This window comes from Haliotis cracherodii, unplaced genomic scaffold, assembly GCF_022045235.1.
Source record: "Haliotis cracherodii isolate W230 unplaced genomic scaffold, xgHalCrac1.p SCAF_8, whole genome shotgun sequence".
Taxonomy (NCBI): Eukaryota; Metazoa; Mollusca; class Gastropoda; order Lepetellida; family Haliotidae; genus Haliotis; species Haliotis cracherodii.
In genome coordinates, this window is record NW_027266341.1 from 55,643,904 (window position 1) to 55,932,261 (window position 288,358).

The window sequence follows — 288,358 nt, forward strand, 5'->3', positions numbered from 1 at the left end:
TATGACGTAATATTCGTATCTTGCATTCTACAAAAATACCTAAATAATACAAGGGGTCTGAATTCTACCCCTGTACGTCCACATCAGCGTTTTCAAAATGGGACGGTCAATAGGATTTCTCTGACTGTGAGAGTGTGGGTGGCTAGGACTTTTTCAGAAAATAAATATATTGTCTCCGAAATTGATTGAAAACTAATTATGCTTCCATCTGTTGGACAAAAAGAACATGTCAGCCACCAAAAATACGTTGTTGCAAGGTGGGATTTTGAACAAATGTTTTATTAAGGCTCATAATTTTAGCTGATTTTGCATTTGTAGCTGAAAAATATCTAGTCTCCATACAAAATCCAAGGTCGCCCACTCCCCCTTCCAACAGAACATGAAATGGTCGGCCCCTTAGGCCTAGTATAGTAATAACCAATATGCTTGTCAGTTATCTTTCCCTCCTATTAGCTATTTTCTGTGGTCGTCGTTTTTCCAGATTAGAAATCAAACCAAATAAGAACTGTCGCTGCACACGTTGGTATTTACCAGTACCATTTAACTTTTATTTTATCCCTGTAGGCTAGGGAATAATTCCCCAATCCCACTTGGATTATCAGAGATGGGCATTCTTACTAGCCTGCTAGCCCGTGTCAGTCTGTCGAATGTAAAATGTATTGTGAAGGCTGGTATAATAGACAGTCGTTATATGGTATCGCTATTCGACCTAGCAAACGTTTAAGGTTAATGTCTACAAGAGATGATCCATATCAAAGTGAACAACATTCACCCTGTTTCGAGTAATGGAGGCACGAAAAACACCCAGTTTCACCTGCACAATGTTTTGAAACTGATGTAGGCAACGTTTCAGTTGTAAGTCACAACTTAATCCCGGTGTTCAGACGAAATAAAACCGGCAGTTTCACCCTCGGCAATGCCATTAGGCTTGACCACGCCGGAAGCTGGCGATGAGCCTCGTTCTGACTCCTGGAACTCCGTAACGTAGTTACCGTTGCCGTTATCGACGTCCCTTCTGTTTTCAACAGAAAAACGATCGCTTTTGCTCCGCTGACCTCTACGTTTTGCTAACTGCTGTATCATTCCAAGTGTTTCTTCTTCCAAGATGAATACAAGGCTTCACATTCAAGGTATTTAAGATCACAATTATTCCACTTAACTGTATTAAGATGTTAAATTAGACGTGAAATTGGTCGTTGTTAGGCAGCTGTATCGGGACTGAAGATGGCGGCCGCCATTTGCAATTGTCTTAACTGAACATTTTAGATTGTAAACTTGACATGTGGTGCTCAGATGATACCTGTTCGTACATTATAGTGTCGGGCGATGTAGTACAGATGTAAGATAACCTGTATTACGTGAAAAGCAGCTGTTTGGCCCATTTTATTGGTTAAATGTCGTCTTGCAGCACAGCCTGTAACCCTACATACACTTGGAGTTCGAGGTGTCAAAGGGCCGAGGTCGAGTGACATACTGTAGCTGTCAGAAGTCGTAAATTGTGATTTTTTGAACGTAGCCGTCGGCGTACATTTAACTGAGCCTAGCTTTCGTTTTTCTTTTTCAGCTCGGGAGGACATAATTCGCTATTATGGCACTCCTGCGGCTGTGAGTTTGTGGCCGTCTCAGGATGAGGAGTCCGACTGTGTATGTATAATTTTACATGCCCTCCCTGTAAATTCCTCCGTCTAGTTTAGCCGATTTGTTGCACATTAAGTCTGCCCAGTCCCTATAATAAAGTGTAATTCGTTTTCTTTGCCAAAGTATCCCGTTTTTCTGTCTGACCTGACTTCCTTTGTCCCTCCCTCCACCCCATCGATGTGTAGCGTTCCCTGGCTGTGTCCCCTTCCCGTTGTCCCGACCCCCTGAGCGTCTTCACTCCGTTCTGGGCCCGCCCTGTTTACGGTGAGACGCTCCCCGCCCCCGTCACCATCAACCACGCTGATTACTATCCTGCCCCAAGTAACGATGATGACAGTGACTACTGGGTGTACGAGGACGAGGACGACCACAGCTTTGTGGATGACAGAGAGATTCATCCCTTTAGAAAGGCGCTGACGAGAGCGGCTGCCTTCTTTAGGAAGATCTTCTCTTAGACTCCTTTATCCTTTTAATGTCTGAATGTGTGCAAGTGAGTGAATGAATGAGCAGGTTTGTATGTATGTGTGCGTTTGTGTGAGAGTAAATATAAGATTGAATGAGCATGTGTGTGTGTGTGTGTGTGTGTGTGAGAGAGAGAGAAAGAGAGAGACAGAGAGAGGCTGAATGAATATGTATGTTTGTGTGTGTGTGTATTGTGCGTGTAAGAGTAAATGAAAGATTGAATTATCATGTCTGTCTGTATGCATGTATGTGTGTATGTGTGTGTGAGTGTTTGTGTGTGAGTGTGAGAGAGTGAATGAGCATGTATGTATGATGTGTGAGAGGGAGAGTGTATATTGTGTATATATGTTAGAGATGAGAGCTGGAGTGAATGAACGAGCCTACATGTATGTGTGTATGAGAGAGAGAGAGAGAGAGAGAGAGAGAGAGAGAGAGAGAGAGAGAGAGATTACCATTCCAGTGTATTTTTGGCGTATTTTTAGGCTCACAGTTTTGGCCCAACTTTCAGTTTCCTTTTGGCAAACCTCTTGGCTTATTAGCATGGCACAAGACCATACTTTCTATACAATTTTGGCCCGTTTTTGGATCTCCCTTGAGGCATATTACTTTCGACTTTCGGTCATCTGAATAAATGTTTCTGTAATGTATACACAAGTTGTTTGTTTTCTCTACAGTGTTTCTTCCTTACAGCTAATAATATGTGGGTGACAGCAGCATCGCAATATTGGCATATGCCCAAATCCTAGGGTTTCCGAACATGAGACATAAATTCATATGGATATTGTTAAAAAGTGAATGTTGCCCCTATATTGCTGTGCTGCTGTGTCCCAGTTTCATGATCTGCACTTAGCAGAAGATTTCTAAGTAGGTGGGGTTACCTTAAGCTTAGACACTTCTAAATGTTTATGTGGCGACAATTGTGACACGATATATTCTCTGAGGACAGCTCTCTGACACTTTGTTATCTGGAATAATTTTTTTATTCCAATATAATATCTCATCATTTCTAATGTAACAATAATTGTGGCTTCCTTTTAAAGGAGTGCGAATCGAGAATTGCCTTCTGTAAAACACAAGTGTCGCCACATGGGATATATTACGAGCACTTCACCCAACTAATAGCAGTAGTCGGACAAGGGATTGAGAGTGATCTCCCTTCGCCCCAGTCAATATTGGGTTCCACTCGTCTCATCATTATGGCTTTACAGGAGTCGACCTCACTGCTGGTCCTTTGGCCCGTGGTCTTCAGATATTGCAGAGGGCATGCTTTTATACATAGGCCGAGGCCAGGCGCAAGTAGAAAGCCTATACTGACACCTACTCGTATGCAAGAGTAGATTGATGTATATATATGACGTAATATTCGTATCTTGCATTCTACAAATATACCTAAATAGTACAAGGGGTCTGAATTCTACCCCTGTACGTCCACATCAGCGTTTTCAAAATGGGACGGTCAATAGGATTTCTCTGACTGTGAGTGTGTGGGTGGCTAGGATTTTTTCAGAAAATAAATATATTGTCTCCGAAATTGATTGAAAACTAATTTTGCTTTTAGTAATATTCCAGCAATATGGAGGGGGGCTCCAGAAAGTGGCTTCACATATTGTACCCATGTGGGGAATTGAACCCTGGTCTTTGGCCTGAAGGCGAACACTTTAACCACTAGGCTACCCCCACTGCGCCAAAGGGAGGAAGAACAATTGTTTTTATTATGTGGAGAACTTTGGCATACATGTTTCTTCTTATGATTACATATAGTATCACTGCTGCAGAAAACATTTGAATATCAATGATGACAGTAACTTTTACTCAGTAGCTGTCTTTGTGTTTTTAGCTATTGAATACATGGTGAGTGACCTGTGACATGGCACTAATGTCTGTGTACATCCTTGTATGCTAACCATGTGTTGTATCCTGATCATGTGTCTTCACATCCTGACTTTGGGATTGCTCACCCTTTCGTCACCAGATCAGTTCCCGACACGAAATCACATGCTGCCATGATACAGCAGTGAGAGTGCTAGTAGTGGGATCACACACAAATGTATGATGATTTTTCACTACTCGATAGAAGTATAGGTCACAGCTGCACACCAAGAAACAAATATTGATTCTCACCTAAAAAGGGTGGCTAAATAAATGTTACACCAAACACTAATAAGTAGTGGAAACTTAAATACTTGACACTGCCAACTGTAAATCATCAGTGTGCCAGTGATCGGCCATCCTGTCTAGGGAAAAAGATGGCTTACCCCAACAGATAAGCACCAGCAAGTATCGTGATTCATATTGGATCGTAAGCAACGTATCGTGATACGTATTCGGCCATCCTGTCTATGAAAAAGATGGCTTACACACCACAGATAAGCACAAACAAGTATCGGGTGAGGTGAAATGGGGTTTAACGTCCAAGATTATTGCACTTATATAGCGACGTGCATGTACGTGTGTGTGTTTGTGTGGCTGCTTGTACTAGTCTGGACTGATGCCAATTTATAGTGCTAGCTCACTGAGATACCATGCCACAGTTTAACATAAATACCCCACTCAGACACAGTATACTGACTCCGGGTCGACCAGTCCTTGTTTTAGCCCCTTAATGCCGAGCGCCAGACAGGGTAACAACAAGTACCATCTTTTAACCTTCCGCTCTGGGGGGACGCTCTACCACTAGACCACGGAGGCGGTCAGCAAGTATCGTGGTACATACTGGATCGTGAGCAAAGGTATCCTGATCGGATCACAGATGGTGTATTGCTCCAGCCCTCAAATTGCCGACTTCCACATTAAAAGAATAGAAGACAAGATTGCAAAGAAGTATATGGTTTACTATGTACATAGTTTACACACAGTGGGCAGAAGGGAGTCTAATGTACTCTCCTGGTTCTCTATTGGCTCTGTACAAATCAACTCTAATCTCTCATCACTAACATCTTAGAAGCAGCAAGTTAGTCATGAACAACACTTGACTGTGGAGGACAAATGTATATTAGAAAACACAACCTATCTCACCTTGTCCTATCAGCCCTCAACTAACAACCATTGGTAGCTGGGTGCTTCCATTGTTTAATCACGGAGTAACTCCAACACAAGGTGGGCGGGATACATATACTCAAACACCTAAAAAACACAACAGTATCATTTGCCTAACAAATTATATTTATACATCAGAAGCTTCCGAGGTGTTTTGAACTTTTTCTGTAGTACTGGTACATGTTATTTCACAAGAAAAGATTCTTGATCTTCAAATTTATTCAATTTATTTTACTGATGGTCACTCAAAACCATTGTCAAGACTGAAAGTAGTTCCGACCTGAAATGTTACTTCATGTGATTAAAATGATGATTTCAGATTTTCAGATAAAAATACCATTTCATCCCTAAATACCTTATAAATGTTTAGTTGGTGTTGAGTTACAGGGTTACAGTATATCTTTTTGTAATAACCATCTTGGAGTCCTAATTCTGTATACATGCATTCCAAACAAAACTCATTCAATGCCTACACAAATCTCTACGAGGATACCTTGGTAATGGTGTATTTAACTGGCAGTGAGAAGTGCTGATGTAATGTACATACCATACATGTGTTCATAATTACAGCCTCAAACTGAGGCTGTGCTCAACTGGCATTAATGAGTTATCTCCCTTAGGGAGCCATGATATAAAGCCATGATCAAATTCCAGAGTTGTGTGTGCTAAAACTAAAACTGAATTCAGATAAAATCAAACAGGAAATAAAGCCTTGATGTTGACATAAATATTTTAGATACATGGCAAGCTCATGACCCAAATTTAAAGGTCCCCCCAAATTTGAGTGAGTTGGGTTTAATGCTGCTTTGAATTGTTCTTCAGTCATATCATGGTATGACAGATTGATATGGGAAGAAAGCCTGAGGTGATCCAGATCTTAGACGTTTATCACTTTACTGAAACCCTAGCTGACAGCTACAATCATGGGGTCCTCCAGTCAAGACATGACAGTAGGGTGATGTCCCATTTCCATCCATATTTTCCCATTCAGATCAGTTTTAACCAGGAAACCCTGCATCCCATGGCAACCCTGAAGGCAAATAAATACTTTTCTCATGACTTGGGATTTAACTGAACCGTAAACATTTTCTAGCCTGAATTGTGCTAATATATGTGGATGCCCTTGGGTTAATTTAACATGAGACAAAGTGATTTTGGCCAGCAGGATGGTGCTGAGGTGTATTCCTCTTTATGACCCGTGTACTTAGGATGCCTCATGTATTCCAAAGTCCTCGTAGATATTACAGGGTGGGGTGAATAAACATGGGGTTTAATGTTGCACTCAATCTCATTAAAATCAGACCTTAGTTCTCGCTACCGCTAAACACAGGTCTGAGGACATCCCATTACGGGTCACTTCAGACCAACCAATGGAATGACCAATCAGAAACCAGCTTTCTCGTGCTTTACGGCACAAATTTCAAATTGGCGACTATGCTTCGAAACATATTTTGACAAATTCTCGATTACAAATTTGAAACCTGAACAAAAAAACATTCTGGAATGACTAATAGATGGTCTAGAATGTAAGGATTCAGTCGTTAAACCCGTAACTATCGTTCGAAATACCCCATGTTAAAGTTTTCGAGATTGCATGATTAGAAATCACATTCCGACAGTCACTTTCATAATCTGGTAAGCGACGCACTGATTGGTCGGATGAAAGGTCGTTCTGACGTGACCCCTAATGGGATGTCTTCAGATCTTTGTTTAGCGGTAGCGAGAACCAGGATCTAATTTTAATGAGATTGACGTTGCACTCAAAGCGACATGCATGTGTGTGGCTGCTTGTACTAGACCACAGGTGCAGGGGTGATACAGTATCAGTGACTCCAGTACACAGACACAGCGCCATCTGTAAATACCCATGACTCCCTTCACAAATCCAAATAATCCCTGCATTGTAATAAATAACACAAGTGAATGAGGGATGCCAGACAATGAATGATATCAGCCATTAACCTTGTCAACATGACAGGTTTCTCAGTAAAACACTAAAAAATGAAAAAAGAGTATTTTGTAATCATAAACCCTACACAATTGCATAACAAACATTTTCAACATGAAACAAAGTATAACACATGGTTTATATTCACTGGCTCACTGTTGTCAATGGAGAACTGAATACCTGTCTCTGATTACCACTCATCAGCTGCTAAGGATATGAGTGAGTGAGTGAGTGAGTGAGTGAGTGAGTATGGTTTTACGCCGCTTGTTGCAATATTCCAGCAATATCACGGCGGGGGACACCAGAAATGGGCTTCACACATTGTACCCATGTCGGGAATCGAACCCGGGTCTTCAGCATCTAAGGATATGGGAGGGTAAGTGTGTGTGTGTGTGTGTGTGTGTGTGTGTGTGTGTGTGTGTGTGTGTGTGTGTGTGTGTGTGTGAGTGAGTGAGTGAGTGAGTGAGTGAGTGAGTGAGTTGGGTTTAACGCCACTTTTAACAGTATTCCAGTTATATCACGGCGTGTCAGCTTAATGTGGGAGGAAAGCCCGAAGTGATGCAAGTCTCAGACGTATTGGAGGATGACTATGGCGTCTGCCCATGAAGAAGTTGGATCTCTGTTGAGTGTGAGTGTGAGCGTTTGTTTCTTGTTTAATGCCGCCCACTGCCATATTTCAGCATCCATGGGACACGACAACAACCATGGTACATGCAATCAACCAGGTCACCGAGCTTGACCATCAGATCCATTTTGTTGCTTCTTATGACAAGCAAAGGTTGCTGGCACCTATATTCCTCTAGGTTTTTACTTTACTGGTATTCAGTCACATCTAAATTATTGTTATAAGGTGGGAGAAAAGCTAAAGGCTATTCTTGTCTTGTTGAAACCCCTCAGTGAATATGAATGAGTGAGTGGATGTTGACGATATAAGGTGAATATATATTTTGTTTTACACATTTGCCAACCAACTATTTAAAAAAGAATTGTAATAGTATACATACTTATGAATAAATATATATTTGTAAACTGCCCTATGTTGCCGACTGTATGTGTAAATATATGTATATTGATATACATGTATACTACTGATGAGGTAAAAGTGATTCTAATCACACTGGCCTCACACGTCAGCACAGGTAGAATCAGCAGTGATTTTCCTATTGAATGCTACTGCATTTACATAACCTGACTCTTGAATGCTGCAGCAGAAACATAACCTGACTCTTGAATGCTGCAGCAGTAACAACCTTATTGTTGAATGCTAAAGCAGTAAAATAACCTTATTGTTGAATGCTGCAGCAGAAACATAACCTGACTCTTAAATGCTGCAGCAGTAACATAACCTTCTTGTTGAATGCTGCAGCAGTAACATAACCTTATTGTTGAAAGCTGCAGCAGTAACATAACCTTACTCTTGAATGCTGCAGGAGTAACATAACCTGACTCTTGAATGCTGCAGCAGTAAAATAACCTGACTCTTGAATGCTGCAGCAGTAACATAACCTTATTATTGAATGCTGGGGGACTAACATAACCTAACACTTGAATGCTGCGGGACTAACATAACCTTACTCTTGAATGCTGCGGGACTAACATAACCTAGCACTTGAATGCTGCGGGACTAACATAACCTAACACTTGAATGCTGCGGGACTAACATAACCTTACTCTTGAATGCTGCAGCAGTAACATAACCTTATTGTTGAATGCTACAGCAGTAACATAACCTTATTGTTGAATGCTGCAGCAGTAATATTTCCACCATTCAATCTTTCTCAGCAGCTAAAATATCCTTGAACAAAACAATGAACTTCTGTATGATGAGAAATTCAGTTTCTGGCAGTGTTTCACAAGCCACCAGTGCATACACTAGACCTACTCATGCACTACAAGCACCAGCAGCACTGTCAGGCAGCCAGTCTCTTATTATGCCTCATTTTGTCGGCTGCTTTATTTCCCCACAAAATATATAAAAACTGCAAATCTATAAACTACTCTTATATCCATTTGATGTATAAATGTATGTATAATGTATAACCATATAAAATATTGAATGTCTACAAGTGTGGGCAATATTTCAGAAGTATTGAAAACTATTACTGTGTAGAATGCAGTTGTGTCTGTGCCTGGGAAACAGACTACCATATGCCTTCTATTCAGAGACCAAATCCATATTAACTTCAACTTACTGTCACGCCCAGCCCATATTAGATACAATACTTCTCTGTGTGAAGATCCGAGGACGCCTCCATGGGAGGTTGCACCAGGTGAACTTTTACAAACATCCAAACAACATTGAGGCTCCTAAATCCTTGGTACAAGTGAGCGGAGCATTCAGACCAACTTTTCTAAAATTTCTGTTTCTTGAAAACTATTATAGACAGCGAGTTCCAAATGCAAAAAAAAATAAAAAAATCCTATCATATTACATTATTTTCTTGTAGATATTTTGTACATCCTGTCTTACCTGAGTACTATGGCATATACACCCAAACAACAAACTATCAAGGGTATATTTGTCTTCTATGGCAGATTTTGTTTGCCAAGGTTGAAATTTCTAAATTTAGGTGGTAAAAAAAAAAAGCCGAATAGTTTTAGAAAGCTGACATCTGATTGGTTCAAAAACCAACAAGTACTTATAGAAGAGTGGCGGTCGGTAATGGAGGTGTTCGCAGACCTTGACCCAGAGAGGTATTGTGGGTAAAATATCTGATTTTAATGTGATTGAAAAAAAGTTCTATGTGTGTTGTAAACAAAAAACTCACAGATGCCAACTTACCAAATGCACCACAAAACAGTCTGTAAATGTTGACTTAAAAATGGCTACAGCTGAGACACCATAAAAGGCATATCCTGAGCAAAACGAAGATAGGGACTAAAACATCAACACAATAGCACATTACAAAGGAAGTAAAGGCAAGCTCATTCAAATAAGATCTTAGTTCTCACTACCGCTGAACAAAGATCTGAGGACATCCCATTCCTCACGTAAAAATCTGACCAATCAGAGTATCTTTCATTCGACCAATCAGAGTGTCAGGAAAGTGACAGTCGGAATGTGTTTTCTAATCATACAACCTCTACAAATTTAACACTGGGTATTCTGAACGACAGTGATGGGCTTTATGACTGAATCCATACAATCCAGGTCATCTATTAGCCATTCCAGAATATTCTTTTGTTCAGTTTTTAATTTTCAATCGAGAATTTATCAAGATATGCTTTGAAGCATAGTTGCCAGATGGAAACTAGTGCCTTCTAATTGGCAAATGTCGACTCTTGTCAGTCATTCCATTGGTTGGTCAGACGTGACCTCCTGATGTCCTCAGATCTTTGTTTAGCGGTAGCGAGAACTAAGATCTGATTTTAATGAGATTGAGTGAGTGAGTGAGTTAGGTTTAGCCCCGCTTTTAACAGTATTCCAGTTATATCACGGTGTGCTAGCTTAATGTGGGAGGAAAGCCCGAAGTGATGCAGGTCTTAGACTTTCCACTTCGGTGAAACCCATGAGCACGGGTATATTGCTGACAAACCTAAAAACATAATCGGGGTGAACCGGGATTCGAACCCACAATCATAGGTTTCTGGCGTGCCCAAGTGAGTCAACTCTGCACAGTGAATTGTGGCGCCTTCGACGAATTGGCCACCCATGCCCCCTTAATGAGTTTGAAGTAAAGGTAACTAAACATGAAATCATTGAGAAGAAACTTTCAAATTTAAGTCTCAAGCATGAGGTACAGTAGGCAAAACACATTGCTTTAGTGATAAAATTCAATTTTTCAGCATCAGCTACTAGAACTAGCCATTAGCTTGTTATAGAATAGAAACTGTTTTAGTCTACAGCTATGGAGTCAAGCCCATCACTGACTATGGCTTAATCTACCACTGTTAGATATAAGACCTGATCATTTGTCCAAAAATAAGTGTGTATCATAAACATGACCAGCAGATCCTTTCACAGCTAAGGAAAATAACTCTGTACAGTGAGCTGTTGCACCTTGGTTGACTGGGCATCTAACATGACAGGACAATGAACTGTTGAGGAAATCAATCTCACCTAAGGGAAGAATACAATAAAAAAGAACTTGAATATTTTGTGACCTTGAAATGAAATTCCTGATATATGTTCACTGTAAGAGCATAGAAATGTTCAACTGATTGTATTTTAGTGTGTTTTCTATGTTCATTTTTTTTCATCACTTACACTAGTCAACAGTCCCAACTGGAAGAGAAAAAAAAGTTTTCTAAATGTTCATTTTCAGGACGCCAACCCTAAATTGAGGCATCAAGGAATATCTGGGAAAAATGGTGTCTAAAAAAACAACACCATGTATGGTTTTAACCAAAACAAATAATGTTTTGCATCACATTTTATCTCCCAAACTCATTTTAATCCACGAACCTTCCCATCAAACAAATGTGATTATTAACTGATTATCAATAGTTGTTTACTATATGCATGATTTTCAAGGTCAATATGTACCGGTAGTTTAAATTACAGACAATGTCCTTTGGAAAAGTTGTAATATGTATCACTAAATCGTATTTGCAGAAATTGGCCTAAAATATCGTAACGATTCCGCCAATGTCACGTCTACATTTGATTCAACATGTGAAATATCCGTCCAATCCGGCAACTAAGTACTTAATGGCCCTGTCACACTACAACGTATAGCAATAACATATGTCGACGTTTGAGAATTTTTGCCAAAACGCCGGCAACGCTAAAACACGCTTTGGATCAGTTAGGTGTAAGTTGTATACGTTAAATGCATGCTGGTATACGTTATAGTACGCTGAGGCTTAAAATCAATTTAGTGCATGCACATAATTTTCGGTGTATGGGAACGTATTAAGGTATGAGTGAAACGTTAGGCATACGTTAGAGGTACGCTCTTCATATGTTTACATACGCCAGATAGGCGTTACCAATGTGGCCCGTTTCAGGCACCTTTCCCCTACGGTAAGCGAGCTAGTCATACGTTACTCATACGCTGGCCATGTGCTTTTATACGCTTTCATAAGTTATGTATAAGTCAGTGATACGCTACTAATGCGTTAGACATGCGTTACATATACGGTAAACTCTCGTTATGTATGCACTATGGACACGCCAAAATCATGATTTTTCGATGACAGCTCGACGTATGACAGCGTACTAACTGTTTTTTACACGCTAGGTTCAAGTTACTCTACAACATTGTAGTGTGACAGGGAAATAACTGTCTTCTAGGAATAGTGACAGACTGGCCTATGAGGTAATGAACTGAAAAAAAAAAAGATATCTAAATACAAAATTTCACTAAAGCATTCAGTCTGGACTGACACAACTGGACTCCACTGTCAGTGTTGTGTAGAACAATGTCTTCAGCACTATATGAAATACATCCTGATAAATTAACACTGTATGCCGCCATGCAGCAGCCCACATCATGACTGGAACTGCCGGGATTGGGGTTGGTAGTATTGTTGGGTTGGTCGGCGCTTGTCAGGCCGGGCTTGTCCCCCTTGGAAGCCAGCGCCATTACCGCTGCGTCGAAACTCCATGGAGTTGATTGGCCCTGCGAACCCAGCCTGGCCGGGGAAGGGGGGCGGGCCTTGCATGACCATTGCCCCTGCATTGTGAGGGGGGTTGTTGTAGTAGGATTGCTGACTCGGGGGGCCCTTGTGGTAATTACGCGAGTTGTTCGGGGGTTGCTGTTGAAAAGAAACAGAGAAAATAGTGTGTGTGTGTATCTGTCAAATTGACTTAGGCCGTGAAACATAAAAGAATTCACATTCAAAATATATTTCAAAACGGAGAGCAAGGGTGGCCCAGTCGGCTAAGGTGCTCGATTTGTTGTGCAGAGTTGTGTCCCTTGTTCACGCCAGAAACCTATGAATGTGGGTTCGAATTCCGGTTCGCCCCAATTATGTTTCATCCGCTTTTATTTACAGGCCTGGACTTGATTATTTACAGGCCGCCGTATTATCGTTGGAATACTGCTGAGTGCAGCGATAAATATCAAACAAGTGAGAGAGTTAGTTGTGTTTAACACCGCTTTTAACAGTATTCCAGTTATATCGCAGCGTTATATTTGAACCATATACTGTTAGTGCAGCTCCTGAAGGGTCAACTTACCCAAGTTTGCTGTGAGAGGGCTTCAATATCAGACAGCAGCACTTCCTCCATATTGCCATATTCCAGGAATGTCACAACACATGTTGCTCCATTGCTGGCAAAATCCTCAATGCGTGCCATGTAGAACTGCAACAGACAACCAGGACCTGTAGCCACTCAATCACAGCATTCCAGGATGGGTGTGGGAGGACTGTGCGAGGTACATAACATTAAGGGCTCCAATTGTCTGAACCATTGAATACTTAGTGACATGTTATAACTCATTCATCTTCCCGAGGCAAGGGAGTTAACTGACTGTAAAAGCCCTGTTTCCTACTTTGCCGAACTAGGCTGGAATTTCTGGGTTTGATCGTAGCGCCTCCATTGGCTATTATGACTTTATGTCCCTCCTACAGACCAATCAGATTCCACCTCTCACATCACTTACATTTGCTTCAAACAAAATGGCGCCGCCCCGTCAAGACGATCAGATCAATAATCAATATCTATATTGTCATAAAAGGGTCTTACTTCGCGAAGTGCATCAAATCACGTTAGCACCTTGATTAGAAACATGAAAGGATTTTTAAAATACCTGTTGACGGAGTTGGCGGTACACATGCCTTACAAATCCTGCAATCGGATGAAATCTGCACGGCAGTTTACTAGAGGATTTCAGTTTCGTTATCGTGATTATGATTGTTCAACGCATTGACGAGTTAGTCCAGGGAAAATGTAACTCCACTATTCCAGGCTGGTTTGGCGAGGATTGAAATTGGAATTTTATAGACAGTTAACTCCCTTGCCTCGGGAAGTTGTCATTCATTTTGATTATTCAATACATATTTATTCTCTAACAGGCTCTTAATGGTGCTGTTGGAATTTGGAACCCTGGGACAGAAGCAAACATACACAATGATGGTAACATTGTTTTTGTTTGTTTGTTTTTTGACGCCGCACTCAGCAATATTCCAGCCACATGACAGCTGTCTGTAAATAATCGAATCTGGACCAGACAATTCAGTGATTGATATTATGAGCATCAAACTGTGCAATAGGGTTACGACATGCATCAACCAAGTCAGCAAGCCTGACCACCCGATCCCGTTAGTCGCCCCTCGCGACAAGCATGGGTTGCTGAAGACCGGATCCACCCCGGATCTAAACATTGTCCCACGCCTGCACTCACCCGACTGTCCTCCCAGTACTTGGCCATGACCTGATCTCCCTTCCTCCACGAATGACCTTCACCTTGTGGGGGACCCTCATGACGATGTTGTTGGGATTGCTGTTGCTGTGAAACATGAATGATGTGACTAGGCTATCATCACAAACTAAAGCAAGTGTTATTACGGGCAATGGTGGTTGACAGCATGAGCAACAATCAATTGGGAAGGGGCATGAGGTCACATGATCCTCAGGTCACACATTGTAACTCTCTAATCCTACAGTGGCAATGGAGGAACCTGTTCTGTCCAAGAATTGCTTCGGAATTGCAGCTTTATTGTATAACTTGCCCTAATGTTGACTGAATAAGTGAAGGTTTTTTTTACACTAGCCAGACATGTTCCAGGTTTGTAACAGCAGCAGAGCCCTCTAATTTTGTTTGTTTGTTAGGGAGCCAAGCGGTTCCTAACATGATTATCTTAGGAGCTTAAGTTTTTAGGAACCGACCGATGTTTTAAACAGACATTGTCAGTTTGCACAAATATATAGAATGGACGCACCGAAAAAAAGATGGCATCCCAAGGCAGTCAAAATAGTATTCAAAGGACTAAATTGTCACAAGAAATATAAGGGTCCTGGATTATCAAATCTTACAGTACACCATGGTACACTACACGATCTCAATACTTCACAGGACCCTCATATTACCAGTGGGGACCCTTGAAATAAATTTAAGGTAAAACCCTGTAACAGAGAACAATGACACACTCATCTTGAGGTTGATTCTGCCCCCAGCATGCCTTCAGGGAGACAAGAAAAAATGATTGTCCATTCTTTCCTGGAGTGCCCAACTGAATTCTTAGATATAAAATCATAGAAGCATCCCTGACATGCAGTGGCAGCCTTCATTCAGTGAATGTCACGCTTGCTGTTCGTGCAGCACTCAGCAATATTCCAGCTACATGATGGTGGACTGTAAATAATAAGTCTGGACCAGACAATCCAGTGATCGATATAATGATCAATGCCTCACATCATCGAGTCTGATCACCTTGGCCCCCGATCCACAAAGCGATCTTAGTGCTAAGTCGATTGTAACACCCATTCTTTAACACTGACTTACAAGAGTCGTCACGCTAAGATCGCTTTGTGGAACAGGGCCCTGATGCATACAGATGGTGGTTGCAATTACAGATTACTCGATGTCTTCTAACCCAGAACCCCCACAGAGACCCACTGACTGCTTGCCTGATAACCTGCCCTTTTCATAGCATTTTCGTTTACCTCATATGGCTTCCTTGATCCATCTTGCTGTGACCTTGAACTTCTCTGACCTTGAGCTTGGCGACTGCCTCTTTGGTTGTCAAAACGGTTATCACGTCTGTCTTCTTGGGGGCCATCGTTTTTAGAATTGTGTTGTGAGTTTTGCCGACTATTATATCTATTTTCCTTGTATTCCTGCGGATCATTGTAATTGTATGATCCGGACTTTGGACGGGACTGGTTAAAATCTTTTTGACCACGTTCGTAAGCATTATAGCCTGACTGGTTGGACCGGGTTTGATTGTCTGTTCTCCGATGGGAATCCTCTCCCCGCTGTGTCCTATCAGAATCAAAATTTGGGAACTGCTGACTAGAAGGTTTCTGTTGGTGGTAGCTTGGGCCATCTTGGCCGTGCCTCCCAGCTAACCTTGGTGGAAGATTCTGTTTGCGATTCTGAAAGTTTTGCCCTGAGAAGTCTTGCTGTTGAGATTGTTGATGGTGATGGTTTGGTGTGGACTTGTAGCCCCCTGACCTGCTGGAGTTATTTTCATAGTGAGGCCTGCCATTGGGCCCTGAGTTGCTGCGAGTTGAGCTGCTGTCTGTAGATGACTTGTTGTTGAAGGTGGGACGACTAGAGGCACTGGACGACTTCGACTCTGGAACATAAACTGACTGTTAGCAGGCTGTTTTAGGGGTTTAAGCTGGTGTGTATATTGGTGGGGAGGTGAGGTGAGGTGAAATGGGGTTTAACATCACGTCAGATATTATTGCACTCATATAGACGTGCATGCACGTGTGTGTGTGGCAGCTTGTACTAGTCCAGACTGATGCTGATTTATAGTGCTAGCCCACTGAGATACCATGCCACAGTTTAACATGAATACCCCACTCAGACACAGTATACTGACTCCGTATCAACCAGTCCTTGTTTTAGCCCCTTAACGCCGTGGGCCAGACAGGGTAACAACAAGTACCATATTTTAACTTCTGCTCTCCAGGCGGATGCTCTACCGCTGGACCACGGAGGTGGTCTTGAAGCGACAAGAGATGACTAGAGTGAGTTGTGCTTAATGCCGCTTTTAACAGTATTCCAGTTATATCATGGCGTGTCAGTTTAATGTGGGAGGAAAGCCCGAAGTGATGCATGTCTTAAACGTTTACCACTTCTGTGAAACTAACGAGCACGGGTATGGTGCTGACAAACCTAGGGCGAATTGGGATTCGAACCCATAATCATAGGTTTCTGGTGTGCCCAAGGGACGCAACTCAGCACAGCGAATTGTGGTGCCTTAGACAACTGAGCCACCCGTGCCCCTGGAGATGACTAGAAATGATTGACCAGGTAGATACCACACATTGGTTCTGTAAGTGACGAAGAAGTGAAAGGTAATCAAATTAATCATAGATCACACTACCTTCCTTGACTGGAATCTTTGTTTCGAGGAAATCAAAGAGTGTGGCAGGACCACTCGGTCTGGATGATGCCCCACCCTCTTCATCCTCATCCCGGTCTCTCCCTCGACGGCCACGCCCACCTAAACAATCAATGTTAGTTAAGTTCACACAGATGGCAAAAATGTTGCTGTCAAACTATCCTGAACTTATTAAGGGAAGCAATGTAATTACAAATTAGGTAATATTCTGAAATGTTAGGGTGACTATTGGGGCTATTTTCACAACTGAGGGTGATTGTATTGCAATAGTAGCCCTCACTATTGCAACAGTATTGCGATTGTAGTCAACTATTGCCATAGTAGGAAACTAATGTCAAGACTTGATAATTATCTAAATCAATGAAACACAAAATGAAAAAAGCACTGCCGACAATGTCAAACTCGACCATTTTCCATTTTCGCTACTCAAATTAAAAGGAAGTAACTCTTATTTGAAGATGTCGTAGTCCTTGCTAATCGACTCATTTGGCAGTAAAAATGTTTTCTGATTCATAATTCATGTTTTATTGCAACTAATGGTGGCCACTGAAACTGTCAACTGTTATGCATACTATGAACAATACTATTGAGTTATTAAATTGTTATTAATATTGTACAATCATAAGAATTCCATATATTGTTACACACATAACATTAAAGATTTGCAAGAACTGTTAAAAATACAATCTCTTTGAGTAATTCCTAAATTATAAACTCTTCAATAATGTATATTTTACAAGCTGTGAACAAATCCACCACACCTTGTCTTGATTCCATTGGTTGTCGTCTTTCAAACTTATCTCCTCGATCCCCTCCACGACCAGGACCCCTGCCCCCCCTTGAGATGAGGGAGCTGATGGCATCGTTGACGTTGCCATTGGTTTGTCGTAGTGCTGTGCTTGCTTGGTCTGGCGTGAAGCCCATCTCCACAATACGAGCAACGTCTTTGTCACTCACATGCTGCCAACAGAGATGTGGTGCTTTACCTCACTTGGTCTATTTGCATCAACTATCAGTCTGAGACAAGCAGTAACTAATACACACCGTTCATCATCTTAGCATTTAAGAAACTATAAATCCAAACTGCCAATGGTATTTTGAACCTGTTGCAATACCCCGGCAAATGTCTTTTGTCATCCCCTCCTGTAGAGCCTCACTCTTTTCATCCCCCCACCCATTGTCTTCCCCTCCTGTAGAGCCTCACCTGTTTCATCCCCCCACCGAATGTCTGTCTTCCCCTCCTGTAGAGCCTCACCTGTTTCATCCCCCCACAGATTGTCTTCCCCTCCTGTAGAGCCTTACCTATTTCATCCCCCCACAGATTGTCTTCCCCTCCTGTAGAGCCTCACCTGTTTCATCCCCCTACATATTGTCTTCCCCTCCCGTAGAGCCTTACCTGTTTCATCCCCCCACAGATTGTCTTCCCCTCCTGTAGAGCCTTACCTGTTTCATCTCCCCACAGATTGTCTTCCCCTCCTGTAGAGCCTCACCTGTTTCATCCTCCTACAGATTGTCTTCCCCTCCTGTAGAGCCTTACCTGTTTCATCTCCCCACAGATTGTCTTCCCCTCCTGTAGAGCCTCACCTGTTTCATCCTCCTACAGATTGTCTTCCCCTCCCGTAGAGCCTCACTTGTTTCATCCCCCCCCCCCACCGAATGTCTTTTGTCGTCCTCTCCTGTAGAGCCTCTACCGTTTCATCCCCCCCACTGAATGTCTTTGTCTTCCCCTCCTGTAGAGCCTCACCTGTTTCATCCCCCTCCGAATGTCTTTTGTCGTCCTCTCCTGTAGAGCCTCACCTGTTTCATCCCACCACCGAATGTCTTTGTCTTCCCCTCCCGTAGAGCCTCTACCATTTCATCCCCCCACTGAATGTCTTTGTCTTCCCCTCCTGTAGAGCCTCACCTGTTTCATCCCACCACCAAATGTCTTTGTCTTCCCCTCCTGTAGAGCCTCGGCTATAGTTGCTTGTCTCTGTTGCTCAAACTCGCTCTCTTCTGTCTTCTTATCCTTCTTGGAAGACTCCAAGGACTTAAAGTTCTCCTTCTTCTCTGGTGCTGGATACAAACAACTCAAACTTACAACCATCACACAGGAACAAGATGCTGACTAGGGAGTGAGGGAGGCTCAAGGTGACAGCAGTCATGATAAGGTCTTCGCATTGTGAAAATCAAAGCTCATCATATGCGTGTGTTATGCACACACTGGTAGTCCAATACATATTCCAGTAGTTTACTCATCAAGGAATACATTTATGTAGGGAGGCCCTTTCCCAGGTTGACAACTATTTATTTAATTACAGTAAATCATGAAATTAATGCGTCTCCAAAAGAATGTGAATGCTGGCCCCTAGCCATAAATGCCACTGCCTGCCGCCACTAAATTTTCAAAACCATTGCCTGAGAACCAATTCTTTTATTTTTTAAGCCTTCAGTGTGTTCATATGGTCATCAGATTTCATGTATTTGTCCCTGTTTTCTGCACTGGCTTAAAATAATAATACTCATCATAGTAATTATTTCATAATGATTCCAAGAGTGCCCACTAGGGACCTGGAACTAAATGTGTTTGTTGTCTCACCTCTATGACCGGGATTGTAGTCATTTGATGGCATCTTCTTTCCAAATGGAACAAACAAAGGTGGCCCGCCTTCAGTCTGCACTCCCGATCTAGACTGTTTGGCTAGTTTCTGCCATTGAAAAAAAAATAATATATATATATATCTTTAAATGTAATTCCAAAACCTAACATTGAAAGTTCTTCATGAAAATGATTAAACATTGCGATAATCAAAACGTTAGAAAACAATTATCTGAACCCGGGTTCGAACCCACAGTCATAGGTTTCTGGCAGAATGGATAAACAAGAATGGCATGTACAACTGAGGTTGTAATGTGGCAGTTAACCTTTAGTGCCTCAAAGGTACCTCAGGTTGTATACTCCCCAGGGAGCTGATAATGATAAACGAGTGCACATTGATAAATTAACCCTGGTAATAATGTTAGCGCTTTGAGCATGCACCGTAGTCTAGTGCAATGTAAGTACACGTTATTGTTATTATTATTATAACAAAATACCATAGCTTCAAGAAATATTTATCTTGTTAATTGTTCAATGCTGCACTCAGCATGTTCAAGCCATATCCAATCCAATGGATGATATTATGAGCAACAATCCATGCTGCTGATGTTCAATGACAATCAACCAAGCCACCGAGTCTGACACCCTAATACATTTAGTAGCCACGATGACTAGAACTGGGTGGTTTCCAGCAGTGGTTTCTGGGTACCTGGCCTAACCCGGAATCCCCACGCAGGTCTAGAAATAAGCACCACTCACTCGCTTCAGTTCCCATGTCTCCACCAACTTCTCTACTTTCCCTCCAAGACACCGGAAGTTCTTGTTAGTCAGTAACAGGAAGTTGTTCTCGACATCGACAGCGCCCTCTAGCATCACCTTGGTGCCAGGAGGCGTTCCAAGGCTGCAACAGAAGTGTTGGACGTCAACCATGTACTCACATACCAAAACTTACTTTCTCTGTTGAGAGGCTTCTCACCGGCATCAGTAGTTAAAACCTATTTCAGTTACATCACAATTATACAAAAATAATGAGTGAGTGAATTGGGGATAACATCACTTTGAACAGCATTTCAGTAATATCACAGCGTGTCAGCTTAATGTGGCAGAAAGCCTTCAGTGATGCAGGTCATGGACGTGTCCCACTTCGGTAAAACCCAGCATGGGTATGGTGCTGACAAACCTAGAAACATAATCGGGGAGAATCGGGATTATAATCCACGATTATACGTTTCTGGTGTGCTCAAGGGACATAACTCTGCACAGCAAATTGTGGCCCTTTGGACGACTTGGACATCCGTGCTCCCTTCAAAACTATAGTATTTAGTAAGATGACACTCTGACCCCTCTTGGTTAATGTACCCCCGACATCAATGCACACTCAGTGAAACTGTGTCCCATACGTAGGATTCCTTACTTGATGTTTTTGAGGTTCTCAATTTCAATGGCTGTGCAGTTAATGTGACCATCAGTCAGTGACAGACGGAGAAGACGAGGAGCAGTTTGAGACTCCTCATTTTCTTTGGGGGCTGAGATGTTCCGTAGCTTCATCAACTGTAGCACCGCCGGCCCCTGAATCTGTATACAAAACAATATTGAATAAACAACACAACGTCACACAACATTTTGTTCTTTAATTATCTTTAATTTTATAGTTCATGTTGTAACATGAACAACATGTTCTGCTTGTAACACCCTTATACCAAAATGATATTTCACTAAAGATTATTCACAATTCTAATACCTCTCAATTAGAGGCCCCTGCGACCCATGAAGATCCAGGTTAGAATTGGTCTTCAGCAACCCATGATTGCCGTAAGAGGCGACTAGCGGGATCAGGTGGTAAGGCTTGCTGACTTGGTTGATACATGTCATCGTAACCCAATTGCGTGGATCGATTCTCATAATATCAATCACTGGATTGTCTGGTTCAGACTTGAATATTTACAGACCGCCGTCATATAGCTGGAATATTGCTGAGTGCGGTGTCAAACAACAAAGAAAGGAAAGTGTCTACTGGCAGAGTCCAACTACCTACCCTGCACACTAACGCATGGCGACATTATCAGCCACTCCCTAGAGACTGAATACACAATCTCATTAAAATCAGATCTTAGTTTTCGCAACAGCTAAACACAGATCTGAGGACATTACACGTCAGAACGAGCTCTCGCAAACTTTGACCGATCAATGAAATGACTGACAAGAAATCGACATTAGTCAACCAGAAGGCAGCTTTCTCGAGCTTTACGACACTAGTTTCAAATTGGCAACTACACTTCGAAACATATTTATTCTCCGTTTAAAATTTTAAAACTGATAAAAAAAATATTCTGCAATGGCCTAACAGTCATTCGGAATACCCTCTGTTAAACATTTCGAGGTTGCATGATCAAAAACACATTCACTTTCATGATCTGGTAAGCAACGCTCTGATTGGTTGGATGAAAGGTCGTTCTGACGTGACCCGTAATGGGATGTCCTCAGATCTTTGTTTAGCGATAGCGAGAACTAAGATCTGATTTTAATGAGATTGCTGAATACACAACCAGGTAGAAATCATAGGGACTTATCTTGACCTGCTCAGAGGCAGACATTTGGTCCCAAGTCTGCAGTGAATGGCAACAAAAATTTCCACATTGGTTCAAAAAGATGTTTATGAGTTAATAGACAAAACTAATGTTATGTCTTTGCAGCAGTGGCCTATATTTCACTGATACCAGGACCAATAAACAGAAAACAATTAATGCTTAGACTCACATTATTACATTGAAGGAGTGAGTGAGTTGGGCTTAACGTCGATTTTTGCAGTATTCCAGTTATATCACGGCGTGTCAGCTTAATGTGGGAGGACAGCCCAAAGTGATGCAGGTCTCAGACGTTTACCACTTCGGTGAAACCCATGAGCACAGGCATGGTGCTGACAAACCTAGAAACATAATCGGGGCGAACCAGGATTCGAACCCACAATCACAGGTTTCTGGCGTGCCCAAGGGAGGCAACTCTGCACAGCGAATCGCGGCGCCTTAGACGACTGGGCCACCCGTGCCCCCCCCTCATGAATGAACCAATATATACACATAATGCACCAAAATAATTTCAAACAATATGATGAAAAGTTGATGGAAGACGTACATAGTCCAGTCTGCCCTTGTGTAGCTCCTCCGGCAGCCATTTATCTCCCACGTCCCGCAAGTCAGTCTGCAAACAAGTAATATCAATTCATGTTCTCATTGATGTTTCCTGTGTGTTATATGTGTCTCTGTATGAATTTTTAAGTTTATCTATCTGATGTGCTTCATGGAACACATTATAAGTGTATTTATTTGTTATTGATGTTTAAGCAACTACATTCCGGTAAGAGTTGATGTAATAGTGAGTGAGTGAGTATGGTTTTACGCCGCTTTTAGCAATATCACGGCGGGGGTCACCAGAAATAGGCTTCACACATTGTACCCATGTCGGGAATTGAACCCGGGTCTTCGGCGTGACGAGCGAACGCTTTAACCACTAAGCTACCCGACCGCCCAGTTGATGTAATAAATTTCATCTATGTTTCAATGTGGACACTGACAGCTAAACACAAACAAATACACATTTTGATAATTGATAGAAAACTAAATGAACTGATATCAACTCCCCTTCCCCCCCCCCTCCCAAAAAAAATGTGGTCAAGGCTAATGTGGTGTTGGTTTGCTCACAACAAAAATAAATACAATTTTTTTTTCAGAAAACCAACATTTTTAGTCTAACAGGTTTTTTTTAAATTTGGAAAATAATGAAAGGCTAGTCTGTAAAACAATTAAGAATTGACTTTCACTTTTATGCGAGTTCATTGGAGTATGAACCTTCATAGAGTGAGGGCCAAACTGTATGAACGTTGGTGCTTGTGATATTCGTGAACGATCGTGCAGAGAAACTCTCTGACGTTTCTCAATGTTAACTTAAACAAGTTCAAAATTAAAGGGTCTAAATGATCAGAAAGAATGCTTCTGTGTGTATTTGTGCTTGAGAATTCCCAGGGGTTTCCCCAGGAATGTGGAAGTAGTCCGTCAGTGTTTACGTCATTTCAACAACACTGTCTAGTGAAAAACTTATGAACATCCAATTGTGTTGTTCATACACTAATGAACGTCAATTTCATGGTCAGGTGACGGACCTCTCGTCCAATTGAAAACCCGTACATCGTGTTAACTTCAAATTAAAAATTTATAAGAACTTGAAAAGGCCTTTAATAGATTTTCCTTTCAATGATAGGAAGGAAAACATGCATGACCTCATACATCGTATAAAGCATATAAAGGATTTATAGGATATACACAACCTACATCAATGGCTGTTTTGATGAGCTGATCCACTCCTCTTTTCCCATTTTGTTCTAGCTCTGCGATGCCTTCTGCTGTCAGATGCCTGTGAAAATATAACAAGCAATCTAATTTAAACTATCTAATTATTGCCACTGGTACTTTTGACATAAATGACATATAGGAAGACCTTCCAAGTTTTAGTAATAGTCCTACATATACCTATCAATTTCTAAATTGGGTCATGACTGTAGAATTAATAGCACCAGTTTTAATACTAGTTATGATAATTGATAACAGATTTGTTTCAACTTACAGGGGTAGAAACTAACATATTTAGTCCACTAGTCCTTATAATTATAACATAAAGCAAAACACTTAAAAATGGAAATTTCTACTTGTCCTTATGATTTTTTAACTACCGGTATTGGACTACAGGACTAGTGCCAATTTCTAACGCTGACTTATCAATCATTGGTGATGATTGCATTTGTTACATTTTTTTCAATTTACATGTCCAAGAACCCTCTCATCCCTAACATGTTAAAAATGCCTGTTTGCTTCCACACTGAAGAGTGTGTTAATATATGAATACATCAAAAAAAAGAATTGAACTTTTCAAATAAATAGTTGATATTGTTTTTGAATAACATTTTCTCCATAAATGATTGCCCAATTACAACTGATCCTTGCACTGGTACAGGCAAACTGATCTATCGTCAGTTATTATCTAACCATAAACTCAAATTAATTCTGATAACTTTACTGCAAAAGAATTGCTCTTTTAAGTTGTTTTCTCTATATAATATGACATGTGTTTCAATGAGCATCAGAACAATTTACCTATTGTGTGAGTGTGTTAGTTAAAGCTGCATCAGAAAGTTTGGAACCATTCTTGCAGCAAGTCAGAAAAAGTTTTTAGGGCAGTTTTTTTCACATGAATGGTTAGACCTACAAGTGAAATATTTGGAATTCAGAACTTTTTTCTGCTGATGTTGCACAAGATCTATCATCTTTAATCTAAAAAAACCACATCTGACAAATGAGTGGCGAATTTTAATGGCATTATGTCATGAATATAGCTATGGTCAATTATTTTGCGCGAAACGTTGGAAATCAGTGTGTTGAGATTCAGTTGAAACGCTAAAGTGTTTTCTTGCTGATAAGAATATTTTGAGAACGTCAATTAAATTTAGGTTTTCTGTAGCTAGGCCTTATTGTGCAGTCACAAGCAAACATTTCAAGTCATCTGGCTAAAGCAAAGCATCACTGAGGTGTGTGGGCAAGCAAAATCTGAGGGCAAGCACTGTCCTAAAAAAAGTCAACAATATTACTTTCAATAACTGAGTAATTGCAGTCACATGTCCTCAAAGGAACTGTTCTACAGTTCTGTCATGCACCTTCTAAAGTAAAAGTTGCTAAGTCAGAAATTCTACACATTCCTATTCTGAGCAAGTATAACTACACAGCGACGCAAAATAAGTGTGACTTTTCATACATACAGACAAATAAAGGGAAAGAATGCACATGCTCATGTGTCACACACACGTGTACTTTTCTTCCTATAATTTTTATAATGCACACCTACCATCCCCTACGAGCCAATTCATCACCCGCCATATTTCTTCCACGAAGTAAAGCTTAATTTCATTGGTGAAAATTAAATGCAATGATCCGCAGCAAACGATTGTAAAAAATAAATTGGGAAGTTAGAAAGCTGATAGTTTTCATGGAGATGCTCCATAAAATTCCCATCCCTTATTCAAATTAGCAACATTTAAGCAAGAAAAGATGAATATGTTTTCCCGCAGCAATAGCATTTGTCCCACCCAGTTGTAAAACATATTTTGATTGGATGATTATTTTTGTTGATAACGTTTCATTGGACACGAATGACCTTTGACCCGAGACTTGTAAATTTCTGAAAATGGCGGAAAGGGATGACTAACTGGGAAGTGAACTGTTCTTGAAACACCCGTTGTTCTTTGGTGAAAGGAGACATTTACTAAGCTGACAGCAATCGACATTATTGCAATTGCAGAGTCGATCCTACACTTATGTGTAGTGTTTGAGTGGATTTTAGCAATTGCTATGAGCGGTTATGTGCACTGATTAAACTGAAAGCCAAACACGCTGCTTATGATGAAGTAGTGTAGGCACACCTACATTTGGCGCAGCTGCGTCTGTTAAACTTGATTACTGAATAAATTGGAGCTATAACACGTTGAAGATGGACAGGAAGGAAAAGGATAAGAGAAACAGTTTTGTAAGTAGACCACATCAATATTTAAGCTTCAAGACATCTGTTTATTGTTGACATTGGTTAATTTGAACTGTCATTGTGACAATGACAACGATGACTTTCCAAGTTGCTAGTCATTGTTTTTGTTCTATTTAACGCTTTTGTCTGCAGACTTGAGATGTGCAGTTTGACCTACGTGAAGTTAAATACTTTAGTTTGGGCCAATTAATTTGTGTAAATAATGTCAGACAAGGAATAAATGTCGGATATGTATGGTGTTTATTGTTTGCATTGACAAATTGTGAAGTAACATTGTCGAAGATACGATCGTTCCCTTCCAATATTTTTTATGAAGCCCTGTGACATGTTCAGCACATGAACAAGTTTTAGTGTAATTTCTAAAAAATCGAAGTTTAGGATACCTTGTTATGTTTTTGAGTGGGTGTTGTTGTCGGCTGGTGGTATAAACATTCACTCGTTCAGCTGATTATCCACGTTTAACATGTGTAATTCCCACATGGATGTGTAACTCCCATTCTCTGTGTGCACCTTTGCCCACCATGGGGAATGAGTGAGTGAGTGAATAATTATTTTGTCAGTCAGCAATCCTACAGTTGTGTGCATCATGACATGGAGGCCTGTAATAAGTGTAAATAATAAAATCATTGCCAGAAAAAAACTGGTTGATAGCATGATGAACAATCAATGCCATCTTGTAGAATGATGTATAGATGCAAACTCCATATGTGAGGTATAATAGTCAGCTCTTACAACAAGCAATTAATTCAAGTGTTTGTGGGGACAAATAACAACAAATTATTATGCCCCATGTGATGATATTATGTAACATGTCACTATTGTCACTATTGTTTTCATTGAAATATTGATATTTAGCTTATATTTACTTCTATACCTTGTGTACTGGGCCCTGATTTAGAGTAATGCTGACCTCAGTCTGTCATTAGAAAAACCTTGTCAATTTTGGATCGTGTATGGCTACAGATTGGAAAGGGACACCAAATATATACAGAATGAACCCACCATGCCCACAGGGATCCCCAAAATTTGTATGCTTATTTAGGAATGAATGTTACTAATTTTATTTGGTATAACTTAAGAAGATTTATTTCTGTATGTAATCATTCAGAAAATGTTTCACACAGTCAAGGCTTCATGATCCTCGCATGCTTTATCACTTTTAGAATCGTCTCAGTACTGTGTTCCAATTTTTGACAATTCCCTGGGACCCCAATTTGTTAACCTGGGACACCTACAATTAAGTGTTTTGAGCCCCTGGAACCACAAAGTAAATAAACCAGATTAATGACATATGTATATATCCCTGCTTGTCATACAGTAATAGTATTGGCTATATATATTTTCTCAGAAAGGATGCAAAGATTTTAAGATATGGTTGTGAAAACTATTGTACAAGGGGCATTTCTTTTTGTAATTGGTCACCAATAACCTTTGATTTAGAAATTAAGTAGTTCAAGCATAAGTTCATAGCATCAATGGCCCTGGTTTGAGCCCCATGTAGGTGTGTACACTGTGCGAGGCCCATTTCTGGTGCCCCCTACTGGGACTATTTGTAAAGCAATGTAACGCCATACTTACTTACTCGCTCACTCATATAATGTAAGACCAGACTAACTTGTCATGTGGCAGATATTGTATTGATGATTACCAGGAAATCCTGACTTTCCTGTTTTTGTGTCAACCTACTTACGCTGCAGGCTTTCAGATTGGTCAAGTTTCTAGGACATTGAATGATTGTTGTCTGAAATGTTCTGACATGTTTTTTAAACTTAGGTAAAGATAAAGAATAATAGATGACTAGCTGTTTGTTCCTGATGCTAGCCTAGATCTAAGGTCACTTGACTCAGCCCCTGAACATGTTAAATAAATGATAAATGGCATAATCTGACCAGTCTGATGTTGATGTCACTGATAAACCAAAAATTGATTAAATGTTTCCTTCCAAGAGAAAAATGGATCCTAATCATTATAAGGTATCTTTCTGAAATTGATGGCCAAGTTATGTGAATTGTTTTGAAGAAAAGCTTCTGTTTTACTTAACAATCCTCAAACTAATGTATGAAGAACATTTTCACTAAATTCGGTAACCATGGTTACAGATGATTGCAATGATTATAAAGAAGAAATACTGTTGTACATTATCAACAATATAAACATATCTGTATCCGTCTTTAGCCTGACCTTGGCAGTTTCAGTTTGGTGGGATCAACATAAGCATGATAAGGACACAGACACAGTGTTGATGAATGTTGTATTGCTTGGTGAAACGTTCATTTAAGACAATCTTCTTGAGGTGTTGCCTGTATATATGATTTTATTTACGGAAAGGTTATTGTAGATCATCTTTACAGGTGCATATCACTTGTGTAAACAAACAGATGATTATATTCATGGTTGCAGTGTTAAACAAACACAGGGGCTCACACCCACATCTGTGTTGAGTATTGTGTAGTTGGTTGATCAGAAAAAAAGATATTTGATCAAGGATTAGGGGGAATGCAAGGTTAAAGTTATGTGTTGGAAAATTGTTCAAGGATTAAAAGAGATTCCAGAAGAAATAAAGGGTAGAGTTCATATTTGTCATAATAGGGTAAAGTGTCTGGTTGCCTAGAAATAAACTCTGTTGGAGGAGAGCTTCTAGAACAAAAAGGATTTTTGTGGTTAATTCGTCTGCTTATTGATAAGTTGTTTCTATTATTAATCTGAGATGTTAATTTCTGTGTGAATGAGACTTGTTGAGTTCACTTTATGATGTGGAATAAAACTTGCTTCAGAAAATTGATTTATTTGAAAATGGAATGTGAATAATCAGTTTTAGAAGTTTCTTTGGGTGTTCAGTTTTAAAATCTTAAGGCCACAATAAATTCTTTGTTAGATTTTCGTCCACTTTTATTAAGAAAATGTGAAGTATAAAAAACACTCTGTTCAAGGTATCTGTGTACATTAACTGTTTTGGGATGTGATTCACATGAAGTATGAATGCTTGGAAGGTCGTCATTCATACAAAAAAGTACCAGTAAGGCAACACATTTACCAAGTTTCAACGTCTGATTGATGTTCTGACAAGTTATCGTCAATAAATATTTTCCAAATCTTTTCATGCTTTTAATCAACATGCTCACAAGATTTTATGAAGTGAGACCTGTTTTATTACAATATAGGTCTTGATTATCAATCAGATTATTTGTTGTTTGTTTGTTTGTTTGTTTGTTGTTTAACACCACACTCAGCAATATTCCAGCAATATGACAGCGGTCTGTGTAAATAATCGAGTCTGGACCAGACAATCCGATGATTCATATCATGAGCATCGATCCATGCAATTGGGATCGATGACATACATCAACCAAGTCAGCGAGCCTGACCACCCGATCCTGTTTGTCGCCTCTTACAACAAATGCATGGATTGATGCTCATGATATCAATCACTGGAGAGAGAGAGAGAGAGAGAGAGAGAGAGAGAGAGAGAGAGAGAGAGAGAGAGAGAGTAATTCTAGTAGACTGGTCACGACTGTTTATGAAGATGATTAAGCAGGCATCAATGTATGGTTTTATCATTTTGTGAAGAAAATCAGTTCTATTTTCAAACATTTCACAGGATGACTCAGATCTGAAGTGTCAGGTGAACGCATTTCACATTCATAAATCATGATAAATTATTACCAAAGTTCAAAGAGGAAGAGATATCTATGAGGCTTATCTGTTGATGATATTGATATGCTAATATTATTGCTTAGATTGCGCCTATGCTGCATGAACCCTACCTTGCATGCATTGAAGGAAGTTTATGTGTTGATCGCGAAATATTGTGTTATGGCGACTGCAAGGTGTGCAGTCAAGCAGAACTACCTGCTGTCGCCATTACAGGTTATCTATAAATAATACCCGGTACTTCCTGAACCAGTCGCCCTTTACCTTGTTTTTGTGATTGTGTTTCATGATTGTTATCAAACCCATGAGTTTACCATGTTACTAATGTCATATAGTTCCTGAACCGACCCATGAGGATTCCAGGGTAGAATTGGTCCCCAGCAATCTATGCCGTCTGCGTGAGGCGATCAAATGGATTGGTGTCAGACTAAGCATGCTAAGTGACCTGGTTGATTGTGTGTCAACGTACCCTAACGGTTTGGATTGTTGATCATTGTATCAATCACTGTCTGGTCAAGACTTGATTATTTATAGGCTTTCGCCATGTAGCTGAGTGTGAAACACAAAATTTCCTGAACTTTTAGGTTGGGGGTATATAGTTATACCAAGTTCTGTCCATCCATCCGAAAACTTTGTTCGCAAGATTTCTCTTAAACTATTCAGTGGATTCATCTCAAACTTAGTACATATAATCTGTGTCATATGGAGGGGTGCAGTCTAAAGAAAAAAAATGTTTTTATTAATTTTCCATATTTTTATAAATTTTTCAAATCCTTACCCTATCCTAGCTATTTAATTTGAAACTACTGACACAATAGGCGGGTCAGGGGTATTAGTGAGCCACGCTCACTTTTGCCCTTGTTCATGTTGTTGTGAGTGTGTTGCTTGATTTGTTATCAAACCCATCACCGTATATATGGCATGGCATTCCTGATTTTTTGTCTTAGTATCCTAATAATATATTCAGTATATGGATAATTGTGTAAACAGGATATCCTATTTAACACATTTAGATTGTCACTTGTCATTATTTTAAATTCAGTTTAGCACAGATAAATCTACATGTAACCTAGCTTTACATTGAAAACACAGTGTGTTTATCTCCGAGACAAATTTATGTGCATTTCTGTCAATAATGAATGAGATGATTTATGTAAATTTGTAATGGATATGTTTGTATATATGTTTTATGGAGATGGAATTGTGAATACTACTGAATAGTTTCTCATCTGTAAAATATTGGAGAGTATCACAGTGCAGGTTATTCAGGGGTTGACATGAACCTGAAGTGTTTAGTGCGAGTGGAATGGTTAATTAAGTAATGGCACAGTTAAGATAGGTTCTTGGTTAGAAATAACTTTTGTTCAACAGTAATACCTTGTGACAATATTTATTTAATGAAACCATAAATAAAGTGCCAAACAAGTGGAAAAATGATGAAAATGAGGACATGCATGCATGGAGTGATTCACTATTTGAGTTTGGGAATTCAGAAATGAAATAGGGTATTATGTCAATGAAAACATTCAGAATTACAAGTGCTTATCATCTCACTTGGGGGGGTCGGGTAGCCTAGTGGTTAAAGCGTTCGCTCGTCCTGCCGAAGACCCGGGTTCGATTCCCGACATGGGTACAATGTGTGGAGCCCATTTCTGGTGTCCCCCGCCGTGATATTGCTGGAATATTGCTAAAAGCAGCCTGAAAGTGAAACCATACTCTCACTCACACACTCACTCACTCACTCACTCACTCACTCACTCACTCACTCACTTTGGTGAAATGACATTTATTGAGTTCGATGATAGATCAAATGTATTTGTCAAGTTGTTCCACTTTAATTGCAAAGGGAACACCTAAACTTATTTATGAGTGCACTATTGACCACTGGTTGTAACCTGGTTCTGTCGTCATGTCCCAACAACACTGATCACACTGTCGACCACTGGTTGTAATCTGGTTGTATGTCATCGTGCCCCAACAACACTGATCACACTATCGACCACTGGTTGTAACCTGGTTCTGTCGTCATGACCCAACAACACTGATCACACTGTCGACCACTGGTTGTAACCTGGTTGTATGTCATCGTGCCCCAACAACACTGATCACACTGTCGACCACTGGTTGTAACCTGGTTCTGTCGTCATGACCCAACAACACTGATCACACTGTCGACCACTGGTTGTAACCTGGTTGTATGTCATCGTGCCCCAACAACACTGATCACACTATCGACCACTGGTTGTCTTCAACTGTGACTGTTTACAAGTTGTGATGTAGGTGTACAATTGCTGTTTTGTGTCTACTCTTGTGAAACAACATTCACATATTTCCTTGTCATCTCTCACACAATACCGTATCACATTTCCAGATTTCTTTTGTCCTGCCTGCTGGTACTTTCGACAGCCGGGTATCTTGTGTTGTGGTTTATGAGTTTATGTACAAGGAAGTGTACACATGCAGTCTTTGATTTGAATCGACTTTTGTCACTTGACATTATTTATAGTACAGAGACAGAAAGAGTGCCATCATCGCAATGGGGACGGTCAGGTAGCCTAGTGGTTAGAGCGTTTGCTCGTCATGCCGAAGACCCAGGTTTGATTCCCGACATGGGTACAATGGGTGAAACTCATTTCTGGTGTCCCCCGCCGTGATATTACTGGAATATTGCTAAAAGAGGTGTAAAACCATACACACTCACTCATCATCGCAATGTATGGAGTCCCCTTTGGATATATGTGTTGCAAAAAGAAAATTGCTTTTCATGTAAGTAAGTAATATTTGAAATTTTATTCATTAAAATGTTCATATGTTCATTATGTACATTTGTCTTTGTTCAGTTTACTTGTGAAAGTTCCTTGGGCACACCCGAAACCTATGATTGTGGGTTTGAATACCGGTTCGCCCTGATTATGTTTCTAGGATTGTCAGCACCATACCTGTTTTACCAGAGTGGTAAGCATTTGAGACCTGCATCACTTCGGGCTTTCCTCCCACAATAAAATGACATGCTGTGATATAACTAGAATACTGTTCTAGTGACGTTAAAACCCATCTCTCTCACTCACTTGTTTAGGAATATGGGGCATGGGTGGCCCAGTTGTTTAAGGTGCTGTGATTGGCTGTGCAGTGTTGCGTCCCTTGGGCACTCAAGAAACCTATGCTTGTGAGTTCGAATCCCGGTTTGCCCCGATTATGTTTCTAGGTTTGTCAGCACCATACCCGTGCTCGTGGGTTTCACTGAAGTGGTAAACGTCTGAGACCTGCATCACTTCGGGCTTTCCTCCCACATTAAGCTGACACGCCGTGATATAACTGGAATACTGTTAAAAGCAGCTTAAACCCAACTCACTCACTAACTGTATCGAAATACATGCATAAATGGCTTGATATGACATAAACAAAAGGTATTTATATCAATGAAATGGCACTGGGAACTTATTTTAACTGTTGCACTACGATTTTAATTGCGCCATTGTGTTGGAATTTTGGACTCTTTAGATTTTAGGTTCATTTGGACTGTGGTCTGATGCTGTCAATTGATGGCTTGAATCTCACATTCACCCGAAATAAGCTTTGTTTGTTTGTTTGTTCTTTAATGCTGCTCTCAGCAATATGCCAGCTCTTTGATGGCGTTCTGTAAATAATCAAGTCCAGACAATCCAGTGATTGGAATCATGAGCATCGATCCATGCAACTGTGATACGATGACATGCATCAACCAATTCAGCGAGCCTGACCACTCGATCTCGTAAGTCGCCTCTTACGACAAGCATAATTGCCTTTTACGGAAAGCAGAGTTTGCCGAAGACCTGTTCTAACCCGGGTCTTCACGGGTCCGAAATGAGCTCTTTCATTTGAAGGCAACATGTCTGTACACATGGGTGTAAAAGGACACAACTTGCTTCAATTACACTTGAAAATATATGACCCTCGTTATAGGACTTAACAGCTGTTGTAAGCTGTGTCAAACCTACATGCTTACACACTTATTAATATGGCCATTGGGCAGCTCAGCCTTTGTGTTGCTTGTTGAAATGGAATGCAATTAGGCCTACAACAACACATGTTGTCGTGATTCAATATGAACTTTGATCAGCATTAGTAATTGGCATTAGTCCTATAGTCCTTGCCAAGCTGCTCAATAGTTAGGGCACCCTAAGGACGTGTAGAAATTTGCCATTTTGAAGGGTTTTGCTATATGTTATCATTATAAGGACTAGTGGGTTAAAACTGTTAGTTTCTGTCGCTGTTGATAGTAAGCATGGTACGGTTAGGAAAGAATTCACACAGCCAAGTTATAGCATCATCAATGGGAATGATTACAGACCATAGGGGACACGGGGGCCCAGTTGTCTGAGGTGCTGCTATTTGCTGTGCAGAGTTGCGTCCCCTAGGCATGCCAGATACATTTGATTATGGGTTCGAATCTTGGTCTGCCCTGATTAGGTTTCTAGGTTTGTCACCACCGTACTCATGCTTGTTGGTTTCTCCAAAGTGGTAAACGTCTCAGACCTGCATCACTTGAGACTTTCCTCTGATATCAAGCTGAAATGGCATGATATAACTGGAATACTATACAAAACTGTGTTAAACCCCACTCACTCACTCACTCACTCACTCACTCACTCACTCACTGTGCACCATGGGGTAATTCACTCACTCACTCACTCACTCACTCACTCACTCACTCACTCACTCACTCACTCACTGTGCACCATGGGGTAATTTTAGTTACAGTGCCCTGAAAGTTACTCCTGGACATAATCCTTATTTTTGAAAAACTGTATCGTTTTGTATCATACCTCCAGAGAAATGTTCTCTAATGTCGTAATGATTAATTTCCACACCAAATATTTGATAACGTGCGCCATAATTCAGAAGGGTTCTGGGACAATGTGTGTTTGTTGTTTAACACCTCACTCTGCAATATTCCAGTTATGTGATGGCAGCATTGGGATAATGAGGTGTCTGTTAATGTAATTTGACCTGGGCCTTCCCTGAGTCACTTTGTAACAAGATAGGACATCATGGCTCATTTGTTTTAATATCAAAAACGCTATTGTGTATCATTTTTTGATCATGTGGACAGTGGTCATGATTGAAGAATGAAATTCAGACACCCTTAACTGCCCTTGATGTACTGCAGGTACAATGAAGATTATTGAACATTTTTCTTCTGTGTCCATTCTCTACATTTGTGCTTGCTGGATGCACATTTGTGCATTGTGTAAATCCCTGCAACTACTGTATTTCCTCTAATAGACGCCAGGAATCTAATAGAAGCCGGGTCAATTGTTTAGTGCAAAAAATAGTACCCGGGCTTAATAGACGCCGGGTCGATCAATTGAAATATTTCCATTTCGTGACGATTTGGGACATTCGTGGTCATAGTGAAATGGGGGTAAAAATAGAAGCCGGGCCTCCACTAAACACCAGGTTAAAGGCTTGTCGGAAATAAATAGAAGCCCGGGCGTTTAATAGAGGAAATATGGTAGTCTCATTTTGAACAAGCGGTTTATCATGTTTATGTAATGTAACTGCATTTTAGGAGACAACAATAGGGTTTCGATTTAACTGCTGGCCCGTTGGCCCGTGGTCAGTAAATATTACAAAGGGCTTGCTGTAACGTAAAGTAGATGGTCCGTCTGGCTAGACAAATTTCACCCCTTCTCCATGTATGTTTGATTTTTTTAATCAAATCATTCATTAGAATGATAACCGGCTGCCATTTTGTAATGTAGTGAACCAGAACTTCTTTATTTGCTCATAAATGACCATGAAATGAGGCAAATGGAAGCCACAATTTAATCTCAGAGTACAGGAAAAATATTTTAAGGTGAGGAGATCGAAACTTTTCAGAGCAATTTAGTTGTAAGACAGCTAGTTTGGAGAAGGAGCAAGCTCTGCTGGCTACATACAAATTTGTTGTTAAATCTACCCTTGCAACAACTGGTTTGATTGCATTTTCCCTAGTCTGGAACTTACAGACTAGTGGGTGGGTGTAACCTTTTCATGATACAAGTCTTGTGTCGTGGCACTAAGTGTGTTATCCAAACTGTTTTTTCTCATTTATATACCTAGACTGAAGTACTAGATTATGTAAATATCACACCAATCCATAATTCATAGTATTGTCTACATAAGCACCTTCTGTCCTACACAGAGCTTGTTATTGATTACTCCACCTGTGCTGCAATGGTAGGCATGTTATCTGCTGTTACACAAAATAACATTAACAGGACCTGTGTGGATGTACATACACATAAATCTTAGGCTTACCTTGGCTGTGTGATAAGGCCCAACGGACAAGTTGTATGAAAACAGGTCCCTTGTAGACATGAGGCTGTCCAGATTTGTCCAATGCTTATGTTTTGTGGAGAGCCAGTTTGAATAGAACATCTGTTGTGGGAAGTGCTGCATGAGTACCCCGCCATGTGTAGTCATTGCATCAAAGTTGTATTGGTTTATTGGTCTCAATTGATCAGGAGGGTCTGGACAGGGGGTGATTTTGAAGAAAAAGTTGCGTTTCAGTTTTTAATGGCTTCAGATTCATGGTAGGATTCAGATCTTTGTAGATCTTCTGATGTGTGGCTGTTTTCCTGTGCATGGATTGGTTGTTCTTGGGCTCTGACGTATTATTTACCTTGACATGTCTATATCATGTATATATGAGTTATTGTAATCAAGGGGTGGTAGGTAGCTTTGTGGTTTAGGTGTTTGCTCGTCACGCTGGTGGCAAGGGTTCAATTCCCACATGGGCAGCAATAGAAACTAACAGTTTTAGTCCACTAGTCCTTATAATCATAACATTTAGCCAAACCCTAGGGCAAATTTCTACCAGTCCTTATGATACCTTGATATAGGGCAGTTTGGCAAGGGCTAATGCCAATTTCTAACACTGATAGGTACAATGTGTGAAGCCAATTGCTGGTGCACCCAATGTTATGATGCTGGTATCTTGCTTAAAGTGGCCTAAAACCATACTTACTGACGACTGAAATAGAAAAAATAGCATGATTCACTAAAATGAAAGAAGATAGATTTGTTCAGATTAACCATATAGTCATGTTAACCCAACACTAAAGATATGACCATAAGAATGTATAAACCACAGTTTTGACAGATTCAGTTGAAGAAGGCTCCTGTTGTGGCTGATGAAAATGATGTCTTGGTGTGTATATTATCCTATGATGTCCAGTAGATATGGTCATACGTTGTCACAAGGGCAGAACATGACCTCTGGTCAGGGTTAGATATTGGCACTAGTCCTGTAGTCCTTGCCAAACTGCCCAATGGTAAAGGTATCATAACACTAGTAGAAAATTGCCATTTTTAAGGGTTTTGCTATATGTTATCATTATAAGGACTAGTTGACTAAAACTGTTAGTTTCTAACGCTGCAGTTGTGATGAAGTCCATGAGCTATCTCTGCTATCTCTTGGTCACATTGTTGGTCTAATTCTGTAGTTGACTCTGTTCACTGATGTCACAATAATGCGTTGCCACATTGCTTCTGTTGTTAGAAGCTTCGGTCTGGAATGTGACCATCTTGGCCAATGTTCAGCGGGAAATTCTACTGGAGGGACTGTTTGTTGAATCAGTAATGGCGTTGTGATTGGAGGCTTTGAAAGAAGTATCTACTGCCTCTTGAAGCCTCTTCTGACCTCATCTGACCTCTTCTAACCTCTTCTGACCTACCCTGCTCTGATATCCCAACACTGGGACCTTCCCTGCCTTGATATCACAACACTGAAATCTAAAATGTGCAATGGATATGTCTGAAAAAATGTGAATTAAGATCTGTTGAAGTGGAATACAGATTTGAAAGACTGAGATTGCACTGAATAGAGAGGTCAGAGGTCTGACAAGCCAAGACAAGACATCTGAGGGCTGCTATTCAAGACATGCAGGTTTCAAGACTGTTCCGGAACAGGATTTGTAAGAATAAACATCAGTCCACAGTAAATTACATGGCTATTAATCTTCTTTAAGTAGGAGTGTAGCAGTAATATTGATGGTTCACAAATCAGAAATGGCAATTTGCAATTCGGTTTATACTATATATCGTTCTCCTGAATACCAAACTATGGAAACATTTGAAATAACAATGGTGTATAAAGAAATAATCATGGTTGTATTTTTGAATTTTCTTTTGGCAAATATGTGTCATGTTTCAGCGTTAGAAATTGGCACTAGTTCTATAGTCCTTGCCACACTGCCCAATAGTAAAGGTATCATAAGGACTAGAAGAAATTTGCCTTTTTTAGGAGTTTTGCTATATGTTTCCATTATAAGGACTAGTGGACTGAAACTGTTAGTTTCTACCGCTGTGTTTCTTGGGATTAAAGGACCGACCGACCATTTCATATTCTAGGGGCTGGGATTTTGTATTGAGACCAGATATTTTTGTCAGCTAAAGCTGCAAAACCAAATATATTTTTTACTTAATACTATGAGCCAAAATATTTTTTTCTACTAAAAAAACACATTGCAACAACATGCAACAATGTCATTTTTACGGCAGACAATTTCTTTTTTTTCCAGCAATATGAAGCATAATTATATTTTTCATTTAAATCCCAGGCCTGCCAAAGAATATCAAATGGTCGGCCCCAAATACACTTCCAGCCCAAATACACTTCCAGCCCCAAATACAATTCCAAGCCCCAAATACAATTCCAGCCCCAAATACAATGCCAGCCCCAAATACAATTCCAGCCCCAAATACCAAAAGAATACTGTCGGTCATGTTACTATAGTAACCCAAGTTATGACTATTATTAATGGTGTTGACGGAACACACTGAGCGATATGAATACATGACACTTTTTTATGGATGGCAACTTCTTTTATTCTTTGTGCGGTGTTTCAGGGCTGCTTCTTGTTCCCTCGTCAGGTGAATACTTCGCCTGATATGCTTAGCCCGATACCCAAACACTAAAAGACCTTCAGTAACATATGACTTGACCTAAATATGACACGATTGTATTTTGCACTTGACACAACATCTTTATTGAAAGTATCTCACAAAACAAACTATTGACATGAATACACATTGGAGTATCCTGTATTTGTTACACAAAGCCCACTCCCAAGCAGATTGTGAAGCCAGATCGTGAAGCCAGATGTGTGAAGCCAGATGTGTGAAGCCAGATTGTGAAGCCAGATCGTGAAGCCAGATAGTGAAGGCAAATCGTGAAGCCAGTTGGAGAGCAGGGATGTTGACATTGATGCATCTCACTCTGGTTTCTGCAAAAAGCAGTCATTTGTCATGGAGATCTTATTCACAGTGTGGTTGATATTGAAGTGACACATTTCTTCTCCGTACTGCAACTGCAGTCTTTGATATATGACCTCATTTTGTGCTGAGGCAGCACATGGAATGAACACTATATGACTCCCTTTAATCTATTAAAAATAAATCTATCTAACCTATTCACTTTTAGTTGTTATGAATTGTTAAATCTAATTTATAAAACCAATTAACCAAATGGATCATATTGCTATCCAGATGCAGTTTCAGCATTTCACTATATGTCATTTCTTGATATAACTCATGTTATAACATAGGTATGTTAAGGCGTACTTATTCATGTGTATCAAATATATATCAACTTTCTAAACTGCTAGATCAGGGTTATTATTGTGTGGAAACTCAATCTTCAGCACATTTAAGCTATATTAGATTTATGAGAAATGATGCAGAAGTATAGCACTACATTATAGATAGGGCATGATTTGCCAGAGATTTACCTAGGCCGATCTGTTTAGGAGTCTTTGGGACTCGGGGTTTTACAGGATGCACAAATGTAGAAAATGGACGCAGAAAAAAACAACAACTGCACCCCGAAGGATGCACAATAATAACACATCAAGGCAGTGATGGGTGTCTGTTATTTCATCCATCAATAATAACCACTGTCCAAGGTAAAACCCTGAGAATAGGTTCAGGAACAATGGTAATGTCGGGGAATCCCCGGATGAGCACGGCCCACTTGACGTCTTCCGGCTGGCGTCATGTGGCACACTTGACTTCCAAGAATCTTAACGTCATGACATGGCAATGTTCTGGACTTTGAGGATGTACTTGAAACAAAACTTCATGATTGAGTGGAGATAGTCAGAAGTAGACATTCTGAACTTGGATTTTATATCTGTCAGAATAGAAATGTCTGTTCAATTTAATGAGCAACCTTCAACTGCATTTAAGAGTGTTAGAAATTGGCATTAGTCCTGTAGTCCTTGCCAAAGTGCCCAATAGTTAAGGTATCGTAAGGACCAGTAGAAATTTGGCCATTTTAAGGGTTTTGCTATATGTTATCATTATAAGAACTAGTGGACTAAAAATGTTAGTTTCTGCCGCTGAATTATTACTAAAAATTAATGATTCATACACCATGAAGATCCGGGGTAGAATAGGTCTTCAGCAACCCATGCTTGTCGTAAAAGGCGACTAACGAGATTGGGTGGCCAGGCTTGCTGACTTGTTGATGCATGGCATCATATCCCAATTGCGTGGATCAATGCTCATGATGTCAATCACTGGATTGTCTGGTCAAGACTCGATTATTTACAGACCACCGTCATATAGCTGGAATATTGCTGAATGCTGAATTAAACAACAAACAAACAAGGTCAAGGTCATGGCTTAAACATGCTCAAAAGAAACTGTATTGTTTCAAACGTAGTTGGTAGGCATTGTTATCATGGTAATGTTGGTTTTATTGCCCATCCAGCTTAGCTTGTACTGATATGAGAGCTTTTATTTTCATGTATTGGATAGAGAGGTTTAAAGAGGATTTTCTGAGCAGACACAAGCAGATTAAGGAATTGGAGTTAGAACCACAATCAGTGTTACAAAAAGTCCACTCTAACCTCATAAATACCTTGTGATCACATGATTATATGAAACATGCAGTGGGTTTGTTCGAGGACTTTTATTTATTTATTTATTTATTTATTTATTTATTTATTTATTTATTTATTTATTTATTTATTAACGCCACACTCAGCAATATTCCAGCTATATGACGGCGGTCGACCAGACAATCCAGTGATTGACATCATGAGCATCGATCAACACAATTGGGATACGATGACATGCATCAACCAAATCGGTGAACCTGACCACTTGATTCCGTAAGTCGCCTTTTACAGCAAGCATGGGTTGCTGAAGACCTATTCTACCCTGGTTCTTCATGGGTCTCGAGGACTTGAAGGAGCAATCTGCATCATTTTCCATCTGAAACATTAAATTTCTGTACCTATCAAGGGCAGGTAACTCTGATTCTAAACACCTTTCAGTGGCATCATATGTCAATGAGGCCTTCATTTACGCTCCCTGTATAATATAAAAAAAGTTGTCATTGCTCAAGATATCAGCTCCCAACAGTTGGAAACAAACCTGTGTTTTGTCTTAAAAACCATGTCTTTTAAACCATGCTGTATAAGTGCACCTTCCACCTGCCTGTCACTGATATGAAGTCAAGGTTGATGTGTGTCTCAAATCTATTATGGACCATTAAGATTTCATTGGGTCATCACAGGCCTTTGATGAGATTTGTCTGCTTTGGAGCGACCAGGAAGCCATTTGTCTACCTCCGGGTTGTAATTACATACCAGTTGACTACTGTTCTTACTGAAGTTTTTGCATGAGCATTATGTGAATAATGGCAGCCTGTGACTTTTACTCACTAGACCATGTCTAGAAGATATTTTGTTGGTCTAGTAAGCTTTTGCTAAGAGAAGTCCATACAGTAACACTAATAGCTACTGAAAATTATGTCAAGTGACAGGTTTGGGGCTAGTTAGCTCAAAAGTTTTTAATGGAAAACATTAACTGTTTCTTTTATGTTCATTTGGATAAATAAATAAATAAATAAATAAATAAATAAATAAATAAATAAATAAATAAATAAATAAATAAATAAATAAATAAATAAATAAATAAATAAATAAATAAATAAATAAATAAATAAATAAATATAATGCCTGATTTCCAAAAGAAAAATCACATGCTGTATCAAACATGAATCAATGAATTCAACAATATGATAATTTGTGGCAGTTTTGATGAAACAGAATCAAATATGCTTCATGTGAAACCCTTGAGTACTCAGTGAGTTATATAAGCCAGCAGTCAATACATGTATCTGAGACCGTATGACATGTATCTGCATGAATGATGTATGGTTGCCTAATATCAAGGTATCATGACACGTATATATATATCATCAGCTTTCTGCAGCAAGTGGCAGGTTCCTTTCACATAATCAGGACCTACTTTATGAGGTTACGCCTGTGTCCTGACTCATTTATAGCTGGTTCTGCATCAGTGTTGCTGTTAGAGACTACTGTATATTGCTTAAAGGACATACAAACACTTTGGTAATGATAACATGGGCTTGATGACTGATAGTCAGGGTTTTGCCTTGACCTCCAAAACTAGGGGTCCAGGGGACCCCCAAATACTAAGATCAAGGGTCCTCACAGGAATGATGAGGGTCCTGTAAAGTAAGGAAATCTGTTGTGTAATGTAATCAGCGGTAGAAACTAACAGTTTCAGTCCACTAGTCCTTATAATGATAACATATAGCAAGACCCTTAAAAATGGCATATTTCTACTAGTCCTTATGATACTTTAACTACTGGGCAGTTTGGCAAATACTACAGGACTAGTGCCAATTTCTAATGCTGTGTAATGTATAATTACTTTAATAACATGAATTTTAAATTTCATGTCAAGAATTCGATATGATGAATAGTATTGGGGGTCCCTTGGGATGCAGTATATATTTTTTATGCATCCATTCGGTACATTCGTGCATACTGGATGAACATTTCTGCGTCGCTTAAAACCCTCGTTTGTGTTTGAAATAAGGACTATATTATAAGTGGAAATGGAAACATTCATAATATTCTGACAGCTAGGACTACCCGGTTAGTTTGTTTCAGACATGAAGGAAACTTTCGTGTTGTAAGTTAAAAAAGAGGGGTCAGGCATAAAAGATTTTTGTTTTCAGGTTGTAATCAAAAGTATGGTGTCTCGGTGGACTAGCAGTATAAAGTCAGCATTAGTCTGGATTAGTACAAGCAGCCACACACACACACAGCCACACACACACAGCCACACACACACAGCCACACACACACACACACACACACACACACACACACACACACACACACACACACACACACACACACACACACACACACACACACACACACACACACCACAACGCAACGCAACATTAAACCCCATTTCACCTAACCTCACACAGCTAAAGTATTTGCAGAGTGCGGCATTAAACAACAAAAAAACAACCTGACATTTGGAATAGGTGTATCTCGACAACTTTATTCCTAGTACTAATTTGGAAGGCAGTGTCGAAACATCACCGATTTAACATGTTTAAGAACCATTTGGAACTGTTGGTGAACTTTTAACAACAAAGAACCTGTTAGTAAATTGTTACATCTGGTGTTTTTTCAAGACTCTCTTTAGCTGTATTGATGTTAGTTTGATCGGCAGCTGCTTTTCACACAAGGAGTATGTACAAGCTGCAAACTTTACAAACAGGGAATTTGTAGAGAGGTGAGATGGTGTCCCTTCAGAGAGAGCCTCAGATGGATGCTGAGAGCGTAGGTAACACCTGTCATCGCCGCAGTCATACCTGCTGCTGTGAACAATCATTGCACCTCATTCGGGGCAAGCAGACGCGCAGTCACAAAGGATATTACAGGCTAAAGCCATGGTTCCATGATGAACTTCAGGCACTGGATGTCCGGGAAGGGCTACCAACAGGTAATAGAGGTTTCGGATTCAGATCAGAATTAATTTGTTATGTACATGATGTAATGTCTTGGACTTGAAGAGGACAGTTGTCCCATTTTGGTGTCCATTCACATCTTTGGTCTCGACTTTGGAATTATGCCGTGTGTGAGGTATTGTCTTTGTAATATTGTTAATTACAGTGATCATTTATTGCTAGATTGATATTAATCATGTTAATCATTAATCATTGATTAATCATTGAGATTGGTGATGAGGAGGTTTTTGCATGATTTGATTCAAACTTGCTCTGTGTGCCAGTTGGACTGTCTAAGTCTTGGTCTGCCATATCCAGTCACTAACTCGTGGTAAAGGAAACAGCATGAATTTGGTTGAGTTTTGTTGTGGTACTATATGAGTCACTTCGAGGAGAGAAATTACCTCTAGTCTGAGCATTTCAGGCTTGAGGGATGTCTCTTAGTCCAGTGATTTTGATGCAAAAAGCTGCACCCAGGTCAATGACTTGGACCCAAGAAATGAATTAAGTCAATAAGTCAAATAAACAAAACATAAATTGCTGATACCATGTTCTTGAATATCAACAGGTAGATGAACCTTACAACAGATTAAGGCAATACCTTTCATGATTGGATGAATAGATACGATCTGGCCAATCAACGTCGTGATAAGAAATGCACTTGACTAAGTCACTATAGCTCCTGACAGCGTTTCCCTATGATGCAGACAGTATTTTGCAAACACATGCTACTCAGGATTTCAATTATGATTTTTGATGGCTGTGCATTGTTTTATTAAATCGACTTAAGTTATGAAGCGTATGATGCCTTGCTTTGCATTTCTATCGGTCAAAAGTCTGACTACTTAACCAAATCATCTGTCAAATTGACATTTTATTGGTCTATGACTGGTGACCGATTGCCATCTGAACTCAGAGTAAGGGAGTAGAAATATTATGAATACACAGAGAAACCTATCTATGCTCAAGGTGAATAACTTGTGAGTAATTACTAAATAGATCATAATATTATCTGGAGCCTTGCTGACTTACAGTTTCACTGGTCATAGTCGTATAGCGGGAAGGTTGCGAACAAAACAAGATCAAGTGGATGATCCAAGGAGGGCAAGTTCATTGCCTAACATCATGAACAGGAGCATAACACTGACCATCCTTTCTCAGCTTCCAGCGTGGTTGTATTCTGGGTCTGAATTAAGCATAAAAGTCAAGGGCACAGTGTCATTCTTATTTTATTATTCAAGATGCAAATGCACTCTAGCTTTATTTAGAACACTCATAGGGCTGCAAAGTTGATTAACTTTTGCCTTAACCCTCTCATTCAATCAATCATTCAGTCAATCAATCACTGCCTGGTTGGTATAATGTCAGTGTGATGTATAGTTGTGTTATGTTGAGGAGTGAGTGAGTGAGTGAGTTGGGTTTAACGCCGCTTTTAACAGTATTCCAGTTATATCACGGCGTGTCAGCTTAATGTGGGAGGAAAGCCCAAAGTGATGCAGGTCTTAGACGTTTACCACTTCGGTGAAACCCACGAGCACGGGTATGGTGCTGACAAACCTAGAAACATAATTGGGGCGAACCGGATTCGAACCCACAATCATAGGTTTCTGGCGTGCCCAAGGGACCAAACTCTTCACAGCGAATCGCGGCGCCTCAGACGACTGGGCCACCCGTGCCCCCTTATGTTGAGGAAATCAAGGTACTGTAGTTGAAAGACCTACCATGTGTATTTTACAAAAAAAGAAGGCATTGTGATCGAGAGACCTCCCAAAACTTTAGGCGACAAGCAGTCTGTGCAAAACACAGTTGACTCTACTAGCCCAAACCTAGTTCTTGGCATTATTTTTACTACATTTTAGTGTCGTCATATAGTATTTTATTACCTGGTCTTGCTTGACCGAACAGAATTTTACTAGACTTGGGCTTCGGACAAGTGGCTAAAATTGGAGACTTTAACTCGACCAATTCCAAACTACTATAGGGAACAGGGCTTACTTTGACAGAAGTAAATACGAAACAAGCTAAGAGCAAAGGTTCAGACTGGTAAGCTCAGTAGTTTTTGACAAAAACTGCTTTAATCTGAAATTGCTTCTTGTTAACTAAACTGACCAACCCTAACAACTTTATGCCATGTACGAGGAATAAAAAGAAATAGTAATATTTTTTTGTATGTAATACATAATATACATTGTGTCTTATGGCATCACACAGTCTCATACTTTCCCTGAAATGTACCCGGTACACAGCATATGTCTTGTAATGCAGAACTGTAATGTCCTTCTGAAATGAATAAACAAAAATTGGTTCCCCCCAAAAAACAACCAAACAACAAACAAACAAAACCCAAAAAACAATACCCACAAAACTTTATGCCAAATAAAAAATGCAAATTGAGCTATGCAATGTTGGTAAAACATTTGTAACTCATTAAATCAGAAAAGTGTGGCTTAGGAGAAGGTAGATTCTGAAATAGATGTACTGTCAGCATTGTGTAAATTAAGCCCCAACGCATCATATGTCTTCATTCTTGCATGGTCTATAGACTTAAGTTGTCTTGTCATACAGGGTAGAAAGAAGCCCTGCGAATCTCGTCCTTTTCAGAGACCCTAAAACAGAAACAATATCTAGGTTGTCAAAAAGTATTGTGGACTGCCTGGGACTTATGGCATATATGATGTGCCAGCGTGTATACGGGCCCTGTCTCATGTACACAGTTTTTGTGGCTGAGATACTGCGGGCTGTAAATGTTGTGTGTACTTTTTGTGTATATTTGATATGTAGGCTCAGATGTTTAACTGCACCCCAAGCTCTTTAAAGTCGTCAACAGTCACAGTCCTGGTGTGGTCTCTATTGTAAAGATACGTTCCTGTCTGGACCACCACCTCTGGGGTGAACTCCTTGTCTGCGGGTACTTCGCTTGATGATTGTGGTGTGATTGTGCTGCGGAGCGTGCTGATGACGAGGAGGATGATTGATTGAACTATTGATGCATTAGAATGGTCCATGGCATGATGGCAATACATGTACATCAGTGGTGAATTAAGATGTTGACATTGATGCTGGGTTGGATTATCGGTAGTACTGATAGGGCCGAAAATCAAAGAAATCGTGAAATATTTATTGTTTAAAATGTATACCTTATGTTATGAAGAGGCTCATTGGAGTCCTTTCAGAAAGTATAGATACATTTATACGAGACAATGATAAAAAGTATTCCTTCACTTTTGTACTGACCTGTGAAGATTCCGGGGTAGAATAGGTCTTCAGCAACCCATACTTGTCGTAAAAGGTGACTATGCTTGTCGTAAAAGGCGATTGACGGGATCGGGTGGTCAGACTCGCTGACCTTGGTTGATGCATGTCATTGATCCCAATTGCGTTGATCGATGCTCATGATATTAATCACTGGATTGTCTGGTCCAGACTTGATTTTTACAGACCGCCGTCTTATAGCTGCAATATTGCTGAGTGCGGCGTTGAACAACAAACCAAACCAATCACTTTCGTATTATTTTCAAAGTCTTATTATGTACATTTTATTTTATTTTACCAACATCCTTATAGAGGCGTTACATAATGTTTATCTCATATAAGAAATAAACGACTCATGGTCGTTGTTTATTGTACAGTAACTCACTGCAGGGACAATAAACCACTCATGGTTTATGCTCCCTGCAGTGTTTTATTGTATGATAAACAACCCCACTCGTCGTTTATTTCTTAAATATCATAAGTATCTCATGTTATTTGGTATGGAAATGAATTGAAAATATGCAGTATTGAAAACATTGTTAGTTTGATTGTTTCAAGTCTATCATGCTTTGGTTGGGTATCTAGTCCTACCTGTTGATCATGCAATACAGCTCTCAATATAGCATATGTGACGACCTCATGTATCTGGGCCTATAGATACATGTATCAGGGCCTCGAGATACTAGTGGTATCAGGGCCTCGAGATACTAGTGGCATCAGGTCAAAGAGTTTCATGCAGTGTCTGAAATAACTGACTGCCTGCCTGCCCATGGCTGGCAACGCTTCCGTTGGGCTGCAGGAAATTTTCCTCCAACTGCCCGACTGACTGGCAAATAATTTATAGCCTACTTCACGTAACATGTTCAATTTTGTTATAACTCCTTGTAGTTTCTCAAGTAATTTTCAGCATTATTTAAACTGAATCAATATATGATTTGTCTCTTATTTTTTGCGATTTTAAAATATTTTTAATGTCTTAATGCAGGCAGGTAACTTTGAAGATGGGCAGGCAACATGGGTCACCTGCTCGACTGTTTTGATGGGTTTTTAAATTATCTCAATCACTGGTTTCATGTGTCATGAGGTTAACCTGCTATTACTTTTTGGCAAGAAATGTTCATCCCAGTTTTGTTTTAAAAAAAATGTGAGGTGGGAGTCTTTTTATTTTCAATATTCAAGTTAAAAAACCCAACCTGTCATCTTCGTACATTAACTGTCCATGGATGGGAATCACATGAAACAGGAGTGTTTGTTAGGTCTATGTATAGGGTGTATTCTTTCATCATGGAAAGAAAAATGGCAACACGAACATAGATTTTCTTCATTTTGATTTGGTTGGTTCGTTGTTTAACACAGCACTCAGCAATATTCCAGCTATATGACGGCGGTCTGTAAACACTCTAGTCTGGACCAGACAATCCAGCGATTAATATCATGAGCATCGTTCCACGCAATTGGGATTGATGCCATGCAACAACCAAGTCAGCAAGCCTGACCACCCTATCCCATTAGTCTCCTCTTATACGACAAGCATAGTCGCCTTTTATGGCAAGCATGGGTTGCTGAAGACCTATTCTACCCCGAATCTTCACGGGTATCTTCATTTTTAAAGTGACGCAGCAAGGTGTGTGGTCGTGAGGCAGACGGGAATATAAATCTAATGAATAATTTATTATAGCCCTTTAATTGTCAGGATTTAGTTCAGATTATGCTTTTGTCATCTCGGAAAGGGACATTTATGATACTAGAGGTTAAATCTGCTGCAGTGAAGGTTGTGAGATGAAAGGTTGGTGGTTTCAGTTTCAGTGGCTGTTCAGCTACACTGGCCGTGTGTACCTTTTCCGAAAATCGACAAGGCTATTTAAATAATGGAATTTATAATCTGACCTGCGAGAAGTTCAATGTGTGTTCAGTGAATTCTTCTGTCTCCTGTGAGTGGTTGGATGGAGTTATGGGAGTTGTGTGAAATGCCTGTGGCATTAATATGAAACATGAATATAACAAGCGTTCTAATCATGCCTGTTACAGGTGTTATTGGTGTTCCTCTGTGTTCATGTTCATAGTTGCATTGTAGGTCTCAGAACACTTTGAGTGGATAAAGTTTGTGGGGCTTGACAATTACCACATTTGCATTGGATGGCGACAACTCCTCGTTCTACAGTTTGAACAAACTGGAATAATTAGTGAATATATAGCGTGTATTATTTCATTATGTAAATGTCAATAGAGAAACCAGGCAGAGATGCAACTGGTGATGGTTCTGCTGACGTAAAGAGTTTGCCAGGTGGTAAAGGCATCCTAAGGGCAAGTAGATGTTCAGACTTTACAGGTTCAGAGGATGACCTAGCCTTGCTCCAAGGCTGTACTGAAACAAAAGTCCATGGATGTGTCGTAATTCTATCCTCCTAATAGGCAAGTCTAGATATGTGGACAGTATTCTAAAGACTCCAGTCTCTTATAGGGACATTTTTTTTTAATTATTTACATTATCAAGAAATTATGATTTAAACTAATAAGTATTGCCTTAGAGACTTGTGAAAGTCTAGGGATGAACCTGCTCAGGGGTTGAATTATTCACTGATGCACTGATGCACAATGACACTTGTCTCATGTAACGATACAGAGTTGAACTGTTCACAAGGGCTTAAAAAATCCTTCAATTCAACCACTTCTTGAAATTCACTCTAATTTAACTGCATCTTGAAAAACCTTGTATTCAACAGCTTTTTGAAAAACCCTTGAAATTGATTTTTGCCTTGTAAACCACTTGCCATGAACATTCAAGATTGGCTCACTTGTTGTGAGGTTTTTTGGTCATTCATTGATGTTTCAATTTGTCAGCATTACACACAGTGAAGTCTTTGGTGGATGATAATGTTTATGCACAAATCAAAAACTGTGCTCATTGATTGCTCTGATTAATACAATATCAAGCCATGTCAACACTTTCCCAGTGTTAAAAGGTTACTAAGTCACTGTAAAAAAATCAAGAGTTGAGATCTACTTTGGGTACAAGAAGTGGTTCACAAGGAAATGTCACAAGTCCTTCCTGGAGTTTAATACTAGTCTAAGACTAGCAGACTTATATTGATTTGGAACTCTGGTAGTGTTAATATTGTTGGTTGGTTGGTTGGTTTATAGGTTGGTGGGTGGGTGGTTGTTTAACACGGCACTCAGCAATATTCCAGCTATATGACGGCGGTCTGTAAATAATCGAGTCTGGACCTGACAATCCAGGGATTGATATCATGAGCATCAATCCACACAATTGGGATCAATGACATGCATCAACCAAGTCAGTGAACCTGACCACCTGATCCCGTTAGTCGCCTCTTGCAACAAGCATAGTCGCCTTTTACAGCAAGCATGGGTTGCTGAAGACCTATCCTCCCCGGATTTATTGTTGCACATTCAGGATAGACACAGCCTCTAGTCTCTTAGTCCGAGACTAGTGGAAATCTAGACAGACTAGTTGCTTTCTCTCAAAATAGTTATTTTATATAAGTGCTACTGATAGTGTCTCAAAAGAGCTGCGGTCTAGTTGGATATAACTCGGGTGCCATTGTACAAAACAACCTTAGCTCTACGACTGTCGTAAGTCTGTGTTAAGGTATGGGAGTTGCGATCACCTTAGTGCTAAGATTGCTTTGTACAACAACACCGAAGACTTAGCCTGGTTTCCCACCCCTGATATTTTGAGTGTTTAAAGTATATAAACTTCTGCCTTGAAGTTGATAAGTAATTAACAATGCTTAAAAAGTTCTTCAAATGCTTTGGCACCTTGAAATAGTATGTATTCTGTGATTGGTATGTGTTTGAACTGTTCTGATATTAAAGCGATAAGATGTGACCCTTGAGCCTTGATGTTTTGGTAATAATAAGTGCATTTATAATACCCCAGATTTAATTCACCAAATCAGTGATTTTGACACAAAAATCTGTATTTAGGTCAATGGCAAAAGTCAACAAGTCAAATCAAATGATGGAAGAACCATAACAACAAATCAATGCAATACTGTTCGTGATCCAATGATCTGGCCATGAACGTGGCAACAAAAAAAGCGTTTGACAAAGTCGCTATAGCTCGAGACAGTGTTTCCCTATGCTCAGAATTTCAACTAGATTTTTAATTTCTGTGCCTTGTTTTATTGAATCAATACTGTAAGTAGGACTAATCCTTACTGTTTATTTTTCAATTATGAAATTATGAAGTGTGAGACCTTGCTTAGCATTTCTATCGGTCAAAAGTCCAACTATTTAAACAAACCATCTGTCAAATTGAAATTTTATCAGTCAATGACCTGTGACCGTCTGAAACCCTGCAAATGGATGGTCATAGTGCAACACTATTATTACCCCACTCTGTGGATCAGTGTGCGCTCGCTTCTCTATGGAAATTTGTAATCAAGAATGAAAATAACAGTAGTGGCCATGGTAACAGTTAACAAATTAATTGTTTGTATTTGTACTGGACTAGAAATCCTGCAGACAGCATTCCTTCAGATTCATTGTTACCATGGTTACTGTTCAATCATCCTTAATTATTCAATGTTTTGTGTGTCCATTTTGTAATGGTCAGTACCTAAGACCCATTAGCTGCCATAGCTTCATGTTGGAAGTGATATCTCAAGATTTATTTCTCCTATCACTAACTTGTCACAGCCTTTCTCTCGCTCATGAGCTTTAAAGCAACGACCAATCAGAATGCCTCTTCTGAATGCGGGTTCAACATGGTTATACATTCAAAATAACGGCCTCGTCCGAGTGAGCCCTTGATGTATTTAAACAAGCCACACGACTTATGAATGTTTTTTTTTAGCTGAAAATGATGTTTTCCTGAGTTTAAGACATGGGAGGGAAGTCCTTATGCAACAAGACGTTCTGGTTGTAAATTGAGACGTGGTTGGTATAACTGTTGTGTGATTAAATCTTGAAAGAACAGAAGAGTTTGATCATGTGGATGGATGTCTGTTATTAACCCTTTGTCATTCAAACCAGCCTCAACTATAGCTAAAGTAAGGAAGGGGTCCAGGGTATACAGGGATAGAGCTCAGCTTCAAAGAGCCTGGGTAAGGATAAAATGATCTTGTCATGTTAAAACAATGGGGAAATATGGAAATTGGTACTTTAAGCCCTAGTACCTACCTGGTTATAATGCCAAACCGTTAATGCCAACCCGATAATGCCAACCCGATAATTTAGAATGTGCAATTTAAAGGTGGCAAGTCTCCAAGGGCAAGTGGGGGGCACGGGTGGCCCAGTCATCTAAGGCGCCGCGATTTGCTGTGCAGAGTTGTGTCTCTTGGGCACGCCAGAAACCTATGATTGTGGGTTCGAGTCCTGGTTCGGCCCGATTATGTTTCTAGGTTTGTCAGCACCATACCTGTGCTTGTTGGTTTCACAGAAGTGGTAAATGTCTGAGACCTGCATCACCAGGGCTTTCCTCCCACATTAAGCTGACACGCTGTGATATAACTCGAATACTGTTAAAAGCGGCGTAAGACTCAACTCGCTCACTTACTCCAAGGGCAAGTGACTGTTCGAAATGTGCCTCTGTTCACCCATGTAGGATGAGATGGCAAATGTGGTTGTTAACCTTCTAGCACCTAACCATGCTAACAGGCAGCTTGGGTTGTATACTCCCCAGGGAGCTGAGAATGATTCTTGAGTGCACACAGATCCAGTGACCGGGGTAATAATAGTGCTTTGAGCATGCCCCTGAGTGGTATGGAAATATGTGCAATATAAATTGCCTTTTATTATTATTGTTATTGTTATTGTTATGACCAGGTTGCACAGTTTTACATGGTCCATGGTTGTGATGGTGAGTGCAGAGTTGGTGCACGCAGGGAGCTCAGTCAAGCTCTCCAACATGCATGAATGACTTATAATGTGTAGCTACACACAAGGACAAATGGCTTCAGGGAACATGAGCTTAGTGGTATTACCATATTCGACATAATAAGCGCCCCGCTTTGATAAGAGCCCACGGCAATATTTGCTAATATATTGGCCAGTGAACAATCCCAATTAGCACCCCTTCCGATTGATCAATGTACACAAGACTTATTTATTCGCGTATAATATGCACTCGTGCGCTATATGCACCCTTAATTATGGGCAATTAAATTCTGGAAAAATATATCTGTCGTATATATATAAACATTTCAGGCTGACAGCATAAACCACAAAATTTATCTCTCAATTCTGTTTTTTTTTCACCAAAATGATATTCTAATAAGAGACCCCTGTTTCTAATTTTGAGAGTGCTCTGGGCGCTTATTACATCGAATACGGTATGTTATCCTGTGGTTACATTTAGTAAAGGCAGATTATGGCAACTGGGTTTGAAATAGCCACCTATTGTTGTTGTGTTGCCCAGTGTTACACAACCATTGTTAATTCATTGGTAATCACCGGTCCTGTCGTGATCATGTTTTTACCTACATTTGTAAGAAATGTAAAAACTTCAGGAAGTGGTAATCTTGCTATGCAAGAACTGTGTTCACTGTGTTTTTGTTGGTAGCAATGAGGACATCATTAATACAAGACGTACGTCCTTCTAACCACTGTGAAATGACGATGTCGAGAACTGTAGGGAGATGCTTCCGACTCGGATTCTCCACAAGCCGGCCATGTTTGATCAGGCTGTTTGAAGTCAAGTCGGGATGTTTGGTTAATGTTTAAAACAAAATGTTTGTGATAACACTGGATTGTAGACTCTTGCTGTGTTTTTATATTGCGTCAAAATTTCTGACTCTGGTTTTGAAGGGATATACGTTGTCGGCGTCATGCAACATTGTGTGATGAAACCCGGGCCATATGTGTTGTGATTCGAAATGGGATTTACAAATTTACACCTTGCGAAGTAAGAGGTCCTCATCTGCGAAGCTTCAAGGCTTTTATTTGTTTTCTTGATGTCGAGGATTCCAAGTGTGAAATTAAAATGGTCCGCTGCGGTAAGTGTAACACAAGGGAAGGTCTCAAATGAAAGTGTGAAGGCCATTTCTACCATGTCTACTGTCCCCAGCCGTGATATTGCTGGAATATTGCTAAAAGCGGTTTAAAACCATACTCACTCAAGTCAATGAAAATATTTTGGTATGTTTGTTTCTGAGGACATTTTCTATTTCATTCAGAGTTTCTAGAATGATGCTCTATGCCTCTTTGGATGTTTCAAGTTGGTGTTTGGCTAACGTGACAGTTCGAATGCCCTCTTGTTTTTGCAGTGATTTAGAGGATTCATGGATTCATTTTGATATTTATCATTGGTTACTTTTATTTTGTTGTGAATTGAGAGTGGAATGAATTTTAAATGTGTTCATTATTATGGTGTGATAGTGGTTTGTGTGGTCCAGACTTGATTATTTACAGACTGGCATATAACTGGAGGGGCGGTCGGGTAGCCTAGTGGTTAAAGCGTTGGCTTGTCACATCGAAGACCCTAGTTCGATTCCTGACATGGGTACAATGTGTGAAGCCCATATCTGGTGTCCCCCGCCGTGATATTGCTGGAATATTGCTAAAAGCGGCGTAAAACCATACTCACTCACTCACTTTGTGGTATCATCATTTATCACTTGACAAGATTGGAGTTTACTATTCAAGTCATGGATGGGTGTGAAGGCAGGAATGTGTGCAGAGGTTGGGCTAGGATGTGTATGTAGGCCGTCCTGTGTCTACAGTATCTATATGTATCTATAGATATCCAACTATCTGTACAGACAATCTACCTGCCACACCTGTGGGATGGAATGTGACACAGATCTATCTCATCATCACCTGTGAAAAAATCAAACTCACTCACTGTAGTGTGCTGTGATTCATTGATTTGTTCATTACTTGTTGGTTGGTTCATCCATCCATCCATCAACCCATCCATTGGTAATCATTCCATCCATCCATCCATTCTTTCATCCATCCATCCATTCTTTCGTCTGTCCATCCATCCATCTATTCTTTCATCCATCCATCCATTCTTTCATCCATCCATCCATTCTTTCATCCATCCATTCTTTCATCCATCCATACATCCATTCTTTCATCCATCCATCCATTCTTTCATCCATCCATTCTTTCATCCATCCATACATCCATTCTTCCATCCATCCATCCATTCTTCCATCATCCATCCATTTTATCCATCCATCCATTCTTTTATCCATCCATCCATTCTTTCATCCATCCATCCATTCTTACATCCATTCTTTCATCCATCCATCCATTCTTACATCCATTCTTTCATCCATCCATCCATTCTTCCACCCATCCATCCATTCTTCCATTCTTTCATCCATCCATTCTTCCATCCATCCATCCATTATTTCATCCATCCATCCTTCAGGGGTGCTCAGATGGCCCATGTGGATCAGATGGATACTGTGATTGTGGGTTTGAATCCAAGAGAATCCCTTTTTACGATCCTTGCTTTTTCAGCACACTACATGTTCCAGTGGGTTTGAGTGTGATAAATATCTCGGTCCTGCATCACTTTGGCTTGCCTCCAATGTTAACCTGTTAACTCAAAATACTGTGACCTTTGTTGGATAAAAGCATTACTTCCAATTTTGTTCTATCTTGATCATCATCGTCATCATCATCACTTTCCTCATCTTCATCTCCGTGAAAGGTTTATGATGGCCGAGCTTCAGGTTACGGAATGCTCCTGAGTGTGGGTGGAGAACGCTTCTCAATGGGGAGTGTTTGCCAAAGGTCTGGTGTACAGGATCGTGACTGCAGTAATGACCTCCAGCTGGACGTAGAGGGCACTGCAGCAGTATCAGGAATGTCCATTGTTCATCCTTACGCCACCAGTGGTCGTATATATACATGAACTTGCCCCAGCGACATCACATCATAATGCTCTTTAAGTGTAATATTTGTCGCCGGAATTGCAAACATGGATAAGTGACAGTTTAGTCAGCCACAAGCTGTCTTGTTTTTAAAGATGAAGTCGTCAGGAATACTTGATCCTCTTTGACATTTACTTACGAAGTTGTGTGTATCTTAAAGGACAAGTGTCAATGCATTGTACAGTACACGTGGTATCCATAATACCATTATCAGCTTTCAATATTGGTATCACTTGATTTATCAGGATTTGATTCCATCATGATATAGTAACCGTATTCGACGAAATAAGCGCCCAGGGCGCTCTCAAAATTACAAGTAGTGGGCTCTTATTAGAATATTATTTTGGTGGAAAAAACAGAGTTGAAAGATAAATTTCATGGTTTATGGTGACAGCCTGAAAAGTTTATGTACGACAGATATATTTTTCCAGAATTTAATTGCCCATAATTACGGGTGCATATAACACGATTGCCTATTATACACGAATATAAACATCTTGTGTACATTAATCAATCGGAAGGAGTGCTAATTGGGATTGTTCACTAGCTAATTATGTTAGCAATTATCGCCATGGGCGCTTATTAGAGCGGGGCGATTATTATGTCGAATACGGTATATGCCAACATCCACCAATCTCTTGATTTCATGACTGCGTGTAAGTCATTGTGAGATGTTTTGATTGAATAAACATTATATGTTTTAATGTAATACTACATGAAGGGACCTTTTTGGGATTTCAGGATATTCTCTTAATTTGTTTTCAATTTTCTCATTAAATAGTTTTCAGTGGGAGAAAGTATCTTTAACATGATAAATAGCTTGAAATAGTTATTGATCTCGATCATATCATATGTTTGAGACTTGATATTTGTTGTCATGGTTACTATGATCATGATGATTGCTTCAGTTGCACAAGTTATGTCTGCAACATTACCAGATTACAAGAACTACATCTGCCATTTGTCTGTCATCTATGTTTGTTTGTTTAACATTGCACTCGGCAATATTCCAGCTAGATGACGGTGGTCTGTAAATAAATGCGTCTCTATCATCTGTGAATAAAAGAGTAGCAGGAGTGAAAACTGTCTTAAGATTTTGTTTTTTAGTCTATATTTGTAATAGTTAAACCTAGGGGTATGCAATATAACTGGTATACCTATATATGACAATATGGTCGTTAGCAATACACATATCCCAATACAACCCTTGTGTATTAAATTTCTTCAAATACAGTCACAGAAGAATAAATATATGATTATAAAAAAATATGTCTACAAGTACTAGCTTGAGGCATTTGGATAGACAGAGTTCCTAACTAAACCATGTAAACCATACACGCTTCACAGTGTTTACGTTTAAATATTCCGTGTTGGTGACGTAATAGGTAGTTTAAATATTCCATGTTGGTGACGTAATAGGTAGTCTCGTTGATCCATACTCACATCTAGCAATCTGAAGTCTGGATTATTGAATGAAGAAGTACCATTTCAACAGTAGAAATATATATTATTTGGGCCCCAGTACGTATTGTTGTGTGGTTTTGTTTTAGTGTTATTATATTGTTAATATACAGTAAACTATGTTTATAACGAACACGCTTATCACGAACTGACTGATTTACATGATGACCAGATTGTTTGTAATCATGTGGACGTTGTTCATAACGTCAATCACTGGTTTGTGTGGTCCAGATGCAGTTTATAACAGACAGCTTGCATATAGCTGGAATATTTCTCAGTGGGGCATTAAACATGCTGGATCAAACAAATTAGGTCCTTGAGCTAGTGTCTAACATTGTGAACTGATGTCTGATTGTGAGGGAGTTAGTGAGTGAGTATTGAGTTTCACTGTCTATTCATCACTGTTTCATCTATATAATTGATTCATGTAATATAAAGATGAAGGAGGAAATGGATGGTGACATATACTCAGTGTGAATAATTGCTTGCCTGCTGCCTGTGGCAGGTAACTTTTCGGTGGGGCTGCATGAAATTTTTCTCCACCTGCCTGACTGTCTGGCAGATAATTTTAAGACTTCTTACGTATTCAGTTTTATCATAACTTCTTGTATATTCCAAGTAATTGTTAGCATTATTTCAACTGAATCAAGATGCGATTTGTCTCCTATTTATTGTGATTTTTCAATTTTTTCATGTCTGCAAGGGGGGCAGGTCACTTTGAAGATGGGCAGGCAGCACTTATGCTTTTAGAAACAGGTCTAAGATTGTTCTATTATAATTAGAGACACGAGCAGATTGAACTCTTACTTCACTAACATAAGAAGGTTCCAACAAACAGAGACATCTGATTGGTTTGGGTTTTGGGAAAACCGGGTAATTCCCATTCTATTTTTAGTAACTTAAGGCAATACCGTACATTATCAAACCTGACTTGGAGTCAAGATGCGTTTCTGTGGAATGACATGTTGCAGCTTCTCGGCCAATGAATATGGCGGAAATCTTTCCATTATATAATAAATTGTTTGGTGTGTGGGACAAGAGAAAGCAGTACGTATTTCACTTTTCTGTCAAGGAGATAATTTGGCTGAATATGATTATCTTAATTCTCGTCTGTTATTTTTCAGCGAGTGACATTGATGGTGTCTGACATTTATTTTTGTTGTTCCTTCACAGCTGGACAAGGTTGGTGGAACGTTCCGTCTCGGAAAGGACCGGAACAAACAGAAGAGTGTGTCCAGCTATCCCAAACAGTACATTGAGGATCAGAATGGCAGTCAAGCTGAGCCGTCGTGGGAGACCACTGTCAAGGGTTATACCACTGACGAGGTCAACGCTAGGTTCGAAGTCATTTTGGTGAGTTGTCTCCCTGTTTTGAATTTCAAAAATGACGAGCAACCAAACCATTTATTTTACCATTACCACAAGGGTAGCGTACTTTTAAATATGTAACATTTCATCTTGTAATCATAATACTTCGAGCTAAGACATATATTAATTGTATCGTAACTTGATGTATTATGATGCATTGATGAATCGCCTCACCCCTCTTGTATTGAAATGCTGTAGTCTCTGTATTAAGCACCCTGTTGCCAGAAGCACCCCTGACAAACTTCCAGATCAGTTTGTAAGTAATATGAGTGACCTTTCTTAGACCGAATATTTAGTAATGTATACTGTAAATCTTGAAATTAATGCGAGCGTGAATTAAATGCGAAAAATGCGTGTGGTCGTTGCTCGCATTTTTAAACATCGAATTTATATCAACAATAAGACATTTTGGATAGCAAAATACCAACTTAGACATAAACTGATGTATTCCACACCTCTGTTTATTGAGCAGCACTTGTATATAAAGTATATAAACAATGTCATTCAAACACTAATTACGTCCTGTGAATTGTCACTGCTGGGGTCAATACAAGAGTTCTACTCACTTATGTCATCACTGATCACACCTGCAAGTCCAGACAGACGCCACCCTTTGTTCTTTGCGACATGCGTCAAAGGCCGACACGAGCCAGTGTGCATGTATTGTTTTTGGGGAAGTACTTTACTCAGCGCTAATAAGCGGTGCTATTTGGTGTGTGATTGGATTAATGTAAGGTTGGATTAATCTGAGGATTCTAAACCTGATAGAGGACATTTTGTTTAGATATAAATCCACTGATGCTTGAGAGGAGGGGGTGTCGTATTCATATTGAGTCACATTTTTGGCTAGGGTCCAGTGGTCTCATTCATTTGGAGACGCATTAATTTCACGATTTACAGTATTAGTCAAATTTTCTAAGGTATATTGCAGATTTCTTTTTCAAACAAACAGCTCGTAAAACTGCTTTAGTCTCACTGTTGAACTAACTTTGTTCGCTACTGTTCAATCTCTGACAACAAATTTTACTTGTGTATGGCTTCAATTAGTGCTGCCTATTTTCTATTAGCCCAGCATGCCGTTGTACAAACTGATCTTAGCGCTAAGATAATCGTAACTCCCATACCTCAACATAGACATGCAACAGTCGTAGCGCTAAGGTTGTTTTGTACTACAGCACCCAGGGCAGTTATTACAGAGAATGTGGTACATATATTGTGAAACAAATTACTTTGCAACCATAGTGTCACAGGGACATGGGCAACCCACTTGTTCAAGGCGCTGCAATTTGCTGTACGGAGTTGCGTCCCTTTGACACACCAGAACCCTATGAATGATTATGAGGTTGAAACCTGGTTTGTCAGCACCTTGATAAGCCTGCTTGTGGGTTTCACCGAAGTGGTAAACATTTTTATTCCTGCATCACTTTGGCATTCCTCCTTCCATCAAACTGACACACCGTGATATGACTGGAATACTGTTCAAAATGGCCGAACTCACTAACTCATTATGTCACATCAGCCATACGTATCACAAGTAATCCAATCAAATAATCACCAGTTGCATTGAAATACTTTCATACATTGGTTTACACAGTATTAGTGTAAAATGGACTGAAAACACATTCTTTGACCAAGGTTTTTCTAAAATTGAGTTTTTGAAAGAAGTATTAAAAATGTTGATCTCAGGATTTGACACAATTTCAGTTGAGTTCCAAGAACTGCCACAGACTATTGATAGAACGGTTACACATTCGTATCTTTTATGCCAAAGGTATTCGCTTTCTACCATTTACATCGTTCTATGTATATCACGACCATTGCCTTTGTGAATAAGCAATATTCTTTTGGTCCACCAAGGGGAAATCACAAGTAGCTGAGCCAGAAGGTATTTATTGTCGTCAACTACCGATAATGCCCCAGTGGACAAAAAGATTAGCAGAGCAGAAAATTGTGCTGTGGATATCAGGTCATTGACACTTTGACCTTTCTTGCAGCAGTGTTTGGGGTCGGTTCACGTAGCCACTTGTCAGTGGGGTTACAACTGTGTGGAATACATGTCACTTACCTTCGAAGATCGGGGTTTGAATTGATCTTCAGCAGCCAATGCTTGTCATAATAGGCCATCAGGTGGTCAGGCTCGCTGACTTGGTTGATGCATGTCATTGGATCCCATTTGCGTGGATCGATCGTCAAGATATCAATCACTGAATTGTCTGGTCCAGACTTGATTATTTACAGACTGGCATATAGCTGCAGGGGTGGTCGGGTAGCCTAGTGGTTAATGTGTTCACTTGTCATGTCAAAGACCCGGGTTCGATTCCCGACATGGGAACAATGTGTGGAGCCCATTTCTAGTGTTCCCCGCCATGATATTGCTGGAATATTGCTAAAAGTGGCGTAAAAACATACTTACTCACTCATATACCTGAAATATTGCTGATTGCTGCATTAAGCAAATAAACAAGAGCTACACACAGGGATATGTCACCATAATGCATGTGACCTTTTGCAATCAACAGGATTGGTAACTTGTATTTGATGAGGATGCAACTTAGGCCGAACGGCTCATTATGCACTGAATAGAGGTGATTAGCAGTCTGTTTGGTTTGTAATTTGTAGCGCATGGATTTCACCCCCGTGATTGTTCTGTGTGCATGTGTTCAGTGGTTTGAGGCTGGGTGGGTGTACGAGTACATGTGTCAGTTGTGAGTGGACATGTTTTCATGAGCTTAGGGAGCTTGATAGACTAACATTTAGTCTATGAAATCTTATATTACACAATGTCCTTCTTGACTAAAAATAATATATAAAAAAATTCCCTATGCTGTGGAATAGAGCTAGCTAGAGCTGGCTAGACTTGCTTTGTATGCATTTCTAGATTATTTTTTTTCATAAAAATAAATATATTCCACAGTCATAGTGCAGGACTAGGGGCTTGAGACCATGAGACAGGGTTGAGGGGGGTACGCTAACGCTAAGCTTGTAAAATCCTCTACACCGTTATTGACACACGTAACAAGTGTTTCATTTTGAGTTCCCAAGTCACAAATACATATGCTCCCGGATCACCCGGTGTGGGTATGACCCAAGATAACTTTCCTAGATAATAATTCCGTCACCTGGAGAGGCACCAGGCCAGAACTTTAAGGCTGAGTTGGGTGTGAGATGTGACACCTGATCTTCTCTGTCCCAACAATGTACTATCTGCTCCTAGTGTCACACTTACATAAACCTTCATCTCCCTGTGGTTGACATTGTGCAGGCTTTAGTGTTCAAACACAGGCTCTCTATGGTCCATTGTTCACCTGTATGAATATCACACATGCCAGCCATTACCATCAAGGAAGAATCATTATGATCATTGGAACCAACTTTTCACCATTGCAATTAGGTGAAATATATTACGAATTTCAGCGGTAGAAACTAACAGTTTTAGTCCACTAGTTTGTTTCTTTGTTGTTTAACGCCGCACTCAGCAATATTCCAGCTATAAGACGGCGGTCTGTAAAATAATCGAGTCTGGACCAGACATCATGAGCATCAATCCAGGCAATTGGGATCGATGACATGTATCAACCAAGTCAGTAAGCCTGACCACCCGATCCTGTTAGTCGCCTTTTACGACAAGCATAGTCGCCTTTTACGGCAAGTATGGGTTGCTGAAGACCTATTATACCCTGGAATCTTCACAGGTCCACTAGTCCTTATAACGATAACATATAGCAAAACCCTTCAAAATGACAAATTTCCGCTAGTTTCTGATACCTTAACTATTGGGCAGTTTGGGAAGGACCACAGGACCAGTACCAATTTCTAAAGCTGAATTTTGTAAATCAATAATCAATATTAACAATCACTTGTTTTAATCTGACATGGAAAGTTTAAAGATTTTGAGGAGCATGTTGAGTTGATAAAATATATTGCAAAAGTTGATTTATTTTATCAAAATAATACAGTCATGTGAATAATGCTTATGGTGATAATGATTTTTTTGGCGAAAATTATAATTTTGCAAATTGTCCTAATTGCCTGAATTTGAGGTTTATATATCTGTAGATGTTTTGTTTAATATTGATCAGGGTAATAATAAGCTGAAACATTTCTCAGCCCGAGCAGTAGTCACATGACACACCATGTATCCCCTAAAAAGTCTGAATTTCTTCTGCCCCTGGGGTTATTTCAACAAGGACTGACTTGGGTTAGTAGCCAAGTGAGAAATTCTTCCCATGTTAATGCACATCATTCGCAAAGGTTTTAATGAAATGTGTTTGACTACCTTATATGTTAACCTGATGAAGCAAATAGGAAAAGTAACACCAAATCAATGGTCAGCTGTAATAGAATTCGGAATATCATTTCTATGTTCTGTGTATTCTGATGTCTTTATACCTCTGATTTATGGCCTTGTTCGTAGAGTCGCTAGTGTTGACGTCATAGCGGAATCACCTGCTGTTTGTGGTAGCTGTAGTTCCATGCAACAGGTATTGTACTTTAATAACGCTGTGACCGAGGTTGGACATAAACAGATATTATGTGATTGTGTCATGCGTCAGCGGAGTGTATATCTTCAATATTTCATTACTAAAAGTAAGGTTATTTCAGAAGAAATGTTACATTATTCTTGCAAATCTTCTACCTCTATTACATCTTTGCCATAAATCCTGTATTTTGGCTTCACGCTTTGTCACGCTAACTAAATTTTCAGATTTTCAACAGACGTCCTCTTCACTGTCAATTAACTTTTGTCTTTAAGCCAGGGGAACTTATTTCTTTTTTTTAATTTAAGATTAATATGCGAGATTAAGAGGTAAATGTGTGAAATAACAAACCCAAAATACAACAAAATTATGACCTTAAGCTGAAATTTTCTGCACAAATATAACCCAAAGATATATTAATAAAATATATTTTCAATCAAAAACATAATTTTTATTTATATTAAGAAAAATAAGTGGATTTGGGATGGCAGCATCAAAGATCTTATGCAAAAGAAGTGGGACACCCAAGTAGGGATAGCTTGACTGTAAAATGAGAAACTAAACTGGTCTGGCAATTGTGCACATTATGACATATGTCTGTCTAAACATGCTAGACTTGCTGCTTTGTTTATTAATTATTTGGATCACTGGAAACGTGGCCTGGTTTTTGGATCAGAGATAGCATGGATACATTATGCAGTAATAATGGTAATACTGAAAAAACAAATAAAATGTTGCTAATGAAGGAAAGAATTTTCTGTGAACAATAGCTCATAAGGAGCCTTGTAGCATGTTTCAGAAGAAATTAGGAAGCTTAATCAAGTTTGGTAATTGCTAATAGGGAAATAACATGCTATTGTTAAGTCATTATCGGCAACACTGTTGGTGGGATCTCAGATTGTGAGTATAGGTTATGCATGGTGTAGATGATTAAGTGAGTGGGATTCAGAAGTAACCTTAGCCTCAGGGTTTCCCCAGATGCAATGTATCTGCATCCTGTATGTACGAGTCAATTACATACCTTTCTTCACCAATGTGCTTTCTGTTAAAAATATGTAAAACCAAGAAGTAAAAACAGACTGTCATTTAATGTTTTGAGCTTGTTTAGAGCTTGTATGGGGTGCTTATAAAAAGTATAAAGCTTTGTGTAGAAGGTGGTTGGGGCGCTTAATATGGTGAATACGGTATCGAAGTTCTGACAGTTCATTTCTGATTTTCTTCGCTGAATAACTTTGTTTTGCTGCAAACATGGAAATGACTTCTTATTATTAGCCCAGGGCTTCATGTTGCCAGCCTGTCGACATCACATTGGTCACAGGCGTAAACTTGGGACACATCAAAAGTAGTCCTGATATTCCCCAAGACTCACAAGAACATAGATCCCTCAGTAAATCCTTGAAAGAGGTCTGATGCTTCTCTGAGGTATTGGTATCCTGTTCTGTGGTTAAAAACTAACTGCCAAAAGAAACGCAAACCATAGAAACATCTGGAGAAGTATGTACATTGAGAATAGATGTTCCAATGTGTACGAAGTAATGACCAAACTAACAATCAGTCAAGTATTACCACAGTGTGACTATTCTTATCACGATATGCTGCACGTGTTTTCCAAACTGTACACACTGAGTCATAGATCTATGACGTCACATGTGATGCGTTCATGAGCATCAGTTCACACAACATACCAGTATGTTTGTTTGTACATCGAACTAATCTGATATCTCTGGAATTTCTTCATATATATAGCATGTATATAACATGTATGGTATTTACGTTTCTTTTGACTTTGAGTTATTTACATGAAGTATATGGAGAAGGATTCTCTAAATTTTGGAGTGTTCAGTTCACATTCATGATCCATAAATAATTAGTAGAGAGACGATACACCGATGCATTGGTGGATCGCGAGTTTTTACTTCTCGATACAAGTATTGATCACAATAGCACACTAAGTACAAAAAATCGATTCTTACCTTTAATGTATTCTTTAATATATGTTACACCAAACACTAATTACTTGTGAAAATGAGTTGTGAAAACATAAATATTTTCATCCATTGTGCCATACTTGACACTGCTAACTGTAAATCGTCGGTGTGCCAGGTATTTGGTCATGCTGTCTGTGAAAAAGATGGCTACGCACATCAGATTAGAGCACATGCAAGTATCATTATACAGTTGGTGTATTGTCCCAGCCCTATAAATAATATAATCAACAATTGTTCACCAGGATCAAATTTTAGATTATATTCAGTTCCAGATTCATCTTCCGCTCTAGTGGTAAACAGGGTCTGATGTTTGTACTTTAAATCATAATCAAGATTTTCCTTAATGTCTCCTTTATTTAACATTATTTAGATCCGTTTGACATGTTATGAAACTGATTGTTTGTTGTCTGGCTGTAGGACTGATGTCTTCCTCCCAACTCTAATCTAGTGTCGCATTTCTTCATAACCTTGACCCTTGACAAGCTGAAGACATCCTGATTCTACATCCCTCCGGTCTCTACATTGTTGTCATGTGACGACTTCTCAGGCTCTCTTTCTCTGTCAAGGGGCGGTCGGGTAGCCTAGTTGTTAAGGCGTTTGCTCTTCATGCCGATGACCCGGGTTCGATTCCTGACATGGGTACAATGTGTGAAGCCCATTTCTGGTGTCCCTTGCAGGATATTGCTGGAATATTGCTAAAAGCAGCGTAAAACCATACTCGCTCACTTTCTCTGTAAAGCACATCCACGGCATGTGTCTCCATCTGTTTGTCTCCCACTTTGGCTTTATCACTATCAATGAGATGTCTATACTCTATGACTCAGGATCTCCTTCGTAGTCTTCCATTGAAGGTCCCTCTGCTTCTCTCTGTATATTGCTTGGGGTCTCCTTTTAATAATTGAGGGTTTTTCATCATGGAGGGTGTCCTGTAGCTGTCATCCACTGAAGATCTCTCTACTTCCTTGTGTCTTCCACTATAGACGAGGGCCAGTCTACTTTCTGTCTTTGAAGGTTTCCTTATTTCAGTGATCCTGAACGTCTTCTCTAAGTTTTGTGTGTTTTTTTTCCCCCGTGGCCAAACATGTTATTTCATGTTGATCTCTAAATGTCTCTGCCCATTTCCATCTATCTATGTCTGTCTATGTCTATCTATGTCTGTCTATGTCTGTCTATGTCTATCTATGCCTATCTATGTCTGTCTATGTCTATCTATGTCTGTCTATGTCTATCTATGTCTGTCTATGTCTATCTATGTCTATCTATGTCTGTCTATGTCTATCTATGTCTATCTATGCCTGTAAGTCTCTGTCCCATTCACTCCACTTCATATGCTGTGACATAGATTCATAGATTGCCAAGAGTTCTCCTTTTACTCCTGCCCCTATGTAAATTTTGTTTGCAAATGTTCACAGTATAGGCTGGATATATCCTAAAAATTGTGTTGTTATAAAAATAGAAATGTTGATCTTGAAGCAGTGACCGAAAAAATATTTGGTCTCTTAAAAATCCTCCTCCCCCATCCTGATTATTAAATGGCAGGTTCCATAAGCATGATTAGGTGATTGGGGATGACAGACTGTTTCATTATCAGCATTAGAAACTGGCACTAGTCCTTGCCAAACTGCCCCATCATAAGGAAATCAGTAGAAATGTGCCGTTTTGCTATCATGTTATCATAATAAGGACTAGTAGATTGAAACTGTTAGTTTCCACCGCTGAATATTGGGAGGATCTTGGAATGTTATCTGTTAAAGTAACATTCTCATATAGCCTTTGCTTGCATAGTAGATGTAGTATATTGATTTATACATCCAGGGCTGTACTCCATTTTGGTGTATTCGTCCTTGACACAGTCACACAGAACAGTGAATCTCACCTACTTCTGTTGGTGGTGCATTACGTGACAGCTGTGTGTGTATGTACTAAGTACAGAGCTGGCTTAATCAGTCTTAGCTGCTTAGGACACAATTAATTACATCACGCTTGTCAATAGTTGATTGTCTGGTACACCATCAGGGAGATGTGATGGTGTGTGCTGCACTCGGGCTCCAGCAGATGCAGCAGGAATCTCTGTCCTCTGAGTGCAGTTGAACAGCGTTACCGGATGCAAATTATCTCTTCCAATATGCGTAAAAAATCCTTATGATGTAATGGTCACGTAATGTCCACTGTGTGTCCCATTGGACGAAGAGTGTGGATGTTGACCGATTGGAACTAATTAGTTGAAGCATGTGTTTTACTGTAAATCGTGAAATTAATGCGTCTCCAAAAGAATGCAACCGCTGGCCCCTAGCCAAAAATGTGACTCAATATGAATGCGACACTCCCCTCCTCTCAAGCATCAGTGGATTTATATCTAAACAAAATGTCCTCAGCAGGTTTACAGGAGAATCCTCACCTTAATCCAACCTTACATTAATCCAATCACACACCAAATAGCACCGCTTATTAGTGCTGAGTAGAGTCTTGACCCCAGCAGTGACAATTCACAGGATGTAATTAGTGTTTGAATGACATTGTTTATATACTTGTTCCAAGTGCTGCTCAATATAAACAGTGATGTGGAATACATAGTTGTTTGTTTTCAGCGTATGTCTAAGTTGGTATTTCTGCTATCCAAAATGTCTTATTGTTGATATAAATGCGATGTTTAATAATGCGAGCAAAGACCACTCGCATTTTTTGCATTTAATTCACGCTCGCGTTAAATAAAAAATTTACAGTATCTGATATTGCTGTTCTGAAAAAATACATTCTGTGTTCGGACAGGTAATTTGCTCAATGACTAAGTTTCTATTCAAACAAGGATATCTCCATCTACAATCAGCATTAGGACACAAGCATACTGTGTGTTTAACTTACTGTAGTAGTGGTCAGACAGGGACCCCCTTTTTAACGACTCAGACCCCATAAATGTATTATAGAGTCCCCAGGACTCCCAGATATGACCAAGGTAGATTGGCTATGACTGATCGCCTTGACAGACCTTAGTGAGCCTGCAGTGGAGGACATTCACTGATTTGTCTATTTGTGTTTGTGTACATTCCTGGCGTGGTTATTGTGCTTTTGTATTACCGTATTTACCATAATGAAACTAAAGCTTTCCCCATAATATTTACTAGGTAGCTATATATAGACATTCTGGTCTGCTATATTTTGTAATACAATCTGTACATTTTCAGTCGTTTTAGGGGGCGCTTATATAGATTACTGACAGATTGGTTTTAATTTGGGTGCTTAATCGAACAGGGTGCTTAGTATGGCGAATATGGTATCAATGATGATTTATTCAATCATGTCTTATTGTTTATGGGCTGGTGTGATGTAGCTGGAATATTGCTGACTGGCATTAATCAACATACATTCACTCAGTAAACAACCCTGATAGTCACTGAATGCATTGTTCTCTAATGTGAAAAATAACCTGTATATGTTCAGCAGTGAAATGTCCCAAATTTTGTTAATTTTGCTGTTGATTGACATTTATTTTGCAATCAAACGTGTGAAATACAAGAAAAGACTTTTCTTACTGATGCTTTAATTTCATGCTGAATTGGACCAAGAGATCAGTAAAATGGTATTTCTGACTTACAATATTGATATTGAATTTGTGTCACGATTTCTTTCACTCTGATATTTGTGTAATTCTCGTATCTCATCAGGAGTATTTAATAATTTGGGGTCAAAATTTGGCTGAAATACTTCCATGTGAATTTTAACTCACTCAACTCACTGCCTTGTAATTTAGGGTATGTTTGTTTGTAGTTATTAAACGCCAGACTCCAACTATATAATGGCAGTCCATAAATAATCGAGTCTGGACAAGAAAATCCAGTGATTGGAAACATGAGCATCGATCCACGTAATTTGGGATACGATGGCTGCATCAACCAAGTTAGTGAGCCTGACCACCCGATCCCGTTAGTTGCCTCTTATGACAAGCATAGTCGTCTCTTACGGCAAGTATGGGTTGCTCAGAAGACCAATTCTAGCCTGGATCTTCACAGGTCCCAGGGCAGTATGTATCGAGGTTATCATGGTACTGTTTCCTTGAACTGTTGCTCTCTCAATTTTTTAATGACATGAATCATGACAGTAACTGACAGTTCTGGTTATATTTTTTTAAAAAGGAGCTTGGCATACTCTTTTGTATTAACATTACCAGAATAATCTTTTGCTACAGTACACCCCCTGAAATTGGCTCAAGTAGTTCTGTAGCTGCAGATTTTAATAGTACTGATGTTACTGGCAGATGCATCGGTACTTGACCCCTGAAGAAAAATATGACTGCCATTTCTGAGTAATTATAGACCTCTGGACCTAGATTTCTGAAGGCAGACTCATTATTTTGACAGAATTTGTGTCACTTGACCCTCAGATATTCAAACCAGTCGACAGCTATTACACCAGATACCTAAACAAGTTGACAGTGCATCTGTGTCCAGTGTTATCAATGTATTCACTCCCATCAGGGTGTGACATCATATGATTATGAAGCTCAGGACAATAATAATAGAGACCTGTGGCCACAGAAGACAATTATAATTCCCTGCTTGAACCTGCTGTTTGCTAAACCGTAGTAGTTGTGTTATTATATGATGAGCAAGCAAAACTTTACACTGTTTTAGTTGAATTGAATAGAAACAAAAAGATGTGCAATAGTTAAATTTCCATGTACAACAAAACATTTATTGTAGACGTTTTTATCCCCTGCCATGAAGTAGAAGGAGGGTATATGAATGCGTGCTGTCTGTCCTTCCTTCCATCATGTTTTGTTTCCGGAACAGAACTCAAAAACCATGAGAGATATCTTAACCCATCTTGGAACATAGATAGATCTTGTGGTGAACTGGTGCCTTTTGATAGTTTGGGATTTTCGAAAAAGTATTTTTTCGAGTTTCCATGGCGAGGACTATGACTTAGACTGAAGACAGTGGTTGTGCTAGTTTCCTACAATATTTTCTTGCCTTACTCACACCCGGGACATGTCATATTGGGAGGGATATGAGTATTTCATGCTTGTTGATTAAGGTGTAAATATTTGTTTCTTGTGATGAGCTATGACAGATTAGATGTCAACATGGTGAAGTATGAATACAGGAAGGTAAGGGTGTAATTGTAAGAAATAACCCTCCAAAGTTGTTGTTTTTCGTTTAACGTTGCACTCAGCAATATTACACCTATATGACGGCGATTTGTGAATAATCGAGTCTGGATCAGACAAGCCAGTGATTGATATTCCGAGCATCGATCCACGCATTTGGGATACGATGACATGCATCAACCAAGTCAGCAAGCCTGACCATCCGATCCCTTTAGTCGCCTCTTACGACAAGCATAGTCGCCTTTTATGGCAAGCGTGGGTTGCTGAAGACCTACTCTTCAAAGTGGTTGCTGAGGTATATCTATACATCTGTAATCATTTAATGGTCTGGATGAAGAAAATAATATTAAAATCCATCTCTATCTACATATTCTAAAAAACAGGGCTGCGTTGTCAAAATACAGATGTTTTATTGATGGCCTCATTGATGAAGCCCAACTTTCCATCAGTCCTAGACCCACACAACATTGACATGTCAGACAACTGTTGCTGTTCACACAGCCGCCATTCCAGTTGCTAATTACATGGGGAATGGAGACAGGATGAAGCTCCTGGTCAGCTTCTTGTGTGTAACTGCCCCAGGACTACTGTCAACAGCTACACTTTGTTTACAAACTTCATCAAGTGGGGACTTCAACCCAGTCCATTTCTCTCACTAGAGGGAGCCACCATGCAGGGTTTTTCCCTGGGTCTTGTGACTCACCGGAATAATGTTTGGGGTTCCAAGAAGTTAAGATGGGGGTCCCATTTTACCAACATGTAGCATGCGACTTTAGTTCAAAGAATTTTACGGATGTCATATCATTGCGCATGCTCAGGAGCCTTTAGCCTATTATATATAGGAATATTTTATTCTTGTCCCACTATGTTTACGACAAAAGTGTCTAAATTCTGTTAGTTCAAGAGCAACAGCGAATGAAATACCGGAATTTAGGCATGACTGTTGTAAGCATAGTATGAGATGAACACAAATATAATGATCTATTTATAACTGAAGAAGATGTCTACATACAGAGACAAGTTTTAGTGTTTACCTATAAGGACAGCAAGTCACAAAACAGCGAAACCACAATTTGTCGTATGACGTGAACAGTCTTCAGCTATGGAGTCATTTCTAGTGTGACGTCATTCCGACCTCGGGTCACAATAAGATTTGAATGCCGTCCGGATGGCGGAAACAATACACTGTTGTCTCATGAGGTGATATGACCCTAGGGCATTTATGATTTTTATGAACCCCGATATGTTTGCCCTTGTAGGTAAAAACAATGTGTATTTTAGTGTCAATTGTTGAAAGTCAACGATTGATTTACCAGAATAGAAATGTCACTTATGTGCAACATGCAAACTACATATTTGTGATTAAAACGATTCACAGCCATATTTTTTTTTATCCCAATGTAAATTATTTCCGTCCATTCTCAGTTTGCATCTGGCTACCTACCCTGACCGTATATTGTAACATAGACCATGTAGACTAACTTCTAGTTTCTGATGGAACATATCTTACAGAAAAAAACCAGTTGTTAAAATATCTTAATAAAAGTATAATAAAAAGGAGCCAAGAGACTCTGTTCATATTTTGATACTGCAGTAATCTAGACTTGCCAAACATTATAGACTTGAATGGGCTGTATTGGATATGTTTGTTTCAGGGTCGGTACGACAGACTAAGTGTGACATTTCTGTAGTATAAATCAGGTTGTGTTTATGAACATGGGTTTATTCTTGTAAAGAGTTTAGACTTGTGTAATTATTGATGCTATCAGTATCAGAGAATAAATGGGGTTATAGTGGTCTCCTTGTGTACTTGATTGTGGTTTGTGGTGTCAACCATCTGTGTCAGGTGTCAGTGCTGTTTCTGACACGGAGTGAAAGTGGCTCTTGTTCTGAAATCACATAATGTATGTGTATAGTTAAGTGTTGCTCCTGTCGTAAAAGGCGACTATGCTTGTTGAAACAACCGACCATCCATGGTGATAAAGTATCAGTCAACTGGAGATATTCTTAATGGGGCTTGTAGACTTGCCCTGTACAAGTATATACCAGTAGTATTGACCGGTGATGCATATTCTGAGAGGAGTACGCCAGTGTTACACAGGCTGTGTGAAACAATTGAGTGGTAATACATTGTCATAAGGAGGCCATGTACTTCCTCCTCTAAGTGAACATTTCCTCCCTCGCCCTCGTAACCACACGGCAATATGATTGTGTGCACCCTCCAGTTCTCCAGTTCCGTCACAATAGATAGCCCCAGATGTATGTAGCGGACACAACAGTTCTAACCTGCCTGTACCTCCTCGTGTGTTAAATGAGCTGACCTGATTTCTACAGGGAGGAAAGCGATACCATTCATTATGTTGATATATGATCCACAACATGCGAGGAACACACAATAAAGTAGCCAAGGTTGTTTATAGCAGATTTTACATGATTTGTTTGCTGACATTTAGGAATGCTTATCGGTATGATCTCTGGTACACCTAAACATGCTGATGAGGAGATATCATTGACTGTATTGTGTTTGTATCAAGCTGATAAGGGGAGAATTTTATATCAAAGAGTATTAAGAGAATTTAGTTACGGTATTCAATTTGAATTTTATACGGCTGTAGTTCAGGGTTCACGGTACTGATAGATCCATCAGTAGTTACCAAATGATTTTGAATTGTGGGAGCATTTGATATTGTGAATAACATTTATTTCAAGGCAGTCAGTAAGTTTTGGTGTCATCTGGTACCAAAAATCCTGTTTAATTATTAATTCCATGCATTTCAGTCAAGTTTATCCAAATTCTAGCGGAGTATTGATCTTTCCTTGCCACAATTTTGCTGACATGATTGCTTTTGAGCCACTCTTATTAAAATCCATCTTTTACTCTGATATGATAGTCTATGCATGAAGATTCAAGTATACCTCCAACGTTGTCATGTCAGGTGAACTTTCAGATCAGCCAATCGGCATCAAGGCTTCTAATTTCTTGGTGCATGTGAGCAGAGCATTGGGACTGAACATATCTGATTTCTGTATCTCAAAATGAATAGGGGGCACGGGTGGCCCAGTCGTCTAAGGCGCCGCAATTTGCTGTGCAGAGTTGCGTCCCTTGGGCACGCCAGAAACCTATGATTGTGGGTTCGAATCCTGGTTCGCCCCGATTATGTTTCTAGGTTTGTCAGCACCATACCCATGCTTGTGGGTTTTACCGAAGTGGTAAACGTCTGAGACCTGCATCGCTTCGGGCTTTCCTCCCACATTAAGCTGACACGCCGTGATATAACTGGAATACTGTTAAAAGCGGCGTTAAACCCAACTCACTCACTCACTGAAAATGAATATGATCTGTTCCCATTGCACAGAGATAAAGCTGTGCTTTTATGTTGCTGTGGATATTTTATACATCCTCTTTTTTTTAGCACCATAGCATCTACGTCATTAAGCGAAAACTATCAAGGGTATATTGTGCTCTGGGTGGGTTTTCATTTGCTAAAATAAAAATGGCTCTACCAAGGTGAATAAAGAAATGAAGCAGAATTGTTTCAGAAAGCTGGCATCTGATTGGTTTAAGAACCCACATGTCCTTCATTTAGATCTGGGTCAAAGTTCGCCAAGGGTTCACCTGATGTGACCTATGGAGGTGTACTCACATATGATTTGTGTGGCCTTGACTCATCCGCTTCTATAACGTTTCTGCCAACAGAAAAGGAGGAAGCAAGAAAGTAGTGACCTTGTTACTTTGAAAAAAAGCATCAGATGCCAAAAAAGAAAAGTAATGAGACATTATTTGGATGAAATTAATGCAATGTAACCTCAAGGTCATTCTGGGACACAGTCTCAGAAAATGTTGTTTATAAAAGTTTTATTTCTATTCTAGGTTAGCCGCTGTGACATGGTAGAATTATTACTGACTCAGGCATTGAACAACATACTAACACATGTTGTGAATAGCTGGAAGATTTTCAATGTTTCTTGTAAAAGAGGGGCGGTCAGGTAGCCTAGTGGTTAGAGCGTTCGCTCGTCATGCAAAGCCTCGGGTTTGATTCCAAACAGGTGTGTAATGTGTGAAGCCCATTTCTAGTGTCCCTTGCTGTGATGTTGCTGGAATATTGCTAAAAGCAGCGTAAATCCATACTCACTCACACACTCACTCTTATGAAAGAAAGTACCTTTATAAAAAAAACTTGTGTTTGAGATATGTACATGATGTATCAGAACTGGGGTAATGTCAGCAAGGTTATTTCTGAGTGTGTTATGTGAAATGTCACACTGTAATACTGAGAACTAATCATCCTGAAAATGACTCAAATCTAATGTTGAAACAGTTGGTTGACAGGTTTGATTGATATCCCACATTTTATGGCCTATTTTTAGCTGGGCTTTCTTCTGTAATTAATCTTTGTTAATGGATGAAATGAATTGTGAGCCATTCTGAAGCAATACGGCAGCAAGCTATTGTTCACTGATGTTGAAAATTGCAATCTTATTCTTGTGTACTTATTACTGAGGACATGGGAGGACGTAACACTGAGGACATGGGAGGTCGTAACATTGAGCATATGGGAGGACGTAACACTGAGGACATGGGAGGACGTAACATTGAGCATATGGGAGGACATAACATTGAGCATATGGGAGGACATAACATTGAGCAAATGGGAGGACGTAACACTGAGGACATGGGAGGATGTAACATTGAGCATATCAGAGGACGTAACATTGAGCATATCAGAGGACGTAACATTGAGCATATGGGAGGACGTAACACTGAGCATATGGGAGGATGTAACACCGAGGACATAAGGACGTAAGGACGTAACACTGAAGACATCGGAGGAGGAGAACATGGAAGGACTGCTGGTGACAGATGGTATCCTATACCGATAAATCTTTCATGACCACATGTTGCAGCAACATCTGTGATGGATTCAAAGAAGTAGAATCTGCCACACCCACCATGAATGGAGAGAGAGAATATGTCAGTCGATCAGATGTTTTGTGTCATTGTTCGGGCAAAATCTGGGCCTCAAGAACTCATTGATTTCAAAAACAGGACAAAGACAAAATGTAACCTCTGAAGATTTTAGAAGTTTAAGCATTATTTTGTGAAATTGTTAATTCATATCTGATATATCAGATATGATGATGCATTTGCAACAATATTGATGAATGTTGGTTCACTTAAAAAATCAGGATTGATTTTCACTTGGAGGCAAATGACTAATGGATGACATTTTGAACCGCCATGCTGTTGTTACAGAACATTTTATAGAATGGAAGTTACTTACAATATATTATTCTATTGTCCGAATAAAGTCGCTCTTAAGGGGTAAATATAGCACAAAATCTGCAATCGGAGATAAGTGAAACTGTTGATATGGTGGCAGTGGCTTTCATCCACATTGTTGTAATATTACATCATACATTTGTACTCATCAAGATCCGGGGTAGAATCGGTCTTCAGCAACCCATGCTTGCAGTAAGACTGTCCTTGTTGTAAGAGACGACTGTGCTTGTTGTAAGAGGCGACTAACAGGATCGGGTAGTCAGGCTTGCTGATTTGGTTGATGCATGTCATCGTATCCCAATTGCGTGGATCAATGTTCATGATGTCAATCACTGGATTGTCTGGTTCAGACTTGATTATTTACAGACCGGAATATTGCTGAGTGCTGCGTTAAACAACAAACAAACAAGCAAAACATCATACATTTGTACACATTGATCTGTCAACGAGGTGGATTTATTTCATGGTGTCTATGTTGACCTTGAGAAATCAATCTCTACTGATAAGATATAGATTAAAACAATCAATTTGAAAATTGCTGAATATTTTATAGTATTTCAGGTAGAAAAGTCAACAAGACAGTGTAACTAATTTTTAAGAAGCAATATTGCTTGAGGAAATAGGATAAACTTAGCCCACAAGTAGTGGTTTCTTGACATCGCATGCTCCTGGTTCTGCAGTTAAAGATAAGAGTACTGTCTGTGTGTGTGTGGGGGCGTTCAGTGTTGGAAATTAGGCTTCAACGTGCCGAGCACCTGCTCACAAAAACACTCCCAGTGACACAAGACATTACACGATACACTGTACATAAACAAAACACTGTAGACTGAATCTGTATATTAAAGGGAACGTTGTACACAGACACTGGTCCTGTGCACTACACACAGTTTGGTCGGACTGTATTTTTTATTATATATTGAAAATAATAGTGATGCGAGAGGAACAATTTGAATGTTTTTCCCACAAAGATTATCACCACTTAGCATACATTGTCCTCAGACCTTAGATACAATGTCAGTTGTCAAGCATTTTATTTAAGGATAACGCAGCTAGTATGATATGGGATATTTGAAAAAAGTGTTTTTATTGGCAATGAAAATAACTGACATTTAGGATTAAAAGGGGAGTGTGTGCAGATGCCTGAACATTAAATATACAAAAGTTCATCATATCCAGTCTCATAATGTTAACATGATGGTACTAATGTGTTAATCACTGCTTCTTTGAGGGATAGGGGTGGTCGGATAGTCTAGTGGTTAAAGTGTTGGCTTGTCACGCCAAAGACCGGGCTTGATTCCTGACTTGGGTACAATGTGTGAAGCCCATTGTAACACTCACCCTGTGACGAATCATTCCTTGTTGTTTTTTGTGAGAGAGTGAGTCGGTTGGTTTTAACGCCACTTTGAACATAATTCAAATTAATATCGTGGCGTGTCAGCTTAATCTGAGAAGAAAGCCCGACCGGTCTTAGGGTTTACAACTTTGGTGCTGACAAACATATAAATATTATCGTGGGGAGCCTGTCCAATGGACGAACAGACGACTGGTTGTTTTGTGTTTGTGGGCTAACTCGACATGACAGATCTTGTATCTTCCAGCTTGCTGTTGGAAGTTAGCCCTTACCCCTCGATATCCTACGCACCGGGGTGGTCGGGTAGCCTAGTGGTTAAAGCGTTCGCTTTTCACGCCGAAGACCCGGGTTCGATTCACGACATGGGTACAATGTGTGAAGCCCATGATATTGCTGGAATATTGCTAAAAGCGGCGGAAAACCATACTCACTCACTCACTTTGTGGTATCATTTATCACTGGACAAGATTGGAGTTTACTATTCAAGTCATGGATAGGTGTGAAGGCAGGAATGTGTGCAGAGGTTGGGCTAGGATGTGTATGTAGGCTGTCCTGTGTCCACAGTATCTATATGTATCTATAGATATCCAACTATCTGTACAGACAATCTACCTGCCACACCTGTGGGATGGAATGTGACACAGATCTATCTCATCATCATCACCTGGCCTCCAGGTGAAGCTCACCCAGTGTCAACATGGATCCTGACCTCGTCTCAGGTCACCAGCATTACAGAGGCTCAACCTCAATGAGGGTTGACCAGATCAATGAGGTCACACAGTAGCCAAAGGTCCTTGAAGGGCACGAGTTTGAGTACATGTGACTAAGCTCTTACACATTTAGAAAAATAATATATAATCATTTAGAATCATAACAAACAAATGACAATATTGGAATGATGGCTGATTGTCTGTGTTTGACAGTCCATGTTAATTGACGTCATGATAGACCCATCTTCACCATAATAATCCATTGAGACCCCCTGACTCAATTCTTTGTTCTTGGCATGGTTAGAAGTAATTGGTAGGCACCAGTATCAAATTCAGAGGCCACTGTGATATTACTGACTTGTTTGTTTTGTTTGTTGTTTAAAACCGCATTCAGCAATATTCAAGCTATACGAAGGCGGTCTGTAAATAATCAAGTCTGAACCAGGCAATCCAGTGATTGACATCATGAACATTGATCTGCACAATTGGGATCGGTGACATGCATGAACCAAGTCAGTGAGCCTGACCACCCAATCCCGTTACTCGCTTCTTAAGACAAGCAGGGGTTGCTGAAGACCAATTCCTACCCTGATTTTCACGGGTTAGATAGGTTCCTTGTTCACCTATTCATGTGTAAGAGGTGGCACAAGTGGATGGGATGGACAGGTTAAGTGATATGGAGACATCGTACCAGGGATCTACCCTGGACTATGTGTTTGTGTGTTCTGGGTACACTCTGAAATGAATTACCGTATTCGACGTAATAAGCGCCCCGCTCTGTTAAGTGCCCACAGCGATATATGCTTATATTGGCTAGTGAACAATCCCAATTAGCACCCTTCGTGTGTTATATGCACCCTTAATTACGGGAAATTAAATTCTTGAAAAATATATCTGGCGTGTCTAATACGCACAGACTTTTCTTTTGTATCATTTCGGGCTGTCAGCCTAAACCACAAATTTACGATCTTTCAACTCTTTCACCAAAATAATATTCTAATAAGAGCCTCCTCTTTCTAATTTTGAGAGCGCCCTAGGCGCTTATTACGTCAAATACGGTATGTGGGTCCTAGACATTAATGTGGGTCCAGACAAGATGGCTGTATGAGACTACATGTGGTTAGAGAATCACCTCTGCCACATCAATGATGACCAACTAACCAGGGAACGTTTCTGTTGTGCTTTTTACAGTATTTAGGTCACGTAGGTCATGTAGGTCACAGCTTCAGGACACAGGGGGGGGGTCTCACATCAGAGGTCTGTAATACCTGCGTCCATAGAAGTAGGATTAGGAGGTCAAAGGTACACGGTTAATAGTTTACTTGACCCAACATGTTTACATGTGTCTCAAAAATAGATCAATATTGCTGATTTAGCAGTATTTTGTCCCTTTTGATCATGTCCTGGAGGCTCTCTGACCCACTAAGTCAATTTCTGTTGATAACATACACTTGTCAAACACTTGATTTGAAGGCTGTTATGCTTTTATTAGAAAAAAGCTAATATACTGAAACTACTCACAACTCACAATTTTTTCATATTACTGCCTTACACGACAGATTAACTATAGTAGTTTAAAAGAATTCAGTGTTCTTAAACTTCTTTGAGTAGTATATCATGTATATAGTGTTAAAATCTGAGAAACATTATTTTGTGGTCATTTGGTTGCCATTGTTGGAAATTGTAGGGTTCCTTCAGGTTTCTGGCTATTGTATCAGCAGTTGTGTTGTGAATAGCACCTCTTTATTATCTTGCATAATTTCGAACACTGGTGATAATTTATATGAACCTTTTAGAATAAGGATAATCGTGAAGCATATCAAATGTCTGATAATAGACAAGACTTGGAGGCTTGGCTTGGATGTCAGATTTCCTATTTATTTTGTGTTGCTGAGTTTAGTAAAATATTCTTGAAAAATGTTCTCATTTCATAATATATTATATTTATGAACAGAACTGATGATGAATGCTCTAATTGTATCATTGTTCCAGTACCATTGATGATGGAATGTCAATAAACCTAATGATGAAACTAGACACTTGAATTATTTGCATCACTAGAAAATGTCTCCACTCTGTGTTAGCGTGTTTCATGTAAGTGTAGGGCTTTGTTGGTTTTCCGGGACCATGCCAGTCATTCCTTTCAAGCAGATTTACAGCCAGTGGACACACCTGATATTGCCATGATTTTAATTACTGTAGTAGCTTCACCTTAACCACTTCTAAACATGGCCTAATGCCTTTTCAGCAGTTTTGAAAATGTTTTCCTTGTTTTTCGTTCATTCTGCTGTGCAGATGTAGTATAGATTGAGAGGAGTAGCTTAGATTTCCCATTGGAAATCAAGAATTGAATTTCAAGGCCCTGAGGAATTTAGTGGCTGTGTATAGATTATAATCTGTAACAAGACAGTGCTGAGTGCTGCGTTCAACAACAAACAAATAAACCTACAAAACTGTTGCAGGGGTTAAGCGTTCGCTTGTCATGCCTAAAACCCGGGTTCGATTCCCCATAATGTGTGAAGCCAATTTCTGGTGTTCCCCGCTGGAATATTGCTGGAATATTGCTGGAATATTGCTAAAAGCGACATAAAACCATAGTCAGTCGGTTCTCTGCAGTGTATCGCCTTGTTCTCACATGGGCTGACCGATATGCTTAAAGTTAAGGAATAGTGTGAATGTTTGGGGCAATTAATGAAAAATATTATTGTGTCAATTGTTAGACAGGATGTGGCCTATCTGGTAGACAGCTACAAGAACTTATGGACATTGCATGAGGCAGATCCATAGGTGGAAATACTATTGTGTCTGTGTTTCTTATATCATGTTGTGTTTATGGGTGGTTGGATGCCCAATTGTATTTGTTTTCTTGAAATGCAAATGACTTGCTTGTATTTCCCTGCATTTTGTTTATCCTGCATGTATGCCAGTCCACATTATTCAAACATCACAGAGACCTCTAAATAACTGACATACGACTAGTGAATCTGTACATCGGTGCACTGGTGCATCGTGAGTTTTCATGCGCAAAAATGATAAACGATACATTTTTACTGGTTTTATGACGCTTTTAGCAATGCTCCAGCAATATCACAGCGGGGGACACCAGAAATGGGCTTCACACATTGTACCCATGTTGGGAACCGAACCCAGGTCTTCGGCGTGACGAGCGAACGCTTTAACCACAAGGCTACCCGACCGCCCCTAATTTCTTCTGAACATCAATGCAATGCTTGGGGCCTTGGGTAGCCAAAATGGGCCAGGTTGAAACTTGTTTTCCCTGGATGACCTTCTTCCGACATCTGACAAATCAATCCATGATCTAACAAATACTTAAGTAATCGCAAACCAAATTGTTTGTAGTTTCACACTGCACTAAGCAATGTTATTGACATTTACCATCAAGGCTAATTTCTTCACTTGCATGAATATGAAAGGGATTGTAGAAATCGTGGTTATTCTACTATGAATAAATGTGAGGGAAAAAAAGTTTTCATTTGCAAAACAACACAAATAGATCTATAAGTTTCTGGTTTCACTGCCGTCACGTCCTCTCCATACACCCTGATGTACACTGGAGAGAAATTATTGTGTCAATTTTCAATATCCTATTCCAGCTATGTAATGACAGTCTGTACATGAATGAGTCACGTCCAGACAATCCAGTGATTGACTTCATGAGCATCGATCTAGGTAATTGTGAGACAATGATATGCATCAACCAAGTCATTGAGTCTGACAACACGATCCAGTCAGTCGCCTTTTACATAACAAGCATGGCTTGCTGGGGACCTATATCCTTACCCAGAATCCACACACGTTTGAAATATTTCAAAACCCAAGACAGTCGGGCAGGTGTCCCATAAATGTTGCCTGCCCCTCTTCAAAGTTACCTGCCCCCATTCATTATTGATATTGAAAAATTGTGCAAAATAAGAGAAAAGTTGCATCTTGAATTATCTGAAATAATGCAAAACAGTTACTTGAGAATCTACTACTTAAAATTTAACTGAATACCGTATTCAATGTAATAAGCGCCCAGGGGCTCTCAAAATTAGAAATAGGGGGCTCTTATTAGAATATTATTTTAGTGAAAAAAAAACAGAGTTAAAAGGTAAATTTCTTGGTTTATGCTGACAGCCTGAAATGTTTATGTACGACAGATATATTTTTCCAGAATTTAATTGCCAGTAATTAAGTGTGCATATAACAGATGAGTGCGTATTTTTCGCGAATATATAAGTCTTGTGTACACTGATCAATCGGAAGGGGTGCTAATTAGGGTTGTTCACTAGCCAATATATTAGCGAATATCGATGTGGGCGCTTATTAGAGCGGGGCGCTTATTACGTCGAATACAGTAGTTAGTATCTGCCACCCAGGCAGTGGAGAAAAAATTCATGCAGCCCGACGGAAAAGTTACCAGCCACGACAAGCGGTTATTTCGGACACTGATCAACACGTGGGTAATGCTAGGACAAAACATAAATTGTAAACAGGTCATGTTAAATAGGACAAAAAATGACACACTGCTTTGTTTTAAAGAAAGTAGCCTTGATTACTATTGCCAAGGACGCCCATCTTGTGTCTCCAGTGTGAATCAGGTTGAGGTTGTGATGGGATTGAAACAGGATGCTAATCCGGTAGTGTTGTATTGCAGATGAAGAAACTAGTTATAATGGTAACCGTGGTAAATGTCAATTGGTGATGGGTGCCGATTTCACTGTCACATGTTTCTGTCACTATTTTACGATAGTATTGTGTTTATGTTGTACACGTAAACATCCCTTTGAAGATCCGGGTTAGAAGAAGTCTTCAGCAACCCATGCTTGTCGTAAGAGGTGACTAATGGGATCGAGTGGTCAGGCTCGCTGACTTGGTTGATGCATGTCATCGTATCCATATTACATGGATTGATGCTCATAATGTCAATCACTGGATTGTCTGGTCCAAATTCGATTTAACAGACTGACGTCATATAGCTGGAATATTGCTGAGAGGGGTTGAACAACAAACCAACAACAATAACATCATAAACAGATTGTGTTCAGTTATGGCTGCTGTGTTAGTAACTTGTATACATACAAATTTACCAATTTTGAAAAAATATGTTTCAGTTTAAGAGCAGCTTTGTATATCTGTTAAAAAAATGGCACCATATTCGTTAAAAGGGTTGGCCTTGAAATGATTATTTGAGAAGAAATATTTGATTATTTGTGTCTTGGCTAAAGTAATTATCATGCTAATGGCAAGATGGAGCAAATAGTTTCATGTGCTTCATATTTGAGAAGTTCAAACTTAATTGCACTGAATTGACCCTTTTTCTGTAAAGTCTGAAATGGAAGTTACATTGGGATATTTAGAGAACCATTTTTCTAAAGATTGTTTTTGGGTATAGGAAAATATGGTTAATACAGGCCGGCTTATATCAGTACGGCACGTCAGTTACAGACTTACTGTGTTTTCAGATTTTACTGGGTGATACAATATGGTATCTTATATTTCAATGTGAAATATCACAATCCTCCAATATTTTGCAGTATTTGTAGAAGATATTATTTTCCGATCTTCAATGTTTGACATGGCCACTAATGTGAAACTGGTTCTAAGTTATAAGGGTTAGATTTTTTCAAAGAAAATGTAAAGTCATACCTATGTGTGCTCCAGTTTCATGTAAAACATTTACCATGTATCATTGTTAGACTATAAATAAATCTGATATAGTCTGGCATTAAAACAAAGACTATTGTGGCTTTGGCATTTTCATACCACAACAGAATGTGATCATGTTATATTAATGTAGGTTATGTTTTTGAAACAAGATCTGATTAAAAAAAAGCACACAATAAATCAGAATACTCATGATATAACAAAACAAATATGAAGGTTATGTATGCTACTAAACAAAAAGGTAAAGCGCACTTTATTCTTTCTTAATACTGTAGTTAGTCTTTCATGGCATGACTGGGGCGGTCAGGGTAGCCTAGTGGTTAAAGCGTTCGCTCGTCACGCTGAAGACCCGGGTTCGATTCCCGACATGGGTACAATGTGTGAAGCCCATTTCTGGTGTCCCCCGCCGTGATATTGCTGGAATATTGCTAAAAGCGGCGTAAAACCACACTCACTCACTCACTCACTCACTCACTCACTCACTCACTCACTCACTCACTCACTCACTCACTCACTCACTCACTCATGGCATGACAGATTAACTATAGTACATAAAAAAAATCAGGTGTTCTTTAACTTCTTTTGAGTATTCGACTTAATAAGTGCCCAGCTCCAATAACCCCCCACGGCGATATTTGCTAATATTTTGGTAAGTGAACAATCCCAATTAGCACCCCTACCGATTGTTCAATATACACAAGACTTATTTATTCGTGTATGATACGTTTGGTATATGCACCCTTAATTATGGGCAATTAAATTCTGGAAAAATATATCTGTCATATATAAACATTTCTATAAACAAACTATCTTTCACCAAAATAGTATTCTAATAAGAGCCCCCTATTTCTAATTTTGAGAGCACCCTGGGCGCTTTTTATGTCGATTACGGTATACCTCTTTTGATCAGGCCTTCGATAAAAAATATCATGGAGACATGGTGACCAGCATTGTTTGCTGTCCGCAAGAGGAAATTTGATCGATTAATAAGTATTACTGAGAGCTAGGCTAAGAAATGTCCCAAACCCGCACTTTTGTTGAAAGAGACATAAATATATCAAATAGTCAGGTGACTTGGTTGATTGTGTGTTTTCATTCATAATATCAATCACTGGTTTGTCTGGTCGAGATATATTATTTACAGGCTGACATGAGCATGATAAATGCCATCATAGTGTGATGCTATGCTAGCATCTAAGTCACGGAGCCTGACCGTCCCACCCATTGTAGCCCCTCTCTTGACCAGCATAGGTAAAGAAAACATTCAAACTTTGTGGATATCTATTCAGGTTTATTGCACGCCGAAGACCCGGGTTCGATTCCCGACATGGGTACAATGTGTGAAGCCCATTTATGGTGTCCCCTGTCATGATATTGCTGAAATATTGCTAAAAGCGGCTTAAAACCATACTCACTCACTCACTCACTCACTCACTCACTCACTCACTCACTCACTCACTCACTCACTCTGGTTTATTGCATCTAGCAACATTTCGATGAAGATCCTTCCACCGTTATGAAGTTTGATATCGATGTACGAATCTACATCGGTATTTTACCAAATGCAATAAACCAGAAGTTGTTATCCATGAAGTTGTATGTTTTCTTATTTGCTTGGGGCATCGGGGGGCCTAGTTGTCTAAGGCGCTGCGATTCTCTGTGCAGAGTGGTGTCCAGACATGCCAGAAACCTATGATGGTGGGTTCGAATCCCGGTTCGCCCCAATTATGTTTCTAGGTTTGTAAGCACCATACCTGTGCTTGTGGGTTTCACCGAAGTGGTAAATGTCTGAGACCTGCATCACTTCGGGCTTTCCTCCCACATTAAGCTGACACGTCATGATATAACTGGAATACTGTTAAAAGCAGCGTTATGCCCAACTTATTTGCTCACCAACTCCTAGAATGCCTTCCAAGCACCTGTGTTGGTTGTTTGGGAATATTCTAACTTGGGTCCCTACTGGAATCATGGACCTTAACCTTCACCTTTGACAATTTATGCTCATGCTAACAGATTTTGGTCGTATAAATCTGTCAGTAAATGATTGGCCAAGCAGGCAGGTTATTTTTATATGAAAGCCAGTTCTCTTCAAATTTACTGTGCTGAGACTGCCTTACAATGGATTGCCTTTTCTTACATCTCTCCAATATCTATCGAGGGAAACACCGATGCCAAGGAATCAGTATCCTGCAATTTACTTAGAAACATGTCAGTTCTACCAATTCAATTATTAATGTATCATTTCAATGCATACTGGGTTTTGAGTATGTGGCCCATATTTGAAGTTTACTTGTTCAACATCATGATATCTGCTAAAATTTGTTGCGGTCCCGAGAAGGGTCCCCCTGACCCCCTGAATATAAAACTATTGTGTGGTGTTACCTCCATAGAATTGAGGTTTTTACATTTTCAGCATGCTATTAGTACAGATTTTGGTCTTTTCTTCAGGATAATATATTTTTTTAGCCATTATGTAATACTTGCAGTAATGCAATGTGATGGTAAGCATTTATCATGTGATAGTGTATTTCTGTAGCATTGCAGTGATGATGCAGGTATTTTGTTGACCTTGACCTTTGCACATCTTGACCTTGACCCTTTTTTTTGGTTCCAGGATGACATGAACCTGACTGAGGAGAAAAAGGCTCCATTGCGTGCCCGCGATGATAACTTGAAGAGATCCATGCTAGTGATGCATTACAAGGGCAAGGCAAAGGTAACCAACCACCAGTCATTGTAACAGTCTGGCAACAGAGACAAATGTTCTCTTATTACAACAAATCACTTGCTAAGTATTAGCTCAACTTGGTCCAGTTCCACAAAGTGATCATAGTGCTAAGGTGATCATAACTTCCATACTTTAACATAGACTTACGACAATCGTAGCGCTAAGTTTGCTTTGTGGAACGGGCCCCTGGTAACAAGTATTCTTTTTTGGCATACCTGGTAGAACAGTTTTAGTTTTTGGTTCCCTATCTGTGTCTGTTACACCAGTTGATTACTTCAGGATTACCCGAGGCTTGAAAAGGACTTCTATTTTTAGCTCACTTGACTGAAACTCATGGGAGGTTATGTCGAGGCATGGTCCATCCGGTTGTCCATCCATCAGTAGTCTAGGAGTACAAGGCCTATAGATTGAAATTTTGTATGAATGATCCCTGCTAAAAATTAACAGAATTTGGATCCGATTTGAAACATGTCTGCCAGAGCAGCGTATTAAAAAAGTCACTTTTGGCCATTCTGCATGTACCTTTATGAAATTTGCTTGGAATTTGCTGTGAAACTTTGTGTGATTAATCCAAGCTCTGGTTTCCCAAGAAATTACTCACATAATTCTGAGCTGATTTGAAATATGGCCTTCATTATTTCATCATACTTCAGGTGAGCCTCAGAGCCTTGTGGCTCTGTTTTTAGGTCTCTGTGGATGTGCCTTGCATTTAGATATTGCTTTTAAAGAAGGCATTGAAAATGGAAAGTGTGCCATGAAAAAGCCGTCTCAACACCACCCATGTCAAGAAAATAACCTAAATATCATCTAGCTTTTCAATAAATAAATTGGAAGAAAATCCGTCCAAAACTTTAAAAAAAATCATGTAAAATTTATTTATGGAAAGTAAACATAGAGATATTGTCTACCTAACTTGTATGTGATTGTGTCCAACTTGCTAACATGCATACCAACGTTTTATAGGCAAAAGGCAGGATAGAATCACATTAAGGATTAGAATTCAGAGCAGTGATTTTGCTGGAGACAAAGTTCTCAGAGATTTTCATGATTTTAGCACATTTTAAGAAGTCAATCTTCTATTTTGTCACCAAATTTTAAAAATGAGTCGTAAAAGGGACATTTAAGATGACATATCTGTTCATGTTGTCATGTACCCTGTATTCATTGTTCCAACCCGCTGTTACAGCCTCGGAAAGGAGAGCCTGACCAGGCAGAAGATTTCATCACACAGTTGCGGAATGCAGATCTCAAAGGAGCGAAGCGCCTTAGTGTGTTGGAGTCGCTGCGGGTGTCACTCACTAGTAACCCTGTCAGGTATACAAGCAGTGAAGAAACATTATCATTTCAAAGAATCAAGCTATCTGATTGGCTATTTGCCTGCTTGTAAAACCCTTCCAAGTTGTAGAGCTGGCCTGAATGGCAAATGTTTGGCACTGTGCCAACAGCTTTCCCAGGACTTTCATGTATGGCAAGTCTGGCACAGTCTTTTAAGATATACATGAAAGGCCTGCTAAATCAAGACCATCTTTTTCTACACATTTGGAATTCAATAAAATTCAAGACATTTATTGTTTTTTATAGGGGCGGTCGGGTAGCCTAGTGGTTAAAGCGTTCGCTCGTCACACCCAAGACCCGGGTTCGATTCCCGACATGGGTTCAATGTGTGAAGCCCATTTCTGGTGTCCCCCGCCGTGATATTGCTGGAATATTGCTAAAAGCGGCGTAAAACCATACTCACTCACTCACTATAGTTTTTTGGGGGGAACCCTTACGTAGGACTCCTTTCTCTGTATTTTTGCAGGGGTCTTGATGTCATGCTCAAGTGTCATAGAAATTTGTTTCAAAGCCATTAAGATTGTAGAGAAACATTAAAAATAGCCATTTTGTGTTTACTCCAAGCACTATTAAATCCCAACAAAGCTTATTGTGCTTTCCCAAGACAAGAGAGTTAACTGACTTTAAAAGTCCAGTTTCCACCCTTACCGAACTATGCTGGTATTATGGAGTTATATTTTGGCTTGACTGATGACTCTATGCATAGTCCAATCACAATCACTCAACAAAAAAAGAAATCCGGTTTGGAAACTTTCATGCAGATTTCGGTCGATTGCAGGCTCTGCAAAGCATGTGCACGCCAACTCGTTGTCAGCAGATATTTTCTAAATTTTTTCATGTTTTTAATCAAGGTGCTCACATGATTTGATGCATTTCGCGATGTAAGACCAGTTTTATCACAATATAGATCTTGATTATCAATCAGATCGTCCTGAATGGGCGCCTCCATTTTGTTTGAAAGCAAATATACTAGAGGAGGAATCTGATTGGTCCATAGGAGAGGCGTAGAAGGGACATAACTGGTAATAGCCACTGGTGGCGCTATGATCGAGGCCAGTAATTCCAGCCCAGTTCGGCAAGGTGGAAACTGGACTTTAAAAGTTAGTTGACTCCCTTGCCTCAGGAAGATGGATACAAATATTATCAAGGGATAACTGGTTGTTTGTGATTCTACTTCATTTCCAGGCCCATAGAAAATGTTGTTACTATTTCTTTTCAGCTGGGTCCAAGGCTTTGGAGAACAAGGACTCAATGCTGTTCTGCGTAATTTGACATACTGCTGTGATTCGTAAGTTTGAGAAATTCTTCTTCTTCCATGCAGGGATCGATTTTGCTATATCCAAGCTGCACCAGTGCAGGTAAATCATTGCAAGTGCAGGTAACTTGTATTGCCAGGATGCACCCAGTGCAGGTAACTTTTCCCACCACACATGCACGGTTATATTTGATAAATGTTGACAATTGAATTCTTTTAGAACTGGCTCAAATATTTTAGAATCCAGGAATCAAAAGTTCATGAAAATACTGAAATACACAGGTCTGAATGCAGTGAACTTGCAGAACTAATTCTTCAAAGATACCACTTGGACAGTCAGTCAAGATGTTACAATAGCAACAAACACACCTTGAAAATTCTGTGTTGGTTTGTTTACTGGACGGCAAGAAGTGAAAAGCCATATACAGATTTCCTCAAAACAAAATAATGGAGCACATGACTTTTTTTAATATTCAAAATAACTTTTAAAAAAACAGTGTTAGTAGCCAATATTTGGTGGTGCAACCTGATTAATTCACTCGGTTGCACCTTGAGCAGGTGTTAAAAAGAACGAAGTCGTATCCTGCCATTGAGACCTGGGTTAGAATATGCTCCCAGAGTGTATCATATGAGGCAACACAAATGGATTGGTTGTTCACTCTATGATTTTTGTTTATTGAATGTCATCATATCCCAATGGCTTGGGATGTTGGTCATAATATTAAATATGAATTTGAATCTGGTAATTGGGTTTTACAGGCTGCTTTGATACAAACAACATATTGCTGACTCCAGGAAAAACAACTTTCACTAGCTTTCTCACTCCATCGATTATTTTTCCAGGAAGGCTGAAAGGAGAAGCACCTACGAGTGTGTGCGATGCCTAAAGGCGTACATGAATAATAAGGTGAGTGTTGGCATGGCTGCACACCTCTAACATTGCCCTAGCTCACATGGACGATCTCTTGTAATAATTCCATTATTATTTTATTTTGAAAATTTTGACCAAATGTTGTTCCCTATTAGTTTGCTTAACTTAAGATTTAATTCTTTGGAGGTTTGAAATCTTACTTTGTTAGCTTTACTTGATAACTAATTTTAGAACGTGTGGTATTAGGTAAGGGACGTTTCTCACTGTGTGTTTTTTGAGCACTGTTAGTATGTGGTGTAACATCTTCCCGAGGCAAGTGAGTTAGCTGACAATAAAATTCCAGTTTCCACCCTTGCTGAACTAGGCTGGTATTATGGAGTTACATTTTGGCTGGACTAACGAGTCTATGCATAGTCCAATCAAAATCGCGCACTGAAATCGGAATCTGGTTCGTAAAGTGTCATGCAGATTTTGGTCGACTGCAGGATTTGCAAAGCATGTGCATGCCAACTCGTTGTCAGCGGATATTTTCTAAATTTTTTCATGCTTTTAATCAAGGTGCTCATGTGATTTGATGCACTTCGCGATGTAAGACTCGTTTTATCACAATATAGATCTTGATTATCAATCAGATCGTCTTGACTGGGCGCCACCGTTTTGTTTGAAGCAAATGCAAGTGATACGAGAGGTTGAATCTGATTGGTCAATAGGAGAGGCATAGAAAGGACACGTAACACGTAATAGCCACTGGGCGCACTACGATCGAGCCCAGTAATTCCAGCCTAGTTCGGCAAGGGTGGACACTGGGCTTTTAAAGTCAGTTAACTCTCTTGCCTCAGAAGGATGGTGGTGTAACTAAGTTGTAGGAGTGAAACAATTGTAGTGATGTGTTCAATGGATCAGTCTCAGTAATAGGAACTATCAGGACTTGGTGCAACCCTCTATGATTCCATTATGAACTTACACATTATTCTTGAACTAAAACTTTAAATTTCTTGAAGAAATATCTGTCAATTTTATATAGTATATTAGTAATATGTATTATTCAGTTTGCAAATTGGAATAGTAAATGGTTGGTTGGTTGCTTTGTTGTTTAACGCCGCACTCAGCAATATTCCAGCTATATGACGGCGGTCTGTAAATAACCGAGTCTGGACCAGACAATCCAGTGATAAATATCATGAGCATCGATCCAAGCAATTGGGATCGATGACATGCATCAACCAAGTCAGTGAACCTGACCACCCGATCTCGTTAGTCGCCTTTTACGACAAGCATAGTCACCTTTTACGGCAAGCATGGGTTGCTGAAGACCTATTCTACCCCGGAATCTTCACGGGTCGAATAGTAAACGGATAATACAATGTAGCCCAAATTTCTACAGAAATTTCAAATCTGAGACTGATGTTCGGCGTGTAGACTCAAAAGTTTTTAACATAGAGACTTACATGGCATATTGTGTGACATTGTTCCAGACTTTTCCTCCCCAACCCATTCTTGTCGTAGAAGGCGACTATGCTTGTCTTAAGAGGCGACTAACAGGATCGGTGGTCAGGCTCGCTGACTTGGTTGATGCATGTCATCGTAACCCAATTGCATGGATCGATGCTCATGATGTCAATCACTTGATTGTCTGGTTCAGATTCGATTATTTACAGACCGTCGTCTTACAGCTGGAATATTGCTGAGTGCAGAGTCAAATAACAAAGAAACAAACAAACGACATTGTTCCACTCCCAGACATCTCACATCTTACAGCTAACAGAGCACTGTCTTGCTGTGTGTGTTGTACCTAGGTGCACATAGCTTTACTTACATAGCAGTTACGAGGGAGGTCAGCTATTTTATTACACAAATTATTTGGCGTGAAAAGTTGAGTTTCAATAGCAAGTTATTCAAGTGGTCAAATGGCCGAGTATTTGAGGGGGCTGTGCAGAGTTGCGTCCCTTGGGCACGCCAGAAACCTATGATTGTGGGTTCGAATCCCGATTAACCCTGATTATGTTTCGAGGTTTGTCAGCACCATACCCATGCTCGTGGGTTTCACCGAAGTGGTAAACGTCTGAGACCTGCATCACTTCGGGTTTTCCTCCCACATTAAACTGACACACCGCGATTTCACTTGAATACTGTTAAAAGCGGCGTTAAACCCAACTCACTCGCTCCAAGTATTTGAAAGACCACATTTGAACCTGCTCCCACTTCCTGTGTCAGAGGAACATTAGGAACCCTGAGCCTGTGGTTTATAATAGCCTACAGAATGAAATCTGTGGCTACTTCAAACAGCTCAAATAGAAAACAAGCCTTCTCTGACAGAGGGCGGTCGTGTAGCCTAGTGGTTAAGGCGTTTGCTCGTCTCGCCAAAGACCCAGGTTTGATTCCCAACGTTGGTACAATGTGTGAAGACCATTTCTGGTGTCCCCCGCCATGATATTGCTGGAATATTGCTAAAAACGGCATAAAACCATACTCACTCACTCTCTGAGAGAAATAATTTTTGTACATGTTACTGTAAGCTTGATAAAAATAGTGAACTTCCTGCATTTTAAAGATTAAATACAATTAGATTATTTTTTTTCCCTTCTGAACTGACTGGCTGTCTCAAACAAGTTTGCCAAGTAAGATGAAAGGTATTGAGCCACACAATTTGTTTATATTTTGACCTCCCCAGGCTAAATATGTCCGCAAAATGCAGATCGTTGTTCATGATGTCAACCACAAGGCTTGCTTTTCGTAACTTGATTATTTACAGGATACCATGAAAAAAACAATTTTTTCTGGTTGTTGCATTAAACACCATTCACTCACTGTCAGCTGAGACCAGGTTGAGTGTGTGTCGTCATACCCCAACAGCATGGATTGTCACTCATGCTATCAACCACTGGTTTGTCTTGCTCAGATTTAATTGTTCACAGTGGATGATGCTTACAGCGTTTTAAGCAACATTCACTCGTTCCTTGTAAAACTGTGTGAATATCCTGTGTTGTGTTGTACACTGCTTTCTGTGTCTAACCAGTGACTGCCATGCATGTACCTGATTTCAGTTCGGTTTGATGGAAATATTAAATCACGAAGAAGCTTTAACCATCCTCTCTCGGACCGTCGACCCCTCCGACCCACAAACCATGCTTGAAGCTGTTCGTCTCCTTGCTGCCATATGTCTTGTTCCGCCCAATGGGTAGGTTTTCAACAGTCATGTGACTCAGTAAGCCCATTTGGATTTTTATTCAATCTGGAGACTTTGTAAGCCAATTGGATGGCTTACTGATGGACTTATCAACCAATGGAAAACCACATTTCAGTCATGTGACACAGTCAGCCAGTTATGTAGTTACTTCAGTCTAGGAGGGTGTGTGTTTGACTGAAGAAATGTTTGTATACAATTAATTCACAGATCATGTAGATGTGCTTCCAGCCATGATTGGGTACCTAGTAGGATGAGATGGAAATGTGACTGTAGGCCTTCCAGCACCTCTTGCGGCAACATGGGTTGTATCCTCCCCAGGGGGTTGAGAATAAAATTTACACCCTGATCCAAAAGATAAGGGTGATAATAATGTGGCGCCATGAGTTGCACTTGGTAAATGGAATCTGGCACATTTCAAATGGTACAATTTGTGACACCCTTTTCTCAGGGATGGGAATCTTTCTCGAATTCCCACGAATTTTAGTGACCACAAATTTGTTCAAATCTGATAGTTTCCCCCATAAACACCCCCAAATTATGGACCACGCTCCATTACAAAGAAGTTTCAGCTGAAAAGGATACTCTCTATTCTCATCCCTGATTTCTGGAGATCCTTGCTGTGATATTGATGGAATATTGGTAAAAGTGGCTTAAAACCTCGCACGACACCACGTATAATGTTTAGCAACAGGACAGAAGAATGTTTAAGGAAATGTAAAATCTATGGTGCTCGTTTTTAATATACAGCACTGTGTGGTGGTTAGCATCTAGATAGTCTTGTCAGTCTTAGGTTGTGTTGACCAGCTACTCAACGCATGACTTGTTGTTTGTTTTGTTAATGATTCCAAGACTAGGTTAGTCTTATGAACTGGACCACCTCGGACCTGCTGGTATTAGGGCAGAGTTGACATTTTGGGCTCTTATTCATCCCCGGGGCGGTCAGGTAGCCTAGTGGTCAAAGCGTTCGCTCGTCACGCTGAAGACCCAGGTTCGATTCCAGACATGGTACAATGTGTGAAGCCCATTTCTGATGTCCCCAGCCGTGATTTTGCTGGAATATTGCTAAAAGCGGCATCAAACCATACTCACTCACTCTTATTCATCCCAGAAAAAGGTGTACTCTCTTTGTCTGCATGTGTAATTCTAATTTAGGGTCCTGGGTGATCAGATACATAAATAATCAGACAATAATCATTACGTGGACAACCAACGGCACTGGTGACCTAGATGTCTAAAGAGGGTACTATGTGTGAATACCTATTTCTAGTGTCTCCCGCCGTGATATTGTTGGAATGTTGCTGAAAGTGGTGTAAAACCATACTCATTCACTCACTAGTTGTATGAGGAGATGAAGTATGAAGTGCAGAGTTGTGTCCCTTGTGTGCTCCAGAATCTGATGATCTTGGGTTTGAATCCCACATTTGCCCTGATTATTAAGTTTGGTTTGTCAGCAGCATTGCCATATCACGTTTGTTGGGTTCACAAAGTGGTAATTGTCTTATAGTCTGCATCATTTGGGGATGTCTTCCCACTTGAAGCTGTTCCACCGTTACACAAATGACATACTGCCCAAAGTGGCGTTAAACCAAACTCGCACATACAGTATGCAGCTTTACTACCCTTCATGTTATGTGAGCATCCTTTTACCCTGTTAAATTTGTACTTTGAATCAAATACCAACAATTACATGCCTAAAGGTACAACTTATTTGTGAGATTATGAAAGGACTGTTCTGATAGTGTGTAACTGTTGTACAGACACGAGAAGGCTCTGGAGGGCATCACAGTGTGCGGGGAGATCCGGAGCCAAGAGCGTTTCATCCCTATCATCATGGGGATGGGCATGAGGGACAACCTCCCTATGCAGGTACGTAACACTCCCACGACATCACTCAGACCTCCCTATGCAGGTACGTAACACTCCCACGACATCACTCAAACCTCCCAATGCAGGTACGTAACACTCCCACAACATCACTCAAACCTCCCAATGCAGGTACGTAACACTTTTGGTGGTCAGTTGAAGTAAAAGGGGAATTGGTGGTCAGTTGACTAAAAGGGGAGTGGGTGGTCAGTTGACTAAAAGGGGAATGGGTGGTCAGTTGACTAAAAGGGGAATGGGTGGTTAGTTGACTAAAAGGGGAATGGGTGGTTAGTTGACTAAAAGGGGAATGGGTGGTTAGTTGAATTAAAAGGGGAATTGGTGGTCAGTTGACTAAAAGGGGAATTGGTGGTTAGTTGAATTGAAAGGGGAATTGGTGGTCAGTTGACTAAAAGGGGAATTGGTGGTCAGTTGACTAAAAGGGGAATTGGTGGTTAGTTGAATTGAAAGGGGAATTGGTGGTCAGTTGACTAAAAGGGGAATTGGTGGTCAGTTGACTAAAAGGGGAATGGGTGGTCAGTTGACTAAAAGGGGAATGGGTGGTTAGTTGACTAAAAGGGGAATGGGTGGTCAGTTGACTAAAAGGGGAATGGGTGGTCAGTTGACTAAAAGGGGAATGGGTGGTTAGTTGACTAAAAGGGGAATGGGTGGTCAGTTGACTAAAAGGGGAATGGGTGGTTAGTTGACTAAAAGGGGAATGGGTGGTTAGTTGAATTGAAAGGGGAATGGGTGGTCAGTTGACTAAAAGGGGAATTGGTGGTCAGTTGACTAAAAGGGGAATGGGTGGTCAGTTGACTAAAAGGGGAATGGGTGGTTAGTTGAATTGAAAGGGGAATGGGTGGTTAGTTAACTAAACAGAACTAGGTGGTTAGTTGACTAAAAGGGTATCGGGTGGTCGGTTAACAAAAAAGGGGATTGGGTGGTTAGTTGACAACATGGGGACTGGGTGGTTACAGTGATAGCATGACAAGGCTGTGTTTGAAGTAATGGCTTCAGCACAAGAGGTTAGTTAGAAAATAAGTTTTTAAAGAGTCACCAGGATTTAAATGTGATGGTCCAGGATCTCAATAACTCCAAACACTGCCTGTTGTGTGTAATTTCCATAACAGCTGGTTGTGGGATCAGATCCCAGATTCACCCTGCTTGATGTATGTCATTGATCCGAATGGCTTGGATCAATGCTTATGATGTCAATCACTGGATTGTCAGGTCCAGCCTAGATTATTTACAGACTGCCGTCATATAGCTGGAATATTGCTGAGTGCGGTGTTAAACAACAAACTCACTCACTCACTCACTGATGAGCCCTGGTCTGTCAGCACGGTAACCAGCAGGTTTCACCGGAGTAGAAAATACTAGGACCTGACTCAGTTAGGACGTCCCCCCATTGCATGAAATGCTGTTTATAGAAGCAAGTTGCATGCTTCATCGAGTGATGTCTCACTGTGCTGATCTATTCTTCCAGCTTGCCTGCATACAGCTTGTGAATGCACTTGTGAGTACGCCGGACGACCTCGACTTCCGATTACATCTACGGAATGAAATCATGAGGACAGGCATGATCGACCTGATGCCGGTAAGTGTAATTGTCCACGGCTCCATTCCACAACACGATCTACTCGCTGTAACGCTCAGAAGTTATGCTGATCTTAGTGCTAAGATTGTTTTGGGGAACATGGTCCAGGGGAGATAATTCTAACTAAGAAACAAAAATCTTTATGATAATGTCAATTTGAATCTATTGGTGTTTGTAGTAATGTTTCAATCAATCAATCAATCAATCAATCAATCAATCAATGTTGAGCCTTCTCCCTCACTCACTGTATACTGTTTCAGACACTAGATGGGCAGACGGACGATGAGGTAAAGACACAGGTCCAGATCTTCCATGAACACAAAGATGAAGATGCTGAAGAGTTCTCTCACAGATACGACAACGTCCACATGGAGATAGAATATCCTTGATCAGTTTGCGGCTTTAGATACCAGCCACTGAAGCCCAAGCCTTTATCTGATTTTGGCCCAGTAAACTTTGTTCAGGATAGTGGACTGAAATTGTGTTTTGCACAGACTGTAGTATGTATCTTCATGGTACAGTGGACCTGTAAACATCCGGGACAGAATAGGTCTTCAGCAACCCATGCTTGCCGTAAGAAACGACTAACAGGATTGGGTGATCAGGCTCGCTGACTTGGTTGAAGCATGTCATGGATCCCAATTGCATGAATCGATGCTCATGATATAAATCACTGGATTGTCTGGTCCAGACTTGATTATTTACAGACCGCCGTCATATAGCTGGAATATCGCTGAGTGCGGTGGTAAACAACAAACAATGAACCATCATGGTACAGTGAAGCAGTAGATGTTAATTGTGACACAGTGCAGTGTTGTTTGATGTGCAGGAGAAAATGATAACAATTTTGAATCTCTTTTGTTGTAATTATCTCTTTCAAATTGTAGCACCCTCTTCTCAACGCGTGCAAGACACCTTCCCCCAGACACACACCCCCCAGACACACACCCAAAACAAAATGAATAAAAAACATGTTGCTTGAGGTAGTGATCAAGGGGAGATAATTCAAATACATTTTCATTACAGAGATGGGTGCAAATAGGCTTTCTGTGGCCCAGTTGGTCTAATATCTACAACAACTACTATTTCTGCAACATTTCTGATAAACCATTGTTATTCTGATTAGCTGATTTAGTTTTGTAGTTGCCAATACAATTCATACTTTTGAAATTAGTTTCATCAGCATCAGAAATGCAGAAATATGCAGTAAAATAATATCCAAGCCTATCAAATACGCAACGAACATTATAGATACGCTACAAAAATAAAACTTGTATCATTAAAATATTGTGAAGTAACCCTGCGTATTTGATTAGCAAATCAGCAACTTATTTTGAAATTATAAACGGGCATTCCGTCAACTTTGCCAAACTCCACGATGACAGTTACATCATGATCATTTGCCATCACACTTTCTTGTGGAAGTAACGTGGTATTTTTGAGTCCTATAAAGCTCTCGAACACATACGACACCAGTTTGCAGGGACTAGAGAAATAGTGTTTTTAAATTTGTAACTTAAATACCCACATGTGTAAAAACTAGTGTGTAACAGAAATTTGAATACCAGGATAAAATTACTGATACCCAATGGTTTTAAAATGCATGGGTAAAATACCCACAACACCAAAAGCTTATCTGGAGATCTGATCAGAAATGTATGGTTGTGAACGATTTTTGAATCAATTAATTTAGCGTCTGTGCAGAGGGCTCCTGGGCATTGGCCTGGCAGTTATTTATCTTGTCTGATTGCAGAGGTGCCATTACAAGTTTTTGAACAGAATCAATACAATATTTTGCACCAAATTCTGCCAATACCATAAAGTGAAATACCGTATTCGACGTAATAAGCTCTCTGCTCTTATAAGCGCCCACGGCAATATTTGCTAATATATTGCCTAGTGACCAATCCCAATTAGCACCCCTTCCGATTGATCAGTGTACACAAGACTTATTTATTCCTGTATAATATGTGTGTTATATGCATCCTTAATTATAGGAAATTTAATTCTGGAAAAATATATCTGTCATATGTCAACATTTCAGGCTGTCAGCATAAACCAAGAAATTTACGATCTTTCAACACCAAAATAATATTCTAATAAGAGCCCCCTATTTCTAATTTTGAGAGCGCCCTGGGAGCTTATTATGTAAAATATGGTATTTCATTCATTCACATGGGACAATTCAGCCATCACACTTTCGGACCCTGTGTACCTACCTCGAGCTGCCTTCTCCGTGTGTGTCAAATACGGTATACTACATATTTTGTTACATTCCCTGTAAAATTAACTAGTTAATGATTTCATTGTCTGAGCAGTAGCAACAACTGTAGAAAGCATAAAAAAGGCCAAAGAAACATAGACAACATGTTGATGTGACCCAGTTACTTTGTACTTCTTATTTTTGTGGATGTTGTAAGTAAATAATCACAGACATTGTAACATAGTTTTACTTGACAGGAGTTAGAGTGATTCAATTTATATCATAATAAAACATCATTCATGCAAATGGTGATTTATTAAAAAAACCAAAAAAACATGACTAATTTTCAATCCCAATGATCCCAGATGTTCCCTCTATGGTAGGGGGGCATGTCTGTCGTGGTTGTCCTGGGTTACTTCCCCTGTTTTCTCCAGACGATAGGACTGCTACAGGTTCACACTCACTCACGAACGAACGAATAAACGATTCATGATTCGATGTGATCTCCTTAACTGCCTCACCGATTCCGGCCAGTGCTTCGAACTGATTGCTGCTTCCATCAAGGACACCGTGTCGGAGCCCTACTTCCTGTCAATCCTGCAGCACCTTCTGACTATCCGAGATGACCTGTACTCCAGGTGAGCTCAACACCAGGGGATAAATAGTGATTAGGGTAGCTGTGCTTTTGTAGCTAGTAGGGCTTGGACAAGTCAAAATTTACTTCCTTGGTACCTACTCCCCTATTTCCCAACCCTCCCCGAGTTCCCGCTGTAGGTCTCAAGAGATTGGTACAAAATGTCCGATAGACCCGTGAAGATTCCGGGGTAGAATTGGTCTTCAGCAACCCATGCTCGCTGTAAAAGGCGACTATGCTTGTCGTAAAAGGCGACTAACGGGATCGGGTGGTCAGGCTCGCTGACTTGGTTGATTCATGTCATCGATCCCAATTGCGTGGATCGATGCTCATGATATCAATAACTGGATTGTCTGGTCCAGACTCGATTATTTACAGACCGCCGTCATATAGCTGGAATATTTCTGAGAGCGGCGTTAAACAACAAACAAACAAACAAAATGTCCGATAGGGAATTGCTTGACCAGAGCCCTGATAAAAAATATTCAGGTACACTGTAAAATGATCTTGTCATGCATAACTGAACTTGACTGAAGCTTTATCTTTATTCAAAAATATTATATATGTCAGAAGGAATGTGTGAATAGTCCGAAAGAAATATGAACATTCGTGCCCTTTAGTGTATTCACAGAGTTCTTGATAATTTTTGTCATAAACAACATATTACGTGACTAACCATGGGTCCAGGCAGTCCTGTGGGTACCCGGGTCCGACTGAGCACCCACCCGAGCTGAGGACCCAAGTTACCTGTCCCAGCCCAAGTAGCTATGTACTGCAGCACTATCACGATTCAGCATCTACAAAATTCGCTAATTTACATAACTACAAACCTCTCCTCCAGTAATGTCCTTATAGAGTCTGATGCTCATTTTGCTATTAGAAGCGGTGTCCCATTAAGTACACATTAAGGAATATGAAGATATGTGAAGATATGTTTATTCCCCCTTGTTTCCAAAACATTTACCTATAAATGAATCCATATATATACAGTCGAAACCCTGTTGTCTTGAACACGAATGTGACACTCATGAAAATATGAACTTTGTCGGGTCACTGGATAAGATTGACAACATATTTAGTTAGAAAATCCGAAAATCCTTTGTATCATAGATAGCAAAATGGTTTATAACACAGTTATTTTCTTTTTCATATGACAGACCCCAGTATTACAAACTCATAGAGGAGTGTGTCACCCAGATAGTGCTGCATAAGAGTGGAGTGGATCCAGACTTCCGGCACACCAAGAGATTTGAAATAGATGTCGAACCTCTTCTAAGTAAGTTTGTCAGACAAAGGAATGTTCTTTCATCAAATGCCCACCCCTGGGGGAGTCCGAATTAGAGAGACCACCTCCATAGTCCAGTGGTAGAGCATCCGCCCAGAGAGCGGAAGTTCCGGGGTTCGATCCCCGGCCTCGTCATACCAAAAGACATCAAGAGATGGTACTTGTAGTTACCCTGTCTGGCGCTAAGCTTTAAGGGGCTGAAACAAGGAATGGTCGGCTCGGAGTCGGTATACTGTGTCTGAGTGGGGTATTCATGTTAAACTGCGGCATGGTATCTCAGTGGGCTAGCATGTAAATCGGCATTAGTCGGGACAAGTACAAGCAGCGACACACACGTGCTTGCACGTCGCTATATAAGTGCAATAATCTTGGACGCGATGTTAAACACCATTTCACCTCACCTCACCGAGAGGAGAATTAGTCACAACAACGTATGCTGGTCGTATGGGGCGATGGATGTCCATTTCTTTATTATGTGGAACTCAATGTTTTGGTGTATACTCTTACTCCTTCATCAGGTGAATAAGTTCTGAGGCACAAAACATATATATGTACCAGTAAGAACAACAAAAGTAATAAGATAACAAACAGAGCTCCAGATAAGCTGCGTATCTGCGTGAAATACGCATCAGAAATGCAGAAATATGCAGTAAAATATAATCCAAGCGTATCAAATACGCAACGAACATTACAGATACGCTACAAAAATAAAACTTGTGCGTATCATCAAAATATTGTGAAGTAACCCTGCGTATTCGATTACCAAATCAGCAACTTATTTTGAATTATAAACTGGCATTCCGTCAACACTGCTAAACTCCACGATGACAGTCAGATCATGATCATGTGCCATCACACTTTCTTGTGGAAGTATTCGTGATATTTTTGAGTCCTATAAAGCTCTCGAACCCACACGACACCAGTTTGCAGGGACTAGATGAATAGTGTTTTTAAATATTTAACTTAAATACCCACATCTGTAAAAACTAGTGTGTAACAGAAATTTGAATACGCAGATTAAATTACTGATACCCAATGATTTTAAAATGCATGGGTAAAATACCCACAACACCAAAAGCTTATCTGGAGCTCTGTAACAAAGGTGGAAACTTAAAAGGGAAGCCAATAGATAATTGGCGTTGCTATGTGATTAGCAATGGACAAATGGAAGAAGTTGACATCCATAAGTTCTCTTCCTTACTTTTGTGATTAAACTGAAAGTGACCGAAGTGCTAAAAGTTTGTATGGATCCACACTATGCCAAAGTGAGGTTTTCTACTCGGTCAAATCAGTTTTGTCCATAAAAAACAGGTTTTACAAATTCAATACCAGCTTAAACTGATTTGTGTGGCTGCATTAGTTTAATTTTATGAAAACGAAACTGTGGCAAATATTTTGTAATGTCTAGGAATTGTCTGTGCTGCCTGTCCCCAACCCTCTAGAAAAACTGTACTGTACAGTAAAGCCAAGGCTAGTTATGATGTTTTAAACTCATACAACCATTGATCACAATTCCAAAAGAGTCTATGATCTCCTTGAACTTCCAACTCTGGTACTTTTACTTGCAGGTAGTTTATCGGAAAAGTCCAAGTTTGAGGACTCCAATGTGAATATGGGGGAGATGAACACGAAGCTGGAGGCAGCACTGACGGCCAAGCAGGAGTCGGAGGCCAAGGCCACGAGTCTGGATGAGAAGATCAAGGGATATGAGCAGGAGCTGGCGCAACTCAAAGAAAAGGTAGCATAGTAATGTCATGCAGTTTCTCTTTGAAAGGTGAACTTCATTTACTTGATAGACAATGGAACTTTATGGAATCGTTATGTGGTAGAATTATTTGGTGCTAGACTCTTCAGTGTGGGTTCGAATCCCGGATGGGACTCAACCCAACAAAGTACTAGAATTTGTACTTTACTGAAAATATAACATTTGTTACAGTACTATTATTGTCAGGTGTAACTATTATTAAGTAAGATTTTCATCCCTGCCCTCGTCACAACCAAGCCTCTCATTTGTGCTAAAGCACCTACTGATGGGTGGCTCAGTTGGTTAAGGTGGACCCGCGAAGATGCGACTTACGGGATCGGGTGATCAGGCTCGCTGACTTGATTGATGCATGTCATCAATCCCAATCGCCTGGATCGATGCTCATGAGGTCAATCACTGGATTGTCTGGTCCAGACTCGATTATTTACAGACCGCCGTCATATAGCTGGAATATTGCTGAGTGCGGCGTTAAACAACAAACCAACCAACCAATCCTGTGATGTAACAGGAAAACTGTTTAAAGTGGCACTAAACCCAACTTCCTCACTCTCTCTCCTACAGATAAATTAAATCATTACCGTATTCGACGTAATAAGCGCCCCGCTCTAATAAGCGCCCACGGCGATATTTGCTAATATATTGGCTAGTGAACAATCCCAATTAGAACCCATTCCGATTGATCAATGTACACATGACTTATTCATTCGTGTATAATACGCACTCGTGTGTTATATGCGACCTTAATTATGGGCAATTAAATTCTGGATAAATATATCTGTCGTGTATAATACACACAGACTATTTGTATCATTTCAGGCTGTCAGCATAAACCACGAAATTTACAATCTTTCAACTCCATTTTTTTTTCTAATAAGAGCCCCCTATTTCAAATTGAGAGAGCGCCCTGGGCGCTTATTACGTCGAATACGGTATGTGTATTGTGTTCTGACATTATATACATCATCCTACTGACCATTCTTGTTCCGTTTAATATACATCTGTTGTCAGTTAATGTATACAGATGCTCTGAACATTTTGTGTGACAAACTGTAGTATGAAAAATGTGATGTAACATTGTCCCTTGTGTCATATTTGGGATAACACTTTCTTAGTAAAGTACAGTCAAGTCCCGTTAATCTGACACTGTTGGTTGCATATGATCAGAGCTCCAGATAAGCTGCGTATCTGCGTAAAATACGCATCAGAAATGCAGAAATACGCAGTAAAATATAATCCAAGCGTATCAAATACGCAACGAACATTACAGATACGCTACAAAAATAAACCTTTTGCGTATCATCAAAATATTGTGAAGTAACCCTGCGTATTCGATTACCAAATCAGCAACTTATTTTGAAATTATAAGTTAGCATTCCGTCAACCTTGCCAAACTCCACGATGACAGTCAGATCATGATCATTTGCCATCACACTTTCTTGTGGAAGTATCGTGATATTTTTGAGTCCTATAAAGCTCTCGAACCCACACGACACCAGTTTGCAAAGACTAGATGAATAGTGTTTTTAAATATTTAACTTGAATACCCATGTGTAAAAACTAGTGGGTAACAGAAATTTGAATACGCAGATAGAATTACTGATACCCAGTGATTTTAAAATGCATGGGTAAAATACCCACAACACCAAAACCTTATCTGGAGCTCTGTATGATTATGTCGGATTAACAAGTATGTCGGATTAACGAGTATGTCGGATTAACGAGTATGACGGATAAACGAAATTAGGTAGTATCAACATTCGTGATCGAAAATCGGACAACAACACGATAGATAACGATTCAAATACGTTACAATAAATAGAGGGAAAAGGCAATATTCATATTGTTATGTTATATTGTTAGCGGTATATGTTTTCAGATCATATGTTTTTAATGTATGACTGATTCAACATACTTTTTAAAGCATATGGAATGGAAGTTGTCAATTTGAAACTAGTGCCGCTATGCTTAAGAAAGCTGCTTTCTTAGTGGCTAATGTTGACTTCCGGTTTGTAATTTCATTGGTCGGTCAAAGTTTGCGAAAGGTCGATCTGACATGATCTGTAATGGGATGTCCTCAGTGGTAGCGAGAACTTGTATCCGATTTAATGAGATTGAAGTAATCAAAGCATGTGATTAATCCTGTTTTGTTTAATTAAAGCAGTAATTGTTTATTGTTAAGCAAATTTATCTCTGCAGCTGTTGAAATATGCAGCTACTCGCCGACTCGTCTCGCATCAAAACATGGGGTTGTGTACTCGTGGGCAGATGACCACGGAGTATGCTGATCACTGTGTCGGATTAACGAAACTGATTAATGAGTGATTTCGGTAATTCGTTGCAAATTATGTGTGTCGGAGTCGGAGGGCGAGACTGTAGGATTAACGGGACTAAATAGCACTGATTAAATCGGTTCCCATCATTAGTGTCGGATAAAGTCGATTGTCGGATTAACGAGTGTCGGATTAACGAGACTTGACTATACAAATGATATTTTGCCATGGACAGAATTTGTTCTTTACTAAGAAAGTGTTATTCCAAATATAACATTTGTTACATTTGACCGTTTTCTAAATGACATTGTGACCTATCTTGTTGTTTCTTTTAGTGTCCCAGTGTTTATTGTTATTTGTCTTTGATTTCATTATCGCGATATGGTTGCAATATTACCAATGCGATCTAAAATTTTAACTCACTCATAAACTCACTTTGATTTCATTGTTTGAGGCATTATATTATACATGAATGTTTGTATTTGGAACATGTCATTTAAGTAACATGTACTGACTCTGAGTGTGATTGTTTATCATCTTTCTGTTTCACAGATTTCTCAGGGAATAGGGACAGTTGTGAGCAGTGCACTGAACAAGGGGCCTGGTGGTGGCCCTCCCCCACCCCCAGGGGGAGGTCCGCCCCCACCCCCACCTCCCCCTCCCCCACCTGGTGGAGGTCCACCACCGCCACCTCCTCCTCCACCCCCTCCTGGCGGTGGCCCACCGCCACCTCCTCCCCCCCCACCCCCTCCAGGTGGGGGACCTCCTCCGCCCCCACCCCCTCCCGGGGCGCCCCGACCACCCGGAGCTTTCAGTCCCCCTGGCGCCCCCTCTCCCCCAACAAACGTACTACCATTTGGCATGCAGCCCAAGAAGAAATACTCTACAAATACACAGACCAAGAGGTTGAACTGGAACAAGGTGAGTCGATCTTTAATATTTGTAACACAGGCTTCTTGTAAAATATATGCTTGTTAGGGTTTTCCAAGGTTAAAAGATCCACGTAACCAGTGCATGTTACATTAACAGAGACCCGTGAAGATTCCGGGGTGGAATAGGTCTTCAGCAACCCATGCTTGCTGTAAAAGGTGACTATGCTTGTCGTAAAAGGCGACTAACGGGATCGGGTGGTCAGACTCGCTGACATGGTTGATGCATGTCATCAATCCCAATTGCGTGGACTGATGCTCATGATTCAATCACTGGATTGTCAGGTCCAGACTCGATTATTTACAGACTGCCGTCATATAGCTGGAATTTTGCTGAGTGCAGTGTTAAACAACAAACCAACCAACCAACCAACATCAACGCATTAACAGACTTAGGAGAATCAGTGCGAACACTGCAGAACTTCAGACCTGTTCCAAAAAGCAATCTTAGCATTATGATGATGATAGTAGCCATTAAAAATAATAATGTGTGTAGTTGTTGTGCACTAGACTCCATAGACAAGCTGCATGCTGCAAGCGCTAACATATATACCCTACTCAATGGATCAGTGTGGACTCGATTTCCATTCTCAGCTCCCTGGGGTGTATACATTTCAAGCTGCCTGTGAGGTGCTAGAAGGTTAATGGACACATTACCATCTCTTGTTACCGGGTACCCATTCATTGATGGGTGAACAGAGTACATTTTACCTAAGTAGACACCACAGCCATGACGTCAATATATGATAGTCTATAATCACTAGGATTGCTTTGTTAGACAGAGGGTAGCCTAGTGGTTAAAGTGTTAACTCGTCATGCCGAAGACCAGGGTTCGATTCCCCACATGGGTACAATATTGCAGGACTTTTGCTACAAGCAGCGTAAACCATGTTGGCGCTACAGATATTACAACTCCATACACTAACATAGACATAGTTGTGGCAAAAACTTTGCATTGTGATGCACAGAAAATAACTTTAAGGTGAGCAGAGAATAACACTTTGTATGTTATCTTGCAAAGGTGAATGCACGTGTGTTGGACAAAGACTCCCTGTGGGTGAAGATATCGGAAGAAGCATTTGAAAGTGACGTTTTGTTCAAGGATCTCGAAGAATGCTTTGCTGTGAAAGCACCAGGTGAATATGCCGGTCTCTCTAGCATTACTGAAACCAACTTACCTATAAGTCAGCCACAAGTTTTCCATTCGTCAGTTGACCTAAATGGTCTAGCCTTATCAGTTGTCAATTATAACACTTGTTTGTCTTCAGTGAATATCCTCTTCTTTCGGCATTGAGAATATTATTATCCCCCGCCACAAAGTGGGAGGGGGATATTGGAATAGGTGCTGTCCGTCCGTCTGTCACGTTTCTTTTCCGGAGCATAACTCAAAAACCATGAGAGATATCTTAACCAAACTTGGCACATGCATAGGTCTAGTGGTGAACTAGTGCCTTTTGATAGTTTGGGATTTTTGAAAAATTTATTTTCGAGTTTCCATAGCAACAACTTGCTCCAGAGCAGATGTTGAAAACCGTACAATATTTCTTGCCTTGCACACAACCAGACATGTCATATTGGCGGGGAGTATTTCATGTTTCTTTTTCTTGCAGCGAAGAAAGAGACAAGTGAAAATGTGGACATCAAACCAAAGAAGAAGTCGAAAGAATTGCGGGTGCTGGATCCTAAAGCAGGACAGAATCTGTGTAAGCTGCACTTAATAGCACTTAGTAATCTTTGGAAGTCACACATGATAGCATTTACTCTATGATCCCCCATGGGTAAGAATAGGTCCCCAGTATCCCGTATTTGATGCAAGTGCCAACTGAAGAGATTCGCTCGTCAGTGCAGTGACTTGGCTTTCAGTCACTGGTTTGCCTGGTCAAGACTTGATTATTTCCAAAGTCTAATTTTTCTGACAACACTTACTTTATGATCAAACTTTATCAGTTCTTATCCTTATTAGAAATTGAGAACAACAAAATAATTTACACTTTACAAGGGGACCAGGTGATGGACAGCGTTAAAAGTATATGTCTCGCCCCACCTCCAAGACTGAGTACATACCTAAACATTGTTCTGTCTGCAACAGCTATCCTCCTTGGGTCGATCAAGGTGCCATATAAGGAAATAAAGCGGCGGATCCTTGCGATAGATGATGAGAACTTGTCGGAAGCCATGTTGGAACAACTGCTGAAGTACATGCCTACGCCGGAGCAGATGAACCAGATCGCCAGTATGAAGGACCAGTATAACGATCTCGCAGAACCCGAACAGTTCGCGGTGGAGGTAGGAAGCAGTTCACTACCCTGAGCAGGATGCATGTTGTCAGACTACTTCGGTTTTACTAACTCTGTTAGTCCTGATAGTGGCAATCTGGAAACACTTCCTTCAGTTTGCAGTGTCCATGATTTGTTAACCCGAACATGCTGGTGCTTACAAAGTGTATTTTGGAGACAAACAAATGGAAAAGTTAATGATACCATTTGGACATTTTATTTATGAGCACAACATCATTGGTAACAGTTAGGTGTCATTGATGCTTAGGGTCTGTTACAATTGTGATGAGTCGATAGTTCGATAGTTAATCCCTGATGGTGACCACCCTGTGGCATTACATCTCAGAGGGGAATGTTGCTGCAGCCAGCATGGGCAGATGCTGCATCCAGGACCAGATTATACTTTGCAAATATTTTAACTTATCCTATCTCACACTATGCATATGTATTTATATACTTCTCCTATCTCACACTATGTATATGTATTTTTCCTTCGATCCTATATGTGGAAACATGCTTGAACCAAGTTTCTAAAACAAAAACATTCACCCAAACACTCTAAGAAAGAGAGTTGGTTTAAAGATGCATTGGTCACAGCTTGGAAGATTACCATGCATGAGAGCACATAATAGACCCAGTTGTTGGTTGGAACTTTAGAGATACTGGGGTGTGTTCTGGTGAATGTTTTTGATTTTGATGCTGGAAACATGGTTCAAGTATGTTTCCACATAGGATTGAAGAAAAAAGATCTCAATAGTGTGAGATAGGATAAGTATATAAATATACAATTTATACTAAAATATCCAAGATGCTGCGTCAGTACCCAAGGAAATCCCGGGTTAGAGCAGGTCCCCAGCAACCCATGCTTGGTGTTAGAGGTGGCTATGTGGATCAGGTGGTGTGATGACTTGTGTTACTGTGTGTCATCATACCCCTATGCTGTGGGAAACTGCTAATATCGATCATTGGATTGTCTGGACACCACTTCATTAAACTTTGAACAAACAAAAATCATTCACCACTCTCTCTCCTTCACAGATGTCGTCTATCAAGCGAATCACTCCTCGTCTCAACTCCATGCTGTTCAAGATGAGATTTTCTGAGATTGTGGCTGACATTAAGCCTGTGAGTTGACTTCAAACATATTTGGCCTTTCGGTACTCACAATATTGACTATTACTTAAATTTTTAACTTTATGCTAAATATTGTTGAAAAATTATACGTTCTGCTGGTTGCTCATTAGCAAAGCAGAGGGTATCAAATCATTTCGTAAAAAAGTTGTAAAACTCCGGCACCGGTTAGCAAAACTTTACCATAATTCATTTCCTAAGAACCAATTTGTTTTTATTCTTTCTTGCTGTCATTTATTACAGCTTTGCCCAACTTTGTTAATGAAAAAGTTCTTTGTTAAGTTAGAACTTTAGTCTATGTTTTCTTCATGGTACGTGTACGAAGCTGTTGCGGCAAATGGCGTAAGTTGTCTAAAACTCCCACCTTGTTTCCAGGACTTGGTGGCAGCAACCGAGGCGTGTGAAGAAGTGAAGAACAGTAAGAAGTTCGCCCGTCTGCTGGAATTCATCCTCGTCATCGGCAACTACCTCAACGCCGGCTCTCGGAATGCACAATCACTTGGCTTTGAGATCAGCTTCCTCAGCAAGGTATGTGGCTTGATTGCATTAAGGTTCTGTAGGATAGAGCTGTAGTGGTCCCAGGACAGAGCTGTAGGGGTCCCAGGACAGAGCTGTAGGGGTCCCAGGACTGAGCTGTAGGGGTCCCAGGACAGAGCTGTAGGGGTCCCAGGACAGAGCTGTAGGTGTCCCAGGACAGAGCTGTAGGTGTCCCAGGACAGAACTGTAGGTGTCCCAGGACAGAACTGTAGGCTTATGATCATCATAGTGCTAAGGATGTTTCGTACAACGGCACACTGGAGCAGAGGATTCCATGCTTGTATCAAGAGTAAGCTACAATGAGAATTGGGGACTAGAATGTCCCATGACAGTATGGATTTCTGATGCAGCTGGAATATTGCTGACTGTGGAATAAATAACTACCCTGTATTAAGAACATAATTATTTTTCCGTTTGGGGCGCAGTCGCCCAGTTGTCTTAGATGCTGCAATTTGCTGTGCAGAGATATACGTTCCTCAAATCCATGATGATATCAGCAGTAAACCTATGCTCAACATCAAGTTGACACACTTTAAAGTAGCCTTAAACGAAACTCACTCACTCACTATTTTACCCCTCTCCAAGTGGAGATTTTGATGAAGAATAGATGAAATCCTGAAAATGAAACAGTGGGTCATCTAACTTGCTTGAAACTTGCATGTACTGTGTATATGCCACTGACTGTCACATGTCCTCCCAGTTGGACAACACCAAGTCTCAGGATGGGAAGACAACTCTGATGCACTTCCTGGCACAGACGGTTGAAGAGAAACACCCAGATCTAGTTGGCTTCCTGGAGGAGCTGACACACACGGAGAAGGCAGCGCGAGGTAGGTACACAGGGTCCGAAAGTGTGATGGCTGAACTGTCCCATGTGAATGAATGAAAAACCATATTTTACACAATAAGCGCCTAGAGCGCTGTCAAAATTAGAAATAGGGGTCTCTTATTAGAATATTATTTTGGTGAATAAAAAACAGTTGAAAGATCGTTAATTTCATGGTTTATGCTGACAGCCTGAAATGTTTATAAACGACAGATATACTTTTCCATAATTTAATTGCCTATAATTAAGGGTGCATATAACACATGAGTGCGTATTATACATGAATAAATTTAAGTCTTGTGTACATTGATCAGTCGGAAGGGGTGCTAATTGGGATTGTTCGCTTGCCAATATATTAGCAAATATCGCTGTGGGTGCTTATTACGTCGAATACGGTAATTTGCTAACTGACTCTCTTAGCCGGATGGTTGGGTAGCCTAGTGGTTAAAACATTGGCTCGTCACGCCGAAGACCCAAGTTTGATTCTCCATGTGGGTGCAATGTTTGAAGCCAATGAATGTTTGTTTCAGTGTCTGACTCGGGGCTGAAGTCACAGACTAGTATTACTCAATGGGCCAATGAATGTTTGTTTCAGTGTCTGACTCGGGGCTGAAGTCACAGACTGGTATAACTCAATGGGCCATGACTGTTTGTTTCAGTGTCTGACTCGGGGCTAAAGTCACAGACTGGTATAACTCAATGGGCCAATGAATGTTTGTTTCAGTGTCTGACTAGGGGCTAAAGTCACAGACTGGTTTGACTCAATGGGCCATGAATATTTGTTTCAGTGTCCAACCTAGGGCTAAAGTCACAGACTGGTATAACTCAATGGGCCATGACCGTTTGTTTCAGTGTCCGACGAGACGCTGCAGAAGAACCTGAAGCAGATGGAGAAGCAGGTGAAGCAGCTGGACATCGACATCAAGAACATCAGCAAGACGAGCTCTGAGGGAGACAGGTTCGCTGAGGTCATGGAGATATCCTTTTTCAGCAACAGTTGATTTCCACTGAATCAGTTCGGCCATGGATGTTTGTTTCCAGGGTCTATGAAAGCTTCAAGGTTATTGTTGTTGGTATAAAACGTATTCCCTGCGACAAAAGTTTTCACTATTTGTTATATTTATCACAAAACTGTCTGGTCTCGAATGAAAGGATTAATTGACTTGAATTTTGACCATTTCATTCAGCAAGGTTATATTTAAACACTACTTTAATTGGGATTTCTTGTGTGGTGTGGTGTGGTGTGGTGTGGTGTGGTGTGGTGTGGTGTGGTGTGGTGTGGTGTGTGGTGTGGTGTGGTGTGGTGTGGTGTGGTGTGTGTGTGGTGTGGTGTGGTGTGGTGTGGTGTGGTGTGTGTGTGTGTGTGTGTGTGTGTGTGTGTGTGTGTGTGTGTGTGTGTGTGTGTGTGTGTGTGTTGTGTGTGTGTGTGTTCATGCGTGCGCAACAAAAGAGTTAGGAATCATAAAAAAAATTGGATCAAAAAATCCCCCAAAATATTCATGTTTACAGTATATATTTATACAAATGACTGGATGAACTGTTTTGCAGTACACTGAGATTATTTGGGTGCAGAAGGATAAAAAAGGTTATTCTTCAAATTCCACTTCTTGTATGAAGAATAGATATTTTAATGGAAGGGAAACTGAAGAGCCTGCATTGATATTGATGGACATGGTACAAGGATTTATTGTTTTCTGAAATCTTGAAGTCTTTCATGTTTCTTTCACAGAGGAAATATATGTTTGTACATGACTGATGTCTGTTTTCCTTGACTCCATCACGTGTTCATTAAAGTTGCCAGCGAGCAGCACGAAGTCCTCAGTACGATGTATAAGAAGCTGGACTCCCTGTTTAAGGAGCTGGCGAAGTATCTGTGCTTCGACACCAAGAAATACTCAGTTGAAGATTTCTTTGGAGACTTAAAAAATTTCAAAGAATCATTTAATGTAAGTTGGCTTTGGATTTTGGAATTGCATGTGGACTTGCATATATAAGAGTTGTTTGAATATTGGGACTTGTCATTTCTTTTTGTGGAGACCGCCTCCCTGGTTGAGTAGAAGCCCGTGCCTAGAGAGAGTATAAGGTCGATGGTTCGTTCCCCGGCCTCATCATTCGAAAATATTTTAAAAGATGGTACTTGTTGTTACCCTGTCTGTTGCTAGTCATTCAGGGGCTTAAACAAGGACTGGTCGGCTTGGAGTCCATAAACTGTGTCTGAGTGGGGTATCCTTAATTTGTGGCATGGTATCTAAGTGGGCTAGTACTATAAAACAGGCATGTCTCTATATAAGGGCAATATTCTTGGACACAACGTGGAACCTCATTTCACCTCTCCTGGGAGTTGGTTTTGTAACAAGGGGAGATTACTTGTGCGAGGCTGATAATATATTACATGTAATATATGAGGTATGTTTTTTTTTTAATGTGTTTGTGTTTTGGTCTTATAGAAAGCTATGAAAGAGAATGCCAAAATGCGTGAGACGCAGGAGAAGATACGACGTGCCAAGGAAGCCAAGGAGAAGGCAGAGAGGGAGAAGAAGGAGAAGAAAGCCAGGCAGATTGCGATACTGGACATGACCACAGGTGGGTACAGGGCTAAACAGGATAGACCAGAGTTAGGCAGACTGGGATGATCAGTACTATGACCAGAGTTAGGCAGACTGGATGTGATCAGTACTATGACCACAGTTAGGCAGACTGGATGTGATCAGTACTATGACCACAGTTAGGCAGACTGGATGTGATCAGTACTATGACCACAGTTAGGCAGACTGGATGTGATCAGTACTATGACCACAGTTAGGCAGACTGGATGTGATCAGTACTATGACCACAGTTAGGCAGACTGGATGTGATCAGTACTATGACCATAGTTAGGCAGACTGATGTGATCAGTACTATGACCACAGTTAGGCAGACTGGATGTGATCAGTACTAAGACCACAGTTAGTGGATTGTGACACTGGTCATGATCAGTAATATGATCATGGTTGTGAATGTGATGTCTGTTATGACAACAGTTAATTACAATGCAAAACTGACTATGAGAAGTAACATGACCACAAACAGTATGTATTAGTGTGGGTAGATAGCTATATATAACAATAGCAGTAATATGAACAAAGTTAGGCAAATAGCCCATATTTCAGCAGACATCAGAACTGGATTTGTTCTTGTTGATTTTATTTGAGTTGAAAGATCATCACTAATATCAAAGGGGTAACATAAAGGTGGGAGTGATGATGATTCAGAGGCTGAGAACGTTGTTGTACATTTGGGTTGTATTGTTGCTTCAGATGATGACCAAGAGGGCGTGATGGACAACCTGCTGGAGGCACTCAAGACAGGGTCGGCCTTCAGCGTCAACCGAGAGAAGCGAGATGGCAAGCGCCGGACACCACGGGCAGCAGGGGGTATGTAGTTGGTCATAAATACTTCATTAATATGGATGTAAAGCATTGTAGTGTATACCACAAGATGCTTAACGATGTTAAAAGTTAAAGATTTAGAAGGTCCCCTAAATCAAGTACAACGGTAGCAAACTGCAAGGACCCAAGAACCGCCTTAATTTTGAACATTGATGTATGTTTATGAAATAATCTTTCTCTCAACTTCAGGTGCAATTTATAATATACTTATTTTATGAGCAAATTGAAATTGTATGAACCCATCACAAAATGTATTTGTGTGATAAAAAGGTTGAGGATTCAAGAAATTACTCCCTGGTAAAGACATGGATGTACAAGGATGATTTTTTTGCAAGGTTCCTTTCTCTGAAAGTGTAGATTTTTTTATAGACATTAATCTACCTGTCTGATGCCACACGACTCAACCTTGTTCCCAGTGGGATTCTGGGAGAGAACAGGACCTGAATATGACACTTCTAATGAAAAGAGCCATATCATGTAAACCTGGTTGTCACATTGGCTCTGCCATGGGAGTCCGGGTTAGAATTGGTCCCCAGCAACCTAGGCCCCTCATAGGAGTTGACTCAATGAATCGGGTGGTCAGGCTTGGCGGGTTGGTTGGTTGAGTGTCATTATATACCGATGGATCGTTGCTCACAAAATCAATCACTGGATTGTCTGGTCCAGAGTTGATTATTCATATGCCACCATCACATAGCTCAAATACTTCAAAGTGTGTGATTGAACAAGAGACAAACACAATGGCCTCTGAGTAGTGAAAGGACCTTGATGGGTGACCTCAAGGGGATGTAACTCTCAGTTGTGAATCTGGCTGATTGTGTTTTCTTACCCTGGCTGTATGGACCATTGTTGATGGACAGTCTGGGTGATGTACTGTTTGTGTACAGACTGGTGGGAATAGTCACCCGTGAAGATCCGGGGTAGAACATGCAGGTAAAAGGCGTCTAATCATGTCGTAAGAGGCGACTAACGGGATTGGGTGGGCAGGTTCGCTGGCTTGGTTGATGCATGTCACGGTATCCCAGTTGCGTGGATCGATGATCACTGGATTTACTGGTCCAGACTCGATTATTTACAGACCGCCGTCATATAGCTGGAATATTGCAGAGTGCGGTGTTAAACAACAAACAAACAAAACAAATAGTTGGAATATTGCCCCAATTGTTGCTGTAATATTGCTCCCAGTCACTCTCAGAATGTTTGCATCTTTAGCTATGTGTAGAATATGTTATGCAGCCTAAGATAACACTTTCACAGTTTGCAAGACTGTGATGTAGTGAATGATGTTCTTATGAATGACTAATACTCAGCAATCTATGTTACATGTCTACATTATTACTCTGATTGTTCAGTATCTGTATATGGACACTGCATCTGATGAGTGTTGTCAGATATTGCCTTGATATAAAGCTCATGATCATTTCACCCCACCCACCCCACCCCACCTAACCACCCAACCTCACCCACCCTCAGTAGCCACACCCAGTGTCAATAGCCACACCCACCCTCAGTAGCCACACCCACCTTTAGGTAGCCCCTCCTATCCATCCTACCCTCCAGCTGTCTCACTCCTGACACCCTACTAACACCAGGTGGTCAGAATTATACCCTGTAGAATCTGTTGAATACTCGTAAGGCAATAAGGAATACAGTATTAGATCTTCAACATCAACCATGATGAGGGGGCACGGGTGGCCCAGTCGTCTAAGGCGCCGCGATTCGTGGTACAGAGTTGCGTCCCTTGGGCAGACAGAAACCTATGATTGTGGGTTCGAATCCCGGTTCGCCCCGATTATGTTTCTAGGTTTGTCAGCACCATACCCGTGCTCGTGGGTTTCACCGAAGTGGTAAACGTCTGAGACCTGCATCACTTCGGGCTTTCCTCCCACATTAAGCTGACACACCGTGATATAACTGGAATACTGTTAAAAGCGGCGTTAAACCCAACTCACTCACTCACTCAACCATGATGAACCCTCATCTCAAGCTGTCTCACTTCTTGACATCCTTGGGGGCATGGGTGGCCCAGTCTTCTAAGGCGCCGCGATTCTCTGTGCAGAGTTGCGTCCATTGAACACTCCAGAAACCTATGATTGTGGGTTCGAATCCCGGTTCGCCACGATTATGTTTCTAGGTTGTTTCTGGGTTTCACCGAAGTGGTAAACGTCTGAGACCTGCATCACTTCGGGCTTTCCTCCCACATTAAGCTGACACGCTGTGATACAACTGGAATACTGTTAAAAGCGACGTTTATCCCAACTCACTCACTCTTGACACCCTACTAACACCAGGTGTTCATAAATATACCCAGTTCACCCTATTGAATATTCATAAGGTCATGATGAACATATTATGAGCTCTTAGCACAAACCATGACAAACTTCATGGACGTTCAGAGTCAGCACCCAATGTAGGCCCAAGGAGCAGACTAAACTGGAGATTGGGTGGTCACAATGTCTGACCTGTCTGATACTGCTATGCTTGTCGTAAGAGGCAGCAAAGTGGATTGGATGGTAAGGGTGACTTGGTTGATTGCATGTAATGGTATTCCAATTGGGTGGATTGATGTCAATCACTGGATTGTCTGGTCCAGACTCAATTATTTACAGACTGCCATCCTATAGCTGGAATATCGCTGAGTGCAACATTACGCAACAATGTATGGCCGAAACTGAAATATTTTCCGACCTCTGATATGGCCAGAATTAGGGCCGGCTGTCGATATTGATCATAGAGATTGATGATCATTAACTAAATATTGATCATTTGTCGATAAATATCGGAGAAGTAACTTTAAGCAAATATGCAGTAAAATCCCGAAAGAAATCAACATATTTCACTTCCCTGGTGAGCAGTGACACATTTATGCATGGATTACTTTGTGAACATTTGAGAAATTACAAAACAGTTGCTTTTAATTTTTCAACAATTGATATGTCTGTTTCGGGAAATCTAAACTTTTTTTCATCACAATAGTTTATGTAAGTTATTAACGATAACAACAATTTCATGTCGAAAAAATTGTTAATATTTCTTCCCATTTTCGATCCTTTTTGCCAGCACTTGCCAGAATATTGCTTACGGAGGTGATAGACCACATTCCCTCACGTTCCCTCACTGAGCCCTCCACTCAGTTATCATACTGACCCTTTGACAAGAAACATATAATTCCTACTGAATGTACTTTCGATGAAAATAGAAATAATCAATTTTCCATTCAACATATTTCTATGGGAGGAAAGTAAACTGTCTGCTTGTGAGAGTATGTTCATTTGTTGGGCGGTGGTTCAATTATGGGGTACAAAGCTGTTTTTCTTTATACAGGAAAATTTTATACAGGAAAATTTTATTCTTTCCATGCTTGGTGCTTTTGCTACTGATCTGGCGCCTGCATGAGATAATCATACATCACCAGCCCTTGTGTGTTCATGCCCATGCAATGGAAGTTCTGCCTAAAGAACTTATGATTTAAAAATATGATTAACAAAACTTGAACAAGTCTATATTTATGTTGACAACCCTATCTGATTGGTTTTAAAAAAATCGAAAGTCATGGGGATTTTTTACTTCACAAACTCCTGTTGGTCCCCCATGGATTTCCCATGGACTCTTCTGACACAGCTGGAGCCTTTGGACTCTCCGATGATTCCCCTGACCCCCCAGACCCCCCACCCCCTTGACTCCCCAGAACTCCTGTATGGCCCACGGTAAGATTGTAATTGCTATCCTATCCTATTCTTCTGGGGGCACAGGTGGCCCAGTAGTCTAAGGCGCCGCGATTCGCTGTGCAGACTTGTGTCCCTTGGGCATGCCAGAAACTCCGATTGTGGGTTCGAATCCCAGTTCGCCCCGATTATGTTTCTACATTTGTCAGAACCATACCCGTGCTCGTGGGCTGCATCACTTCTGGCTTTTCTCCCACATTAAGCTAGCACACCGTGATATAACTGGAATACTGTTAAAAGCGGGGTTAAACTAAACTCACTCACTCTCTTATTCTCCCATCATTCATACCCCCATATATCCTGCTGAATGTGTGTTTATGTTCGTCTTGAATGTCTTCTCCCACAGACCGTATATCGAACCTGTCAAGGTCGCGGGTATGGAAAGATAGTCCTATTAAGGCTGAGGTGACATATCATATCTTAGCATGATCATGTGGTGCAGTCATGTGACTCGTGCATGACCAATTAGATCCTTGGATTGTAACCTCCACGTGACTATTGACTCATCGAGCTTTGCATGTGATCGTCATCTGCTGTTTTACTTTCAGTTCTCTCATCGTTATTTTATGTTGCCGTCATCATCAATAGGAATTAGCTTGGCCTCTCCTAAGAACACGCAAAATTTTAATTATTTTTGACAGTGCCTCAATCACGATCTCGACATTTGATCTCAATCCAGTCATCACAATAATGCGAACATACCCTTATTGGATATCCTGATTCACCCAGGATTTGCTCAGGATTATCTTTCACAACTGACAGATCGTGATTGAGGGTCATTTTTTGTAAAAAGCAGTATAGGGCAATTCCTTTCGTTTCCCAAGTGTTTGGTTGTAGTACACAGTGTGTGTTGTTTGGAGAGAGCCTTTAGTATGTGTTGTACTCATTTCGTGCCTTCAGAGATGACAATCTGCCACAAATTTGACCTTGACCCCTTGACCACAAATTTGACCTTGACCTCCAAACCTTTGTCTATTCAACTGAACTATTTTATGGCAGTTGTCATCCCTTTGAACTGACATTTCAGGGCTGTTGCTAAAATAATGTTACCATGGTGACAGAAGGAAGTCACATTATATGAATGGATGTTCCCAGTGCTATGTCTTTAACTATTTTTCCTCCAGATAAACTGGTTTAAAATGAATAAGTATAGAATGATAAAAGTAGTCTTTTACTGTTGTGTTTCGCAGGATTAGTCTTTTATTAGCTAAAGTATAGGCTTTCAACAGGCTTTTATACAGGATGCGAACCATCATTTGATTGGAGCTTTTACCACTTTGATAACCAATCATGAAAGTCCAAGGATTTTAATGATCATGTATTGTTAACACAGATCATAATAATACTTGGTTTTATTGGAAATATCTACCATTGCTATATACTTGTAAAATAACTAGTCTGCTGTACTCTCTAACGGGATATGCATGGACCTGTATTGATAACACTTTAATGTCTAATGGCATGTTTCTTACATGTTTTGTATGGCCACAGCTACTTGTGGCACTGAGCATATTTTTTTACTCGATGCTGATCCTAGAAGAACAAATTATTTTTGCAAATGTAGAATTTGTAACAAGAAAAATTTAGATTGAATTTTTCACTTCCTTCTCTTCTGCTGCTCAGGATTGGCAGGACTAAGACTAAGACAGGTTTTGACCTTTTGTCTGATTAGACCTTGACCTTGACCTTGTAAAGGGCAGATAATTATGGTGGCTGGATTCTTCCTTTTGATATCTCCTTGTAGGATCTCTTCCCTTGGCATATATGGTTGCTTGGTCAATTCTGCAGGTGTATTGTTCAATAAGATAATATAAACATAAAATAAAGTGTGATTTGTTTTGTTAGTTTGTCACTTCATTAGAAAAATAAATATTAACAATAAGAATAAATCCTTCAGAATGTTTCTTAATCACTATAAAACCTGTATATCTTATTACCAGTTTATTCAGGAAAACATCCACATCAACAGATATTAATGACAAGAGATAAAGTATGCTTGAGACTTGAAATCGTTGCAATGCCTCCTCAGGGCCCCTTTCAACAAAGTGATCTTAGAGCTACGGGGGCGGTCGGGTAGCCTAGTGGTTAAAGCGTTCGCTCGTCACACCGAAGACTCGGGTTGGATTCCCGACATGGGTACACTGTGTGAAGACAAATTCTGGTGTCCCCCGCCGTGATATTGCTGGAATATTGCTAAAAGCGGCGTAAAACCAAACTCCCTCACTCACTCACTTAGAGCTACGACTGTCGTAAGACTCTGTACAACCTATGGGAGTCATGATCACCTTAGTGCTAAAATTGCTTTGTGGAACAGGGCCCAGGTAAGTATTTGCAGGGCCATTGATTTTCAATTTTATTTTACCCCTTGTCTATATCAGGGTAGAACCAAAGATAGTTTAGTGTTTGCCCTTTTTGAAACTAGATATTCCTTGGGTTTTGGCTTTCCTTTGTAGAAAAAGTTTTATCTTTGGATTTGAAACTCCTTCAAACAACCATTTGTGTTTAAGGCTTTGAAAATCCTTGGTGTTTGACCTCCATAGAACAGATATATCTTGGCATTTGACCTGCTGTTAAGAATGAGATATGACTTTGACTTTGTCATCCTTTTGTGGAACCATTATTTTGGTCTCTGACCTCTTTGTAGAATCAGATACACCCTGGACCCTGCCCTTGGGAAGACTCAGACAGATGCTTGGTTTGTTTTCTTGCTGGAACCCAACTGACACTTGGTCCAGTGCCTTTAGAACCCCTCGAGTTTGGGTTGTCTACTGTTTGGCTGTTGTTGATTAAAGATGTTTCTTCCACTTCTTGCATGTACAGTTGATTGTGACATTTGCATGACTTCTTTTCTTCTGTAGGTCATTTCAGATTGTTAGAAACCTGTTGCTACTGTGATCTGCTTTCATTGCTTCTCTGCAAGAGGATATTTTGTAGGATTTGATTTTAAAGCTTCAAATGATGTTACACTTTTTCAGTGCTTTGTCAGTTGCTTGTTTGCGCTGTTTACAAGTTTTGTAATATAGTTACAATACTGACATGCAGCAAGGTGAATTTTACACTTGCTTTATAAATAGGTTGATTTTGATGTGCTCTTCAATAACACTGACCCGTGAAGATAGGGGGTAGAATAGGTCTTCAGCAACCCAGGCTTGCCGTAAGAGGCGACTAACGGGATCGGATGGTCAAGCTCGCTGACTTGGTTCTTGCAGGTCTTTGTATCCCAGTTGCGTGGATCCATGTTCATGATATCAATCATTGAATTGTCCGGGCCAGACTGGATAATTTACACACTGCCGTCATATAGCTTGAATATTGCTGACTGCAGTGTAAAACAACAAACAAACTTCAAAAACACCACTGAGAGAGCAAAAGAGAACACTGCTTACTCTTTAGTTTATTTTTAATCATGTATGCGTGAAGATCCGGGGTAGAATAGGTCTTCAGCAAATCATGCTTGCTGTAAAAGGTGACTTTGCTTGTCGTAAGAGGCGACTAACGGGATCGGGTGGTCAGGCTCACTGACTTGGTTGATGCATGTCATTGATCCCAATTGCGTTGATTGATGCTCATGATATTAATCACTGGATTGTCTGGTCCAGACTCTATTGTTTACAGAGTGCCATCATATAGCTGGAATATTGCTGAGTGCGGCGTTAAACAACAAACAAACAAACAAACAAACATGCATGTACCTGAACAGTTTAGCTGTTTTCTTTGTGTACACAAATGGATATGTGCTTCAGAAACAGGCACAGTATAATAGGAGCCTTATGTTACTGGAATACTGTTCAAGACAGCGTAAAACACACCACACCTATTACTGTACACACATCATGGAGTAGGGATTAGTTCATTGCTGGCATATTTGTCCAGTACTTCTATACGTATTAAGCTGTTGTGATTAGAGGTTTAGTTTGTAAAATGACTTATGTTGCTTGTTATGTCTTCTTTGGGATTTGTATGGATTCTCCTCAAATCATGCTTTTGCCCACCACATTTTGGTTATGCTAATTCTTTTCCTTTTTCATCAACAGCGGAAAGGAGAGCTCAACTCGCACGGTCGCGGTCTCGACAGAACCTCCTACAGTTAGACAGTTCCACGGTAAAAGAAATAAACTTTGACGAATCCCACGCTAATGAGATTCCGAATCAACCACCCGAGAAGTCACAGGAACCCGAAAGAAAGGAGAGAAGACAGCATAGGAGACGTGAAAAAACACAAGAGGAATCCGAGGCTGAAAAGTTGCTGGCTCGACTTAAGGAATTATGATAGCCTCGTTCTGGATTCAAAATGGCCACTGTTGTGGTCATGTGACCTAACCAAGTGCATGCTGGGATATGTTACGTCATGTTATGATATGCTTCTTATGGATTGAAGATGCTTGCTGTCGTTGGTTATGAGACTCTTAACCAAGTGCATGCTGGGATATGTCATGGAGTATTCAAAATGTAGGACCTGACTCTGTGTCTTGCGACAACCTATCCATGTCTTCTAGGCACACCGCATGATCATAAAATAGAAAGTGTTCTCGTAAAAATGCCTTTCTCCTGGAATTGGGCAACTGTGATACAATGAATTCAGTTTGTGGAGTTGATGTGTGTCATGTAGCAGAGGAAGTTGTAGCTGTCGTGAGAATCTCACTCGCCAGGTCCGTGGTAGCTTTTATACCTGATGTTATATACAGTTCTGTAGCAGTGACATATTTTTAAGAATTTGTTCCAGGTGTGCTATATTACAGATCTTTCAAATCATTGCTCACATTTCTAGTTTGGAATTGGTTGAATCTAAGGACTCCATGTTCAGCCTGTGACCCAAATATTCCTGACTGTTAGCCCAGACTTATTTTTGAGCATCAGTTTCAGCACTGGTTACTTTTAAACATGTAAATTGTTTTGCCAATGTACACTAGCCCATCTGAAATGTTATTAGACGCAGGCTTCGAGCTAGAGGTGAAAGGCACAGACTGCATGTTTCTGTCAAATGAGGATTTGAATCTGTCCTTTCAGCCAGGAGCTGAAATACTTTGTTCTGTCTTTAGGTCACACTAAGACCTTTGTATTTTCTGATTGAAGTCGGTTTGATCTTTCCAATCAGCCATCTTGTTAATGTTGTTGTAGTTGGGACCATGTGAAACAACAGACAGGAGTTGTTTCGATTCTATTGATAATGTTTCAATTGGCAGCTGACGCCTTGCCTTTGTTGTTGACCATGTCTTATGCCAACCAATCATTTTGCTTGATTTTGATGTTGTCATGGTTACGCTTGTCAAACTAATTGCATCCAAGTCTGCCATACATGGTAATCAGTGCACAAATACATATGCTGATGCTAAGACAATGATATTAGATATGTTATGGACTAATATATCTTCCCAAAACGTTTGGGATTGTATTTCAGTATATGTGAAGAAATATCTGCTGGCAACTTTGTCTTTTATTAAGGGAACTGGTTAATATACTGATTTTGAAAAGTACTCATTAAATACTCTATCTTCCCAAAACGTTTGGGATTGTATTTCAGTATATGTGAAGAAATATCTGCTGGCAACTTTGTCTTCTATTAAGGGAACTGGTTAATATACTGATTTTGAAAAGTACTCATTAAATACTCTGTGGTGAATCACAAAGTACTTTGAAGAATTGAAGAAAGACCCAAACTCAGGTGGACATTAATTTTCTTGACCTGTATGGCTACTTGCCGTCTACATTCCACTAGCACTTTAATGATTTACTTGTGACAGGTATGTGTGAGTTTTTCACAATCAATCTTTTAATCCTTAAAGTTAAGGATTGTATTGTACAAGGGATTATTTTGTGTGAGTAAGAATTGGTCTGAAAGAGAACTTTGAGATGAAAACAATGCTTGAAGATGACTAGGCATTAGTGTCCACTGCCTTGCGGGCCTCAAAGTTTAAATTTTTACCATGTAGCCATTTGGCTACAAGTGTTTTTCTCCAGGTAGCCAGTGGTAAAATCAAGAAGTCAAGCCAATATTGTAGGTAGCCAAAAGCATTTGAAATTATCTTTTACAAATAACTACTTTAATATGTACAAGTTACAGCATTAGTCTTGAAATTGTATCTAAATGGAAACTGTACTTGAATTTTGTTACTTGTGACTTGAACAATGATGCAATTTATGGTACTAGATTATATAGGTATATCCTTGCTTATTCAATGAGCATTGTCAGCTGAAATAAAGTACTAATTACATTAATTTGTACGTATTTTGGTTCATTGTCGACTTTAGAAGGAATTATTTGTGAGTACAATTATTAGCAGACATGTTTTCCAATATCTGATGTTATTTATTTTTGTGTCTACAGATGTGTAGCAACAGAATTTAGTCGCCACAAGATATTTTGTCTTGGTGGTCATTTGGCTACCTCTGAATTTTAGACAGTAGACAAACTGAAATTTAGGTCGCATTGGCTACTGTTTTAGTCGCAACTTTAAGGCCTGTCTTGGAAACTTCAGGTAATTGATTCAGGAAATGAAAAAATAGATTCATCAGTATGCGGATTTATGTGGCTAGACTTCCTTCTGGGAGTAAACAAGAAGTAGGAGCTGGTCCACGAGAAAAAACAACAGACACTGTCTCCCTCCCATATTCCAGACAATCACACAGGTGGATGAACGGATGGAGGTTCTTTCTTGGTGGGATTTACCTGAAGTTCTATTTCTGAAACCTCTGTCCAGATCATCTGGAACCAGTTTCACAAAATGATCTTAGTATTAGGACATATTTCAAATACTTAACATAGACTTACAACAACTTTAATACTGAGATCATTGGAACTGAGTCCTGGAGATATCAACCTCAGCAGTTAGGTAGTTGCACTAGTATCCAGGAAAGTAGTACCTGTTGATGGGACTCCTTTCACTTATGCTAGAATTCAGATTTGCATTTTGAATAATAAATGTGGATCGATGCTTACTATGTTGATGATGAGAATATTTCTTGAGTATTAAGCCCATTTCAAGATCCTGATATCTATACGTATATTCACCCCGTGAGATCCCAGTAGTTAGAGAATACTCATGTAAGGTGGTGCATTATTGGTACTCTTCATGACACAGCGAAATGATACAAGGAACAAGAGGTGTTCTTGTTCACTGTACACAGACCTGGCCAAGCTCCTTCCCAGCGCGTGACACCTTCGTTACACTCTCGGTAACATCGCTGCCACCAGTGTGGGCGCGGCCATTTCAAGAATCTTGAAATTTGCCCTCCAACCCCATATGTAGTAACGTTTATACTTTTGTTTATGTCTTTGGGAATGCCATCATATTTCAATTTGAAAAGGTTTACGACTGACCATGTTTTCCAGATGAATTGACTTTGTTGTTTTGATAATCAGATTGGTTCGAGATTGCAGAATAACGGAAAATCAACCAACTTCTCCCTTACATTCTTACTATATCAATAACACGATAGTTTTAATGAAACAGAAATTCAAATTGACAAACGAAGAAAGTAATTTAGCAGCGATAAGTGTATTCGGCGTCACGACAGTCGTCACGACAGTCGTCACTTGTTTGTAAACATAACGGTCATTCGGTTACGAGTTCAACTCCAAGCATAGTTGTGGCCACCTATTCACAGTGGGGAGTTTTGACTGGTGGCAACGATAGTATAGAGAGCTCCGGGAACGTACTATCGCTGTGAGGAGCTTGAGACCTGGCATCTGTATATTATACTTTCCTGAAGGCTTATTTAAATGAATTTGTAGATACTCTCCTAATATCTGTACATTTTGCTTGAGTCATGGCTTTAAGATGCATACAATCTCCCTAGTCTGAAGGTAATGTACATATAGAATATGGGCTAGGGGAGGTAACTGTAAATGTGTATATTTCTATCACCCATCATTGCAGGTAGTCGCATGTTTAATCACCTTTTCTCAATGTTGCTATATCGGCCACATGTTCATCTGTTAAGCTGATGCCTGTTGTTGATCGGTCACTACACAGACAAAATCAAATTCCATTTTAGAGTAAGCATGTTGATGTTTTGTTGATCTGTGCCCTGTTAAATATGTAGTGTTTATACGTACAAAAGAAAACATTCAGTTTATGCTATCATAACTTTAAAATTAATTGATTTTCATTGGTCAATCAGAGGTTTCAAATCTCAATATCATTTCTCAAATTGCACTGTGACACTGTCTGCCATAATTTTCTGTTTTCTTTCAAAATAGCTGACTCTCACCTTAAAAATTCAATTTAGGCCAATAAGTTAGCTGTGCATCTAAAGACCATTTGTAACTCCTATAATTAATCCCCAGGAATAGGGTGTTATTGATTGAATGACAGAATAAAATTTGTATAAAAATTAGTTGCTTAAGTTCAGGTGATTACAATTTGCAGATTGGTAAGATGTCTGTTCGCACTTTCCTGTTGTCTGTGTAGAATCAGGCCCACAACACAGGACCCAGGTTATCTCCCTTCATTTACATTTTGCTCTCACCCCTTCAGTTATCTCCCTTGTTTTGTAGCATGCAGGATTATGTTAACGTTAAGTTTTTGTTCTTTTGTTTTTCAACACGAAGTCATTCATTGTTGAGAAGGTATAATTGCCGTTTCAAGTCGTCAATACACATCGCCAGAATCCAATCATACAGTGATCACCATGAAGCATAACAAGGGCAAAGAAAATTGTGTCGGCTTTTGCTCAGGAAACAATTATTTGTTGAAGAAATTCTCAGTGTGGCTTCTGGTGCTAGTTCCCTTCATTATTAGGTTTGGATGTTTTAGGTCTTGTTAGAATTATGTGGTTGGCATTGAAAAAAGGCACATTAGCTAAGTCCCGTTTCAAATGTAGGGTACCTTATTTGAGAATATAGCATAAGTGAACCTTCTCAGGAATAGTCCGAAAAACTGTAGAACGAAACAGTTTCCACACATGTAGCATGTGCTATCTGTTATTGAGAATAGTGTTTTATGGTGATAATTTCTCTTTAGGAAATAGTACAGTTGAATCTTGTGTCAAAGTCGCTTAAAAAAAACAACCAACTAACTCACTTGCTCAGCAAAAGAGAATATCAATCTGTCATGGGTAACCAGAAAAACCACAGTTCACAATGCTTTTTGAAGACCGGTACAATCAGGTTTTACATTTGGGACATTGCTATGACGTACAGCTAGAAGTTTAAAAAATGGATCCCCAAAGGATCTTAAACACTGTGTTGATATTTGTTGTAGCTGGTGACGGACGATAACACTTTTCAAGAGCACTCTGCATTTTATGTTTTCCAATATTCCCAACAATTTTGAAACATTTTTAAAAAATTTCTTTTCAAGGTTTTTCATAAAAGCTAGGATGTTGTAATTATTCGGGGAAGCTGCATGAAATTGTGCATCAGGAAATATGGTCTCAGATTACAGGAAATTCTCTATTCAGTTTCCAGGAAGACTGCTCCCAGTCCACCTAAAAATAACAGTTTGGCCTTGCACACAAGAACTGAAGTAACGAAGTACTGAGTATTACCAAGGCAGTAATAGAGTAATTAGGATCCTATTGAGAAGCATACTTAAAACTGTGAAAGTCAATATGCTGGTGATATCTGCAAGATTCATAGCTGGGTCGCCAATGTTTTTAGTCAATCTCATTCCACCTTTATGTTCAAGTCTCTTGGAGGTAGTTTAGCGAGAGAAAGATTCAGTGGAGAGAATTGCACAATTCTGGTGAAAGTCATTAACACAGTTCTGACATTGTTAATATTTGGTGGTATTTGATATTAATGGTATCCCTTTGACCAAATTCTTTATTTCCTGTAGTTTTTGTACAATATCCTGAGCCCCCTTCCTCTCCGTACATTGCTCAACATGGTGTTAAGGTCTGTCTGTTGAACCGCCGTGTCTTTCCTCTAAAGATGAGGTCTACAAAGTAAAGTATGGCATAATGCTTTTATAAGGTTTTATGGTCAATATTTCTATCTAAAATATCTGTGATAATGCCCTAGTTTTGCGAATGAGTCTTTGTGTTAAAGTAATTGGTTTACTAGTCATACAATGTGTATGCAGTGCAAAATTGATTAGCAGAGATTTTGTAACAGGCACTGGCAGGTAACTTAAAAAAAAGTTAATTTAACATTGGCAGTAACACGCAAATGTCCGGTTTTGCTGGTAAGGGAGTGACCATTTTATATTCGGCTGGGGATTTTTGTTTGAGACAAAAGATTTTTAAAGTCCGCACTTCAAGATGTACGCTGCTTCATCTGGAAGAGGAGGCAGACTGTTTTTCCGGACTAACATCTCATTCTATTCCATTACTACCAGCATGTCGGGCAAATGTTTTGTTGTTAAACCTGAGAATAAATTATTTATTTTCAGTGGCCGATAAAAAAATATTGAGAAAGATGCCAACCGGATCCAGAATATTAAATAGTCCTCTATGTGTGGCAGGCCATGTGTTTATTTAAGATGCTAGTTTTTGTTTGGGGTGTACGTCCCTCCCAGACTTCCGTCTAGAGCAGTGATGGTGCATGGGGTAGGAGAAATCTGGTTTTCTGTGCATTGTCAACTCTTTTGTACAAGGGAGCATGCCAAGTGCTCTTTGGTGCTGCAGCTTGATGTGCGGAGTTATGTCCCTTTGCCGTGTTCGAAACCTTTTGCACACTGATCATGCTGAAACGTTGTAGAAAATATGGGTCATTCCAATTCTGATTGGTCATTTATGATAAGGAAATGTACCATACTGAATAAATTTGTCTATTTTCTTTTTTTTCAATGTCAGGGATTGCCCTGGCCAGGCTTTGGAAAATTGGCTATCCTAGCAGGTTCGATAGTATTACAAACTTCATAATGTCACAGTTTCAACATAGAGACCTGTACTGGAAATGTGCACGAGATGGTGGAGCATAGCTCACCATTAAAGGGAACTATTGAGCAATTCCCAAAGACCGGAAGACCTCAAGTAGCATATAATTATCAAAATAATAATAATAAGCCATTCATTTTGCGCATGTTTCCACACCGATCAGGGGCATGCTGAAGGTGCTGTTATTTCTCCGGGCGCTGAATCAGTGTGCATTCTAGAATCATTCTCAGCTCCCTGGGGAGTATACAACCCAAGCTGCCTGGATACTTCACAATGGCATACCGGTTCTCCTCAGCCCAGTGTTATAAATACCAGTTAGGACTCAGGTGTGAGCCTCGGTTTGATATTAAGCAGCATTTATGACGAGTGCTTGATGACTACCTAATGGAGAGCACTCAGCATCTCAGCATCTCATGCACCATCACTGCATCCTCGTTCTTCCATGGTTTGTTTAGAGATTCTGTTTGAAGCTGGGTAGTTGTGTGTATCACTTGCTGCTGTTGTAGTGTGTGGTCTATGATATTCTGCCAAGTTCTATCCAAATTCTCCTTGCCATAAGTCTTGTTTTCGTTGCCAAGTTTGATGTGTCACTCATTGAAACAACATTGCTCAAAGATATTCAGATTATTTTGTCATAGAAGGAAAAGCCACATAACTTTCTGATCTGTTAATGATTTAATCAGGCCAGACCAATTTCATTTCTTGTTTTACAAATCAATATGCTGAGATACACGGCTAACTGAAAACAGTAATGATCGATAGTGGTTAATCCCTTTTGAAAGAAAAATTAGCAAAGAAGGTTTAAATCAACATTTGAATCAATATATATATTTTACTTTTGCAAATTTATGGTTTGGCTTGTTTGTAGAACAAACAAAAATTCATCTGGCCTCTAGAGATAATATCTATCATTGCATTGTTAGTATATTCTTCTGATGGCGTATTGTTATGATTGAGCTGCTGTAAAAAATGACAATCTTTTTCATTTTCACACACAAAAAGGGAAATCATATTGATTCGTCTATTTTCGTGTGATTTTAAGGTATGACAACAGAACATATTTTTGCCAATTAATTGCATAGATTTTGACTCGTATCATACTTAAAATATGGGTTGAAACCATGGTGTATCATTTCTATGCATCCAGGACACCATTTGATTGTTGCCAGCGTGTCCTAGCTTGTAGCTTGCCTAGATAAATATGGTGGAAAACCATATGGTGGAAAGTGCAATCTTAGTGCATTGTTTTAATTATATTGGATTACTTTGATAATATTATTTATCAAATTGGAAAAAATGTACTAGTTGTATAACAACTTAATGGGATGTAAATTGGCACTAGGCCGTTAGCCTGAGATAATATTATTTATCAAAAATGTTTCAGTGTAAAATAACTTATTGTGTCTTAAGGGATGCAAATTGGCACTAGCATGCTAACCTAGGTCAGTTTGTATGTTATTGCATTGTGAGGGCGAGCAACATATCAGTCTTTACAATGGGAATCCTTATATTTTGGGACTATTAGGGCTAGAATATGTTTCTGAATGAATTGCATCCCTGTCATAGGATTATGACAAGTTTTTCTTGAAGTTAACAGACGCTTTGAATCGTATACCTGGTATTTTAGGGCTATATCTTCTGCAAATATTACAAAGAGAAAATTATTGAATTGTTACAATATCAATTTCATATTGGTGAAAATAAAAATCCAATTTATACAATAAATATTGGTGTGCAGTATAGTTCCATCTGACCAAAGCATATTGGATTGAATGAGAAATGTTCATGAAATGGAGTTTTTTGGGTGTTTTTGAAGGTTATCTGTTTGTTAGTCATGTTAAACTGTCCTTTAGCCATGAGCCTCCTGGCTGAGACAATACCAAATATCATAGAAACAAAACATACTCAATACCTATAATAATCTGGCATGTATGCAATCATATTGTGTATTTCATAGAATGGACTTAGCTAAGATCTTGACATCAATAGCTTTGTATGTGATATAGGATTCCGTCGTGTACGCCATACTGTGCAACCTTAAGTCAACTTACTTCTGTACATTTTTCTATGAAAACCTTCAGTCATGTCTACCAGTGGATATTCTGGTTCATTATGAATACATCATCAATAAATATTTTATAATGTTCCCATTTTTTGTCATTTGTTTTCAAAGGTGATTTTGAAGGTTAGTTAAATATATCTTGTTTCTCATGACGTTTTTTTAGCTCACCTGACTAAATGTCATGTGAACTTATATCATGGCCTGTTTGTCCCTTTCATATAAAAGCATCTGCTGATCAGAAACCGCTGGACCAATGAAGCTGACACTTCACATCCTACCCACCAATGATGACACCTCAATTTGTTCCAGAGGTTTGTGGGGCGGTCGGGTAGCCTAGCGGTTAAGGCGTTCGCAAGTCATGCCGAAAACCCGGGTTCGATTCCCGACATGGGTACAATGTGTGAAGCCCATTTCTGGTGTCCCCCGCCGTGATATTGCTGGAATATTGCTAAAAGCGGCGTTAAACAATACTCACTCACTCCAGAGGTTTGAATCTGATTTTCAATATGGCCATTGTGGCAGCCATATTGAAAAATCTCTGTTGACATTCAAGACCAATTTTGTTCAAAATGTAATGAAATTTTGTATGTGTGTTGCATATTCATTGTTGTGACACCCTGGCATGTTTTCTTTACATAATAATGACCATGTTCACTGGAAACTCAAGGTTACCTAACTGTACTTATCTCACACAACTTTGACAAGACTTTCTAATGGACAGGTTCATTGATTGCTTCAAATGACCTCTTCTCTGGAACTAAGAGATACATATCAACCATTTTTGGTTGGAAGCATTCTCCGGTGGTGAGGATTCATAATTGTACAAATGGAGGGGCTGACCCCTTCTAAAGGGCCGAGGGGCGGGGCGGGGCAAAATAGGGGTAATTTGGCTATATTGCTTTAAACGACTTCCTCTCTGGAACTAAGAGATAGTTATCAACCATATTTGGTTGGAAGCATTCTCCAATGTTGGGGATTCAAATTGGAGAAATGGAGGGGCTGAACCCTACCCCCACCCCTGGGGACTAAGGGGCGGAGCTAAAAAGAGTTTATAACTTGGACACAGTTAAGATCCCCACGTATAACCATATGTACAATTGAGAGTATAATGAGAGGAATGCACATATGCTACCAGGACTGGCCCTTCTGTTCATATGTCCAGCACTCCCAATGGAGTTAGAACCTTGACCATAACATGCAAACCTATATTATCCCAAACCTATAATAAACAGATACATTGTATACATTTGTTTGTTATGAAGAGAATAATACCTTTAATATGATTTATCCTGGATCATAATATGGAAACGGTTCAGCTCTTCATGCTCCATTTGTATCTAGAGAAATACACTTCATGCTTTCGGATTTGCCATCCACCCATTTTAAATGCTGACAAGAGTCAAAATTACGAAATATTTGCAGTATTATATACATGTATTTTGCAAATGTATATTTTGCCATGATCCAGGTGAGTGATACAGGCCCTATGCGCCTCTTGTTATTTTTTCGTTTCATGGGCCCACAACCCCCTGCTGAAATGCAGCTGAAAAAATAAATTAATTAAACGTAATTTTTAAAATTTATTATGTCTCCTAGTAATGTAGACCCTCTTATGAAATTAAAATGTTTTATATAAGTTCCAGGTCTACATCACTATCAGTGATTCAAGAACCCAGCTGCAGTTGTAACTCCAGGGCAGAATGACTTTCATATAAATAAATTGATTGACAGCTATTTGTTTTTATTTACATTTCCACCGACCTTGAGTGGAAAATTTGGAATAAATTCGGAAACATAAAATTAAAAAAGTGTGGCCTAAAAAAGGTAAAAATCAGTTTTTATACTGCAAACTTATATCAAACACTGACAATGGTGCTCGAGCTTACCATATGTTGAGCTACACTTCATATTAAAATGACTTCTTGAACCCCAAAAATATTCTGAAATGTCCAACCACTTTACTACGGCCCCAGGCCAACCTTGAATGACAGAGTGGATATGTCGCCATACTCTCAACACTCAGACAGTTAAGGGGGATCAGTTGGATTGAGTGGTTAACGGTGCACTATTTTAAAGACGTTAATGTGATTATTTTACTGTAGCTTCACTTGCCACACATTCAAACAAACAGTTAGACCCGTGAAGATCCGTGGTAGAGTAGGTCTTCAGCAACACATTCTTGCTGTAAAAGGCGACTATGCTTTTCAACAAAATGAAGCTTAAATCAACGTGATTAATATTTACGACAATTCGTGATTTGTTATGTTTCCTTTTAGAAAACTCTTCATACTTTTCAAACCGTTGTGCTAACTATTACTCGGCCACATCACTACTGTTTGGATTTATTAATGTGAAGCTTTAGAAAAGTTAAATATTGTGCATGTAGTATTACCTTGTTGAGTATTCCAGGGTCATGTGACTGCAAGATTTTTTTAGACCTCGTCCATGTCAATGGACCCGTGAAGATTCCGGGGTAGAATAGGTCTTCAGCAACCCATACTTGCTGTTAAAGGCGACTATGCTTGTCGTAAAAGGCGACTAACGGGATCGGGTGGTCAGGCTCGCTGACTTGGTTGATGCCTGTCATCGTATCTCATTTGCGTGGATCTATGGTCATGATGTCAATCACTGGAATGTCTGATCGATTATTTACAGACCGACGTCATATAGTTGGAATATTGCTGAGTGCGGCGTTAAACAACAAACAAACAAACTTGTTGGGAAAAGTGGAAGGTAAGGTGAGGTGAAATTGGGTTTAACGTCACTACAAGATTATTGCATTATATAGCGACGTGCATGCACGTGCGTGTGTGGCTGTTTGTTCTAGTCCGGACTGCTGCCGATTTAGCTCACTGTGATACCATGTGCAGTTTAACATGAGATCCCACTCAGACACAGTATACTGACTCAGAGCACAGAGCCGACCAGTTCATGTTTAAGCCCCTTAATGCCGAGCGCCAGACAGGGTAACAACAAGTACCATCTTATAACGTCTTTTGGTATGACGCGGCCGGGGATCGAACCCGGACCTTCCGCTCTCCGGGCGGACGATCTACCTCTAGACCACGGAGGCGGTCGGGAAAAGTAGAAGGACACAACAATCTCTCACATCGGTGCATGCAGAAAACACACTAAACTGAGACATAGGAGGGTTCATTGAAAAGTTCTAATCCTCACACAGAAGGAATAGGGTCATATTGAAATCATTTGTTGTGGCAATTGAGTCCAAACAACAATCTACAAGCATTTGATCAATGTACATTCATCAAGTTTTGTTTATTTTTCACAGATCCTTGCTTAATTTACTGACTTGCCATACATGTCACAGCGGAACAGTTTGCTCAGTTGCACATACCTCATTGACATCGTGAAATGCCCATGACATAAGATTTCACTATTATGTTTTTACGCAAGTCATTCTCCGTGAGGCTTAGACTTGTTTGTTTGTTGTTTAACGCTGCACTCAGCAATATTCCAGCTATATGACGGCGGTATGTAAATAATCAAGTCTGGACCAGACAACCCAGTGACTGATATCATGAACATCGAAGTACGAAGTTTGGATATCATGGAGGCGGTCTCGTTAGAATTGAAACCAACATAATGATGATGATGATGATGATGATGATGATGATGATGATGATACGACCCGGAATATGTAGGGGGCGTCGTGGAAAATGATCAATGCAAAATTCTTTGGAGTAGGCCCATTTTCAGCCTCAGACGTATCCAGGCCAACAAACCTGATCTCGTTCTTTTTGAAAAATCCAATGAAAACATTTATATTATTGAATTTTATGTCCCTATTGACATTAATGTGATTGACAAGATTGAGGAAAAACATGGCAAATGCGCGGACCTCGCTTTCGAAATGTCACGCTTGCATCCCAAGTACCAAGTTGTCCGACTCCCCATTGTTCTCAGTGCCTTAGGTTTGGTACCCCCCAGTCTGTTGACTGACATTGGGAGAGTACCCGGGATTGCTACCTCGAATACAGCCCGGGTCCACATTCAGTGCAGGGTGAACAGAGGCACATTTCGAACAAAGCCACTTTCCCAAGGAGACACCACTTGTGCTGCATGTGCTTCTGTGTGGGGCAGGACCGAAGCCCTAGAATCTCTCAGGAGCCAAGCTGCGGCCACCCATCCAAGAACCGCGACCAACGTTGCTTAACTTCATGTATGTGCCACAAGATTTGAAAGCTCTATTTGAATTCTGTATTTTTATAATTCTGATATTTGCAGGGTCTGTGATGTAGCCCTGTAATAAAAACATTCATGTCCTCAAACCTTGCCTCAAAACAACCCAGTGGGGATTCTAGGACACAATTTGTTTCAAGAATTCTTGCCATCAGATCAGTTGGTTACACAGAGCTATCTGATCATGTTTGTTGAAAGAAGGCAACGACTGAAGCCAAGGTGATTTGTGTCATGTGACAGTCACGTGACGGGAAGTAGTCCGAACTGATCCCATGTAACTTACAGTTGAGGCGAAGACAAATGAATGGATCCAGGTGACATGGCTTATTGTGTCTCATCTGTTCAAGTGGCGTTGATGCTGCTCATTATATCAACCACTGGTTTGCCCGGTCTGGATTCTGTTATTTACAGGATGATGTGATATTGGTGGAATGTTGCTGACTGAGGCGTTAAAAACAATTCACGCATTTCGGGTTCATCCGAGGCACTGGATGGGAAGAGTCAAGGCTGACTGTGGCTAAACAAGGAAACAGCTGCAGGATTTCTGCAGACATGTTACTGTATTATACTAGAGCCACAAACCTAAGGTGTATTCAAACTCGACGTTAAAAGAAGGCACGTGTTCCCGGCCTGGCGTTCGGTAATAAGGGGCTAAAACAAGGACTGGTCGGTCAGTATACTGTGAGTGAGTGAGTGAGTGAGTTGGGTTTAACGCCGCTTTTAACAGTATTCCAGTTATATCGCGGCGTGTCAGCTTAATGTGGGAGGAAAGCCCCAAGTGATGCAGGTCTCAGACGTTTACCACTTCGGTGAAACCCACGAGCACGGGTATGGTGCTGACAAACCTAGAAACATAATCGGGGCGAACCGGGATTCGAACCCACAATTTGCGTCCCTTGGGCACGCCAGAAACCTATGATTGTGGGTTCGAATCCCGGTTCGCCCCAATTATGTTTCTAGGTTTGTCAGCACCATACCCGTGCTCGTGCTGAATGAACCCCATAGAAAATGTTTTCCATGGGAGATTAATAGAAAGCATAACGTTATAACTCATAACATAACCTGGTTCTGTACAATACACATTTGTGTGGAGGGGAGGTTTGCAGGCTCACTACAGTGAAAGTGGGAAGTTACTAAAAGATAACCATGCGGAAATATCGTGTCGTTACTTAATACTATTAATTAAATTTACTTGATATTCAAAGAAATATCAGTGATTATTCATACGTGACTGCATCTATTCAACAAAATGAAGCTTAAATCAACGTGATTAATATTTACGACAATTCGTGATTTGTTATGTTTCCTTTCAGAAAACTCTTCATACTTTTCAACTATTACTCGGCCACAGTTAAATATTGTGCATGTAGTATTACCTTGTTGAGTATTCCAGGGTCATGCGACTGCAAGGTTTGTTTAGACCTCGTCCATGTCAATATTTGCATGGTTTGGACAGCACTGATGCATAGGTATGGATAACAAAGAGCCGAGGAAGTGTTTTTTCAAAAATATTTCAACATGAGCAAGTCTTAACACAGGCTGACCTTCTTCATCTTCCCGGGGCAAGGGCGTTAACTGACTACAAAAGTCCAGTTTCTAGCCTTGCCGAACTCGGCTGAAATTTCCAGGCTCGATCGTAGCTCCACCAGTGGATATTACAAATTATGTTCCTTCCACGCCCCTCCTACTGACCAATCAGATCCCATCTCTCATATCGCTTATATTTGCTTCAAACAAAATGGCGGCGCCCAGTGACGGCGATCTGAATGATAATCAAGACCTATATTGTAATAAAACGGGTCTTACCCCGCGAAGTGCATCAAATCACTTGAGCACCATGATTGAAAACATGAAAAGTTTTGCAAAATATCTGTCGACGCCAAGTTGGTTGTACACATGCTTTGCAATTCCTGCAGTCGACCGAAATCTGTGCGTTGAAATCAATGTTGTTTACAAACTGGATGTCTAGATCTTAACGCGATATTGATTGGACTATGCATATACTCGTTAGCCAAATTGTAACTCCGGAATTACAGCCTAGTTCGGCGAGGGTTTAAACTGGACTTTTATAGTCAGTTAACGCCCTTGCCTCGAGAAGATGGACTTTCTTATAGGAGTACCGACCATGGGTCAAAATTCATCGTAGGCCACTTGCTCATAGTTGTTATTAAATAAGCATGTGCTACACTGTTATGATATATCTTTATTTGACATCACAAATGATGGAGATTGGAAACACAAAACAGGAAAGAGAACATAATGCAACACATGATTGTATAATGTAAATGTACATAATCCTCTAGTTATTTTACCTCGAAAACAACATTCACTCATTTTAGCCATACTTCCGTACTACGAGAAGTCCAAAACCTTTAAGACTAGAGAAAAACAAAAAGGACCAATTGGCAGTCATTTGGACATGTCTAATACCTTTCATACCAATATTTCAAAGCTTTAAGTAACTTTATAATTTGCTGTTTCAAATGGGCCAAAGAGCGCCCTTTCCAAACTCGTCCTTACATTGTTGATTATTTTTTTATCGTGGTTTTGGCTCCGATTAGCCGAATCCGTCAAAAAAAAGTTACTCCCACTCCATGTCATGCAACGCTGTCAAATTTAAGGTTGATGTTTTGCTGACTGAAACAAACGTGTCCTCCAGTACGTTCACAGCTGTTCGATGGCTGTCAAGGATCTCACGACGTCAACTGACGTCAATTACTTCACGTCACATGCTTTGTTTAAAAAACTGGATGCCTCGGCATGTTGTTCAAAGAGAATGAAAAGCTCACAAAATGAATATTTCAAAGCAACCTATATCAAATAGAATGGACTTTGACAGAGTGATCGTTTGAATGTAAACATGATTGGACGAAGTTGTCTTTGATACAGAGAGTGAAATAAACCGTAGTCATTGCCACCCTGTCTTTGATGGAGTGAACAAAAGCTTTCAGTTGAACAGGCATGTATGTGCATTTAGCCAACACCTGGTTTCACGTGGCAGACAGTTACTCATGTACTCTGCCTCCAGGGAATAGCTCCAGTATAGCAATTGATGAATTGGTGGCGGTTGGGTAGCTCACTCGTCATGCCGAAGGTCCGGGTTCGATTCCCCACATGGGTACAATGTGTGAAGCCCATTTCTAGTGTCCCCCGAGCTGATATTATTGCTAAAGCGGCGAAAACATACTCACTCACTCGTTTGACCAATTGGTGTGTAGTGATTAGAGTGTTTCGGTTATCCTTGACCTTGGCCTATTTCTTGCCTTGTTGAACACAAATGATTTTCCTAGATTTAGATAAGTAACCTTTCATTGAAATGCTGTGCAGTGATAAGCTGAAGATATGATTATTTTGAAAATGTCATTGTTTTAGTAAACGTTAAGATTGTCTCCGAAAATATTCCTAAAACAACCACCACAAGATTTCTGTAGCTTATTTTAACAGAAAGTAAAAGCTCGTCTGTCTGTCCGCCGTCAATATACACAGGCTGCGCTAGGAACATCTCCTCTGAAACAACAGGGTTTGTGGACCTGACACATGCCGTTTTTGATCCAAACAAATGCCGGTGCCTACTTTTAGATCTCGCGGAAGCCCCCCCCGGTTTAAAAGATGGCGGCCACGTTTGCCGTGATATCTAAATAAGAAGTCGATACTTTCGCTGTTTATCAACACTCCTTTTAACCGTTTTCCAAACACTCATAACTACACAAATGTTAGATTGAGAAAGTTTCATTTCAGTCATTTACCGTTTTGCGAAAATAGAAAAAAAATGAAAGAGACCGTGCTTCGATTTCTTCCCGACCTTATGAACTATATCGTGACGTTTATTGTGTATATGTTGTTTATATTTATTTGTTGTTTAACGCCGCACTCAGCAATAGTCCAGCTATATGACGGCAGTCTGTAAATAATCGAGTCTGAACCAGACAACCCAGTGATTGATATCATGAGAATCAATCCACGCAATTGGGATACGATGACATGCATCAACCAAGTCAGCGAGCCTGACCACCCGATCCCGTTAGTTGCCTCTTACGCAAGCCAAGCATGGGTTGTTGAATACCTATTCTATCCCGGATCTGCACAGGTCTTAAAGAGTGTGTGACATATACTATAGCCTTTACCTTATCGCAGCATTCACCATCGTTATTACTATGTACAATCCGAGAAATATGTAAATCCAAATTAAACACCAAGCTTGGTGAAATACCGTTACCGGTGTGTGATTAAATGGGTGAGTGAGTAAGTTTGGTTTAACGCTGCTTTGACTGTATTCCAGTTACATCACGGCGTATCCGCTTGATCACAGTGGAAATCCAAAGGGTCCACTTTACAGAAACCAACGACCACTGATAGGGTCCTGAAGAGAATCTAGGTTTCGAACCTACGATCGGAGGATTCTAGCACCACTAGGAGACATCTACATCTACGGCGCCTTGAATAGATTTGAACAATTTGTTCAATTGAAATCGTTTCATCTCCCCACACAGGCTGAAAAGAAGCGTGCTTGAATATAGCCGAAAACGTTTCTACCTTTAAGCTGGAGAATTCCAAAATCCGCTATTACGTAGCAATCTTTAGCCGCACAAAGCGATGCTTTTGGTGTGTACTTTTCTTATTAATCAAATCGCCAATGGGTTGCAAAGAGACCGCCCAAGTTGACACTTATTAGGAGCTAAACTTCTACAGAAAGAAAAAACTGCATATTCTTGGTCGCTGAGAGAGAAGAGTATTAAGAAATCAATTTCAACAGAGCGGTTTGATGGATAGAAAGCTGTCTCTTTGGAGATGGCCTATGTTGACCTCGACAAGCACGTGCCACTTGCTGTCAGCGCCATCTGGAGAACATCACCCTAGACACATCAATGAAGCGACAGTCGTCACCAAATAAGTTGCTCTTTTATTTGCTCTTTTATTCTGTAAACGCAATCAGTAACATAGTTTTCAATTAGACGTAATTTTTGTAAAAATGAAGATATTGACTTAAAGATGAGGATGGCCATTAAGAAGTCACGCCTGACAGGAGAAATCGTTTCAAGTGACTTCATTTAAACGTTGTTTGATAAGGCGTGGGGATGATCTTATGGTATTGTTGAACCAGCCATCTGTACGGATTTGAGGAATAAATACCTCCGCGGTACTCATCAATGCATAATTGTTTGATACAATTTAATAGATTGCTGACCCGTGATGTTCCCGGTCAGAACATGTTTTCGGCAACCCATGCTTACCGTCAACGCGACTATGTTTGTCGTATTGGACGGTCAGACTTGCTGACTTGGTTGATGCATGTCATCGTATTCCAATTGCGTGGATCGATGCCCATGATGTCAATGACTGGATTGTCTGGTCCAGACTCGATTATTGCAGAGGAACATTGCAGAGTGCGGCATTGAATAATCAATCAATCAAACAAACAAACAAACAAACATAACAGATTGTTGTTGGACGCATCCTCGATTATCCAGTGTATTACGTCTCCATTCTATCATGATAAATACCTTGGACTCAGTCGCCACCATAGTTGAGTTTCAGAAGTGAGGTCACAACCCCGATCGTTCAAAGCTCTTGCTTTGCACAGATTATCGCTCGCTCGTGAGAAAATGTTGATTGAACGGTTAGTTGTCGCATCGTGCCATTCGAATCGGACTCAAAGCAATGCTATGGCAGCGAATGAGTTCAGGGTATTTAGGGAAATATATTGGAGATATCATACACTGGATAATAGAGGCTGTGTGGGATGCAGCGATCTTCAGAAGCGTTTAATATTTGTAATGACAGTTGTTGATTCCAACACGTCCTTGTAAACACGAATGAAAGGCCAGTGAACGAGTAACTGGCCAATCTGTCGTGGTCAATATTGCAGAATAGTATCACTGACCGAGACTGGGGCTTTAATTACAAACCAGTGGTCGATAGTGCGGCAACATCATCAACGTTGTCTGTACTGTAGCATGCTAGATCAACCATGTCACATCCATGTGTTAACCTTCAGATTAGTCTTCATGTGTAGTCACCAAGTGAAGGCGTTTTAACTATTGCAGTAGCCAAAACAGCCTTGTCAGTATTATTGTAATAGTACGGAAGCGTAGTAGGGCCACGGTGATTTTTTTTTATCTAAGTATCTCCTACGTAGGAGTTAATATCTTCGCAAAATTGACTTCGAACACATTGTATACGTGTGGGGAATAGAACTACAATGCTGCCCCTGATGCATGGGGGAATTTTGGTTCTGGAGAATCGGCGCGACTGTTTTATAATTTTATGCATAAAATAGATATAAACAACAAATACGGTATTTTTGTTATCTATCTTTATTCAAGAAATAAACACTGCTGTTGTAGCCATTTATGAAACAGTGGTATAAAAATGGGCGAGGCTTTGGTGTTTGAAAAGTAAATGTTTCACAAAATGTAATATCTAAATACACTGAACTTAATACATCCATTAGTCGACATACAAGTATAACAAGAATTAAATATTTCTTATAACAAACATAGACATATTTCAATAAACAAGAAGCTATTTTGAAGTTGGAGTGAGTGAGTGAGTTGGGGTTAACGCCGCTTTCAACAGTATATCAGTAATATCACTTTGTGTCAACTTGATGTGGGAGGAAAGCCTGTGCAGGTATTACACGTTTACAAAATGGTGTGACAATCGATCACGAGTCGGTACTGACAAACGTAAAAACATAATCAGGGCAAGCCGGGATTCGAACCCACGATATTAGCCTTCTGGCAAGCCTCAGGGACGCAACTCTGCGCACCTATTCCGGCGTTTTAGACGACTGGGCACCCGTACCCCCGAACGGTGTTGAGGGAGAACAAAACCGACCTTAATTGCTAGAGTAACATTCATGCCAGCTACAATGCTGCTTTCACCAATCTGCACTGATTTTATAAGTACACAACATCCTGGAATTATAAAATTGCATTACATTTACTTTTACAATTAATATATACGCTTAATTTAGATTGGGGAACGGTGCCCCAGTCGTCAGAGAAGCGCCAGAGTTGCGTCCCTTTAGAAGAACCAGACACCAACGATAGCCTAATGATAAGTGGTAAACGTCTTATACTTGCATCACTTCGGTCTTTCCGCACACATCAAGCTGATAACTGTAACCATATTCAAAGCGGCTTTAACCAAACCCATTCACTCACTTATGTCAACACTAATAGGGGAGACGGGTGGCCCATTTGTTTAAGGCGCCGCGATTCGCTGTGCAGAGTTGCGTCCCTTGGGCATGCCAGAAACCTATGATTGTGGGTTCGAATCCCGGTTCGCCCCGATTATGTTTCTAGGTTTGTCAGCACCATACCTTGCTCGTGGGTTTCACCAAAGTGGAAAACGTCTAAGACCTACATTACTTCGGGCTTTCCTCCCACATTAAGCTGACACGCCGCGATATAACTGGAATACTGTTAAAAGCGGCGTTAAACGCAACTCACTCACTCACACAACACTAACATGATGATAATGATATAAATGTTCAGCGTAAACATCACAAGAACAAAATCAACTTATTAAATGCTATTTTTTTGGCTTGATTTTCAAATGATGGAAATGGCTGCTAAATTCAAAATGTTCGAAGAGCTTGAAATCATTGAAAACAGATATATACTCCAAAATGAAATTGGGAAACGATTATAACAGGGTTTTGTTTGACACGTGACTGCATCAATAACGTGTCACATTGGCCACTAAGTCACATGCGTGAGTGAGTGAGTGAGTTTGGTTTTACGCCGCTTTTAGCAATATTCCAGCAATATCACGGCGGGGGACACCAGAAATTGGCTTCACACATTGTACCCATGTCGGGAATCGAACCCGGGTCTTCGGCATGACGAGCGAACGCTTTAACCACTAGGCTACCCGACCGCCCCCGTGAGTGAGTGAGTTTGGTTTAACGCTGCTGTTAAAAGCGTTTTAGTTATATCACGATGAAACTGATGCAGGGGTTAGACTTTTACTACTTTGGCAAAACCGACGAGCACTGATATTGGAATGACAAACCAAGAAACATAATCAGGGAAAATCCGGGGTTCGAACCCACAGCAATAAGATCCTGGCATGCCTAAGGGACTCAACTGTGCACAACAATAAACAGCACCTTATGAATCATATATGCTGAACGCAGGGGAAATAGTGTCTGATATACCGATATTGGTGTGTGTTCCAATAGTTTCCTCAATAAGAATATGTACAGATAAACCTCGTTTGTCCGAACCCTGTGAATGTGGACATTCCTTTTCCGGATTATTATTTGGGTAACAAAATATATTATTAAAGGGACATTACTCTAAACCATGAACATTAACCCGGCATTTGGTTTAACCGGACCATTTAATTAAAACGATACCGGAGTAACGGGGTTTCACAACATGTGTATTACTACGTGTACAAGGTCTACTTTGAATGAGAATGAGATGGTTTAAGTAACGTTAACATTATAAAAGTGTGGAATTAATTTTGTGTGGAGATAATGAAGAACTGTGTGAAATTGAACAGTGCTTTAAGTAACAAATTAGTGAAACAGATTGAAATATTTTTTAAAAAGCATGTTATTGCTTTCAAAGTGAATTAGTCTCCTCCTGATGGATCTTGGTTGGCATACGCTGTGATGCATATGCTGGTTTTGGCAATGAAACTTGGCAACACGGATATAAACATATAACGGAGAAACATTGGTTAAAGACACGGATGTTGTTAGTGCTGAAAATGGAAAGATACATGTACAAATACAGGCATGGTAAAAGTGTGCAGAGGTTTATAATATCCACAATAATAAGATGGCGTCGCCTAATATTTGTACTTTCAGAACTTGTCGTTTTAGTTCGTCTTCGAGATTCAGAAGTCAGATATGCTGGTTTGAATGTTTCGCTCACGTGTGCGGATGATAAGGAAGCCTCGACGCTGATTGGCTGAAAATGCACCCCCCACAGCGGTGTCCTCACATTTTCAGACGTATTGTGTCGGAAAGAAATATCGGATTTTCGTCTCGGCTTATTCGGTTACCTGGTATACATGTATTATCGTGAGTAAACATTTAATTTTCAGATATTGCAAATCACACTTAAAAGAAGAAAGACGCTTCAACCTTTTTCGGCCTTATATTTACATATGAGTACATTGCGAGATATATTTAATATTCATAGCTACTAAATGTGAAGTTGCCTATAGAAGAAAAGCGTACAACACATTTATATATTGGGCGACACCATTTTTCATAAGTATTAGTACATAAGGAGAAACAAGTACGTGTGTTTCCTATTTCAGCCCTACCAAAATAGGGTTGATACATGTAGGTAAGTAGGCAGTAGGTAGCCCCACCCCATCCCACCCCACATCCCCACCTCCACCCCGCCCGATAATCTCATTACTTGAAGATAAGGGACAGACCGTTTCATGTCCTTTTTCTCAAGCATTTCATATTCTATTTCCCAATTTTGTGGAACAATTTATTTTTTCGATAATATCCCAGCCCCGGAATATCAAATTGTCGGATCCTAATTGCTTTGTCTACAGTGAAGCGCGACAAAGTTTCACTGGTAACATAATTGTTAACTACGGACAATATCAGAATGATGTTAAAAGGTGTGATTCAACTCAAGACAAAAGAGACTACAGAATAGGGTCGGGAAACCGGAAACACACAATTAATTAAACTATTAATGGACAAATTAACGCTTCACCAACTCAAATAATACAATTGGTACAGGTGACGATGGTGGTGATGATGATGATGATGATGATATGTTGTGAGGTCACAACCAAGAATGTGTAGAAATTTGCAAAAAAATAACATCTTGATATGTATTTTGATAGGTGCTTTCCACAGAGGAAAATACAGGAACGGTATGTAAACAAATCCACATCAAAATAGACTTGGTGAGGAACGGCGTAGTCAGTCGTTCAGTAAGGCCACAGCGAACTATGTCTTTCTCTAGCTTCTACCGAGACGTCTAGTACTCAAATACCATTGTTTGGCAAGAATCGGAGGCCTTGGTGGGATACTATAAGAAGATGAAGCTCATATTACCGAAGAAGATGACTGGCTGTTGTACTTATGAATTCTACACTACATGATGTGTTTGAAATTTTAAACGTGTATATTTTATGTCCCATAAAAGCATACAGACAACAAAAGCAAATGGCGGTGTGACTGAAGCTCGGGTTGTGACACACCGCGACGTACAAGATACCGCATACATGAGCAGGAGAACATTGAGGTACAAATGAACAGATGTTCTTTGGCATCTTGTGTGAACATTTTAGGTTTACATAACATGCTAAGTCTCTTCCCGGAGTCGCCTGATATGACCATCTCGTTTGGCTTGTTATTTAGGATTACCCAATTTTACATACCGTATTTCCTCCACAAAGAGCCGGGTCCCTCTTAACTTTACTTGTCTATCCAGTCGGTTTGTATGCTGTAGTGGAACATTTATGTTAAAGCTGAAATGTTTATTTGAATAAAATTGGCACGCTCTTTTTAATGCCTAAAAAACAAGCAATTACACTTTTTTAAAAGATGCTTTCGGCACAGAATTGTAGTTGAATACAATATATGGTACACACACATGGTTTTCTGAAGCCATGGTGAGAATTCATTAGTCTTAATTGACCAAGTCCTTACACGAGGCCCAGTTCGTAATTTCGACACATTCCTAAATAGAGGCGACTCTGGAGTAAATACGGTATTACTATTTTGGGATGTTGAGCCATTTGAGATATCAATAAAGACATTTCATGTTGCTTATGGCATGTTTGACGTGACTAATGGTATGTTTGATATGGCTTGTCATGCGTAATTTGGCTTATGACACGTTTGATGTGGCTTATGACACGCTTGATGTAACTTATGACATGTTTGATGTGACTCATGACATGTTTGATGTGACTTTAATATGTTTGATTTATGTTTAGTTGCCAATATGTTTAATGGCCAACATTGTGGGCTCCTTCAGAAATTCAACACCCCGTATATGTCAACATTAGTTTTAATCCAATAACATTACTCAATGCTTGTTCTGTAACCAAAAGATGGACAGCAGCTCTGGAAAGTATGAAGTATTGTTGTTATTGTTTGACCTGTCAATAAGGTAATTGACGAGTGAGTGCACAAAGTCAGTACAGATATGTCGTGTCAGGTTAAGGTTGTACCGGATGCCCATACAATAATCATTAGGCCACAACAAATGAATTGTTTGTAAGTTGTTTTCAGTTTTCCGAAGATTATTTACGAGGTTATTTATAACCCGAGGCATTATTTTCAAGTTGACGACAGAATTAGGGCTATATTATGAATCCTTCGGGCCACCAAGTGCACAGAACAATATTGTTTTAACTCTCTTAACGAAACAGTGTGTACCCACTTGAATGTCTTCAAATATATGATACACTTACGTGTGCTTAGAACATCCCATTCTTCAGAACTAATTAAGTTACTATTAAAGTAATTGTATTATCTCGAATACCTTACCTCCTCGAACGAAGCTAAATTTGACAAACGAATAATTTTTTTGCTGAGGCCTAAACATCCCGAAGGTATATCATGAGGAATTGAGTGTAGGGATTTCATGGGGTAGCCAGTGACAATGGCGCCGTGCTGGACTTCAGGGGTATTTGAAAAATGACTTCAAAAGATAAAATGTGTCTTGGATGATGATGAAGTATTGGTTGTTATCTCTTCACAGTTACACAAATGTCCTCTCACCCCGTGTATCCTCATACGTCCATACTGTCGTTACTTCAGCACCACAAAGCCTGCTTCAAGAAACGGGAACCTTTTCTTCGAGCACCCTATCACATAACACACATAAAGAGTCATTTCTCAAACACACTCTCTTGTCCACAAGTGTTATAATCCTCGGTCACAACACATTGTTGAAGTTCCTGTATGCTCTACTGATCTATTTCTGTGTCCTTGGCACATAATACACACCTTGCCTTGGACACCAGATTGTTACTAGTCAGCTTGTCCTTGACATCAGATTATCCTTGAACATAATACATATCTTGCCTTGATAACAGATACACAATTTTAAGCCTGTCCTTGAAACTAGATTATGCTTGATATCCACATTTTGCCTTGATAATAGCTACATAATTTAGAAGCTTATCCTTGACATCATATGGTTAATAGTCAGCTTGTCCTTGACACTAGCCCTTCCTTGACACACCAGGTTCGTAGTAGCCGGTTTAACCTTGATATACCAGGTACGTGGTAGCCATCTTAACCTTGATATACGAGGTACGTTATAGCCAGCTTATCCATGACACGCATGGTACGCGCTAGCCAGCTAACCTTGACACACCAGATACGTATTAGCCAGCTTATCCTTGACACACCAGGTACGTACTAGCCAGCTTATCCTTGACACACCAGGTACGTACTAGCCAGCTTAGCATTGACACAGCAGGTTCGTAATAGTCACTTTAACCTTGACATGCCAGGTATGTATTAGCCAGCTTAACCTTGACATACCAGGTACGTTACAGTTAGCAACCTTGACACACCGTGTACGTCATAGTCAGTTTTACCTTGGCAAAAAAAACAACGTTATAGCCGGTTTAACCTTGACATACCAGGTACGTTATAGCCGGTTTAAGGTTGACATACCAGGTACGTTATAGCCAGTTTTACTTTGACATACCAGGTACGTTATAGCAGGGTTAACCTTGACATACCAGGTACGTTATAACTTGTTTTACTTTGACATACCAGGTACGTCATAGCCGGTTTAACCTTGACATACCAGGTACGTTATAGCCGGTTTAACCTTGATATACCAAGTACGTTATTTCCGGTTTAACCTTGACATACCAAGTACGTTATAGCCGGTTTAACCTTGACATACCAAGTACGTTATAGCAGGGTTAACCTTGACATACCAAGTACGTTATAGCTAGTTTTACCTTGACATACCAGGTACGTTATAGCCATTTTAACCTTGACATACCAAGTACGTTATAGCCATTTTAACCTTGACAACCAGGTACGTTATAGCTGGGTTAACCTTGACATACCAGGTACGTTATAGCAGGGTTAACCTAGACAACCAGGTACGTTATAGCCAGCTTAACCTTGACACACGAAGTACGAAATAGCCAATTTAACCTTTACATACCAGGTACGCAAAAACAAACTTGAACCCGGTAAATGGTGGACCTTGATATACAAGACATGAATGGAAGCTTGTACTTAATGCGAGCAAAACAACAATCGTAAGATTGACCTTGACCTTGATGCTTGGTACACGTATTATCCTTGACACATGCTTTCCATCATATCCTTGACACAGCCACTTTGTAATCACATTATCCTTGACACATGCTTCCCGTCTTGTCCTTGACATCAGATACTTAGTAATCACATTGTCCTTGGCATATGTTTCACATCTTGTCCTTGATCCAGATACGTAATAATCCTGTGCTTGCTTGGCTAATAATCCATTGTAATCACCACGTCCTTGAAACATGATGCGTCCTTGACACACAATAAACAACTTGTTCCTGACACCACGTGGATAAAAAGAATGCGTTTGCAAATTAGTATACAAAGAATTCAATCGAAGACAATCAGCACTGACGAAAAGTTAAAAACTGAGCTTGTTTACAGGTCACTCCATGTTTAGTTCCATTCACAGAGATGTAGAAAAGAAAACTGTTTGTCAATGTGGGTTGAACATCTAACAGGGAATGTAGTTGTTAGGTACATGGATTTTTGTCAATGACAGATATGTTTTCTATCACTGCTTCAAGACATACACGTTTTACTCTGAAAGGAGAAACCGACAAATATTTTTTTCACACACTTTTTTATCAGGACACCCTGAATCACCTGCAAACAATCTATTTTTTTATGTTAAAACCTGAGTCAATATCATTTTCCAGAAACATTTTATGGAAAAAATATTATTTTATTTTTAATCCAAGCCGGGGCAGACATCTTGTTACACAGTATCTCAAGGTCGCATTTGTCGAATATAGTAGGGGCGCTGCGAAGGTTGTCTGATGATGGCGTAACGCGTTTCACACCGAACTATACCAGATGTCTAGCGATTCGTTCATGTATCGTCTGACGGCTTTAGACAAACGTAGGTGTATTGTAAAGAAAGCCCAAAGGGGCATGCCTTAGATGTTGTAATTACACTAGCAAGCATACTGTCTGTACTTCATCCCATTACCAGTTTAGTCGCACTTCACACATTAGCACCGAGACTAAACGAACACGTAATGATATCATCTGTGCATTTGATCATTTTCACACCGCTTTGGATAGCAAATGTCATTTGCTCGGTCGCAGTCTCGGGAATTAAGACACACCAAAACCAAGCGGATCTTACAAGGAGCTGGACATCTATATAGTCATTTACACATTGTCTATCTGACCCACATACGATGCCCAGGAAAGAACCCAGCTTATTGACAATGATTTTGAGCATTCAAGGATGACATTGTATATTATTGTCCGCCGTACATACACGGATCCATATGACTTGACAAGAAATTGAGCATATTAGTTAAATGTTTGTAAATTATATGTGTCCAAGCAGAAGACCCGCTGGAAAAGGACGAAGCTGATGACCAAATAATGGGCATCTCAAGTAGTTATGTATATTGTCTATCTGCCCACACACAAACGACCAAGCTGATCTGTGATCGAGCATCTAAAGTAGTCATTTATCCTTTATGTATCTGTCCCACGTAAGAAAGTTCAAGCTAACCTCACCAGTGATTGGGCATCTAAAGGTAGTCATTCATACATTGTCTATCTTCCCAACATCATCCTCCCGAGGCGAGGGAGTTAACTGACTCTTAAAAGTCCAGTTTCCACCCTTGCCGAACATGGTTGGAATTTCTGGCTTGATCATAGCGCCACCAGTGGATATTACGAGTCATGTGCCTTCTATGCCCCTCCTATTGACCAATCAGATTCCACCACTCATTTCACTTGACTTGCTTCAAACAAAATGGCGGCGACAATCTACACGATCTGATCGATGATCAAGAGATATAATGTAATAAAACGAGTCATACCGGGCGAAGTGAATCACATCACTTGAGCACCTTGATTGAAAACATGAAAAGATTTGGAAAATATCTGTCAACGCCCAGTTGACGGTACACATTGTTTGTGAATCCTGCAGTCGACCGAAGTCTGCACGTTGAAGTTCATGTTGTTAACGAACCGGATGTCGATTTCGTTACGCGATTTGGATTGGACTGTGCATAGACTCGTTAGTCCAGTCAAAATATAACTCCATAATTGCAGCCTAGTTCAGCAAGGGTGGAACAGTCAGTTAACTCCCTTTGCCTCGGGAAGATGGCCCGACATAGGAAGGACCAAGCTGACCTGACCAGTGATTGAGCATTTAATATAGTCGTTTATACATTATCTATCTGCCCAACACACGAGGACCGATATATAACAGCCAGCAGACACACCCCGACAATCCAAAGGCACAGGTATGTGTAGAGACCAATGATTTGTATGACCGTGAACATGTACACTGTCCGGTCGCACCAGTCGCTTGGGCGATGGAGACGCGGCGAGTATTGTGGTTCCCACAACATGAACACCCAGTAGGACCCGAGGACCTGCCACACCATTAGGAATGTGTTCAACAGAAGGTTCATCACGCGGTACGTGCGTGACGTCAGAGCGGCGCTGTCTCCTACGTCATAGAACGTGTCTGCACTATCGTCTTTTCGTGACTGTATCGCTCGCCATAGGTTGATGGTCAGCTTAAGCATGCCGAAACACCCGCCCACTAACAGGTAGACCGGGATACGGGGTTCAAGCGGACAGTCGTTGAGGTACTTCACACCTGAAGAAGACAAGGCAACAGTTAGGGATAGTATATAAAGTCATTATTTGATATGGCTGTCTGTCACCCGATGCCAACATCCCACTGAAGCCGTGATGTAACTGTATACCCATCAAAGCGGATTCAAACCCAACTCACTCACTCCATATCGACATCAAGCTGACACACCGTGATGTAACTGGAATACTGTCCAAAGCGGCTTCAAACCCAACTCACTCACTCCTCATCGACATCAAGCTGACACACCGTGATGTAACTGGAATACTGTCTAAAGCGGCTTCAAACCCAACTCACTCATTCCTCATCGACATCAATCTGACATGCTGTGATGTAACGGGAATACTGTTCAAAGCGTCTTCAAACCCAACTCACTCACTCCTCATCGACATCAAGGGGCGGTCGGGTAGCCTAGTGGTTAAAGCGTTAGCTCGTCATGCCGAAGACCCGGGTTCGATTCCCGACATGGGTACAATGTGTGAAGCCCATTTCTGGTGTCCCCCGCCGTGATATTGCTGGAATATTGCTAAAAGCGGCGTAAAACCATAATCACTCTCTCTCTCTCTCTCATCGACATCAAGATGCCACACCGTGATGTAACTGGAATACTGTTCAAAGAGCATTCAAACCCAACTCACTCACTCATCAATATCGACATCAAGCTGACACACCATGATGTAACTGGAAAACTGTTCAAAGCGCATTCAAACCCAACTCACTCACTCCATATCGACATCAAGCTGGCACGCCGTGATGTAACTGGAATACTGTTCAAAGCGGCGTTATACCCAACTCACTCACCTGACACCTCACGAGATTGCTTTTTTGAAAGGACCCATGGCAGCCTATGCTTGGCGACTAAAATGGATCGGATCGACAGCATCTTCCCGAGGCAAGTTGAAACTGGACTATTATAGTCAGTTAATGCCCTAGCCTCGAGAAGATGCATGGTCAGGTTCGGTGACCGAGCTGATTGAGTAACATTCTTCAAAATATCAAACACCGGTTTGTCTGGTCCAGACTCGACTATATACAAGCTATCGCCACGAATCTTGAATTGTTGAGTGCGGCGTTAAAAAACAAACACAACTGACCCAACCTTCAGTTGACAAATAGAAATGTCTGTTTTACTTTCTCAGGTGATGCATGTAGATCAAGTGTAGAGTAAGTGTTTTTTTACGCTGCAGGTAGCTGTATTGTATCTATATTGATCTAAAACATAGGTAGACCAGCCAGGCATAATTGACAGCAAGGGGCAAAATGTAGTCCTATCCTTCCTATCCTCGATTATCACCAGTCATGGACTGCTGGAGATATATTCTGGAGCAGATTCATTATCAGAGTGAGTGAGTGAGTTGGGTTTAACGCCGCTTTTAACAGTATTCCAGTCATATCACGGCGTGTCAGCTTAATGTGGGAGGAAAGCCCGAAGCGATGCAAGTTTCAGACGTTTACCACTTCGGTGAAACCCACGAGCAGGGGTATGGTGCTGAAAAACCTAGAAACATAATCGGGCGAACCGGGATTCGAACCCACAATCATAGGTTTCTGGCGTGTCTAAGGGACGCAACTCTTCACAGCGAATCGCGGCGCCTTAGCCGACTGGGCCACCCGTGCCTCCCATTATCAGAGCCACGTGTATGATAAATCAATACAAATCTGAACTGGCAATATTGATAAAAATGGAAAACGTTCCAGCAGTTTTATACAAATGTAAATCAATAAGAAATTAGTCAATATTGGACAAGTCCCGTTTATGTACAAGGTCAGTAATGCGTCATGCCATTGGTTAAATATTATGTAGTTTGAAATAAGTCCTCAGAGTCTTAGAACTCAGTGTCTCATGTATTGGAAGCGAAGTATTTACCATAAACTCTATACAAATAACAACACGAATGTTAATGATCTAAATTATGTAACAATGCAAATACTGTACAAAAACTACTTTAATACATCTGCAATGGCTACACGAAAACGTCGGATCGAATCCCCGATGCAACGATGCAAAAGCACTGCTGCACCGGAAACTATGGCAAATGTCAATGTACTTTTCATGGAAGGTGCTCAATCGATCACGACATCCGTACACAATGCATTTCCTTTGATAGGACGCAATCAGATCGTGCAGCATGGACCTCTGGTATCATTTTAAAGATTAAATATGCACTTCTATTTAACGCTATTAGTCTTTTCCCAGCTAATGCCTTCTCTTGTTTAAAGAAGCCACGTTCCTGATGAAAATGAAACACTTCCTGTAAAGCTAGCGTCCATGACTCGTAACCTATTATGATATCAAATATTGCTCTTTGCAGAACAAACACGTCTAACCCTGCATGAGCAAACACTGCACTTATCTTCAGTGACGGGAACAGAGCGTTACTTGCAGTGAAGTGACTTGATGGAGGAAGTTAAGATTTTAAAAAATAAAGCAGGGATGAATCGTGTTAGAATAAATTATCGATCCCAAGCCAGCCTATGCTTGTCGTATGAAACGACCCATGAACGTTCCGGGTACGTATGAAGGACTTAAGAGATCGGATAGTCAGGCTCGGTGACCTGGTTGATTGCAAGTTCGTATCCCAATTTCGTGGATCGATTCTCGTGCTGTCAAACACTGGATTGTCTGGTCCAGCACTCGATTATTTACAGACCGCCGTCATGTAGCTGGAATATTGCTGCGAGGGGCGAAACAAACACAATCGTATGAAGCGACTGTGGATTGGGTTCGGTGACTAGATGTCATCGTGCCCCGTCGGCGTGGGACTTTGCTCATGATATCGACCACTGGTTTGTCTCGTTCATACACGATTAATTACAGGTCGTTGTCCTATAGTTCAACATTATTGGCTTTGGCGTAAAATAACACTCATACACTGTTTAATAGTGAGTGAGTGAGTGAGTTTGATTTTGCGCCGCTTTTAGCAATATTCCAGCAATATCAAGGCGGGGGACACCAGAAATGGGCTTCACACATTGTACCCATGTCGAGAGGCGAACCCGGGTCTTCGGCGCGTCGAGCGAACGCTTTAACCACTAGGCCACTTGACCGCCCACACTGTTTAATAACTTCAGTAAACCTATATATCATTGCTTCACTTACATGTAATGAGGTGAGGTGAGGTGAAAAATGGGGTTCAACGTCGCGTCCAAGATTATTGCATTTATATAGCGACGTGCATGTACGTGTGTGTGTTTGTGTGGCTGCTTGTACTAGTCCGGACAGTCACTTGTTTTAGCCCCTTAATGCCGAGCGCCAGACAGGGTTACAACAAGTGCCATCTTTTAACGTGTTTTGGTATGACGCGGTCGGGGATCGAACCCCGGACCTTCCGCTCTCCGGGCGGACGCTCTACCACTAGACCACGGAAGCGGTCTACATGTTATGAGTGAGTGAGTGAGTGAGTATGTTTTACGCTGCTTTTAGCAATATTCCAGCGATATCACGGCGGCTACATGTTATGACTTCAGAGGGCATTTATATCATTGCGTCAGACACAAGTTATAACTTGTGTGTTTTTCTGTCATTGTAGCACAACCATGCTATAACATGCTTGATGGTTTAGTTTATCTGAACAATTATGACGTCATAAACTGTCCATTACAGCAGTTCTATGCTTGTGTCGCCACAAATAACCGTGGCATTACTGATGCAGACAACGCCTAAATATTGACCCACTCCATCAACGCTGGTGCAAGACCGCATCACACTAAAATGCATATAGACTACCAAACATTGTCACTTGTTCTTTGAAATCACTTCTTTTTTAAAACATTTATTTCATATAAAGAACAATTTCCTTTAATTTAGTTTCCAAAATGTTCAGAAAAACAGAAAACCAAGGTCAGACACACAAAGAACGCTGATGGCCATTCATGGTCATCCATCTGTGTCAATATTTACTGCCAAGCAAATCCCTTTCCGAAGAATGCGCTGTCATAATAAATATGATTTAATATCCATTAGTCTACACGATCTTCACTTACGTCCCAAATGCCGACGAACAAGTAATTAATTTGTTTTACCTTACTGCGTTTTAGATCTCATTTTGAAGACTTGACTATGTTGCGCCATGATGCTTGAACACTTTGCACTACTATCATGGCAGATTATTCCGCGGTAAATGCCAAAGTAGTTCCTTTCCCTTGACTAGAGACAAGTTCAACATGGAATGTCCTTCAAAGGTTATAACTAACAGCAGACAGTGGCACTAGAACGTTTCTTGTGTTTCATCTAATCCCCTGTACCAGATTACAGCCTGAAAAGGTCAATGACATTAATCTCGGGAGCGGATAGATCTAGCATTGTGTGATCATCGGTTCGTGAACGAGTTCCTGCACAATACACAGGAGTTTGACAGTCAGGCAATTGCAAGGCATGACGGTCATGTCCAAATCAATTTGTCATTTAGAGCAGTAAAAACAGTTGCGAAACGTGAAGTGAATGTTGTTTAACGCCGCAGTCAGTAATGTTCCACATACAGGACGTTGTACTGTAGACAAACCAGTGACTGAAAGTATGAGCAAAAGCCGATAGTGCTCATGCTTTCGGTAAATGACATTCCTGATCATATTGGACATTGAACCCGGCGTGATACTTTTCCGGAATGAAGTCCTGTTGAAACTTTACCAAGACAAACACGCTAGTATGTGAGCAGTGTCTCGTTTTTATGATTCAATCAAATTGGGGAGTACCCAAGAACATCTGAGACATTTCATCTTCCCGAAGCAAGGGAATTAACTGACTATTAAAGTCCAGTTTCTACCCTTGCAGAACCAGGCTGGAATTTCGTGGCTCGATCGTAGCGACACCAATGGTTATTTCGAGTTGTGTCCCTTCTATGTCACTCATATTGATCAATCAGATGCCACTTCTCATATCACGCTTCAAACAAAATAGTGCCCCTTGTCAAGAAGATGTGATTGATAATCAAGATCTTTGTTGTAATAAAACGGATCTTGCCCAACGAAGGGCACCATATCTCTTGAGCACCTTGATTTCAAACGAAAAGATTTGGAAAATATCTGTCGACGCCGAGTTGACGGTACACATGTTTTGTAAATCCTGCAACCGACCGGCAGTCCCCATGTTGTTTGTGAACCGGTAGTCGATTTCGTTACGCGAATTTGATCGGCCTATGCATAGACTCTAGTCCAGCCAAAATATAACTCCATTATTCCATCCTTGTTCAGCAAGGGTGGAAACTTGAGTTTTATAGTCAGCTAACTTCCTTGACTAGGGAAGATGGAGATGTTTAGATCAGAGGTTCATAGAACAGTTCTGGCGTCTAATCGCTGCTTTTCCTTACATATCCTTGCCTACCCTATGTCGATTTATGCGACTCAATCATAAGAATAAATACAAGATAGGCAAGATAACCATATCCAAAAAGAAATCTCTGTTTAAAGCAGAGTGCTTTGTACGATTCCGGCCATATTTTAAGCACATGTGCTCAACTATCAAATAGCGATGATACCAGTTGTTCACGAAAAAGTGCGCATATCCTGCTCCACCGCTTTCACACGTCACAAACACATGTCGCGCTGGGAAGGTAAGTCAATTGTTCACCGTAGAATATACGGGAAGGAAATGGTATACGTCAAAATTGGCAATTGCATCTGACATCATTTTTGTCACCGGTGCATCAAATTTGGAAATGTCCTCCACATGTCTACCGTAAAACATTTTGAAAGCTTTAATGGGTCCTTTAATGTTATAACCCTGATCAAACAACTTTTGAGCAAGAATCGTATGACGCTCTTTGAAGTCTTCGTGGAAAGGGCATGCTCGATAGAACCTCAAAAGTTGTGAAATGTCGACAAGGCTGAGGTTGTTGGGATATTACCCGGCATAATGTGAAAGATGACTAATGGCAAGATGAAGTCATCTCTCTTGTCATACAGTCTTGTGGAGCCTCAGTGTTAAATTCAGAACAGTCCTGCTTCAGTTTGTTGAGGCGGGAGGTTGATTATTCACATTGCAAAAGTCAAATGATCATTGAAAACATTGCAAAAGCCAATGTTAATCTATTTTGTTTTAAACAGCAAGACACAACGCCTTACAAGTTCACAAATACAGCTAAACGAGTGCCTGCTTTGTTATTACTTCGTCAATGAAAGTCGTATATTATTATTGTTTAATTGGTATGGTCCGTGCAACTGTTTAACTTGATTACGATAATTTTCTATAGTGATTGTAGGAAAATGTCAACTTGACGTTCGTAACACATTGCTATTGCTCATCAAGCCGATGTGCTAGACTCCTGATTGACTCAGCATCCCGTGATCCCTTTGATATGATCCTGCCCATGCACCTGCGGAACTAACACCGGGTCCTCACTGTGACAGACAGGGGGAGGGGGTCTGCGACTGCATGGGAGGAGCGATGCGCGAGTGGGACAGACGGGGGACTAAGGATAGGATTACCATTCGAGGCAGGAAATTGTCTCGTGGAGGATATGGCTTCGCTACCTGAAATGTTACTAGACTTCCGGTTCGTTCAAACTGCTCGCCGTCATCCAAAGAGATTCACACAGAAGCGTTAGGACAGACATGGTTTGAACGTGTGGTCATCCAATATCAGAGAGTTCAAGATAAGAGAAAACGGAACCCTATTGTAATAGGAGTTTTCGTTCGTTTTCCGTATCCATCGCTAATCTAGAGATTTCCATCAGTCGGGACCGCCAGGCGTGGTGTGAGGACACGCGTCTCTACTACTTAATGTTGGACCAAATGACATCCGTCGATGGGTCTCGCAATAATCTACGCGTCACTTAAAGCACCGGGAATCTTATCTCCCATGTGTGTCCGAAATAACTTGTTGAAACACAGTGCTTGCTAGATGAGTGAGTGAGTTGTGTTTTACGCCGCTTTGAATAGTATTTCACATATATCACGGCGTGTTAGTTTAATATCGCAGCAAATCTCCGAGAGATGTAGCTCTTTAATGAAGTCCACAGGCACGAGCGTCTTGCTGACAAACTAGACTCAAAATCAGGACAAATAAGGATAAATCAACTGCTAACAGGATCCTGCACGATTAAGGGACGCAACTCCCCACATAAATTTGCGGAAGCTCGACGACAGGGCGAACCATGCATGGCGTGCTTATATGGATACTATAGAGCAATAAGAGGTCTTCATGTTTAGAGTGATATACAGGTCAATACTTACCCATTGATAACATCACTATTGGAAGTACCATAGAGAGCGCCAGTATCCCGGTCACAAGGGCTGAAATGCAAATAATAGTCCATGAACCATACATGTTTATGTATTTCCACAATGGTTGGATTAAACGCATTAATAATACAAATTGAAGCAAAACCAAACATTGGGTCAAACATGTTAGTGTATTATCTCAATTTGGGAACACAATATCATGATTATGAAAAATGCTTTTTATATTTTTCACTATTTGAGAATAAGGGAAACAAAGGAAGCGTGATATGTATTTTATGCTTTGCTTCTAGTTGAGAAAAAACAATGACATATGAAGCATGCATTTTCATGCCTTTCCTTTATTTGAGAACAACACCAGCATATGATTAACGACTTTGTGTATTTCCTTTATTTCAGAACAACACTAGTATATGATGAACGACTTTGTGTATTTCCTCTATTTCAGAACAACACTAGTATATGATGAACGACTTTGTGTATTTCCTTTATTTCAGAACAACACTAGTATATGATGAACGACTTTGTGTATTTCCTCTATTTCAGAACAACACTAGTATATGATGAACGACTTTGTGTATTTCCTCTATTTCAGAACAACACCAGCATATGAATAACGTCTTTGTGTATTTCCTTCATTTAAGAACAACACCAGCATATGATTAACGACTTAAATATGTATTTTTATTTCAGAACATCGACGGCATACGAAGCATGAATTTTTAATGTAATTCCTCAACAAGACATAGGCTTCATGTGTTGTACACATGGGGGAACTGAACACGGACCTTCGGTGAGACGAGCGAACGCTTCAACCACTAGGCCACCTACCGTCCCTGTCCTTGTGGTGAGACAACGCACTATCCACTAGACCTTTGCAGAGACACAACATGGAACAAGGGAAAAATAGTCTACGCTCGTGGGGAATTGTTAGAAAATTAAAATGATCTGGAACTCACACGATCAGAACCGCCCACTTGCAGGAACTGCGTTTTCCAACAACGTAGTACTTACTACTTTTACATATAACCGAACACCCCCTGCAGGCGAAGTCGCACGCCCCGTCAGCCTCTTTGTTAGCCTCCTGCAGTTGTAGAAATACGTCATGGCTGGAGTGAGCACTGGACAGAGCGGCGTCCCACTCAAGGTTGGTCTCGTACAGCTGTCGGTCATCGTTGAAGGACTGCAAGACAAAGACAAGCTTAGTGGGCGTGATGGAGAGGCAAGTGGAACGGCTAGACTACGTACATCTCCCCGAGGCAAGGGCGTTAACTGGCTATAAATGTCCAGTTTCCACCCTTGCCGAACTAGGCTGGAATTCCAGAGTTACATTTTGGCTGGACTAACGAGCCTATGCATAGTTCAATCAAAATCGCTTAACGAACTAGATATCCGGTTCGAAAACAACCGGATTTCGGTCGACTGAAGGATTTGCAAAGCATGTATGGTGCCAACTGGGCGTTGACAAATATTTTGATGTTTTTGATCAAGGTGCCCAAATGATTTGATGCACTTCGTGAGATCAGGCCCATTGTATTACAATATAGATCTTGATTATCGATCAGATCGTCTTGACTGTGGGCGTCGACATTTCGATTGAAGCAAGTGATGTGACAGGTTGAATCTGATTGTACGAGGAATATAGAAGGTACGTCACTCGTAATAACCACGGGTGGCGCTACAATCGAGCCTGGAAATTCCAGCCTAGTTCGACAAGGGTGGAAACTGGACTTTAGTCAGTGAACGCCCTTGCCTCGGGAAGATGGACTACGAACGTACGAAGGCGAAGCTTAAGACTTCGAGAATAATAAGAGTAATAAATCCATACTGTAGCTGTGGTAAATCTACTTTGAGAAACACTGTTCGAGAACATAATTGTCGATTCTAGATCGTTATTAAGGGAAACAGTCTCTCCAGTCGTCTAAGACGCCGCAATTTGCAATGTAGAGTTACGTCCCTTAGGTGTGCAAGGATCGTGATGTCGAATGCTCTCATTACGAATATTGGTTTTTCATCACCATTCTGATTCCATTGGGCTTCACCAACTTTGTAAAGGTCGAAGATCAGCAAGACTTCCATCAGACTGGCACGCCATGAATTAAATGACATACTGTATACATATGACGTTAAGCCCACACGCCATTATCAACTCCTCAAAACACATTTTTAGTTTAGTGACGTAGACAGGAACGATATTAATACTATAAATGCAAACGCATTTATTTATCTAATATTGATTCACTCGATGTCAGCAAAGGACGCGTATGAACACATCAATTAATTATATATTCTACGACCAACATAGCTTATGCCATTATAACTGTTTACTAATCACAACGCGTAATGGCTCGACTGATTGTGTCCGTCTTTAAAGAATGGCCGGCAAAACCTCTGTTTTGAACAACAAGCTAGTCAAAGAAACCGTATATAGGAGCTTGACAAACTGCGGCATTCGGCGCCCTTCCGAAAAATCAGAGTCGCGTCGTCTTAGATATTTTATTGATACAAATGGACAGGACAGACTTGGTCAATACCGTCTTTACTTTCTTCAAATATCCAGGGAATGGGGAAATTAAGACCTTTTCTTCCAGTGGATTGAAACCGTGTCGTATATCCAAAACTATAGCTGTATTTCTATAATGCGATTTGATAGACGGGGTTTCAAACGTCTGGTTCTGGGGCTTGTGGCCAACCCTGTGGAAGACTATTCATAGAAGCTTACATCCGGGTAGTTGTGTGACGTGCGCTTACTGAAGAGCATTCGTGACCAACTCGTGTTATTCCGGGACAAGCCGAATAGCGCCTTTCTCGTGGCCATTTTTGCGACTGGGTTCCGTCTAAGCGCAAACGGGCATCGCTAAAAGAATTGTCAACTCATAGCGTAATAATTCATGTATATTTCCCCCATATATCATATATATTCCTGATGCTATTGAAAACACATCGGGACTTACTTTATTATACAGTATAGTTGAACACATTAAAATGTATCTTGAGTACATTTTTAAATGCAGGAGATATGTAAAAGCAAAAATTATTTCTGAGGGATTCTTTGACCTAAGTAATTGAAGTCATACGCGCATTCTGATTGGTTTGCCGTATTTTCGCACATGACATTCATCTATAGGGACGAGTCTTCTTGTAGGTTACGGAAAAGGGCGAGTGGTGACGAATGACCGAAGAGCTTTGCTGTATAACGTTCAGTGATGACAAGGGAACAGGCGAAGACTTGAAGGACACGCAGACTAATGTGGTTATTGCTTGGGGTGCAATTCATCTGCAGGCTATGGCTCATTGTAGAATAAGATGGAATGGGATTAGATTTTTAAGAAAAAAAAGTTTCATGATATTTGACCTCCTGACCTCTACCCGATCAACAACTATTTATCACCTACCCTAACGCCAACTGCCTCTCCCAACTCACCCTACGCCCAACTGCCTCTCCCCTCTCCCCCTACGCCCAACTGCCTCTCCCACCTCACCCTACGCCCAACTGGCTCTCCCACCTCACCCTCGCCCAACTGCCTCTCCCACCTCACCCTACGCCCAACTGCCTCTCCCCCTACCCCCAACTGCCTCTCCCACCTCCCCCTACGCCCAACTGCCTCTCCCCTCTCCCCCTACCCCCAACTGCCTCTCCCCTCTCCCCCTACGCCCAACTGCCTCTCCCACCTCCCCCTACGCCCAACTGCCTCTCCCCTCTCCCCCTACGCCCAACTGCCTCTCCTACCCCCCCTACGCCCAACTGCCTCTCCCCTCTCCCCCTACCCCCAACTGACACTCCCACCTCACCCTACTCCCAACTGCCCCTCCCCTCTCCCCCTACCCCCAACTGCCACTCCCACCTCACCCTACGCTTAACTGCCTCTCCCCTCTCCCCCAACCCCCAACTGCCGCTCCCACCTCACCCTACGCCCAACTGCCTCTCCTCTCTCCCACTACCCCCAACTTCCACTCCCACCTCCCCCTACGCCCAACTGCCTCTCCCCTCTCCTCCTACCCCCAACTGCCACTCCCACCTCCCCCTATCCCCAACTGCCACTCCCACCTCACCCTACGCCCAACTGCCTCTCCCCTTACACACAACTGCCACTCCCACCTCACCCTACGCCCAACTGCCACTCCCACCTCACCCTACGCCCAACTGCCTCTCCCACCTACCCCCAACTGCCACTCCCACCTCACCCTACGCCCAACTGCCACTCCCACCTCACCCTACGCCCAACTGCCTCTCCCACCTACCCCCAACTGCCACTCCCACCTCACCCTACGCCCAACTGCCTCTCCCACCTACCCCCAACTGCCACTCCCACCTCACCCTACCCCCAACTGCCACTCCCCTCTCATCCTACCCCCAACTGCCTCTCCCCTCTCACCCTACCCCAGCCCACGCTATCGAAATCAAAACGCAACAAATCGTGTGTTCCTTTCTTTGCTGTAATATCAACTGTCTATCGGGCGGTGGGGTAGGGTATTGGTTACAGCGTTCACTCGTCACGCCGTAGGCCCGGGTTCGATTCCCCACCTGTGTACAATGTGTGAAGCCCAGTGTGAAGCTGTCTCCTCCGTAATATTGCTGGAATTTTGCTAAAAGCGGCGTGAAACCAAACTCGCTCACTCTCTCAACTGTCAATCAATAATTACATTATTCCAGGATTCACTCCGTCTCCCAGTACTATTTGTGTGTGACCGACCCCAGACGCTCGCAAAATCCCATAACCTACATCTCTAATCCAAGAAGGTTCTGAGTGTAACACTGATTATTAAAATTATATTATCTAGTAAACTCTCTACACCAAGATGTATGTGTGTGTGAGTGTTACTGTGCTAGGGAGTGGGGTTTTGAAGGTAAGGGCGTGGTGGTTAAAAAGTGGTTTTTAAAAGGAAGAAAAACTCTGGGGGCAGACCATAGCGTGGATTGGGATAGAGAGTAGATGGATAATGATTATCTTTTCCAGAAAATTTGATGTTCCTTAAGATCAGGAACCTGCTAATAATACAATTCATTTAAGGCGTTGTCAGTACACACGTGGCAGTCACGACAATGGTCGGTTGACCGCGGCTATCCAGGTTCCAGATCACGAGATCAAATATAGCCTGACACAAACCAGATATCCGGTTATCTTTGACAGCGCGCCGTTGGGGAGCATATTAACAGCGACCTTACTTGAATGGAACGGATTTTGATGACAGTAGATACAACTTGACGACGTAGTGGGATTATGAGGGCTGGTCAAACATTTCTAAGCCTAACAAACAATAATCTGAAAGTGTTTCTAATTTTGTTTTGCAACATAATCTCCCTGCTTTTCACTACACTTCTCAAATCAATAGCAAAGCTTTTTAATTTCCGGTCAGGAAGGAGTTTTCTGAAGCCAAAAAAACCTATTCACGGCAGTTTTGATATCATCTTTGTCGTCATAGTGCTTTCCACGAAGGAAACAGGTGGAAATCACTTAGTACCAGGTCTGTCGAGTATGGAGGGTGTAGACGCTCTCCGATACCACATGACACACAGCAGCCTTTGCAAGTCGAGAGGTGTGAGAAGTGTCATGAAATAGTAGAACTCCTGCAGTCAGCATTCCTCACAGCTTTTCTTTGATGCAATCTCGCAGGCAATGAAGCAAATCAGCATAGTAGACCCCGGTAATCGTTTTTTGACTTTCTAAGTAATCAACAAGGATCACACCCTTTGCATCCCAGAATACAGTAGCCATAACTTTCCTCACTGATCTTGAAGACTTGAATTTATTTGGCGCCGGAGATGTGGAACGGTGCCATTCGATGGATTGACGTTTTGACTCGGGATCGTAGTGGTAGACCCACGTTTCATCACCCGTTACTTATCTCTTTTTGAATTTGACGAAATCCTCCTTCATAAGATCTAAATGTCACTAATATACAAACGGCCCCAACAGACCAACATGCACTTTCAAGGAACTACACAACCAATGTACTTCATAGACTAGTTTACTTTGTTATGGCCAATGGTTGAAAGTTAGAAAAGCGTTGAACTTTTTGAACAATCATCGTATCATGTCGTGGTTGTTGTTGTGCTACTGTCATGTGATGGTGCTGTGTTGTGGTGATACTGTGGTGTGGTGGTGCTGTGTTGTGGTGATACTGTGGTGTGGTGGTGCTGTTATGTTGTGCTACTGTGATGTGATAGTGCTGTGTTGTGGTGATACTGTGGTGTGGTGGTGCTGTGTTGTGGTGATACTGTGGTGTGGTTGTGCTGTTATGTTGTGCTACTGTGATGTGATAGTGCTGTGTTGTGGTGATACTGTGGTGTGGTGGTGCTGTGTTGTGGTGATACTGTGGTGTGGTGGTGCTGTTATGTTGTGCTACTGTGATGTGATAGTGCTGTGTTGTGGTGATACTGTGGTGTGGTGGTGCTGTGTTGTGGTGATACTGTGGTGTGGTGGTGCTGTTATGTTGTGCTACTGTGATGTGATAGTGCTGTGTTGTGGTGATACTGTGGTGTGGTGGTGCTGTGTTGTGGTGATACTGTGGTGTGGTGGTGCTGTTATGTTGTGCTACTGTGATGTGATAGTGCTGTGTTGTGGTGATACTGTGGTGTGGTGGTGCTGTGTTGTGGTGATACTGTGGTGTGGTGGTGCTGTTATGTTGTGCTACTGTGATGTGATAGTGCTGTGTTGTGGTGATACTGTGGTGTGGTAGTGCTGTGTTGTGGTGATACTGTGGTGTGGTGGTGCTGTTATGTTGTGCTACTGTGATGTGATAGTGCTGTGTTGTGGTGATACTGTGGTGTGGTGGTGCTGTTATGTTGTGCTACTGTGATGTGATAGTGCTGTGTTGTGGTGATACTGTGGTGTGGTGGTGCTGTTATGTTGTGCTACTGTGATGTGATAGTGCTGTGTTGTGGTGATACTGTGGTGTGGTGGTGCTGTGTTGTGGTGATACTGTGGTGTGGTGGTGCTGTGTTGTGGTGATACTGTGGTGTGGTTGTGCTGTTATGTTGTGCTACTGTGATGTGATGGTGCTGTGTTGTGGTGATACTGTGGTGTGGTGGTGCTGTGTTGTGGTGATACTGTGGTGTGGTGGTGCTGTTATGTTGTGCTACTGTGATGTGATAGTGCTGTGTTGTGGTGATACTGTGGTGTGGTAGTGCTGTGTTGTGGTGATACTGTGGTGTGGTGGTGCTGTTATGTTGTGCTGCTGTGATGTGATAGTGCTGTGTTGTGGTGATACTGTGGTGTGGTAGTGCTGTGTTGTGGTGATACTGTGGTGTGGTGGTGCTGTTATGTCGTGCTACTGTGATGTGATGGTGCTGTGTTGTGGTGATAATGTGGCGTGGTGGTGCTTTAATGGAGTGGTACTGTGATATGATGGGGTGTGATGGTATCGTGGTATGGTGGTAGGATGGTGTGGCTGTATGGTGGTATTGTGGTGTTTGGTATGAGGGCATGGTGTTATCGTGGCGTGGTGGTGTGGTGGTATGGTGGTATGATGGTGTGGTGGTATGGCGGTGTGGTGTTATCGTGGCGTGGCGGTATGGTAGTGTGGCGGTATCATGGTTTGTGGTATTAAAGTGAGGTGGTATGGTGGTATGATGGTGTGGTGGTATGGTGGTGTGGTATGAGAGTGTGGTGTTATCGTTGCGTGGTGGTGTGGTGGTATGGCGGTGTGGTGGTATGGTGGTGTGGTGGTACTTGGAGACTATACGGCCTTGGTTAGAGTCAGGCCTTTCAGTGCATCTAACATCTGATGCATATACAAATATAAACGTATGTATTTATGTAGGTGTGACGCGGATATCAGGCGATTAGGTAACAACAGAAATGTAGGGCAACACGTGGGAGTAGCCCTGTATCAGACTTGGGCAATCATTTCGCGTCAGCAACGTTGCAAAAATATCGAAAATAAAGGAATCGCGTTCATTGTTTCCACTCTGTTGTCCACGAGAGCGTCTGGTTGTATTTTTATGTTCGCTATTGTTCAAAGTAGAACTATTTAAGGCCGAACTCTCAGATATCAAAGTGAAACAAATTACTTTACCCAGTGATTTATAAATTGTATTTCACACTGCGTTACCATTCAAGGGGACCTAAACTCAAATTCTTGCTAATTTATATTCAATATAAAGAATGAAAATGAAGAAGGTTTCAACATATGAGATTAGCGGGAAGTTGACAGGCAGGTTGAATATCGTCGATCGGTCACGAAACACGAAATTAAAAAGTTAAAAGCTGGCCCATTCCATCTTCCTGAGGTAAGGGAGTTAACTGTAATAGTCCAGTTTCCACCCTTGCCGAACTAGACTGGCATTTCTGGGCTCGATCGAAGTTCCATCAATGATTATTACGAGTTATGTCCCTTAAATGACCTTCCTATTGACCACTCGGATTCCACTTCTCATATCGCTTGCATTAATTTTGCTTCAAACAAAATGGCAGCGCCTAGACAATCTGGTCGATAATCAAGCTCTATATTGTAAAAAAACGTCTCTTACTGCGCAAAGTGCATCAAATCACGTGAGTACCTTGATAAAAAACATGAAAATATTTGGAAAATATCTGTTGACGCCGAGTTGGAGATAAACATGCTTTACAAATCTTGCAATCGACCGAAGTCGATTTCGTTGCGCGATTCTGATTAGACTATGCATAGACTCGTTAGTCTATCCAAATTAAAACTCAATAATTCCAGCCTAGTTCGGGAAGGGTGGAAACTGGACGTTTACAGTTAACTACCTTGTCTCGGGAAGATGGCTCATTCAAATGCAGTGCGCCAGCAGCGCGTCGAAAGCGACTGAAACTTTTTTATGCAATTGTGGACGTGGCAGGTCTGCCGGTAGGGCAGGACATGCTTACCTTTTTTTGCGGCCACCAGGTGACATCACTGATTTTCAGTAATCCATTCATATAATATTCACAGCTAATTCCACTTTTACGCGCAATTAAATCTGTTCCTAAGGATAATAGAGACTGGTTATTCTTTGGCGTTGAGTGAGTGAGTGAGTGAGTATGGTTTTACGCCACTTTTAGCAATATTCCAGCAATATCACGGCGGGGAACACCAGAAATGGGCTCCACACATTGTACCCTTGTCGGGAATCGAACCCGGGTCTTCGGCGTGACGAGCGAACGCTTTAACCACTAGGCTACCCGCCCGCCCCCTTTGGCGTTGACATTTTATATGTATGATTATGATAATGGTTCTGTCGCTATTATTTACATTGTAATTAACAATAATACATCACTGGCACGGCGGCCTGTAACTATTCAAGCATGAGAGAGGGACCCCAGTGGTTGATATCATGAGCAACAATCCACACCGTCCAGCCAGTCGATAAACATTTTAGTGGGCTCGGTTTGGAACGGGAAGGGGCACCCGAATTTAATGACATGTCGACTTAGACAAGTGAATATACAATCCAATAACTGAAACAGAAACAATTATAGGGATATAACCGACTTCGATACGTCGACGTCTTGACTGCAATAGGATATTAATGATATATGTCATATTCTCAGCTTTTATTTTCTAATAATAGTCGAAAATATGGTTCATTTATATGTATATTTAGACACGCAACGCTTAAATAGACTTGATATTGAGCATATACAATGTCAGAAATGTAGCCGTACATTGATTTCCAATATGAAATGACACACCTTCCGAGAGGGCTGAAACAAACGACGTCATAGGCTTTTCATTACACTGTTATAGAGGGTGGTGGTTTCATATAGTACTCGGCCGAACATGATCATACGTTATGTCGGTGATTGCCATTTCCACTATTCATGATCAGCACATGGTTGGGACGTCAGGTGTTAATTATGCCGAGGGGGATAGGGCATAGAACACAACGTAGATCATAAACAGATAATAGATTGTCGCGAAATGTTCTAGATAAGAAAGACCTACGTACGTAATACTGTGATAAGTACCTTTTTGGGGCCCACGGGTGCCCATCTTGGTGCTTGGCTGTCGCACTGTAATGACTGTTTCAAAAACGTGTACATTGTATCAAAAGTGTTACAACGTTCTGATTCCTTCACACAGTGTAACCAAAATGTATAACATGCAACTCGAGTTGATTGTGTTTACAGCAGTATGTCAAGTCAACAAATTCAAATAGGTCTATGCACTGCCCCGCCATTGATAAAAGTGCTGGTATTGTAAGTTTCCTACTTTTCTACATTAATCGTAATATGGGAGCATCCGAACGTGGCAAGTAAAGTCAAGAAAACGCCCTTGTTTGAAATCTAAATGTTCAATAATTCATGTCATTGGAAAGTACATATCCTAACGGTGATAGACATGTGACATCTATGTCGATGTACACATTCATTGAGAGTTTTCTATGATTTATATTCACAGATACAAAAGCCCGATGAAATTGTCAGTGTTTTTGACGTCAAAGCAAAATTGACGGAAGTGGTCGTGATTAGTTTATACGCAGACTGTTTCAAAGATTATGTTACAATACGAATGACAGTTTGGAATGTATATCTTGAAGAAATCCCGGTCACGTCCATGTAGGTTTCAGTGTCTGTGCCCTTTCATTTTTGATAAAAACAATTTCAGGGTAATTGATATCGGACATTTTCAAAGCACAAAAGTGAAAGATCGCTATACAGCCCTAACAACACTCAAATTGATATCGCTTAATATAGGACATCATTATCATATCTTAATAATTAACGAGATTATAGTAAAGTACTTTCATCCAAGCGTCAGTACATGTTGCTTCAATCAAAATCGTTGAAATGTTTTTTAATGGGCAGCAATCTATTCAACAATCCAATTTCCGATCACTCGTAACTTGGGCGCCATATGTCATACAAGCATTGCTTCGTTGTGCAATCACACAGACCGCTTATTTTTATACTTCGGATGTCATGATGTGTTGTTAATGGTTTATATCTTACTTATAAAAAGTTTGAAACGATATGTCATTGGACAATTTGAAAGCTCAAGAAGCGCAGAGCTATATTTAATGCAAGGAAACTATTACTTGCACAGGTGAAAGAAGACGATATTATTGTTTTTACTGTACAATTATAAGTAATATCTATATTAAGTGAAAGGGAAATTACGGAAATATGAATTACTTTGATTAAAGTAGTGTTCAATGTAAATTTGTTTCACTATGACCACCAGAAAACATACATTCTCGTCTCAACTTGTACTTCGTACTTGGTTGCCTTACTTAGACCTTTGCTAAAAATATACTTGTATGGGTAGTCCATGAAATACAACTTTTTTTCTTTCATATTCTTTTATAAATGCAACATTAGAAGTGTATTACACCTAGGTATGTATATGCACATTCAAAGACATTCGTGACAGTATATTTCCAGTACAGTTTTTCATTTATGCCATTTCTAAAAGAAAAGTTTGAAATAGATAATGATCGTAGGTCAATGAAAGTAATGGAATTATTTGTCGTGTAAGGAAAACAATATTATTGATATTGAACTTCGAACAAATAACAAGCAAAAACTTTAATGTACTTATAGTAAATGGCTTTCAGTTATTATGTCTTTCTTTTGGCTTGGCTAAACTACAGCTTGGAGGGAACATATACACTTTAAAACTGTGAAAAAAGAACAACAAGAGATTATCATACGTTTATCGAGAGTACAGTCTACACCAATAATTTGTAAATCTAATATTAATGAGATCTAACATACATGACAGAATAATGGAAATACGACTTGTCGTGTTAATAATATATATATAATAATAATATAATATATTTTCTGAGGAAATTTATAATGTATATTTGATAATATATATATGTACACAATTGGTTATCACTTATCTTGTACAATCACAGCATGTACCTTGTATATTAGACTCGCGGACAATACCACAAACCAACATACCGCCATTATCACAGTTTGAAAACAAATCGAAATCGAACTTTACAGCACATCGTATCAATGAGCGCTTAACCCAAATGCAAAAAGAAATTGCTGCCATCATTATAGGAGTTATGTTCATGTTTTCAATAGTTGTATTATGTTTGTATCGCCTGTACCATAGACAGAAAAGGGGGCCGAGCTACCACATGTGAAACCGACAATCGTTTTCAATATGGCGTCGACTCACGTTAAATGTCGTCTGCCCACTTTTGAAATATCTTTTTGTAACGAAATGTTAAACGGTTAGGGAAATCTTTCACACGGTCAGGTAGTTTGAGCGATCACACATGACTCTTAGTCATTTCATAAAAAAACCCAGCAATTATTTGTCGAAACGGGCGAGCATGTAGGGCAACTGTTAGACAAGAAATCGCGGCACAGCCATATGATGCGAACGTGCCCTGTCGATCACTTCGGGCTTGGCCATTCAATGTTTGGTCATGAACTTCCCACCCATAAATATACACTGTACACCTTAATATTAACGATCATAGCTATCCTTCCACATTTTAGATGTGAATATTTTCTGTAAATCAGCATCATAAACAGAAAGACGGTTGAAAGGGGACATTTTCCCGGGACACAAAGGGGGTGTAAAAAGTGAGGGACTATATATGGTCCCGTGACACCAAGAGGGTTAAAATTTCAAATATATGGTAAAATTCCATCTTGTATGACATACATGCTTGTAGACAAGCTTTTGAACTATTTAATAAACTTAACAATGCAAGAGTAGAAACACATGTTTGAAAATGAATATGAAAGAAAACAGGGCAGTTAAATATGTTTGATAATTTGCATACCTGTGGGTAAATATTTTCAGATAAATGTGACATTTTCATATCTGAAAATGACAAACTAGATGTCGGTATGTTCGCAGATATGCGTATGCTACAGAACGTTGTACACAGCAACTTCCTCATCGCCTTGACGTTGATTGAACGCGACTGTTCGAGATTTTACGTTGACATACGAGAATTGGATATCGTCTGGTCTTGTCATGTATGTAGTAGTGCCTATAGTCTCATGCATGCAATAGTTAGATTGGAGTTAGGAACACAAGTTAAAGTGAGTGGATGATCTACTGCAGCATCGCATGTGTCATTATATCATGCTACAACAGAGGGTCCTGGCTAGCGTGATACAAATTGTGTGGTAAAGGTTTAAAACGACGATGAAACACTGTTTTGTGTAACGTTAACATTTACTGCTTATCGTAAACGTCGCAAACAAAAGCCCAGTAAATAATCGAACATGGACTCGAAGGTTGATTATAAGCGAGTTACATTGTGATTAATATAAATAACTTTGAGATATTCCATTGAATCTAGCTTTGTTCTTGAATTGTCTAAATGGGGGCACGTGTTGCCCATTATCAAAAACGTCACAATTCGCTATGCACAGTTGCGTCCCTTAGGCGTGACAGAAATCTATGATTGTTGGATCGAATCTTAAATTCGCCCTGATTATGTTTGCAAATATGCTAGCACTATGCCCATGCTCTTTGGTGAAACTGAAGTGAGACGTCTAGGACCTGCATCACTTCAGGATTTCCTCCCACATCAACTGACGCGCTATTGTATAACAGAAATACTGTATAAAGCAGTATTTACCAAAATCTCGCTTTCCAACTCCATTGTTTTCAGATTTAATACGATTTAAACACACATTCGCGTCGATCTGACCGACTAAGTAACAAGTATACTCCTCACTGACTAAAGGTGAGGTGAAATTGGGTATAACGTCGCGTCCAAGATTATTGCACTTATATAGCGACGTGCATGCACGTTTGTGTGTGTGTTTGTTGCTGTTTGTACTCGTCCGGACTGTTGCCGATTTAAAGTGCTAGCTCACTGAGATACCATGCCACAGTTTAACATGAATACCCCACTCAGACACTGACTCCGAGCCGACCAGTCCTTGTTTTAGCCCCTTAATGCCGAGCGCCAGACATAGAAACAACAAGTACCATCTTTTAACGTCTTTTGGTATGACTCGCCGGGGATCGAACCCCAGACCTTCCGCTCTCCGGGCGGACGCTCTACCACAAGACCACGGAGGCGGCCTCACTGACTAAAGCCTTAACATCAACTAATGGTCACCCCATCCGTCTCCACACAGCCAGACCACCTGTCAATGATCACCCCCGGGTTACGGTGACACGCTATCGTAAAGGTTACACATATAAAATCTGATCCTAGCCTCATTTAATTCGGTTTTAACATGCAACATCGGATGCTTGAGACCCATTCTCCCCTGGAATCACCAGGAGGTTTACTTGGGTTGAAGAAGTAGCAAAACTAATTTTATGAGGTAAAGATGAAAAAAAAATAACGAAGAAATAACCGTGGATAAAAGGATGGATGGTGTCAACAAACAAACAAATCTTATTGATCACACAATTTATATATATAACATAATGAACTAATATATAACAAATTAAAAAATATGGTGAATAAAGAATAAATAAATGGATGGTTTATGGTGTTAAACAAACAAACAAACGAACCTTACAGATCACATCATTAACATAACTCAATTTTGACTTCCATATTCACAAGAATCGACTGTACGATTCCGACTATATCGTGAGCATGTGCTTTTAAATCACTTTCAAATAGTGATAATACCAGGTACTCGCAGAAAGATGGCGGTGCCCTGCCCAACTGTTGGCATCCGTCAAAAATGCATGTAAAGGCAAGTCAATTGATCACCTGAAAAAACCCCACAGGAACATATGGTACAACTCAAAATAGGGAAATACATCGGAGATCATTTTGTCACTGATTTGTCAAATTTGGAAATGTCCTCCACATGTCTACCATAAAAAAATTTGAAAACTTTACTGGTGCCTTCAATGTTGTAACCTTGATCAAACAATTTTTTAGTAAGGGATGCCTGCCACGCTTTGAAGTCTTCGTAGAAAGAGCATGCTCGATTGTACCTGAAAAGTTGTGAAATGAAGACACAGAAGGTTGGTGCTGCTAGACAAAAAGGGAAAGTTGACTATTAGAAAGTGGAAGTCTTGTTTTTTGTCGCTCTGAATCACTGTGACTAGGGATAAATATGAAACAGTTGAGGCGGTTTCACTGGTGTCTTTCTAGATTTCAGGTTCAGATGGGTAAATCAGTGGAAGGGAATTGGCAATTTAACCGTTATTGAACGATATCAGATCATCGATATACCTGAAGCCGAAGTTCAACTTCTTGTCCAAATTCCCTTGTTTTGACTTTGCCAATTCGAGCAGAAATTCTGATTTTGAGGGACAGATCAGCCAGGAGCATAATTATTGCCCATGGTGATGCCTATTTGCCTAAATGTCTTGCCCCCACATTTTCAATAAATGTTATCAGTGAGGCGGTCATTTTCACATATTGTTTTGTCAGTAAGCTTCAGATGACATTAGATTTGCTTTCATTTTTTTACAAATTGTCCTGAACTTCTGAAGAGAGATATGTCACTATATCTGTGATTAATGACTAATGCTCCATGGCTCAGGAAATGAGCCCATTTCTGGTTTCCCACGCCGTGATATTGCTCGAGTATTGCTAAAAGCGGCGTAAAACCATATTCACTGTCAGTCAGTCACTCACTCACTCAAGAAAGTTTCCGCAAAAGTCTGTCGTGTAAAATGATGGTGTACAAAGTTGAAAAATCAAATGTTTTGACAGAACTGAATTGTGTTCTTTTCTTAGACAGCAAAAATGCAAAAAATCCTTGGCGTTTTTGAGAATCCACTTGGTATTAATTCCACTCAAATACGTTCTGTGAACATAACGAACATCCTTCATTTGTATTAAGGATTATGGTTAATCTTTGAGATAGGGATTTGGTAGTTAATTTGCAGGACCCAGTAATATATCTCTCTTTGTGCGGAGTTTACTGGAGCCTCGGAATCCAGTGCAAAGGTGGATGATTATGTTTTCAGGCTTTAGAGTAGAGAGCTGAGAATACTGAAACTTGGTTTGGCATATTACTCCCTCCGTTAATATAACGGCCTTATATGTGGCGTTATTTAATCTGTCATTTATTCTAAGGTTTTTTTTATCAAACAAAGTAATGAAGTAATCATACAAAAATAATGGGTAAATCGACTGAAGGATGATTTAAACAACAAACAAACAAACAAACAAAAAAACACAAAAAAACAACAACAAACAAACAAATAAATCAATAAATCAGATCACACTATTAGCAAAATCATTTAAAACAATTTTTTAAAAACAATGCTTCAAATAATAAATGGATAAATCGATGGAATATGATGGTGAAAAAATATAATTAATAAATCTTACAGGTGACAGCAGTTTATTGAACCTCAAGTAATTCCGCACGCCAAAAATTATGTCTTTTAATACCCGGAAACGTTGCCAGTATGAGAAAGTCTTAGAAGGATTCCAAAGGGAAATTATAAACCGCATTGACCTACACCACGTATTATAGCCAAGATGCAATAGGCGCCAGTTTCAACACAAAACCTCTGTTGAACTTGTCTTATTCTCTTTAACGTAATAGGTCTCTATCTTCATCTAAGACCTTAGCGTCATCCGAAAAGCTGTTAAAATTGGAAATGTAAAAAATCTTGCATTTTCAGAAGAAAAACAATCACAGATCTATTTGAGTTTCTCGTTAAGTCCTGGCAATATTGTTTTATTTTTTTATCGTCTTGATAATACCTTTCTGCTGAGCTGGGTTTCATTTTCTTGTTCTGTTTTTTTGCAGCTTTTTCGTTTTAACAAGGAACGCGGTTTTACCTCTTTGAAAAACGACAGAGGTCACACGAGCTGTATCGATACATGTTGTCATGACACGATAGGTTTGTTGATAGAATGTCATGAGATACATTTCATACATTTGATCGACACTTGTCATGATAATATGTCTTACGACGCCGTAAAAAAAGATTAATCACCACACACCCAAGGTACTAAGGCAGGGTATGTTAAACCTTTCGCGAACACCTGCCATCACTCATCCATCAGTGAGTTGTCCAAATATTTTTAACCGTTATGTTGGCTTTTACGCCCAATGGAATCTGTTTCGGCGGATAATCGAGACTGGTTATTCTCTGGCGTTGACGTTTGAAATTAATGATATCTATCAGATCTCTTTGCTATACCAATGTTTATTTGATTTTAGTACGTTTTATAGCTTTCACAGTATACATACGAAGTAAAACGATGCTTCGGTCAATCGTTTCGAACAAAGTAGTAATATTTATGGGTAATCCATTTGACATGATTTTTTAACGAGTATACGATTACAACTCCCACAAACGTGCCGACCTCGACTGAACTAAGTACGCAAAAGTCTCTTAAGGCAGTGGAGAAAACATTAAGTAATTAAAGATATATTTTTTCAAGATTTCCAAACACAATACAACTGAACATTTCGAGATACAACATCCCTACCTAATACAACTAAACCGAGGGTAAAAAGAATATATACCGAGTTGTTTTTTTAAGAGACTGAAAATTGAAATAACTGTTGTTAAATTTGATTAGGTCTATTTAACCATCACTCATTCCTGCAACTGTTTATAAAAAATGTGGCTGAGCAATTTTGTGTAAAAAGGAAATTGGTTCAATAAAGACTGGAGTAAGAAAAACATCTGAAACCACATGACCCCCACCATGTTTGAAATGTTGTAAATTTGACCCGAAAAAAAGCAAATTTATTGATTTTCAGTGCCTAAGATACCCTTCAGCAGTAGTGTATAATGTGATTTAAAAAAGAAAAATTCTAAAAGTTTTAAATCCACTTATATTTTAAAAAGTAAAACCATGTAGAAGAATTTTTTGAGTGCTGATAAAGGGCTAGTACAGCTGATTAAAAAATATATAAGACATTTTCATTTGTAAATCAAACATGTGAAAAAAAGGTGAGAGGTATAGTTTCCTTCGCCTCTCAGTTTATTTTGTTAAATATTCCACGCTGTTAGAAATTAACTGAGTTTCATTTATCACACAAAGTTTAGGTAATTCCACAAAATCAACGTTCTGCATAAAAGTTTTTTAAGTCTATTGTTTACAATCAACTTCAAACCAAAACCATATTACTTCATTCAAGAACATGTATCCCCGGCTTACACGCCGATGTTTGAAGCGGAGCGTTGTCAATGTTGTAGCCTTTGACCACTGCGCTCGTCCTTGAAAATGGACAAGGAAAAACACATTCCCACCAAAATCAATACCGACTTAAAACAGAAAATCCCCGGTGTTTTCTAAATTAACCAACGCCACCAAGTCAGCGAAACGGGTCTAGATTCCAAGTAAAATACGAAAGCAGCGTCGTATCCAATTATACTTTAATCCCTCAAATTGCAGAGACATTTAACTCCATAAAACACTCATCTCCACTACTGCCAGCTGGGGTCAACCTCAACGACACCCATCCGCGGCCCCTAACATTCTAAATGAACAGAAAATCCAAAAAGTTGAATTACTTTTAAAACGATGTTTTTACGGCAAAATAATTTCAAAACTTTTATTAACTTTTAAGAAGGTAGAATTGGTGTATTTTTCATTCGCGAAACGCTGTTTAAATGGCTATTGTTATTAGCCGTCATTCATCCTTTTGAATCCCCGTGGTGATTCCGCAACAGAAAAGTTCCTCAAACTCATCATTTCCCCGTGTTTGTTGTAAGAACCTACTTATATTAAGATCTGGTTGATCACAATTTGTCTTTTCGATAAGTGTGGGTAACTGTACCCCGAAAGTGTGGAACATTCCTCATGCTATCAATCACTGGTTTACTTGGTCCATACGCGATTATTTGCAGACTCGGTTCATCAAAAAGTACTTATCCTCATCAGCTGTTATCACCACTGTGATAAACCCCATTTCACCTAATCTCACTACAACTGACCCGTGAAGATCCGGGGTAGAATAGGTCTTCAACGACCCATGATTGCCGTAAGAGGCGACTATGCTTGTCGTAAGAGGCGACTAACGGTATCGGGTGGCCGTGGCTAGGCTCGCTGACTTCGTTGATAAATGTCATCGATGCTCATGATATCAGTCACTAGATTGTCTGGTCCAGACACGATTATTTTCAGACCGCCGTCATATAGCTGGCATGTATCTTAGTGCGGCGTTAAACAACAAACTACTACTACTACTACTACTACTACTACTACCACTACTACTACTTCTACTACTACTACTACTACTTTACCGTACCACAACTGTGCCTGTAACACTTTTTGCTGGGGAGGCGCGGGGGTGACAATGCGGGTCAAACTTGGTGATGGGTGACGGCGGAACCGAAGACTCGTCATCATCCGGGCGTGTGCTGGTGCTACTTCCGCCCGATCTGGTCCTGCGCACAGACGACCTTTTGCCGCTTCCGCGGTTCTTCCTGACCAACGTACCGCTTCTCGTCAGCATTGACATGCTGAACAGCTACATCACGGGGACGATGGCAAGATGTAGACACTGCTCATCTGTGGAAATAAAGAAAAGTTAAAGAAAAGCAACAGAATTCTTTTCATAATCATAAGAAATCTACACTTTGTACACTTTCGATAATGTGTTTATGATTCACACTAGTGACACCATCACAAACACATGCAAAGGCAAGTCAAATGTTCACCTATAACGAAAACACGGAAAAATGTTGAATGTATAAGTCAAAATAGGGAATTGCATCGGACACAATTATTTTGTCACTGATGCGTCAAATTTGGAAATGTCCACATGTCTGCTATAAAACGTTTTTAAAGCTAAACTGAGGCCTTGAATGTTGCAACCTTGATGAAACAACTTTTCAGCGTATGACATTCTTTGAGAGAGGGATATAATTTTAACACCAGGGCGTGCTGTTTTATGTTGTTGTTGATTTCACTGATTTAACGTGCATTACGGATGACATAATGGTCATTGCAGATTTGCCTCCTTTGGCCGTGCCAGGATCCGATGCTCCGATTTTCTCTGATACCTTATCAGTACCATACACATCCCTTTGGGCTCTCCTCCCACATTAAGCTGACACGCCGTGATATAATTGGAATACTGTTCACAGTGGCGTTAAATAAACCTCACTCACTCAGTATGGAGAGAGAAAATACACTACTATAATTAATAAACAACAAAAAGTCAGAGAAAAAATGGAATCACAAATGCTTCACCTAAATGTTGGAAACTTCTAATTCATAAAGAATTACGTGTTGCAGCAAAACTCTTCTTGTTCTGACATGTATTGTTTATATTGTTTATTTAAGAAATAAACGACGAGATAGAGTTGATTAACGTGCAATAAAACACTACAGGCAGAATAAACCACGAAGGGCGCACATATAAGACAGCTACGGGATAAATCGCAAAGAGGAATGAAGAACGAAGCGTGCTTTATTTGACGCTAAAACATGACGTCATTTGTGGAGACTCAAATATGTGCTCGCAACTTGATGACGTCACATATAAGACGACGTTATTATTGGGAGGGAAGTGTCTGGTAAGTTGATCCCCACAGCTGTAGCTGAGCTGCGCAGATAAACGCCGTGGCCGAATGATCGCTTTTAAAAGTGGGAGAGATATGACGATCGGTATTAGGAGCAAAGGTACAGATAATCGGCGTGAAGATTGTGAGAATATTTGGGAAATACCGAACTTAACCCACCTGTTCGTAAAATGTCCGACATTTCCGTGGTAGGATTCTATTTAGGGAGTCAACATTATTAAAAATTTGGAAAATATTTTTAAAGCTTGTATATTTATCTACATCCTTAAAAAGAGTCTGTACACACTGTTGATTTCTCATATAAAAAATAAACGACTCGACTGCCCCCCCTCACGGTTTATTCTTTCTGTAGTGTTTTATTGCACGTTAATCAATGGAATTTGTTATCAAATAAAAAGAAACAACAATATCGGTTTTGAAACATTTACTGCAATCAACACGAATGTCACTGATCCACTTTTACAAATATGGAAACGTCATAGAACAAACCAAAATGACGTCACTGTTGAACGTGACGTCACCTATCCCTATCCTATGAAGTCACCTAACAACGGGCGTGATAATGGCCCGTCGTCAAATAGTATGAGGGCATTATCAAGTTACAGTCGCCCGCTCATTTCTGATAACATGCGGGCGTTTTAATGATAATTCTATCCATTTTAGCTATAATGTACGATAAGAAATTTCCACTCGTCGTTTATTTCTTAAATTTATTATGTTTCAATCGTTATCGTTATATTTACATACAGTAAACTACGGTTATAACGAACTCTAAGGGAACTCTTATTTTAGTTCGTTATAAGCATATATACAGCATAACTACAGCAAATAGTCGGCACAAAAAAGTAAGTTCGTTATATCCGTCAGTTCGTTATAAACGTGTTCGTTATAAACGTAGTTTACTGTACATCTCTGTTATAAACGATTGAACACTTTACTCATTAAGGGTCGTAAAGTTTACATTTAAACATCTCAGACTTTGCTAAGTGTACTTTTTTGTATTGTGGTATTCTCTCCCGTGGATGATGATACAATAGCTTACTATTGATCCATCTAAAGAATATGGTTCATGGAATAGACACTGACGGTTAATATGATTCAAGTGAAATGACCCACAACAATAAAAGATTTTTTGAGGACATATTAAGAAAACAGGAGACAAGTAGACGATGCTTGTTCACAATATGGTTTAAAAGCAGACACAATTGACGGTGAGGTGAGGTGGGTTTAACGTCGCGTCTAAGATAATTGCACTTATATAGCGACGTGCATGCACGTTTGTGTGTGTGGCTGCTTGTACTAGTCCGGACTGATGCCGATTTATAGTGCTAGCACACTGAGATACCATGACACAATTTAACATGGATACCCCACTCAGGCACAGTATACTGACTCCGAGCCGACCAGTCCTTGTTTTAGCCCCTTAATGCCGAGCGCCAGACAGGGTAACAACAAGTACCATCTTTTAACATCTTTTGGTTTGACGCGACCGGGGATGGAACCTCGGACCTTCGGCTCTCCGGGCGGACGCTCTACCACTAGACCACGGAGGCGGTCCACAATTGACGGAAATGTATGGCAGTCTGGACATTCACTAGGCAGCTAGGATGACGTTTTATCTGTAGAGTACATCGGTGCCACAATCCTGTTTTGTTTCGCTGCCCGGGAATACATTATTGGGTTATGAGAAAAGGTATCGTCACTTTTTTCTACATTACATATTCTTGCATATACGTTTCGGATCACCACATACCTTGATCTTGTGTGTGTCATGTCAGTGTATATGTTGTTGTCCTTGGTGGGTTTATTGCCGCTGTATTAAATCAAAACGTATATCATTAGTTATCGATTACCCAAATTGATAGATATAACATTGATTTTCTCAGAGGACACTAATTACAAGGTCACGACATTGGCAGGAAATAGGTAGCGTCAAAGTGCTTATTGGCTTTGAATCAAATTCGTCCTAGCATTAAATGGACATATTGCATATTGTGTCAAACAAGGGTTGAGTTTCGTGAGATTAAAGATATGGCTTCTCTACAAATCTTTGATCACTGCATTTTGAATGTGTATGATATTGACAATTCATTGTTCAGTGTTGCTAGAGATATTTGGTTTCTGTTTTTTCTCTTTCACATTGAGCTGATACAGTATAAAATAACTGATACACTGTTAAAATCAACGTAAATCCCGTTTACTTAGATGAGTCAAAAAGCATGTTTATGCTTAATGTAGTATGTGGTTCGGGTGATCAAACCATTGGACGACATTGCATACACTGTGTGTTGTGTGTGTGTGTTGTGTGTGTTTTGTGTGTGTGTGAGTGAGTGTGTGTGTTGTGTGTGTGTGTGTGTGAGAGAGAGAGAGAGAGAGAGAGTGTGTGTATGTGTGTGTGAGAGTGTGTGTGTGAGAGAGAGAGAGTGTGTGTGTGTGTGTGTGTGAGAGAGAATATGTGTGTGTGTGCGTGTGTGTGTGTGTGAGAGAGAGAGAGAGAGAGAGAGAGAGAGAGTGTGTGTGTGTGTGTGTGTGTGTGTGTGTGTGTGTCCCAGTCACTTCACTGTGCAAAGTTGCGGTCATTGGTCACGCCAGACATCTATGATCGTGGGTTAGAATCCAAAGTAGTGAACATCTGAGACCTGCATCACTTCAAGCTTTCCTCCCACACTGAGCTGACACATCGTGATATAACTGGAATACAGTTCAAAGCGGTGTTAAACCAAACTCATTCACTCACTGTCATACACTTTGAAGGAGTGTCTAATTTTGTGCCCTAAACCTTGGTGAGGTTACAACCTTCCTCCCCCCCCCCCCCCCGCCCCCCATCCCGATCCAAAATGTCAAAGTATTGCGAATAAATCCTTACACCATGTCACGCGTGCATTTAATATCAAATATAGTGGCAAGTACTTTCTTCTAGTTTTCAAAGCGACTGCCTATTTATATTCAATACCGTTTAGCAGTGTAAATACAGCATGTTTTAAATCCGAATATTGATTCTAAATTCTATTTCCATATAACGACAACACAGTAATGTAGTGTTGACATATTAAAATTCAAAATGACTGTAAGAAAAAACCCATTAATGAATATTAATCTACAAATGTTCTTGATGGCTAAGTTAATCAATATGCTCTATCTTCAATCTGTTTTATACTGATTCTGTTGAACCATAAACCAGATGAACTTTGTGTGTGAAAAAAAATATTATGGATTTGTTGGAGAAGCTTACCAAACGAAATCCAATTTGTACTTATTTCGGGAACAGCAGCTGATTGCCTTTGGAAATCATAATGACAAACATAAAAACATTCAGCAAACAATAACTTCCTATCCCTTAAACTGTGATAGTACACCGGTTCTGAAGCAGTAGGGCAACGGAGGATAGGAAGTGATGATGTTGATGGATTTCAATATGATGAAGGTATGGCCCAAGACAAGTCGGAAAAATAGTGTGTGTGTGTGTGTGTGTGTGTGTGTGTGTGTGTGTGTGTGTGCGTGCGGCCGCTTGCACTAGTCCTGACTGATGCCTGCCGGTTTTAAAGTGAGTGAGTGAGTGAGTATGGTTTTACGCCGCTTTTAGCAATATTCCCGCAATATCACGGCGGGGAACACCAGAAATTGACTTCACACATTGTACCCATGTCGGGAATCGAACCCGGGTCTACGGCGTGACGAGCGAACGCTTTAACCACTTGGCTACCCAACCGCCCCGGTTTTAAAGTATAAGCCCATTGAGATACCATGCCGCAAGTTAGAATTGAAGCCACAGTATACTCCGAGCCTACAAGTCCCCGTGATATACCTTTAATGCGAGCCCCAAACAGGTTAACAGTACCATATTTTGTTTTTCGGCATAAACAACTTTGTTGCCGTATCTGATGTTTCTTGAAAGCACATTTGAGATTCCTGTGTCGGTACAAGTCGTAAGCAATGCCACACTGAGTTTTTAAGTTGAATTGCATCTGTCCATATCGACCCTCGTGGGCGTTGCGGACATGAGATGTCTCTAGTATCCGATGCTTCTCGTCAGAAGTTGGTCACGATGATTGCAGGAGCTTAGAGGCAATTAGATTGGTGGCCATCTGGAAAGACCAAGTGTCACCAAGTGGTTTGGCTGATCTGGTGTGTCATCGAACGTCGACGATGTGAGCGGTCTTTATACTATTACTCGCTGATTTACCATTTTCAAGACACAAACACATATTGCTGATTATGATGTAAGAGTGAGTGACTGACTTGGGTTTAACGCCGCTTTAAACAGCATTTCAGTTATATCACGGCGTGTCAGCTTAATGTAGGAGGAAAACCCGAAGTGATGCAGGTATCAGACGTTTACCTCTTCGGTGAAACCCACGAGCACGGGTATGGTTCTGACAAACCTAGAAACATAATCGGGGCGAACCGGGATTCGAACCCACAATCACAGGTTGACATGCCTAAGGGACGCAACTCAGCGAATCACGTCGCCTTAGACGACTGGGCCACCCGTGCCCCCCATGATGTAGGATAAAACTATTATACCATTACCAACAATGCCAGCTTATCATGGGGCGTCATATGGAGTTTAAAATGGAGCAGGTTACAGACGTTTAGTCACTTTGGTGGTGCTGACAGACCGAGGATCATAATCTAGATAAATATGGGATTCGAACTCTCGAATAAACGGAGGGACACAACTCGAATTGCTACACCGTATATAACTTGGATACCCGCCCCTCATTTTGACAGAACACATAACTGAGATCCGACTTCATGTCATATTTACGTGCACTCTTCAGTGCTGACTTAAAAAAAGACATACAAATAAATATCACATAGAAACGCGGGTAGCACATTTGCAACCTGATTAGAAAAACAAAGACATTTTAAATCTGCTCGAACAAGTAGGCGAATTCCTCTAAAAGACTTTCTTTGACATTTTCGCAATGCAATGTGATTAAAAAATGGCTGTAAACCCATGGCTCAGATTTGCAAGGAATTTACAAGATTAGATCACAAAGACAGTTGTGTCAATTGACCTTCGAAATCTTAGAAGTTGAACTGCTTGCCAGTAACCATGGTTACGGGGGTTTTGAGACTGGAGGAAGTGAAATAAACCAGTAAAGCAAGAGGCTCGTGATATCGAAGTAGGAATCGCCACTTGTAGGATATCCGCCCGTGGCACCAAGGAAGAACCTGATGGCGAAAAGACGTCAATTATTTTGAGATTACTGTCATATAGTCCCTGGCCCGTACATGACGTCATTAATCGTGAGGAGTTTGATTCCGGCTCATGTCGACTTTAGCGCATTGATACACCGGATAATTTTGAAGATGTACCAGAAGTGATCTGATTGGCTGAAATCGGGATAATTGTCCTCCTTGGTTTCCTGGAGTAGAGTTAGAAGCGACACTGATGATTTGTGTGACAGGGGCGAGAAATGGTACATTATCATTACTAATAATTGATATGGCATTGCTAAGCTGCAGATACTGTACAGATTATACGTTCTTAATGGAAACACCCAGTGAAGATCAAGGCTAATTTACCTCGGCGCTTAGCGCCTATCACAAAATGATACTCGTTCATGCTTTCTTAATGACTCGTGACTAAGCTATAAATAAATGAAACTCAAAACGAGAATTGTTATTTCAAAAACATGTTTACCTGCTTCACTAACGCCGTAAAGGTATAAAGAGTTTGCGATTTGACAATTAAATGTGTATGTATGTTTGGCACATACACTTTTTGTAGATTAAAAATAACATCTTATGATGGCATTTTATCAATTTTCTTATTGACTTATGTTAATGCATTATATTTATTTTATCGGCACTGAACGTCAGTAATGTCAATTGGTAGGGTAACTCGCTATGTTTTAGAGAAAAATTCATACCTTACAAAGTGTTCTGTTGTCAATTTAAAAAATAATACATTTTTATGCAAATTAACGGTAAGCATAGAGAACCATACAAATCATTCAAATATCTCTTCTGAAGATGTTGGAAAAATGAGAACATGTTTTGCTTTTTGCTTTAACAGACAATAAGCAATTTTTCAGCTCGGCCGCATGTCAATAAGCCAGTGTGGACCGGAAAATCGATAATCGATATTGTGAGCAACGATAACGCGGTCTAGGTGCCATGGCACGCATGAACCAAGTCACCGAGCCCGACCACCCGATCCATTTAGTCGCCACTGAGACCAGCATATGTTGAGGACCAATTCTAACCTGGAATCCCCACGGGGTCGCTTGATGGGTGAGTTTGGTTTTATAATTACACGGTTTGGTTTTAGCAATATTCCAGCAATATCACGGCGGGGGGGCCCCAGAAATGGGCTTTACACATTGTACCCATGTCAGGAATCGAACATGGTCTTCGGCGTGACGAGCTAACGCTTTAACCACTAGGCTCCCCGACCGCCCCGGGTCCTTGATGAGGAATGCTTCGTATAAAGTCATGTTTGGGAGTGAGTCATTGAATGAATGTGTTTTAACGCCGCTTTGAATAGTACCCCAGCTATATCACGGTGCTGTGGTTTGGTGTTAGAGGAACGTGTATTAGTTCGGTATAAGTTACGGAAAGGGACGAGTGTTGACGAATGCTATCGCTGTCACCAGTCAAAACTCCCCACTGTGATGGGTGGCTACAACCATGCTTGGAGCTGAACTCGCAACCGGATGACCGTTGCATTTACAAAGAAGTGACGACTGTCATGGCGCCGAATACACTTTCCCCTGCTAAATTACTTTCTTTGTTTGTCAATTTGAATTTCTATTTCATTAAATCTATCATGTCATTGATATAGTAAGAATGTAAGGGAGAAATTGGTTGATATTCTGTTAGTCTGTAATCTCGAACCAATCTCATTATACAAACCACAAAAGTAATTCATCTGGAAAACATGGCCAGTCGTAAACCGTTTAAAAAATAACTATGATGGCATTCCCAAAGACATAAACAAAAGTGTGAACGTCACTACATTCGGGGTTACACTGCAAATTTCAAGATTCTTGTAATGGCCGCGCCCACACTGGTGGCAGCGATGTTACCGAGAGTGTAACGAAGGTGTCACGCGCTTGGAACGAGCTTGCACATGTGTCCTCAGCCGTGATATTGCGGAATATTGCTAAAAGAGGCCTAAAACTCAACTCACTCACCTTGAATGTAAAACCACGATGCGAGTCTGACTGATGCGACGACTTTAACTTCATCATCACTTACATAAAAAACCCTTCATTTAAAAGACCTCCTCCTCCCAATCCTGCCCCTCATCACCTCCGCGTTTCATTTCCATCCAATCCATCTATGTTGTAATAGATATGCCTGCGCCGTAGTCCATATAAACGAAGGTAATTTTCAACTTACAAATACAGCATTGTACAAAGTCCAGACTTTAGTTAAAGGTTCTTATAGGCCAATTTCATGAATACTAAGTTCTCAACGTGCAGCAAAGTGTTAATCAAGACAGCCTAAGGGAAAGATAGGACCTCCATAGTTGCCCTGTGATTTCGCCAGCCAGTCATATAGTCACGTGTTATTTGTTCCCATGGTATTCTCGACGTCTCTACACCTTGTCATCTGCGACACAAGATTACAACCGACATCGCCATACATAGATTTTAGCAATCACCAGTCCAGATAACGACCATCGGATCATATAAAATCATTGGTTTTGTCAGGTGGAAAAATGACTGGTACCAATTGCTGGCTGTGTTGCTCGTCAGCCGAATGGAATCTCGACCTCAGGAGTTTAGCGAAGCTAATATTCTTTAAGGTAGGAAGGAAGAAGGCGGGGAAAGAAGTACAGTGGGGAAAGGCCAAAGGGGAAAGAGAATATGCTGACATGGATATTGAAGATTTGGAAAAAAGATGAAACCTTGTCTTGACTGAAGTGGTAAACATCTGAGACCTGCATCACTCCGGGCTTTCCTCCCACATGAAGCTGACACGCCGTTGTATTACTGGATACTATTCAAAGCGGCACTCACTCCAATGCGTTTAATACGATTTTATGTATATAAATTCGACAAACCGAATGATATGAATACAATTCCAAAAACGTTCATTTATAATTCTTAAAAAAAGTTACACTTTCTGTACACATATCCATCTGCTTCATCAACATTTAGTAGAAAGAAAATGTTTTGCATCATCCATACTATAAGGTATAAAAGTTACGTGTTCGTCACACCTAACTACTATTCTGTCTCTTCTTTTCGATGAAGGGTTAATACTACCGATTCCGCGAATTGAATAAAAGGGAAAGTATTCCAAAGATCATTTTTAAATGCTGAGCTTTCGCAGAATTTAAATATTTTCCTTCACGGTAAGCTTCAGGTTTGACAGAAAACGAGAAGAAAAAATAAATGTTAAAAAAAAACCCGTTTTCCAGGGCGTTTACACACCAACTTTCCTGTCCCTTCAACTCGTTTCTTTGATGTTTTCTGTGACAAGTTTCCCGGTCTTTAATTCATTATAACTCAAGCAAAGTTCAAAGATCGAAAACCGTCCCCATTACTGCGGCAGATATTATGAGAGCTTGTATGATAGCGTTTCAGAGCCGCCATCAGCACTGATCGGATCACGGCGGAAGTGACCTATGATATTTGAAACGAGAGTTGGGTGAGACTTTGAGGGCGTAACCGAATTGATTGTCGTTCAGGTCTTGTGTCCTTCAAGAGATGCTTGTTTCAAAGACCTTTTGTGGGATAGAATTACAGGGTACAGATGAAGTAACATTGACGCACAGGGACATACAATGTATGTTCCCCCGAGAATATTTATATAAGACAGGACAGCATATCAACCCCCCCCCCCCCCCCCCCCCCCCCCCCCCCCCCCTCTTAGAGGCAGCTATTCAAAAGCGGAAGCAAAATGCTGGTGATGGCCTGTGATCGTCGGAAGGTGTCGCCCACACAATGTTACTTAAAAACTGCAGGGCAAAAGAAAGTATTTGTTAGACTGAAATGTATACCTTGTATATAATATCCAACCAGATTATATACCACAGTGTATTTTAATGTCTAATAGAAAATGTTATCTCAATATTTTTTTAGTATTGTTGTCAATGTTAATGCTCACCATGACACCGTTCAATAAACGATTGTCTCAGGTTTATGAGAGTCTTAGCGATAAGATCGCTTTGTGGAACGGGGCCCTGATCTTAATGATCAGTACGAATTCGAAAGCCAAAAGCCACGGGTCCTGGTGTGGCTAAGGGAGGTAATTCTACACACGGCGCCTTGGATGACTGGACCACCCTATTATATGTTCTTATTAACATGGACCGCCTCCTTGGTCTAGTGGTAGAGCGTCCGCCAGGAGAGCGGAAGGTCCGGGGTTCGATCCCCGACCGCGTCATACCAAAAGACGTTAATGGTACTTGTTGTTACCCTGTCTGGCGCTCGGCATTAAGGGGCTAAAACAAAGACTGGTCGGCTCGGAGTCAGTATACTGTGTCTGAGTGGGGTATTCATGTTAAACTGCGGCATGGTATCTCCGTGTGCTAGCATTATAAATCGGCATCAGTCCGGACTAGTACAAGCAGCCACACAAACACACACACACGTACATACACATACATAAGTGCAATAATCTTGGCCGCGACGTTAAACCCCATTTCAACTCACCTCTTATTAACATGCTGACGTTCTTGTTGCCAACCAATTTAGAAGGGGCCTGTTATAAAAGTTGTGTTCAAGCACGACTGCATTTTACTCCTGTATCGTTTGCATCACGGCATCTTGTAACAGACTCGTGTCTCTATTTTACTGTAATCAATCTTCATAACAACACGAATTTCGCATGTCAGAGAGATTCATTACTTGCCCCAGGTTTTGCGATCAACAAGCATGTTTGCTGTTAAGGTCTGATTGTCTCAATAACATCGCACATTCATCGTGTATTACATTGCTTCATAGCGAAAAACACTATCTGCCTGAAACGTTTTAAGCACCATGAGTTAAATTCGTTTTAAATGAAAACAGGGACAAAACATGTGGTACGTTGTGTATTCATTGGGTATCAGAACAAGTTGTGGAGAAAACATCATTGAGGTATCATAAGAACGACGTTTGGACTTAACCCCTACTAGTTAACGTCTCTTATGATCCAATAAAATGTATAATGACTGATATTTTAACTAACCGAGGACACTGAAGAGTTAAATGGCTTGACATGACAATCTTTCAGGGAGAATTTATTTCCTTAATAAAACCTGCTATTAATCAAAGAAAGTTCAGGATGGTTAAAAACTGTGAGATGAACAAAAGAAGGTTGGATATTAGGCCCTGGCATCTAATCAATACATTGACCAGGAATGCAAGGCCTTCTACTGGAAGGTAGCGTTATTGTGTGCGTGACAAATATGGTTAAAGTTTCACATCGTTACAGACCTATTTGGAAACAAAACGAACGGGGAGTCTGTAATTAAAGAGGAGGGGAGGAGAAGCTTTCAGTGACATCAAGACAAACGACTTTGGGATGGAGGGCTTGATCCTTTTTCCGAGTTTGAATCCAAATGACAACGTTTTGTCGTCAGCAACGTTGGTATAGATAGTTGCTAAATGCTATCTCTGGAACGCAAAATGCAAGAGAGGCGAAAGCTGATAACAGATTAAATATCAAAGGACATGATAGGGGAAAGGGTTGCGAGACAATTTGATGCACAGAGATGCGACCCTCTGGCCTGCCAGAAACTAAGGATCGTGGGTTCAAATTCCAGATTCGTCCTGATTATGTTTCACGGTATGTCAACATCAGACTCGTTGGTTTCATCAAAATCGTAAATATCTAAGACCCGCATCATTCCTCATCACGTGGTGATATGATCCAATACTGTTGTACACGCCCTGCAACCAAATTCACTGACAACTGATGAGTGAGTGAGTGAGTGAGTGAGTTGGGTTTAACGCCGCTTTTAACAGTATTCCAGTTATATCACGGCGTGTCAGCTTAATGTGGATGGAAAGCCCGAAGTGATGCAGGTCTAAGACGTTTACCACTTCGGTGAAACCCACCAGCACGGGTATGGTGCTGACAAACCTAGAAACATAATCTGAGCGAACCGGGATTCGAACCCACAATCATAGGTTTCTGGCGTGCCCAAGGGACGCAACTCTGCACAGAGAATCGCAGCGCCTAGGACAACTGGGCCACCCGTGCCCCCGACAACTGATGACATAAGCAGAACAACGCAAATGACACCAGGTACTCTATAAATCATCCATGTCTTGGCCTACTGCTGATGTTCTCATTAGGTCTCATCCGACTGTGTTCTCGTGATATCTCCATTGACCTGTCCTTTCGAAGGTGTTCGCATGATGCCTCCCCTGACCTGCCCTTCCGATGGTGTTCGCATGATGCCTCCCCTGACCTGTACTTTCGAAGGTGTTCGCATGATGCCTCCTGACCTGTCCTTTCGAAGGTGTTCGCATGATGCCTCCCCGACCTGTCCTTTCGAAGGTGTTCGCATGATGCCTCCCCTGACCTGTCCTTTCGAAGGTGTTCGCATGATGCCTCCCCTGACCTGTCCTTTCGAAGGTGTTCGCATGATGCCTCCCCGACCTGTTCTTTCGAAGGTGTTCGCATGATGCCTCCCTGACCTGTTCTTTCGAAGGTGTTCGCATGATGCCTCCCCTGACCTGTACTTTCGAAGGTGTTCGCATGATGCCTCCCTGACCTGTCCTTTCGAAGGTGTTCGCATGATGCCTCCCCTGACCTGCCCTTCCGATGGTGTTCATAGGTCGTCTCTTCTGACACGCGCTTTTGGTGTCAAGTCAGATCGCGGACACCGGGTGCTGGCGACGATGTGTCCCTGATGCTCTGACAGTCATTATTACAAGTTTGTATATCACCTAGAGAATACATCACTGAGCCATCTGGCAGATCATCTTCATTGAAATCGCACAACAGACTATTAACGGAAGTAGTCACATCTCGCATTTACTCGAGTCCACCGGAGACTACAAAATATGATTTCTTTGTTTGTTGTTAAACGCCGCACTCAGCAATATTCCAGCTATATGACGGCGGTCTGTAAAATAATCGAGCAATTTGGATCGATGAAATGTATCAACCAAGTCAGCGAGCCTGACCACCCGATCCCGTAAATCGCCTTTTACGACAAGCATAGTCGCCTTTTACGGCAAGTATTGGTCGCTAAAGACCTATTCTACCCCGTGATCTTACAAAATATGAACTATATTTGTTCCTGACGGTGTGAACAAAATTTCTATTTTTCTCTTATCGCAAGCACAAAATCAAACACTCTTTGACAGAAAAGCATTTGTTTAGAAGCTGTTCGTGTTACAGTTCTTCGAGCGTGTAACCGTGTTAGTATTAGGATGGACTGTATTCATATAAAGGCATACAAATCTTGCGACAGGTGATCCGCATGGAACTTGAGATTTTCTTACACTATGGAGTGCAGTAGCCCTGTACCGTATAACTGTGAAAATTAGTTTGTTTGTTTGTTGTCTGGACCAGACATTCCAGTGATTGACATCATGAGCATCTATCCACGCAATTGGGATCGATGACATGCATCAACCAAGTCAGCGTACCTTACCACCCGATCCCGTTAGTCGCCTCTTACGACAAACATAGTCGCCTTTCAAAGCCCCAGACCATATATACCTCAATACAAACTGTGAATGCTGGAAGTCTAAGGCCATCGTCGTAACATTAACTGTGAAAGCTAGCAGTCCTTGACCATACGCCCCAACACAAACTCTAAATGCCAGCAGACCAAGGCCATATTTCTTTACACAAACTCTGAATGCCAGCAGATCAAGTCCATAAACCCATATAAGTCTGAAGGCCAGCGATTAAGCACATATTCGCCAACACAACTCAACAGTTACGACTGCGTGCGCCAGTGCAACACAATACCCTGATGCCATTCGCCACATCTCCTAACGCCGGATGCAGCGATGGCCGTTTTACATGCATCGTCTAAATCTGTTATTGAAATACATGGTGTCACAATCTAACACTCATTGTCAAAGCACCGTTGTACCATTTAGAAAGACGATATGGACGCTTTGATACCAGGCGTGAGAGTAAATCAAATAGACACATAGTTAAAAACATCGTCGTGATATGGATTACTGAACACATCGTTCGCACAACCCAATGCGTCACTCTAAACCCCATTCTGCACGGGAAAATCCATTCATATTAATCCAACACTCACGACTGGGCATACACACGTCGGACCAAACAGGCACTCAGAAAAAACACATGCAAACAAAGTATATGAAATTCATATATGAAAATAAAGTGAATTAAGTTTCTTCAGAATTAGATTTTTCGTCAAATAAAACTGGTTTTGGAGCTTTCGGAAGGCTTCTCGTCTAGATGTCTATACATATAATTTTCCCCATATTTTTCCCAGTCAGAAACATTCTGGTTTAGGATTGTAAAGTGGTGGGTGGTGGAATGGGGTTTAACGTCGCGTCCAAGATTATTGCACTTATATAGCGACGAGCAGTTACGTGTGTGTGTTTGTGTGGCTGCTTGTACTAGGCCGGACTGATGCCGATTTATAGTGCTAGCCCACTTAGATACCATGCCGCAGTTTAACATGAATATCCCACTCAGACACAGTATACTGACTCCGAACCGACCAGTCCTTGTTTTAGCCCCTTAATGCCGAGCGCCAGACAGGGTAACAACAAGTACCATATTTTAACGTCTTTTGGTATGACGCGGCCAGGGATTGAACCCCGGACCTTCCGCTCTCCTGGAGGACGCTCTACCACTAGACCACAGAGGCGGTCAGGATTGTAAAGTGATACGATTAACAATAGTAATTTGTTTAGGCTCAAATGTACGGTTCTTTGGTGCACACATCAGAACAATCACGATAGAACACTCGAGTAATGATAGTCAGCCAATGCAAGAAATGCATTGATGAAATCAACATGTGATGGTCTTTACCAAAGATGACAAGCGTGAATTATATTTTTTAAACACGACGCCGTTTCAAGGAATTTTGTTACAAAGAAATATAGTTCCATTTATAATCATATCACTGAGGCGTCAGAAAAGGAATGTAATAAATGTAAGAAATGAAAGATAGCAGTTTTGGTTGCATTTACTATTAGAATATTAAGGTTCCTTCTCTGGTCCACATTTCGTAATGTTAAAGCTAAAAAGTTAAATAAATCGATGAAGGTATTTACATTTCTGACAAACAAAGTAACGAACTAAACGGGCTATATTAACGCTAGGCTCACCTCTTGGCAGGGTGCTCCCCGGTTTATCACAAATCAATTTAAGCGCTGAAGACCATGGCACTTTCTCCGTGGAATGGAATCCATAAGCGTGCGAACACCTACAGAGCATGTCGACTGTGAGACAATGGGACTGCGAGAGACGTGATCTCTTGAGAAGGTGTGGCCGCGTGCGGCGGAAGGACCCGCCTCCACGGTGGTGTTGGCCAGATGTGACAGGGACGCGAGAGGTGACTCAGGTTCGGTGTCTGTGCGGAGTTTGATATAATCTTTTTGGGAGTGTAGGTAGGTAACTGCTGAACACTGTCCTCAGTGTAGGTGGGTATTTGTGGCGTTCAATGATGATGTGTAGGAACGAGAGAGAGAGAGAGAGAGAGAGAGAGAGAGAGAGAGAGAGAGAGAGAGAGAGAGAGAGAGAGTCGTTAACTGATGATGTGTAGGAACGAGAGAGAGAGAGAAGAGAGAGAGATTTGTAGGAACGAGAGAGAGGGGCGAAAGAGGGAGATGTGAAGGAACGAGAGAGAGAGAGAGGGGGGAGAGACAGCGAGAGCAAGGAAGAGAGAGGGGAGAAAGAGGCGTTTACTGATGATGTGTAGGAACGAGAGAGAGAGAGAGAGCGATGGAGAGAGAGATGTGTAGGAACAAGAGAGGGGGAAGAGAGAGAGATAGAGAGGGGCGAAAGAGGCGTTTACTGATGATCTGTAGGAACGAGAGAGAGAGAGAGAGGGAGAGACATGTGTAGGAACGAGAGAGAGAGAGAAGAGAGAAAGAGAGAGAGATTTGTTTACTGATGATATGTAGGAACATTTGAAGAATGTTCTATTTCAAAGATACCTTCGTCATACCTATAAATAGCTTAGCTTGTTAATTTTAGAACGCGTTGATAGAACCCGTGTAGGCAGATGTAAAGAGAGAACACTTAAAAGAGACGGATGACCAATCTGTGGCCTATTTCACGAGTCATCAGCTGATCTGCGTTAAATATACATACGAACATAAGCCGTTTACGTCAATGCCAGAAAAAAGAGAATGACACTATCTTATTTTACACCAGATACGTTTTATCACATCTGTTATATCCTCCTTACAAAATCAGTGATTCTTTTGAATTAAAAAAGGGTAACTCTCCAGCAGGAAATGTCATTTTTACTGTGTTTATTTTGGTAGTTTTTATACAATACCTTCTTTTCACCTACTTTCACAGCAGTCCAGTGTCTGGGATATTTTTAACCTAATTCATAAAAAATAGTTTTTATACAGACAAGAGATACTATCACATCAGATTTTTGTTCACAAAAAAGTCTCTATTGAGCCAGTCCATTGAAACGCCGCTGGTTGTATAATATCACCTTTTTTTTAAAAGACCACTAATCATAACTGATATCATAATCATTACATCACCTAACACTGAAATGGCATGTTTATCTTTAATATCACCATGACATCATCTCCGAGTGAAAAGGACATTATCAGTATGTTTATCTTTAATATCACCATTACATCATCTCCGAGTGAAAAGGACATCATTAGTTTGTTTATCTTTAATATCACCATGACATCATCTCCAAGTGAAAAGGACATTATCAGTATGTTTATCTTTAATATCACCATTACATCATCTCCGAGTGAAAAGGACATTATCAGTATGTTTATCTTTAATATCACCATGACATCATCTCCGAGTGAAAAGGACATTATCAGTATGTTTATCTTTAATATCACCATGACATCATCTCCGAGTGAAAAGGACATTATCAGTATGTTTGTCTTTAATATCACCATGACATCATCTCCGAGTGAAAAGGACATTATCAGTATGTTTATCTTTAATATCACCATTACATCATCTCCGAGTGAAAAGGACATCATTAGTTTGTTTATCTTTGATATCACCATGACATCATCTCCGAGTGAAAAGGACATTATCAGTATGTTTATCTTTAATATCACCATTACATCATCTCCGAGTGAAAAGGACATCATTAGTTTGTTTATCTTTAATATCACCATGACATCATCTCCAAGTGAAAAGGACATTATCAGTATGTTTATCTTTAATATCACCATTACATCATCTCCGAGTGAAAAGGACATTATCAGTATGTTTATCTTTAATATCACCATTACATCATCTCCGAGTGAAAAGGACATCATTAGTTTGTTTATCTTTAATATCACCATTACATCATCTCCAAGTGAAAAGGACATTATCAGTATGTTTGTCTTTAATATCACCATTACATCATCTCCGAGTGAAAAGGACATTATCAGTATGTTTGTCTTTAATATCACCATTACATCATCTCCGAGTGAAAAGGACATTATCAGTATGTTTATCTTTAATATCACCATTACATCATCTCCGAGTGAAAAGGACATCATTAGTTTGTTTATCTTTAATATCACCATGACATCATCTCCAAGTGAAAAGGACATTATCAGTATGTTTATCTTTAATATCACCATTACATCATCTCCGAGTGAAAAGGACATCATTAGTTTGTTTATCTTTAATATCACCATGACATCATCTCCAAGTGAAAAGGACATTATCAGTATGTTTTTCTTTAATATCACCATTACATCATCTCCGAGTGAAAAGGACATTATCAGTATGTTTATCTTTAATATCACCATTACATCATCTCCGAGTGAAAAGGACATTATCAGTATGTTTATCTTTAATATCACCATGACATCATCTCCGAGTGAAAAGGACATTATCAGTATGTTTATCTTTAATATCACCATTACATCATCTCCGAGTGAAAAGGACATTATCAGTATGTTTCGTTTATCTTTAATATCACCATGACATCATCTCCGAGTGAAAAGGACATTATCAGTATGTTTATCTTTAATATCACCATTACATCATCTCCGAGTGAAAAGGACATAATCAGTATGTTTATCTTTAATATCACCATTACATCATCTCCGAGTGAAAAGGACATCATTAGTTTGTTTATCTTTAATATCACCATGACATCATCTCCAAGTGAAAAGGACATTATCAGTATGTTTGTCTTTAATATCACCATTACATCATCTCCGAGTGAAAAGGACATTATCAGTATGTTTGTCTTTAATATCACCATTACATCATTTGTAAAACTTAAGGTTGGGTAGCCATGTGATTAAAGCGTTCGTTCGTCACGCCAAAGATCTGGTTCGATTCCCCCCGACGTTATGTGTCTGGAATACTGCATTAACTCAAGTGTCAAAATATTCTTTTAAGAATAGTGATTAATATATTGTAAAAATAAATAAACGAGCATGTAAATTCTTTGTCGTTTGAATCGATAGATGTATTCGTATGTATCCCCAAGCGTTGTTAAATATAAAATGTCAATGCAAAAGAATAATCAGTCTTGATTAATCACCGAAACAGATTTCATTTGGAGTAAAGGGCTAAACAGCTGTGCAAATTATATGAATGGACCACTGAAAATCAGTGATGACACCAGTTTTTTTCGAAAAGGGTAATCATTTCCTGCCTTACGGATCACCCGCCTTTCAATTGGCCTAAAAAAGTAAGTATTTATTGCCTGACGCCGCTAAGCAGATCTCCTGTCAGTAAACAAAACAGACAATGAAGTGATCGATGAGCTAGAAAATCCAGTGCCAGTGACACGATAGTGTATTTACTGATTTTGTAGAAACCTACGCGTAACCGAACCTGCAATCTTGAAATTAATTTAATTTACACCAAGTTATTCTTGTATATTATACAATAACATCACAAAATAGCATTATTTACCTTGGAAATTTGTTTGAAAGGCTTATTGACAGGATAAATATTGCAAAGAATGCATACAATACAAACTAAGAAAAACAAAAGAAATTGAAAAGGTAAACGTTCAATAAAACATGTCAAATTCCATATTTTAAAAGCAAACACTGAAGTATGTTTACCAGAAACATATTGAGGTGTGACATTTGCCCTTCATTATAGTCAAAAATTGTTTGACACGTTCCTATCAACCAAAAAAAGGTGCCTTAAATATATAGTTATTATCAGTAAACCTATATGGAGAACGACTTAAAGGGAAAGACCTATAGAATATGCACAACGCATTGCCACATAGACATTTGTTAACACCCCATGTGACCTGAGTCACCCTGTGTTTGACTTTACACTTCACTATCAATGGTCCCGTGTACATAGAAAGCAAAGTAACTGGTAGACCTATCATTGATTATACACTATCAATTGAGATAATCTCCACATCAGACAAAAATGATGGTATAAAATGTATGCATTAACTTGAATGCGGCACAGTATTCGCTGTCTCGACACGGGTTTAGGGGAATAAATATACCCAATCGGATGTTGTTGGCTTGGAAACACGAGAAGATCAAAGAGCAACAGGTTTTTTACCTTGTTACTTCCACGGTCTATGTTTTTGTATGTTAAACAGAGATATGCTATAGTCTTTGTGATCTGGTTGCCGGATGTCCAGTCTTATTTACAATGAAAACTTGTTAATTCGAACTCCCCAAGAGGAAGTCTCTTCAATATACAATGTCTTAAATTCGAGTGTCTCCATAACTTCGAGTTAAAGAGGGTTCTCTGTGTCCTACTTTGTCATATATTTATATAATGTTATCAGGAAGGTAATCTTGAATCTAAAGACATGAGTTTTGAGTTATTTGTGGTTATTCTAATTCGGTTTAATCGAACTTTAATATACATGTATATTCGAGTTACTCTTACAAACCATCCACGCATATAACTAACTGCTAAGTATATCCTTACATATCCTCAGAGAAATAGTAAATGAACAACAAAGTTTGCACTTTAAGGATGCTTGATTCTTTGAGCACTGAATACCTTCCTCAATCTGTTGTTCATTTGTAAACAGTTCAATGGGCAAGGCAGGCTTATTCACGTCCAATTCTCTCCCAATTTATTTTGAAAGAGATAAAAAGCCAGTCGGAAGTGTGTCGACCCAAACCAATGTGGCACAAGAGGATCGCCTTGAAAAAATCGATGGCAACTGTTTTAGGTCTTGCGAAGTCTTTCAGTGTTGAATTTGGATAACACGAACTTAAATAGAAAATCATTAAGAAGTGGTCTTGATGAAGGAGGTCAAGCCATTTTAAATTTTCATTTGGTGAGCACGGATAACATGAACACAAGGAAACCCTGCCATGGCTTCAAGACTCTTGCTACCGGACATGACTTTTGTGGAGGTAGGATTAACGTTAACTTGACATCAGTTCTCAAGGGACTGTTTCGGATTTACGTAAACTCGTTCCCTTTCTGTCACAGCAGGAATGCTACTCGTAGAACTCGATTCTTTCAATGTCTGGCAATGTCAAGGTTATTTAACCGTCTCATAGTATATCTTTTTCTGCACGGATATCTTGGTTTAAAAATCCACTTAAAGCCACTTAAGTACATTTTTAGTCTGAGGCACGGTTTCTTATCTTTCCATGGGAATTTCTATCTAATTTGTAATTGCCAAGCATTTTTTGCAAAAAAGTTAAAGACAATTACATCACAACTGAAAAAACGGATAGGTTTTCAGGCAATGTCATTTCCACGACAAGATTGCTTGCAAAGGATATATGCCTCTCTGTAAGTACTTCGAATTCGCCGTGGGGATGTTTCAATTAGTTATTTGAACTCTGAAGATTGTTTGTTCGTTTTAGGCAGAAACATTTACCGAAGATTGTTGGACATAAAGTTCGTTCTTGGCGCATTCAGCAATATTTCAAAATTATATCTGCGCACTGTCAAAACTGAATCCTGGCCTAGACAAGACAGTGGTTGATATCATGAACAACGTTGGCATAACTACCAGGTCACAGAGCCTGTTCACCCGATCCAATGTAGTTTGCTTCTAGAAAAATAGAATATTTGGGACCTATTACTGGAGATAGATTCTAAAGAGGGTCAACTGAGCTTTTTGTAGAATATACATATGGCAAAATGAAAACAAGGGAATTGGCCAAGAAGTTTAACATGTAAACTTCAGGTAATCGATGATCTGATATTAACAAATTGTAAAATAACTAATTCCCTTATTTACCCGCCGGAACTAGAAAAAAAGAGATCAGTGAAACCGCCTAACCACAATATGTATGAAAAGATGGATGACTTCACATTTCTAAATCTAAATTTCACAATTTTTGAGATATAATCGAGCATGCTCTTTGTATGAAGACCTGCCAGAGCGTCATTGAGTTTTGCTCCAAAGTTGTTTCATCAGGGATATAACAACCAGGGCCTCAGTAAAGCTTTCTATGGTAGACATGTGAAGGACATTTCCAAATCAGTGGCCAAGCTGACGTCCGATGCATTCCCTATTTCATATGCTCCCGTTTTCTTTCAGGTAAACAGTTGACTTGCCTTTACATGAGTTTGTGATGGGCACAAGCGGTGGGGCACACTCCGTTCACCTTTTCTCGAACACCTGGTATCATCCCTATGTAATAGTGATTCAAAAACACATGGTTATGATATAGTTGGAATGGTACTGTGGATTCCAGCTTTAGCAGAAAATATTTTGTCGAATCGTTTCATGGAGAAATAGGAAGGCGAGCCTCCTTTAAGATTTTAGAACCCGTCGTTGAGATTTGTGGTCTCGAGGCGATATTGAGAAAACGCGAGACGTGACCACTTCCGTTATTAGTCACATTATGCGATCCAATGGAGATGACAAATCAGACGTCCTACTGATGTAGTTATTGATTCTCTGGGGTAATATACAGTCTGGTAATAATGACTATCGGTCGTCAGTAACACTTCGCCATCACCCGGTGTCCGCGGTGTCTATGACTTTATTTCACGCTAGTGAACCAGATGTCACCCAATAGCAGTATGGTCTCCAAGAAGGTGGAATAAAACAGTGTCACTATGTCATCAGGCCAATGGACAGAACGACACAATGGCTTCAGCTGAACTATTGCCATGGGTTTCCCTGGTACACGAAATTCAAAGCACGTCATTTGTTGTCATGAAGTATTAGCCCCGGTTACAACCACAGCTGCAAAGAATGACCAAGTTGGACAACTGGAGTGATTGGGTGTAGTGATTGGGTGAATAAATTTACGCTGCTTTTAACAATATCCAAGCAATAGCACCACGAGGTTCAATGGAACTTTGCCTTTCACTCAAAGCGAGTCCTTCAATGTATTAATCTGTTATTACTGTCACTCAGGTGAAGATGCAACAAACCCTACAAATAAGTCGCGTCAGGTAAACCCTGAGCACACAATGACTGTCCTCATGGATTATGCGCGTGTTATTCTTGAGCCAATCACATTTCATAAGCGATACGTGATCATCTCTTTACCACCTCGGTTCGATGATTTCGATCTGAACAAAAGGTAACCCACAGAAAATACAAATATTCCTTCGCCCGTACACAATTCTGGGTGTAGATGCCATGGAACTCAGAGACGACAGGGTTGTAAAACTATTCACAACAATATGACAGTGCGGCCTTTAATATTTACATTCAGGACTGTCCGTATCTATTCGTTTTGAGATACTGAAATCAGATATGCTGTTCTGAATGCATCGCTCGATCGTACCGAAACTTGAGAAGCCTCGACCTGATTTGGCTGATTAGAAAATTCACCTGATGTGACATCCTATGGACGGTTTCTCAGCTCTTTCACACAGATTTATAATATCGGACTAAAAGATATGATTTTAGTAAGTTTGTTTGTTTGTTGTTTAACGCCGCATTCAGCAATATTCCAGCTATATGACGGCGGTCTGTACGGAGTATGGACAATGCAGTGATTGATACCAAGAGCATCGATCCACGCATTTGGGATACGATAACATGCTTCAATTATGTCAGCGAGCCTGATCACCCGATCTCATTAGTCGCCTCTCACGACAAGCAAGGGTTGCCGAAGACCAATTCTATCACGATCTTCACGGGTAGATTTCAATGAGACTGTGAGTGAATAAGGACTAACACGTTTATCCGAACTCACATATATCGTTTGAAGTTTTCATATACTCGTAACTATATGCCACATGGTGATATAATATTTAGTTTGAAGATATTTATATTATTTGAATGTAAATATTATATCACCATGTGGCATATAGTTACGAGTCCGCGACCGTTCAATTCAGTCAACTGATTAAAGTTACACTGGCGGCGAGTAGGTACATAGGTGAAGACGCTCTGCATGCTTGACACTGCAACACTGCTTATTACGTGACCTATTCAAATTTAACCTACCATTAAAACTATTATTATTATTATTGTTATTATTATTATTATGAGTGAGTATGGTTTTACGCCGCTTTTAGCAATATTGCAGCAATATAACGCCGGTGGACACCAGAAATGGGCTTCACACATTGTACTCATGTCGGGAATCGAACCCGGATCTTCGGCGTGACGAGCAAACGCTTTAACCACTACCCGACCGCCCCTATTATTATTATGACATGAGCTCTTGGCCGGTTTGTCTTATTCTTCGAAAACGTCACTGAAGACATGTTCATGTAAAATTATGTTTTGTGTAAAGGCATTAACAATGACAACACATTACATTATCTTTTTCTCTGTGTCTGTCGTCAAACTCGATTATGTTGAAACTGTAACGTCATATCTTAGATACACTGTCATTCTTTCGCATGTTATTTTTTCTGTTCAAGCTTGATGGGATGATACGCTCGGCGCATCTTGATAGAGTGTCCTTTCAATGACGTTGAAAGTTCGGATCAAGCGGTAATTAGAGGACGATTTGATATTATCCATAATAGTGTATTTGTATGTTTTAGATATGTTTTATGATGAACGTTTGTCAAGAGGTCATCCTTCACATGTTGTTTTAGAGTTCATAACAGAGCAGGATTTCTTTCTCTCTTTTTTTTCGCGAGCACCTGGTATCATTACTATTTGATAGTGTTTCATAAACTCATGCTCATGATATAGTCGGAATCGTACAATAGACACTGCTTTATGCAGAGATTTTTATTGGCTATGGAAAGGGTTTTGTCGCTAACGATCGTGCAACATCAAACAATATGGTTTGCAACATGAGTTCAAAGAAAATATATAATACACAAAGTATCTCTGATCACACACGTGCAATGGTATGGAATAATCAATGATAATTATGATCATATGTACTACATAGCTTTACAGAGTGTTTACTTTAAAAATGTGCTCACAACAAACCACGTGTCACGACAAACAAGGTATGCTTGATGCTGTTTTAATGCATATTTGGGTCTCTTAAAAACTCGTGTACTACACTAACGCCGAAAATAATCAGACATTCGCACCTTGAAATTGAATTTGCAATTTTGAATTTTCTATGAAGTTTGACTTACAAAAATGATAATTGCTTCAGATAAATTTAATAATACAGTACTTCAAATCTTCAAAGAGAAAGAACGAGTTCGTGTCATGTGCATCCAACAAAACCACAATAGGTTGCATAAGAACATGAACACAGTTTCTTCTTTGGATTATGTTTTCCACGATTTTACAGACCAAACTTCTGTTTAATAATCCAGACTCCCTCTGAAAATGAAAAAGAAGGTCCCACTTTCCCGTCAACGATGATACATACTCATTCAATTAATCAGAAGGGGCCCTTAGTGTGGACGATATCCGCCGGCCATGGTCGTAATTGTCAATGGTCTTTGTCGCGATCTGAAAGTAGCCTGTCACCCCCATGCATTCAACCCAGGAAGCAACGAGTCACGTCAATACATGGCCTGATTTAATTACTACCAAAGAAACCTTTCATTTTATGAAAAGAGCAAATATAAGAAAGAAATCTTACAAACACAGATTAACCAGCTGCCTGATTTGATTATCGGGCTCACAGGGGAAAGATTGAAAGAAGACCACATGCTTCATGTTTGGGTACATGAAATTATGTAGTCATGGACAGAAGTGCGGGTATTGACAAATGTAAAAGTAGGTATGAAGTTTACTGTCATCAGAAATCGGCAGCAGTGTGTCCCTAAAGCACATCACAACAGGAAGCATATACAGAATGACCTTGACGAAACAAGATGGTAGCAAGACGGATGACATCTGAAGAGTTCTTGAAAACATTCCACATCTCATCGAGATCTCTATAAGCTTGGTTTATGCCTCCTCCAAGGCAGTAATTAGCCTCACTAATTGGAGGCTGACGGCGGCCATGGGAAGGCCATTCAGGTCCGGCATCTTACTGGACTCTGGTCATCACAATCTGACACCTGTCTCAACACAGTAATCATTGGGAGTGTGTTAGCTTTCACATTATTGCATTCATATCACGGCATGTCAGTTGGATGTGGGAGGAAGACATGAAGTTAAGCATGTCGTTCACGTTTACATCTTTTGTAAAACCCACGATGCAACGGGGGCCTGTAAACAAACCAGACAATCTAGTGATCGATGAACCAAAAAATTCTGTGTCACGATAGAGCATTTAATGATTTTGTTGAAACCCAAGCGCAACCGAACCTGCAATCTTGTAATACATTTTAACAATTGCCACCAAGTTATTCTTGTATATCAGACAGTAACATCACGCAATAGCATTACCTTGGAAATGTGTTTGAAAAGATTATTGATAGGATAAATATTGCAAAGAATGCATACAATACAAACTAAGAAAAACAAAAGAAATGTCCGCGATGACATTTACAAATAGATTTAACATGCACACGGAAGGTTAATATTCAATAAAAAATGTCATATTCCTTATATTTCAGAAGCTAACACGAAAGCATGTTGACTAGAAACGTATTGGATGTGACATTTGGCCTTCATCCTTTAAAGATGTGTTTGACTCGTTCTGATTAACCGTTTGTGTTTCCTCCCGAGACTAAAGTGCCTAAAATAGTTATTACTAGAAAGCTTAGCTTTATTGGGAGACGGCTTAACGGTTAAGATCTATAGAATATGTACAACGCTTGCCACATAGAGATTTTTTAACATGCCATGCGACCTGAGACACCCTGTTGTAGAGTTCACTATCCATGGTCTCGTGTACATAGAAAACGGAGTAACTAGTAGACCTATTATTGGTAATACACTAGCAATTGAGATAATCTCCACATCAGACAAAAATGATGGTATAAAATGTGTGCATTAACTTGAAAGTGGCATTGTATTCGCTGTCTCGTCGCGGGTTTAGGAGAGTAAGTACACCCAATCGGATGTTGTTGGCATGGAAAGGTACACCCAATCGGATGTTGTTGGCATGGAAACACGAGAATATCAAAGAGCAACAGGCTTTTGACCTTGTTACTTCTACGGCAAATGCTTTTGTATGTTAAATAGAGATATGTTATAGTCTTTGTGATTTGGTTGACGGATGTTCGGTCTCATTCACAATAAAAACTTGTTATTTCGAACTCCTCATCGCTGTAGAGGATGTCTCTTCACATGTTTTGAACTCGAATGTCTCCAAGGCTTCGAGTTAAAGAGGGTTCTCTGTGTCCTGCTTCCTCATATATTTGTATAATGTTATTAGGTAGGTAGTCTTGAATCTAAAGACAATGTGTTTTGTGTTATTTGTGGGTATTCTAATTCGGTTTAATCGAACTTTGATATACATGTAATATACATTTTATGATATTACCCATAATAATGTATTTGTATGTTTTAGATATGTTTTATGATGAATGTTTATCAAGAGGGTCATCCTTCACATGTTGTTTTAGAGTTCATAACAGAGCAGGATTTCTTTCTCTCTTTTTTTTCGCGAACACCTGGTATCATCACTATTTGATAGTGATTCATAAACTCATGCTCATGATATAGTCGGAATCGTACAATCGACTCTGCTTTATGCAGATATTTCTATTGGCTATGGAAAGGGTTTTGTCGCTGACGATCGTGCAACATCAAACAATATGGTTTGCAATATTACTTCAAAGAAAATATGTAATACACAAAGATCACACACGTGCATTGGTATGGAATAATCAATGATAATTATGATCATATGTACTACATAGCTTTACAGAGTGTTTACTTTAAAAATGTGCTCACAACAAACCACGTGTCACGATAAACAAGGTATGCTTGATGCTGTTTTAATGGCATATTTGGGTCTCTTAAAAACTCGTGTACTACACTAACGCCGAAAATAATCAGACATTCGCACCTTGAAATAGAATTTGCAATTTTGAATTTTCTATGAAGTTTGACTTACAAAAATGATAATTGCTAGAAAGCCAATGTCATAAGTCTTCAGATACATTAAATAACACAGTACTTCAAATCTCCAAAGAGAAAGAACGAGTTCGTGTCATGTGCTTCCAACAAACCACAATAGGTTGCATAAGAACATGAACACAGTTTTTTCTTTGGATTATGTTTTCCACGATTTTACAGACCAAACTTCTGTTTAATAATCCAGACTCCCTTTGAAAATGAAAAAGATGGTCCCACTTTCCCGTCAACGATGATACATACCCATTCAATTAATCAGAAGGGGCCCTTAGTGTGGATGATATACGCCGGTCGTGGTCGTAATTGTCAATGCTCTTTGTCGCGATCTGAAAGTAGCCTGTCACCCCCATGCATTCAACCCAGGAAGCAACGAGTCACGTCAATACATGGCCTGATTTAATTACTACCAAAGAAACCTTTCATTTTATGAAAAGAGCAAAAATAGGAAAGAAATCTTACAAAAACTGATTACCAGCTGCCTGATTTGATTTACGGGCACATAGGGGAAAGATTGAAAGAAGACCACATGCTTCATGTTTGGGTACATGGAATTATGTAGTCATGGACAGAAGTGCAGGTATTGACAAATGTAAAAGTAGGTATGAAGTTTACTGTCATCAGAAATCGGCAGTAGTGTGTCCCTAAAGCACATCACAACAGGAAGCATATACAGAATGACCTTGACGAAACAAGATGGTAGCAAGACGGATGACATCTGAAGAGTTCTTGAAAACATTCCACATCTCATCGAGATCTCTATAAGCTTGGTTTATGCCTCCTCCAAGGCAGTAATTAGCCTCACTAATTGGAGGCTGACGGCGGCCATGGGAAGGCCATTCAGGTCCGGCATCTTACTGGACTCTGGTCATCACAATCTGACACCTGTCTCAACACAGTGATCATTGGGAGTGTGTTAGCTTTCACATTATTGCATTCATATCACGGCATGTCAGTTGGATGTGGGAGGAAGACATGAAGTTAAGCATGTCGTTCACGTTTACATCTTTTGTAAAACCCACGATGCAACGGGGGCCTGTAAACAAACCAGACAATCTAGTGATCGATGAACCAAAAAATTCTGTGTCACGATAGAGCATTTAATGATTTTGTTGAAACCCAAGCGCAACCGAACCTGCAATCTTGTAATACATTTTAACAATTGCCACCAAGTTATTCTTGTATATCAGACAGTAACATCACGCAATAGCATTACCTTGGAAATGTGTTTGAAAGGATTATTGATAGGATAAATATTGCAAAGAATGCATACAATACAAACTAAGAAAAACAAAAGAAATGTTCGCGATGACATTTATAAATAGATTTAACATGCACACGGAAGGTAAATATTCAATAAAAAATGTCATATTCCTTATATTTCAGAAGCTAACACGAAAGCATGTTGACTAGAAACGTATTGGATGTGACATTTGGCCTTCATTCTTTAAAGATGTGTTTGACTCGTTCTGATTAACCGTTTGTGTTTCCTCCCGAGACTAAAGTGCCTAAAATAGTTATTACTAGAGAGCTTAGCTTTATTGGGAGACGGCTTAAAGGTTAAGATCTATAGAATATGTACAACGCTTGCCACATAGAGATTTTTTAACATGCCATGCGACCTGAGACACCCTGTTGTAGAGTTCACTATCCATGGTCTCGTGTACATAGAAAACGGAGTAACTAGTAGACCTATTATTGGTAATACACTAGCAATTGAGATAATCTCCACATCAGACAAAAATGATGGTATAAAATGTGTGCATTAACTTGAAAGTGGCATTGTATTCGCTGTCTCGTCGCGGGTTTAGGAGAGTAAGTACACCCAATCGGATGTTGTTGGCATGGAAAGGTATACCCAATCGGATGTTGTTGGCATGGAAACACGAGAATATCAAAGAGCAACAGGCTTTTGACCTTGTTACTTCTACGGCAAATGCTTTTGTATGTTAAATAGAGATATGTTATAGTCTTTGTTATTTGGTTGACGGATGTTCGGTCTTATTCACAATAAAAACTTGTTAATTCGAACTCCTCATCGCTGTAGAGGATGTCTCTTCACATGTTTTGAACTCGAATGTCTCCATGGCTTCGAGTTAAAGATGGTTCTCTGTGTCCTGCTTCCTCATATATTTGTATAATGTTATTAGGTAGGTAGTCTTGAATCTAAAGACAATGTGTTTTGTGTTATTTGTGGGTATTCTAATTCGGTTTAATCGAACTTTGATATACATGTAATATACATTTTATGATATTACCCATAATAATGTATTTGTATGTTTTAGATATGTTTTATGATGAATGTTTATCAAGAGGGTCATCCTTCACATGTTGTTTTAGAGTTCATAACAGAGCAGGATTTCTTTCTCTCTTTTTTTTCGTGAACACCTGGTATCATCACTATTTGATAGTGATTCATAAACTCATGCTCATGATATAGTCGGAATCGTACAATCGACACTGCTTTATGCAGAGATTTTTATTGGCTATGGAAAGGGTTTTGTCGCTGACAATCGTGCAACATCAAACAATATGGTTTGCAATATTACTTCAAAGAAAATATGTAATACACAAAGATCACACACGTGCATTGGTAAGTAATAATCAATGATAATTATGATCATATGTACTACATAGCTTTACAGAGTGTTTACTTTAAAAATGTGCTCAAAACAAACCACGTGTCACGATAAACAAGGTATGCTTGATGCTGTTTTAATGGCATATTTGGGTCTCTTATAAACTCGTGTACAACACTAACGCGGAAAATAATCAGACATTCGCACCTTGAAATAGAATTTGCAATTTTGAATTGTCTGTGAAGTTTGACTTACAAAAATGATAATTGCTAGAAAGCCAATGTCATAAGTCTTCAGATACATTAAATAACACAGTACTTCAAATCTTCAAAGAGAAAGAACGAGTTCTTGTCATGTGCTTCCAACAAACCACAATAGGTTGCATAAGAACATGAACACAGTTTTTTCTGTGGATTATGTTTTCCACGATTTTACAGACCAAACTTCTGTTTAATAATCCAGACTCCCTCTGAAAATGAAAAAGAAGGTCCCACTTTCCCGTCAACGATGATATATACTCATGCAAGTAATCAGAAGGGGCCCTTAGTGTGGATGATATACGCCGGTCGTGGTCGTAATTGTCAATGCTCTTTGTCGCGATCTGAAAGTAGCCTGTCACCCCCATGCATTCAACCCAGGAAGCAACGAGTCACGTCAATACATGGCCTGATTTAATTACTACCAAAGAAACCTTTCATTTTATGAAAAGAGCTAAGATAGGAAAGAAATCTTACAAAAACTGATTACCAGCTGCCTGAGTTGATTATCGGGCACACAGGGGAAAGATTCAAAGAAGACCACATGCATCATGTTTGGGTGCATGGAATTATGTAGTCATGGACAGAAGGGCAGGTATTGACAAATGTGAAAGTAGGTATGAAGTTTACTGTCATCAGAAATCGGCAGTAGTGTGTCCCTTACGCGCTTCACAACAGGAAGCATATACAGAATGACCTTGACGAAACAAGATGGTAGCAAGACGGATGACATCTGAAGAGTTCTTGAAAACATTCCACATCTCATCGAGATCTCTATAAGCTTGGTTTATGCCTCCTCCAAGGCAGTAATTAGCCTCACTAATTGGAGGCTGACCACGGCCATGGGAAGGACATGCAGGTCCGGCATCTTACTGGACTCTGGTCATCACAATCTGACACCTGTCTCAACACAGTGATCATTAAGAGTGTGTTAGCTTTCACATTATTGCATTCATATCACGGCATGTCAGTTGGATGTGGGAGGAAGACATGAAGTTAAGCATGTCGTTCACGTTTACATCTTTTGTGAAACCCACGATGCAACAGGGGCCTGTAAACAAACCAGACAATCAAGTGATCGATGAACCCAAAAAATTCAGTGTCACGATAGAGCATTTAATGATTTTGTTGAAACCCAAGTGCAACCAACATGCAATCTTGTAATACATTTTAACAATTGCCACCAAGTTATTCTTGTATATCAGACAGTAACATCACGCAATAGCATTACCTTGGAAATGTGTTTGAAAAGATTATTGATAGGATAAATATTGCAAAGAATGCATACAATACAAACTAAGAAAAACAAAAGAAATGTCCGCGATGACATTTACTTAAGATTTAACATACACACGGAAGGTAAACATTCAATAAAAATATGTCATATTCCTTATATTTTACAAGCTAACGCGATAGCATGTTGACCAGAAACGTATTGAGGAGTCACATTTGGCCTTCATTCTTTAAAGAAGTGTTTGACTCGTTCTGATTAACCAAAGAAACCACCAATACATCAAACCGTTTGTGTTTTCCTCCCGAAAATAAAGTGCCTTAAATATTTATAACTAGAAGGCTTACCTTTATTGGGAGACGGCTTAAAGGTTAAGATCTATAGAATATGTACAACGCTTTGCTACATAGGGATTTTTAACATGCCATGTGACCTGAGACACTCTGTGTTTGAGTTCACTATCCATGGTCTCGTGTACATAGAAAACGGAGTAACAAGTAGACCTATTATTGGTAATACACTAGCAATTGAGATAATCTCCACATCAGACAAAAATGATGGTATAAAATGTGTGCATTAACTTGAAAGTGGCATTGTATTCGCTGTCTCGTCGCGGGTTTAGGAGAGTAAGTACACCCAATCGGATGTTGTTGGCATGGAAAGGTATACCCAATCGGATGTTGTTGGCATTAAAACAAGAGAATATCAAAGAGCAACAGGCTTTTGACCTTGTTACTTCTACGGTAAATGCTTTTGTATGTTAAATAGAGTTATGTTATAGTCTTTGTTATTTGGTTGACGGATGTTCGGTCTTATTCACAATGAAGACTTGTTAATAAGAACTCCTCATCGCTGAAGAGGATGTCTCTTCAATATCCCGTGTTTTGAACTCGAATGTCTCCATGGCTTCGAGTTAAAGATGGTTCTCTGTGTCCTACTTCGTCATATATTTGTATAATGTAATAAGGTAGGTTATCTTGAATCTAAAGACAATGTGTTTTGAGTTATTTGTGGTTATTCTAATTCGGTTTAATCGAACTTTGATATACATGTAAATTCGAGTTAACGTCCTCAATCTGTTGTTCATTTGTAAACAGTTCAATGGGCAAGGCAGGCTTATTCACATCCAATTTTCTCCCAATTTATTTTAAAAGTGATAAAAAGCCAGTCGGAAGTGTGTCGATCTAAACCAATGTGGCACAAAATGATCGCCTTAAAAGTCGATGACAACTGTTTTAGGTCTTGCGAAATCTTTCAGTGTTGAATTTTCGTGAGTGAGTATGGTTGTTACGCCGCTTTTATCAATATTCCAGCAATATCACGGCGGGGGACACCAGAAGTGGGCTTCACACATTGTACCTATTTCGGGAATCGAACCCAGGGCTTCGGCGTGACGAGCGAAAGCTTTAACCACTAGGCTACATACCGCCCCGTGTTGAATTGAATAGAAAATCATATAGGAGCGGTCTTGATGGAGGAGGTCAAGCCATTTTAAATTTTCATTTGGAGAGCACGGATAACATGAACACAAGGAAACCCTGCCCTGGCTTCAAGGCTCTTGCTACCGGACATGACTGTTGTGAAGGGAGGATAAACGTTAACTTGACATCAGTTCTCAAGGGACTGTTTGGGATTAACGTCAACTCGTTCTCTTTCTGACACAGCAGGAATACCATGCGCAGTGGTCGATTCGTTCAATGTCTGGCAATGTCAAGGTTAACTCGTCTCATAGTATATATTATTTCTGCACGGATACATGTATTTTAGTTTTAAATCCACTTAAAGCCACTTACGTAGTTTTAGTCTGAGGCACGGTTTCTTATCTTTCCATGGGAATTTCTATCTAATTTGTAATTGCCAAGCATTTCAGAAAAATAGGTTAAAGCAGTTTAAGACAATTACATTACAACGGAAAACACGGATAGGTTTTTGAGGCAATGGTATTTCTACGACTAGATTGATTGCAAAGGATATATGCCACTCTGTCCGTATTTCGAATTCGCCGTGGGGATGTTTCAATTAATTAGTTGTTTGAACTCTGAAGGTTGTTTATTCGTTTTAGGCAGAAACATTCACTGAAGATTGTTAGACAAAATGCCAGTTCTTGACATGACCATTATGAATATGCAGCAATATTAAACACATTGCATCTCTGCGCATTGTCAAAAATCAATCCCGACCAAGACAAAACAGTGGTTGATATTTTGAACAACATTGGGGTACGATCACTACCAGGCCACAGAGCCTGGTCATCCGATCAGATTCTAAACAGGGTCAACATGGTACTGAGCGTTTTGCAGAATATGTGCATGAGAAAGACAAGGAAGGAATTTGGCCATGAAGTTAAACATGTAAACTTCAGGTAGTCGATGATCTGATATCATAATGGTCAAACAAGCAATTCCCTTCGACTGATTTACCCACAGGAACTAGAAATAAAGGAGATCAGTGAAACTGCCTAGTCTGTTTCAAATTTAGATCCATGCAGAAACACTGAGATATCCACATGCTCTTTCTACGAAGATTTGAAAGACAATTCATAAGAGTTTTAGTCAAAAGTAATTTCATCAGGGATATAACATCCAGGTCCTAAATAAATTAAAAGCTTTCTCGAAAGGTTTTATTGTAGACATCTGAAGAAATTTCCAAATGAGTGGTCCAAATGCTGTCCGATGTATTCCCTATTTCTTATGTTCCAGTTTTTTCGGTGAACAATTGACTTGCCTTTGAATGTGTTTGTGATGATCGCAACCGCAATGGAAGCTCACCTTTTCGCGAACAACTGGTATTATCACAATGTATTAGTGATTCATAAACACATGATTAAAATATACTCGGAATCGTACAGTGGATTCAAGTTTTAGCAGAAATGTCTGTGTCGAATCGTTTCATGCAGAAATACTGAAGCGAGCTTTCGTTCAGATTGTAGAAACCGCTGTTGAGATTTGTGGTCTCGGGGCGATATTGAGAAAACGCGAGACGTGACCACTTCCGTTATTAGTCACATAATGCGATCCGATGGAGATGACAAATCAGACGTCCTACTGATGTAGTTATTGATTCTCTGGGGTAATATACTGTCTAGTAATTATGACTATCGGTCGTCAGTAACACTTCGCCATCACCCGGTGTTCGCGGTGTCTATGACTTTATTTCACGTTAGTGTACTAACCACATGTCACCCAATAGCAGTATGGTCTCCAAGAAGGTGTAATAAAACACCATGTCATTAGGGCAATGGACAGAGCGACATAATGGCTTCAGCTGAACTATTGCCATGGGTTTCCCTGGTACACGAAATTCGAAGCATGTCATTTGTTGTCATGAAGTATTAGCCCCGGTTACAACCACAGCTGCAAAGAGTGACCAAGTTGGAGAAATAGACTGATTGGGTGAATGAATTTACGCTGCTATTACCAATATCCAAGTAATAGCACCACGAGGTACAGTGGAACTTTGCCTTTCACTCAAAGCGAGTCCTTCAATGTATTAATCTGTTATTACTGTCACTCAGGTGAAGATGCAACAAACCCTACAAATAAGTCGCGTCAGGTAAACCCTGAGCACACAATGACTGTCCTCATGGATTATGCGCGTGTTATTCTTGAGCCAGTCACATTTCATAAGCGATACGTGATCATCTCTTTACCACCTCGGTTCGATGATTGCGATCTCAACAAAAGGAAACCCACAGAAAATACAAATATTCCTTCGCCCGTACACCATTTTGGGTGTAGATGCCATGGAGCTCAGAGAAGACAGGGTTGTAAAAGTATCCACAACAATATAATAGTGCGGCCTATATTATTTACATTCAGGACTGTCCGTATCTATTCGTTTCGAGATACTGAAATCAGATAGGCTGTTCTGAATGTATCGCTCGATCGTACCGAAACTTGAGAAGCCTCGACCTGATTTGGCTGATTAGAAAATTCACCTGATGCGACATGCTATGGGGGGTTTCTCAGCTCTTTCACACAGATGTTTGATATCGGATTATAAGATCTGATTTTAATGAGTTTGTTTGTTGTTTAACGCCGCACTCAGCAATCACCCGATCTCATTAGTCGCCTCTCACGACAAGCAAGGGTTGCTGAAGACCAATTCTACCACGGATCTTCACGGGTCGATTTCAATGAGACTATGAGTGAATAAGGACTAACGCGTTTATCCGAACTCACCACCATGTGGCATACAGTTTCGAATCCGCGACCGTTGCGCTGCGTGTTCTGGAATTCTCGCAATTCAGTCGACTGATTAAAGTTACACTGGCGGCGAGTAGGTACAGAGGTGAACACGCTCTGCCTGCTTGACACTGAAACACTGCTTATCACGTGACCTATTCAAATTTAACCTACAATTATGACTATTATTATTATTATGACATGAGCTCTTGGGCGGTTTGTATTATTCTTCGAAAACGTCAATGAAGTCATGTTTATGTAAAATTATGTTTTTTGTAAAGTCATTAAAATGACAACACATTACATCATATTTTTTCTCTCTGTCTGTCGTTAACTTTGATTAACTGTAAAGTCATATCTTAGATACAATGGCATACTTTCGCAGTGTTATTTTTTTCTGTTCAAACTTGATGGGATGATACGCTCGCCGCATCTTGATAGAGTGTCCTTTCAGAAGGAATATGTTTGCCTAGACAATGAGTAGACAGCGATGCCTTAAGTTACCTCTACCAACCAATGTTTAATGCATTAGTCCTCTTTCAATGACGTGGAAAGTTCGGATCAAGCGGTAATTGAAGGACGATTTCATGTTACCCATAATGATGCATTTGTAAGTTTTAGATATGTTTTATGATGAACGTTTATAAAGAGGGTCATCCTTAACATGTTGTTTTAGAATCCATAACAGAGAAGGATTTCTTTCTCTCTTTCTTTTCGCGAACACCTGGTATTATTACTGTTTGATAGTGATTCATAAACACATGCTCATGATCTAGTCGGACTTGTACAATCGACACTGCTTTATGCAGAGATTTTTATTGGCTATGGAAAGGGTTTTGTCGCTAACGATCGTGCAACATCAAACAATATGGTTTGCAATATTACTTCAAAGAAAATACATAATACACAAAGTATCTCTGATCACACACGTGCATTGGTATGGAATAATCAATGATAATTATGATCATATGTACTACATAGCTTTACAGAGTGTTTAGTTTTAAAATGTGCTCACAACAAACCACGTGTCACGACAAACAAGGTATACTTGATGCTGTTTAATGGCATATTTGGGTCTCTTAAAAACTCGCGGAAAATAATCAGACATTCGCACCTTGAAATTGAATTTGCAATTTTGAATTCTCTATGAAGTTTGACTTACAGGAATGATAATTGCTAGAAAGCCAATGTCATAAGTCTTCAGATATACTAAATAACATAGTACTTTAAATCTCCAAAGAGAAAGAACGAGTTCGTATCATGTGCTTCCAACAAACCACAATAGGTTGCATAAGAACATGAACACAGTTTTTTCTTTGGATTATGTTTTCCACGATTTTATAGACCAAACTTCTGTTTAAAAATCCAGACTCCCTTTGAAAATGAAAAAGACGGTCCCACTTTCCCGTCAACGATGATACATACTCATGCAAGTAATCAGAAGAGGCCCTTAGTGTGGACGATATACGCCGGCCATGGCCGTAATTGTCAATGCTCTTTGTCGCGATCTGAAAGTAGCCTGTCACCCCCATGCATTCAACCCAGGAAGCTACGAGTAACGTCAATACATGGCCTGATTTAATTACTACCAAGGAAACCTTTCATTTTATGAAAAAAGCAAATATAGGAAAGAAATCTTACAAACACTGATTAACCAGCTGCCTGATAAAGGGGAAAGATTGAAAGAAGACCACATGCTTCATGTTTGGGTACACGAAATTATGTAGTCATGGACAGAAGTTCGGTTATCGACAATGTGAAAGTAGGTATGAAGTTTACTGTCATCAGAAATCGGCAGTAGTGAGTCCCTTACGCGCTTCACAACAGGAAGCATATGCAGAATGACCTTGTAGAAACACAACAAGATGGTAGCCAGACGGATGACATCTGAAGGGCTCCTGGGAACATTCCACATCTCATCGAGATCTCTATAAACATGGCTTATGCCTCCTCCAAGGCAGTAATTAGCCTCACTGATTGGAGGCTGACGGCAGCCATGGGAAGGCCATTCAGGTCCGGCATCTTACTGGACTCTGGTCATCACAATCTGACACCTGTCTCAACACAGTGATCATTGGGAGTGTGTTAGGTTCAACACTATCGCAGATATAGTACGGCGTGTCAGTTGGATGTCGGAGGAAGACATGAAGTTAAGCATGTCGTTAACGTTTACATCTTTTGTAAAACCCACGATGCAACGGGGGCCTGTAAACAAACCAGACAATCAATCAAAGAGAAAGAACGAGTTCGTATCATGTGCTTCCAACAAACCACAATAGGTTGCATAAGAACATGAACACAGTTTTTTCTTTGGATTATGTTTTCCACGATTTTACAGACCAAACTTCTGTTTAAAAATCCAGACTCCCTTTGAAAATGAAAAAGACGGTCCCACTTTCCCGTCAACGATGATACATACTCATGCAAGTAATCAGAAGAGGCCCTTAGTGTGGATGATATACGCCGGTCGTGGTCGTAATTGTCAATGCTCTTTGTCGCAATCTGAAAGTAGCCTGTCACCCCCATGCATTCAACCCAGGAAGCTACGAGTAACGTCAATACATGGCCTGATTTAATTACTACCAAAGAAACCTTTCATTTTATGAAAAGAGCAAAAATAGGAAAGAAATCTTACAAAAACTGATTACCAGCTGTCTGATTTGATTATCGGGCACATAGGGGAAAGATTGAAAGAAGACCACATGCTTCATGTTTGGGTACATGAAATTATGTAGTCATGGACAGAAGTGCGGGTATTGACAAATGTAAAAGTAGGTATGAAGTTTACTGTCATCAGAAATCGGCAGTAGTGTGTCCCTAAAGCACATCACAACAGGAAGCATATACAGAATGACCTTGACGAAACAAGATGGTAGCAAGACGGATGACATCTGAAGAGTTCTTGAAAACATTCCACATCTCATCGAGATCTCTATAAGCTTGGTTTATGCCTCCTCCAAGGCAGTAATTAGCCTCACTAATTGGAGGCTGACCACGGCCATGGGAAGGACATGCAGGTCCGGCATCTTACTGGACTCTGGTCATCACAATCTGACACCTGTCTCAACACAGTGATCATTAAGAGTGTGTTAGCTTTCACATTATTGCATTCATATCACGGCATGTCAGTTGGATGTGGGAGGAAGACATGAAGTTATGCATGTCGTTCACGTTTACATCTTTTGTGAAACCCACGATGCGACGGGGGCCTGTAAACAAACCAGACAATCTAGTGATCGATGAACCCAAAAATTCTGTGTCACGATAGAGCATTTAATGATTTTGTTGAAAACCCAAGTGCAACCAATATGCAATCTTGTAATACGTTTTAACAATTGCCACCAAGTTATTCTTGTATATCAGACAGTAACATCACGCAATAGCATTACCTTGGAAATGTGTTTGAAAAGATTATTGACAGGATAAATATTGCAAAGAATGCATACAATACAAACTAAGAAAAACAAAAGAAATGTCCCCGATGACATTTACAAATAGATTTAACATACACACGGAAGGTAAACATTCAATAAAAATATGTCATATTCCTTATATTTTACAAGCTAACACGATAGCATGTTGACCAGAAACGTATTGAGGAGTCACATTTGGCCTTCATTCTTTAAAGAAGTGTTTGACTCGTTCTGATTAACCAAAGAAACCACCAATATATCAAACCGTTTGTGTTTTCCTCCTGAGAATAAAGTGCCTTAAATATGTATAACTAGAAAGCTTACCTTTATTGGGAGACGGCTTAAAGGTTAAGATCTATAGAATATGTACAACGCTTTGCTACATAGGGATTTTTAACATGCCATGTGACCTGAGACACTCTGTGTTTGAGTTCACTATCCATGGTCTCGAGTACATAGAAAACGGAGTAACTAGTAGACCTATTATTGGTAATACACTAGCAATTGAGATAATCTCCACATCAGACAAAAATGATGGTATAAAATGTGTGCATTAACTTGAAAGTGGCATTGTATTCGCTGTCTCGTCGCGGGTTTAGGAGAGTAAGTACACCCAATCTGATGTTGTTGGCATGGAAAGGTATACCCAATCGGATGTTGTTGGCATTAAAACAAGAGAATATCAAAGAGCAACAGGCTTTTGACCTTGTTACTTCTACGGTAAATGCTTTTGTATGTTAAACAGAGATATGTTATAGTCTTTGTAATTTGGTTGACGGATGTTCGGTCTTATTCACAATGAAGACTTGTTAATAAGAACTCCTCATCGCTGAAGAGGATGTCTCTTCAATATCCCGTGTTTTGAACTCGAATGTCTCCATGGCTTCGAGTTAAAGATGGTTCTCTGTGTCCTACTTCGTCATATATTTGTATAATGTTATAAGGTAGGTTATCTTGAATCTAAAGACAATGTGTTTTGAGTTATTTGTGGTTATTCTAATTCGGTTTAATCGAACTTTGATATACATGTAAATTCGAGTTAACGTCCTCAATCTGTTGTTCATTTGTAAACAGTTCAATGGGCAAGGCAGGCTTATTCACGTCCAATTTTCTCCCAATTTATTTTAAAAGTGATAAAAAGCCAGTCGGAAGTGTGTCGATCTAAACCAATGTGGCACAAAATGATCGCCTTAAAAGTCGATGACAACTGTTTTAGGTCTTGCGAAATCTTTCAGTGTTGAATTTTCGTGAGTGAGTATGGTTGTTACGCCGCTTTTATCAATATTCCAGCAACATCACGGCGGGGGACACCAGAAGTGGGCTTCACACATTGTACCTATGTCGGGAATCGAACCCAGGGCTTCGGCGTGACGAGCGAAAGCTTTAAACACTAGGCTACAAACCGCCCCGTGTTGAATTGAATAGAAAATCACATAGGAGCGGTCTTGATGGAGGAGGTCAAGCCATTTTAAATTTTCATTTGGAGAGCACGGATAACATGAACACAAGGAAACCCTGCCCTGGCTTCAAGGCTCTTGCTACCGGACATGACTGTTGTGACGGGAGGATAAACGTTAACTTGACATCAGTTCTCAAGGGACTGTTTGGGATTAACGTCAACTCGTTCTCTTTCTGACACAGCAGGAATACCATGCACAGTGGTCGATTCGTTCAATGTCTGGCAATGTCAAGGTTATTTACTCGTCTCATAGTATATATTATTTCTGCATGGATACATGTATCTTAGTTTTAAATCCACTTAAAGCCACTTACGTAGTTTTAGTCTGAGGCACGGTTTCTTATCTTTCCATGGGAATTTCTATCTAATTTGTAATTGCCAAGCATTTCAGAAAAATAGGTTAAAGCAGTTTAAGACAATTACATTACAACCGAAAAAACGGATAGGTTTTTAAGTCAATGGTATTTCTACGACTAGATTGATTGCAAAGGATATATGCCACTCTGTCCGTATTTCGAATTCGCCGTGGGGATGTTTCAATTAATTAGTTGTTTGAACTCTGAAGGTTGTTTATTCGTTTTAGGCAGAAACATTCACTGAAGATTGTTAGACAAAATGCCAGTTCTTGACATGACCATTATGAATATGCAGCAATATTAAAAACATTGCATCTCTGCGCACTGTCAAAAATCAATCCTAACCAAGACAAAACAGTGGTTGATATTTTGAACAACATTGGGGTACGATCACTACCAGGCCACAGAGCCTGGTCATCCGATCAGATTCTAAACAGGGTCAACATGGTACTGAGCGTTTTCTTCAGGTAGTCGATGATCTGATATCATAATGGTCAAACAAGCAATTCCCTTCGACTGATTTACCCACAGGAACTAGAAATAAAGGAGATCAGTGAAACCGCCTAGTCTGTTTCAAATTTAGATCCATGCAGAAACACTGAGATATCCACATGCTCTTTCTACGAAGATTTGAAAGAGATTCATAAGAGTTTTGGTCAAAAGTAATTTCATCAGGGATATAACATCCAGGTCCTAAATAAATTAAAAGCTTTCTCGAAAGGTTTTATTGTAGACATCTGAAGAAATTTCCAAATGAGTGGTCCAAATGCTGTCCGATGTATTCCCTATTTCTTATGTTCCAGTTTTTTCGGTGAACAATTGACTTGCCTTTGAATGTGTTTGTGATGATCGCAACCGCAATGGAAGCTCACCTTTTCGCGAACAACTGGTATTATCACAATGTATTAGTGATTCATAAACACATGATTAAAATATACTCGGAATCGTACAGTGGATTCAAGTTTTAGCAGAAATGTCTGTGTCGAATCGTTTCATGCAGAAATACTGAAGCGAGCTTTCGTTCAGATTGTAGAAACCGCTGTTGAGATTTGTGGTCTCGGGGCGATATTGAGAAAACGCGAGACGTGACCACTTCCGTTATTAGTCACATAATGCGATCCGATGGAGATGACAAATCAGACGTCCTACTGATGTAGTTATTGATTCTCTGGGGTAATATACTGTCTAGTAATTATGACTATCGGTCGTCAGTAACACTTCGCCATCACCCGGTGTTCGCGGTGTCTATGACTTTATTTCACGTTAGTGTACTAACCACATGTCACCCAATAGCAGTATGGTCTCCAAGAAGGTGTAATAAAACACCATGTCATTAGGGCAATGGACAGAGCGACATAATGGCTTCAGCTGAACTATTGCCATGGGTTTCCCTGGTACACGAAATTCGAAGCATGTCATTTGTTGTCATGAAGTATTAGCCCCGGTTACAACCACAGCTGCAAAGAGTGACCAAGTTGGAGAAATAGACTGATTGGGTGAATGAATTTACGCTGCTATTACCAATATCCAAGTAATAGCACCACGAGGTACAGTGGAACTTTGCCTTTCACTCAAAGCGAGTCCTTCAATGTATTAATCTGTTATTACTGTCACTCAGGTGAAGATGCAACAAACCCTACAAATAAGTCGCGTCAGGTAAACCCTGAGCACACAATGACTGTCCTCATGGATTATGCGCGTGTTATTCTTGAGCCAGTCACATTTCATAAGCGATACGTGATCATCTCTTTACCACCTCGGTTCGATGATTGCGATCTCAACAAAAGGAAACCCACAGAAAATACAAATATTCCTTCGCCCGTACACCATTTTGGGTGTAGATGCCATGGAGCTCAGAGAAGACAGGGTTGTAAAAGTATCCACAACAATATAATAGTGCGGCCTATATTATTTACATTCAGGACTGTCCGTATCTATTCGTTTCGAGATACTGAAATCAGATAGGCTGTTCTGAATGTATCCCTCGATCGTACCGAAACTTGAGAAGCCTCGACCTGATTTGGCTGATTAGAAAATTCACCTGATGCGACATGCTATGGGGGGTTTCTCAGCTCTTTCACACAGATGTTTGATATCGGATTATAAGATCTGATTTTAATGAGTTTGTTTGTTGTTTAACGCCGCACTCAGCAATCACCCGATCTCATTAGTCGCCTCTCACGACAAGCAAGGGTTGCTGAAGACCAATTCTACCACGGATCTTCACGGGTCGATTTCAATGAGACTATGAGTGAATAAGGACTAACGCGTTTATCCGAACTCACCACCATGTGGCATACAGTTTCGAATCCGCGACCGTTGCGCTGCGTGTTCTGGAATTCTCGCAATTCAGTCGACTGATTAAAGTTACACTGGCGGCGAGTAGGTACAGAGGTGAACACGCTCTGCCTGCTTGACACTGAAACACTGCTTATCACGTGACCTATTCAAATTTAACCTACAATTATGACTATTATTATTATTATGACATGAGCTCTTGGGCGGTTTGTATTATTCTTCGAAAACGTCAATGAAGTCATGTTTATGTAAAATTATGTTTTTTGTAAAGTCATTAAAATGACAACACATTACATCATATTTTTTCTCTCTGTCTGTCGTTAACTTTGATTAACTGTAAAGTCATATCTTAGATACAATGGCATACTTTCGCAGTGTTATTTTTTTCTGTTCAAACTTGATGGGATGATACGCTCGCCGCATCTTGATAGAGTGTCCTTTCAGAAGGAATATGTTTGCCTAGACAATGAGTAGACAGCGATGCCTTAAGTTACCTCTACCAACCAATGTTTAATGCATTAGTCCTCTTTCAATGACGTGGAAAGTTCGGATCAAGCGGTAATTGAAGGACGATTTCATGTTACCCATAATGATGCATTTGTAAGTTTTAGATATGTTTTATGATGAACGTTTATAAAGAGGGTCATCCTTAACATGTTGTTTTAGAATCCATAACAGAGAAGGATTTCTTTCTCTCTTTCTTTTCGCGAACACCTGGTATTATTACTGTTTGATAGTGATTCATAAACACATGCTCATGATCTAGTCGGACTTGTACAATCGACACTGCTTTATGCAGAGATTTTTATTGGCTATGGAAAGGGTTTTGTCGCTAACGATCGTGCAACATCAAACAATATGGTTTGCAATATTACTTCAAAGAAAATACATAATACACAAAGTATCTCTGATCACACACGTGCATTGGTATGGAATAATCAATGATAATTATGATCATATGTACTACATAGCTTTACAGAGTGTTTAGTTTTAAAATGTGCTCACAACAAACCACGTGTCACGACAAACAAGGTATACTTGATGCTGTTTAATGGCATATTTGGGTCTCTTAAAAACTCGCGGAAAATAATCAGACATTCGCACCTTGAAATTGAATTTGCAATTTTGAATTCTCTATGAAGTTTGACTTACAGGAATGATAATTGCTAGAAAGCCAATGTCATAAGTCTTCAGATATACTAAATAACATAGTACTTTAAATCTCCAAAGAGAAAGAACGAGTTCGTATCATGTGCTTCCAACAAACCACAATAGGTTGCATAAGAACATGAACACAGTTTTTTCTTTGGATTATGTTTTCCACGATTTTATAGACCAAACTTCTGTTTAAAAATCCAGACTCCCTTTGAAAATGAAAAAGACGGTCCCACTTTCCCGTCAACGATGATACATACTCATGCAAGTAATCAGAAGAGGCCCTTAGTGTGGACGATATACGCCGGCCATGGCCGTAATTGTCAATGCTCTTTGTCGCGATCTGAAAGTAGCCTGTCACCCCCATGCATTCAACCCAGGAAGCTACGAGTAACGTCAATACATGGCCTGATTTAATTACTACCAAGGAAACCTTTCATTTTATGAAAAAAGCAAATATAGGAAAGAAATCTTACAAACACTGATTAACCAGCTGCCTGATAAAGGGGAAAGATTGAAAGAAGACCACATGCTTCATGTTTGGGTACACGAAATTATGTAGTCATGGACAGAAGTTCGGTTATCGACAATGTGAAAGTAGGTATGAAGTTTACTGTCATCAGAAATCGGCAGTAGTGAGTCCCTTACGCGCTTCACAACAGGAAGCATATGCAGAATGACCTTGTAGAAACACAACAAGATGGTAGCCAGACGGATGACATCTGAAGGGCTCCTGGGAACATTCCACATCTCATCGAGATCTCTATAAACATGGCTTATGCCTCCTCCAAGGCAGTAATTAGCCTCACTGATTGGAGGCTGACGGCGGCCATGGGAAGGCCATTCAGGTCCGGCATCTTACTGGACTCTGGTCATCACAATCTGACACCTGTCTCAACACAGTGATCATTGGGAGTGTGTTAGGTTCAACACTATCGCAGATATAGTACGGCGTGTCAGTTGGATGTCGGAGGAAGACATGAAGTTAAGCATGTCGTTAACGTTTACATCTTTTGTAAAACCCACGATGCAACGGGGGCCTGTAAACAAACCAGACAATCAATCAAAGAGAAAGAACGAGTTCGTATCATGTGCTTCCAACAAACCACAATAGGTTGCATAAGAACATGAACACAGTTTTTTCTTTGGATTATGTTTTCCACGATTTTACAGACCAAACTTCTGTTTAAAAATCCAGACTCCCTTTGAAAATGAAAAAGACGGTCCCACTTTCCCGTCAACGATGATACATACTCATGCAAGTAATCAGAAGAGGCCCTTAGTGTGGATGATATACGCCGGTCGTGGTCGTAATTGTCAATGCTCTTTGTCGCAATCTGAAAGTAGCCTGTCACCCCCATGCATTCAACCCAGGAAGCTACGAGTAACGTCAATACATGGCCTGATTTAATTACTACCAAAGAAACCTTTCATTTTATGAAAAGAGCAAAAATAGGAAAGAAATCTTACAAAAACTGATTACCAGCTGTCTGATTTGATTATCGGGCACATAGGGGAAAGATTGAAAGAAGACCACATGCTTCATGTTTGGGTACATGAAATTATGTAGTCATGGACAGAAGTGCGGGTATTGACAAATGTAAAAGTAGGTATGAAGTTTACTGTCATCAGAAATCGGCAGTAGTGTGTCCCTAAAGCACATCACAACAGGAAGCATATACAGAATGACCTTGACGAAACAAGATGGTAGCAAGACGGATGACATCTGAAGAGTTCTTGAAAACATTCCACATCTCATCGAGATCTCTATAAGCTTGGTTTATGCCTCCTCCAAGGCAGTAATTAGCCTCACTAATTGGAGGCTGACCACGGCCATGGGAAGGACATGCAGGTCCGGCATCTTACTGGACTCTGGTCATCACAATCTGACACCTGTCTCAACACAGTGATCATTAAGAGTGTGTTAGCTTTCACATTATTGCATTCATATCACGGCATGTCAGTTGGATGTGGGAGGAAGACATGAAGTTATGCATGTCGTTCACGTTTACATCTTTTGTGAAACCCACGATGCGACGGGGGCCTGTAAACAAACCAGACAATCTAGTGATCGATGAACCCAAAAATTCTGTGTCACGATAGAGCATTTAATGATTTTGTTGAAAACCCAAGTGCAACCAATATGCAATCTTGTAATACGTTTTAACAATTGCCACCAAGTTATTCTTGTATATCAGACAGTAACATCACGCAATAGCATTACCTTGGAAATGTGTTTGAAAAGATTATTGACAGGATAAATATTGCAAAGAATGCATACAATACAAACTAAGAAAAACAAAAGAAATGTCCCCGATGACATTTACAAATAGATTTAACATACACACGGAAGGTAAACATTCAATAAAAATATGTCATATTCCTTATATTTTACAAGCTAACACGATAGCATGTTGACCAGAAACGTATTGAGGAGTCACATTTGGCCTTCATTCTTTAAAGAAGTGTTTGACTCGTTCTGATTAACCAAAGAAACCACCAATATATCAAACCGTTTGTGTTTTCCTCCCGAGAATAAAGTGCCTTAAATATGTATAACTAGAAAGCTTACCTTTATTGGGAGACGGCTTAAAGGTTAAGATCTATAGAATATGTACAACGCTTTGCTACATAGGGATTTTTAACATGCCATGTGACCTGAGACACTCTGTGTTTGAGTTCACTATCCATGGTCTCGAGTACATAGAAAACGGAGTAACTAGTAGACCTATTATTGGTAATACACTAGCAATTGAGATAATCTCCACATCAGACAAAAATGATGGTATAAAATGTGTGCATTAACTTGAAAGTGGCATTGTATTCGCTGTCTCGTCGCGGGTTTAGGAGAGTAAGTACACCCAATCTGATGTTGTTGGCATGGAAAGGTATACCCAATCGGATGTTGTTGGCATTAAAACAAGAGAATATCAAAGAGCAACAGGCTTTTGACCTTGTTACTTCTACGGTAAATGCTTTTGTATGTTAAACAGAGATATGTTATAGTCTTTGTAATTTGGTTGACGGATGTTCGGTCTTATTCACAATGAAGACTTGTTAATTCGAACTCCTCATCGCTGAAGAGGATGTCTCTTCAATATCCCGTGTTTTGAACTCGAATGTCTCCATGGCTTCGAGTTAAAGATGGTTCTCTGTGTCCTACTTCGTCATATATTTGTATAATGTTATAAGGTAGGTTATCTTGAATCTAAAGACAATGTGTTTTGAGTTATTTGTGGTTATTCTAATTCGGTTTAATCGAACTTTGATATACATGTAAATTCGAGTTAACGTCCTCAATCTGTTGTTCATTTGTAAACAGTTCAATGGGCAAGGCAGGCTTATTCACGTCCAATTTTCTCCCAATTTATTTTAAAAGTGATAAAAAGCCAGTCGGAAGTGTGTCGATCTAAACCAATGTGGCACAAAATGATCGCCTTAAAAGTCGATGACAACTGTTTTAGGTCTTGCGAAATCTTTCAGTGTTGAATTTTCGTGAGTGAGTATGGTTGTTACGCCGCTTTTATCAATATTCCAGCAACATCACGGCGGGGGACATCAGAAGTGGGCTTCACACATTGTACCTATGTCGGGAATCGAACCCAGGGCTTCGGCGTGACGAGCGAAAGCTTTAAACACTAGGCTACAAACCGCCCCGTGTTGAATTGAATAGAAAATCACATAGGAGCGGTCTTGATGGAGGAGGTCAAGCCATTTTAAATTTTCATTTGGAGAGCACGGATAACATGAACACAAGGAAACCCTGCCCTGGCTTCAAGGCTCTTGCTACCGGACATGACTGTTGTGACGGGAGGATAAACGTTAACTTGACATCAGTTCTCAAGGGACTGTTTGGGATTAACGTCAACTCGTTCTCTTTCTGACACAGCAGGAATATCATGCACAGTGGTCGATTCGTTCAATGTCTGGCAATGTCAAGGTTATTTACTCGTCTCATAGTATATATTATTTCTGCATGGATACATGTATCTTAGTTTTAAATCCACTTAAAGCCACTTACGTAGTTTTAGTCTGAGGCACGGTTTCTTATCTTTCCATGGGAATTTCTATCTAATTTGTAATTGCCAAGCATTTCAGAAAAATAGGTTAAAGCAGTTTAAGACAATTACATTACAACCGAAAAAACGGATAGGTTTTTAAGTCAATGGTATTTCTACGACTAGATTGATTGCAAAGGATATATGCCACTCTGTCCGTATTTCGAATTCGCCGTGGGGATGTTTCAATTAATTAGTTGTTTGAACTCTGAAGGTTGTTTATTCGTTTTAGGCAGAAACATTCACTGAAGATTGTTAGACAAAATGACAGTTCTTGACATGACCATTATGAATATGCAGCAATATTAAAAACATTGCATCTCTGCGCACTGTCAAAAATCAATCCTAACCAAGACAAAACAGTGGTTGATATTTTGAACAACATTGGGGTACGATCACTACCAGGCCACAGAGCCTGGTCATCCGATCAGATTCTAAACAGGGTCAACATGGTACTGAGCGTTTTCTTCAGGTAGTCGATGATCTGATATCATAATGGTCAAACAAGCAATTCCCTTCGACTGATTTACCCACAGGAACTAGAAATAAAGGAGATCAGTGAAACCGCCTAGTCTGTTTCAAATTTAGATCCATGCAGAAACACTGAGATATCCACATGCTCTTTCTACGAAGATTTGAAAGAGATTCATAAGAGTTTTGGTCAAAAGTAATTTCATCAGGGATATAACATCCAGGTCCTAAATAGATTAAAAGCTTTCTCGAAAGGTTTTATTGTAGACATCTGAAGAAATTTCCAAATGAGTGGTCCAAATGCTGTCCGATGTATTCCCTATTTCTTATGTTCCAGTTTTTTCGGTGAACAATTGACTTGCCTTTGAATGTGTTTGTGATGATCGCAACCGCAATGGAAGCTCACCTTTTCGCGAACAACTGGTATTATCACAATGTATTAGTGATTCATAAACACATGATTAAAATATACTCGGAATCGTACAGTGGATTCAAGTTTTAGCAGAAATGTCTGTGTCGAATCGTTTCATGCAGAAATACTGAAGCGAGCTTTCGTTCAGATTGTAGAAACCGCTGTTGAGATTTGTGGTCTCGGGGCGATATTGAGAAAACGCGAGACGTGACCACTTCCGTTATTAGTCACATAATGCGATCCAATGGAGATGACAAATCAGACGTCCTACTGATGTAGTTATTGATTCTCTGGGGTAATATACTGTCTAGTAATAATGACTATCGGTCGTCAGTAACACTTTGCCATCACCCGGTGTCCGCGGTGTCTATGACTTTATTTCACGTTAGTGTACTAACCACATGTCACCCAATAGCAGTATGGTCTCTAAGAAGGTGTAATAAAACACCATGTCATTAGGGCAATGGACAGAGCGACACAATGGCATCAGCTGAACTATTGCCATGGGTTTCCCTGGTACACGAAATTCAAAGCACGTCATTTGTGTCATGAAGTATTAGCCCTGGTTACAACCACAGCTGGAAAGAGTGACCAAGTTGGAGAAATAGACTGATTGGGTGAATGAATTTACGCTGCTATTACCAATATCCAAGCAATAGCACCACGAGGTACAGTGGAACTTTGCCTTTCACTCAAAGCGAGTCCTTCAATGTATTAATCTGTTATTACTGTCACTCAGGTGAAGATGCAACAAACCCTACAAATAAGTCGCGTCAGGTAAACCCTGAGCACACAATGACTGTCCTTATGGATTATGCGCGTGTTATTCTTGAGCCAATCACATTTCATAAGCGATACGTGATCATCTCTTTACCATCTCGGTTCGATGATTGCGATCTCAACAAAAGGAAACCCACAGAAAATACAAATATTCCTTCGCCCATACACCATTTTGGGTGTAGATGCCATGGTGCTCAGAGACGACAGGGTTGTAAAAGTATCCACAACAATATAATAGTGCGGCCTATATTATTTACATTCAGGACTGTCCGTATCTATTCGTTTCGAGATACTGAAATCAGATATGCTTTTCTGAATGCATCGCTCGATCGTACCGAAACTTGAGAAGCCTCGACCTGATTTGGCTGATTAGAAAATTCTCCTGATGCGACATGCTATGGAGGGTTTCTCAGCTCTTTCACACAGATGTTTAATATCGGATTATAAGATCTGATTTTAATGAGTTTGTTTGTTGTTTAACGCGGCATACAGCAATATTCCAGCTATATGACGGCGGTCTGTACATGGAGTATGGACAATGCAGTGATTGATATCATGAGCATCGATCGACGCATTTGGGATACGATAACATGCTTCAACTAAGTCAGCGAGCCTGATCACCCGATCTCATTAGTCGCCTCTCACGACAAGCAAGGGTTGCCGAAGACCAATTCTACCACGGACCTTCACGGGTAGATTTCAATGAGACTGTGAGTGAATAAGGACTAACGCGTTTATCCGAACTCACCACCATGTGGCATACAGTTTCGAATCCGCGACCGTTGCGCTGCGTGTTCTGGAATTTTCGCTATTCAGTCAGTTGATTAAAGTTTCACTGGCGGCGAGTAGGTACATAGGTGAAGACGCTCTGCATGCTTGACACTGAAACACTGCTTATCACGTGACCTATTCAAATTTAACCTACAATTATTACTATTATTGTTATCATATGACATGAGCTCTTGGCCGGTTTGTCTTATTCTTCGAAAACGTCAATGTAAAATTATGTTTTTTTGTAAAGCCATTAACATGACAACACATTACATCATAATTTTTCTCAGTGTCTGTCGTCAAACTTGATTATGTTTAAACTGTAACGTAATATCTTAGATGCACTGTCATACTTGATGTCTGTTCTTGATGGGATGATACGCTGGCCGCATCTTGATAGAGTGTCCATTCAGAAGGAATATGTTTGCCTAGACCTCTACCAACCAGTGTTTAATGAATTACTCTTCTTTCAATGACGTTGAAAGTTCGGATCGAGCGGTAATTGAAGGACGATTTGATATTACCCATAATAATGTATTTGTATGTTTTAGATATGTTTTATGATGAACGTTAATCAAGAGGGTCATCCTTAACATGTTGTTTTAGAATCCATAACAGAGCAGGATTTCTTTCTTTCGCGAACACCTGGTATCATTACAATTTGATAGTGATTCATAAACACATGTTCATGATATAGTCGGAATCGTACAATCGACACTACTTTCTAGAGATTTTTCTCATGGATATGGAAAGGGTTTTGTCGCTTTAATTCAATAACGATAGTACAACATCGAACAATATGGTTTGCAATATTACTTCAAAAAAATACACAAAGTATCTCTGATCACACACGTGCATTGGTAAGTAATAATCAATGATAATTATGATCATATGTACTCCATAGCTTTACAGAGTGTTTAGTATGAACATGTGCTCACAACAAACCACTTGTCAAGAAAAACAAGGTAATATGGTTGATGCTGTTTTAATGCATAGTTGGGTCTCTTACAAACTGATGTCCATATCCAACTCGAAAAAACCCACATTTACTCCTTGATACTGAAATTGCAAATTTGAATTTTGATGAAGTTTGAGTTACGAAAAATGGAAATTGTTAGAAAGCCAATGTCATAAGTCTTCAGACCAAGTAAACAACAGTGTACTTTAAATCTTCAAAGAGATAGAACAGATTCGTGTCTTGTGCTTCCAACGAAACAACAATAGGTTTTTTCTTTAGATTATGTTTTCCACGATTTTACTTGTTTAAAAATCCAGACTCCCTTTGAAAATGAAAAAGACGGTCCTACTTCCCCGTCAACGATAATACATACTCATGCAAGTAATCAGAAGAGGCCCTTAGTGTGGACGATATCAGTCAGCCATGGTCGTAATTGTCAATGCTCTTTGCCGCGATCTGAAAGTAGCCTGTCACCCCTATGTATTCAACCCAGGAAGCTACGAGTCACGTCAATACATGGCCTGATTTAATTACTACCAAAGAAACCTTTCATTTTATGAAAAAAGCAAATATAGGAAAGAAATCTTACAAACACAGATTAACCAGCTGCCTGGTTTGATTATCGGGCACACAAGGGAAGAAGACCACATGCTTCATGTTTGGGTACATGAAATTATGTAGTCATGGACAGAAGTTCGGTTATTGACAAATACGAAAGTAGGTATGAAGGTTACTGTCATCAGAAATCGGCAGTAGTGAGTCTCTTAAGCGCTTCACAACAGGAAGCACATACAGAATGACCTTGACGAAACACAACAAGACGGATGACATCTGAAGAGCTCCTGAGAACATTCCATATCTCATCGAGATCTCTATAAGCTTGGCTTATGCCTCCTCCAAGGCAGTAATTAGCCTCACTGATTGGAGGCTGACGGCGGCCATGGGAAGGCCATTCAGGTTCGGCATCTTACTGGACTCTGGTCATCACAATCTGACACCTGTCTCAACACAGTGATCATTGGGAGTGTGTTTGTTTTGACATCATTGCAGTTTATCACGGCATGTCAGTTGGATGTGGGAGGAAGACATGATGTTATGCATGTCGTTCACACTTCCTCTTTTGTGAATTGATCTTCAGCAACCCATGCTTGTCGTAAGAGGCGAATGACGGGATAGGGTAGTCAGGCTCGCTAACTTGGTTAATGGATATCATCGTACCCCAATTGCGTGGATCGATGCTCATGTCAATCACTGGATTGTCGGGGCCAGATTCGATTATTTACAGGCCGTCGTCGTATTGCTGAGTGCAGCGTTAAACAACAAACTAACCTTTTGTAAAACCAACTCAGCAATATGCCAGCTATATGACGGCTGTCTGTAAATTAATCGAGTCTGGACCAGACAATCCAATGATTTACGTCATGAACATCGATCTACGCAATTGGGATCGATGACATGCATCACCCAAGTCAGCGAGCCTGACCACCCGATCCCGTAAGCCGCCTCTAACGACAAGCATAATCGCCTTTTACGGCAAGCATGGGTTGCTGAAGACCTATTCTACCCCGGATCTTCACGGGTCCGATATGGCGCTAACAGACCAAGGATTATAATATGGGATTCGAACCCAGGGACTACTATGGGACGCATCCATTCACAGATAATTAATGCGTCCTATACTAGTGGGCTTGGCGTGTACCTTCTATAATTATAGACTGTACCGATGTGGGACCAATTTAAATTTCAACAAGGAAGCCCATGTGCTATTCATTTACACACGACAATGGGTACCGCTAGAAAGTCTCACCCAGAAGACAGATTCCATTCCCAACATTAATGGAATGTGTGAGGTAATTCTTTATGTTCCGGTATTGAAGCGATGGTGCATGGACCCTTAACTGATTCCACTTTTACTCATTGAAGGAACGGCCACACTATTGTTTTGAGTGATTACCACTTATACCAATTATACTTTAATTGTCTTTTCAGTACCCATGAAGAGGTTCCTGTACAAAACCCTAGCAAGAAGAGCACTCAGAAACCTCAGGAAAAATAACTATAGTGAGTGGGTGATTTGGTTTTAACGCCGCTTTCAACAGTATTCCAGTTATATCACGGCGTGGCAGCTTCATGTGGGAGGAAAGCCCGAAGTGATGCAGGTCTCTGACGTTTACCACTTCGGTGAAACCCACGAGCACGGGTATGGTGCTGACAAACCTAGAAACATAATCGGGGCGAACCGGGATTCGAACCCACAATCATAGGTTTCTGGCTTGCCCAAGGGACGCAACTCTGCACATCGAATCGCGGCGCCTTAGACGACTGGGCCAACTGTGCCCCCAAATAACTATAGGAAACAAAATAAAACTAGAAATTCTCATAGCAATTTCCCTAGAATGCTGTGACAATCTGTTACAAGCGAGTCATATCCAAATTGTTATTGACATAGCCGGTATGAAAATATCTTCATTATGTGTTTATCTACCGCTGTGAGAGATATGATCTGAGGCATATGACGTGAATGTCACTGGTATTAATCTTCGTTTTTAAAGCTGACTTGTATCTGTACTGTATGCTGATAGTTTCCTACTTTAGATTTTACATTTACCCGTGGGATATTTCTGAATGACGTAGTGATAAAATTGAATATTCTTCAAAGTGGCGTTAAACTAAATCTCACCCGCCCTCAACAATGATATTTTTTTAGACAGTTTTTCGTTCTTCGAAACTGCTAAACAATCCACTTTCTCTGTGAATGTACATAAAGCTAATTTTCATCAGCAAATCACTGTATCAATTCGATTCCCCTAAAAGCACGCCAGTTATTGCTTGTCGATCTGCAGTATTACGGATGTCGGGACCAGAATCTAATATGATTAACAGACGTGCATAATTCCTTAGAGAATCCGCATTAACAACCGTGTTATATGGCATTAAAGAGGACAGGCACCTCCTTAAACTACACACTGATGTATGACGACAATCCAGCCAAATAGCATATTGACGTGCATTGAAATGTATCACAAATCATTTGACATACAGGGGCTCTATTAAAGGGGACAGTTCCTATTGCTAACACTAAAACATGTCACAAATGATATGACATATAGAGGGTCTATTAAAGGGGACAGTACCTATTGCTAAGACTAAAAAAAGGGACAAATGATATTACACACAGAGGGTCTATTAAAGGGGACAGTTCCTATTGCTTACACTAAAACATGTCACAAATGATATGACATACAGTGGGTCTATTCAAGGGGACAGTTCCTATTGCTAACACTGAATTATGTCACAAATGATAGTATATACAGAGGGTCTATTTAAGGGGACAGTTCCTATTGCTAACACTAAAACATGTCACAAATGATATGACATACAGAGGGTCTATTAAAGGGGACAGTTCCCATTGCTAACACTAAAACATATCACAAATGATATGATATACAGAGGGTCTATTAAAGGGGACAGTTCCTATTGCTAACACTAAAACGTGTCACACATGATGATATGACATACAGAGGGTCTATTAAAGGGGACATTCCCCATTGCTAACACTTAAACATATCACAAATGATATGATATACAGTGGGTCTATTAAAGGGGACAGTTCCTATTGCTAACACTAAAACATGTCACACATGATGATATGACATACAGAGGGTCTATTAAAGGGGACAGTTCCTATTGCTAACACTAAAACGTGTCACACATGATGATATGACATACAGTGGGTCTATCAAAGGGGGCAGTTCCTATTGCTAACACTAAATTATGTCACAAATGATATGACATACAGAGGGACTATTTAAGGGGACAGTTCCTATTGCTAACACTAAATCATATCACAAATGATATGATATACAGTGGGTCTATTTAAGGGGACAGTTCCTAATGCTAACACTAAAACATGTCACAAATGATATGACAAACATAGGGTCTATTAAAGGGGACATTCCCCATTGCTAACACTTAAACGTGTCACAAATGATATGACATACAGAGGGTCTATTAAAGGGGACAGTTCCTATTGCTAACACTAAATCATATCACAAATGATATGATATACAGAGGGTCTATTTAAGGGGACAGTTCCTGTTGCTAACACTAAAACATGTCACAAATGATATTACAAACATAGGGTCTATTACAGGGGACATTCCCAATTGCTAACACTTAAACGTGTCACAAATGATATGACATACAGAGGGTCTATTAAAGGGGACAGTTCCTATTGCTAACACTAAAACATGTCACAAATGATATGACATACAGAGGGTCTATTAAAGGGGACAGTTCCTATTGCTAACACTAAAACATATCACAAATGATATGATATACAGAGGGTCTATTTAAGGGGACAGTTCCTATTGCTAACACTAAAACATGTCACAAATGATATGACAAACATAGGGTCTATTAAAGGGGACAGTTCCTATTGCTAACACTAAAACATGTCACAAATGATATGACATACAGAGGGCCTATTAAAGGGCGTAGTCCTTATCACTAACTTTTAAATATTTCTCATGCACAATATGGCAGGCAGAGGGTTAATAGGTCTTATCGTTCACATTGAAACATGTATCGCCTATGTGAAACATTGGCCGTTATTATATGATTATTGATAGCGGGTGTGATCGATGTGATTATAGGTGACAGATACAATGTATCTGCATCGATTTGATTTTTTTAAGATTTCGGGAATTGCATCGGTAAGTTTAGAGATGGCAGGTATATGCATCGATACGTTTATAGATGGCGGGTATATGCATCGATATATGATTAGAGATGACAGGTATGCGCATCGATATGATTAGTAATGGCAGGAATACGCATGGGTAAATATTCAAATAAACATAGTTAGTATTGACAGTCATGAGATTCTCGCAGACTAACGTGAAGTGAACGGCTGGTGAACTCATCTAATTCATTTTACTTTATGCCTGTAGTTTAAATAGAGATTTGAAGTTTTTATCAGTATATACATTTACCATTTACCATTTAGTATTTGAAGGACTGACGTGAGTGAAAGGACTGTCTCATAGATGTATTTCAAAATAAATACGACAGCATAAGAAGATAGACAGAAATTGCAAAGGAGCCGTGTCTGTCCAATTCTGATCCTTTCAGTTCCTTTCAGTTAATTTCGGTCACGAACAAAGCCATGTCAAAGGCATGTTGAAGGCCCTCGTCTCTTGGAGTGAGTAAGCGATTGAGTACAGGTTTAACACTCTTCCATCAACATCACGACAGACAACACTATAACGAGCTTCGGGCCTCGCACGCATTTAGGGTTGGTTGGTCGGTTTGTTGTTTAACGCCGCACTCGGCAATATTCCAGCTATATGACGGCGGTCTGTAAATAATCGAGTCTGGACCAGACAATCCAGTGATTGATATCATGAGCATCGATCCACGCAATTGGGATCGATGACATGCATCAACCAAGTCAGCGAGCCTGACCACCCGATCCCGTTAGTCGCCTTTTACGACAAGCATGGGTTGCTGAAGACCTATTCTACCCCGGAATCCCATTTAGGGCATGACATTCATATGGTCGGTGTGCAGAGCGAACACTCTTGCCACTTAAAGCGATTTCATACATGACGACTGTGGTGGATACGGCGATATGATTGTAACATTATACGTGTTCAGAATAATGTTTAACTGTCTTGAGAAATGAAGTATTGATGATATTACTTAAAAAGTTACCTACATGGTTTAAAATAACATCCAATTAAAAAAAATGTTCGTCACACTCTCGTCACACTCACGCTTTTTATTTTGATTTGAACATATCTTATTGCGGAAAATCAAATGGATTAGGCACAAGTGACACACTTACGAGACCTTCTCGATTCTTTCTTGTTTCAATCAGTAATGGTAATATCTGGTCTTGTACTAACGTGGGTGGTTTCATGGGAATAGAGAATCTGTAGCCAAGTCTGCTAGACGTTAATGCCTATTTCTGTCCACTCTCGGCCTTCGGCCTTGAACCTACGGATATAGTTTATTCAGCACCATTCAACGGTTCTCACATTCAGCTTGGTATTGGAAATTAGAGGATTAGTATTAGTACTGAGTACATATGCCTGTTCTCAGAAAAGAACCAAGTTCCATTCTGTCAAATCATTTGATTTTTCAACCTTGTACACCTCTATCCAACATGATAAACGTTTCTTGATCCATGGGGCTTTTGTTACAAAACGCGGTGAACAAAGATACAGTTACGTATCTATATTCAGAGGTTCAGGACAATTTGTGAAAGATGAAAGCAAATGTCATCTGAAGTTTACTGAGAAACAATATGCGAAATGCAGGACTTCCTCATTGATAACATCTACGTAACGTTTGAGGGTAAGATATTTAGGCAAGAAGTAGCTATAGGCATCTCCATGGGGACCAATTGTGCCCCCCTTCTTGTGGATGTTTTCTTCATGCATATAAATCGGAAAGTCTGTTCGGATTAGCAAAGTCAAAAGGTAATTTGGCCAAGAAGATGAACTTAAAGCTTCAGGTATATGGATGATTTGATGATTAAACAACAATCTAATCAATTCGCTTCCACTGATTTAACCCACCTGAACTAAAAATAAAGTGACCACCTCATATGTTTCATATTTAGACCTATGCATAGAGATTCAGAGTGGAAAAAACTCTCTCCACAAGACTGCATGACAAGTAGATGACTTCAACTTTCCAAAACTTTCCCTTCATGTCGAGCAATACTCCATCACCTCGAAACTTTTACATTTTACAACTTTTGAGATACAATTGATGCTCTTTCTAAAAAGATTTCAACGAGCGCCATACGACTCTTGCTCAGAAGTTGTTTGATCAGGATTACAACATTCGAGGCCTCAGTAAAGCTTTCCAAACGTTAAATGGTTGACATGTGGGGGACATTCCCAAATTTGACGCATCAGTAACAATAAGCTCACCTTTACGCCAACAACTGCTATCATTACTGTTTGATAATGATTCATGAACACATGCTCATGATATAGTCGGAATCGTACAATCGACTCGGCTTTATGCAGAGATTTCTATTGGATATTGAAAAGGTTTTGCACCCGTGAAGATTCCGGGGCAGAATAGGTCTTCAGCAACCCATGCTTGCCGTAAAAGGAGACTGCTTGTCGTAAAAGGCGACTAACGGGTGGTCAGGCTCGCTGACTTGGTTGATGCATGTCATCGATCCCAATTGCGTGGATCGATGCTCATGATATCAATCACTGGATTGTCTGGTCCAGACTCGATTATTTACAGACCGCTGTCATATAGCTGGAATATTCCTGAGTGCGGCGTTAAACAACAAACCGACCAACCAATGAAAAGGTTTCATTAATATTCAATTCTACAGTCATACTCTGTCGGGGATAGAGAAAGTAAGTGGTATTGTCCGGTACACTGACCCCATATAGGGTCTAGTATCCTGGGCAGCATGGCGGCTTCTGTGTTTACTACTACTACTACTACTACTACTACTACTACTACTACTTGTACTACTACTTTTACTACTACTTCTACTACTACTTTTACTACTACTACTACTACTTTTACTACTACCTCCACTACTACAACTACTTTTACCACTACTACTACTGCTACTCTTATTGCTACTACTACCAGTACTACTGCTAACATCACTACAACTGTTGCTGCTGTTCCTTCTACTTCAACTAGAATTACTACTGCTGAATTTACACATTTACTAATTTCTTTTTATTGTTTAATGATAACGACAATTAAAACAAATTCTGAAAGCAAGCACACGGCAAAGAACGTACTCTAAACAACCTCACTGATGCTTCATCATATTCCGCATCCCCTGCTACAGCGACTACCACATCGACAACCTTCGGCCATATGCATGACTCCCATTTCAGCTCCTCTTCTACCAAGCAGCTCCAACAACTGCTACAACTACAACCACAACTCCTTCAGCATCTGTTATGACAACAATTACAGCTACTTTGAAGTCCCTTATTTTCTCATCAATCAGCGTTATCGTTATCAAAAGAGAAAGTTGAGAGACACGGCCGTTCAATAATTTCGAACGTTCGTTACCTCCGCATCGCCAGTTTCCAAATTCCCCTCTTGCAAGAAGGAACGAGGGTGCCCGAAAGATGATTAGCGCCTGGGGCTAGACCCACAAGTGTTTTTCACACATACTTCTCCACACCAGATATTGATTAGAAATACAATCCCGTTTGTCTTAGCCACAGTGTTCAAATGATGTTGTACAAGCTGATGCTGCAGCTTAAATCTAACTTGGAGAACGGTGCTACTTTAACTGCTTAAGGTAATCTAAGCAAGCTTCTGTTTGCATTTTTCGTTACTTCACCCTACAAAGTTATGGATGACCCGCTGTGCAGATTCGCATCCCGTAGGGCGCACTTGTGTTGATTTAACCTATATTTTATTTTGTGCGTAAAATCCCCTTGGATCCATTGGCAATATTAAAGACTCCCTGGGATTTTAGTTTTTGTTGAATAAAAATAATAATCTTGACTGCTCGGACATTTTAGAACTAGTTTGGGGTCATCGGTGTATTACCATATTAAAATAGCATTTGGCTGGAAATATGAACAAATTGGAATATACAATCCTGTTTGTCGAGGGTTCCCCCTTAATTGTCAAGGTGAAAATTGTAAATATCGAACATTTATTTATTATTTATTATATTTAGGATGAATTCTTTCTGGAATAGAGATCATGTTCTTTCAAGTGGGACAGGACATTTTAATTTATTTCGGACATGTGGTGTCATCACTAATAATACAGGGCCTATTGTAACATTGAAAAAAAGACGCTCGAAATCTTTAAAACTTCTTTTAGTGAACAATTTTGCTACGGTTTCTATGAGGAATAATAACTTAACAATTGGGATTGATACAGAAGATTCGCTACTTTGGTCAAACCCATGACACTGACAAACCAAGAATCAAAATAAAGACGGATGTACAATTCGAATCCAGGTCTCCACATGTCTGGCAAGATTAGAAGATCACAAGTACCCAAAACACAATGCTTAATGTCAGTTTAAGAACAAGTCTTAAAAATCGCATTTATTTATATTTCTAAACACCCATCAGTGCAAATTAAAATATACTGAACGTAATATTAAAAATCGATTCGACATAATTACAAACTTAGGACCAGATAAGACACGGGCTTGAGTTAAATAGAAATGTCCTAAATCCAAGAACGCAAACTGTAGTCATCGTTTTATTAATCCGATGTTTGGGTCGTAAATTCTGAAGGAAGCAATAACCACTAGCTGTTATTGCCTTCATAAGGAAAACCTTTCAATATAATAATCAGAACTCTCAAGGGATTAGAGTGTCTCTCTGTCCATACGGCTGTAATTTGCTTCTAGCGACCAATTCACTGAATCTGTGTCCGTAATCTTCTCGGGAGCATTGTAAAACTGGGACGAAAAAAATCTAATACACACTGCTTTCTTCTTTAATTAAGATATATCGAAGAAGAGGAGAAAGATTCCCAACATAACTAAGGTTTACTGCATGTCGATAATTTGTCTTTCATGATCCTTGCTACGTTATCAGACTTGTGTTACTCGACGAATCCTCTCAGACATACCGTTTTTAACAATATATCTGAAAGCTTGTGGTATTAACCGCGAAACATTAGAATCTTCATCCCCGAAACAGAATATTATAGAAATGATATTTTTGAAAGTTTTGAACAATTTTGTAATGCACTTAAAGACATAGATGGGTGCTTATTGCAACCAAGTTGCTGTCATTAAAGGTACGAACATACATCGAGGGACAAAGAAGACATGATTATGGATTGCAACTTTTTGTTAACTGTTTATGTATTGTTTATCTTTATTTGTTCTTATCCATAAAGTGTGTCTACTTTGTCATCCGTCAACTTCTAAGTAATACCTTAGAATTACATCAAGTGGTTTCTTCTTTAGACAATATTTGCAAATTCTTTAACATATATCGATGACCTCTTGCCCTTAAGCCACGAATCCCACACGTTCTACCAAGGAAGGTCCACTACCACGTAGTAGACGTCCATGTTGCTGTGCATGCTTTTTGGCGTCACTTTTCGCATTGGAGAAATGCGATTTTATAATACTGAATCAATTCGACTTTGTAACATGTATCTAGCAGACCAAAACATTGATGGACACTGGTATGAGCGTTAAATGAACTTGTTTTAGTCTCTGTTTTGTATTAACAACTGAAACTATGTTTTGTTCCGTTTCTGTTTGAATTCAAGATCCAATTATCTGTACAACTGATGTTCTCAAAGTGTCTCAAAACAAGAAATTGAATTTCGCATGAATGAATACAGGTTCAAAGAGGTGCCCACGATCCCTGAATGTACGCGGTTTGTGTGATCAGATCTTTATTCGTCTTGAGAGTATCTTATTAAATCTTGTCAATTAAAGATTCAAAATAGAATCATTACCACGTGAAGCAGCAAATACAAGCAAACAAAGGTCGAATATCGTCATTTGAATTTGAATATAAGTCTTTTATACCGAATGACGCTATGTGTTCGCGAATATAATCCCGTTCTACTCACAAAATATATATTCGTCAAAGTTATCCTGGTTTGTCTTTAGGAAAAACGTAATGTCAAAATAGGGAATTGCATCTGACATCAGTTTGGTCTACGTCTACTTTGGAAATGTCACCCTCTAATATAAACCGTTTTGAAAGCTTCACTAAGTCATTGACGGTAGTAACCCAGATCAAACAACGTTGAAGCAAGTCAAAAAGTCTGAAAGATAGACACCAAAGGCTGGAGCTGCTGGGATATTGTTTAAAATAAAGAGATTACTCTGAATCTTTATGCAAAAATCTATATATGAAACAGAGGAGGCTGTTTCACGGGTAACTTTAATTCTACTTCATGTTTGGTAAATATTAGTGAAAGGGGATTGGATATTTGACGATTATTGGATATCAGATTGGATATCAGATCATCAATATACCTGATTAAACATCCTGGCCAAATGCCTGTGTTGTGATTTTTTCAATTCGAGCAGAAAGTATGACTTGTATCCTATGCAGTGTGGGACAGGGGTAAACACAATTAAGCACTTTGACATCATTGAACATTTATCACAACAATGCAAGAAAAATGTTTAGTCGTTTGTGTTTTGGGGAACCCACTTGTCAAAATTAGTTTCTGGGAATGTAAATATATAAAAGCGACCGAACCATTTCCATAATCATGAGAAATCTCTTTTTAAAGCAGATCCATAATTTTTTAAGATTTTAAGATATATTATGAATCACTATCAAAGAGTGATGACGAGGTGTTTGTGAAAAGGTGAGCGTGTCAAGCTCCTCCGGGGACACCCGTCTCAAACCCAAGTCAATTGATCACACGAAAAAAAACGGAAAAAAGTCAAACTAGGGAAATTCATCGGATATCATTTTGGTCACAGATGAGTGAAATTTTGAAATTTGCCCTTCACGTGTCTGTCATAAAACCTATTGAAAGCTTAAAGGGAAAGCTGACAATTGGAAAGTTTAATACTTTTTGTCACTCTGAACCTTTATGCACATATCTAAATATGAAACAAATAAGCGGTTTCACTATTCTCTTATATGTCAAGTGAATGTGCCACTGGGTAAATCAAAGGTATTGACTGTTTGGCCATTATGAAAACGCTTACCCTTACCGACTACCTGAAGCTTGAGTTAAGATGAAATATTTTTTTGTTTTAAAAAAAATAAAAATTGCTTTCAATAGTTTTGCACATATATCCATGCAGGTGTGTGTGCCTCTTGTCCTAGGGCGGCCCACGAGATACAATGCGGGAAATTTCTTCCACATTTCTACAATAAAACCTTTTGAAGGCTTTATACAGGCCTTCAATGTTCTCAACCTGATCAAACAACTTGTGGCCAAGAGTCGTTTGACCCTCTTTGAAATCTTCACAGAAAGAACATGCTCGATTGTACCTCAAACGTTGTGACAAGGTTGGAGCTGTTGGAATAAAGTCCTTTCTTGATTATATTAAGGATCATGGTTAATCTTTAAGACAGGGATTTGGTGGTACATTCCTTCAAAGGATCATACCGAAGAACATGTTCTTGGTAAAAGGTGATGTGATGATATAATGTTAATACCACATTTCAGAAATCTGCAACATGACCTTGTCTCTGGTAAATGGAACGAAGTTGATGGTAAAAGGTTTTCTGATCGTTTGTCAATAGTTCACTCTATTAATCCCCAACAGTGCTGTCAAAGTGCTACACTCGCGTACGTCATCCGTCACTCTGCTATACAGACGAAGACGTATCTATAAAGGTGAGACCAAATCAGGACGTGCGTTTAACAATCGTATTTTTGATACAGAAGGTCGTGCGAAATAATATGTCCTGAAAAGGTTAAACCAAGGACGTGTGTCTTGCAGTATTATCTTAACTAAAGAAGGACAAAAATGATGTCTGATGCAATTCACTATTTTAACTTGTACCATGTGTTCTTGTGTTTTTTCAGATGACAAATTGACTTGCCTTTGCATGTGTTTGTGACGAGTGCCATCGTTGGGACAGGATACGCTCACCTTTTCGCGAACATCTGGTATAATAACTATTCGATGATACTTCATAAACACATCCTCGTGATATAGCCAGAATCGTATAATCGAATCTTTATTTGGCACAGATGTCTTATGAATATGGAAAGGGTTAATTCGCTTTTATTTACTTCAACTAAAAGAGGTCATATGATCTAATGTCATATGTCAAATTTAAACCAAGGACGTGTGTTTTACAATATTTTCGTGTCTTAACTGATAACAATAACACAATACCACATCGCATCAATACCTTCTCCCTACCCATTATTAGTTGATCCTGAAATTCGTTTATTCGGAGCACAGTGTGCATGTATTGAAATCAAGGCACGAAATCTTGTTCTGTTCAAAACAGAGAAACCTCGTTAATGCGGTCATCGCTGTTCTGTGTAATATTCGAATTAACGAAGTCCGGACAAACGTGGTCTCACTGTTACCTAACATGATCATTTAAACAAAATCCGATGTTTTAATACGATAATAGTCACTTCAATTCTTAACGTAAAACATACCCTGCTAAGCATTTTTGTCTGTTCCCGAAACGTGATGTATGAGTTAATCCTCCAGAGACTTGTAGACACACGCTATTATGGAGTTTATCTTCTTTCAGATAACAAAACATACAGCCATTTGGTTCAAGAGTCGAAGATTCACACGAACAGATCTTCTTGCCTTGCCATAAGTAGATTTGCGCTGTAGTCTAGCCGTGTAGAGAGCTTGTTTACATCTACTGCGGTGTAAGGAGCTATATCCCATAGTTCCGGGTCTGTGTTGACTTCCGGTCGATTTCCTGTACTGGCAGGGCAAATGATATAGGTGACACAGTCACTTGTAAGCGAAGCCATGCTAATTCAGTCGATAATAATTCTACCAAAGTAACCAAAGTCTTTACTGCCTAGAGCTACATGAATTAGGAGCAGACAGTTGTCAGGTTGTTCATTTAGACCGAGGAAGAAACTTAGATATAATTTTACGGCTACGCAACATAAACAACGGTACTTATGTAAATAATTTCCTGACTGAGGTGCGAAACGATACAATTGAGTGTAATTGCTAACTATTAACTATGAGTAAGAAAGATACATACATGTATATAAGCTTAAGATGCGCATGTTAAGATACTGACCTGACGATATATCACCCCATATTCGTGATTCGGTATTATAATCAGGGGTATTGTATGTCCTTTCTATTACGATAAATTCCCTGAACCCATTATTCGCCATACCTTTCTTCGGAAGTGACCTCACTATCTCCATCCGTCTTTTGACTATTTCAGCACAGAATTTATATCGCATATGACAGTTATTCGATTGGATGGCTATTTTTAGCAGTAAGCCGTGCGAAGCAGGGTCAACATTAATAAATGTTTACGAATGGGTCCAGTGGAATAGAATAGAGATATTATTAACTGGATACTTCAGTATAGATTGGATTAAGGATACAAACAAGATACATTTATTGTTTTCAATCATTAATAATTAAATAGCATTAAAAACACGTTAACGTTATGCTGGTTTTGAAACCTCTAAATTTACAAATGATTGGTGCGCTCCAATTCAACCATGACACAAAAATAAATAACGCGACGTTTTTGGTTGGTTTGTTTATTTGATTGATTGTTGTTTAACGCCGTACTCACACTATTCCAGCTACAGCTGTCTTTACAGCAGACTGAATATAAGGGATTAATTCCGAAAGGCTTTATCCATGTACGTCTGCTTCAAAAACCAAAACTATGATTTTAACCATGAAACATATCACCCAATAAAAGAGAATAAAACATCTAGCACAGATACTAGGTAAAATTTTCAAACTGAGAATATGAAACAACCCTTGTAAAAGTTAGTTATATGGAATCAATCCAATGCACATCCGGTACTGTTTATTTTGCTCCGAGCTGCAATTATTGTGTTTAAGGTCAGTGCAAGGAGAAGGTCCAGTAGGTCGGTGTGACCTGTATCTAATCCTAATATTACCTTGATTAAAATATGTTTCAATCAATCGTTTAGTTATCAAGTACAGAACACAATGATGACATCTTTATGGTCTACAGACAGGATGTCCAAATACGCAGCAGAGATGACGTGATGACGTGATGACGTTGCGTTCTGTTAGAGTAACGTCAAAAGTCACGTTGTGTTGGTGATATTGAATTTCCTTGTCCTCTTAGTTGTTGTTCATCTTGTTTTCCGCATAGCATATATTGTCATCCATGCATACATGTTAATAATCTAGGACCAGCTGGCTGGAGAATTATTAACTGCAGTGGAAACCAACACGCTCATTTTTCTTCAACTGCCACTTCGGGATAATGATTGTTCCATTGGTAATTTTTAAATGGCTTAACATTTCCTCCAGATGAATGGCAGTTCGGAGTTAAAATGACCTTTTTGCATTTTCGCGAAGACCATTATCTTTAACTTTGAACACCAGCAGCCTCAGTCATTGACGTGTGCCACAGGTGGCAACATCATGGTTTAGTGTCCTCGTACATTTCTTTAAACGCCATAAAGTGAGTGAGCGAGTGAGTTGGGTTTAACGCCGCTTTTAACGGTATTCCAGTAAAATCGCAGCGTTTCAGCTTAATGTGGGAGGAAAGCCCGAAGTGATGCAGGTCGCAGACGCTTACCACGAGTTCGCCATGACATTCACGAGAAATCTCGATCCATAGGTTACATGATATAGTTTGGTTTATAAAACATGTTCGTAGTTCTCTTCCTCGTCGACAGCCACATAGCATGACATTGTGATTTCGTTTATTTCCTTCTACAAATCTATCTTAAGCCGATACCGTGCTAGGAATGCACCGTTACATACCTTCGTACAGTGTGGGATGGCGAATGTTATATTTTCAAAATATAAATGAAAAAACCCCTGCAACTCCCGCCTTTAAAAAGTGCCATACATATTTTGGTAAAACAAGCCATTTGTGTATATTATCTAAAGGGTAAAGCGGCTTATGTTAGCACTTATTGATTCTGTTGCTCCTTGGATTAAATATTTATTAACCTGTCAAAGAAGTGATACGTCAGTGTGTAGCTTAACGAGTGGCATGAGGAAAAACAACAGAAACGGGAACCTCCCATTTTGTAATTGACTGTTCCATCTAGCAGGAAATGAATGGATTTGGCCCTTTTAATAATTGATATGTTACATGATTGATGTCTTGTTGTGTCTATTTGCCCATGACCAAAGACTCTTTCTGGAACGAACTTTTCGAATGTATATATTCTGTCGGGGTGCACGGGTAGCCCAGTCGACTAAGGCGCCGCGATTCGCTGTGCAGAGTTGCGTCCCTTGGGCAAGCCAGAAACCTATGTTTGTGGGTTCGAATTGTGGGTTCGCCCCGATTACGTTTCTAGGTTTGTCAGCACCATACCCGTGCTCGTGGGTCTCATCGAAGTGGTAAACGTCAGAGACCTGCATCCCTTCGGGCTTTCCTCCCACATTAAGCTGACACGCCGCGATATAACTGGAATACTGTTAAAAGCGGCGTTTACACCAACTCACTCACTCAATGCCGTCGGTAAACTAGAAGTTTCAAATATTAAAATTTCCTGGGGTCGAATACTCAATAACACACGCAAATCTGTACACAAATATTGTTAATATATATTGTAAAACATTTTCTGAACGCTCTGATTTGCAGTGATCGATTATCATCACTGTTTTATCTTTAACATCCAGTGGAACTTGTTTCGGCAGATATAATTGACTGATTATTCTCTGACGGTTACGTTCTGTATTTCAAAGTAAGTTATTTAGATCTGGACAAAACAGATGGTATATATAAAGCTATTTTTGTATTTAAATGCTAAAATTTCCGGTGGTCGAATACTCAATAACACACGCAAATCTGTACACAAATATTGTTAATATATATTGTAAAACATTTTCTGAACGCTCTGATTTGCAGTGATCCATTATCACCACTATTTTATCTTTAACATCCAGTGGAACTTGTTTCGGCAGATATAATTGACTGATTATTCTCTGACGTTTACGTTCTGTATTTCAAAGTAAGTTATTTTGATCTGGACAAAACAGATGGTATATATAAAGCTATTTTTGTATTAAAGATGTATTGAACCAATATTTTGATGTGCCAACTTATATATATATTTAGTTCCGCCATCAAAGGATGAAAGGCTTTATGATGAGTGTGTACTTCATTCGTATTGTCCCGAAAGACGTAGATTGTCGGGAATGTATAAATAAAGGTTATGCACAAATAAGAAGGGGATAACAAACTTCTTCAAAATCATTACGTGGAATTTTGTTTGAGGTTAAGGTTTCAGGTTGGATCATCTGCAACTAATTTCATTCACATTTCTTTTCAAACGCGTTAAAACCCGCGAAAATCTGGGGGAGAATAGGTCACCATCAACCCATGCTTGCCGTAATAGGCGATTATGCTTGTCGTAAGAGACGACTAACAGGATCGGGTGGTTAGGCTCGCTGACTTGGTTGATGCATGTCATCGTAGTCTAATTGCGTGGTTCGATGCTCATGATGTCAATCACTGGATTGTGTGGTCCAGACTCGTTTATTTACAGACTGACGTCATATAGATTCCGGCGTTAAACAACAAACAAAACCCCAAAATATAAACGCGTCACAAACGCATGATGTCAGACACGTGTTCACATTAACAACAACAAAATTTTATTAGCTATGAGCGAAAATAGGGAAAGAAATCGGATATAATGTTGGCCACTGATGCGTTAAATTTGGAAATGTTCACCGTTTGTAAATTATGTTTGAATGAATATTTTGTATGGAATTAATACAAAGATAAGGAAGCCATTTTAGAACGTAAATGCAGTTTGCATTTCTATATTAAGAAATATTAATCTAATGAATATAATTGGGACGTTAACGATGTATAATCGTTAATTTGATACTTCTTAGTTGAATTTGAAACCGAATGCTTCTATTTGTGATGTTAATGATTCAGGGGTAGCAATTATCAGTCGCCGATTGATAATCAAAGAAAACCAGTACGTTAACTCCCTGAATACAATGCTCCACATTTAGAAACGTTTTGAGAATTCATGTATCTCGATTAGGCAAACTTGAGTCATTGCTTGAGAATCAATCTTTGATACAATGTCCGCCTTATCATAATAACGTTGTCATTGTGATTAGTTTTAATACATCATGATTGCAATCGATTGTTTTCCATATTCTTTGTAGAATTTGAACTCTCCTCGCGCTTGAGGTTTCCAATTAAAGTAAGAGCTGTATCATGTATACTTACGTATTATTATGGTACATAACGATGCCCTTGGCGGAAATATCAAGGTGAGAAACTACTAGAGTTATAAACAAAAACAATTATCTGAAACACGTATGTGTTGAATAATGTTAACAGAAGCTGTTTAGAATATCGTGTATAGATGACTATTTTATGTCACCCATTCTTGGTGCATTTTGAGGCATCAATGACAAAAGTTATGTCTGATGCAATTCCCCAATTTTACTTGCACCGTGTTATTTTAGGCGAACAATTGATCTGCCTTTGCATGTGTTTGTGACAGGTGCCTACGGTGGTACAGGTACGCGCACCTGTGATACGGGACGGTGGGGTAGCCGATTGGTTAAAGCGTTTACTCGTCATGCCGAAGGCCCGGGTTCGATTTTCCCCATGTGTACAATGTGTGAAGCCCATTTCCGGTGTCCCCTGCCGTGATATGGATGGAATATTGTTAAAAGATGCGTAAAACCCAACTCACTCACTCAAACACCGATGATACGCTCTGGTATCATCATTCTTTGACAGTGATTCATAAACACATGCTTATGATATCGTAGGAATCGTACAATGGACTCTGCTTTTAGCAGATAGTTCTTATGATGATTATGATTATTTATTGCTTGTATTTACGGATCTATGGATTAAATCTGTATGTTAACTCGTTACAATTGATAGACACGATTGATGTTCAGCAGTATAGAATATCAAGATGTCTCTCTATAGAACCGTCATTTGTTATATTATCACTGAATATATTCTTCTCTTTTCACTATGGTATACAATACATATATCTTGCTATCTACATTTTATAGTGCTGAAATGACAAATGAGAGAGTTGTATTAAACGCCGCTTTATAAAGTGTTATTGAACCAGCGACACACTAGCACTCAAATATCTCTATTAACGAGGTTCTACTGTTGACTGCTGTTCACGATGTCCAGATTAAAGAGGTTCTATTGTCGCATGGTCCAGAAACCTCAAAGGGACTGGGTAGTTTTCATGTTGTCAGTCAAATGACATGTAAAACATACAATACGGTTTTAATGAGTCATAATGCTGGGGTTCCATGAATCAGTTCAGGCATATTGAACCCAAACTAAAATCTGTCCATGTATCCACAAATATATGTTCACCATTAGGGCACGAGCAGATGAATAGAAAACAACGGAAATAGTTTCAGATAATAATGGCCCCCATCTGTGTGTCAAATCTTCATAGTACTAAGTGTAATGTGATAGTCACGATTTTCCGATATGTTCACAGGAAGTATCGACAGTAGAAGGTGTTGAGATGACTGCAAGTGTTCATTAATCTCGTAATGGGCTCGGATCGTCAGCTGTATGACAATCTCATATAAATAAGAGTTCCACACCTGTTGATTGATATTGCTCATCACTCTCGTGTACACCGGAACTAACAGCATCAGCAACAAGGGACTCGCTTTCTCCTTCAACACAAAACGGGAGATCTCGGTCGGCGAGACATATTAGCTCATAGAAAGGACGTTACTCAGGAAACGAAACTCGAACTGCCAGCACGTTGTCATTGAACTCCTCACACTGCATGTACGACGTGGTGGAAACAAAGATGTTGATAACAAAAGGGAAAACGATGCCTACTCGCAACTCCTCGCATCGACAGACCGCCATCACCGGAAGTTGGGTGTCATGTGACACGGGGTGACTGCCATTAATTCTTGCCGAACACCAAGTTTTATTACGATGTTCGATAAGCTTCGCTCATGGCTTATCTTGAGCTCAGCACAAGAACATGATCACACAAAGGTACCTTATCCTCTGAATCGCGGAACCAGACTCTTAAATGGGTGCTGGTATTTATTTAGCTTTCAAAATAGCGAAATTGATATCATGTAAAAATAGAACTCCCTTCCTGTGGAGTAATCCTCAACCAAGCTTAGTGAGCGATTTGAGTGCAAATAAACACACGCGTCAGCCGACCGTGTTTGCCATAGTGTCGTGTGTACAGCGTGTCTTCATCAGTGTCAGGAATTAGAAGCAGCACAACAAAAGACGAATGTAAAAATCTAGGCTGTAACATGCCGATTAGACAACGATAAATTACGATAAATTAATGATTCTTGTTTTAATCTTGTTTTAATTAGAATGTATTAAATGAAATGACACAAAATGTTAATTTCATTATTTACGATTTCACAAATTTCAAATTGTGAGAAAAGATCCAACATTTGAATTGCACGAATACGTGAGAGAGGTGAGTTTGAAACTCTTGAACTGTGTTTCAGTTTTTATAACGGTGCGTGTGACAAGAAAGGAGACCGAAGAATGGTGGAAGACGCGTAATTCAAGCACGCTGACAGTAATAATCGTCATGCAAGATTGTCAGGCGAGATTTGGCACATCAGTAGATCTGTTTGAAGAAGAAGCATTTTACTTTCAGTGGACTTAACCGTAACGATTTAATTAACATCAGTTTTTGAAACTGTTCCATTTTAGATCCACTTTGAAATTCAGTCGACACGTATTTCCAATTCAAAGCAAATTAAACGAAACATGAGTCATTCTTGCTCTGATAACTTTTTTTCAAGCAAAAAGGCAGAGTTGTTTTTCAAACGGATTACAAAGATTTTGTTTGTAAATTGCATTTTGAAAGAATATTACAATTTCTTCGTTGGAGTAAAGGCGGCGACTATAACCGATTTAAGACAATTTTCTTTGAAAGAAACATGAATTACTGGTCTGTTTGTTTGAAATATTCCTGATAAATATGAAAAAGCTTCACAAGAAGCTCATAGTCTACAATTAGAGCATTCGAGAAGATAACCATGTTGGTCAATATACTGGCATTTTGTTCCTAATGTAATCACAATGTGTGAAGCCCATTTCTGGTGTCCCCCGCCGTGATATTGCTTGAATATTGCTAAAAGCGGCGTAAAACCATACTCACTCACTCACTCACTCCTAATGTAATCACTAACAAAGCCTGATTTTCTGACGAACATGTTATCGGTTTCATTTACGTTTTCCCTTAGGATATAACTCTGCTTGTTTGTAAACGGTTATCAGGTACGCCATGTGGGAGCCATACAGTACACAGCAGCGCAGGCCATTAAACACAGTTAAATATCAAATATGATTAAAACAAATTGTTCCCTAGGCTTTGGAAATTTCATAAATTTAAAAAAATTGGCTCTAGGTACGTCCGGAAAATTAACTAAGAGAACGTGAGCCATCATATTCTAATTCTTTTCTCTAACTCTCTCATGTTTGACTCCAGCGCGGAAGTTTATTGGGACAGCTTAGAGAGCAGTAACAACATTGTTTTGACATTCCATGCTGCCTTGCCATGGGGGAAGTGACTTCTGTAATAAGGGTGTCAACTGATGACCGCCAGAACCAGATTAGCAGAGGGCAGTGTCGGCATTGATGCCATTATGCAAACAGGTGTTGAGGGACTCCCACCGTTAATGTTAGGAGATCATGAATACAAGTCATACGATGACAACTGTGGATCATGAGAAAAGAGGGATGTCAAGTTTTGCTACTCCTTGTTGGCAGTTTACCAGCCACAACCTAATATATTTTGTCTTTTTGTGTTCTCAACTTGTCAGACCGCCTCCATAGTCAAGTGGATAGAGCGTCTGCCAGTACTTCGGAAGGTCGGTGGTTCGATCCCCGTGTCATACCGAAAGACGTTAAACATGGTACCTGTTGTTACCCTGCCTGGAGCTCGGCATTAATTTAAAAATTATAATATTCATTGAAAGTGACCAAGTAAACACACAAAGCTCACACAAACATAGCCATTTAGGACTTATTAAAGATAAATTTGAACTTTAGAAATATGTTTCTGCTGTAAAATGTAAAGGTCATAGATTAGTTTTAACTAAATTAAGACTTAGTTGCCTTAATCTGGAGATTGAAAGAGGCAGATACACTAACACGCCTGTCGACCAGAGAATATGTAATTATGTAACTTAGACTTAGAAGACGAAAAACACTTCCTTTTGTACTGTCAAAAGACAGTTACTTCTTCGAGTGAGTGAGTATGGTGTTACGCCGCTTTTAGCAATATTCCAGCAATATCACGGCGAGGGACACCAGAAATGGGCTTCACACATTGTACCCATGTCGTGAATCGAACCTGGGTCTTCGGCGTGACGAGCGAACGCTTTAACCACTAGGCTGCTCGACCGCCCCGTTACTTCTTCGAACAACAGATTCATTAAACTGCCAAAATGATTATAAAATCTTTGCAAGTATCCTGAACCCCTGCCCTGAAAAAGCAAAATATGTTTCACATATTATCTCTGACATGTTCATTAAAAGAACCTCTCTTATAGACAACATCTAGATATTACCTTAAACCTTTACTACAACTGTTATCAATACAGTATATATACTCAACAACAAAAGTTCCTGTGACACCGAATTTTAGTGTATTTTTCAAACAAGTAAAGTTTGGTTTTCAATATTGTAGTACATGAATGGAATCAAGTAAAAAACCGCAACTGCTACAGAAAAGCATGCATTCCATTCAAAAGTGGACTTTTATGAAAGCCCCATGCATTTCACTACCCAAGAATGGGAATAAAAACATGTGCGTTAACGGGATTCCATATGCATTGTTTAGCATCGTGCTGACAAAAACCACTCAGAAAATCAACAAAATTACGCAATTATTCAACATTATGAAATGCCACACCTGTCCGAAAATGAGCGTCTGCGAGCCATTGACCAGTATCGTTGAAGTTGGATCGAGTCAACGTGATGTCGCAAGACAATTTAACATCCATAGAAACACCATTTGGTGTTTATGGCAACTTTGGCAACAGACGAATGGAGTCAGAGACCATCCTCGGAGGGGCAGGCCACGCGTAACCAATAATCGACAAGACAACTGGATTCGAACAATCGATTCCAGCCAGCAACAGTGACTGCAAGAAGCATCCCTGGCCTTCGACGAATATCTTCACAAACCGTACGTCGTTGCCTCAGATATGCAGTGATTGTCGCCAGAAGACCTGCCAGACGTCCCATTTTGACAGGAAACCACCGTCAAGCACGTCTATAGTGGTGCAGACAGCGTCTACGGTGGACGGCCATGCAGTGGTGACAAGTTCTATTCACTGACGAGTCGCATTTTCACCTCAGCCACAGCGATGGACGGATTCGAGTGTACCGACGTCGAGGTGAACGGTACGTCAATCATTGTGTCATGAAAGAAGATCGGTTCGGGGCGGCAGCGTTATGGTATGGGGTGGGATTACAGCAAGACAGAGGACCCGTTTGATAGTGGTAGAAGGATATCTCAATGGACAGCGCTACCGTGACGAGATCATCAGCCCTGTTGTTCTACCGTTTTTGCGTCGTCATAGCCCTGGCATTACCTTTCAACATGTCAACGCCCGGCCTCATATTGCTCGACTTGTTCAGGATTCTCTTCAACAAACCAACGTGAATGTCATCCCCTGGCCGACTCGCTCCCCTGATCTCTCACCCATCGAGCACATGTGGTATGAGATGGATCGGCGCCTTCGACGTCAACCACGTGTTCCACAGACACTCCAGGAACTTCGAAACATGCCCCAGCAGATATGGACAGATATCCCACAGGACTTTGTGCGACGCCTGGTCCATTCCATGAGAAGAAGATGTGTTGCTTGCATTCCAGATTTGTTAAAAAACATAACTTTGCATTAAATCTTATTCAATGTCACAGGAACTTTTGTTGTTCAGTATACATTATTAAACTGTACACTGCCAGCCACCTCATGATATATATAATAAATGTTAATACACTATGAATGAAAATAATATGCAATATCTCCATATATAATGTACATTATGTATATCTACCTTTCATGTTTATAGTTACATTTATTACCATATGTAGATAGTTTGTACCCTGTCCTACAAGGGGATAACACAGGTGGTCGGCTTGGAGTCGTTATACTGTGTCAGAGTGGAGTGCTGTTAAACTGCAGCATGGTAGTTCTATGGGATTGTTCTATAATTAGTCTGGACTAGTAGAAGCAGCCACACAACAACATGTGATGTCTGGGACATTTGGTTTAAAAAAGGATATTTTGAGGACATTGGGGCATTGGTTAAAAACAAGCAGATTTGTCGCTGAAAGGAGGGGCCGAATAATGTAATACTTTTTCACATCGTTTTTCAGATTGTCCATAATTGGCAGACGAATTATTTGTTGCCAGTTGCTATGGTAACAAAATAATTGCTTCACCCCTGCTCCCTCGAACATGAAAATGGTCGGTCCCTATAGATAAAGTGTGAGAGAGCATGGGAATGTGCACATCTCCATTACCGTGAAGTGAGGTGAAATTGGGTTTAACGTCGCGTCCAAGATTATTGGACTTATATAGCGACGTGCAGACAAGTGCGTGTTTGTGTGGCTAGTACTAGTCCGGACTGTTGCCAATTTATAGTGCTAGCTCACTGAGATACCACAGTTTAACATAAATACCCAACTCAGACACAGTATACTGACCCGAGTCGACCAGTCTTTGTTTTAGCTCCTTAATGCCATCGCCAGACAGGGTAACAACAAATACCATCTTTAACGTCTTTTGGTATGACGCGGTCGGGGATCGAACCCCGGACCTTCCGCTCTCCGGGCGGACGCTCTACCACTAGACCACGGAGGTGGTCCGTCTCTATAACGTAATCCGAAGATATAGGCAATCAATTTACACGCATCTATCTCAATGTGGGATTGACGTACAGTTAACACAAGAGCTGACGTTGAGCATCTGGTCAGATTGTGGGAAACAGGGCACACGGATCATTAGTTACTTCTCGGGGGTACAATTACCCCAGGTGTGACCTGCAAGGAAGCAGTGAGGGGAATAACATGTGCATCAATAGATTAGTCACCAAATGTTCATATAGAACTCCTGAGAGTCTACCTACACGTGTGTTGTACGACGAGGGTGACTCGTTGTTGTAATCGGCCAAGGTCAATATTGGATTCAAACCCGAAACCGGCGTATGCTGGCATTGTGGTGCATAATGAAACAAGTCAAGCAATTGCTGGTTGGGGTACATATTGTAGAGTGATTGAATGGGGATTCGTGCTAGAATGCACCTGAACTCTTTGCTTGTCGTGTAAATTGAGTGGGGCATGGTTACGTCGTTGATAGTGGGTTATCACAGCCGTGCAGCTTGGGGAGCTGTTCATATTATCAGCAATAATTTTCACTGGACAGACATAATTACGAAAAGGCGGCCAAGATATTTGGCGTTAAGGTGAGATGGTGAAATGGGGTTTAACGTCGCGTTAAAGATTATTGCACTTGTATAGCAACGTGCAGACACGTGTGTGTGTGTGTGTGTGTGTGTGTGTGTGTGTGTGTGTGTGTGTGTGTGTGTGTGGCTGCTTGTACCAGTCCGGACTGATGCCGATTTTGTAGTGCTAGCCCATTGACATACCATGACGCAGTTTAACATGAATACCCCATTCAGACACAGTATACTGACTCGGAGCTGACAAGTCCTTGTTTTAGCCCCTTAATGCCGAACGCCACACAGGGTAACAACAAGTACCATCTTTTAACGTCGTTTGATATGACGAAGCCGAGGATCGAACCCCGGACCTTCCGCTCTCCGGGCGGATGCTCTACCAAAAGACCACGCAGGCGGCTATTTGGCGTTAAGCAACGTTCCTTCATTGACACAGATTGAGAAGAAGGCGCTGTGGTGCTTTTAGCAATGTCCCAATAGTACAATAGTTTTAGGCTGTATAAATGTATGGAATCGTATCCGAAAGTAATATTTCCAGATAAGATGTAAAATAGCTTAATTTGCGTTGAATTCACAAAGGTAAAAAGACAGCGAACTCTGTAAAGCAGGCCTTTAGAGACAAAACTGGTGAATTAGTTACGCTGCCACCACGATATGCGTGATGACCATTAGCTGCTGTGACTAATGTCCAATCCCAGTCCGACGAGTGCACCTGCAGAGGCATCATTCGGGTAATGTGGTACGCCAGCAGACATCTCGGAGCAGCGACGGACAAAGAAGAATCAATTCCACGTTCAGTCGTCCCTGCAAATTAATCTTTGTATGTTCACACACTCCAGCTAGTAATCCATCCCGAGGGACTATGGTCTGTGCACGCCGCCACTGCGCCTAACGCATCATGACTCCGTTGAAATGTCACAAGGCAGATCAGCAGGCGAGTTGAGGAACATTCTGCTGTGTCTTGCACCTTCCCACTTGCAATATCTAGTTACAAGATATACCACCTTTTTCTTTAACAGGTTTTGTTCTACTGGGAGGTGAACATCAATCATGCCTGTTTTCACATAACATTTCTCAATTACACAATCTTACCAAATTCATTTTTTCACGATTTGGGCGTTTTTTAAACCGTATTTTCAACCCTGTCTTATGGAACAATGTTGGAGCAAGCATCGGCAGGCGATGCACACAGCTGTTTATGGAACTGATTCGTACAATAATCGAAACAACACCGTGATTAATGCTTCTTTTAATAGCAGTACCATCCCCACTAAGTCTGGAAGAAGTATGTTAACCTCTTAATGAATGGTAGAAATGGTAATGGTTTTAGTCTGGATTTGAAATTGTAAAAAAAGTCCAACAATTATACCGAATTGCACAATCACATAGCAAAATCACAGACAACATACTGTATTGATAAAACGTCCACTGATTTAAGGCTGTCTTCAATGCTCTGTTTGGTAAATCAAGAGGCGGAAAGACCTCAGTTATCGTAAATAACAGACACCACAGTGACAATACACCATGTTCATTTAATCTATCTGCGCCCAACATTTATAGAGCGTTACTTTTTATTTTGTTCCAAAGTTCCCCGCAACTTCCACCATGAAGTCGACATTGGCATATGCATAGCACTGTTCTTGAGTGTTGCTTTCTGCGTTGGCTGGCCATCAATTATCTGGGTTTTGAGGATTACTGAACACCGGATACTACCATGGTAAGCTACGAAACAATAATTGGGACCACTGGGACGGGTTTGGGAATGGTGTGATTGACCATTAAGCTGGCTGGTGTGACTAGACCTTGGCTTTAGAGACGCATCCTAACACAGCCCTTACAATAAATAAATGACTGCTCCCGAGGTGTTATACTAAATAAATATAGGTCCCTTGTTTCTGGGCAGCAGAAGAGAAATGACTTTTAGGTGCCTGGATTTATGTCGCTTTTGTTCAGAGCAAAACACTCAAGAAAATCATAATATTTGTGGAAACTGATGAACGGCAAATGTTATGACAACGGTCATATGGAAACGCTGTACAAAAATGACGTCAAACGTCTATATTGTTGGCATACATCATCAGGGGCCTTTGGTAAGAAGATGGATGATAAATGCGGTTCCGCATTGCTTCAACCTTGTAATCCGGTAACTGTGACACGATGGAACAAGAGGTGCATTGTTTACACCATGAAAACAACATAGTAACGATGATGTAAATACATTAGAATTGGTCTTCAGCAATGTACGCTTGTCGTAAGAGGCAACTAACGGAATCAGGTGGTCAGGCTCGCTGATTAGTTAATCGATGATCACGATGTCAATCAGTGGATTGTCTGGACAGATTCAAATGTTTATAGACCGCCATCATATAGCTGGATTATTGTTGTGTGCGGTGTTTAACACACAAAGAAATACAATGCTGCAATTTTAGTATTATCCAAAATGGTACAGTGGCAGCGTAGGTTTACCGAGGCTGATGTATAGTGCATTTCTTTTCTCCTGCCGGCCTAAAGTATCGCCCTGCGAAAAATAAAACAAGATTGCGTAGATCGATGCTCATGATGTCAATAACTAGACTGTATCGTCCAGATTCGATTATTTAAATACCGCTGTCATTTAGCTGGAATATTGTTGAGTGCGGCGTTAAAGAACAAACAAAGAAACTGATTCGACAATATCTTAATGTTATCATTGATATCGAGATAACAAGGTTTCGTTATGTGTACTTCTCGGGAACTGCAGTCTAATTCGAATTCCCTGATATATTTAAGAAGCGACACGTTAGCGGACAGCGTGATATGGACTAGTGAGTGAGTGAAGTTTAACGCCGCTTTTATCACTCTTCCAGTCATGGCGTGTCAGCTTAATGTGGGAGGAAAGCCCGAAGTGATGCAGGTAGACGTTTACCACTTCGATGAAACCCACGAGCTCGGGCATGATGCTGACAAACCTAGAAAAATAGTCCGGGCGAACCGGGATTCGAACCCACAACCGTGCCCCCTGATATGAACTAGAACCACCAGTAGGCATGAAAGCCATCTTCCGTCATAATGATTAATATATCTGTTAATAATGTGTCTATATGCAAGACACACAACACAAAAAAGCTACTCACATGTACCATAACCCACGTCTCCCAGTCTTGTAGATTTTGATTGAAGTCCCTCGTCAAATATTTGCTATAATTCACGATGCCGCTTAGAAGAGAACCACAGAAGAGCCTGTGTGTTCGTAGACTTACTTTTTTCGCTATCATATTTTTTTAATAAATTTTAGTCCAAAGATTATGGACAATGCGTTATCAACATAGACACATTGTACATCCTTTTAGCATTGCCGAAGGAAGTTCTAATTCTAAAAATCAAACGTACATTCCCAGAAAATTCATCTTCTACATCATTGCAACGGATGCATCTCACGCCAAGCAACCTTATTAGATACAACCATCGGTAACACGTCCAACAACCATTCTTGACACACCCATTATGAACGTATCAACGCTGATATATACGTCCTTTAGAAATTCCTTTAATACATACGTCGTATGCATGCTGTTCCAACAGAAGGTAATAGAAGTCGGTGTACAAAACCGATCAGGCACTAGTATTGTAATAAACGTATCACGACTTGTATGATAAAATGAACTCTCCTGGGATCTCCGGCAATGAGGAATGGCAGATTTGCCCCGCGGCGAAGATATCCATCAAGCCTACTGAAGAACTTTGGTTGCTGTTCCCATGGTACCGATAACAGAGGACAGGTTAAACAAAACATGCATGGTTACTATTATCAACTAAAACACACGTCAGGTACCGCCTCCAAAGATGGAATGTTTGTTTTCTTCTTTGTAACTGTAATGGCGTCGTTTTTTCGTGGTTGGAAAGAAAACCTATTTATATGCCAAGTCTTTAAGTGCAAAGTGGAAACACTTCTCTATCAGGGATACGTTATACCTTCGGAAAACGGAGACCTTGAACCAACTTCTCTCACAGCGTTAATTGCTGGGTTTGATGCATAGGAAGGTTTTTCAAAGAAAATACCTCCAATCCAAGCGAAAACGTTATTTGGTTTGTAAGCACAGTGCAGAAATAATACTTTTGTATTGCCTGTGGGAACCGCAGCAGAGAGGGATGCCGTTTTAGTCGTTGCAGGACGGCGAGGTCACGCCTGACCGTCGTTCCGGCGCCATAAAATCCATCGGAATGAGAAATACACGAGCGTGTGCATAACGCTGGTGCTTTTGTTGCTAGCATGTGAGAAATGTTTCACTGATCTCAGATTATCGTAATTATATAGTCGTGATGTGGTACACCTCTAACATTGTGTAACGACCAAGGAGGGAAACATCATATGCTGGTTGTTGTTGCTCAGAAACAAAAGACGGAATGAAACAATCTAAAATAGACAATGGTCACAACAAATGCTCAAAGCCAAAGGTTAGGGGCTGGTTATTTATTAAAGGGGTGGGAGGGCTGTGGGGCTGGTGCGGTACGCGGAGAGATTGCTTTTAGGACTGTATCATATCTTCCCGACACCGCCCCTTAACTTTTATGTAACCCCCCACCCCCCCCCCCCCCCCCCACACACACACACAAATAGTAAATGACCAGTACCTTAATGACGTTTGACGTCATTTTTGTCCAGCGTATCCATATGACCGTTGTCATAACATTCGCCGTTCATTTCACAAATATTATGATTTTCTTGAGTGTTTTGCTCTGAACAAAAGCGACATAAATCCGGGCACCTAAAGGTCATTTCTCTTCTGCTGCCCAGAAACAAGAGACCTATATTTATTTAGTATAACACCTCGAGAGAAGTCATTTATTTATTGTAAGGGCTGTGTTTGGATGCGTCTCTAAAGCCAAGGTCTAGTCACACCAGCCAGCTTAATGGTCAATCACACCATTCCCAAACCCGTCCCAGTGGTCCCAATTATTGTTTCGTAGCTTACCATGGTGGTATCAGGTGTGCAGTAGTCCTCAAAACCCAGATAATTGAAGGCCAGCATGGATACCCCTCTCAGACACGGTACATTGACGCCGAGCCGACCACAAGTACCATCTGTTAACGCTTTGGTATGACGCGGCCATTGGTTCGAACAACCGACCTTCCGCCCTCAGAATAAACGCTCTATCCACAACACCACGGGTCCATTTGTGACATCCATGTATTTCCTTAGTTTCTTATAAAGTGTCAGTTTGATGTTACCCTTCTCGTCACCGCTTTCAATAATATGATAGAAAGATTCACGTAGAATCAGAAGAAAATATCTATTTCAATGACAGTGAAACGCTACAGTAGAACCTAGAGAGCTTGTTGTCAAGTTCTATATCTAAAGCACTAAAGGACAATAGAAGAGAACATATATACCGTAAACTACGGTTATAACGAACTCATGATCAAAGGGATTACTTATTTTAGTTCGTTAAAACCGTAGTTCGTTATAAGCATATATACAGCGTATATACAACAAATGGACAGGACCAAAAATATACAGTTCGTTATATCCGTCTGTTCGTTATAACCGTAGTTTACTGTATAATCAAACGTCACTGCTAAACATCCTATGTCCTTTAAAATATAATCCATTATTCGCGACATTTAGGAACTCTTAAGGCATTAGTCCATTAGCACGTCGTGAGTGAAAGCAGTACAGAAAAAACATTGCTCATCGATGGACTGTTAACCCACTAGTAGGTCGATAGACGGTTATCTATAACGTGTCCATGCTGTGTCGATGGTATATTGTATATTGGTACCCGCGTAAGAACAGATGCATTTACCCTCTTAAACGTTATTTGTTATGATGAAGGGCACACTGCTCTACATATTGTATATCGGTACCTGTGTAAGTACTGATGCAATTACCCTCTTAAATGACATTTGTTATGATGGAGACCACACAGCCACACATATTGTAGACCTATTTTGTTAGTGCCATCTATTTGTCTTCATTAAATGGAAGCGACGGTGGCCAACCATGCATTTAACATATTGCAAAATATTTGAGTAATCATGGTATTGATAAAAAAATATATACTGATAAAAAATACTTTGGAATTGCACTCACTGAGGCCTGTAGTTAACTCTAACGCTGACCTTCCAGAACAAATAGATCCATCTTTGCTTGTATGCAATATGTTTCATTGACATACATGTATCACCGCGGCCTGAAAATAATCGAGTGTATCAAACAGTGGATGAAAGCATTGTCTACGCGCATCGTCATACCAAGATGACACAAAGTCAGAGAATTTCACTGAGCTAAACCATAATTTCTTAGGAAATGTCAAGGATGAAGTATTTGGGACCTATTCTGATCCAGAATTTCCACCTGATTAAATGATCAACATGTGTTTGCTAAATATAAAGTAGCTGGGACCTATTCTGATTCAGAATCTCAACCTGATTTAATGATCAACATGTGTTTGCTAAATATAAAGTAACTGAGACCTATTCTGATTCAGAATCCCCCCTGATTAAATGACACTGCAAACACGAAAACGTCGTTTTTTTCCGTATATGGTCATTGGACGGAAAAACGACGTTATTTGGACGTTTTCAAACCATCGTTTTTCCGTCCAAATAACGTCGTTATTTGACATCGGAATTTACTGGGAGAGAACGATAGCGTTAAGCTCCTCCCTTTCTTGATTGACATTGTCAATCAAGCAACAGCGTCTACCGGTGTTTCTACTTCTCAGATTTCATTGGTCAGTCCCCGCGTGTTAGATTACAGGCCCGCGTTTGACGCTGCACTCGAAGCGCTTAGCGGAAGTACTGAAATCAATCGTTCTAAGCATGCGGATTACTTAATGCCTTGACCACATTTTCCGTTCTGTGCATGCGTGATTTCGCGTATTGTTTCCTAGATTTAATGTCACCACTATTTGACAATGTTTCCTAAACCCAGTCACGTGAAGGTTCGGAATCGTAACGAGTAACTCCATTTAAATTGAAGAGGATCCCCAGTGATATGGGAGATTCCAAGATGAAACTATTCTATGGCTATCTAGGCTGCCACCCAAACCGATCTAAACGGGACCCGATAGCTTATTGTATGCTCTATAGTCATATGGAAGTGGACAAGAACTATACATTGTATTCCGGCCGATTGTTCTTGCATTTACTTATAAGTCAGGAAAATGGACTTAAAAGGGGAGTTGTTGAATGTAATTATTTTAATTATTAAATGTTGCCTATACACTAATCTGGACGAACTTCTCATTGTTCTGTTTATGTCATCCTATATACTATTAGTATGTTACCGTTCTAAAGTCAACCTCTCACATAACATTATATTGATCATAGTATCAAAGTTTAATCAACAATATCAAGAGCAGCGATTTAAACCACTGAAACACCCAAACACAAGGCTGTTATCAAGCGCTAGTGCAGACGTGATGCATCGTAAAAACTGTATCGTGATGTCTTCAGAAGTTCAATTATACTACGAGATAGTACGGCTAACGCTGACTCACCGGTGGAACAAAGACAATATCGCTAATACAGATATAACGTATTTGAATGTTAATACTAAAGACAAACAATCATTATTTTTGCAGTGACTATATAACACGTATACACGTTTATTGTTAACTTTCATCAGTTTTGCTCTTCATTTTAATAACTTTGTTTTCACATATATATGTAGCAATACCCGACAAGCATGTCATACATAATTATGGGGCAGTTTTCAATCATGTACTGACTTACTCTGGTGTTAATGAGCGAAGTTTATTGGCTTGTGTGTAAAACCCCGTTTTTCTGGTAATCCTATGATTACTTAGTTTATTTCTATCTAATGACACCCTGTTCTCTGGATCATGGCTCCGTGACTATCTAGAAGAAGAAGTCTTTATTTGTACCAAGGCCACTGGCCCATATACAATACATACATTTGAAATAGTGTGGTACATGAAAAAAGGTAATGTCAGGTACAAATTTACAGGTTTACAGGCTTTTCATAATTACGTCTTCTTTCATAGCTGCAATAGGTATTTACATAGTTTTCCAAGTAATTGTTTACACGAAGATGACAGTAGCGTTTTAAATTTATGCATATTTGGATTATTGCAAAATGTTGTTGGTAAATACAGATGTCTAATATCGTTGTAATATTCACATTCTAAAGTAAAATGATATTCATTCTCTATACTTGTTTCACATATGGGGCAGAGTCGTAAGCGTAAGTCAATATCAGCCCATCTACCTTCGTTTACCTTAAGTCTTAGTAGCCCGGCTCTAAGCCTTATCAAAACATTTCGATATTTTATTTCAGTAATAATGGAAGGTATTTTTCTGGTTCCAGGAGACTTTTAAATTCTTTATACAGAATGTACCTAGAACTAGCCTTGATAGTACTATTCCATGATTGGTAAAACATATTTATCAAAACGTTTTAAAACTATTCATGAATGATGGTTTGTCGCCAACAGCTTGACTGAGCCAAACTACTCCGAATCCGTGAGAAAATAATATGGAACGAATAGAAGAAGCATAGTTATGACGACCACACTTGTCGTTATATACAAGCATATTATAAGATTTTCTTGGTATCCTACCTTCGTCCATTTCAATCAGTTTTAGCCAATACTTTACAGAACGACACATAGCATTTACATGTAGTGGGTACCGACCGCATTCCCCATACACAATAGCATTTGGGGTTTGCAAACCAACGTTAAGAAACTTCTTACAAGCCATAATATGCACTTGTTCTATTTTTTCAAATCTGTCTACACCCCATATTTCCGCACCATATAAAAGAATAGGTTGAATCTGAGTATCAAATATTTTAAAGAAAACTGAAGTGTCAACAAAACCAATCTTCCGTAAATTGCGAAATATTTCCATTAAAGCTCGTTTACCCCTTGATGCTAGATCTGAAACACATTGGTTCATCTTTGATGTATATGAGAATACAAACCCAAGATATCTATAGGAGTTGGCGGTTGAAATACGTTTGCCTTTATAGAACCATTTCTCATGAACAGATAACCGCCCTCCTCGTCTAAATACAACAACACTCGTTTTATCTAAATTAACCGTTAATCCATGTGAATCTGCAAAGTTATCAAGAATATTAAGTTGGTTCTGTAAACCAGTTACTGTGTCAGAGACAAGAATAACATCGTCGGCAAACAATAATAATAATATTTCAAACAAGTCAGGAAATAATTGTACGCCGTGTTTCCCATGTGATGAAACATCATTTGACAGTTCATTGATGAAAAAGGAAAATAATAGAGGGCTTAATATACAGCCTTGTTTAACTCCGTTAGGACAATCAAAATATTCTGTATAAATGTTATCATTACATCTCACACACGCTTTCACGGAGGCATAGATTCCCTTATCCATAACAGTTAAGATGAACATTCAGTTCAAGTAAATGAATGAGTTTGTTTTGACGCTACAGTCAGTCAAAAAACCAATGATGTGAGGTTTGATAACACACTTCTACCAGGTCGAACATCGTGGATCCTCATTTTCTGCCTAAAGAGAATCATAGTTCATATGCTAATCCATCTGCGAATACCCTCCCACTCAAGAGGACCTTACATGTTGCTAAATCTATCATCTATCCCCCCAATCTCACCAATCCCTGAATTGAGAAGACGTGCGTTACGAAGCTCCTCCAAGTCATCATCAATATCCGTATATGTCTGTGATATCATTACCCATCCAAAGCCGAATATACATTTATTGTGTTTTCTTGACAACAAATGTTATAATTGGGATAACACTTTCTGAGTAAAGTACAGATTCTCGTACTTTCTTGGGTTGAGTCCCGTCCGGGATTTGAACCCACACTGTGAGTGAGGCACCCAATCGCCAGAACACAAAGTTGGCGATCTAACCCAGCCATCGAACCAAAAATGTTAGTCCAGATGACGTATACTTTGTGTACTCCTCTGACAAGAGAAAAATGACACGGCTTCTATGACCGAAAGCTTTGAACCAACAATGCCTTTAAGAAAGTGGTCAACAGTAACACACATTATATTTGGATACCACTTTCTTAGTAAACTACATATTTTTAGGGTGGAAATAATAGACGTTGATGGTTGATTATCAATGGACAAATTAAAGCCAAAACTTAACTTATGAATGATTGGTAATGGGAAATGGACAATGGGCAAACGGGAGGCGGGGTAATCAGCGCCATGCCAGTTATCTGTTGGCTTCCCTTGTTGCGTTCCCTTCTTTGCTATCTTTTTACTTTTGTTGTTCTTACAGGTACAAATATATGTTCTCTGCCTCATAGCATTTAATAATATGCACCTGATGAAGGAGAAAGTATATATTCCGAAACGCAGTGTTCCTCCGTTGACATCCATAAATAGTTTTCCTTGTGTGTATCAGTTCTTAATGCCCTTCAAAGACTCAATCTAGCTTTGTTTTTAAATGTGGTGATATTTGCGTAGAATATAATATGGTCATGCCTATATACATTTGGGTCTTTGTCTACATAAGCATTTAGACATACAATTTAGAGCTAAGGACATTGCTAATTCTGCCGGCATGAAGTACACGTCATAGCAAGCTGTGATCTTTATTCATACTTTAGATATTCGTAATGGAGATCTGTAACTGAAGTTTACCGTAATCTTCCGCAACTCTCACCTCCTGACCAGTTGAACGTCTTAGTGCATTCAGATGCCATTGTAAAATTCCAGGCTGCCCCTCTTTCTGTGATGTTTTGACGGATGAAATCTATTGCGTTATAATAATCTCTGTTTGCTGATATATAATATGTACATGTTGTAAAATATTTACGATATGTTAAACGTGTAATTCGATGCATATGCAATGCAAGGTGAACATAAGTGCGGATGCACGAAGGCGGTTATAGTCATAGTTATACTGCGATGGATGTAGGGGAATGGTAGGGGTGTGTATGTATGTATGAAAGCACGAATACCGATACATGAGGGCGGATATAGTTATAGTTCGATGGATGTTGGGGAATGGTGGGAGGATGGATTATGTATGAAAGCATGCGCATGGATCCATGATGGCTGACGTAGACATAATGGTGGGGAAAGAAGAATGTGATGTGTGTGTGCGTGTGCGTGCGTGCGTGCGTGCGTGCATGCGTGCGTGCATGCGTTGTGATACGAGGGTTTGCGAACATGTTGTCAGATGATTGTGTGAGTAAGTTAAGTGGTTGAGGATGTGGCAGGTATGAGTATTGATACATGCAGACTTGGGGTTGGGGGACTGGGTGTGCCTGTACTGAGGTCTTTTGTTTCACTCACTTATAGTGTTTTCTTTCACTCAAATACTGTTTTACGCATTTTAATGACTGAAACTGTAGTGACTCAAAGGTCATACTGGCCGGGCATTCAACATATCTACCCCAACTACATACGTAGCCATTTTTATGGTGTACAATTCTTCTTCTACCTCACACACACACACACACACACACACACACACACACACACACACACACATTTTATTAAATGTATCTTCTAGAGTCAGTAAGAAACTAGAAATAACTGCCTTTGTTCGGTAAACCTCACCAAGTTTCAGCTTTCGCCTCTTCCTTTGTGGACTGAGGTTTCACATTTGTAAAATGATCTCTCTTATCTGTCTGTACCATCAACTTAACTGCCCTCACCCCCTGCAGTTTTCCCGTCCCATATTGCCAAGCAGGTGACCCACAAGGAGGAATACCGCCCTCCCTCAGTCCAGTGATACTGTGCCTAGCACAATATGTTGGATATGTTGGGCAAACATTTTGTAACAATTTCGCACACTTTGATATGTAAACAGCAAATATTAATCAGTTTTATTTCAACAAAAACTGAAAAAATCGGATCCTACTTATTTTGTGGATACCATAACAATAAATCAAGCCAATAGATCGTTTGAGCTGGAATGAATATAAAAAATAATTAGCAAGTCGATAGTCATATTCCCTCTGTTGGTCCCACGTGAAATGTTCTTCATGAATAGAATAGATGGCTGATAGACGTTCGACCGAATAATATCATTTGCTTACTTCAACTGTTCATCTAATTTCCATGAATGTATGTTACATAGTTCATATGTTCATGGGCTTCTTCACTGAATGTATAGTGTGAAGGACTACTTCACTTGAGGATAAGTAACATAAATAATGATGATAATTATGATAGTATTGCCATTATTATTCCTTCAGATTATTAAAAAAAAGAGAAAAAGAGAGAGAGAAGAGGTATGGAGATTGTGAGATTATTTTTAGCATCGGAATTGTTAACATAATTCTTAAATATATTATGTTTTGTTTGTTTGTTGTTAAATGCTGCACTCAGCAATGTAAGGATATTAAAACATTACATTTAGGTTCAGTTGTATTTTTATATTTGTATCATTTTGCAAATGTTACAGAGACCTGATAAGGGATATATAATAATGTATAGTCGCTATTCTTAAAGTAAGAATATGTTAGATTTATCGACCAGAAATATTGCACACAAGAGGATAATCAGATTTCATGACACTATTCAACGTCGGTCAACGATATTTGTGTATGTTATTGCTACATGACACGGATACGTCATGATAAAGCAATTAGAAATTGGCATTTGATGATATAAGATAGCTATGCGATAAATCACAAAGAACAAAGAAGGAAGCGATATTTATTTCACGATAAAACATTGTTCTATCATGACGTCATTTATTGAGATTCGAACATGCACTCGCAACTTGAAAAGTAAAATTTGTAAATTTGACCTTATTTTTGAGAGGTATGTGTCTAGTGAGTTGTTCCCAATAAATGTTGCTGGAGAATCCGGAAAATGAGAGTGATATGACAATCGGTATTGGGAGAAAAGGTACAGATGATTGACGAGAAAATTGTGACGATATGTGGGACCAAACTCAAATCCTAAAATGGATTTATCTAGCATGGCCGCTGGCGGATTCTATTCAAGGAATCATCATTATTTAAGTACGGGTAAATATTGTAAAGCGTGTATTTTTCCTAATTTAACACCCTCAAAGAGGCTGTACGTAATGTTGATATCTCATATAGAAATAAACGAGTCTCGGTCGTTGTTTATCGTACAATAAACAACTCCCACTCGTCGTTTGTTTCTTAATTACATGACCATATACACTAACATTATATCTTTTCATGTTTATCGGTCAACAAAAGCGACATAAGCATTTCCATAATCATGAGAAACCCTTGCCAAAAGTAGCGCCAACTGCACCATTGCGACAACATCAGGAGCATGTTTCATGATTCATCATAATAAATGATGACATTGGATGCTCGCAAAAACGCGAGCTCATTCCGATCCACTAGTGGCACCCGCAACAAACACATCCAAAGGCAAGCAAATTGTTCACCCGAAAAGGCAGAAAATTGCATCTGACATCATTTTTGTCATTGATACGTCAAACCTGGAAATGCCGTCTACACGTCCAACACAAAGCCCAAGCCAGGACCCAAATCCTTCAAACCCGGCCAAAGTTCTGTTAATTACATACATTTCCCCCTAACCTTAAATAATCTATACTAGTTCTGAAGTAAATCGTATTTACCCGTATGAATCGTCTTAGGTTATTTATTACCGATAAACAGAATATGCACACTTTCTGAAAGTACTGTGTGATAAGTCACGCACCAAACCTATACTCTCGATATACATGCTGCTCTTACTTAAAAAAGAATATTGGGTTAACAAGATACGTATATTAAAGTACCATGCTTTCCTGATGTGCTCTCATTCTAATTTGAAATAATGGCGTAAATAGTTACCACTCATCTTTCAATATTTTTCAAGGTTGGGTTAATCACGAACATATTTGAATATGTACAACATCTATACTTACTTACCTTTATACTTAAAGGCATCAGGTTTGTCTGTCATAAGACCCCGAAACAAATATGTTCAACACAGCCCAATATTTGGCTCTTGGCTCCTTGTTCTTATATTTTATAAGTATTGTTTAAACAACTGTTTTTTTCTGTAAAATATGTTCATTTCAGAAATTAGATGCTATTCTAGCATTAGGTCTGTGGTACGTTTACTGCATCAGCATTACATTAAAACAATATTACATTATATAAATCCATACAGAGGAAATGCTTAACATTTATCTTTTAAGGAAGAGTGCAGGACGACTTGCTTTATACATATAAATGTGGACATATATGTATGGACATTTGGATGATACAGATATACCTCCTTAAAGATAGTGTTCGTAGATGACTGTAGAAAATGGAATAATTATGTGAGTAATCGGGTTAATACCACGTTCAGCAATATTTAGCCATATTGCGATATTGGTTTCCAACATACAAGACGGACCATGAAATTATGACTTGAATTTGGACCTGGCTTTCTGGTGTGATGTAACACCCCAGAATCTCCGGTAGAAAAAGGGCTCAAAGCACGAATTAAGATCACGAGATGATACTGATGTATGCATCTTGACATATATTTGCGTAGTATTACTACCTTAATTCATCAGTATATATGTATTTTGCATAAAGGGATATTATAGGATCGACGCTGACATGCGCATATAACCTATTCACCAGTGCTGTAATATTTCATTTCTTCTGACACATATTGACACGAGAAATTATATTTAAATTTAAAAGGAGCCCAAGTGGGATAGAAATTTGAGTCTGAACCTGTTGAACAAGGCTTGTTTCATTTTGGGCTATAGCATTGCCGCAAGGCCTGGGCGGAAGGGAACACCTATTTGCACCCATCAGATACCAATCACAACTTCTCTCTCCAAACGAAAACAAAATAAGAAAAATGTCGGAAGTGTATCCTTCTAATTTTCTATTTAGATACATGTTTTAACTTTAAAGTAATTATATGTATCTCATGTATTATTGGTATCTGTGATGCTGGTACCGTTTTGTTGCCATTGTGTACCTTTTGTGGAGTTATTATGAATATCAAACACATGCCTTGAAATATGGACTTGTGAAAGAACTCATCATTGAATCATTTGCATTTAAATTAATGCATATACCATTTACTTGGCGTGTATGGACATATTATCCATCTACTTATACACACTTATTATGGACATATACAGAATTTCATTGTACCTTATTATTTAAAAAAATACCCGTGAAGATCCGGGTTAGAATAGGCATTCAACAAACCATGCTTCTACGAAGGCGACTTGGCTCGCTGACCTGGTTGATGCATGTCATCGTATCCCAAATGCGTAGATCGGTGCTCTTGATGATAATGACTAAATTGTTTGGTCCAGACTGGATTATTTACGAACCACCGTCATATAGCTGGTATATTGCTGAGTGCGGCGTTAAACAACAAACAATCAAACAAAATCTATATAATTATTAAACACCTTCCAACAATGAGAAATTAAACTTATATTTTCTAAATATTCTTTTATATTTATAACATAATTTGATTCATAATTTAATGCGTTGCTTTCTTCCCTGTCATTCAATGTGCATGTTCAAACCCCTAAACTTTTAATATTTCATTTTTCATAAATGGCTACGTTAGTGCGTTGCCTAGATCTCTCGTTACCTACTCACAAGAATAGATTAAAATAATTTGTTTTACTATCATATTTCTGTTTATCTAATTCATAATACGAAATTGATAATTCATTTATAATAGTATATATCATATTCGTGTATATCACTATCTGATGCTAAGGTTTTATTTCAGAAAATATAATTAATTCAAAATGTAGAAAGATACACAATTTGCCATTATTTGACTTTTAAACTGTACAAAGTATGATATAATGATCAGAATGCCTGTAACGGGTAGTATTTAAGAAAGAAATATTTGTCGAGAAGTCCCATTTTTCAGATATACCCTTCAGTAGTATTATTGCATATCTCCAGAGAGAGGTTTACATTGTAGTTCTCATTATTTGTGGATAATTCAAAAAGCAACATAGAATATATATATGCTACCATGACGAAAGAATACAGAGTATACATAACTCGCAATTCTATATATTCAGCAAACAGCCCAAAACCGAAACTCCACAACATATCCGATTACACTGATTAAGGCTGTCCCAGTTCTCCATGCGATACTGACGCCCGTTCGTCTCCCAGACCATACAGAATAAATTTAAAAGGAATCCAGCTCAAGTCTAGAACGATTTGCAATTGGCAAGCCTAGATTGCCTTAATTCTATCCATGAAAGTAAGCATTAATAAAAAAATATTGTTCTTGTCTGCTTCAGATTATATTTTGTAGATACTTATTTTAACTAGGCAAATTGTACTGACACCGGCGCTGTCCCTATTGAAGCTATCCATAAGAATTTCGAATTGCCGTCCATTGTTCGATGTCAATACATCGATGACAAGTGAGGATATCATAAAGTAATCGTTGATGCCGCGCTACACTTTGATAAAAATTATAATCAAGTTGACTGGTGTGTACATTACTACAGTGAACATGTACATGATCATGCCCTAATAATCAAATGCCGTAATGTCAAATACTAATTTATTATTGTGTGATGAATTTAACTGGATCAGTGGTAACATGTGATATTAATATTCCATCAATTACTTTCCTGGTTGGTCCATCCATGTTTACAAAATGAAAATAATACAAATTAAAATGGAGCATAGAACAATTCTTAATTTCAGGCTAGAGCTGTGGAAATCTAGACTTTCCCAATCATTATAGACTTGAGTTGGTCTCATGTTTTACATTATTCTCTTGGGTCAACGTCACAGCTCATACCATACACTAACAAGACCAGCTTGCCCCCCGCCGGAGCGCCTGGATTTTGGTTATATCATCTAACATGGCCAACTCTGCTCTTAAGTAAACAAGAACCTAATCAGCGAGGGGTCCTTTATCATCCCTATGTGGCTGCTTATAAAAATCTGATATCTTTTCCCAAAGACCTGCTTAATAATATATTTTCTGCTGAATATTCGAAACAAATAGAGTGAGTTGGTACTACATGTACATATGTATACGGTTCTATTTTAAATGACTGCAGCGCTCCATTATGAAAACAATTTGTTTTAACGCCGCTCTCAGCAGTATTCCAGTGATATATGACGGCGGTCTGTTGTATATGAAATATATGCAAATTGAATCTTGAATCTTGAAAGTTGTAACATTTCCGCAAATATGTATCACATGCAGTATACAGTATATCAACTTCAATATACTGTATACATCAGTATACAGTGTGTCGCGAGCTCTGCGCTCGGCTGGAGCACACATTTCCTACCCCTCTCCCTTCGGCAAACACATCACGAGGGTTGCAACGAGGTCACAGGTCAGGCGTGCACTCGTCGGTGGGGGGATTGCCTAAAAGTCGGGCCAAGAAAAGTCGGGCCGGGCCAGCGGGTAATCCTAAAAATGGATTGCAGAATAATAAAACGAAACGCGCATATCTAGGCAGATCTCTAATGTCCACAAACGTATAGTTTTGCTCATTTAATTGAGTTTGAATAAAAATGCACCTTCAACAATGTAATAAACTGATGATTATGACTACATACCGTGAGTCTCGTAGAAAAGTCAGTGTCTTGACTGTGCTCGTTCGTTCATTCGGAGATTTAACGTGCGCTTTCCGTGTGTAATAAATTACACTTTAGCGTATCTCGCACACGGGGAAACACTTATACTATTGGGGGAAAAAAGCATTATGAATAAATAAAGAAGTGCGACCCCAAAAAATGTAAATTAGGTAAACCTAAAATGATAATCTAGGGGTGTGTGATTTGGCTGGGAAGGAGGGGGTGATAAGAGAATAATAATAATATGGAAAAGAGCTTGGAACAGTGCGGTGGTGAGGCGGGCGGCGGCGTTGGTGATGAAGAGGGGGCTGACTTGAAGATCGCAGTCGACCAGGAAATCCGAGAGATCCTGGTAGCTGTGGATTTCATGTTCAAATCTCTCTTCTCCCCAGTACTGCACCAGCACCATGGGTGGGCGTGGGCGGTTGCTGGGGTATACCTTGCCGCTCTCATGCTGGTAGCAGGGTTTAGGGTGGACCTAGTGCTGCTCCAGGATGAGGCTGGCCTTCTGGGCAAGGTCGACACGGACGTCTTCCTCAACAACTGGTTCCGGAACCGGGTCGGTTTGGACTTGGCTGGTGTTGAGGGAGGGGCCTGGTGTTACGGCGGTCTGTGTTTCCGTGGTCTTGCTTGTAGGTGGTGATGGGAGGGGGGGGGGGAGATACTTTTCCTCTTTCTCTTCTTCCTTCCGTGTCCTGTCCCTACAGGCGTGCGAAAGGGCTCCTCCCCTCTGGAATCGAGGGGAGCGAGTTCCAATGCTGCTGTTGGGGGCGGAGGGGTGGTGGGTAGGCTCTCCTGGATCTCCATGGCGGCGACTGGTGGAGCCTTCTTCACTTTGGGCGGCCTGGCCTTCTGTACCGGGCGTGGTGCAGCAGGGATAGGGGCCGGGGTGGTTTTCTCCTTAGGCTTGGTCTTGGCCGGAGCTTTGACCAGAGGCCTTTTTCTTTGACCTAAGTCAAAGGAGATGGAGAGGGTGGAGGAGTTGGACTTGTAGGAAGTCCTGAGGGAGTAGTCCCCAACCCTGAAAGCCAGCAAGGGCTCCAGGATGGCAACTAGCTCCCTCGGTAGCTTACTTACTTACTTACTTACTTTGGAGATTTAACGTGCGCTTTCCGACTGATGCGTATTTCGCACACGGGCCCGGCCAGGCCATTTAATGTGTTTCCGAAAGGGGCGAAGGTGGTCTGTGCAACCCAAGAGGTGGGGTTTAGGGGTTGCTTATATAGAATTTGGGAATTTTGAGATTTGGAATAGATGCCGATGGGATTGGGGAGGAGAACTAAGGGAGCTGGGTATGGTGGATGTTTGTTTGTTTATGTGATTTTGATTTGGTAGGTTATTGTGTTTTTAGATGCGTTTTATTAGTTCCGTTTTTATTAAGAATACGCCTAAGGCCTTGAAGTTTTCTAGTTTATTTTGTGGGTTTAGTATTTCTTCTAGAGTTAGAGCCTTGTTTAGATTGAGGGTGGTTTGTAATGCGGTTCGATGTGTTAGGTAGTGTGTGCAGTGGATGAGTGCGTGTTCTGGGGTTTCTGGTTGTTTGCAGTGTGGGCAGTTACCTGTAGTGTGTTTTTTAATTTTTTTTAGGTGGTTATTTAGGTTGGTGTGTCCTGTTTGGAGTTTAGTGATTACTCTGTCGATTTTTTTGGATGGATGGAGAATTTTTGGTTTGGTTAGTGGTTTGCTGAGCACTTTTTTGATTTGGCTATTTGAGTTTAGATATAGGTTATGCCATTTTTTGTGATTTTTTGCTTGTTTACACTTTTAATTTCTGATTTTGAGATGGGTAAGTTTAAGCTTATTTCTGGGATTTTGAGGGATAGTTTAGCTGCTTTATCGGCGTTTTCATTACCGTATATTCCTACGTGGGCGGGTATCCACAAGAAGGTTATTTGTTTGCCTGCCTTAGTTAGGTCGTTGGAGCTTTTAAGTATTTGATTTATTAATTTAGGTCGGTTTTTGGTATTTTTGTTTTGGAGGGCTTGCAGTCCACTTAGGGAGTCGGTAAGTATTAGGATTTTTTTGTGTTTTTTGGATTCTTGATTATGGAGGGCTGAGGCCATGCCCATTAGTTCTGCCGTGAATATTGATTGGTTGTTTGGGAGTCGGAAGGATTGTGTGGTTTTAGTTGGTTGTGTGGTATGGACTCCGAAACCTGTGTGTTTGGAGGTCGGATTTGAGGATCCGTCCGTGTAAATGTGACACCAATTTGACCAATTTTCGTGTATGTATGCTAGTGCGGTAGTTTTAGCTATGTTTGGGTCGGTTGCGACAGAGCGATGTCTCTCATAGTTGAGCGTGGGTAGCGAGCTTGGAAGGACACGTCTGCACGGGACGAGTGTCCAAGCCGAGATGACTGTGTATTGACTGTGTGTATTCTTTGATTAGAATGCTTCTCACCGACCTTGGCGTGTAGGGGCGTGATGTCCTGGGCAGGAAACGACAGTGTTTTGACTACTCTTCTTTCATTAATTAACGCGTTGGGCATCCCTAATTAATCTTTACTAATTCGTGTTAAACCAACACAGGATGTTTTCTGGAAGTGGATATTCGCGAATGTCAAAGGACTGACACGACACGTGTTAATAACTGTCCAAGCACTTCTCAAGTTCCTAAGATTCTTTATATCTGAAGATTAGTATTATATCTAATCATATACCACTTTATTGTCTCATATTTCAGTAGTTAAAGAAAACACAGAGCTCAAAGTGAAGCCTTTTTCACTCTACATTCTCAACATAGTCTCTATCAGAAGTGTTTGGCTTGTGTTGGGTCCGACTTGGCCCGGGCTGTCAAAATGCACTTTAAACACACAAATGTATCATCAAATGTCTTTAAATCTATAGACTAGCACTATACCTACCTATATACAACTTTATAGTGTCTCAGTTCGCTGTATTTAAAGAAAACAAGGTGCTCAAAGTGAAGCCCTTTACCTCTACATTCTCAACATAGCCTCTATCAGAAGTGTTTGGCTTGTGTTGGGTCCGACTTGGCCCGGGCGGTCAGAATCTACTTTAAACACAAAAATCTACCTTCAAATGTGTTTACATCTATAGATTAATATTAAATCTATCTATATACCACTTTATAATGTCACGGTACATCGTATATAAAGAAAACAAGGGGCTCAAAGTGAAGCATTTTTACTGTATTTTCTTAAGAAAATCCCTGTTAGAAGTGTTCGGTCCGACTTGGCCTGGGCTGTCAAAATCAACTTTAAACACACATATGTATCTTAAAATGTGTTTACATCTATAGATTAGTATTAAATCTACCTAAATACCACTTTATAGTGTCTCAGATCGCTGTCCTTAAAGAAAACAAGGTGCTCAAAGTGAAGCCCTTTTCCCTCTACATTCTCAACATAGTCTCTATAAAAAGTGTTTGGCTTGTGTTGGGTCCGACTTGGCCCGGACGGTCAAAATCTACTTTAAACACACATATGTATCTTCAAATGTCTTTACATCTATAGAATAGTGTTATATCTACCTATACACCACTTTATAATGTCACAGTATATCGCATTCAAAGACAACTGGACCGTTAAAGTCAAGCACTTTTACTGTATTTTATTAAGAAAATCCCTGTTAAAAGTGTTCGGTTCGACTTGGCCTGGGCTGTCAAAATCAACTTAAACCTTACAGATATATCATCAAATGGATTCACATCTATAGATTAGTATTATATCCACCTAAATACCACTTTATAGAGTCTCAGATGGCTGTACTTAAAGAAAACAAGGTGCTCAAAGTGAAGCCCTTTTCCCTCTACATCCTAGACATAGTCTCTATAAAAAGTGTTTGGCTTGTGTTGGGTCCTACTTGGTCCGGACTGTCAAAATCTACTTTAAACACATAGATGTATCATCAAATGTGTTTTATATCTATAGATTAGTATTTTATCTACCTATATACCACTTTATAATGTTTCAGTACATCGTATTTAAAGAAAACTGGTCCGTTAAAGTCAAACACTTTTCCTGTATTTTCTTAAGAAAATCTCTGTCAGAAGTGTTGGGTCCGACTTGGCCCGGGCGGTCAAAATCAACTTAAACCTCACAGATGTATATTCAAATGTATTCACATCTATAAACGAGTATAATATTAACCTATATACCACTTTAAAGTGTCTCGGTTCGCTGTATTTAAAGAAAACAAGGTGCTCAATGTGAAGCCCTTTTCCCTCTACATTCTCAACATAGTCTCTATCAAAAGTGTTTGGCTTGTGTTGGGTCCGACTTGGCCCGGGCTGTCAAAATCTACTTTAAACACACATATGTATCTTCAAATGTATTTACATCTATAGAATAGTGTTATATCTACCTATACACCACTTTATAATGTCACAGTATATCGCATTCAAAGACAACTGGACCGTTAAAGTCAAGCACTTTTACTGTATTTTATTAAGAAAATCCCTGTTAAAAGTGTTCGGTTCGACTTGGCCTGGGCTGTCAAAATCAACTTAAACCTTACAGATATATCATCAAATGGATTCACATCTAAAGATTAGTATTATATCCACCTAAATACCACTTTATAGAGTCTCAGATGGCTGTACTTAAAGAAAACAAGGTGCTCAAAGTGAAGCCCTTTTCCCTCTACATCCTAGACATAGTCTCTATAAAAAGTGTTTGGCTTGTGTTGGGTCCTACTTGGTCCGGGCTGTCAAAATCTACTTTAAACACATAGATGTATCATCAAATGTGTTTTATATCTATAGATTAGTATTTTATCTACCTATATACCACTTTATAATGTTTCAGTACATCGTATTTAAAGAAAACTGGTCCGTTAAAGTCAAACACTTTTCCTGTATTTTCTTAAGAAAATCTCTGTCAGAAGTGTTGGGTCCGACTTGGCCCGGGCGGTCAAAATCAACTTAAACCTCACAGATGTATATTCAAATGTATTCACATCTATAAACGAGTATAATATTAACCTATATACCACTTTAAAGTGTCTCGGTTCGCTGTATTTAAAGAAAACAAGGTGCTCAATGTGAAGCCCTTTTCCCTCTACATTCTCAACATAGTCTCTATCAAAAGTGTTTGGCTTGTGTTGGGTCCGACTTGGCCCGGGCTGTCAAAATCAACTTTAAACTCACGGTTGTATCATCAAATGTGTTTATATCTATACCTTTCTTTAAATACGATGTACTCTGACGGGAACATAAACATCATAATGATAATGATGATGATAGTTGTTTATGATGAGGATGATCACCATATTTTAACGTCTGTGTTGTGATTAACAAGGAGGCCTTTCATGATTGAATTTAATCGTGCACTATTGCACATATTTATTTATCTGAAGATCCTCTTGTGAAGCATGTCAAGACTGAAAACAAGTCATTCAATGGATTTTCCTAAACGACCCATTGATGCAGTACTGAATATCAATGTTAATGTTTATTTTGTTGATGGTGCTGGACGGTACAGAAATGAGTGTCAATCAAGCGAAGTGCCATATCAAATCGACCTAGAACCAGTCACTTGCTACTCGAAAACGTCAATGTGTGATTTTGTGTCAAAGTTGATGTCCAGCTTGACACAAACACAGTATCTTTGGCATGGTTCGATCCTCTTGTTACCGTACTGCGTGGTTTTGACTCCGAGACCATCAATGGTACGACCCAGAATATGCAGAGGGCGTCGTGGGAAATGATAATTACATATAAAATTCTTTGGAATACGCCCAAATACAGAGTCAGACGTATCCAAGCGAACAAACCTGATATGGTCCTTTTTGATAAATCCAATGAAAGCATTGTATGACCGATTTATCTGTTTCTTTTGAAACTAATGAGATTCAGGAGAAACAAGGCAAAGACAGTATGAGGACCGTACTAACGAAATGTCAAGCTAGCTTCCCAAGTTGTTATACTCGCCATTCATGACAAGAAAAATCCCGTTTCCTGACGCTTAAAATAGTGTTTATATTAATTAAAATGCACACATTTCCAAATATTCGAAATATTCCAGTGTCCATACCGTCCACTATCCTTGAAGGATAATGATGACGTAGACGACAAAAACGACAACGACAACAACGATGTGCTGGATTGACTTTCAGAAAGCATACGATTCTGTCTGTTTGGGAATGTTTGGACATGTTGTAGACATTTTTGTCAGTGTCCACATCGTCCACTATCATGGAAGGTGTATCTTGCCACATATGTTTGCGGGTAGAGACACAAAACCAAATAAAGACATGACACATGTGTATGCATACAATTTGGAATAATATGGAAAGTTTACAATCCTAGACACATTCCACATTAAGCCATGTTAGATCATGTTTACACTGCAGTTTTATGTATGAGAACACAAGAAAGTACGGATTTGTCAGTCATTCAAATCTCGGGTTCAGCAAAAGTTTTCGTATCTATTTTTAGTAAAAATCGTTAGGAGTTTTGCGATCAGGGTGTTAGTTGTCAATTTTAGGTGCTTAAAATGCACTTTAATGAATCCTTGGAGTCTGTAACCTTGAGAAACGTTGTAATGTTATTAATACAAAAATCAGTAAAAGATAAAGCATATATTTTGTGACCGGAACTAGCATGTTCGAGGTAAAGCTTACGTTTTGTGTACCATCAAAAGCATGCCAGTGATGACATTTCTTCAAAACATGACAAAATCCCTATCATCCACAACATGAGATGTCAGGCTCGCTGACTTGGTTGATTGGATGCATATCATCTTATCCCAATTGTTTGGATGTCAATCACTGGATTGGCAGGTCCAGACTTGATTATTTGCATGACCTCTGTCATATAGCTGGCATATTGCTGAGTGTGGCGTTAAACAAAAAAACAAACAAACAAACAAAACATATAAATTTAACCGCTTATTTCAAATTCGAGATAAAAATACATAGCGCCAATTTGAACTCCCAATCTGACTTTACAATAGAACTGTGTACCATGATATCGAAGTTTGAATTTGCCACCGTGACAGCTTTATGAAATCTTAATTAGAATTTTACTTAACTCTAAACAATTCTCCTCGATACAGGTTGAGGAATCCGTAATGAAGTCAAAGAAGGTGATCATTTGCAACATTGTCAAACTTAGTTTCATCCACAGAAACCACGGACCTTTTTCGCAAAACTAAAATTCAACTCAATCCTTCACTTGTTTTTCTGTCACAATGTTTATTGATTATTACCTGCGAAATACATTTCAATTAGTCATCGAGATACATGTCAATTAGCCACACTTTACACCTGTTGTATTCTGAATTGATCGTCTATGCAATCGTATTTCTATGGATCTATAATACACAGTCTGTTACTCAGTCTTATTTCGCTTATCGACTTTCTACATAGGTGAACAGGGACATTTATTTTACATGCAAACAACATGTTATTCAGGAAAATATAATTACATGATAGGGGTTTGTGATCACACAAATAATTATTTATTCAAACACCTCTTCCTTTAAAAAACATATATATTAACACACACAAATGGTTTTTACAAACAATAGTTGATTTTATGCTTCCAAACAAACCACACGCAAGCTATTGTTGAATTTTAAAATATAGCCTAGGTAAATGTATCCACAATCATATTTAATCACAAATATCGTTCTGTTCTATATAAATGTAACAAGTGAACTAACCATTTCAGTGGATCTCAACATGGACAAAACTGTTGGAGATGTTCAATGAGTGAATGTTTATTTAATGAAGTAAAAACGTAGATTCTTTCTTTTGGTAAATACATGTAGCTGTACATCTTATAGATGTTCCAAGACAAAATGATATAATATCTACCTGTATACCACTTTATAGTGTCTCAGATCGCGGTATGTAAAGAAAGCTTGGTGCTCAAAGTGAAGCCCTTTTCCCTCTACATTGATGATACAGCTGTGCGTTTAAAGTTGATTTTGACAGCCCGGGCCAAGTCGGACCTACCACAAACCAAACACTTCTGTTAGAGATAATGTTGAGAATCTAGAGGGGAAAGGGCTTCACTTTGAGCACTTTGTTTTCTTTAAATACGATGTACTGTGACATTATAAAGTGTTTTATATGTAGATACAATACTAAGCTACAGATATTAACACATTTGATGATACATCTGTGTGTATAATTGATTTTGACAGCCCGGGACAAGTCGGACCGAGCACCACTTCTGACAGAGACTATGTTGAGAATGTAGAGGGAAAAGGGCTTCACTTTGAGCACCTTGTTTTCTTTAAAAAACGCGATCTGAGACACTATAAAGAGATATTTAGGTAGATATAATACTAATCTATAGGTGTGAATCCATTTCATGTTACATCTGTGAGGTTTAAGTTGATTTTGACAGCCCGGGCCGAGTTGGACCGAACACTTGTGAGACTGTTGAGAGTATGGGGAGAAGAGGTCTACTTTAACCAACGTGTCTGCTTTATACACGATGAACAGTGACATTATTAAGTGGTATTTACATAGATATAGTACTATCCTATAAATATAAACACTATGCCGACAGATGGAAATTTATATCGCGAGAGCTAGAAGTATTTGATACGTTTCAAATCTTATTTCGTTTAACGATTGCTCTTTTACATGTTACCTAGATCAGCGACGCTTACACACAGCTCCACTTTCTGGATTTCAAGCGATTTACTCCGAAATACCTAATTATGTTTCACGTTTTTGGTTGGTGATTGTTCATTAATGTCATGTGTGTATGTTGCATCAATAATAATATATGATCGCCGATAATGAAGTAATTAGCCAATAACACTTTGGCCCGTCTTGGCCCGGCCCGGCCCTACTTTTAGGCAATGCCCTCGTCAGTTGTCTAATACGGTCAAGAGTAAGATCTTCCGGAAGACCACTGCACTGGAGGTATGTGGATTATTGAGGAGGTACTACGTGTTTGGAACTGGGAGTTGAACACTAAGCACTTTTAGAGAAGAGCTCACAATAAAACTTTATGGACTCGCGGACGGACTGTTTTCATTTCAAGACGTACATTTATCAGTTTGAACTTCCTAACTGTAACAATAACTGAACTTTACGCCTTTTATACACATTTGTGATGGGGCGACAATGCGACAACGAGACATATTTTGACCTTGAAAATGTCTCGTTACGGCATCGTCGCCCTTTTGTAAAATAAAGAAAAGGATTATCAAAGAGCGACAATGCGAACACGCGACAATGCGACAAATGGCCAATTGTCGCGCTTTTGTTAATTTTGACACGTTTTGCTTGTTTTTGTAAAGGCGTCAATGCGACAATGCGACAACGAGACAATGTCCCTTCCATAGTAATCCGTGCAAATAAAACTGAGTAATGAAATAGAAGTCTGACATGCCAGTTAAAAGATAGAGTGTTGCAGCTTCTGATTTCATAGATCTTCAAGAAGGGTTATCAATAATGGGATGGGTGATGAGTTCAAATGCATACGCTGTGATTAACAATAATGCTCCGAGTCAATACATTTTGTCAAATGTATGACATGTATTACGTGAATGAACATATTGTTTATACTCGTCCATGTTTTTGACGGACAAAATAATTTACATGCTCGGTAAAACTGAGGACGGGCATCATTGTGTGTTTCCGTGCTTTGTTCAGGTGAACAATTGACTTGTCCTTGCATGTGTTTGTGACGGGTGCCACTTGTGTGGCAGTATACGCTCACCTTTTCCCGAACACCCATTGGATGACCTGAACCACTTCGGATTTTTATCCCACATCAGTCTGATACACCATGATATAACTGAAATACTGATATACTGTACAGTTGAAAATGATGTTTGATGCGATTACCGTAGTGTGTTACTGCAACTGTTCATATTTTGTGCAGTGATGTTATGTAATATGTAAAAGAAAGCATATTCAATTAGCCAATTGATTTGAATAGAATATACTTGCGTCAGTGTATTTTATTAACGCCCCAAATCGTAATTTAAACACATAAAATATACAGATCACGCATGGTGCCTTGACTTACTACTAGATTTAATGGGCCACCCCGGAATAAAATAGTTCCCCCCAAAGCGAGGAACACATGTTTAAGTATGTTTACAAGAAATATATTCCAAACAATATCCTCATTAGATGAGAAGATCTTTTACAGAATTACCTCAGTAAGTCAATCACAATGACAGAGTGTCGTAATACATTTACATCAAGTACAATACGTCAAAATGGCCGACACGATAAACGTGACGGGAGATATTTTCGAAGTTGTTAATTAACCTGTGGCTATTTCAAGCCTTTGGCATCACTGATCAATTGGCCGATCATTGAAAGGTGATTGTGAAGATGTGTCAAATAGATACTAAGGTAAATTCATAGATTTCTGTAAATTGTCACTGCGACAGTTTGGATTTTTTTTCGTGTTTTTTTCTCTCTGGGATGGGTTGTAGCGAGGGTATCCTTAAATGGGCTTGCAACCACGCTTCTGTATGAATTCGTACTAGGGAATTCCAAGGGTTTTCCCCAGGAATGTGGAAGTAGTCAGTGTTTACGCCTTTTCAAGAATACAGTCACGTGAAGAACGTCATGAGACCGACCTCGCGTCCAAGTCGTATATCTTGTAAACTTCACATTAAAAAAATAGTTATTGTTATAACCAAATGAAACACAACCCATTATCCGATAGGGGTAACTGTACATAGCCGTTACCACAATAAACTTAGTAACATTGTTTGGTTTGACTTCTTGGCGCGTGTCTGAATTCCATTAACATGTAACATATCCTAAAACTAGCTTATCAGCAAATCTCGCTGCACTGCGCGCGAGAGATACTAGAGCAAGGCATGCCAGAAATACGAAACCTAAAGCTTCCGAAAGGAAGCCTTGGACATCACGTGCGTCGGGGGACCAGCGCCATCTGATTGGGCGTTAACAGTTGTACAAGGCGGAGCAAAAAGCATCGTTTTTCCGTCCATTTTACGCTTGAAAAACTCGACCCTTTTCTGGACACTTTCTAGACGCTGACCAATTAATCAATTTTAATGAATATTTAGTCGTTTTTCCGTCCAATGACCATATACGAAAAAAAACGACGTTTTCGTGTTTGCAGTGTGATCAACATGTGTTTGCTAAATATAAAGTAACTGGGACCTATTCTGATTCAGAATCCCCCCTGATTAAATGATCAACATGTGTTTGCTAAATATAAAGTAACTGGGACCTATTCTGATTCAGAATCCCCGCCTGATTAAATGATCAACATGTGTTTGCTACATATAAAGTAACTGCGACCTATTCTGATTCAGAATCCCCAACTGATTAAATGATCAACATGTGTTTGCTAAATATAAAGTAACTGGGACCTATTCTGATCCAGAATCTCAATATGGTTAAAATATTGACATTTATTGTTCAATAAGCAACATCTATTTGTTTCTTACAATAAGGTAAAGATATCGATATAGTCTGAGATCTGGCAAAATTCCAATTGTTCTTGATGCTAGTCCTCGACTGCTCAAGTACATCACTTGATATAAAGCCAAAGTAAAGGTTTATAATGCCCTTTTTTCATCAAATTGAACTAACTCCGTAACACCGTTTTTCTAAGTTAAGAGAAATTACCTTACATTCTAAACGCACGAAAGGTTTTGGGAATGAGATATAGACTATAACTACAGATCAATGCCATCTTTGTTTGGTATTATTCAATTTCCTTAGCGATACTAAACTAAGTAAACATCCAAATTGGATATAACGCCAATGTTTCATTAGGCAGTGCTGGTATAATGAGATTTGTTTCCCCACAGTTACTGTATATATGATTTGAAAAAAGCGTTTGCCCACAGCCGCTGCAACCGCGTTTGAAATAAAGCACCTTCAATCTATTTATATATATCACGTGGATAGCCTTTCCCGACGGCATTTATATGCAGTTCTAGAAATCCGCTTTTCCAAATATCATAAAGGACCTATCATTATTCTTTTGACATAGTATATACGATATAAGCACGTTATCCACTGGGTCCAGACTGTGTTGCCATCGGCCATGAAAAATCTTGGCTCAATAATTTCCGGTAATTTGTTTTCGCTGGGATTTCCCACAGGACTCTATGTATATGAAACCATAAATATTTAAACAACAATTAAACATGGAAGGTATTAGCAGTATGACGTTATTCAATGTTGGTTGGCTTGTACTGGATTTCCAAGAAATGTGTTCTTTTTGGCTTTAATACATGTGTATTGATTCGTCAAGAAATACGAAAATAAAGATACAACCTTAATAAGGTTGTGCTTGTCTAAGATGTAGTCTTAGGCAAAAAGAAAGCACTTAGACGGATTACAGAACTTGATTGAAAGCAATATGGTTATTTCGATGATAGTTTCCAGTATGAAGAACACAGTCCTAGATTGTGGCGCAGCTTTGAGACACCTACGTCAATCGGCTAAATGGAAATATAAATGTATGACACAAAATCGCAGGAAAGCATTTTAGAACAGATGATGACTCTATTGACTCAGCACCTCAATGTATACAGTAAAATAATACCAGATTTATCTTTGTAATATCTTTCACGAAATTGAAAGGTCGCAGGAAAGAAGGGTTATGTAGAATGATACAAAGTTATTCCAAAAATCAGATCAAGGGTTGATTTTTAGCTTTGGAACCTCATTGGCAAAGAGAATAAGTTTACGTCTAAAGTGACACCTGTCTCCTATTTCTATGTAACCTTTACGCATATTGTCGATTATATATGTTATATTTTTAAATCGGATAGACGTGTCTCAAGGGGTATCAGAAATGCGTTTGATATCATCAGGCATAAGAGATCACGTCTACTTTTCCAGTTTTAAAAGGTCGATGACATACTCTACCATTGATGCACATGTCGATATGCGGTCTAAATTTTCATTAAGGTTATGTCATTGTGCTTATTCGTTTAAGTTACGAATTAATTTTTATGTATCAGAATTCACATGAGTATTGGCACAGCCTCTGTGGACGGCTCATCGCAGTGATGATATTGTCATTCAGCTACTTTTACGTGTATAAGTTTGATATATGTACCATTGGCTAATTGAGGGTCGCTGCTTGACCTGTCCTTTCTTTGTGACGGTATCCGTCATTGTCATTAAGGATTGCTGACTGAATCCCCAAGCAACATGCGTGCTAAGTCTCAGATTCATTATAGATCAGATAAGCATAAATGTCGATCACGTAAAATCAATTTATTCATGTTCATTCAAATGAAATTGTATTATAAACATTTCATATATTGTACAATCAGAATGTAATACGTGCTTCTGTAAATGCATTCATTATCATGTTCTTTGCTTGTTTAACGTCGCACTCAGCAATATTCCAGCTATATGACGGCGGTCTGTAAATAATCGAGTCTGGACCAGACAATCTAGTGATTGACGTTATGAGCATCGATCCACACAATTGGGATACGATGACATGCATCAACCAAGTCAGCGAGCCTGACCATCCGATCCCGTTAGTCGCCTTTTACGACAAGCAAGTCGCCTTTTACGGGAAGCATGGGTTGCTGAAGACCCTAGATCTTCACGGGTCTCATTATCATGTATAAAACTGTATGCTTGTATAAGGAAGGACACGACCGGAGTGTCAGTCAACTCACGAGACTCCGGACCGGGTCACACTCTTGGTCGACGCCTGCCAGTGTCCGTGTAATGTAATCTCTATATACAAAAAGACTCATGTCTTATGTTCGATCCCACATACCAGTCTGTGACCTTGTTAGGCTTTTACTTTCTTAACTTTACTTAGGATAGGTACGTGGTATAAGTAACGCTATTTCTTAAATTTGTTTAAATCACCTTAGAAGCCTTTTTGGGTATGTGGTCTTTTTGTAAAAACAATTAGACGACACGATGGTGGGTTTGGGCTGTGTTGTCGAGAAAAATAAATTATGCCCGAAAGTGCTAAAATAAAATAAAATTGTCAACCACAAAAATATACTGTTGCAATGTGTTTTTTGTAAAAGTTGTAATAGTGTTAATTAAAAATATAATCTGGTTTTGCAGATGTAACTGAACAAATAGCTAGTCTCCATACAAAATCCCAGTCCTCATCCCTCTCCCCCGCCGCCGGACAGAATATCAAATGGTCGGTCCCTTAGATCTATATTTCTATTTGAACAATTAATGCACAAGATGAAAGTGTATTTGTTGAAGCAATCTATGTTGGGTATAAACTAGTTGTTAAATGGAACACATGACGGATATTTACGGATATATAAATACAGTATACTATGGTTATAACGAACTCAAAGGGACCACTAATTGTAGTCCGTTATAACCGTGGTTTGTTGTAAGCATATATGCAGCATATAAACAACGACCAAAACACCGGATCGTTATATCCGTCAGTTCGTTATAAACGTTATTTACAAAATGGGAAAAAAGAAAATAAACATTTCCCAATTAATGTGTTCAAAATATGAAAAAAGTAAAATATCCATTTACATGTGGAGATTGCACGTTAATTATTCAAGACGTATAGGGGCCACAGATAGCCAGGTTGTCTGAGACGAAACATTTCGCTGTGCAAAGTTGCGTCCTTACCAGTGCCACCATCCGATGATTTGTTAGCACCCGTGCTTGTGGGATTCGAAAAAGTGATAAAAATGCATACAGAGACGCCAACAATACCAGAGAATAATAAGTCTCGATTTTCCAACGAAACAGATTCCATCTGGGGTAAAAGAAAAATCACAGTGAAACTTATATGATTAGATACGAGGTGTTCGCGAAAAGTGTAGGTCTTGCATCACTCGGGGCTTCATATCCTGATATAACATGAATAGTTTCAAAGCAACCTTTAAACCAAACTCAATTATTCACTAAAATGTATCAGTGACTATCCCTGAAAGGCACTAAAACAGTTCCCTTACCAAAATCTATGGTTGCATGCTTGTTTCCGTACCTATGTGATACTTGTACTTTTTGTCTGCAGTGATCAAGTTACGATTTCATCGTGAAAAGTTCCTTTTCTCGAAAATTCGACTTTTTTTGTGCATTTTTTAAAGGATGTTTTTGTTTTCCGCCATGGGGAACATAGTTATTAGTCATTAGATTCTTGATTAACAAAGTTTGAATATTTTTAAATTACCATGACCCCAGTGTGCCAAAAAAATCAATCAGATGTAGAATTAATACCCACGGGGAACGGGGCGGAAAGCAATCAGCTTCCGGGGGTCACTGTTATTGAGTTGACTTGAAAAAAACCCGTCTTTCCGTCTGGTTAATTTTCCTTAACCCGTCCGTCATAGTATCAGAAGGTAATTTTTGAGGAACAGTAAACATTTTGACGGATTGCCAAGTCTGTTGTGTGTGCATAGAGATGTGTTACAGTCCTATTCTAGCAATAACACGACGGTTTTCATACATTATATTCATTTGAGGAATACTTACAAACACTTTTATAAAAAGGCTATATAGCTACTCCCCTGGCCGTCTTCTTTCCACCTTCCAAGTTGAACTCTTTCTGGTGTTTGGCACTGGCATTTATCACCAACGGCATAATACGTTGCAGGATTCTATGTCCGGGCCCATGAACCTCACGCTTCTCGTTGGAGGGGACTAAAATGTGTCATGGATGATTCTTATAATTGAACCTATGATCATTTCAACCCATTGAACCTACGATCATTTTAACCCACGATCATTTACGATCATTTCAACCCATTTAACCTACGATCATTTCAACCCATTGAACCTATGATCATTTCAACCCTTTGAACCTACGATGGTTTCAACCCATCGAACCTATGATCATTCCAACCCATCGAACCTATGATCATTCCAACCCATCGAACCTACGATCATTCCAACCCATCGATCCTACGATCATTCCAACCCATCGAACCTACGTTGGTTTCAACCATCGAACCTATGATAATTCCAACCCATTTAACCTACGATCATTTTAACCCATCGAACCTACGATCATTCCAAACCATCGAACCTAAGTATGATCGTTCCAACCCATCGAACATACAAGCATTTCAACCCACCGGACCCACGATCATTCAAACCTACGATCTTGCACGCCTAGGGATGCAATGAAATACAGACAACTGGGCCTACTCCATATTTAAGAGAAATTGTTTTCTCCACATCCAATTCAACTAGTATCGCACACAACTTGGAAATCAGATTAAATTCACGTTTAATGTGTTTTTCCATCTCTGAAGACACCACACATCGAAATTCAACGTTTCCAATAAATCCAAGTTACAGATTTACATCGTGTAACTTCTAGTCAAAGATTTTGTCTACTTGATTTAAAGAGGCTTCGTTCTTGCCAATGGACACGGAAGCCGCCAATATATAAAAGTAATGCCAGTTCGTACATATCTTTGACAAGGAAGTATTTGCAGATTCCATGGTTAGTTCATTTGACTGCAGTGCACATCCAAACATGTCCTACACTTGTCTGACCCATGTCTGACCTTGTCTGGTGTGTCTGACACGCATCTGCAGGAGCTGTCCAATCCTGACAGAAACACGACCTCCCCTGACATGTTATGTGTTTAGAGTCGCAATTAGTGAATTACTAAAGTCTCCAGCAATAAGTTTGAGGTGGACCCAAGTCAGTTGTATTGATCCGCAAAAAAGCATTAAGTGGCTGGCGGCAAACAACACATGGTATTCTTTCTCCTTTCTCAAATCTATGCACACCAGGCTTAAGAAAGTAGTCCCATGAGAAATGTTCAAAGGCAGAGGCAGTGGAGCGATTTATTGTAAATGTCACATGTGATAATGGAATATGTTCTAGCATGCAAGAGACTATTCCATTTCTACACATACACCTGAAGGTGGTATGTAAGAAGAAAATGTGTTAAACGATAGTTTTTGCATTTGAAAGGGTAAAATAGTAATCGTCTATTAATGACGATCTCTAATGCAAACGCGAGTGCAACAAACACCCAAAAAAGGGAAATGTTTACGGACTGAAATAATTTAATTTTTTTTGATTCACTATCATAGAAAACAGGAGTCATGCTATGATAAATATAGCGGAATAGGGGTTGGCTGGGTGGATAACAAAACAAAAAATGTTATAACATAAGCAAGTTTTAATAGTGTTAACATTTAAAAATAATTAGATGTGATATAACAAACAAAATCGATAACGCTTTTTATCTAATCACGTTTTGATAATGTGTCAAAGAATTGAAATCGATTGATCACGTGGTAACTTTATTTGATTTGTTTCTCAACTTGGTGTGTAATTTTAAATATAAACACCGTGAACAATTAGATTTTTTTATTTTATATACAACCTATAATCTTGGCGTCTTGTCTTGTCAATCAATCTGCAATACAATTAAATTCAACTTGTTTGTGTGATACCCTGAAGATAAACATTGATTGTGCAAATCATCAGTTTGATTTTGCCTTGTGGTTAAAGAGTTACCAGTGTCCATAAGTAACATCGTGTGTTCTGGAAAAAGTTAAGAACAAATCATGGCCCTGATACAACTGATTTTGATTTTATACGCGTGCTTCAGTTTGAATGATACAAAATAGCATGTAATCGTCAGTATCA

At 39.9% G+C, this 288,358-nt stretch overlaps 4 protein-coding genes and 1 pseudogene across 9 annotated transcripts; 2 read left to right on the forward strand and 3 right to left on the reverse strand.

Moving 5' to 3' along the window:
- The first annotated feature begins 1,105 nt into the window (after window positions 1-1,105).
- LOC139451137 (uncharacterized) lies at window positions 1,106-2,093 on the forward strand. Its single transcript, XM_071232935.1, has 3 exons — window positions 1,106-1,130; window positions 1,565-1,644; window positions 1,824-2,093. Exons 1-3 carry the CDS (start codon window positions 1,106-1,108, stop codon window positions 2,091-2,093), a joined length of 375 nt encoding a protein of 124 aa, XP_071089036.1.
- Window positions 2,094-8,533: 6,440 nt separating this feature from the next.
- Window positions 8,534-25,564, reverse strand: LOC139449486 (tudor domain-containing protein 3-like). 2 transcript variants are annotated; one of them, XM_071230905.1, is made up of 13 exons: window positions 25,518-25,564; window positions 23,954-24,035; window positions 22,761-22,826; window positions 21,043-21,203; window positions 20,388-20,529; window positions 19,629-19,737; window positions 18,954-19,105; window positions 17,812-18,010; window positions 17,033-17,152; window positions 15,639-16,273; window positions 14,377-14,481; window positions 13,209-13,334; window positions 8,534-12,784 (listed from the first exon to the last, which is right to left on the reverse strand). In XM_071230905.1, exons 1-13 carry the CDS (start codon window positions 25,547-25,549, stop codon window positions 12,518-12,520), a joined length of 2,196 nt encoding a protein of 731 aa, XP_071087006.1. In that variant the 5' UTR covers window positions 25,550-25,564; the 3' UTR covers window positions 8,534-12,517. The 2 variants fall into 2 exon arrangements, with proteins under 2 accessions (XP_071087006.1, XP_071087007.1); XM_071230906.1 differs by having other exon boundaries at window positions 25,514-25,548.
- Window positions 25,565-25,851: 287 nt separating this feature from the next.
- On the forward strand, window positions 25,852-129,995 carry LOC139449823 (protein diaphanous homolog 2-like). Of its 5 annotated transcripts, XM_071231370.1 has the most exons (27): window positions 25,852-26,195; window positions 58,413-58,592; window positions 85,801-85,902; window positions 87,101-87,228; window positions 88,469-88,537; window positions 89,348-89,411; window positions 92,420-92,553; window positions 94,320-94,428; window positions 95,909-96,019; window positions 96,280-96,398; window positions 98,744-98,860; window positions 100,014-100,132; window positions 101,710-101,879; window positions 104,729-105,097; window positions 106,127-106,241; window positions 106,716-106,808; window positions 107,195-107,391; window positions 108,420-108,506; window positions 108,888-109,040; window positions 109,750-109,879; window positions 110,728-110,852; window positions 111,657-111,821; window positions 112,323-112,458; window positions 113,172-113,288; window positions 117,375-117,403; window positions 118,652-118,677; window positions 121,063-121,129. In XM_071231370.1, the coding sequence occupies exons 1-26, from the start codon at window positions 26,160-26,162 to the stop codon at window positions 118,664-118,666; spliced, it is 3,189 nt and encodes a 1,062-aa protein (XP_071087471.1). In that variant the 5' UTR covers window positions 25,852-26,159; the 3' UTR covers window positions 118,667-118,677; window positions 121,063-121,129. The 5 variants fall into 5 exon arrangements, with proteins under 5 accessions (XP_071087471.1, XP_071087468.1, XP_071087469.1 ...); XM_071231367.1 differs by lacking the exon at window positions 118,652-118,677 and having other exon boundaries at window positions 117,375-117,433; window positions 121,063-121,216; XM_071231368.1 differs by lacking the exon at window positions 118,652-118,677 and having other exon boundaries at window positions 121,063-121,216.
- A 19,512-nt stretch (window positions 129,996-149,507) lies between these two features.
- Window positions 149,508-191,747, reverse strand: LOC139450684 (transmembrane protein 272-like). Its single transcript, XM_071232488.1, has 5 exons — window positions 191,710-191,747; window positions 176,203-176,465; window positions 158,138-158,306; window positions 157,118-157,177; window positions 149,508-149,950 (listed from the first exon to the last, which is right to left on the reverse strand). Exons 2-5 carry the CDS (start codon window positions 176,413-176,415, stop codon window positions 149,508-149,510), a joined length of 885 nt encoding a protein of 294 aa, XP_071088589.1. The 5' UTR covers window positions 176,416-176,465; window positions 191,710-191,747.
- Window positions 191,748-261,204: 69,457 nt separating this feature from the next.
- LOC139450390 (uncharacterized) lies at window positions 261,205-262,688 on the reverse strand (annotated as a pseudogene).
- Window positions 262,689-288,358: the final 25,670 nt, after the last annotated feature.

Excerpts from the sequence above, each read along its gene's own strand:
- LOC139450684 (XM_071232488.1), bottom strand. The coding sequence starts at position 176,415 with ATGTCAATGCTGACGAGAAGCGGTACGTTGGTCAGGAAGAACCGCGGA. Across the intron at positions 158,307-176,202 it reads GTGTTACAGGCACAGTTGTG|TCCTTCAACGATGACCGACA; the intron begins GTACGGTAAAGT and ends TTTGTCTTGCAG. Across the intron at positions 157,178-158,137 it reads TTCGGTTATATGTAAAAGTA|CCCTTGTGACCGGGATACTG; the intron begins GTAAGTACTACG and ends TTTGCATTTCAG.
- LOC139449823 (XM_071231366.1), top strand. The coding sequence starts at position 26,160 with ATGGACAGGAAGGAAAAGGATAAGAGAAACAGTTTT. Across the intron at positions 26,196-58,412 it reads AGGATAAGAGAAACAGTTTT|CTGGACAAGGTTGGTGGAAC; the intron begins GTAAGTAGACCA and ends GTTCCTTCACAG. Across the intron at positions 110,853-111,656 it reads GGTTCGCTGAGGTCATGGAG|GTGTTCATTAAAGTTGCCAG; the intron begins ATATCCTTTTTC and ends TGACTCCATCAC.
- LOC139449486 (XM_071230905.1), bottom strand. The coding sequence starts at position 25,549 with ATGGCGGGTGATGAATTGGCTCGTAGGGGATG. Across the intron at positions 21,204-22,760 it reads ACAAGGGCAGACTGGACTAT|ATTCAGGGGCCGGCGGTGCT; the intron begins GTACGTCTTCCA and ends TTTTGTATACAG. Across the intron at positions 12,785-13,208 it reads CCCTCTCACAGCAAACTTGG|CAACCCCCGAACAACTCGCG; the intron begins GTAAGTTGACCC and ends TCTTTTCAACAG.
- LOC139451137 (XM_071232935.1), top strand. The coding sequence starts at position 1,106 with ATGAATACAAGGCTTCACATTCAAG. Across the intron at positions 1,131-1,564 it reads TACAAGGCTTCACATTCAAG|CTCGGGAGGACATAATTCGC; the intron begins GTATTTAAGATC and ends TTTCTTTTTCAG. Across the intron at positions 1,645-1,823 it reads AGGATGAGGAGTCCGACTGT|CGTTCCCTGGCTGTGTCCCC; the intron begins GTATGTATAATT and ends ATCGATGTGTAG.